We start from the raw sequence: 210,617 nt of genomic DNA on the forward strand, positions 1-210,617 counted from the left end.
GGGCTGGGTGGGGCAGAGGGAAGGCTGGAGGAACATCTGAGAGGGAAGGTGGCTGTGGTGGCTGGGCTGGCAGGGACCCCTGGCCCAGGCTGGACTGTCCCCTGAAGAGTGGCTGGCTCTGCAACCATCAAGGGTGGTAGGGTGGGTGGGAGGCTGGAGGTATCAGTGGGAGAATCTGTGCTTGCGCGTGGGAACAGACACAGAAGGGTCTGCAGAGGTTCTGGCTCTAGTACTTACAGGGGAAACTGGGGCCAGGATTGGGGATAGTGATGCAGTTGGTGACTGAAATGGCCATTGTGGTGGGGAAAGTGACAGTGACAGCGGCAAAGATGGAACAATGGGTAGTGGGGACGAGGACGGCGCCAACACAGGTGAGAGGCGTGGGGAGAAGGACAATGATGGTTGTGAAGGTGGTGCTGCTGAGGGCGATGGCAATGTCAAAGGAACACTGGGCCCCGGGCCCCGGTTGGAAGCCACAGCCTCTCTGGGTGACCCTGAATCCCCTATGAGGACTGGGGAGGTCATGGCCAACCCTGACCACCCTGGACCTACAGGGGTAAGAGGCTCTGTGACAGCCAACGTGTTAACGATCGACGCAAGCACAAATGGGCTGGGGGGTTCTGAGGACACAGCCTTCCCCGTGGTCCCTGGAGGCAATGTCAGTGATGAGGAGGCTTCTGGGCCAAAGCTGCTAGCCCCTGACGCAGACAGCATCCAGGCATGGGGACTGAAGGTGTGCCTGCTCGGGAGCCAGGGCATCCGCGCTGGGGATCCCGATATGGGTGCAGAGGTGGTGGGGGCAGAGGATGTTCCATCTGGCTGCTGGGTGGGTCTGGGGGTGCCAGAGGTCCTCAGGGTTGCAGGGGCAGGAGCATGAATTGTCACAGACAACCCAGGGGCCCCACTGGACTTTTGCCCAGACTCGAGATGCCTTGGGCCAAGAGAAGGTGGTGGTGGTAATGTGGCAGCAATCTCTGGAGATCCAGGGACCAACGTCTCCTCTGCAGGTCCAGCCACAGGTCCAGCCACAAGTCCAGCCACAGAGGACACTGGCTGGGATTCAGGGGTTCTGTGGGCTATAGGCCAGGCCAGTGCTGATGGGGCTGGTCCAGGTGGGGCCCTGCCTGGGAACTCAGCAGTTCCTGAAGGGACAGGCTGGTCCGAGGAGGAATCCAAAGACAAGGCAAGAGGAGCTTCCTGGTCCCCAGATACCTCAGGAGAGAGGGCTTCTGCCCTTGTGCTAGGAGCCTCCCCTTTCCTCTCCACTGAGAGAGAGACTACATCAACAATGGCTGGCAGGATGTTCAGTGACAGGAGTGTCTTTTTGCTGTTGCCTTGCAAAGCAGACGTGCCAGGGACTGAGGGAGGCCAACCGGGGTCTTTGTGAGTAGAAGGAAGGTTCAGGGCGGAAGCTGAGACCATCCAGAGAGCTGCAAACAGGAGAGGCCTGTTCTGCCTGCCACCCGGGGGGCTGGGGGTGGGACTGCCCACAGCCTGTCAGACACCACACCCTCCCTGCCACCTCCCTCGTTTGGGAAGGGGCCTGCGGAGATCCAAACCCTGGCCCAGCTCCGGCCCCAAACCACTGAGCTACCCCAGGAAAACGTGCTGATCCTAACCCACCAGAGCTGAGGGAAGCAGGAGGGGACCCTGACACTCCTCAAGGACCCCTCCCTGTGCCTCCCACCTCAACACCACCCATCGCAGGGTCCCTCCCCAAGGGCCTCAAGAGCTCCCCAGGGCGATGCTGTCTCCAGGCTGGGGGCCCTGGACTGTTCTGTTTGAATGACCTGTGAGGTACAGGCCAGCCTGAGGGTGCCGGGAAGTGCTGCGCAATCCTCATCATAAGACAAGGCTGTTGCCTTATCACATCCTCAGAACATAGGAGGCTGACAGCTGGACCTAAAAGTATTCTGTGGGGAGGGCGGTGGGCAGCTCTGAAAGCCTTGGGGGCTAATTCCACACCTACCTGCAAGTGTACACTGAGACCCATGCGGGGTCTGCCCTGTGCCAGGCTCCCCAAAGCTGGTCACCCCGAGTGCCCTCTGGGAGCCCCAAGCCTGGGGGACTGAGGAGTGGACCCTGGCCACGTCTTGGTATCCCCCAGGCTGTTCATGGCCAGACCCACATGAGGACAATGAAGGCCAACCCAGATGCGGAAATTGATTGAGAAGGAGGACCCCTGGCCCAGGCCCAGCCCGCCCCACCCTACTCCCTTACCAGCCAGGAGAATCCCAGCAGCCAGAAGCCACTGCACGCCCATGCTGAAGGCTCTCTAGGCTTCTAAGGCTTCAGAAGCAGGTGGCAAACACGAAGACACTCTCGAATTTCCCTTCAAGAAAGGACTGATGTTGCCCAGCCTTTCCCACATTTCCACCCCTGTGGCTGGGGGTGCAAGCCTGGCTGCCCTAACTCGCCAGGTGGTCTCCAGCAAAGCCCTTGACCTCTGGGGCTGCAGAGTCTTGAATGGGGGCGGCCTGTGCCTGCCCCACAGCCTGGGAGGTTATGGGCCTGAAAACACATCGAGGAGGAGTTCAGAGTCCTATCCAGTCTTCAAATGGAGGTGGTGACCATGCCGGTGATGGGGGTATGTGTGTGGGTTTGGGTGTGATGTGGAATGACTGTGGTGAGTGTAGATGTGAGGACAGTGGCTGCAGGGATGCTGGAGGTGCTGATTGTGGCTGTGGTGGGAGCTCTGTGTCCAGGTGGCATGGAGCTCACTGGGGAGGGGTTGGTCCTTGTCCCATCCCCTGGCCAGCTCCTGTCCCAGTTTGGTCCTGCTCCTATTCCATCAGGCTGCGTGGGGGTTTGGAGAGGGGAAGATCAGAAGAGAACAGTCCCCCTCCCGCAGCACTTTTCCCTTGTGGAATCCTGATCAGAGCCCTGGACTGGTCAGGGTGAGTGTGGAGGTGGGTGCGCCTGGGTAGAACCATCCTTCCCGGGTCCCCTGCGCATTCCTCTCATGCCCCTGCCCCCTCCCCAGCCTCCGACACATGAAAGGGCCATGGCAGCCCTAAGAGGCTTAGAGAGCTGCCAAAGGACAGGCAGGGCGGGAGGCTGGCGCCTCGTGGGATGGCTCAGGTCTCAGACCTAGCCTCCCACCCCACCTGCTGGGGTCCTGGGGAGTTTCCAAAGCCTCTCCCACCATGCTCCTGACATCTGTGTGACCCTGCCGTGATTTGTCCCAGGTCACCAGAGCCTCCTCTGGTGGGAAGATAATGGCTGGAAACCTTCAGTAGGAAATCAGACCTGGAGAGGGCCTTGGCCAGACTCCTGTCCTCCCCACCCAGCTCCTTCTACCTGGATACCCCTTCCCTCATCTCCTGGGTCCTCATCTCCTGTCCCCTCCAGATCAGGCTGGCTGGAGCCAAAGCTGGGGGGCAGGGCTGTCTCCCCTCCCTGTTGGAGCTATTTTCCAAGCGTTGGGGAAAGCAATCCTCCACAACCCACCCCTCCACCGCAAGGCGTGTAACCCAGGCTGCACACACCTCCCAAAGCAGCCCCAGTTCACTACAACTCATCTGTTTGGAAACCTTGCATCCTCCGCTGTTTCCTGGCTCCTCTGGGAGAAGCTGTTAAGGAGCCAGCCTGGCCAGGTTGGGGTGGGGACGGATGGCTTCCCAAGGACAGGGAGGGAGGCTTGGGCCTTTGGCAACTTCTACCTCGAGTCCTGGTTTCATTGGCCCCATTATCCCCCAAGCCCTTCCACGGGCCACCCATCTAGGGGCCCGTGACCCCATCTCCAGGACAGTCAACCCACTCTAGCACCCCCATTCTGCCTCCCTTCCCTGTGCCCCCAGAATGCCCAGGTCTCACCTGGTAGACCTGGTGCTGCTGAGAAGCCTCTGTCTGTGGAGGCGCTGGTGTCCCACAGAGGAGGGGTGAAAGCAGCATCAGCACCCTCTGCCCAACCCCTGCTGGGCCTGGAAGGGCCACCCCTTTCCCTGGCACACTCAGGGCCAGGAAATCTGCTCTCTGATGGCTCTGCCCACACCCTAGGACTCTGGGTCCTCATCTCCTGTCCCCTCCAGATCAGGCTGGCTGGAGCCAAAGCTGGGGGGCAGGGCTCTGGCATTGCTGGGCCTCTGCCGAGAGTCTGTCGGTGCTGAGGCCTGCTTGGCAACAGTGGGGAAAGCAGCAGCTCCCTGGGACATGATGAGCGATAAGGGACAGAAACACAACTGAAGGCCATTCCATGCCATCGGGCAGAGGGCTCAGGCTCCAGGAGTGGGGAGGTGATGCAGGAAGCCAGGCACATGCTCCCTTTTCCCACCAACACCCTCTCCTGACCAAGGACAATTTTGGAGAAAACTCAACCAAGAACTGGAGATCTGGGCTCTGTGTGGGCCAGGGTCAGGGTTCAGTCTATGTCTAAGATCAGGGCTCAGAGAATGGCCAGGATCAGGGCTAAGTCTGTGACAAGTGTCAGGACTCAGTGTGGGGTCAGGGATAGGCAAGTCTGGAATTTGAATGCGTGCCAGGCTAGACCTAGGCTCTCTCTCACACTGTTCTTCCCCTGCCCTAGCCTCTCATCAGAGGGCATCCAAAGACCTGAAATAACCCGTCCTGATACCTGAAATAAATTGGATGGGAACTCTGGCCTCACATCGATAAATGTTTCAACAATAATACTTTGAAAACAGCTGCAGTGTGCAGGACAGGATGGGGGTTGGGCCCTGAGGGTTGGGTGATATTCCTCCTGTCATGAGCCAGCTTCAGCCCCCTGGGCCAGGACCTCCCTGGCCCTCCAGTCCATGACAGCATTCCCCTTCTCCTCTGAGCTCCAGAGCCTTGCCAGGCCTGCAGTCCAGCTGCAGTTACACCCTGCTGTGCCATGGTAGAGTCCTGCCCCTCTCCACACCCCTCCATGCGCCTCCCTGCACAGCTGAGCACAGAGGGGACCCTTCTCCCACTGACCGTTCAGGGCCTGGCTTCCCAGCTGCTCCATTCCACTTGGCTCCCTGGGGCAGGAGAAGGGGGCTGCACTGAGGGTCATCCTGTATCCCTCCTCCAGGGCCAGAGGAGGGGCTGTGTGGAACCCCAAAGGGTCCTGGAGAGTGGGGTGGCAGCGGGCAAGGTGGGGCCTCAAGGGGAGGAGCAGGACAGAAGCAGGTCACTCGGGGGCTGAACCAGGAAGACATTTGCCTAGACAAACGGGCCATGGGGCCAGCGGATGATGCACTTTGCCTGTGTACCTTCCAGGGCAGGCTTCCCTAGCTGCAGGGATGGGGAGCCAAGCTGGCCTGCTCTTTCCTGCCTCGCAGCCCAAGCTCCGGTGGAGGTGGGGCGGCATGCCATCTTACTCTCCTGTGTGGCCCTTGGCAAGTGCCTGCCAGATCCAGACCTTAATCTCCTATCTGTTACCTTACTCATCAGAGAGAAGTGCTCTGAAGGTCTGGGGGCCCAGGCCCCTTGATCAGGACAGAACTTGAGGCTCACAGGAAGAACAGGGAGAAAAGGGTTGGGGAACCTGGGACCTTGCACCTCGTCTGCAAATTCTGAATTCTCCATGTGGCATTCAAGGCCTCGGTGCTTCAGCTGCAGCCTGCCTTGCTGACCTCAGTCCCGGGGCTGGGTGGACCAGGAAGTGCTCACAGTCCCATCTCTCCCCCATCCCTCTGGTCACATGCCAGAGCCCTCCAGTTCCCTCCCTAACCCAGGGACCCAGCCAAGGCTCTCTGAGGGCCTGGGAAGGGTCTTGGGTTTACAGCCCTGCTCACTGCCTCATCACCCAGATATCCAGAATGGATGTCACACACATCTTCCAAGCAGGTTGAAAGGGTCAGAATTGTTCTGTGAGCTGCTGTGGGGGGCAAGGATGAGTGGATGTCCCTGCTGAACTAGGCAGACTACCTGCCTCCCTGCCCAGCCTTAGTCTCACTGGCTGCCTGTCCCTTCTCCCTAGGAATAATGGTGTCCCAGGCAGGAAACCCGGCCCCAAAACCAAGACTTTCCCTTTATCTCCAAAGGCACTTCTTCCTGGTCAGGGGCCTGACACCCAATGTCACTCACTCCTCCTGAGCTCTCAGGCCAGGCTGGTATCTGTCCTGCTAGAGCCTCTGCCTGGATCCTCTATGCATGGTGTTGAAAGATCATTTTTTTTAGAAAGGAAGATCTTGATTCTCGTATAGATAAAAATTGAACATATGTAAAAGATTGTATTTAACTCATTATTAACGAGGGAACCTGGAGATGTTACAACCAGTTCAAAGGAGAAGTCAAAGAAGCATATATTTATACGGAGTCAAGGAATGTTGAAATAAATTTACAAACGGATGTATAAAGCTGGCTTTTTTACTTGGGGGAGGGAGTCAATTTAACCTCCACTGGACCATTTACTTGCATGATTATAGAGATGAATGATTTTGCATTGCGATCTGTCATCTGCAAGGTACAGAGTTGTAAAACAGCTAGAAGGCAATGAAGGGCTAGAATCATTAGTCAGAAGGGTGTGCTCTAATCAAAACAATGCAGTTTTCCATTGGAGACATCCAATAATGTTTTTTTCTTATTCCAAATTTTCTTACAGTGGTCTGTCTCTCTGAGCTGTGGGGCAGAGGAAGAGGGACTTAAGAAGTATTGGAGATGTCAGGGCAGGCTTCCTCGAGGAAGAGAAGACAAGGGAGGAGAGGAGAGGGACTAGCAGAGATCACTAGTTGTCCCCAAGTAATCCTCTTGTTTATTAAAATAATTAATTGGGAGTGTGACTGAGGTGGCTATAGTACTCTGAGTTCTTTCTTTTATTATAAAAAAAATTGGAAACAGGGTCTCGCTCTGTTGCCCAGGCTGGTCTTGAACTCCTGGCCTCAAGTGATCCTCCTGCCTCAGCTTTCCAAAATGCTAGGATTACGGGTGTGAGCCACCATGCCTGGCCATACCCTAGGTTCTTTTGTAAGCAAACTGAAACCCCACTCATCATGAACAGCCATATCCTAGGAAACAAAATTTTACAAAATCAGAAACTGCCAATTAACCTCTATCTAGGGACTTCACCAATCAGAAACCACCAAGTAACCTCTAACTAGAGACTTCACCAACCAGAAACTACCAACTAACCTCTCACTAGGGACTTCACCAATCAGAAAACACCAACTGTCCTCGAGGGATTTTACCAATCAGAAACCACCAACTAACCTCTAACTAGGGACTTTACCAATCAGAAATCACCCGCTAATCACTAACTAGGAACTTCACCAATCAGAAACCACCAACTGACTTCTAAGGACATTAAGGCCACTGCTCCACTTTAACCAATCAAATGTTTTCTTTGCCTTGCTTTTGTGTGCACCTTATACAAGCTTTCCCCTTGAGCTCCAAACCACTCGCTGTCTGGCACTGCCTGATTCTTGAAGCACTGTCCGCTCAAACTCCTAAAATTCTAAGTGCTTAGATTTATCTTTCTTTCTTTCTTTTTCTTTTTTTTTTTTTTTTTTTTTTTTGAGACGGAATTTCGCTCTTGTCCCCCAGGCTGGAGTGCAATGGCACAATCTTGGCTCACTGCAACCTCCGCCTCCCGGATTCAAGCGATTCTCCTGTCTCAGCCTCCCAAGTAGGTGAGATTACATGCATGTGCCACCACACCCAGCTAATTTTTATATTTTCAGTAGAGGCGGGGTTTCTCCATGTTGGCCAGGCTGGTCTCAAACTCCTGACCTCAAAGCGATCTGCCTGCCTCGGCCTCCCAAAGTGCTGGGATTATAGGCATGAGCCACCGCGCCTGGCCAGGTTTATCTTTTAACACATCCTAAATTAGTAACAGTGTTCCTGCTTTTTAACTGCACACATGGCGCTCCAGAATAAAGACTATATTCCCCAGCCTCCCTTGTAGGTGGGTGTGCCTGTGTGATGCAGTTCTGGCCAATAGGATAAAGTGTCATGAGGCTGTAAGTGCACTAGACATCCTTGTTAAGTCACCTTACCCATTGTGAACTGCCACCTTCAGACTTGTGTTGGTGTGAGAGAGAAATAAACTTCTCTCTCATTTGAGCCACTATTATTTGGGGCTTTCTGTTCTTCCCTGTCCTCGCCTGATTTATACATCCATGCAGGGCAGAAGTCATGCCTGACGCACATCCCTGCCCCACCTTGGCAGCACCCAACTCAGCCGACACAAGTAGGACTCAGTCAGTGGAGGCGGAGGGCAGTCAGTGGGCAGGCATTCCCTTCCAGTCAGCCTACCCTTCCAAGCCTTTTTGGCCTTTCATAATTTTCTTTTTACCCTTCTCCGTGTCTGGAGTGAACACCCTTCACTCTAGATGAGGGGACCCCTCATTCTTCCCAGGCTCATTCCTACCTCCATGCTTTTGCTTCTGACTCAAGGAGCAGACAGTATGAATAGACTTAACCAAGGAAAAAAATGGGAAAACTGTGCAATTTTTACCTTTAATAAAAACTGGCTACAAAAAACCCCCCAAAATCTGTTTGAAGGCATCAAAGAATTAACACAATAGTGAAGAATTTCTAGACTAAGACACAGGAAGAGACAGCAATCCAGAGAGGTAACTCAGCACTCGGAGCTACTTTTCACATGCGGATGTTTCCCACCTCTAAAAAGGTGGCTGAGAAGCTGGGCAGTACACGTTGAACAGCCTCTAGGTGCAATGGGGACAAAAGTTCGAGTCCAGGGACTGCCAAAGCCTGGGGCAGGGTATTGTGTGTAGCTCTCATAAACCCACAGACCATAAGGTGGGGACAATGAAAGGCTGTACCTTGAGAGTTAGGGTATTCTGAAAGTAAACTAAACCTCACAGAGACTGCAGTCCAGCTTTAAGTCTCAATTCCCCCAATTTTTTATGTTTATTTTATTATTATTATTTTTGAGACAGTCTCACTCTATTGCCCAGGCTGGAGTGTAGTGACACAATCTCAGCTCACTGCAACCTTCACCTCCCAAGTTCAAGTGATTCTCCTGCCTCAGCCTCCCAAGTAGCTGGGATTACAGGCACCTTTCACCATGCCCATCTAATTTTTTTGTATTTTTAGTAGAGATGGGGTTTCACCATATTGGCCAGGCTGGTCTCAAACTCCTGACCTCAGGTGATCCACCCGCCTTGGCCTCTCAAAGTGCTGATATTACAGGTGTGAGCCACCGCACCCGGCCTCAATCCCCAAAATTGAATTTAAAATTTTTGGATTGCTAGTGCATTCAGGTATGTGGAATGGGAAAACAGAATTGTCTGTGGAGGAAGGCAACATTATCGTAATCCTCAAAACATTACAAACTGATTTTTAAAAAATGTTTGGCACACACCTAAGGTAGCTAGACTCAGTAGGACACAACACAACATGAACCAAGAACTATCAGAAAGAAGCAATGATAGAAACATACTCGGAGATTCCAGATATTGGAATCAGACACAGGCTACAAAATAACTATACTTAATATGGTCAAGGAAGTAAAATATAAGATGCAAGAGTTTAGAAAACTACAAAAAAAAAATAGCACCACAGGTATTTAAAAAGTAAATTCTAAATTGAAAAGTACAATAGCATTAACTTGGGGCGCAGTGGCTCATGCCTATAATCCCAATACTTTGGGAGGCCGAGGCAGGGGTACTGCTTGAGGCCCAGGAATTTGAGACCAGCCTGGGCAACATAGCGAGACCCTGTCTCTACAAAAGTCAAAGACTTAGTCAGGTGTGGTGGTCTGTGCCTATAGGTCTGGCTACTCAGGAGGGTGAGGTGGGAGGATCACCTAAGCCCAGAAGTTTGAGGTTACATTGAGCTATGATCGCACCACTATACTCCATCCTGGGTGGTAGAAGAAGACTCTTAGAAAAAGAAAGAAAGACAAAATCCAATAACTAAAATTAATAATTCCATTCATGGTTTCCAGAGCCAATTAGACACAGTTGAGAGAGAATTAGTGAACTGGAAGATATTAAAAACAATGGCTGGCCAGGCACGGTGGCTCATGCCTGTAATCCCAGCACTTTGGGAGACAGAGGCGGGCAGGTCACCTGAGGTCAGGAGTTCAAGACCAGCCTGGCCAACATGGTGAAACCCCATCTCTACTAAAAATACAAAAATTAGCCAGGAGTGGTGGCACAAGCCTGTACTCACAGCTACTCAGGAGGCTGAGGCAGGAGAATCGCTCGAACCCAGGAGGTGGAGGTTGCAGTGAGCCGAGATTGTGCCACTGCACTCCAGCCTGGGCGACAGTGAAACTCCATCTCAATAAAATAAAATAAAATAAAATAAAATAAAATAAAATAAAATGGCAAAAACTGCAATTACTTTTTCACCAACCTAGTAATTCAGAAGAAAATATTCAGAATGAAACATGAAGGGACAAAAAAAAAAAAATTAAAACACACAGAAGAGAAAGTAAGTGATACAGAGGATACACTAGGGATCCTCTATAGGTATATTTTCATAATTTAAAAATATTCTGTCATTTTTGAAAAAAAATAGTGCTAAGATTACAGGCGTGAGCCATCATACCTGGCCCAAATATCTTTATTTTGTCTTTTTATCTGACAATATTTTCGCTAAGAATGGAACTTGAGGCTGGCAGTTATTTTCTTTGGGTACAGTGAAGGTATCATTCCATGGTCTTCTGGTTCCTGAGGTTTCTGTTGAGAAATTGACTGTCAGCCTAATTATTGCTCGTTTGAAGGCAACCTGAATTTTTTCTCAGATAACTTCTGGGGTGGGGGCTGAGGGACAAAAAAGGGATCATACACTCCCAGAGTGCTGGATTACAGGGTCTCACTTTGTCACCCAGGCTGGAATGTAGTGGTGCGATCTTGGCTCACTGCAGCCTGGACTTCCTGGGCTCAAGCAATGCTTCCACCTTAGCCCTTCAAATAGCTGGGACTACAGGTGCACACCACCACATATTTGACTAGGCCAAATATACCTTTAATCAGCATCCCAGAAAAAAAGGAAAGAGGGGCCAGGCACAGTGGTTCACACAATCCCAGCACTTTGGGAGGCCAAAGCAGGCAGATCGCCTGAGTTCAATACTAGCCTGGGCAACATGGTGTAACCCCGACTCTACAAAAAATACAAAAATTAGCCAGTTGTGATGGTGCATGCCTGTGGTCCCAGCTACTAGAGAGGCTGATCTGGGAGCATCTCTTGGGCCTGGGAGCTCTAGGCTGCAGTGAGCACTCCAGCCTGGGCAACAGAGCAAGACTCTGTCTCAAAATAAATAAATAAATGAAATAAAGGAATGGAAAGAGATAATGAGGCAGAAGCAATATTTTTTAAAAATAATGACAGAGAATACTTTTTAAATTATGAAAAACAATAGTTCACAGATTTAAGAAGCCTCATGAACCCCAAGCAGGACAAATAAAAATAATAGTACACCTAGACACATTATGGTAAAATTGCAGAAAACCAAAGGCAAAAACATTTTTTTAATCTTAAAAGTATCTGAGCCAGGCATGGTGGCTTATGCCTGTAATGCCAGCACTTTGAGAGGCTGAGGTGGGTGGTTTGCTTGAGCTCAGGAGTTAAAGGCCGGCCTAGGCAACATGGTGAAACTCTGTCTTTACAAAAAATACAAAAAATTAGTCAGGTATAGTGGTGTATGCCTGGAGTCCCAGCTACTTGAAGTGCTGAGGTCGAAGGATTGCTTCAGCCCAGGAGGTCTGGGCTGCAGTGAGCTGAGATTGCACCACTGCACTTCAGCCTGGATGACAGAGTGAGACCCTGTAATCCAGCACTTTGGGAGTGTATGATCCCTTTTTTTGCTCTCCTACCAAAAAAAAGTATCTGAAAAAATTCAGATTGCCTTCAAAGGAGCAACAATTAGGCTGACAGTCAACAGAAACCTCAGGAACCAGAAGACCATGGAATGACACGTTCCTTCACTGTACCAAAAGAAAATAACTGCCAGCTTCAAGTTCCATTCTTACTGAAAATATCTGTCAGATAAGAAGACAAAATAAAGATATTTGGGCTAGGTGTGGTGGCTCATGCCTGTAATCCCAGCACTTTGGGAGGCTGAGGTGGGTGAATCACCTGATGTCAGGAGTTCGAGACCGGCCTGACCAATATGGTGAAACCCTATCTCTACTAAAAATACAAAAATTAGCCAGCCATGGTGGCGTGTGGTTGTAATCCCAGCTACTCAGGAGGCTGAGGCAGGAGAATCACTTGAACCTGGGAGGTGGAGGTTGCAGTGAGCTGAGATCATGCCACTGTACTCCAGCCTGGGTGACAGAGCGAGACTCCATCTCAAAAATAATAATAAAAATAAAATAAAAATGTTTAAAAAATTTAAAAAGTAGCCCTAGAGAGTGGACTTTTAAGACAGGATTCTGGAACTCACTAATCAGGTGGCAACAGGATCCATTGCTGCTGGTAAGTAGGGTAGTGATGTGCTGGTGTGCTATAGCAATACCATCACTAGGAAACTCACCTACTGTGGATTGGGATATGGTACAGGTGGAAGGGCAGGCATTGCTGATGCAGTAGCGCTAGAGCGAAGTTCTCCAAATCTGGTTCCTGGATCATCATCAGCAGCACTGCTGCATGCTTGAGACCTGGCATTGGAGACCAGCCTGGGCAACATAGGTAGACCCTGTCCACAAAATATTTAAAAATTAGCTAGGTGTGGTGGCACATGCCTGTGGTTCCAGCTACTCAGGAGGCTGATGTGGGAGGATTGCTTGAGCCCAGGAGGTTGAGGCTGCAGCAAGCCATGATCACGCCACTACACTCCAGCCGGGGTAACAGAGCAAGACCTCATGTCAAAAAAAAAAAAGAAGAAAAAAAAAAAAAGAAGAAGACAAAGAAAGGGCTGGGCACGGTGGCTCACACCTATAACCCAACACTTCGGGAGGCCTGGGTGGGTGGATCTCTTGAGTTCAGGAGTTTGAGACCAGACTGGGCAACATGGCAAAACCCCATCTTTATCAAAAATACAAAAAGTTAGCCAGGCATGGTGTTGTGCACCTGTGGTCCCAGCTATTCAAGAGGCTGAGGTGGGAGGATTGCTGGAGCCTGAGAGGCGGAGGTTGCAGTCAGTTGAGAACATGCCACTGCACTCCAGCCTGGGTGACAGAGTGAGATCCCATCTCAAAATAAAGAAAAGAAAAGAAATGAAACGAAACGAAACGAAACAAAAAGAAAAGAAAAGAAAAGGAAAGGGATCCTGATATCTGATATGGAGAAACTTAAGTGGATACATCTGAGAACTTTGAACCTCCAGTTTCCACTAAATGCTCTGGTCTAAAAGAAGTAGCCCCCTTTCCCTGCTAAGAGAAGGGCAGCTGCCCCTTGCCTGGAGACTGGGCAAAGAGCCTCCAACAAGGCCTTACAGCAGGATGAGGTGTGTCATCATTGCTGCTCCACATTGACACCAGGCTATGGTCATTCCTCATCATGGCCCAAGGTCACAAGCACGATCTGCTCAGAGAGAATGATTTTTTTTTTTTTTTTTTTGCCAAAAATGTTGCAGGAGCTGCCGAGTGCGTACTGGCAGAATCTGGGAGAGGAGGTGAAGGAGTGGACATAAGGGTGTTAGATCGGGGGAAACTAAAGGCTGTATACACAAGAATACACTAACCTGGGAGCACTCTCAGAATTTAATGGCTTGGCAAGGACACCTGGGGCTCCAACACACTGCTGGAGTGGCTCCTTGAAATGTGGATGGAACAGTTGCTGCAGTGACTTAGGTGGAGATTATAGGACTGCATTCGCAAAGCATCAAAGAAGCCGGAAAGTACAGGGAGGTAGGAATGTTGGAATGGTTTGTTATATGCCAGCAGATTCGGAATCCACCACTTGACTATGTGCCCTTGGAGGGCTCACAGGAACTCCCCTCTCTAGGCAAACAGGAAGGCACTAGTGAGGAGGGCACCTGAATCTTTGACAGACTCAGTGGCACTATCCTTGGTAGGCCAGGATCGACAAGAGGAGATGCTGCCATGAGACCAGGCTTCGTGGTGTCAGTGGGAATGGTGGAAGGTGAGAACAGCGGATGCCAGGTGGTGGCACTTCACCATCATCAACAAGGTGGATGTAATTAACTTAATTGGTAGGAAGGCTAGAGTGATAGCCAGGATGCCTTGACCTCCAGGGATCTGTTGTGTTAGCTAAAAACTGATGGCATTCACACATACTGCTGCACTCCAGCCTGGGCAACACAGTGAGACACTGTCTCAAAAACAAAACAAAACAAAAAAAGTGTTGCTATAATGGCACTAACTGTATACGAAGTTCCTGAAATTCTGACTTCCACTAATATTATTTGTGTGATTAAAAAAAATTCCATACTTAAAAGCAACACACCAATAGAGGCAAGCAAACCATGTTTTGCACAAAACAACTATCAATGGTGATGGCATGTGGATCTCCATTTTCAGAACCCTGAGATTCTCAGTACCCTAAGGGCATTCTGCAGACAAGGTAACTATCAGAATCACCTGGAGAAGACCAGCGCCTGGAAGGAAACCTGAGAATTTTTTATTTCAACCTTCTTCATTTTACACAGAGACAAAACTGAAATTCAGAGAGTTCTGGTTTCTCGAGGCACACAACTAGTCAATAAACACACAGAGCCAGAAGCTAGATCTAGCTCAGTGTTCTTTTCTTTTAAAGCTTTAAAAATTGCTCTCTGCTAGTAAAGCTTACAACCTGACAATAACATAATATATACACACAAATACAGTTATTTCCAAAATAGATCTCGGTGTTGTGGGGGGCAGACCCTGCATTTTCACAATTTATAATTTAAGAATTGCAAAATCTGTCTCCAGTATTCATAACAGGATGTCATTAACCAGTCCCCATAGTGGGTTGGACGTCTAGGTTGTTTCCAACTATTTGCTTCTATAATTATCCATTATAATGGTGAAAAATTGGAAACAACCTAAATGTCCAACAATACAGGCATTAATTCTCTAAAAAGTGAATATCAAATAGCCATAAAAAAGACATTAAAGACCCAGAAGTGTTGCTGATTGAGCAAAAATACATTAAAGACCATTTCAGTTCAGATGCAGTGGCTCACACCTGTAATCCCAGCACTTTGGGAGGCTAAGGCGGGCAGATCACTTGAGGCCAGGAGTTTGAGACAAGCCTGGCCAACATGGCGAAACCACATTGTAAGGTACATGGATGTGCTTTGGTCAAGGAATAGGCTGAGGTGGATATCCAGGCCTGTGTGACTCAGGAGTTTGGCATGCAAACACACGCCTCCATTTGTAATATGACCTGTTTGTGTAAGTTCATACTTGGCTTTATGCCACTATTGTCTGTAAAAGGTGTAACTGCCCTGTTGACGTTGTGCATAAGAGACATGGCTCTTGGGGGCTTGGCTGGTCTTAGCTCAACGTGGCTTGACATGGCGGGCGCACTGGCACCCAGAGAAAGAGAGAGCACGCCAAACCTGTCCATCTTGCGGACGGATGGGAGGGAGCCAGGACACAGCTGGGCTTGCTCATGCCCAGAGAAAGAGTTAAGCTGCTGACCCTGAAGGTGAGGGAGAGCCGGCTGCGCAGCTGTGTGTGGGGGCAGCTGGCTCAAGCCGCCAAGACAGGGTGAACGGTAAGCTGCTAAGCAGAGGGCTAGTGTAAGAAAGCTGTTAATGAGAGCTGCTGCTGAATAAAACTATCTTTCACCTGCCTACGGCCCCATTGAGTGTTCTTTCCGCTCGCCCACCCACTTTTCTCAGACTTCAGCATGGGCTGGACCTGGACCCCAGGATCTGACACACATCTCTACCAAAAATACAAAAATTAGCTGGTGTGGTGTCACATGCCTGTAATTCCAGCTCCTAGGGTGGCTGAGGCACGATGATCGCTTGAACCCAGGAGGCAGAGGTTGCAGTGAGTCAAGATCGCACCACTGCACTCCAGCCTGTGCAACAAAGCGTGACCTTGTCTCAAAAACTGAAAAAGTTAAAGACTGTTTGTACAGTATAAACTCTTTCAAAATATATACGCAAGCATATAAAAGTCTAGAAATGTCATCAATGGTGATTTCAGGAAAGAATTCTGAGGTGACTTTTTTGGTTATCTGCATTTTTTTCTTTTATTTTTTTGACATAGGGTCACCTCTGTCACCCAGGCTGGAGTACAGTGACGTGATCAGAGCTAACTAACTGCAGTCTCGACCTCCCAGGCTTAAGCGATCCTCCCACCTCAGTCTCCTGAGTAGCTGGGACTACAGGCGCACGCTACCACACCTGGCTAATTTTTGTATTATTGTATTTTTTGCAAAGATGGAGTTTTGCCATGTTGCCCAAGCTGGTCTCACGTGATCCGCCCACTTCAGCCTCCCAGTGTGCTGGGATTACAAGTGTGAGCCATGTATGCTGGGCCTGTTTTCTTTTCTATAATGATCATGACCATGGATTTCATGTACCAACATTTTTCTAACAGTAATATTTACAAAGCATCCTATGAAAAATGTTCAGAGTAAAAGACTACAAAATTGTAACAATCATATATAACTAGTTTTTTTTTTTTTTTAAGGCAAGAAAGAAAGTAGATTGTCCAGGAAGATAGTTACTTCCACTTTGTATTTCTCTGGTGAACTCATTAAAAGTTCCAGGAGTAGAATCATGGGTCAAAGTACCCCAGCTTTAACTTCCAGTTCAGAGAATCCTAACAACTGACATTGTCACCAGCAAGGTCTTCGACTATCTGAGCAACTCTCACCTCAAAGCAATTCTCATCTGATATTAGCTGCTCAGCTTTCCGCTGATACGTTGACTCCAGGAGGCTCCTTGAGTTCTGTGTGTTCAGCTGGCCTCCGGTGGCCCCATTATTATTTTCTGCCAGGTAAAGGTCAGTCACCTGCACACAGATCTCATCACTCACGATATGCTGCAGCTGGAATCAAACAAAGGCAAGCCTTTAGTGAACACAGAAAACATTTCTCCATTATACAGTCAATGTTCCTTTGACTGATTTAGTCAATCAACTCAAAAAAGGTTTTGGTTTTTTTTGGCTGGCAATTTTAGAAAATTAATCACACTGTGTCATTTTCTTGGAGAAAAATCAAGCCAAGATTTTCAACCATATCAGTGGTCCATTGTAAAACTTTCATACCTATTTAAAATAAAAACCATAGAGAACTCAGGTTAATGTACTGTTTATCTAAAATTCTAAGGATCTTTAAATAATTTTCCATAGGTCATACTTCTGTTACATTTTAAAATCATTTAGAATTTGCTTTCACACATATTCTCGCTCATTTGATCCTCACAACTGCCCTGGGAAGCAGGTTGGAGAGAGCGTTGGGGCCAGTTAGGAGACAAATTTACACAATGCATAAGAAAGCTCACTGTGAGCTGGGGTGAAGAAGGGAGCCTTGGAGAATCACGAATGCAGTATCTATGTCTATATTCCCAGCCCAACTACAAAGCCTGAAATTCATTAGGTATTTAAGAAATAGCTGCTAAATTATTGCCTCGGGGTGCTCAGCTGAAGAAGCAGGATTGGGACTAACAGTCAAGCTTCCTGACTCCTAGCCCAATACTTTTCCAAACACACCACCTATTTTTCTATATCTGATAAAAAGTATAGTGCTTAAGTTGTACATAATGTTAACTCACTTTCAATACAGGCCAATCGTGATCGATTATCAGTAGCTTTTGTGACAATCTTAGGAAACTAGAAAGTTAAACCTTTCAGAGTTCCCATTCTCATGTCATATGCTATTTCTATTTTGAAATAAAAATCCTTCCAATTGAAACTTCATCCATCAAAATGACAGAGAAGTGAAAAATAGATACAAGAATAAAACAAAACATTAATTTCAACATCAATTTGTCTATTTTGCTTTAAAATTGTCATAACCACAAAGCCTTTCTATTTTTAGGAAGATATATTCTTTTTAAGTGTTAGGAACCATGATAACTATTTATTCTTAAGTCCTAAATGACCAGTATGTGTATGAGTAGATAACTGGACACAGTGCAAAGTCAGAAGGGTGACTGAGTGTGGCAGAAAGGGCAGTATCTCCAGCAACTGCAGACGGATAAATGACAATGAGTCCAGATAATGGATTATGATACAACCATTCAAATGATGCTTATGAGTACTTGATAACATGAGGAAAACCTTAAGATATAGTGTTTGAGAGAGAAAAAAGAAAAGGTGGAAAAAAATAGATGGAAAGCATGACTTCAATCATGCATACAGATGCTGCCACTTTATACTTTTTTTTTTCGAGACAGGGTCCCACTCTGTTGCCCAGGCTGGAGTGCAGTGACATCATGATCTCGGCTCACTGCAGCCTCTACTTCCTGGGCTCAAGCAATATGCCCACTTCAGCCTCCTAAGTACCTGGGACTACAGGCATGTGCCACCATGCCCAGCTAATTTTTTGTATTATTAGTAGAGATGGGGTTTTACCATGTTGCCCAGTCTGGTCTCAAACTCCTGAGCTCAAGTGATCTGCCTGCCTCAGCCTCCTAAAGTGCTGGGATTGCAGGTATGAGCCGCTGCCTCTACTTTATACTTTCTTGTTGAAGTAGACTGTATTACTGATTCCCACCCACACCCTCTTTTTGGATATTCAGCCCCTCCTCGAGTCTCTGGAAAGGGCAGCACTACAAATCCAGGGACAACTAGGGAACTCCCACCCCCATTGCCAGGCAGATCAGATTCTCTATCCCGCTCATTGGAAATGACACACAGAGTGTTTGATAGATTTTTTGCAGAGGAGCATCTGTATGGAAAGGTCCAGTAACACTGGGACCAGGGATACTGCCAGGGTAAGCCAAAGTCTCAGAGGCTGGAGGAGCCTGGAGCACGTGCCGTATGTTCATCTGCAGAGCAAAGCACAAGCATGGCGTAGAAGTCCAGAGTGAAGGCATGCAGGAGAGCAAAATCACCTCCCAGCCCAGTCCTTCCATGGTGTGGTTGTATTTTGAGTTCTGTACTTAGATGTCTGTGAGGTTGCCTATAGTATTCTTAATACAAATCCCACTTAAGCCAGCCTAGAATAGGTTAAGATAAATGTAATGACTTGACTTGGCTGGAGTGCAGTGGTGCGATCACAGCTCACTGTAGCCTCAACTTCCTGGGCTCAGGTGATCCACTTCAGCCTCCCAAGTAGCTGGGACTACAGGCAAGAGCCACCATGCCCAGCTAATTTTTTGTATTTTTCTCATAAAAATATTGTTCAGAAGAAATCTTATATATAATACATTGAAAATCACTGATAGCTTTTTCTTCGTCTTCTTTTCTGTGAATGTGTAGGTGTTTGAGTCTCTTGTATTTCTTCTTTTACACAGGATACAGGCTGTTTGAAAACTATTTCATTATCTTCATCATCATCATTCATTTCAGCCACTTCAGATTTTTGTCTCTTTAAAAATGTTGATGTACAAACCAGTGTGGGGCGCTAGGTATCCACAGTATTTTCAGGAGTGTCAGGAGTACCTAAAACCTTTTTCTTCTTCTTACATAAAACCTGGCCTTTTGTAGATGTCTGACGATTTGTTTTTGAAATGCTTTCCATTTTCTGTAAAATCAAAGAAGGAAAATCATAACCAATTCCTTTTTAAGCTGATTTCTTCCCGAGTAATCCTTCTTTCTTTTTAAATCACTCCTCCATCCGTAGCTCTTTTGTAAGTGCCGATTCTGATTATACATTTCACTGATGGATATAACTGCTGCTTAACTGGAATATTCCAGTCTTGAAAGAGTTCTTTTTGTACTTTTTCAGGTGGCATAAAATGACTCTCCAAGAGTCTTTCACCAAACATGTAGTAGTTCATTGTTTCAGCAACTATCTTGGCAACATCCTCAGACTTAAACTCCACAAACACATAGCCTTTGCTATTTCCAGTCCTTTTCTTTCTGGATAGTCTGAACCTAGTAACAGTGCCACACTGGGAGAAATAGGAAAGGATCTGGGTTTCATTCAGTAGGTTATGTAGGTGGCGCACATAGGCTACTCCAGGAGAAAGTTGTTCTTTTTTTTTTTTGAGACAGAGTTTCACTCTTGTTGCCCAGGCTGGAGTGCAACGGCAAGATCTCAACTCACCTCAACCTCTGCCTCCTGGGTTCAAGTGATTCTCCTGCCTCAGCCTCCTGAGTAGCTGAGATTACAGGCATGTGCCACCACACCCGGCTAATTTTTGTATTTTTAGGAGAGATGGGGTTTCTCCATGTTGGTCAGGCTGGTCTCTAACTCTCAACCTCAGGTGATCTGCTTGCCTCAGCCTCTCAAAGTGCTGGGATTACAGGCATGAGCCACGGCGACCGGCCAGTTATTCTTGTTTTTTTCATCGGGTTATGCACTTGCAAACCTGTGCCACCTCCTTCTGAAACTCAGCATCTACCTGCGGTTTCAGTGACAGGACAGGCCCAGCCAGGCTGGAAAAGGCCTCCATGCCAAAAGCGGCTAACACCAACTCCATGCAGCACTCCTGGAAATGCCCAGTTTTTTATATTTTTAATATAAGCAGGGTTTCGCCGTGTTGCCCACACTGGTCTAGAACTCCTGGACTCAAGTGATCTGCCAGCCCTGGTCTCCCAAAGTGCTAGGATTATAGGCATGAGCCACCACACCCAGGCTTGACTTTGAAACATATTTTGTACATCCAGACAGCAGTGAACTCTGGGGGAACACCAAAGATGAGGAGAATGAGAGAAGAGATACCTCCAATTAAAGGAGTTAAGAAGAGATGCTTGAACTTATGTTTTAAAAAGTCACTGCAGGTTGGGCACAGTGGCTCGCATCTGTAGACATAGCAATTTGGGAGGCTGAAGTGGGTGAACGGCTTGAGCCTAGAAGTTTGAGACCACCCTGGGCAACATGGCAAAACCCCATCTGTACAAAAAATACAATAATTAGCCAGGCATGGTGGTGCCTGTGGTCCCAGCTACTCGGGAGGCTGAGGTGGGAGGTTGAGGCTGCAGTGAGCTGAGATCCACCACTCCACTGCAGCCTGGGCAACAGAGTAACACCCTGTTCAAAAAAAAAAAGTCACTGTTTTGGGGTTTTCTGGGTGAAACCTCTGTTTCCATAAAAAAAAAAAGGGTCGAGACAGTATGCATTACTGATTCAAAATCATAACCAGATGCTTAGAGTAAATAATTGTATCTATTGTTTCAAAAACCAACCTCAGGGTTATTATAAGTTAATTTTATTGGGTTTTTCTTTAAGCCTGGCTGATTCACTCAGGTCTGTCACTTCCAAGCCCATGTTTTACTACTTTGTAACCCTATTTGGAAGGAAAACTGCAGCTCACATTATGACCCATCCTGAGATGAAAAGTTTCACACATATTCACCACACATACCCCCCACCACAGCATGATGACACAGCGACGCAACCTTAGGTAAATGGTACCACTGCCAGCAAATGCATTTTTTTCTTTATTTAAAATTTTTTTTCTGTATTTCTTCTAACAGCAGCAAATGCATTTAACATTTTGTTGAGATTCTCAACAGCTGCCATTTGGTTTGTATAGCAAATTGTTTACAAAGTAACTTTTTTCCATTTTTGATATTTTAATGAAAATTATGTTCTTCAGTTTTAAAGCTCTGTCTCTCTCCCAAAGAAAGATTAATAACTAACTACCAAGTAATGATTATTTAGGAAAATAACAAAAGCAAAAACATCTGTAAACACTTCTGGAACATGGGTAAGGGTCCAAAGTCGAGACCTTCTGGGCCCAATGGAGGTGCTAGGCTTGCCTGGGGACACCATCTGCACTTTCCCATCCACAACATCCTCAACAGCTGGGAGCCATGCGCAGACTCTGGGGGGCTTCCTGTTCCACAAACTCCCCTCTCTTTTTCCTCTCCACCCTTGCTGTTGGGCCTTCCCTCCAAATCTGCCTAACGAAGGCAGCAGGATCTTTAATACTGTTCAGCTTTGTCAATGGAGACAGGATACTCTAGAAAGTTGAGAGATTCCCTGGTCCAGTCTGGGGGAGGAAAAAATATGCAGTGTAGCATAGATGGTTTTACTTGTCCACTCAGACACATGCTCATACTTATTAGATGGATGTATCAGATGCTTCAAAAGTCCTGATGTGTAGTAGCACAAAAGTTGCTTGGAAAAAGGAAGTTGCAAAATGGCAAAAATTTCTGCAGCAGTTCAGGCTCCTGATGACAAATCTGGTTCTGATAAGCAGTTCTTTTGACATTCACAGCAGCTTTCGCTGTAAGTCCTGTGTTCCAAGGGTTTCATTTAGACCATAGGAAGTTGAAAGCAAAGTTTAAATGTTCTCTACTGACAAAATGTGGTATATCCATCAATGGACTTCTACTCAGTAATGAAAGGAACAAACTACCAAAACCTGTTATATGTCATGGACCAACCTCAAAAACATTAGCTAAGTAAAAAAATCAGACACAAGACCACATATTGTATAATTCCATTGATTTGAAATGTCCAAAAAAGGAAAGTTGATAGAGACAGAATTGGTCTGATGTACCTCAAGAGGTAGGGATTCAAGCTCTCTATGGTACATGTGATACATCCATGAGAAAAAATAAGGAAAAGAAAAGAAATTTATATGTAAATAAACGAAAATAATATTTCCCCCTGATTATAAAGTAAATTGCATTCTTTTAGTAATAATTTGGAAGACAAAATATGAAGAAAAGTCTTTAATTTTGCCACTGAAAGCATTCTGGTTTGTTGCTTTTCATACTTTTTTATGCATATGAACATTTTAAAAAGTAGAATCGTAATATATAGTCTTTTGTCACTATGTTTGGGCATATTTCTATGGCAGTAACTATATCCTTGGCATCATCTTTTTAAAAGTTTGATGTATGTTAAGTTAATCATTGCCACCCCAGAAGTAAATTTTCTTATATATATATTTTAATGGATGCGAGCAAGCATTTTGGGGCTGAATTCACAGAAGGAGAATTTCTGGAGGAAAATAACATAAAATAGTTTTAAGATTTTTAATAGAAATTTTCAAATTATCCTGCAGAAAAATTGGTTCAGTTTCTACTCCCAACAAGGGCAGAGCTCCAGTGTCCTCCTTCCATTTGTCCTCTTTGCTAATATTTAAGGAGAAAATCTCATTGTTTTCATTACATTTCTTTGGTTTCTAGTGCTTTTGAAATTTTTTTTTTTTTTTTGAGATGGAGTCTTGCTGTATGGCCCAGGCTGGCATGCAACAGTGCAATCTCAGCTAACTGCAACCTCTGCCTCCTGGGTTCAAGTGATTCTCCTGCCTCAGCTTCCTGAGTAGCTGGGATTACAGGTGCTCACCACCATGCCTGGCTAATTTTTGTATTTTTTAGTAGAGATGGGATTTCACCATGTTGGTCAGGCTCATCTCAAACTCCTGACCTCAGGTGATCCACCCACCTCGGCCCCCTAAAGTGCTGGGATTACAGGCATGAGCCACAGCACCTGGCCTTGAATCTTTTTTATATGCTTATTGGCCATTTTTATTCTTGTGGGAAGTGCCTGTTTCTCCATTGCCTATTTTCTGGCCAAGCTCCCAAGTCACATTTCACTTAATTTTTATCTTGCTGATTGAAAGCATTTTAACATAAACAGGAGCAGGACAGACTGTAATTATCGAGATCTTGCTCTGTCACCCAGGCTGGAGTGCAGTGGCATGATCATAGCTACCACAGCCTTGTACTCCTGAGCTGAAGCAATTTTCGTACCTCAGCCTCCCAAGTAGCTAGGACTACAGGTGTGTGCCACCACGCCCAGCTAATTTTTAAAATTTTTTGTAGAGATGCAAATTCACTATGCTGCCCAGGCTGCTTTTGAACTCCTGACTTCAAGTGATCCTCCCACCTTGGCTTGTCAAAGTGTCGGGATTACAGGCGTGAACTACTGCTCCCGGCCGAGAGCTCATTTTGTTTGCTAGTGGTGATCTTGGTATCTTTTTATATTTGAGGCTTTGGTGCTAGTGCTGAAGTATTACACTCGCCATCCGAGGTTTGCAGGACTTTTGTTGTAATATTGAACAGATGGAACTGTTTAGTTCTGCATTTTTGCAGGTATACAAAATGTGCCTAACAGGACTCTGCTTTATATCCATTGAAAGCAAGAAGTAATACAGTAAAACTTTGCCTGGCTAGAGGCTTTGGAAGAATGGAGTATTCTGATTTAATGCTATTAACTTGGAAGTGTGAAGGTGGAAAGAATTCAAAACTTACATTTCCTGTTAAATGCAATTTGAAAATACAGCCAGTGATTCCACTTTTCTTCTCTAGTAAGTTTGGACGTTCTGATCTACTTGGTGTTTTATTACAGAACTGCTAGTGTGCCTAAGACTTACATTGTGAAGACACTTTTTAAAAAACTTGAGAGGTAAGAGGGTGTAAATGGTATTGTATGAGATCAGGTTGGATGAGAACTGACACTTGTAAATATACCTTTTAGGCTGAATCTCTGATTGCCATTTGTTTTCTTATTTAACTCATGAAAATAGAACACGTTGGATGGAGGGTGGGAGTAAGAAGGAGATTTATGTCTTTTAATTGCATGTCATTGTTTCATATCAAGACAGAACAACATATGGTATCCCTGGCTTTGACCTACAGAAGGAAACACATTTTTCTACCTGCTGTATGCCAGAGGTCCTTGAACACCTGGAGGGATGACTGCAGCACAGATTGCTGAGCCCTGCTCCAGAGTTTCTGATTCACCATGTCCAGAGTGGGGCCTGAGAATTTGCACTTATAAAAAGTTCTCAGGTTCTGCTGGTGCTGCTAGTCCAGAGACTACATTTTTGAGAACCACTCTTGTCTACTAACTGTAAATTGCAGAACTCTAGAACAAAGCTTAGTTTGGTGTAGGAAAAGAAACTCACAGGTTATGGAGCAAATCATGAAAGATTCAACCCTTGATCCCAGCCTAGTGTGGAATTCGGGTAACAAGCAATACACAGTGACATAACACAATTCTTGGTTTTCATGATTGCAAGTCATAGCCAAGTATCAAGTGAGAAATTCAGTTTCATTTGCAAGGCCTAGAGAGGCCAGGTGATTCTAGAAAAATAGGCCTTGTGTTTGCTTTAAACCAGTAAAGAGCTTTGAGTGCTTATTAAATGGAAAGCTTTGTGTTTTTATTTATTTTTGACTTTTTTTTTTTTTGAGATGAAGTCTCAGTCTGTCACCCAGGCTGGAGTGCAGTGGTGTGACCTTGGCTCACTGCAACTTCCGCCTCCTGGGTTCAAGTGATTCTCCTGCCTCAGCCTCCCGAGTAGCTGAGATTACAGGTACTCACCACCACACCTGGCTAGTTTTTGTATTTCGAGTAGAGACGGGCTTCACCATGTTGGCCAGGCTGGTCTTGAAGTCCTGACCTAAGGTGATCCACCCACCTATGCCTCCCAAAGTGCTGGGATTACAGGTGTGAGCCACCACACCCAGCCCAAAAGCTTTGTGTTTTTAAAGATATTAGACATGTTTCTTGTTTTTTAAAAATTCTTAATAATGTAGGAGAATAAGAGAAATGTTTTTTCCAAAACAGAGAAATCATTGTGATTATTTTACCTTATTGGAATGATTGGAATGTTGGATAATATAGTCCACTTCATTCATTAATCATCAAACATGCTATGGATTTTCCATTTTTATAGGATTTGTGTCTTAACTGGGGTAATACTGGTAATTCTTGTACTCCATCTGAAGATGAAAAATGTAGGCCAAAATCATAGACCATGCATACAAGCTGGATAATGAGGACAGCTCTGGAGGAACATGCAGACACACACACACTGACACACATATATATAAAGTATAAACACATATATTTTTTAAAGTTTATTTTTAACATTTTAAAGCCAAAACCGTCCCTCTCCTCTCCTGGAGTAGGCAGGCCCCGCCCCTCTCCCCAAGTGGGCGGGGACAGCAGTCGCATAGGTAGCTTTCCTTGTGATGTCACAGGTTCCTCTGGACACACTGCTGCCTGGCCACGCCTCCTTTCCCTTTCATCTTTCTCATTGACCAATGGGATTGGAGCATTAAGGCCACACCCCTATTCTGCATTCTAGTGTGGTCCTGGTTACGCCTCCTCTGGCTCAGTCACACAGCAGCCTGACAGGTGACTGGAGGTGTTCGCTGATGTGGCCCCAACCCTACCTCCCTCCCCACCCCATGATGTTAGAAGAAACTCGACAGAACAAATTGGCAGCAGCCAAGAAAAAGGTAAAAAGCCAAGAAAAAGGTCATGGCCCCCCAACCTAGCCGGAGATCCCCTCCTGAGACACACTGGGCTGGGCCCCCCTACCCCGGCGCCCCTGGGCTCCTCCACCAAAGTCTTGTCAGTCAGCCCCGCCCCTTCAGCCAGCAGCCCAGCCTCTGCCCTTGCCAATCACCCTGCAGTGACTTTGGGCGGGTGACTGCTGGGGCTCCCTACTCCATATTCAGCCCTCACGTCCTGTTGCCCCAAGCCCAACCTCCCTGGGTTCTTTGGGCTCACCTCTCCAAGGACCTGGGACCCCCAGCCCTAACCCCCTAGCATCTCCAGTCATCCCTGGGTGACTTTGGGCTGGTGACTCCTGGGGTTCCCTGAGCAGACTCTGCTCTCCCCTCCTGCCGACCCAAGCCCAACCTCCCTGGGCTCTCTGGACTGGCATCTCCAAGGACCTGGGTCCCAGCCCTATGCCCCCCTCCCCCATCGTGGATCGGCAACTCAGCCATTGCACCGATGTCGTTCCCCCCACCCCCAGGAGGAGTGGAATGTAGTGATGTCACAGTCCCCCTAGGAACTGTCATTACTGCTGCAAGACCGGCCTTTGATCTTACGACCCAGTCCCCTAAGCATTCTCACCCCATTTCTGGTTCCTCTGGTCACAGCACAAATTTCCAGCTAGAAGAGAAATGGGGACTATGGGAACTAGGAGCAAGAGGTTTCAGGCTGCCTTACTCCCTTCACATAGACATCGACAGTGTGAAAAGCCTAAACTTCCCCTGTGAGCTCAAAACGTTGGCAGTATCTCTGGGTGGTAATGGCAGAATGGGTTTGGTTTGGTTTTCTCCCAGGATTCTACTCTCCAGAGAGACTTGAACATTTTTTTTCTGAGTTCTCTACCTCATATTCTAATTCTCCATGGTTCTGGGACCAGACTGCCCTTCAGTCAGTGGTCTCTGAAGTGAGATTTGCTCACCTTCTGTGGAATAGATCTTGGGAAACTGAACTTGACAGCTTGAATCTTCCTCATATCATCTCAACTTGAGGTACATTGAATGCCACAGGATGAATGTGGGAGATCTTTCAGAAGCATCAGTTTCCTTTGATTCTCTTGAGAGAAAAAACATTAATGTACTTAGGGATGACCCTCACATAGGTTTCTAAGAGTATACCAGACTTCTTTCTGAAATGAGACTTGGGTTGTCCTCTTTCTGATAAATTCCCAGATTTAACAAAAAAGCTGCCTTCTGCCATGAGGACACATTGATATAAAAGTGTGAGAGATACTGGTGCACTTCTTCACACTAACAGACATGTGAGGATGTATGACTAAACCACATAGCGTGTAGTTCCTGCCTATGTAATGTTTACTTTTCTACCTCTGCCTCTGGTTTTGGTCCCTGGCAGCTGCTGATTCATGGCAAAACCCCAGAGCTTGGAGTCAGAAGACTGAGTTTAAGTTCCATTATTGCCCCCCACCCCACTTTTTTTTAGCCATAATATCCATCCCTCTCAATCACTAAGTGATTGTGACAACACCTTGTACAGTTGTTGGTTGCATTAAATCAGATGGTGTATAAGAGTATTTTGCAAAAACTGTAAGGAGGGTGTGGCTGTAGGGGCTGGTAGTTCTCATGTGTATTACTACTCTTCTTTCCCACAGCTAAAAGAATATCAGCAAAGGAAGAGCTCTGGTGTTCCAGAAGGAGTGAAGACAAAAAAGAAAAAAACTGGCAGTAGCCCTGAGACAACCACTTCTGGTGGTTGCCACCCACCTGGGGATGTGAGTCTTGGCTGGCCAGGCTCCTGGGGACAGGGGGCCCAAGGGGCAGTAGAGGGTAACTGTTGAGATTGCTGGGTACTGGTTAAGAATTCTGGGTTTGAATCCTGCTTCTCCATCTGCTAGGGATCTGATTTATGGCAAGTTGCTTGAGCTCTTTGGGCCTCTCTTTTCACATCTGTAAGATAGGGGTAGTATTGTTTGACTTCCATTTGTGAAGTTTAAATGAGATTCCTTATTATTGTTGCTTTCATGTTAACCCCTAGTATGTGGCCTGCTGTAAACACCCAGGATACCCAGGAAATTGTCATTGCTGTTTGATTTTCCTGATCCCCACTCTCAAGGGGAAGCTGGGCTAATGAGTACAGCCACTTGCCATCAGGCTGTCCCTTTAGGAGTCACTGAAGGGGGTCCAGGGTGTGGTGAGGAGAGCCCCAGGCCCTAGGAGGAAGAGAAGCTCTAACTTGCCACCAGCTTGCTGGGTGACCACAGAAAAATCACTTCCTCTGCTGGGCCTCAGTTTCCTCCTCTGTAAGATGATTCTGGATAAGATCAGTGTCTTTCAAACTTGTTTTTTTAGCTGGAGACCCCTTAGTTCAGGTGAACTCTTACTCAGGAGTCTGTTTTTTTTAATGGAGGTGGAGGTCTGGAGCTCTACCAGATTCATCACCCATGTCCTGGGCCTGAGGAGAGGGGTCCAGTGAGCATATTAAGAGCTGCATTGGTCAGCTGACTCCACTCTGTGACTGCATCACTCAGGGGACTTTTCCATCTATTTGTTCCTGCCCCTGGCAAGGCAGCAGGTGGCCATTTGGAAGAATGGCACAGGCCATGGTTTTAATCTCCTCTGCTCTTCTTCAGCGTTTCCTTTTCCTGAACCCACATCTTCCTCCTACCCTGACTTTCTTACTTCTCTCTAAGCCACTTCTGTCTTTTGCCCCCTGCCCTTGTTTTTCCCTTGTCACCTCCTGTAGATTCAGGACATTCTGAAGGTGCTGGTGTCCAACCTTAACCACTCCAATGGGGTAGCGCTCCCCCATTGGACAAGTGGAAGGTGAGGCAGTGCCAAGACCCCCCTCTGGCTTGCTGTCTCCAGCTGTGCATGGCCCTGGGGCTTCTCTGGCTTGGGGGATACTTGGCCTCTGCCTTGTTTTATGTTGCTGCCATTAACCTTCAGCCTGTTTCTGTCTGCTTCTTCACCTGCTTGATTGGTGGGTTTTTTTCCTTCCCCGCATCTTTTATCATCTTGGAAATGGTGACACCTAAAAGTTTAAAAGTAATCTGGGAATAACGTACAGAGCAGGCATGTGGGATTTGGGCCTTTTTTTTTTTCTTTTTTGAGACAGAGTCTCACTCTGTCACCCAGACTGGAGTGGAGTGGTGTGATCTCGGCTCACTACAACCTCTGCCTCCCGGGTTCAAGCGATTCTCTTGCCTTAGCCTCCCGAGTAGCTGGGATTACAGGCACCTGCCACCATGCCTGGCTAATCTTTGTATTTTTAGTAGAGATGTGGCTTCACCATGTCAGCCAGGCTGGTCTTGAACTCCTGACCTCAAGTGATCCACTCGCCTCAGCCTCCTGAACTGCTGGGATTACATGTGTGAGCCACTGTGCCCGGCACCTTGCTGTTTTTATACTTTCTCTATATACATAACTATTTCCCATGTAAGTTCTTTTTTTTTTTTTAATTTCTCATTCTTATTACTCCTGCATCATCTGTTACCCTGAAGGATCTGGAAGTAAGAGGCCCTGGGCCGAGGTGCAGTGACTTTGCAGGCCAGCCCTCCAACCTCCTCTCACAATGGGGGCTGGGTGACCCTCTGCCACCTGAGACAGCCCACATACACCCCAGCCCTAATGATTGTTCTGTCTACCTCTCCCCACAATCCTCTTCCAACTCCTCCTCTCTGCATGTGCCTCAGAGCCAGTACCAAGGACTAGCAGTAGGCCTGGAGTCAAGCTCTGTGACTATCAATCAACTCAATGAAAACATAGAATCATTGGTAAGAGTCCAGTGGGTCCCCTGATTCCATGCTGCCAATCCTGGGCTTTAGTTTCCCCTTGGGGCCCTGAAGAAAGGGGCTGGGGGACCCTGGTGCCAATGGCAAATGGGGAGCTGGAGCACACAGGCCTCACCGGGAGGGACCCCAGAGCAAGGAGCATGCAGCGTGGCTCTTCTGTCGCTGCCCTCTTTGCCGACTCTCTCTTCTCCAGACACCCCTGCTCCAGTCCTTGCCACACATGCCCTGGGGTTGTCACCTCTCAGGGAAGCGCTAGCCTGACTGGTTGTCAGGGAACCTGTATTTCTGCCCTGACTCAGTCCCTAATTTTCTTTGAGTCTGGACAAGCCAGCTGTCCTCCTTGAGCTCGTGTTTCTGGAGGAGGTAGAGCATCAAAGGTCTCTGTTAGCTCTGAGAGTCTGAGATTTAAAGGCCCCTAGAATGGAAACCTGAGGGCCAAGGGCTCCTGTCTGTCCTTTTTCATCCTATATCTGCTGTGAAGAACTGTAGCTGGCCCGTATGTGCTCAGTAAAAGTTTGTTGAATGAAGGCACCTTTCTAACTCACAAGCTGGCAGAAGGGTGGGCCTTCCTGAGACTCCCTCTCTAGAGGTTTATGTTACTGTCCTTTCAAGAGAATCCAGATTCAGACCTTGAGTTCTGTGGCTGTGGGCAAAAACCAACAAAGACCCAAATCCTCTGTCCTTGGGAGCCTGAGGAGCGTTGGCCAGTTTGTATTGCCACTGGGTCTGAGAATGTTGCCTTTAAAATCCATTCCTGGTCCCCGCCTACCGCTTCCTGGTCTGGGGAATAGAGTTGAGGGGGCCACTCTCAGTCACCTGAATTTGACTCTCCCCACAGAAAGAGCAGAAGAAACAAGTGGAACATCAGCTGGAAGAAGTAACATGATTTCTTTGCTCACATGACTGCTGGGTTTGGGGGGCACTCAGATGTAGAGGTGCCAGTCTCATCTTACCCACTCCCAGCCTGGGGAAGAAGGCTCACCCCTCAGATTCCGCCCCATCCCCACAGGGTCCCTGATAACCTGGTCCCATGGGTGGGCCTGTCCTGGGGCATTGGTGGCATTCTAGGGGCCTGTCCCTTGCTGTGCCATCTCTGCCTCCCCGTGGTAAGAGCTCTGTCTTCCTCTTCCTATAGGCAAAGAAAGCAAACAATGAAATACACAAAGCACAAAAGGAGCAGTTAGAGGTGAGTGGAGGGTGGGGAGCTTTCTCCTGTCCTCTGGAGAATGTGTCTTTCCTTGTCTTTCAGCATTTGCTTGGCTTTTCTCCCAAACATTCAATTCCAGACAATCAACGTCCTCACATTGGAAAAGGCAGACTTGAAGACCACCCTTTACCATACTAAACGTGCTGCCCGACACTTCGAAGGTGGGAATCTGGGCATCCCATCATCCTTCAACCTGGCACTTTGACAGGTCTTTACGGGGAGTCCTTTGGGCCCCATCTCAACCTCTCTCATTACAGAAGAGTCCAAGGATCTGGCTGGCCGCCTGCAATACTCCTTACAGCGTATTCAAGAATTGGAGCGGGCTCTCTGTGCTGTGTCTACACAGCAGCAGGAAGAGGACAGGGTGAGTCCAACCAGCTGCCCCATCCCCTGGCAGCCTGGCTTCCCAGATGGAGGAGTGAGCCTAAAAGTCCCTTCTGCAGGATGGAGTGTCCTGCCCAGAAGGCAGCATGCTCATTTCTCACTGCTTTTGTGTATGGTTGTTAGAGGCAGCCTGGGGCTGAGTCAGCTGCTGTGGGTGAGTTGGGGGGCACTGTGGGGAGTGAGCACTGGATGCAGAGCTCAGAGGCCAAGTGCCTGCCCTGCCCTTTCCTAGGTGGGGTATTGGGTAGTTGTTCTGTGAAGGTACAGAAGAGTATCTTTAGTATGTTACTGTTTCTGTAGAGAGAGGAAAGGGGTGTGGTGTGTGTGTGTGTGTGTGTACTATGATAATATACAAAAACACATCTGCAAGCATTCATAAAAAACTCAGGAGAGAGTAAAGGTTGCCTGGGAGACACCTCCCTTCTGTACCTTCTGAGTTTTGGACTATATGAATGTATTATCCTTTCAAAAAGTGAACAAAAGATTAATTTCCCCCTTCCTATCTGTGCCCCCATCCCCAACAAGAAAAATGGGCTTAGAGAATAGGATAGACATGGGTGTTCAAATCCCATCTCTGTCTAAGTGATCTTAAGCAAGCACTTAACCTGGAACACTCGATGTTTTTCATCTACACAATAGAGGTAATCCTAGTAACTGTCTCACATGGTGTTTGTGAGGATGAAATGGGATTGTAGCATGGAACCTGGTGAAGCACTCCATGACGGGTCTAACAGTGGTAGTAATAACAGTAATAACAACAGCAATATTATCTGATCTCTCTGGGCCTCTGTTAGCCAGCTGTAAATTCGATCTCTTTCCCTGTCCCTTCCAACTTTACTGAGTTCTTTTAATAACCAGGCCATGGGCTTGGAAATGCCTTGATCTTTACTAACCAAATTGTATATTGAGCCTAGCCCTAGCCCTTTTAAGTGGCACTGCCTGGGCTCCCCAGATCAAAACTTCTCACTCTTCACCATCCAGTCCTCGAGCTGCAGTGAAGCGGTCCTCCAGCGGCAGTTACAGCAGACCATAAAGGAGCGGGCGCTGCTGAACGCACATGTGACACAGGTGAGGCTTTGCAGAGGGAGGGATGTGGAAGGAAGATAACCCCAGGTGGTCAGGAGCAGGTGAGGACCAGTGACAGCCCTTCCTAACTTCTGTGCCCATTTCTTGCAGATGACAGAATCATTAAAACAAGTCCAGCTACAGAAAGACGAATACGCTGAACACATAAAAGGAGAGAGGGCCCGGTGGCAAGAGAGGATGCGGAAAATGTCGGTGGAGGTGAGACCTGACCCCTCAGCCCCCACCTTAGATAGGTCACTGGATCTTTCTGGGCATCTGTGTAAAATGGGAATAGTACAGCCAGAGGTGGTCTTGGGTCTGTGCTTTGTGCAGATGGGGGCAGAGAGGGAGATCGTAGCCTGTCCAGCCACCAGCCCCTCTCCCCAGGGCCCTTTCCCCTATGCTTTGGGCAGGCTCGCACATTGAAGGAAGAGAAAAAGAGTGACATACATCGGATACAGGAGCTGGAGAGGAGCTTGTCCGAATTCAAAAACCAGATGGGTAAGGTGGGGCTGGTGTGACCTGGGAGCAGGACTGGCATCAGAGGTCTGTGGGGGTGGCTTAGAATGCCCCAGGGAGGTGGGTGGATGGAAGGGCTTTGAGGCAGAGGGAAAGAGGTCTGTGCCAGGAGATGGCAAGTTTTGTCATCTCCATGAGCCTCGGGGTCCCCATCAGCAAAGAGGGAGGAGTGCCCATTGTCAGCCACTCACAGTGCTCTCTATGTGAAAGTGGCTTGGAAATTGGCTACCATCGGGTGCGAGGAATCATTAACAGTGAGACCAAGTTTGGGAAGCCTGAGAGGAGCTGTGCATCAAGAAGAGGGATTTTTTTTGGAGGGAGGTGGGGAATCCATAGGTCCTTATTATCTGCTTTGTTTCTCAGCTGAGCCCCCATCCCTGGTGCCCCCAGCAGTGACCTCTGTGGTGGAACAGCTACAAGATGAGGCCAAACACCTGAGGCAGGAAGTGGAGGGTCTGGAGGGAAAGCTCCAATCCCAGGTGGAAAACAATCAGGCCTTGAGTCTCTTGAGCAAGGAACAAAAGCAGAGACTCCAGGAGCAGGAGGAGATGCTCCGAGAGCAGAAGGAGTGGAGGGTGCGGGAGCAGAAGAGACTGTGTGAACAAAACGAGATGCTTCAGGAGCAGCAGAAGATGCTAGGGGAGCAGGGTGAGAGGCTGCGAAAGCAGGAGCAGAGGCTACGCAAGCAGGAGGAGAGGCTGCGAAAGGGGGAGGAGAGGCTGCGAAAGCAGGAAAAAAGGCTGTGGGACCAGGAGGAGAGACTGTGGAAGAAGGAGGAGAGGCTACAAAAGCAGGAGGAGAGGCTACAAAAGCAGGAGGAGAGGCTGCGAAAGCAGGAGAGGCTCGCGCTCTCCCAGAACCACAAGCTCGACAAGCAGCTGGCTGAGCCACAGTGCAGCTTCAAGGATCTGGTGGGTTGTCCCACCTGGGGAGCCTGCCCTCATCCCTATCCCTCCAGGCCTTTGTTTCCCCACCTGTAAAATGGGGCAGTGTAGCCCTCACATGAAATGGTACCTCTAAAGGCACCTGTGAGCTACAGCTCATCAGGCCCTGCTCTGATGGCTGTGGGGGAGAAGGGATGATTTTTCTAACCTGCCTCCACCCTTCCCGGTGACATGGGAGGCAGACACCAAGTCCTGGTGTCTCCAGCTGCAGTGGATGGAAACTGATTGCTTCTCTCTGTGCAGAACAACGAGAACAAGAGTGCACTGCACTTGGTGCAGCAAGTAAATGAGCTGCAGGAGAAGCTAGACGAGGTGAAGGAGATGGTAACCTCCACCCCATCCAAGAAGGGCTGGGAGGTGGGCACCAGCCTCTGGGGAGGGGAAGTGCCAGGCCAAAGGCAGCTCCAGCTGGGGGGCAGGTGACCCCAGCACCCTCCAAGGCAGCCCTATGACTGTTTCTTGCTTCCTGCCCTCTGACTTTTAGAGGTGGGTAGCCCTGGGCTCCTCCCAGATCTGGACATCATCATCCCAGCTAGATGTATGGAGCTGCCCAATCATAGGGGAAGAGACAGTGATAAGAGGCTCCTTATCTGGGCATGGTGGCTCGCACCTGTAATCCCAGCACTTTGGGAGACTGAGGCAGGAGAATCACTTGAGGTCAGGAGTTTGAGACCAGCCTGGCCAACATGGCGAAACCTCACCTCTACTAAAATTACAACAACAACAATAAAAAACTAGCCAGGCATGGTGGCACATGCCTTTAATCCCAGCTACTCAGGAGGCTGAGGCACGAGAATCACTTGAGCCCACGTGGTGGAGGTTGCAGTGAGCTGAGATTGCACCACTGCACTCCAGCCTGGGCCACAGAGTGACATTGTCTCAAAACAAAACAAAAAAGCCTCCTTAGATTCAAACTGGATTCTGGCCTGGGTTCCACTGGTCACCATTCAACTACTGTTCATCTCTAAGTCTCTGTTTCTTTAACTTCAAAAGGAAGTTAGCATTTTCCTTGCAGAGGTGCTGAGGATTGAATGAGAGGATACATGGAAAGCATTAGGCATGTAGCACACTTAACAGGTGGTGGTTGGCTCCCTCTGCTTTTCCACCAGTCTGTGGCCTACAGTTTAAATTGAGGGAAGAAGAACATGAGATTTGAGACTGGGGAAGGAGGCATGGGGTTCTAGGCAAGGGAGGAAGCCTCTTAGGCCTGGAGCAAGGGACCAGGGTCCTGGGCAGGTGACAGAGCCCCACAGTGCCCTGGCTACCCTATTAATGGGTCCAGAATCTGGAAGCCAGCCACCACACGCCCTCATGCCCAGGGTCTTCCTGCAGGTGGAGCTGAAGAGCCAAGAGTCTCAGAGTCTGCAGCAGCAGCGAGATTAATACCTGGGTCACCTGCAGCAGTACATGGCCACCTATCAGCAGCTGACCTCTGAGAAGGAGGCACTGCACAGGCAGTTACTGCTGCAGACCCAGCTCATGGACCAGCTGCAGCAGCAGGAAGCTCGGGACAATGTGGTGGCTGAGATGGCCGGCCAAAAGTTGCAGGAGACCCAGGGGAAGAGGGAGTTGCTGAGGACGGGGCCCAGAGGGGGATGACTTGGCAACCTCTGTGCCTTCTCACTCTGTTTTCCATCCCCTTAGGAGCACCTAGAAGCTGCCAGCCAGCAGAACCAACAGCTGGAGACCCAGTTGAGCCTCATGGCTCTCCCTGGAGAAGGTACAGGAGACCACTCAGAGGAAGAGGAGAGCACCCCAGGAAGAATGGGGGACTGTTAGCAGCATAGGATTGAGGGGTTGGAAGAGACCTTTAGAACAGCTGGTAGTTATGCCAACCAGGTGTCTGCACTGTGTTCGGCATCAATATGTGACCTTCTGGGAGCAGGGGGCCACCAGGTTGCCTAAGGATGAATGAACTGGCCCAGATCAGAAAGGGAGCAGGTCAGGACTCCCGCACTCACCAGTAGTGGGACTATGCCTGGGCAACACAGCAAGATCTTGGTTCTTAAAAGGAAAAATAAAGAACAGCAGCTCATTCACCTCTGGGGAGAGGCCGGCTCAGGGTTACACGGTCAGGGTGGGGACAGAGGTGGGCCCACAGTACCTCCCTTGTTGGGTTGTCTGAGGACCCCTCTGGCCAACTCCCTACAGGAGATGGAGGAGGACATCTGGACAGTGAGGAGGAGGAGGTACCTCTGCCCGTGCCAAACATCCCAGAGGACCTGGAGAGCTGGGAGGCCACGGTGAGCCTGACTTTCCCCGCCCCGCTTTGCCACCTTCCTCTGTGGTCCCTCCCAGACCCCCTTATGCTCTTGGTTTTCCCGCCTTCTGATTTCTCTGGCTCCTCACCCCTTCCAGGAGCCAGTGGTCAGACACCTTGTCACCTGTGGCCAACAGGTGCACTCTCTGAGGCCCCAAGTGAAGGGGCTGTGCTCCACCTCCCTGCCTCATTTGTTCTGTCTATGCCCCTACAAGAATACTCACCTCTTGCCTTCAAGTGGCATTTTTCAACTCCGCTGGAGCCAGTTCCCAGGAGGAGCAGGCATGGCTATGTGGGCAGCGGAAGGTGTGAAGGCTGTGCTGCCTGCACCTGGCTCAACTGGTGGCCTCAGCCTGGAAGGAGCCAGAGGCAGAGGCCCCAGCCCCAGGGAGGACTGGGGATGAGTGTGTGTGTTGGGAGAGCTACCAGGCCCTGAAGGAGGCCATGGAGGAGCTGAAAGTGAGTCCTGGCATGTGCCAAGAAAAGTGGGGGCAGGACAGAACAGGTCGCTCCCGAGATGTGACCCCATTATTTTGGCTCCAGAGCAGCTTTATGGACCTCCCAAAGGAGAAAGCGGATGGGAAGGAGCAGGTGGAAACACTGGAGCATGGATTCATCCAGCCCTCTGGAGCGACAGATGGCATGAGTGAGCGGGAGGCCAGGGCACGGGCAAGGGGAGCTGCAGGGCCATCAGAGGGACCCTAGTGTCTGAGCCATGTCCTCTCGCAGGAGAGTCCTTCACCGGATATGAAAGCCAGGGGGCAGTGCCAATCACGCGGCACCAGGAGATGGAGGATGTCATCAGCCTGGCCCAGAAGGAGGAGGAGATGAAGGTAGGGCATGCAACATCTCTGCGGGGGTGGGGCTGGGCATGGGTGCTGGCGCAGGCTCCAGGGTGGGAACTGAGCACCCCTCCCTTCAGGTGAAGCTGCTGGAGCTGCAGGAGCTGGTGTTGCCCCTTGTGGGCAACCACGAGGGTCAAGGCAAATTCCTCACCACTGCCCAGAACCCTGCTGATGAGCCCGCTCCAGGGGCCCCAGCCCCCCAGGAACTTGGGGCGGATGGTGAGTAGAGCCCTCAGGCGGGGGCGGCGGGGGACAGGCAGGAGCAGGGGAGGCTTGCACTGTGCTCAGACCCCCGCCTCCCTCTCTCCGAAGATTTTTATGAGGTGAGCCTGGACGACAGCATGGAGCCTGCACCAGTAGCGGCCAGGGAGGGTTCTGCACAGCAGATCGTGCAGCTGCCTCCTATAATGCAGGACACCCAGGAGCACCCAGGCTTGCCCAGCAAACCCTGCGTGCCATTCTTTTACCGGGCAGCCGAGAACAGGGAGATAAACATCATCATCATCTAAGAGCTGGTCAAGAAATTTAAAACAACAACAACAACAAAAAGTTATGGGGTTAATCTCCTACACCATTCATTTACTCCATTTGAATGTTAGAGCCACTCACATTTATTTATGTTTCTAATTTACCGTTTAAATTTATTTGTAAAAAGTTAAGGGAGAGTTGGTCTTTCCCTGATGTTCACTTTGGCATCCTTTAGCATTTTTGTTTTTAATTTGATAATTGTAGGTCATTAGCACGCATATCGAGTTTGCCCTTAGGTGATGGGAATTCAAACACACAAAGACCCACTATTTGCACAAAACTATTCTTACTGGTTTGGAACAGGCTGCCACGCTTTTTTAATGTTATTGCAGCATGTACATTCATTACAGAATTCAGATAAAATTTGCTTATATTCTGCTATTATGTTTGATTGAATCCTAACCACAGTGAGCTCTTCATTAGCTCAATATGTGGTTTGCCCTCAAGTGTGCACTGTTTATTACTTTGTAACATGCCACTGTGAGTACTGACATTTAGAGTTGTTTAAAGGCCGAGAACTGGAAACAGCCTTTCCCCTATTTTCTGTGTATTGGGGATGGGAGTAATAACATTTTGGGGAGCTTTTTAAATCTCACAGAAGAGGAAAGTGGCCTGCTCTGGCACTCTATCTGGCAGGTGTGTGCAGGATAGAGTGTTTCATTTGTTCTGGTGCCAAGAATGAGTGCTGTACTATGGTGGTTCCCTTAGGATTTGTATGTGCTCTGGGCTCATGAAGATATTGCATCATGAGCTGCAGCAGTTGTACCCTTTCTCAATGACCTAAAAAGGGATTATTTCTGAGGAATGAAAGGCTCCCATCATTGACTGTGGATGTGGAAAACCTTTTCTAGCTTAGAGCATTTATATCTACAATACAGTTTAAAGTCAGAGTTCATGTTACCTGTTTTAATCACATGAGTATATGTCCCAGTACACAAAAGGGCACTGGTTGGCATTCTTCTTAATGTATTTAGTAAAGATCATAAGAAATCCTTTAAGAGTTTAAGCGTCCATAGAACAGGCATACAGGTTCTAGTCAAGAATGAATTAGAGTGAAGGAAAGCTGTGTGACACTTGGCCTTCCTCTATGTTCATGGAGCTTCTTTGAGGCTAGAAGATGGATTTTTACCATCTAGACCTCTCTGGCTAATACCTATTCTTCAGCTACATTGCTTACTCTGACATAGGAATTTACTTCTTTTCTTTGAATGGAAAACACTTTAAAAATAATAACAACCATTATTATAAACCAATATATGAGAGAGTACTTAGTTGAAACAAAAAGGAGTTTTAGTAGACAGTATTATACTACACATGAAAAGGCAAAGTTTATGCAATGAAAAATGTTTACAAGCTGCAGTGCAATCTAATGTTTGTGAATGTCCAAGTATTATGAGGAAAAGTGTCTATACAATCACAGAGTTTTGTTTCCTCACAAAGTTCTTCACAAAGAGTGAAATATGTTTTTATACCTCTCGGTTTCAGTTAGAGGCATATTTTGTGCCATATTTATGTTAATGTGCCTATACATGATGAATGAATTATTTCAGTCATACATTGCCTAAATCATAACTTTAAGATGCTTGGGAAAGAATCAACAGCTAAAATTTCATGAAGTTCTAATGTCTGTGTTCCAAAATACATCACGTTATTAGGATGCAGGGAGAGATGTATGTGCGCTCCCTGGGGTGCACATTTCTAGTTACTAGACCATCTCCATTTTTAGCATTTGCCATCTTCATGATACTTTTATACATATGACATTAATAGGACAGCAATAATATGATTTTACAGATGGAATAACAGATGTGCCTGCATTCACTGAAAGAGTGCAAATATTAAGTCCTTGTGACTTCAACTGACTCTTCCAAATTGTATGAATTTATCAATGTATTAGATAAACTCAGTTTCAGAATTATAAAGAAAAAATGTTAGACCAACTAATGTGGCTAACTAACAGTAGTATGATTTCTAGCCCGAGGGTTTAAAATGGACTTAAAGTCTTGTTCTTGCCTTTTATTTTCTGAACTTGCCACTTTTGCATTCTTTGAGTTCAGTTTAAAGACAGTTTAAGTCCAATTTAGACCCTCAGGCTAGAAATCATACCACTGTTAATTAGCCACCTTATTTGGTCTAACAGTTTTTCTTTATAATTCTGCAACTGGGTTTACCTAATACATTGATAAATTATTTCAAAGGTATTTTTATAGTTCAAATCACTTCACTTTTACCCTGATAAATATAAATGACTAGGAATGATCTTCAGATAGCGTTTAGCATCTGTAACCAATCTGACAATAATGTGTTCATCAGGTACCTATGGATTAAATCACATACTGGCATATTTAAGCTGAATGTCAGTCTGGAAAATAAATGTACTATATTAACTGAAATACCACTCTTTGTGTAGGTATTCTGTCATATATTTAAGAAAAATTAAATAGCATGTAAATCATATAACAATAACTGAAGTCTTTCTTCAAAATTCATGCGTTCCTTTGCAATACCTCATTCAGCCAAGTATTTGTTCTCTTCCTCATTCAGTATAAGGCAGCTTTCAATTTGCTTAGAAAGCAACATTAGAAGGGTAGAGTTGAATCAGAAACATAGATTTTAAAGTGTTGGTTCAACTGAATAAATTTGAATTTCTGTAGGAAGTAAAGAATTAAAAACCTATTTAAAGATTGCAATATATAATCATTTTTAAAGTATTTTATTAAACCTGATAGATTTTCCAGAAATGAAAACAAGTCAGTTCTAAAACCAAAGCTGATATTTAGAAAATGTGAAAATGTAAATCAGCCCTATCCATAATATAGTTTCTCTAAAACTTTAAAGAGTCATTTTAAAAGAATATAACTATTCAAAAATGTAACTGCTATCTTAAGTTTTAAAATAAGTTAAAACATTTTAAAATATGAAGACTGTAGTTTAAAAGAAAGAAACTGGGGGAAAGAAAAGTAGAGAAAGAAATGCCAATTCCAATGCAAAGCTTTATTTGCCAAGTTTTCTTAGAATGACTTTTACCAATTTATGAATTCTTGTAAACAGAGTGTATAATGGAAATACTGAAACACTGTTGCCTAAAGTGGCATTATTGACTGCTACTGTGATGCTACTGTAATGTAATAAATTATTAAATTGTTGCAAAGTGCTGTTTTTGCCTTAAAATTTTGTGTGCCTTGAAAACTGTGGTGCTAAAGGTATTGAGACTGTGCAAATGCTGGGCACGCTTGGCATGAGATGATCGGTTTTTATTTTTATAAAATTGTAATGTAACTATGCAAGTGTGTTTATTTAAAGAACACAAACCAAAGTTATGGGATAAAAAAGGTTGTGGGATGAAAAAGTTACGGGATAAAAAATGTTGTGGAAAAGTTGTGGCAAAAAAAGTTGTGGAAAAAAAGTAAAAGTTTTATGAAAAGCTTAAAGAAAGGGCTGGGCACGGTGGCTCACGCCTGTAATCCCAGCACTTTGGGAGGCTGAGGCAGGTGGATCACGAGGTCAGCAGATTGAGACCATCCTGGCTAACATGGTGAAACCCCGTCTCTACTAAAAATACAAAAAAAAAAATTAGCCGGGCGTGGTGGCGGGCGCCTGTAGTCCCAGCTACTCGGGAGGCTGAGGCAGGAGAATGGCATGAACCCAGGAGGCGGAGCTTGCAGTGAGCCGAGATCGCGCCACTGCACTCCAGCCTGGGCGACTGAGCGAGACTCCGTCTCAAAAAAAAAACAAAAGCTTAAAAAAGTATTATGAAAAAGAAGTTATGGGATTAAAAAATAAGTCATGGGATAAAAATAAAAATAAATAAAAGCAGGCCCCTGTCAGCATAAGCCTGGAGAAGTGGGGCTGGAGTCTCCATCCCCACCATGTTCCTACCACCCCTTCCCAGTCACTCCTTTACCATTAGGGTAGAAAGACAAGACCCCTGTCTAATGGGGGGAGACAAACAGACCCTTTGCCCCCTTGACCAGGGCTGAGTCCTTAAATTTCTGGATGATGATGATTGTTATTTAAGAGCCAGAGGCTGGTAGAGCTGGTTTGTTTGGAGGAGGCCTGATGGCCTCCCTAGTCTCACCAAAGCAACTTTTCCCTAAGGGGGCTCCCATCTTTTTATTCAGAGAGGCAGCTGAGGCGGGACAGTGGGGCTAACTGTAGAGCAGGAGAGGGCACGGGCTGCTGGGGTGGACCCCCTTCCCCAGTGTACATATAGTATCTGTGTAACATTTTGTATATTCCAGGGGGTAGGGCCGCCCCCTGTATCGTACCTAGCGGAGGTTGGAGCTGGCATATGAGGAGGAGATTCTACTCATTATTTGTGGCTGGGAAACTTATTTATTGATAGCATAGGACAGAAGAAGGAGGCGGGGATGGGGTTGTGGCTCTCTGGTGATGTGACTTCTGTTTATTTTGCTTTTCATTTTGGAGTAAATGGATTTAGCCATACTGCTCAGCCTGGTGGGTTCCCGTTTCCCTCACTGGGTCCTGGAGTTTGTGCCACTGAACGAGGAGCCCTAGAGTGTCTGAGCATGTCCAGCTGGGCTGTTGGGGACCTTCCAGGCCTGTTACCTGTATGCTGCCTGGTGACACCTGGTGGATTTCACGTTGACTGTCATGGCGCCTATGGGGCACAGTCTGGCCCTGACAGCCAACAGGCTCAGAAGCCTGATGTAGCGGTGGCCGGGAAGACAGATACCAGCACCCAAGGGCACTGACTTCCATCCACCCCAGGCATCTTCCCTTCCATCCCCCTGCCTCCCTCGCCTGTCTGCACCCGGTGGCCTGTTCTGTCTGTCCCTGTAGTGCAGCTGGTGGCCTGTTAGTGCTGGCTGCACCGCAGGCTCCTCCAGGCTGAGTTCATGGCCCTGCCCCCAAGTGGCCAGAGCCGGCTTCGCAGGATAAAAGCGAGCTAAGCTCCAGGGGCTTTCCAGGAAAAGTGTCCCTTGGAAAGGGTGTGACCCTTTCAGTCCTCCCAACAGCACCCTAGAAATGGCTTGGCCTTTTCCCTCCCCTGAGCTCCACAGAGAACACAGCCAGCAGAGGACACATTCCCCATCATCCAGAAATGGGTTTGATTCTGAGCCGAGGGACAGCAGGACTGGTAGAGACTGTCAGGCCACACGGCTGCCTGCACAGCACCCCATGCTTGGTGGGGGGTGGGAGGGATGGCAGGGGCTGGCTGTCCACAGGCTGGGCATGACAGGGAGGCTCACTAGAGGTGGCACACTTTGGAGGGGCAGTGTCAGGGAGACCTTCCTCTTGTTGGGCCACAAGACTCCATGAGGACAGCACCGTGACTGATTCCCAGTGCTAGAGGTGAGGCGGTTGGCCATGTGTAGGTGTATGTATATATATATATGAGTATTTATAGATATTTATAGAACAGGGCAGGGGCATACCACAGAGGGGGCACAAGTTTTCATCAACGGTCACATCTGGATGTGTCAGCTCACCACTATGACAGACTAAGTCACAGATGAAAGGGGCTGGCTTTGGGGCTGGGGAGCCACTGTCAAGTCACTGGACACCCACCCAGGCAGGCTTGGAAAGGGAGGCCTCTGAGAAGAGGAGGATCTGTTTAGAGGTCAGAGTGGGGCTGGGGCTCTCAGGACGGGATGGACTTGCCTGACCCGATCACCTGGCAGTTGGAAAGCAGAGAGAAAACAGGAGAGAGAAAAGTGAGCAGAGAGCTGGTGAGGCAAGCACAGAGCACCGGCGTGCTGCAGTGGCTGTGGGAGGGCCGGGGAGGGGAGGATGCAGGTGCAGGTGTGGCGAGGTTCCTGGAAAAGAGGGGCTGGAAGGAAAAGGGAAGGAAGATGAAGGGAGGAGCCGGAGCTTCACAGGTAGTGCCTGGGGGCTGCGGTGGCCCTCCCCAGCCCACACACACTGGCCTCTCCCATGGCACCCAGGCAGTGCACCCACAGTTCAGACCAATGCTCAGCCCTCTCAGGCTTCCCTCTTCTCTGGTCACCCTCCCTTCCAACCCACTGGCCCAGGGCCACCTCTCGCCTTGGGGAGCCCCACCCAACAGCCACCAGGCCTGATAGAGAAGGAACACTGCTTGACCCAGGATGGTGAAGCTAAAAGGGATGGCTGGACTGGAGTGAGCACCAGAGGCCCCTCTGGGTGGTCAGAAAGCCCAGGACCCTCTGAAAGGACCCTGGGGAGGCAGGAAGGGTATACGCCACTGGTCATAGACTTATAAGTCTAAGAGGGGAGCCTCAGCTGGTTGCGGGGGGCTGCAGGTGGCATAGGTGAGCCTGGGCCCCTCCTGCTGGGAAAAGCAGAAGAGGGAGAGTCTGTGGCAGGGGAGTTGGGTGGGCTAGCTTGGTGGAGCTCAGCTGGGCCAGCAGGGACTGTGGCCCCCTTGGCTGAATAGCACAGGTGACCCGTAGGAGCAACAGGCCAAGGTGCATGAGCCCGCTGGCTGGCGGTAGTGTTTCAGCAGGGGCCAGGGACTCTGACTTTGGTCACACACTAGCAGCTATGGTGGTACCCGGGAGGGAAGGAAGGGGGCTGTGTGTTCCTGCCTGGCCTGTGAGGTGTGTTGTGGGATGACCATGTGTATGGGATGCTCAAGATTTTATCCTAGATCACCACTGGGTTGCCAACAGATAGAAGAGGTGAGACCCTATCTCCCCTGCTCTGCAGTGGATTTGACTCTCAGCACTCCCAGACTGGGAACTGGATACCCTGCCCTGGAAGCATGACTCAGACTGCACAACAGTTATGTTGTGCCCAGGATGACGTTCCTAGGCCTCTGGCCACCTCAGAGTCCAGCCCCACACTCAACGCCCTCCAAGTTCCCAGCCCCTACACCATAAACCATGAGTTCTCTGCCCTCTCTGATGACTCTAGAGAGCACCCACGTCTGCCAACTTGGGCATGGAACCTGTTCCAAGAGCCTACAGACTCAGCCATGGAGGCTGGGGGACTTTGGGGCCATGGGGGCCAGCCCTGGTACCTGCATCCAGCTAGGATTCTCTGCACCTGCAGCCAGGAGTTGTCCACGGGCCCCCATGGGCATGCTGATTGTGTTTATGACTGCTGTGCCTGCTCTGCTGACTCCTCCATCAGCATGTTCTTGTCCCCACGCAAGTACAGGTTGGCCAGCAGCTCCAAGAAGATGAACTCCTTGGCCTGAGAGTGGGCAAAGAGGGAAAGAGATTGGGACCTGATGCCTGTGCCACTCTGGCCACCCCACCAGGTCCTGCTGGGACTGTGTGCTGCAGTTGGAGCCCCAAGTATGGCTTTTCAGATGCGGCTTCTACACCGCTTAGACTCAAAGACCCAACTCCTCACCACCTTTTCTCACTCAGATGGGGACACTGAGGTCCAGAGGAAAAGCCACCTGCCCAAGATCACAGATCTGGGAGGGGACCCAGGACCTATCATGCCACCAGGACACCTGTCTACTCAGTTTTTAATTTTTGGAGATAGGATCTCTCTCTGTCACTAGGCTGGAGTACAGTGGGCAAGATCACTGCTCACTGCAGCCTCAACCTCATTGGTTCAAAGTGATCCTCCAAGGTTAGCCTGTTCAGCAGCTAGGACTACAGGCACGTGCCACCACCAGGCCCAGCTACTTTTAAAATTTTTTGCAGAGACCAGGTATCACTATGTTGCCCAGGCTGGTCTCAAACTCCTGGGCTCAAGCGATCCTTCTGCCTTGGCCTCCCAAAGTGCTGGGATTACAGGCATGAGCCACTGTGCCCAGTCCCACGTTATAGTTCTATGGGACAGCTCTGGTCTGTACCGTGCCCCTCTCTCTGGACCTGGTCCCACAGGGCTGGTTGTCATCTCTGCCAGGTCAACACAGCCACCTGCATCCCCAGTGCCACAGGAGCCCCCTGCCCCCATGAGGCGGTGCATGCACATTGTTGATCATGGGTGCATGATGGTCTTGGGCACGAGACCAACCATGAGGTCCCACACGGTCTTGTTGACAACAGCCACATAGGATTCCACCAGGCTCTGGGTGGTCTCCATTTGCCGCTCCAGCTGTGGGACCATGGAGTGCATGAAGCTGTCAGAGCCATTCTCCTTGGCCTTGCTGGCCTGCCACGGAGAACACAAAGGCATCAGGGTGGCCAGGCCATGCAGCCAGGCTCCAGGCATCCCCAGGATCTCAGTCCCTCCAAGCGTACCTGGAACATTGAGGCACAGGGAGAAACAACTGGCCAGGACACACATCCAGCTCCCCACACAATCTAGAGGGTCTCAGGTCTCTGCCTCTCAGGACCCCAGACTCTCCCGATTCAGCCTCATCTTAGTTCTGATTCTAGTACCCAGAATTTGCCTCCATTTCCCAATCCAGAAATTGGAAAAGAATATCTCCAGATCCCTTGCTTGAAGACCTAGCCAGAGCTGGTGCCAGGCTACAGGCGCCTGGCAGGAGGCAAGAGAAGGGCATACTCACTTTCCCCTTGTCCTGGGAGGCCCACACACCAACATTGCCACCACCGCTGCCACCAGGGAGCACAGCCAAAGTAGATGCACACAGGAAAAGGGGAAGGGTTGAGTGAACCTGGGACACTGCACCCCAACTTTAATGTGTTGATGAATTCAATTTGCTAATATTTTGTGGAGGATTTTTGCATCAGTATTCATCAGTGATATTGGCCTGTAGTTCTCTGTTTTGGATGTATCTTTGGTTTTGGTATCAGGGTAATACTAGCCTTGTAGAATGAGTTTGGAATAGTTGGGTAAAGCCTCTAGTTTTGGAATAGTTTGGGTAAGGTTGGTATTAGTTCTTCTTTAAATGTTTGGTAGAATTCAGCAGTGAAGCACCAGGTCCCAGGCTTTTCTTTGCTGGGAGACTTTTTATTACCGCTTCGATCTCATTATTTCTTATTGGTCTGTTCAGGTTTTGGATTTCATCATGGTTCAATCTTGGCAGGCTGGATGTGTCTAGAAATGTATCCATTTTTAGTAGGTTTTCCTATTTATTTGGATACAATAGCTTATTGTATGCAAAGCTTTGCTTATAATAGCCACTAGTGAGCCTGTGAATGTTTGTGGTATCAGTTGTAATTTTCCTTTTTCATCTTTGATTTTATTCACTTGTATCTTCTTTATGTCTTAGTCTTACTTAGGCTAAAACTTTGTTAACATTGTTTATCTCTTCCAAAAACCAACTTTTCATTTCATTGATGCTTTTGATTGTTTTCTTCATTTCAATTCCATTTATTTCTGCTCTGATCTTTATTATTTCTTTTCTTCTACTAATTTTGGGTTTGATTTGCTCTTGCTTTTCTATTTCTTTAAGATGCATTGTTAGGTTGTTTATTTGATGCTTTTCTACTTTTTTAAAGTAGGTGTTTATAGCCATAAAGTTTCCTCTTAGTACTGCTTTTGTCGTATCCCATAGTTCTGGCATATTGTGTTTCCATTATCATTTAAGAAGTGTTTCAATTTCCTTCTTAATTTCTTCATTGACTCACTGGTCATTCCAGAGCATATTATTTAATCTCCATGTGTTTGTATAGTTTCCAACATTTCTCTTGTTACTAACTTCTAGTTTTATTGCATTGTGATCAGAGAAGAGGTTTGATATTATTTCATTTTTTTCTAATGTTTTAAGACGTGTCGTGTGACCTAAGATATGGTCTATCCCTGAGAATGATCCATGTGCTGAGGAAAAAAATGTGTATTCTGTAGCCCAAGGGAGAAGACACCCACCCCCACTCTGCTGCAACACACAGCACTCTGCTCAGGGATGGGGCAGTGGTGTGCTGTTGTTACACAAGGGGCGCTCTCCGTCGGGGAGGGAACAGAAGTCTGTTCTGTAGTGTTTGCCATTTTCTGTGGTGGAAATATTCCATGGCTGATTTCAAGCTGCCACCGTCTTCTCAGCCTGGGCTTCTTTGTACCGACCCTTGGGAAAGCTATCCAAGTATTTGAAATGATGTGGGTGTGGTGATCTAAACTGTATCTTTATTAGGGGACATTCCAAGCCAAGTTATGCTAAGCTTCTTGCAGACTCAGAGGAACTGCCCTGATGGTCTTGGATAAGATCTAGAAGAATTATCTGGGCTACTAGGCATTAGAGACTCTTATTCTCTACCTGTAATTTTTCTCCAAAAAAACAGTCTGTCTGTCTATCTCTCTCTCTGTCTGTCTCTCTCTCTCTTCCTACCTCCCTCCCTCCCTTTCTCTGTCTCTGCTGGGCCACTTGGAGCTGGGGGTGGACTGTTACAACATCCCTATGGCCACCACACCACCACTGGGACTGCACTGGGTCAGACCTAAAGCTTGAGTAAGCTCAAGGCCCACTGTCAACACTACCTGGCTATCGCCTATGTTCACTCGAGGTCCTGGGGCTCTAGAGTCAGCAGGTGGCAAAGCCAGCCAGGCTTGTGTCTTTCCCTTCAGGGCAATGAGTTTCCTCAGGCCCTGGCAGGTCCAGAGATGCTGTCTGGGAGCCAGGGACTGCAGTCAAAAAGCTTAGAAATTTACCTGGTGCTTTATTCTAAGGTGGCTGAGCAGACACTGAAACCATGAGACAAAGTCCTTGCTACTCTGTCTTTCCCTTTCCACAGGCAGAGGAGCCTCACCCTGTGGCCACCACCACAGGACCACAGGGAGTGCTGCCAGGCTACTGTCAATGTTCACTTAGGGCCCAAGGGCTCTTAAGTCACTTTTGGTGAATGCTTCCAGGCCTGGGACTCACACTTCAGGGCAGTGGGCTCCCCTCTGGCCTAGGAAAGGCCCAGAAATGCTGTTTAATAGCCAAGGCCCAAGATCAGTGACCAGAAGAGCCCATTTGATGCTCTACCCCATTGTGGCCAGGCAGGTACCTAAGCTGCAAAACAAAGTCCCTTTTACCTTTCCCTCTGCTTTTCTCAGGCAGAAGTCATCTCTCACCACAGCCGCCATAGCTGGGAATGTGCTGGGTCTCACCTGAAGCCAGCCAGGTCACAGGGGGAGTGATTGGCAGAGACTACTATTCAGCCATCTTGCTCTGCCCCTCCTCCCTCACTTCACTTTACCTCCTAAGAGCTCTGTTTGCAAATACAATCACATACAGGGTTAGGGCTCCAAGTATGAATTTTCAGGAGACACACTTCAGTCTATAGCATTTGGACTTGGGAAGAGGGAAAGAACACGCACAGGAAGGTCACAGTGTAAGCAACAGTATGGAGGTGGGAAAGTTCAGCTCATGGGTAGGAAAAATTGATTCAAGTTGGCAGGGCCCACAGGGAGATGTGGTGGGGTAGTGAGAGGTGGCCACATCAAAAGAACCTTGAATGCCAGGCTGAGGTGGGAGGCATTTCCTGTTGTGTAGAAGGTGCCATGAGGTGGTGGGGAGGGTAACATGATGAAAGGATATTTGGGAGGATGGATCTGGCATCAGTGATGGGTAGGGGTAAGGAGTGAACAAAGCTGGAGGCCAGGAAACTGGACACATGGCCCAGAGTTCAGGCTTAGGCTGTTCAAAGGCAGTTTCCACACTGAGTTCTCATGTGGAGCCAAGCATGCAGGGGGTAGATGATTTAAAAAAGCAAAACCATTCTCTTCCCATTACCACAGTTTTCCAGCTGAGCTCATCACCAGAGTCCTACAAATCAGACAGTCAAACTACCCCAAACTCTGTCCCTAGAAGCTGTGACCCAGAGGGAGCCCTTGTCCAGCTATAGCCCAGAGACACTGCAGCCTGAGCAGGACTGCACTTGTTCCCTCCCAGGAGGCTCATCTCTGTCTGGCCTGGCTCTGGCTTCCAATACCCTCAGCTTTGGCTTCAAAATCTGTTGGGTCAGATTCATGGGAGCTCTGGCCTTCTTTGGTTTAGGGATTTTTAAATAGTTTTTTTCAAGCAGGCAGTAGATCAACTCTGCTTGCTTACCTCTAAGAACTGGCTACAACTCACAGAAATCTGTTATACTCATAGTTACGGCTTGATTACATGGAAAGGAGACAGATTAAAATCAGCCAAGGGAAGAAAGGCATAGAGCTGAGTCCAGTAGGGCACCAGGCATGGAGGGTCCATTATCCCTTCCCCATGCAGTCAGAGTGCATTACCCTCCCGGCTTTGCTATGTGCCAATACACATGGAGTATTCCCAGCTAGTGAGGCTCCCTCAAGCCTTGGTGTTCAGGGTTTTTACTGGAACTTCATCACAGAGGCATGCTTGATTGTCCATGTGGCTGCTCTCAGTTTCCAGTCTCCAGTCCTTCCAGAGTGACCTAAAGCTCAGACTCTAAATCACATAGTCGCTTTTCCTGGCCTGGCTAGTCCCCACCCTAAATCTCATTATTAGACCATCCATAATGAGTCAAAATCCCCAGAAAAAGGTATTCCTATCAGACATTACATGTTGATGGTTACCTGCCAGGAGTCTAGAACAAAGGCCAGACCTCTTTTTGGTCAAGGTTAATTTTTTTTAATATACAACATGCCATAATTCTGTTATTTTTTCTGTTTTGTCTTCAAAATAACCCTAATTGGTAGGTAAGGATGTTTATTATTATAAACAAGATCTCAAGAGGGAAGATGCTTGGGCAAGGTTGCACCGTCGATCCTGGACTCATGGTACAAGACTCTTTCCACTCTCTGAGAGCCCCGAATCCTGAGAAGAAGATGGAAACAAGGTGTGTATATGAGTATGTGTGCACATGTGTGTTTGTGTAAATGTATATCTAATGAGTATGTGTGGATATGTGTATGTCTCTGTGTGTGTGTATACATGTGGATGTCTGTGTGCCTATACGCATGTTTGTGTGTGTGTGTGTGTGTGTACAGTGGTGCACAGCTGTAATGCCAGCTACTCAGGAGGCAGACGGGGGAAGATCACTTGAACCCAGGAGTTTGAGAGAGAGAGAATATTTCAATGATCTTTTTCTTGCACTTAGAAGACAATACCTGGGGCTGGGCATAAAGAGACAAAGCACAGCGTACACAGGCAGAGAAATGTCTAACAAAAACAAGTGACCTACAATTAATTAGTTCATCTATAAAGAAATAGAGCACTTAAGCAGCAGATTAAAACTGGAAGATAATTTCCTCTAGAACCCTGATAATCTTTGTGAGAAAACTGTTGGCCACATATGTTAATTGCCAAAACTCACAGGACCCTGTGCAACAGAATTGGGGAGTAAAACCATCTTTTTAAAACTCGCTATGCTACAAGCAGCATTCAACTCTTTCTCAGATAAAATTTCACAAACCTACCTCCAGCTTCCAGATGGTGAGGGCAAGTGTGATGAGATTTTATGATAAATTGTGCCTGTCTCTGAGCCCATCTCCTCCTGTTGAAGAGAAGGAAAATGAGGCAAGCACATTACAGCCCTGCTGACAAAAGTCACAAGATAAGCAAATAATTATTAGTTAAAATCAGAGAGTCCTAAAATTTATTCACAAATGCCACACATTCTATATCAGATCTTCCATTTTGATTTACTTGTATTCTTTGAAGCAAATTTATAAGATTCAAATTATTCAGAAAATGCTCCCAAGTAAATAGAAGAAAATGCTTTAACCACATGAAGTATAATGCTATACAATATGGTGTGGTGGTGAAGGGTGCAGGCTCTAAAACCAGAAAACACAGGTTCAAGTCCTGGCTCTACCATCTTGGGAAAGTTACATGGTCTCTCTGTGCCTCCATTTCCCCATCTAAAATATGAGGATGACAAAATAGTGTCTATTTCACAGAGTTGTTTTGATGAAAATAATATATGTAAAGCACTTTGAACAGCAGTCAGTGCTATGTAAGTGTTTGCTATAGTTATTTTAACATTTCAGATTATAAATATCTACCCTGTTATTCATATGACAAGCGTCCCTAAGCTGATAACATGATGAAGAGCTTTTGGGTTTCTTAATTTCCATCGGTTTTGTGAGGGAAAAAATACCACATGAAGAAGAGCAACTGAAGCAGGCGTGAGAAGGAAACTTGGCTTAAGATTGGGGGGCTTGGGTTTATTAGGCTTTTGTCTTCTAAAAATGTGCTAAGCTCCATTGATAAGAAGATGCTTAATATCAATCTAGCTAAAAAGGACCAACAGACCCCACAAGACACTGAGTTAGAGACAAAAATAGAAGGGTAATAAATGAAATATGGAAAACTACACAACCAGAAAAATAAACAACTACCAGTACCCAAAATGTGGCTAAATCTCACAGGATTATGTTGAATGAAAGAAGCCAGCCACAAATGTGCACATACTGAATGACTCCATGTATATGAAGTTCAAGAACAGGTGAAACTAATCCATGGTGACAGAGGTCAGGATCCTGGTTAACTTTGAGGGGACAGCAACTGTGAAGGGGCAAGAGGGAGCCCTCTGTGTTGATGGGAACATTCTGTATCTTGAGCTGAGTGGTGGTTACATGAAAGTGCACATATGTAAATACTATGGAGTTGGCCAGGTGCAGTGGCTCACATCTGTAATCCCAGCAGTTTGGGAGGCTGAAGCAGACAGATTATTTGGGGTCAGGAGTTCAAGAATAGCCTGGCCAACATGGTGAAACCCTATCTCTACTACCATATAAAAATTAGCCAGGCGTGGTGGTAGGTGCCTATAATGCCAGCTACTTGGGAGGCTGAGGCAGGAGAATTGCTTGAATGCAGGAGACGGAGTTTTCACTGAGCCAAGATCGAGTCACTGCACTCCAATCTGGGCAATGGAGAGAGACTCCATCTCAAAAACAAAAAAAATATAGAGTTGTAACTTAAGGTATATGCACCTCACTGTATGTAAGATACTGTCTTAGTCCATTTGTGCTGCTATAACAAAATATATGAGACTGGATAATGGGTAAAGAATAAAAATTTATTTCTCACAGTTCTGGTGGCTGGGAAGTCCAAGATCAAGGTGCCAGCAGGTGTGTAGTCTAGCGAGGGCTGCTCTCTGCTTCCAGGATGGCACCTTGAACACTATGTCCTAACATGATGGAAAAGACAGGAAAACAAAAGAAGAAAACCAAGCTAGGTAGATCCCTCAAGCCCTTTCATAAGGTCACTAATCCCATTCATGAGGGGGCTCCTCCCTTACAGCTTAGTCATCTCCTAAAGACTCCACCTCTTAATGATACCACATTGGGGTTTAAGTTCCAATATGAATTTTAAAGGAGACACAATCATTCCAACCATAGCAAATATACTTTACTAAAAAGAAAAAAGGAAAATCTTGTCTCTAAACATAATATTTTAAGAGTTTACATATTTACAGCTCAATTTTCTGCTTGCTTACATACATATTTGTGACCATCAGTGTCATTATTAGCTGAGAAAAGTTTCAGTAAATTAACTTTTTTTCTCACATTATCTATTAATACCTTATTCAGATAAAACCAAATTTCTAACCTGGATTTTAGGTTGAGACAGAAACCCATAGTCGTTTGTTGCAATGTGAGAAGGACAGAGTAAGAGATATTAACTAGCAGGATCCAACTATAAAAATAAATTTAAGAGAACAATTCTCTACTAATGACTCCCCCAGACAAATCATTACTTGGATAGCAATGAATCAACTAAAAATGGAAGTGAGAACAGTGTGAGTCCTTTTCGCAATGGATGGATGTTCATGAGACATTAAGTGAAGAGGTTCAGAAACAAGGGGATAAATGGCATGCTAATATGGAGTTGAATGGAGTAATCTTGGAAATATAAAAATCATGCTTAATGGGATTTGTCTACTTGCAATTCAACAAACCAACATACATAAATTCAAACAGATGATGGACACGAACACTCAGAACAAAATTACAGAAACAGGGCTGGGTGCGGTGGCTCACACCTGTAATCCCAGCACTTTGGGAGGCTGAGGCGGTTGGAGAGGTCAGGAGTTTCTGACAAGCCTGGCCAAAGTGGTGAAATCCCGTCTCTGCTAAAAATGCAAAAATTAGCCAGGTGTGGTGGTGGGCACCTGTAGTCCCAGCTACTTGGGAGGCTGAGGCAGGAGAATTGCTTGAACCCAGGAGGCAGAGGTTGCAGTGAGCTGAGATTGCACCACTGCCCTCTGTCTTTAAAAAAAAAAAAGAAAAAAGAAAAAAAAATTAGCCAGGCGTGGTGATGGGCGCCTATTGTACCAGCTACTTGGGAGGCTGAGGAAGGAGGATCACTTGAACCCGGAAGGCGGAGGTTGCAGTGAGCTGAGATTGCACCACTGCACTGCAGCCTGGGCGACAGAGCGAGACTCCGTCTCAAAAAAAAAATTTACAGGAATAAATTTAGCAAAGAAGCACCAAAGTTAACATAAGGGCCACTGTTCCACCTCTGACATCTTTAATTCTTGAGTCATGGGGATGGTAAGCCAGGAACAGAGTCTTCTGACTGGAAGCTAAAACCAGCCTTTGAGATGGGTTCAGAGAAACTGTTCAGACTAAAGATGCGAAAGCAGATGTTGCATGGTTGAAAATATCTCAAAGGCAAGGGCATTTTCAAAGACAGTGGTGCTTCGAGAAAGAGAATGCTGTGTGTTTAAAAAGAAAAACAATTAAAAGAATGGAAACAAGGAAGAAAAATTGACCGGAGGGTATGGTGACCATATGTTCTGGTTTGCAAGGTACAGCTCAGGTTATGTCTGCTGTCCTGGTGCAATTATCACAGTGTCCCCTTTCACCTCTCTGAAGTGTCTGGATTTGGATGATAAAGCATATGATCACCCTACCAAAGAGAGGATATTAGCCAGAAGACCCATGTGTCCATTTTAAACAGTATGGACTCATCTACAGCCACACTCCTGTCGCTGCCCATCTGAGCGGTGTGCACCACCTCTGCCTCGCCCTATTCTGCCCTGCCCGGGTTTCCAGGAAGGCTGGAGCTGAACCCTCGGCTCCTGCGCTGCTCTGGTGCCACCTGCAGGTTATGTGGGGGAACTGCTTCTCCCCACCCTGAACCTGGACAGCCTTGGACTTGGCAAAAAGACCTTCAGGTGCTGTTCCCCACATCTCTTGTCTTTCCACTAACACTTTAGGATAGTGAGGAAGCAAGAGAGCTTAAGCTTACTAAGCTCCTACTGCGTACTGGACACAGAGTGGGCACTTTTCTCTCCAGCCTCATAATTGATGGGAAATACGTGATTATACTACTAGGAGACAGGATCAGAGTGGGCTAGTGATGTGCTCACAGTCTCTCAGCTGAAACTAGAACCCAGGCGTCTTTGACTCTAAAGCTAGGGCTCTTTTTCGGTCTCCAGCTTGAGCAATAGTTGCAAAATGCAAAGAGCACCATGAAAATCTAATATTGATCCACATAAGACCGTATTGCAAACAGAAACATGAAGTGTCTTCGTGGGAGTGGCGGTGAGGTGGGAGATTATCTCAGTTCTATGTAACCTGGGAACTCTCCAAGGAAAATGAATGAAACATGACTGAGTGCAATTTTTCTGATAAAATCTGTCAGAACGTGGGGCCTTGTGGGTCCTGAGTGAAGGTAAGAACCCATAGTGCTGGACATTTGCTAAGATGCTCTTTATAAAATCACTCAGGGCCTCAGTGCCTCCACCTTCTTCATGACCCCAGGCAGTTTCCCTATCTGTCTTCATCCTACTGCCTGGCACACTATCCATCAAACTGTTTTTAGAGTTATGTCTTGATAAAATAAAAATCATGGTGGGAGTCATTTACACCCTAGTGAGAGTCATCTGAGATTCCCTTATCTTCTCAGACCTTTTAGCAGAAGTTGCTTATGAGAGAGGATGGGGAGGGGGAAAAGGGTTGGGGTGAGCACTCTTGGAGCTTGCACTGTTTCTTGCTGATGCCCTGGCACAGTGTGAATATGTCAATCTAAATGGAGAGCTCTATGCATGTTCCTCTCTATTCCCTTTGTCACCAATACCAATTCCCAAGGCAGAGCCCCGGGAGGGCTGGACTGAAGGACCTGGAGGTAATAGGAAACACTCGGCTTTGGGTTTCAGGTCAAGCTCTGCCAGTGACTTGCTGTGTAACATCAGACAAGTCAGTTCACCTCTCTGCACTTCAGTGACCTCATCGGTAAAAGGCTGGTTTGGACTAGATCATTAATTTTCTTAAGTTTTGCAGTTGTTTTTTGTTTTAACAGTATATTCATTTCTTCCCCTATCTTTATTAAAATATAATTGACAAATAAAAATTGTGTATATTGACAGTGTTCAATGTGATATATGCATACATTGTGAAATGATTAAAATGAGTTAATTAACATTTTAATCACCTCACATACTTTTTTTTGTGGTAAGAACATTTAAGATGTATTTATTTAGAATAGTGTTTACTAGAGGTAAGGAAGGGTAAGGGGGAGAAAGTAGCCAAAGGTTGGCTAACAGGTTAACAGATACAAGAGTACATGGCTGAGTGCAGTGGCTCACGCCTGTAATCCTAGCACTTTGGGAGGCTCACTTGAACCCAGGAGTTTGAGACCAGGCTGGACAACATAGGAGATCCAATCTCTACAAAAAAATCAGAAATTAGCCAGGCATGTTGATGCATGCCTGCGGTCCCAGCTACTCTGGAGGCTGAGGTAGGAGGATCACTTGGGTCCAAGAGGTCAAAGCTGCAGTGAGTTGTGATTGCACCACTTCACTCCAGCCTAGGGAGCAGAGTGAGACCCTGTCTGGGGAAGAAAAAGAAAACAAAGAGTACAGCTAGATAGGAGGAATAGTTCTAGTGTCTTTAGCACTATAGGGTAACTATAATTCATGACAATTTATTATATATTTTTAAATAGCCAGAAGAGTGGATTTTGAATGCCCCCAGAACAAAGAAATGATAAATGTTTGAGGTAGTGGAGATGCTAATGACGATTTGATCATTACACATTTTATATATGTATAAAATATTATACTGTACCCCAAAAGTATATACAATTATGTGTTGATTAAAAATAACAAAACCAGGCCAGGCATGGTGGCTTATGCCTGTAATTCCATCACTTTGGGAGGCCAAGGCAGGAAATCGAGACCATCCTGGCTAACATGGTGAAACCCCATCTGTACTAAAAATACAAAAAATTAGCCAGGCGTGGTGGCACGTGCCTGTAGTCCCAGCTACTCGGGAGGCTGAGGCAGGAGAATCACTTGAGCCTGGGAGGCAGAGGTTACAGTGAGCTGAGATTGTGCCACTGCACACCAGCCTGGGCGACAGAGCAAGATTCTGTCTTGAATAATAATAATGATAGTAATAATAAAAGCAAAATCTACTCTTAGTAATTTTCAAGTATACATTATTAACTATAGTCATCATGCTGTACAAGAGATCTCCAGAACTTACAATGTTATATTTCATTCTGATCAAAGTACTAGATACACAGCGGTAACAACAAAATGGTACCTGGAGCAAGAAATCCTCAGTAAAACAAGAAAAGAAGAAGAAAAGAACAAAATGGTAATGAAAGGCTTATATCAAAAAGCATTTCCTCTGCCCTTTCCTTTCTTGCCTTTGAGTCCTAATTCCCATATGTCATCACTTTAAACTCATTTTGCGACTTCCCCTGGTATGTTATCATCATATTTCTAAAGAATGTTTATGTTGCTGTTTCTTTATTTGTTTTCTCCAGTATCTGTCAGTTACTGGCATAGCTCAGTATAGGGCTTACCTTCCTATGAGGTCTTAATTTCCTTGCCTCCATTTCACCAATTTGACTGGATCACAATCACATGAAATCAAAAGCATTTACATTCTTGTAGCCATCGAAATATTGTCCCTAACCCAAGTCCCACACTGAAATTGTTTCATTTCTTTCCTTTCTTCCCCTGGAGTTAATAATTGCTTCAGATTATTACCCCTCACTGGCTTTTTCTTTTTTTTTTTTTAACAATTACCTACCTATTTTTTCAGATGCTCCAACCAATCTATCAAATGCCTAGTGATAATTACCCAAAAACTAAGACACACTGGATACTCTATCAGCCCCATTATTTTCCTGGAGGCTTCCCTCTCTCCCTTGCCTTCCAACCTTCTGCCCCAAACTGGACTCAGCTCTCAGTCTGTGGCATGGCTGGCATCCTGACATGGCTCTGCACCATCGTGTGAATTTCCTTGCTGCCTCTTCTGTGTGCATCTCCTGTTCCCTGATTTACTCTCTCACTGTGTTGCAGCACATCTTCCAGTGGCTTCCCGAGAAAGAGTGAATGGAAGCCAAGCTTTCTGACCCTCACACATTTGAGAATGTCATTGTTCTACCCCAACTCCTGATTACTAGTTTGGCTGGATGTAATGCTCTAATTTAAGTGTAACTTCTCCTCACATTGGGAAATATTGCTCTATTATTGTCTAGTTCCCAGTATTGTTGGGAAGAAGTCCGTGTCACGCAGAGTCTTGGCTCTTTACATATGACCTGTCTTCTCTCTCTGGAAGATTTTAGGATTTTCTCTCTATCCTTAGTTTTCTGGAATTTCCCAATGCTGTGCCTTGCTGTAGGTCTTTCTTCATTCACTGTGCTAGTCACTTGGTAGACTCTTTTGAACTAGAAAATTATGTGCTTCTATTGTGGGAAGCCACCAGCAGGTTCATGTGAGCTGGGTAATCACATTCTTTTCTTCCAAGGACAGAGGTATCAAGGCCCTGGGAACCTTATAAGTGGATGTGGGGAAAGGGGGCCTGAGGTGAATCCAACAAAGCTGCAGCACCCACTGAGCTCATGTCCCAGGGCTAGGCTCTGCCTCAGGACAGGAGACATGAGTGAGACCCACTTCCTGCCCAGTCCCATGGTGGGGCTCAGGACACACATGGTCCAGGAGGCCCCCAGCCCCAGCTACATTTACACGCACCTACCTGTATGCAGCAATCAGTGAGCCACAGGACAACTTAGGGGAAGGCGCAGCTCCAGAGAGCAGGATAGGAGGGAGGTAAATAATCATGGGGTGGGGAGTGGCCTTATGGGGAAGGGGCAAAGGCAGGGCCATGTGTGTGTGGTGTACAGGGGAAATGGGAGAACATTTTGTCTGCCCCCTTTTCTGACCACTGCACCCCTTTTTTCATGGATAGTTTTTCTTCCCACCATGGACTGAGTGTCTCTGTCTCCTCCAAATTCATATATTGAAGCCCTAACCCTGTGTGTGGCTGTGTTTGGAGATGAGGCCTCTCAGGAAGTCATTAAGGTTAAATGAGGTCCTAAGGGTGGGGCCCTGATTCAGTAGGATCAGTGTCCTTATAAGACAAGACACCAGAGAGTGCACTCACTCTCTCTCTGCACAAATACAAAGAAGAGGTCACGTGAGCACACAATATGGCAGCCACCTATGGGCCAAGAGAAGAGGCCTCAGAATGAAACCTACCTTGCTGGCACTTTGGTCTTGGATTTCCCAGCCTCCAGAACTGTGAGAAATAAATGTTTGTGGTTTAAGTCACCCAGTCTGTGATATTTTGGCATGGCACCCTGAATCGACTAATACATCTCCCTGCCCTACTTCAACCACATGACACTAGAGGGCTTGGCAGTTTTGTGTCCCAGCTACCCAGCCAACCCAGACCAGACCAAGCAGAAACTTTCTTCTGGAATTTTCTGAATAGGAACTAATGAAGGGGAGCCCCATCCTTTCTTGGAGGCAAAGCCAGGAAGATGGAAGCCGCATGCTACCAACAGCCTGACTCCAACCTTGTGGGGAAAGTTGCTCTGAGAACACAAAACTGATCTGCAGATTGAGGTGGAGACAGAGACAAGGAAAGGAGCCTGCAAATCCTAACAGCACTGGTGATTCTGAGTCCAGGTATTCCTGAGGCCCAACTGTTCCCTGTCCTACCCATGGCTAACTTACTGACCAATGAGTTTCCCTTCTTGCCCAAGCCAGTGAACTTTCTGTCACTCACATCCAAAGAGCCCTAACTGCAATGGCAGGGCATGGCAGGGCTGGGCTGGCTGGGGCAGAGGATGGTGTGGGTGGAATCAGCAGTGACAGGCACACAGGAAGTACAGGTATCGAGTGGCCTCCATGAGGTCTTCCTCCAGCCCCGACTGTGAGCAAGGCTGGGCTCATACGCTCAGTAGGTCAGAATGAGGGATTTGGTCAGAGGTGCCATGCTCAGGGCCATCTTTCTATGAGCCAGACTCCTTGTCATCAAAAGCTTTGCCATCAGAGATAGTTTTAGTCACATCTTGGGTTCACTTGATCAATTGCTGTTCTACTTTCAGGATCTTTACACTAGGCTGCCCCGCATGGGTGTTAGGAAGCCATAGGCATCCTGGCTAAAAACCCACACCACAAAAAGGGCTTCCACCAGCCTGCCCAGGACTCCAGAGGGTAGGACCAATGGGTGGTGGGGTGGGCCATGCCTGGGCAGTCGTGACATGTACAACCACTCTTGATCTGTCTTCTGGAACTTTTCACTCCTCCAGTTTGGGTCCCGGTGGGGCACACATGGGAAAGACCATGAATGCCCATGTCTCTGACTAGTTTCCCCATCAGAAGTGGCCATTGGAGCAAGCACCCTCCTCCACTGAAACTGGACAGACTAAGGACCACTTTCCTAATGGATGGGTCTTCTTGGTCCATCTCATGCTCCCAACAGAGCTCCCTCCCTGGGATGGGAAAGTGCCATGCCAGGAGAGCCCTCTTGACCTAGCCTCCAGCCAAAGCCAGTCCCCCTGCCAATCAGGCCCTAGAGTTACACTGGAGGGTGACAGGCCTCACCTGGAAATTTCTTGCTGAAAATTGTCAGTTTCCCACACAAGTACAGCCTGGCAGTTTAATTCAAATTAAAACCAGAAAGAGACTGCTGCTTCAGTCTCAACTGCTTGAAAATTAGGTTGTGTAGAGCATAGAGCTTTTGTTTGCTGGAAATTGTGCAGCCAAACATTGTGCAGATTGACCCAGTAGCTATAGCAAGTACACACATAGGGTGCCAAGCAAGGACAAGTGTGCACATGTGCACGTGCACACACACACACAGCAGAAAATCTAGAAATAAACTATTTTAATGTCAGCTGTCATGGAAGTTTTGTGTCATTTCCCCAAAAAATACAAATTTTATTTTATGATTTAGTCTTGTTTTTATTTAGAATTACTTAAGGAAAAGGAGACGTGAGTGCAGTGGCTCACACCTGTAATCTCAGCACTTTGGGAGGCTGAGGCAGGAGGATCACTTGAGCCCGGGAGTTCAAGACCAGCCTGAGCAACATGGTGAAACCCAATCTCTATAAAAAATATGAAAATTAGCCAGATGTTGTAGCATGTATCTGTGGTCCCAGCTACCCAGGAGACTGAGGTGGGAGGATCCCTTGGGCCCAGGAGGCAGAGGTTGCAGTGAGCCAAGATCACATCACCACAATCTAGCCTGGATGACAGAGTAAGATCCCATCTCAAAAAGAAAGAAAGAGAGAAAAAGACAGAGAAAGAGAAGAGAAAAGAAAAAGAAGAGGAAATAGAAGAGAAAAGAAAAGAAAAAGAAGAGAAGAGAAAAGAAATAAGAGAAAAGAAACAAGAGAAGAGAAAAGAGGAGAGAAAAGAGGGGAGGGGAGGGGAGAGGAGAGGAGGGGAGAGGAGCAATAGGATCCTGATATCTGGTATGGGGAAACTTAAATGGATACATCTGAGAACTCTGAACCTCCAGTTTCCACTAAATGTTCTGGTCTAAAAGAAGTAGCCCCCTTTCCCTGCTAAGAGAAGGGCAGCTGCCCCTTGTCTGGAGACTGGGCAAAGAGCCTCCAACAAGGCCTTACAGCAGGATGAGGTGTGTCATCACTGCTGCCCAACATTGACACCAGGCTATGGTCATTCCTCATCATGGCCCAAGGTCACAAGCACAATCTGCTCTGGGAGAATGATTTTTTTTGCCAAAAATGCAGGAGCTGCCGAGTGTGTACTGGCAGAATCTGGGAGAGGAGGTGAAGGAGTGGACATAAGGGTGTTGGACCGGGGGAGACTAAAGGCTATATACACGAGAATACAGTGACCTGGGAGCACTCTCAGGATTTAGTGGCTTGGCAAGGACACCTGGGGCTCTAACATACTGCTGGAGTGGCTCCTTGAAATGTGGATGGAACAGTTGCTGCAGTGAATTAGGTGGAGATTATAGAACTGCATTTTCAAAGCATCAAAGAAGCCAGAAAGTACAGGGAGGTAGGAATGTTGGAATGGTTTGTTATATGCCAGCAGATTTGGAATCCACCACTTGACTATGTGCCCTTGGAGGGCTCACAGGAACTCCCCTCTCTAGGCAAACAAGGAAGGCACTAGTGAGAGGGGCACCTGAATCTTTGAGAGACCCAGTGGCACTATCCTTGGTAGGCCAGGATCGACAAGAGGAGATGTTGCCATGAGACCAGGCTTCGTGGTGTCAGTGGGAATGGTGGAAGGTGAGAATGGCAGATGCCAGGTGGTGGCACTTCACCATCATCAACAAGGTGGATGTAATTAACTTAATTGGTAGGAAGGCTAGAGTGATAGCCAGGATGCCTTGACCTCCAGGGATCTGTTGTATTGGCTAAAAACTGATGGCATTCCAGGGGAGAGTTATATAGGCAGTTGACTAGGGTGGTTTTTTTTGTTTTGTTTTGTTTTTTGAGACAGGATCTTAATCTGTAGCCCAGTCTGGAGTGCAGTGGCACAATCATAGCTTTCTGCAGCCTCAACCTCCTGGGCTCAAGCTATCCTCCCACCTCAGCCTCCCAGGTAGCTGGGATTACAGGCATGCACCACCATGCCTGGCTTTTTTTTTTTTTCTAATTTTTAGTGAAGATGAGGTCTTGCTATGTTGCCTAGACTGGTCTCAAACTCCTGAGCTCAAGCAGTCCTCCTGCTGTGACCTCCCAAATTGTTGGGATTACACATGTGAGCCCTAGGACATTTCCTGATTTGTGTATTCAGGAAAAAACAAGATCTGGCATGCAGAAGGCTGCAACAAAAAATTGCAATTTCCTACCCAGTTTTCAGACTGAGACAATTGAGACCTATAGCTCATGGATTGTAGGGGAGGCTGGGTATTCTTGGAAAAAGATCCTGCAACATTACCACATGATATTCATTAATTATTACCTCAATCCTTCTCCAAAGGGATCTGGGGTCATTGACGAAAGTAACTGTAGCTGATGAAAAGGGAATACCCAGACTGTTTGAGGGCCATTCATATAGGATTAGAGCTGACCGTGCCACCATAAGATCCACAATGCCACCATGTCCCCTCCCCAGTAAGACTGAGGACATGTGAAGTCTAGGTAATAAATGGATCCCTGGATGAAGAGGCCGCAGCCCCATCTGGTTGTCATTTCTCTGTCCCTAAATATGCAATTGATATGAGTAAGCTTAGAAGCTAACAGAGCTCTCACTTTACTCCCTGACCTGTGGGTACGAACCGCAATAGTAGGAAGAGCCCAGGGAAAGTCTCTGAAACTCCCTCTTCCCACTTCCAGGAGCAATGCAGTATTCCAGGTGGAATCACAGAGATTTATCACCTCCCTCAACTGTGACCGCCGCCTTATAATGATAGTATTCTTACATTTCCCCACCTGTCCCTTGTGCTATTCTCGTCATCATTTTACTTCCACATGTTATAAACATGACAATATGTTACTACTTTTGCCTCGGTCAATTATTTCTAGACATCAAAAAAGAAGACAATAGGATCTTTTCTATTTATCCATGTATTTATTATGTCAGTGGTCTTCATTCCTTTGTGTAGACTCAAATTTCTATCCAGTGTCATTTTTCTTCTGACCAAAGAACTGCTTTTAACACTTCTCAGAATGCAGGCCTGCTGGTGATTATCTTGGCTTTTGTTTGTGTGAAAAAGTCTTTATTTTGTCTTCATTAAATTTTTTGAAATTTTTTTATTCTGTTTTTTTGTTTGATTGTTTGTTTTTGAGATGAGGCCTCACTATGTTGCCCAGGCTGGTCTCAAACTCCTGGCCTCAGGAAATCCCCTGCCTTGGCCTCTCAAAGTGCTGGGATGATTACAGGCATGAGCCAACACACCTGGCCTCATTGACTTTTTAAAACTCATTTTAATCCCATGTCTGCAGAGTTAACTTTTCATCTCTAGTAATTCTTTTTGTTTTATTTTGACACAAGGTCTCACTATGTGCCCAGGCTGGAGTGCAGTGGCACAATCACACCTCACTGCAACCTCAACCTCCTGGATTCAGGTGATCCTCCTGCCTCAGCCTCCTGAGTAGCTGGGACTACAGGTGCATGCCACCATGCCTGGCTAATTTTAAAGTTATTTATAGAGATAGGTCTCCCTATGTTGCCCAGGCTGGTCTTGAACTCCTGGGCTCAAGCAATCCTTGCATCTCAGCCTCCCAAAGTGCTGGGATTACAGGTGTGAGCCACTGCGCCCAGGCTGTGGTTTTTTTTTCCCCAAGATATCTTCCATTTCTGTCTTCTCATAATGTTCATATTTTTCTAGCCTTCTTGAACATATGGAGCATATTTATAATATGTTTTTTAATGTCCTTATCTGCTAATTACATCATCTCTGTCATTTCCGGGCCTATTTCCATTGATTTATTTCTCTCCTGGTTATAGGCCCTATTATGCCTGGTTTTTTTTGTTTGTTTTTTTGAGACAGCATCTTACTCTGTCACCCAGGCTGGAGTACGGTGGTGTGATCTCACCTCACTGCAATCTCCATCTCCCAGGTTCAAGCAATTCTCATGTCTCAGCCTGCCAAGTAGCTGGGACTACAGTTGCGTACCACCATGCCTGGCTAATTTTTGTATTTTTAGTAGAGACAGGATCTAGCCATATTGGCCAGGCTGGCCTTGAACTCCTGGTCTCATGCAATCTGCCCACCTCAGCCTCCCAAAGTGCTGGGATTACAGGCATGAGCCACTGTGCCTGGCCATTGCCTGGCAATGTTTTATTGACTGGTAGACATTGTGTTTTTGTGTTGTGACTGCTGGATTTTGTTTTCCTTTAAATAGTTTGGGACTCTGTTTCAGCAGTAGTTAAGTTACTTGAAATAAGTTGGATCTATCAAGGTTTGCTTTCAACCTTTGTTAGGACAGTTTCAGAGAAGCCTTTACTCCAGTGCTCATTTAGCCCCACTATTAAGGCAATACTTTTCTAAAGCTTCCCTTCCATTTCCTAAGTATTATGAAGTGTTTTCATTCTGACTAGTGAGAATATGAATTCTCTCTAGCCTGTTGTGAGCTCTGGGGATTCTTCTGTCTGCTTTCTGGCAGTTCTTTCCCTGGGTACTTTCTTCTCACATATGTCCCTATCAGCCCTTTGCCAAAGGCTTGAGGGCATCTTCCATAGCTCTCCAAAGTTCACGCGCTCTCTTCTCCCACCTCCTCCCTGGTACTCTACCTCACAAATTCTACCAGCCTTGAAGATCTTCCCAAGCTCTGATCTCTGTCTCCTCAATCCACCAAGACCACTGAACTTTGGATTTCCCTCCCTGCGTTGGAGCCTGTAATTGCTTCCGGCAGTAAACTGAGGACACTGTAGGGTTCACCTTCTTTTAGGGATCATTGTTCTGCTTGACCTGTTCTCTGATGTCCGAAAACTATTGTTTTATATTTTGTTCCATTTTTCTAGTTGTTCAAGGTGGGAGGCAAATCCGGTCCCTGTTAGCAATCATGGCCACATGTAGAGGTTGCAGGATGTTTGTATCTGTTTTTTTTTTTTTTTTTTTTTTTGAGACAGGCTCTCACTCTATCACCCCAAGTGGTGCCATCTTGCCTCACTGCCACCTTCACTTTGTGGCCTCAAGCGATCCTCCCACCTCAGCCTCACAAAGTGCTGGGATTACAGGTGTGAGCCACTGTACACGGCCTAAAATTGTATCTTTCTTATTATCAGTGAAGTTAAACATTTTTTCCTGTGTGTCAGCGGCATTTGGGTTTCTTTTTCTTTGAACTTTCATATATTTTTTCCATTTTTCTTAGAATTGTTGGTCTTTGTCTTCTCTACTTTTAGAATAGAATGAATATGATATTAATCATACCTTGAATTGTAGCCATGATGGAGTACCTGTATTGATGGCAGTCTTCCAGCATAAACAACTACAAAGCTGGACAAAGGACATGAAGAAATTGTCTTCAGCCATTGGGCAATAGGCAGTTCCATGTACAATCTGAGAGAAGGGAATCACATGAAGTGACTGCTACGTTTTTCTGGTGGGGAAAGTTTCTAAACCTTCAATGACAGCATGAGGAAGCAGAGTCCAAGCCGAGAGGATCAGTCTTGTTTGGTGAAGGAAACAGAGACTGCCACTCAGGGCTGCTAAAATGTGTGTGGCAGAGTATCAGAAAGGACAGAGTTGCAGAGAAGGAGCGCCAGAAATCTTATAGAGTTTGCTGCAGGTCCTTGGCCAAATCCCAAACAATGAGTGTGCGGATTGAGGCCAATGGGGAGCTGAAAGCTAAACAGCAATTTCAGTGGTCACAGACTGCTGGAGATACATCTGAATTCTGGCTCAGCCAGCATCTCCACTCTTGGAATCTCAGATCTTGATGAATATCCCAGACATTCACAGAGGGCCTAGAAGGCCATGCCTTGGGATTAAGGAAGATTCCCTGGGAATAAGGGCAAAACTGAAAAACAGCTCACCCTAACAAAACCTAAAATGTAGTCTTGACACACATGATCAAGTTAACCCATCAGTAATTTAATTCCCTGCAAAACAAAACTCAACACTAGAGTAGGATAACGTAATCCACATCTCTACAATGAAGGTTCACAACGTCCAACAGCTCAAGAAATACTAGATGTGTGAAAAAGCGAGAAAATATATCCTAAAATTAAGAGAGAACCAGTCAATACGAACAGACCCACCGTGCATGGTGGCTCACGCCTGTAATCCCAGCACTTTGAGAGGCCAAGGCAAGTAGATCACTTGAGCTCAAGACTTCGAGACCAGCCTGGGCAACATGGCATAACCCTATCTCTACTAAAAATTCAAAAACGAGTCAAGTGTGGTGGTGTGCAGGGGCCCATAAGCCCCAGGCTGTGGACTGTACCCGTTGGTGACCTGGTAGGAACCAGGCTGCACAGCAGGTGAGTGGTGAGCAACAAGCATTACTGCCTGAGCTCCACCCCAACCCCCATCAGATCAGCAGGCATTAGATTCTCATAGGAGCGTGAACCCTAATGTGAACTGCACATGTGAGGGATCTAGGTTTCACACTCTTTATGAGACTCTAATGCCTGATGATCTGAAGTGGAACAGTTTCATGCCATAACCACCACCCCGATCCCGTCTGTGGAAAAATTGTCTTCCATGAAACCAGTCAGGACTGCTGGTGGCACGTGCCTGTGGTCCCAGCTACTTGGAAGGCTGGGGTGGAAGGATGGCTTGAGCCTGGGAGGTGGAGGTTGCAGTGAGTTGAGATGATGCCACTGCACTCCAGCCTGGACAACAGAGTGAGAACTTATCTCAACGAAACAACGACAAAAAAAGGGCCAGGCACGGTGGCTCACACTTGTACTCCCAGCACTTTGGGAGGCTGAGGCAGGCAGATCACCAGGAATTCAAAACCAGCCAGGTGAGGTGGAGGTTGGAGTGAGCCGAGATGGTGCCATTGCACTCCAGCCTGGGCTACAAGAGCAAAACTCTATCTAAAAAAAAAAAAAAAAAAAAAAAAAAAAAGAGAGCAGACCCATAAATGGCTCACACATTGGAATTAGCAGGCAAGAGCTTTAAAGTAACTAAATACATACATTAAAGAATTTAGAGAAATATCAACACCTGTGAAGATGGTGAAAAAAGAATTTAGAGAAATAAGTTTTAGTATAAGTATGTCCTAAATATGCATGGTACATACTAAAAAATAGTTTATTTTTTATCAGAAATCTAAATTTAACTGGGTGTCCTATATTTTATCTGGCATCTCTACCCCAAAGCCAAGCAGGAGAGGATCCACAGTCTTATCTTCCAGCAGGTGACCTAGCCTAGGACAGGGTCTGGCCAGGGGCAATTGTGAATTGGATGGATTAGAGATGCCAGTCATTCAATGTGTCAAAGGTTTGCCAGGCCTGCATACAATCAACATTATTATTATTATTATTTTAATGTTAAGATTTTATTTACAAAGATTTTTGTTGTACAGAAAGTAAAAATGCTGTTAAAATCTCGGTGTAACTGGTAGCCACAGATGTTTGACTCACCAATCACAGCTATCTATGCTACAGCAAGAGTCTCACACAAAAACCTAACAACGCTTACAATTTTGTTGGGGTCAAGTCCCTAAGCTCAATGGTAGATTGGTAGATTACCAAGAGGGACTACATGGAGGAAGATGGAATGTCACAGGAACTATTCTTTGGCTCTTTGAGTGGGTGGGTGTCCTAGGGTTTGTATCACAGCTACCTTTTTTTTTTTTTTTTTAAACAGCTATCAAATCCATGAGGAGTCCAACCAATACTGAACAGTTCTGTTTCTGCAGGTCATCTGGGGTCTTAATCATCTTCTCCTTCATCATCTGTTTCTCTCTTCCTCTTTTTACCTTTCCCACTTTCTTCCTTCTCTTCATCCTCATCCTCATCTTCATCTTCTTCATCAAGTCCAAATTCTTCTTCCTCCTCATTGACTTCATCTTTGTCATCTCCTTCTACATTTTCATCTTCATCATCTTCTTCATCAAACTCCTCTTCTTCACCATCCTCCTCCTCCTCGTCTTCCTCATCTTCTTCTTCACCCTCCTACTCTTCATCCACACCATCCACCTCAGCATCTGAGTCAGGTGCTTCCTGGTCCTCTTGGTCATAGCCATCCATGTAGGCAAGCTGGGGCAGGAGCTTGAAGACACTCTCTCGGTAGTCATTCAGTTTAGTAACCTCACAGTTAAAAGAGGTCCAGGCTTTTCAGACATTCTAACTTTTTCAAAGGTTCCAAGGTGCTGATATCTTTCAGTTTATTTCCACTTAAGTTTAGATGTTTGAGATTTGGAAGTTTTTCAGCTAACATGTCCAGACCTCCAAAGATTCTATTTTCACTGAGTTCAAGCTTTTTCAATTTAGGCAGCTTGGGAAGATTTGAAACTGAGATCAAGCCTACATTTATTAAACTGAGGAACTCTGAGTTCACAAATTCTGCTGTTAAGCCTCAATTTTTCCATCATTTGATTTGTGATTTGCAATTGTCCAAGACAAGTTCTCGAACAGCTGACGGGGTCCAGTTCCTCAGCTCCAGGTGGATCCTCCTCTTCAGGTCCATGTTCCCCTCTTCCCCCGTCTTCAAACTTAACTTTCGGTGGTGGGGACAGATGGGAGAGAGGTCTCCTGGCCTACGCAGCGAGGGCTGTCGGAAGGGATTGCTCACGGCAGAGGCCGGCGGCACAGTCCTGGGTGGCGGGTGGCATGGGAGCAGGCGAGTGGAGCCCCCGGAGCCAAGTTACTCACAGGAGTGGAGAGGACACTATTTTTATTTAATTTTTTTTTTTTTTTTTTTTTTTTTTTTTTGAGAGGAGTCTTGCTCTGTCACCCAGGCTGGAGTGCAGTGGCGCAATCTCGGCTCACTGCAAGGTCGGCCTCCCGGGTTCACGCCATTCTCCTGCCTGAGCCTCCAGAGTAGCTGGGACTACAGGCGCCTGCCACCATGCCCGGCTAATTTTTGTACTTTTAGTAGAGACGGGGTTTCACCGTGTTAGCCAGGATGGTCTCGATCTCCTGACCTCGTGATCCGCCCACCTCGGCCTCCCAAAGTGCTGGGATTACAGGCGTGAGCCACCACGCCCGGCCTTTTATTTAATATTTTTGTCTAAAGCAACTTTAAAAATTTTAACCTTTTATTTGGAAACATAGATTCAGAGGAAATTTCAAAGATGGTACAGAGAGGTTTCATGTACTCTTCACTCAGTTTCCTCCAAAGGTTCTATTTTGTATAAATGTAGGACAATATCTAACATTGTCATGTGTCTAGGTCTATACCATTTTATCACATATGTAGACTCCTTTAACTACCGCTACAATCAAGATACAGAACTGTTCCACTGAAGGGGTGGCCTGCCCCTTCACACCTGTGGGTATATCTCATCAGATGGGATGAGAGACTGAGAAAAGAAATAAGACACAGAGACAAAGTATAGAGAAAGAACAGTGGGCCCAGGAGACCCGTGCTCAGCATACCGAGGACCTGCACCGGCACTGGTCTCTGAGTTCCCTCAGTATTTATTGATTACTATTTTCACTATCTCAGCAAGAGGAATGCAGTAGGAGAGCATGGTGACAGTGGGGAGAAGGTCAGCAAGAAAACATGTGAGCAAAGGAATCTGTGTCACAAATAAGTTCAAGGGAAGATGCTATGCCTGGATGTGCACGTTGGCCAGATTTATGCTTCTCTCCACCCAAACATCTCAGTGGGTAAAGAATAACAAAGCAGCATTGCTACCAACATGTCTCAACTCCCATCACAGGGCGGTTTTTCTCCTATCTCAGAATTGAACAAATGTACAATCGGGTTTTATACCAAAACATTCCATTCCCAGGGGCAGGCAGGAGACAGAGGCCCTCCTCTTTTACTAATCCTCCTCAGCGCCGATCCTTCACGGGTGTCAGGCTGGGGGACAGTCAGCTCTTTCCCATCCCACGAGGCCATATTTCAGACTATCACATGGGGAGAAACCTTGGACAATACCCGGCTTTCCAGGGCAGAGGTCCCTGAGGCTTTCTGCAGTGCATTGTGCCCCTGGTTTATCAAGACTAGAGAATGGCAATGACTTTTACTAAGCATACTGCTTATAAACATTTTGTTAACAAGCCACATCCTGCACAGCCCTAGATCCCTTAAACCTTGATTCCATGCAACACATGTTTTTGTGAGCTCAAGATTGGGGCAAAGTTACAGATTAACAGTATCTCAGGGCAAAGCAATTGTTCAGGGTACAGGTCAAAATGGAGTTTCTTACTTATATCTTCCTTTTCTACATAGACACAATAACAGTCTGATCTCTCTTTTCCCTACATTCCACCACCACGAAAATCCTCCTCCTGCTATTCCTCTGCGCTCATTCCTGGCTCTTCCCCTTCACTATTCCTACTCCTGGCAACCACTAATCTGCTTTCTGTCTTTATAATCTCGTCACTTCAAGAATATTATAAAATGCAAAAATTAGCTAGGCATGGTGGCACCAGCTTGTAGTTCCAGCTACATGGGAGGCTGAGACAGGAGAATCGCTTGAACCTGGGAAGTAGAGGCTACAGTGATCCTACCACTGCAGTCCAGCCTGAAAAACAGGGTGAGACTCTCTCAATGAATGAATGAATGAAGGCCTGGCATGGCGGCTTACACCTGTAATCCCAGTGCTTTGGGAGGCTGAGGCAGGTGGAAACATTTAGGCCTGGAGTTTGAGACCAGTCTGGCTAACATGGCAAAACACTGTCTCTACTAAAAATACAAAATTAGCCAGGCATGATGGTGAGTGCCTGTACTCTCAGCTACTTGGGACGCTGAGGCATGAGAATTGCTTGAACCCAGTAGGCGGAGGCTGCAGTGAGCCCAGATCATGCCACTGCACTCCAGTCTGGGCCACAGAGTGAGACTTCATCTCAAAAACAAAATAAAACAAAACCAAACAAAGAAAAAAGAACATTATATAAATGGAATCACACAATATGTGGCCTTTTGAGACTGGCTTTTTTTTTCTACTCAGCAAATGCCCTTTGAGATCCATCCAAGTTGTGCATGTTCCTTTTTGTTTTTTTCTGTTTGAGATGGAGTCTCACTCTGTCACCCAGGTTGGAATGTAGTGGCGTGATCTCAGCTCACCGCAACCTCTGCCTCCTGGGTTCAAGCAATTCTCCTGCCTCAGCCTCCTGAGTAGCTGGGATTATAGGCACCCACCACCATGCCTGGCCATTTTTTTTTTTTTTTTGAGATGAAGTTTTGCTCTTGTTACCCAGTACAATGGTGTGATCTCGGCTCGCTGCAACCTCTGCCTCCCCAGTTCTAGCAATTCTCCTGCCCCAGCCTCCTGAGCAGCTGGGATTACAGGTGCCTGCCACCACATCCAGCTAATTCTTTTTGTATTTTTAGTAGAGACAGGGTTATACCATGTTGGCCAGGTTGGTCCTGAACTCCTGACCTCAGGTGATCCACCTGCCTTGGCCTCCCAAAGCGCTGAGTTTACAGGCATGAGCCATCATGCCTGGCCCCCTTTTATTGATGAATAGCATTTCATAGAATAGACGTAGCAGTTTGCTTAACCATTCACCTATTGGGGAGTATTTGGTTGTGTCCAGTTTGCGGCTATTACAAATAAATCTGCCATGAACCATCATGTATGAGTTTTTGTGCAGACATCAGTTTTATTTTCTGGTACAAATGCCCAGAAGCAATTGCTAGGTCATATATTGAGGTATATGTTTAATTAAAGAAGCTGCCAAACTATATTCTAGAATGTCTGTACGATTTTATATTCCCACCAGCGATGTATGAGAGAGTTACTTTTGTCTGCATCCTCGCTGATATTCGATATTATCACTATGTTTGATTTGAGCTGTTCTAATAGACCTGTAGTGATATCTTACTGTGGTTTTAATTTGCATTTCCCCAGTGGTTAGTGTTGAAGATCTATTCATGTGCTTTAAGTCAATTCATTTTTAAAACCTAAATAAATGTATTTAAAAAGGAAACTTTTGCTTTGGGAGGCCCAGGCGGGTGAATTGCTTGAGCCCAGGAGTTCGAGACAAGCCTGAGAAACATGGTGAAACTCCATCTTTACAAAAAATAAAAAGTATCCAGCATGGTGGTGTGCGCCTATGGTTTCAGCTACTCGAGAAGTGAGGCAGGAGGATTGCTTGAGCATAGGAGGTTGAGGCTGCATTGAGCCATGATTGCACCATCATACTCCAGCCCGGGTGACAGAGTAAAATTCTGCCTTAAATAAATAAATTAATTAAAGGAAATTTGTGATTAGTGATTCTCAGTGTTGTCCCTGAGCCAGCAGCATCAGCATCACCATAACCTGAGAACGTTAGAAATGCAGATTCTCAGGTGCCACCCCAGACCTCCTGAATCAGAACCTCTGAGGAGTGGGTTCAGTGATCTGTGGTTTAACAAGCCCTGCCAGTGAGAATCGGTCTCATTTACTACAAATAGAAGGTAATGGTAAAAATAAATTCATCTGCATATCGCCTAAAATCCTCTTGTGGGTCCCAGGTTCGCACACCACAGTTTTGGGCAGGAGCCCCACGCACGGAGGCTATGACAAGAATGCTCCTGCCCCTGGGGTTGTGCAGTGACAGCTCACACAGCTCCATGTGGCAGTTCTGAGTTTGGGAAGCACTGATGTTGTCCTACTACAGCCCTTCCTGCCCTTCACTGGACAGAGAAAATCCAGGCTCTGAGGAAGGCGAGACTTGCCCAAGGTCACCCAGCAGCATGGTCAGTCTCCTTTCCCAGGGCCCTCACAATGCCTGGCCTGTTTAAAGCCTGCCTCTATTCACTGCTGAGTGAAAAATCCAGCTCCAAAGTAGAATATGGGGAAGGATACTATCTTGTGCACCTTATGTTTATAGTTGCAGATACATGAGAACAAAAGTCCAAAAATACTGTTGAAGCAGTTATTTAGGGAGAGAAGTGGTTTGCTGGTTTTTGGGTTTTTAGCTTTTCTATATTTCATAATTTTTATCATAATAATCATGTTTAGTTACATAATCAAAATGTCTTAAATATAATATTAAAAATCGACATGAAGCCTGATCTAGCCATGGCCTATCGTTGGCAGAGTCAGGAAGCCTTCCAGATAGAGCAGCCCTGCACCTGCCCCAGGTCACGCCCTGGGCCTGGGCACGGGCAAATGCTGGGTTCTCTGTCTGGGTACCCTCACCCCATGGTGTCCTCCACATCTGTACCCACCAGCACCTCCTGTGGGTAAGGCCCTTGCCTGCATCCAGCCCTGGGCACCCCCTAGCCCAGAGGGCACCTCACAGTCTGAGAGTCCACCTGCCTGTCTCTAAAGAGAGGAAAGCTCCTTGGGACATGTGTTCCACTTGACTATCAGCCCTGGCCTTGTACAGAAAAGTGGACAGTGGGTATTTGGTGAATAAATGAATGATTGAATGAATCCCCAGAATGGTGATTTCCTGAGGCCCTTCTCCAGCTGGCCCAGGTGGAACCAGTTCCACTTTTCACAGGAAAGCCAGGTGTGAGGAGTGGGGCAGGTGTGTGTGAGGGGCCGGGTTCTCGAGGGCTGCATGGACATGGGGCTTGTGGTGGGTCTGGGGGTGGCAGTGCTGCTGTGGGAGCCTTGGGGAAGGCTCATCCCTGGAATCCCCCAGGGTATCCTGGTGCCCCCAGCTGCTGCATGGCGTGAGAATTCCTGGCTGGTGGGGACACACAGGGACTTGTTTGGATTGGCCACCTGGTCCAGTCCAAGGAGCTGCGCCTCCGGCCCCTTGGGGAAAAGCTCACTTTTGATGTGTGACAACAGCTGCAGGCAAGGGGAGGGAGAGGTGTGCTGGGCCTCAGCCTTAGAAGCCAGAAGCCAGTTCATGCCACTACCTTGGTCTAGGTGGGAAAGGGATGGGGCCTCGGCTAGCTCTAGGGTCCTGGGTTATGGTAAGGGCCCTCCCTTATGGACTCAGTGACTCGGGCTGACCCAGCCCCTCCCTGCGCCTCATCAGTGAAACCAGGGCTGGGCCAGGGCTCTCGAGGCCTCCCAGCTCCAACCTCTGGCTTTCTCCCAGGAGGGCAGGAGATCAGACAGAGGTGACCTGGGCTCCCCTGTTTACCTCAACCTCCTTGTGAAGCCTCCCTCTTTCTGCCTGTGAGGTGGGTGGGGCCAGAAGGAGAGGCATTCACCTGTGGGTCTCTGATTTCTCTGCCCAGGTGTGCCTGGAGAGCCTGGTCTATACCCAGTGCTCTGCTACATCCCACAGCCTGGCCATGACCTCCCTGCCTCCAGAGCAGCCCTGGCCCAGGGAAGAAGCTGGTCTCTGCATCGAATGATAGGTAGAAAATGGAAGTGGGGACGATAGCTCTGGAAAGGAGTCAAGGAGGAGGTGCCTTCCCAAGGACGCAGAGGGTTTTTCCAGAATGGACTTGACTGGTGTGGACAAACATCAGGAGGTAGGAAGGGTGGCTCCCTCTGTGGGAGCTGGGGCGACTTGCCTGGGCCAAATGGTGGTAGGCTGTGGGCAGGACGGGCAGAGCTGGGGTTCCCAGAGCCTGGGGTCCCTGTCCTTGCAGAGGACTGGAATGCAAAACAAGTGTCCCCTGCCCTCTGGCTGGGGGACATCCTCTGCTTCCAAGCCCAGACATATACCAGCTGCTACAAGCCCCTGAGGCTCTTCAGAGGACCAGTGGGCAGCCACATCCACGCTGGGCCAGCCTGCTGGACCCACCTGCACCCTGGTCAGAGCCCATGACTGAGGGGACTCTCTGGGGACAATGGGGGCAGTCTCATGCTGCCCTCTTACAGGTGGATCCATCCCTGGGATCTGGTGTTGGGCTGGGGTGGGCTGAGGCTGTTCTCTGCTGGGGTGCCTGGTGGACAGCAGGTGGAGCAACTTCTCCTTGGCTTTCCTGGACCCCAGGACACAGCTGAACACTGCACTTTACTCTGGATGCCTTTGGATTCTCAGGGGACCCTGGGAAGGAAGAGGGGGATGCCCCTGCAGGGGGCCAGGGCCCTGGGCCATTCTTGCTCCCCCCAGTAGGCACCTTCTCTCCAGATCGACATCACCTGATTGCTGAAGGCCTGGGCTACTGACCAGAGCCCTAACACCCTCACCAAGGCCTGTTCTTACATCAGACCAGCTAGTATGAGTTCGGAGCTGAAGGGGGCAGAGAGAGAATGCAGGGCTCTGTAAGAGTTCTTGGCTCCATGCTGCGGTGGGCCCCATAGAAGGCCCCCCAGAAATCTGCAGCTGCTGTAAGTCACTCGGAGGAAGCTGCAGCAGACATGTGTTTCCCAGCCTGGTAGATGCAGAGGGGTGTCCGGGCCCCCAAGTGGGAGGCCCAAACACGGCCTTGGATGTGGCAGTGCAGGAATTCTAGCCAGCTCTGCGGCCCTGGGCAAGTCATTTAACCTCTCAGAACCCTGCTCCTGGTCACCATGTGGCTCTTGTGTGGATGTAAAGAACCCCCCTGGCCACTTATGTCCCATCAGTGGAAGCCTAGCATGGGTGGAGACCCCTGAGACTGAACTCAGTGATGGGATCCAGCCTGCCCAGCTCTCCTACATAGAGCCCAGAGCCAGCAGGCTGGGCTTCCTGGAGAAGCAGGCACTCCTGTGGGCTGGAGAGCATGAGCAGGGGTCCCTTTGGAAAGGTGGAAGAGGCTGCGGTCAGTGGAGGCCATAAGGAGGCAGAGCTTGGGCAGAAAGGGCATGATCGGGGGATCTGAGGCCCAACAGAGACTGGACTGAGGACACTATGGCCACCTACAGGACACTGTGCCACTCAGGTGGTGGAAACTTAGCTACGGCTGGGCCTCCTCCCTGGTCCTGAGTGAGGCTTCACCAGTCTTGGAAACTGTGCCCAAGGCGGCTTCATGTAAGGGCGCATCTCAGCACTTTTTTTTGAGACAGGGTCTTGCTCTGTCATCTAGGCTGGAATGCAGTGGCAAGATCACAGCTTACTGCAGCCTCAAACTCCTGGGCTCAAGCGATCCTCCCACCTCAGCCTCACAAAATGCTGGAATTATAGGCCTGAGGTATGCAGCTCAGTTTTAAATCTTAATAAATATCTCCTTCTGGTCTGCTTCCCTGGCTGACACACATGCTGGCATCTTGTGCCTAGACACACATGTTTCTGGACTTGGTTCCATTTGTTCTGACGGGTTCCTCTCTCAATGACCGCACATTACAGTATGTGGCCATTCTTACACATTTCCATATAGACCTGAGGGTTAGTGTGTTAATGTCAAAGTTCTACTGGTTTTTTGAGGCTGGGTGGAATGTTTGGGTTAATTTGGTTGTGGGCATCTTGACAATATAGGCTTTTCCTCCAGGAACGGTGATTCTGGGATGCAGGTTTTGCACATTCTGGTTTATTGCTTGGCTCGCTGCCACAGAGGATGGCACTGCTCCACACGCCATGCCCAAGAGATGTCCCACCTTATATTTCTAAATCAAGCTGAATGTTCTCAGCTGACAGGATATCCTATCAGTGCTGCAGGGACTTACTCTCCTCAACCCGAGATGAAGTGAGGTGGAGACTATGGAGCAGATCCGTGCTGAGTGCACTCGCCCTTGCTGACCCACACTGCTGCTGGCCACGGCTGTGTCTGAGTCGACAGAGGGCACTGATTCGGGGACAGGGTGGGGGGCAGTGCTGGAGAGATGCCCCTCACCTCCCTTAGCTCCTCCTGTCCAGCCAACGCTTGGCCACCAAGGTCCCTGACTTCCAGGACCCAGTCACCACTAACAGGGTGCTGCATGGGAACAAAGTATAAGCCCAGAACCTGGAGTTCAGGTCACTCCTCCTTCCAGTTGAACCCTCTATCCCTCCCAGGTGATTCCAGCCTCATTCCTCCATGGGCCAGATACCCTAAACAAAGGCCTGGACAGGGGGTCTTTATCCAAGTGCCCAGAGAACACATGCAGAAAGGCTCTGCATGCCCCCTGTGGCCTGCCAGAGGTAAGAGCCTGCCCGTCAAAATGCACAGTCCAGGTTCTTGCAGGGAGGTGAGGAGGGGAGGAAGAAAAGGTCCATCTCATTCTTTCAGTGGGAACCTAAACTTGGGAAAGCCCAGACACAGTACATTTCTTAATCCTGATACTTTTATAACTGGTTACAGCTGGGTCACATGCACAACTGTTTCCAACATCGTTCAACAGTCCACATAACATCCTGCAGCTTATTTTTTCATTTTTATGTTGTAAGGCCAGGGGCAGTGGCTCACACCTGTAATCTCAACACTTTTGGAGGCTGAGGCAGGAAGTCTGCTTGAGGCCAGGAGTTCAGGACCAGCCCAGGCAACATAGCAAGACCCAGCATACAACAGAGAAAGACCCTGTCTCAAAAAATATCTTTTCCAAGTGCAGTGCCATGATCACAGCTCACCGTAGCCTCCAACTCCTGGGCTCAAGCGATACTCCCACTTCGGTAGCTGGGACTATCAGAGCACACCACCACATCTGGCTGGTTTTAATTTATAGTAGAGATGCGGTCTCACTATGTTGCCCAGGCTGGTCTTGAACTCCCGGCCTCAAAAGATCCTCCCATTGCGACCTCACAATGCACTGGGGTTACAGGCATGAGCCACCATGCAGCCCCTGCAAAATCTAACTGTTCTTCAAGTGCTTCTTTTGGACCTCCTAGCTAGACTGCCATTGGCAAATACTAGTTTATTATTTACCCACATTTGTGTTAATGAATTTCCCATGTTTTATTTGTCTAGACTAGGGTTTCTCAACAGCAGCACTATTGACATTTTGGGCTGGATAATTCTTTGTTATGGAGCTATTTGTGCCTCACAGGATGTTTAGCAGCATCCCCAGCCTCTGCCTGCTACATGCCAGTAGCACTCCTCAGTGTGACAGCCAAAATGATTTCAGATATTGTCAAATATCCCCAGGGAGGCAAAATCACCTCCAGTTGAGAATTGCTGACCTAAAAACCTCTGGAACAATGTTAGATCATGGTAATGATAGCACATACTGCTCCTGACCTTAATGGAAATACCTCTAGCATCAAAGTATAGTAGTACCTGTATACTATTGTCTGGGCTGTTATTAGTACACTCTATTAGTCCATTCTCACTCTGCTATGAAGAAATACCCAAGACAGGGTAATTTATAAAGAAAAGAGGTTTAAGTTGACTCACAGTTCTGCATGGCTGGGGAGGCCTCAGGAAACTTACAATTATGGCAGAAGACACCTCTTCACAGGGCAGCAGGCGGGAGAAGGAGAGCCGAGCAAACGGGAAAGCCCATAATAAAACCATCAGATCTCGTGAGAACTCACTCACTATCACGAGAACAGCACGGGAGAAACCGCCCCCATGATTCAATTATCTCCACCTGGTCCCACCCTTGACCCATGGGGATTATTGCAATGCAAGGTGAGATCTGGATGGGGACACAGAGCCAAACCATATTATATCCTTTATATTAGCATACTGTATCGAAGTATAATTTTCTTTCTTTTTTTTTGCTTTGAGACAGAGTCTCGCTCTGGCTCTGGCTGGAGTGCAGTGGCACAATCTCAGCTAACTGCAACCTCCATCTCCTGGGTTCAAGCAATTCTTGTGCCTCAGCTTCCTAAGTAGCTGGAACTACAGGTGTGTGCCACCCCCTAGCTAATTTTGATTTTTTTATTTAGTAGAGATGGAGTTTCACCATGTTAGCCAGGCTGGTGTCAAACTTCTGGCCTCATGTGATCCCGCCACTTTGGCCTTCCGAAGTGCTGAGATTACAGGCGTGAGCCACCGCACCCAGCCTGAAGTATAATTTTCACAATGTTAAAAGCATGATTTTCATACAAATGAAGGAATATGTATAAGATATTTTCTTTAATTCACAAGGGAGTTAGCAACATGGTGAAGCAAGTTCAAGGAGCTTTTTGAGAGACAGTGTCTGTAATGCTCCAGGAAGGGCATTCTGAAATATATTCTGAGATAGAGACAAAACTTGTTAATATCCTATAGGGAGGTCAGGCATGGTGGCTCACACCTGTAATCCCAGCACTTTGGGAGGTCAAGGCAGGCGGATCACCTGAAGTCAGGAGTTCAAGACCAGCATGGCCAACATGTTGAAACCCTGTCTCTACTAAAACTACTAAAAATACAAAATTAGCCAGGTGCAGTGGTGGGCGCCTGTAGTCCCAGCTACTTGGGAGGCTGAGGCAAGAGAATCACTTGAACCCTGGAGGCGGAGGTTGCAGTGAGCTGAGATTGTGCCACTGCACTCCAGCCTGGGCGACAGAACGAGATTCTGTCTCAAAAAAAAAGAGGGGGGCTGAGCACAGTGGCTCACGCCTGTAATCCCAGCACTTTGGGAGGCCGAGGCGGGTGGATCACGAGGTCAGGAGATCGAGACCATCCTGGCCAACATGGTGAAACTCCGTCTCTACTAAAAATACAAAAAAATTAGCCTGGCGTGGTGACGGGCGCCTGTGGTCCCAGCTGCTCAGGAGGCTGAGGCAGGAGAATGGTGTGAACCCAGGAGGTGGAGGTTGCAGTGAGCTGAGATCGTGCCACTGCACTCCAGCCTGGGTGACAGAGCAAGACTCCGTTTCAAAAAAAAAAAAAAAAAAAAAAAAAAAAAATCATATTGGGAAATAAAACTGTCATCTTTGGGTGTTATCGTTTCCACTGGACAGAAACCTGTAAGTTAACATATATACATATTCTCAAGAATATTCATAACATATTCTGTAGTATATTTCCCTACACTAGTGGTTTTCAAAGCATGGTCTCAAATGACACCTGGGAACATAGACATGCAATGCTCAGGCCCCACCTCAGTCCTATTGAGTTAGAAACTCTGGTGTGGGGCCCAGCAGCTGGTTTCACAAGCCCTGCAGGTGATGATGATGCACTCTAATGTTTGAGAACCACTGCTCTAATTAGTCAAATCATCTTTTTTTTTTTGAGACGGAGTCTCACCCTGTTGCCCAAGCTGACTGAAATGCAGTGGTGCAATCTCAGCTCACTGCAACCTCCACCTCCTGGGTTCAAGCAATTCTTGTGCCTCAGCCTCCTGACTGGCTGGGATTACAGGCACCCACTACCACATCCTGCTATTTTTTTTTTTTTTCAGTAGAGACGGGGTTTTGCCATGTTAGCCAGGCCACTGCTCTCGAACTCCTGACCTCAGGTGATCTGCCTGCCTCGGCCTCCCAAAGTGCTAGGATTACAGGCATAAGCCACCGCGCCCAGCCTTTATTTATTTCTTTATTTATTTTATTTATTTTTTTGAGATGGTCTCCTTCTGTTGCTCAGGATGGATGGAGTACAGTGGTGCCATCATGGTTCACTGCAGCCTCCACCTCCCAGGCTCAAGAGATCCTCTGACCTCAGCCTCTTAGGTAGCTGGGACAACACATGTGCACCAGGACAAGCAGGTAATTTTTTGCAGAGACTGGGGTCTCTCTATGTTGCGCAAGCTGGTCAAGAACTCCTGGGCTCAAGTGATCCACCGGCCTTGGCCTACCAAAGTGCTATGATTAAAGGTCTTATGTTCTTAAAAAATTTTTTTGACATGGTATAGGATAGTCTAGTAACTTAAGGTACTGTTGTTTTCAACAGGCTAGTGGTTATGATTTGTAAAATAACTCTTCAGAAATTAGCTCCATTTTACCATGAATTGGGACACTTTACATTTCTATTTTATAGTGCACTTTAATTGTCATGGGCTCTGTCTTTTGAAAATCTGAAAGCCTGCAACAATAAAACCAGCTGCACCTGTTGCATGGGATAGGCATGGAACTGAGGAGAGAGCTCAAACTACGGTCAGCCCTCTGTATCCTGGGGTTCTGGATCCTTGGATTTAACCAACTGTGCATCGAAAATATTTGGAAAAAGTAAAACAATAAAAAAAACACAGGCCGGGTGCAGCGGCGGGCGCCTGTAATCCCAGCTACTCAGGAGGCTGAGGCAGGAGAATGGCGTGAACCCGGAAGGCGGGGCTGGCAGCGAGTGGAGATCACGCCACTGCACTCCAGCCTGGGCGACAGAGCAAGACTCCGTCTCAAAAAAAAATTCAAAACTTTATAACAGCTATTTACAAAGCATTTACGTTGTATTAGGTATTATAGTAATATAGAGATGATTTAAAGTATACGGAAGGATGTGCACAGGTTATTTGCAAATACTATGCCATATTATATCAGGGACTTGAGTATCTGTGAATTTTGGTATCTCTGGGGTCCTGGAACCAACATCCTGAGGTTACCAAAGGACGACTGTATTTAATTTCGTCTCTGGTTATTAGTCTATTCTCTAATGTATTTTTGTTGTTGTTTTGTCTTTTTGTTTTTGCCTCTTCAAGTCAACATCGGAAACTTAGTTGTTCTAGACAACCCATTAGCTCAGAGCTACCAGTAATCAGACTACCACTGCAATCTAAGCAACCGATTTTTCTTCCCCATCAGATTGGCAAAAATTAAGATAAGCATCTATTGATGTTGAAGCTGTAGGGAGTTTTCCTGAGCAAGTTAATTATGACAGCCCTTTTTGCTAGGCTAGACGATTCATCAAAATGAAATAAAATACCCATGCACTTGAAGGAGTTATCTGGTTTATTTCCTTACCTGGGTGCTGGTTATGTGAGGTGTACAGTTGATGAAAACTTATTAAGCTTTATAATAGGTACAATTTTCTGTATATGTAGTATATTTCAAGTTTTAAACATATGTCGTTTGCCACAGCCTGCAGCTGTGTATAATGCTATTCGCTTAACAGTGGAAAACATGGCAACGACCTGAATCCCCCTGGCTCCCGGGATCCTACCCCCTTAAGTTAAACAAATGAAATAACTTCCACTGTCTTTCCTAATGTCTTAATTCGGTCCTCAGTTAAACCTGCGGTTGGCGCCAGTTTTTTCCAGGGAAGGATTCTGGGAGACGGAGGAGGAGACGCCAGCATTTCGCCTCCGGCACCTCCAGCGGGCTGCCGGCCGCTCCCAGCCTCACTCAATCAGGCCCCGCCCTCCCAGAGGACGTTAGTCCAAGTCACGTGATCGTCGACTCAGCTGACCCTGCGGACCGGAAAAAGAAATTCCGGGGTCCTGGTTTCTTGGCGCGATGGTGAGGCACCAGGGGCTAAGCCAGGCTTGGGCTGCTGGAGCGGGAATGAGGGGGCGCCAGTGGCTCCGGAAACTGGGGGAGGTTGTACTGGCCTCTCCGCAAACACAGTGTGTGCGGCGTGAGGGCTGCGGGTCTGGTAGGGAAAAGTCCACCGCTCTCCCGCTCCCGAGACGGAGAGGGGCGGGGGTAGGGGGCGGGTAAGACAGCGCAGGCCGGCCGGCTTAGAGTCCCGGTGCTTCCCTGGCGGAAGGAAGGGCCCCTGCCTCCCGGGGCAGACTAGGGCTTGTCTGGAGCTGGGAGTCCTTTCAGGTCTTCCCCATCCCCAAGAGGACCTCCCAAGGATACCCCCTTCCCCAGCCCTGCTGTGGGGGTTTGTTCAAGAAGGTGCTTAGAATCAGTATCGCTCTTGCACACTGTTAGGAAGCCCCTCCGCTCTTTCCAGAGCCAGAAAGTAGTAGTTTGGGGGTTGAGACTTATCCATCCATCCATCCATCCATCCATCCGTAGGTTCTAAGCGCCTAGTCTATACCATGAAGTGTACTAGGCACTGGGAGGACTTGAGCTGCCAAGGGAAGGGGAAATCGGAGGCTTGAACTGGAGTCATAGTTAAGGCTCCAGGGGCAGAGACCTAACTGCGCCTTGTGTGTAGTGCTGAGGGGGCTCCCTGAGGATGCCTTCAACCTTAAAGGCGGATGGCAGGAGCTGGCTGGCTGAAGTACAGTTTGTGTACCAGGGGTTGGGAGGCAAGGGTGGGAGACGTGTGTCTTCAGACAGGGAACAGCATGTGCAGAGACTTCAGGTGAGAGGGAGCATGGCTCCCCAGGAATGAATGCATTTCCCATAGCTGGGAGAGTATCATCTGGAGGTTAGGGAAGATGAGGCTGGACAAGAACAAATCTTCCTGGCTCTTGGATCACCACAATCAAGATAACATATCCACCTGCCTCCATAATTTCCTTGTATGAGGGGCTATTTTAAGAAGTATAATCAAGAAGGGCTGTTCTGGCCGGGTGCAGTGGCTCACGCTTGTAATCCTAGCACTTTGGGAGAGTGAAGAGGGTGGATCACCTGAGGTCAGGAGTTCGAGACCAGCATGGCCATGGCACTCCAGCCTGGGCAACAGAGGGAGACTCTGTCTTATTTTTTTATTTTTTTAAAAAAGAAGGGCTGCTCTGATGTGTCACTTAAAGGATAGCAAGCCACTGGCCAGGCGCCGTGGCTCAGGCCTGTAATACCAGCACTTTGAGAGGCTGAGGGGGGCGGATCACCTGAGGTCAGGAGTTCGAGACCAGCCTGGCTAACATGGTGAAACCCTGTCTCTACTAAAAATACAAAATTTGCCGGGTGTGGTGGCACATGCCTGTAATCCCAGCTACTTGGGAGGCTGAGGCAGGAGAATCATTTGAACCTGGGAAGCGGAGTTTGCGGTGGGCCAAGGTCACGCCATTGCACTCCAGCCTGGGGAACAAGAGTGAAACTGTCTCAAAAAAAAAAAAAAAAAAAAAAAAGGATAGCAAGCCATCCAGAGAGTGCAGCAGGCATGGAGGCAGGAGCAAGGCTGGTGTCCCCGAGCAGCAGCAGGGAAGCCGGAGTGGCTGGACTTGTGTGGGTATGGGGAAGAGGGGAGAGAGGTCACTCGTCTCTGTTAGGCACAGGACCTTGTTTTATTCCCTGCTGTACCCCCAGCACTTAGGTTGGGAGCTAGCACAGAGAAGGCACTCAATTGATGTTTGCTGAGCAGATGAATGCCTGGAGTAGACCTCAGAGCAGGGTTTGGTGGCAGGGTGGGTCAGGGAGAGAGTTTACTCAAAAGCCTGGTGATAGGGGAGAACAAGAGGCCAGAGGGTATCCATCTATGTCGGGGACCAGGGGTCCCTGGTGGGCAGCAGTGTGGGAGACACACGGATCTTGGCCACACCTCAGGCCTTCCTCCAGCCTGATTACCTGCCTCCCTCCCTTGCAGAGGTTCCGGTTCTGTGGTGATCTGGACTGTCCCGACTGGGTCTTGGCAGAAATCAGCACGCTGGCCAAGATGGTTGAGTGCACAGGGTCTAGTCTGGGTGGAGGAGGGGTGTTGGGCTGGGGATTGTGGGTGTAGAGGATGGTGAGGTTTCTCTGGGGTTAGGCCCTCAGTGCTCTCAGCCTGTGCTACCATGCTTTGTGACCTTGATCAGTGGCTGGCCTGCTCTGAGCCTGTCCCCAGGAAGGAGGGGTGAGGTTTGCCAGCCTGGCTGATGTAAGGACTTCCCTTCCAGTCCTCTGTGAAGTTGCGGCTGCTCTGCAGCCAGGTACTAAAGGAGCTGCTGGGACAGGGAATTGATGTGAGTACAAGACCCAGCACCCCATTGTCCCATGACCTTATGACCCCCACTGCCCTGAAACTGTGCACTAGACCCGGGGAGACAGGTGAACCAGCCTCTCAACCTCTCTGGGCACCTCCCTTCCTTCTTTCCAGCTTGTCTGTTCCTTATCGCAGGATCCAGGCTAGGGGTGAGGGGCTGGTGAGCAGGGGCCTGGCACCCCCTGAAGGTCTCCTTTCCCCTTAGTATGAGAAGATCCTGAAGCTCACGGCTGACGCCAAGTTTGGTGAGTACCTTGCTGAGTCTACAGGCCCCAGGCAACCCTGCGAACTTGGCCTGGTACCTGGTACAGAGGGGCCCCCTACCCCTCCCAGCAGCATCCTTAACTTACCTTCCGTAGTGGAGGAGCATGAGGGAAAGAAAGACTGACAGTCCCACCTTCTTGTCCTCTGCCAGCTCCTGGTGGAGCAGTAGCAGTGCCTGTGGCTCCAGGAGGCCTGGGGACTTTGAGCTGAAGTTAATAGGGCAAAAGGGAGGTGGCTGGGCCCACAGTGACACCCCCTGTCCCATATACGGGTCCCTCAGAGTCAGGTGATGTGAAGGCCACAGTGGCAGTGCTGAGTTTCATCCTCTCCAGTGCGGCCAAGCACAGTGTCGATGGCGAATCCTTGTCCAGTGAACTGCAGCAGCTGGGGCTGCCCAAAGGTACGGGTTGTGGGTGGGCAGCTGGGCAGCCTGTGGGCCAAGGGCTGCTAGAGAGGGGGACGGACCCTGAGGTGTACCCTGCCCTGTTTGGGCCAGGAGCCCAAGCTCAGCTCCCACCTGCTACCTCCAGAGCTACTCCATTCTACCCCCAGAGCACGCGGCCAGCCTGTGCCGCTGTTATGAGGAGAAGCAAAGCCCCTTGCAGAAGCACTTGCGGATCTGCAGCCTACGCAGTAAGTATGAGGCCAGCCAGGGTCCGGGCTCATTCTAGAAGGTGCACGCAGCACGCAAAGTGCATGGAGAGTCCAGGGAGACGACTTAACCATGGTCACATGGTTACTAGCAGCCGTAGAGCTGGGACCTGGCCCTGGGTCTCCTGACTCCCCCCAAGGTTTCTTGTCACTGAGGTCTGCTGTGGGTGATCCAAACTTATTATCGGGCACTGCCCTGTTCTGAGCCTGGGTCAGCAAGATGGGAGCTTCTTAGAGGCCACATAGCCTTAAAAGGTTGAGAGCTGAGCCAGGGTGTCGGCTGAGGGCCACTTGTCTCGTCTGCTTTGATCCTGAGAGCCACCCACCCCATCTCACAGTGAATAGGTTGGCAGGTGTGGGCTGGCGGGTGGACTACACCCTGAGCTCCAGCCTGCTGCGGTCCGTGGAAGAGCCCATGGTGCACCTGCGGCTGGAGGTGGCAGCTGCCCCAGGGACCCCAGCCCAGCCTGTTGCCATGTCCCTCTCAGCAGACAAGTTCCAGGTCCTCCTCGCAGGTGAGGCTCAGCTATTCCTCAACGGGTAAGAGGCTCTCCCAGATCTGCCTGACTGCCTCCCGCCTGCCCACCTCTTCCCTCTGCAGAACTGAAGCAGGCCCAGACCCTGATGAGCTCCCTGGGCTGAGGAGAAGGGTGTTGCAGGCCTGTGTGGAGCCGCCCTGCCCGTATGGAGTCACACCCTCTGAACTGCTCTTTGGGAGGCAGCCCTGGTTCTAGGATGCTGAGGCCCTGGCCTGGACTCTGGCCTCCCAGATCCCCAGCTGCCTCACTTGTCTCTTAAGAACTCGGCTCAGGGCTCCTGAGGACCTTTCCCAGCATTACCTTCCCTTCCCTTGAAAGGCAATTGTTGGCTGTTTTCATGAGCAGGAAAAATAAACAGAACTATAAAGGAATGTGTGCAGGGGGTTCTGTTTGGGTTCAGATCAAGGGTTTTTGTGAGAGAAACAAAAGTGGCATACGGGCCTGCCTGGTCCATCACTCATTTTCTTTTCTCAGTTGCTGATCGAGGGAGGTCACAGTGAGGCCAACTGAGGACCAAAATGCATCTGCTTGTCTAGTGAGAGGAAAATCAGGGTTCTCTCTCCCAGATCTGGGATGCTCTTGGCTCTGCTGTCTTTGCCCCCTGGCCATGTCCTCAGGCTAGCAGCAAGTAGGTGACCCCAAAGACAAATGCCCCTTGTACAGAAAGGAGATTGCCCTTGTTTTGACTGCCATCTTCTATTTATTTATTTATTTATTTAGAGACGGAGTTTCGCTCCTCTTGCCCAGGTTTCACTGCCATCTTGTTATTTATTTATTTATTTTGAGATGGTACAGTGGCGCGATCTTGGCTCACCACAACCTTTGCCTCCTGGGTTCAAGGGATTCTTCTGCCTCAGCCTCCCGAGTAGGTGGGATTACAGGCATGCCCCACCACTCCTGGCTAATTTTTTTTTTTTTTTTTTTTGGTAGAGACAAGGTTTCTTCATGTTGGTCAGGCTAGTCTCGAACTCCTGACCTCAGGTGATCCACCCACCTTGCCCTCCCAAAGTGCTGGGATTACAGGCGTAAGCCACTGCGCCCAGCCACTGCCATCTTTACGAAGAGAGAAGTGACCATGCCTGAATCAGTCATTGGCAAGAGGAACGGTGTTATGGACTGAATGTTCATGTTCCTCCAGAATTCATATGCCTCTGTCCACATGTGCACACCAGATGAGGGCCATGTGAGCACACGAGGTGGCTGTCTACAAGGCCAGGAAGAGGGCTGTCAACAGGAACTGCGTCTGCTGACACCTTGATCTTGAACTTCCCAGCCTCCACAACTGTGAGAAAGAAATCTCTATGGTGTAAGCCACTGGCCTGTGACATTGTTATAGCAGCTCGAGAAGACTAAGGCAGATGGGCTCCCAGGACTGGCGCAGACCAGCCAGGGCTCCTTGTAGAAAAGGCTGATGCCAGAGTACATGGAGGGTACAAGGAGGACTCACCTGGAATATCTTTTGGTGTAAGGAACCTATCAAAGAATAATGGCTTGTTCCATTGGCCAAAGATGGGACAATTTGAACATCAAGAGATAAGTACTGACTCCACTCCTGACTTCTGCTTCTGGAAAAATGAAGTAGGTGTTCTCCCTATTCCTCCCACTAAGTACAGTTAACAACCCTGGATGTTACATATAAAACAAACAAAAAGACTGAGCGATGGAGAGAAGGCAGCCTAGCCTGGCTGGGATCCTCAGGACCTGAGGCTCCACACAGCAGAGAAAGTCCTGGAATCTGGACCCCATGGGCCAGTCAGGTTGACACAAAACTGATCATCACAGATCTGTAGAACTATACAAAAGTGCTGACATCCATGATTAGAGTCTCAGAAGGTAAGGAGGAAGAGAGTGGAATGGAAAAAGTATTCAAAAAAATAATCACTAAAGGCCTGGTGCAGTGGCTCATGCCTGTAATCCCAGCACTTTGAGAGGCAGGACGATTGCTTTAGACCTTGCAACTGGCCTGAGCAACACAGGGAGACTCAGTCTCTACAAAAAAATTAAAAATTAGCCGATCATGGCGGTGCGTGCTTATAGTCTCAGCTACTCAGAAGGCTGAGGCAGGAGGATCAATCGCTTGAGCCCAGGGGTTTGAGGCTGCAGTGAGCTGTGATCATACCTCTGCACTCCAGCCTGGGTAACAGAGCTGAGACCCTGTCTCAAAAAAAGAAAAAAAAAATGTATATATACACATTGGAATATTTTTCAGCCCTTAAAAAGCAGAAGGTTCTGTCATTTGTGACTTGGATGAACCTAGACGACATGATGCTAAGTGAAATAAGCCAGGCACAGAGAGACAAATACCGCATCACCTCACGCCTGGAGTTGAAAAAAAGGCCTGGGGCAGTGGCTCACGCCTGTAATCCCAGCACTTTGGGAAGCCAAGGTGGGAGGATCGCTTAAGCCCAGGAGTTCGAGACCAGGCTGGGCAACATGGCAAACCTGTCTCTACAAAAAGTAAAAAAAATTAGCCGGGTGCAGTGGCACATGCCTGTAGTTCCAGCTACTCGGGAGGTTGAGGTGGGAGGATTGCTTGAGCCAGGGAGGTCAAGGCTGCAGTGAACCCTGCACTCCAGCCTGGGTGACAGAGTGAGACCCTGTCTCAAAGAAAAAGAAAAAAAAAGTTAAATTCATAGAAGTCGACAGTAGAATGGTGGTTAGCAGAGGCTGGAGGAGAGAGAGGGTGGGTTGTGGGGGAAAGGGGAGACACTGGTCAAAAGGTACAAAGTTCTAGTTAGGAGGAGTAAATTCTGGTGATTTATTGCATAGCGTAGTGACCAGTTAATAATGATGTATACTTCAAAATAGCTAAAAGATGGTTTTAAATGTTCTCATCACAAAGAAATAAATATTTGAGGTAATGGATATCCTAATTAGCCTGATTTGATTTTTTTTGTGTTTTTTTGTTTTTTCTTGAGATGGAGTCTCACTCTGTTGCCTAGGCTGGAGTGCAGTGGTGTGATCTTGGCTCACTGCAACCTCTGCCTCCAGAGTTCAAGTGATTCTTCTGCCTCAGCCTCTGTAGTAGCTGGGACTACAGGCGTGCACCACCACCCCTGGCTAATTTTTTGTATCTTTTTGTAGAGACAGGGTTTCACTATGTTGGCCAGGCTGGTTTTAAACTTCTGACCTCAGGTGATCCGTCTGCCTCGGCCTCCCACAGTGCTGGGATTACAGGCATGAGCCACCATGCCCAGCCAATTTGATCATTCCACAATATATACATGTAACAAAACATCACACTGTACCCCACAAATGTAAACAATTATTATTTGTCAATTAAAAATAAAACTATAGATAAGTCAAACTGGTATTCTAAAAAATGTTCAACTAGCCACAGTTGGGCAAGAAGAAACAAAAATTAAAACTGGGAATAAAGTGATAAAAAAAATCACAAGGAGACTATCCTTGGCAACATGGCAAAACCCCATCTCTACAAAAAAAAATACAAAAATTAGTCAGGTGTGGTGGTATGCACCATTGTCCCAGCTACTCAGGAGGCTGACGTTGGAGGATCACCTGAGCCCAGGAGTTCGAGGTTGCAGTGAACCATGATCATACCACTGCACTCCAGCCTTGAGTGACAGAGTGAGATCCTGTCTCAAAAAAAATAAAAAAGAGGTTATCCTGTCTTTTTAGTCAAGATAACCAAATAGCCCTGGTCAATGAGGTAAAGCTATACTTGACAGATGGATTCTATCAAATATATTAAGAATGACAATTAGAAAATCACTTTGAGGCTGGACACAGTGGCTCACACCTGTAATCCCAGTACTCTGGGAGGCCAAGGCGGGTGGATCGCTTGAGGTCAGGAGTTCGAGACTAGTCTTGGCAACGTGGTAAAACCCTGTCTCTACTAAAAGTACAAAAAATTAGGCGTGGTGGCCCCCGCCTGTAATCCCAGCTACTGGGAGGTCGAGGCTGCAGTGAGCCAAGATTGCGCCATCGTACTCTAGCCTGGGCAACAGAGTGAGACGTGTCTCAAAAACAACAACAATAAAAACCTAAAACTTTATTTTCTTTTGAGACGGGATCTCAAAGCGAATTTTTGTATTTTTAGTAAAGATGGGATTTCACCATGTTGGCCAGGCTGGTCTTGAACTCCTGGCCTCAAGTGATTCACTGCCCCCTCGTCCTCCCATAGTGTTGGGATTTCAGGCGTCAGCCACTGCGCCTGGCCAAAAACCCAAAACTTTATATTCATTGAATAGCAACTACCCATTTCCTCCTTCCCGGCAGCTCCTGGCAACCACCATTCTACTAGCTGCTTCTATGTGTTTAACTATTTAGATACCTGATATAAGTGGAACCATGAAATATTTGTCTTTCTGGGGTTTTTTTGCTTGTTTGTTTTATGAGACAGAGTCTCGCTGTGTCGCCAGGCTGGAGTGCAGTGGCGTGATCTCGGCTCACTGCAACCTCCGCTTCCTGGGTTCAAGCAATTCTCCTGCCTCAGCCTCCCAAGTAGCTGGGACTACAGGTGCCCGCCACCACACCTGGATAATTTTTGTATTTTTATTAGAGACGGGGTTTCACCATGTTGGCCAGGATGATCTCGATCTCCGGACCTCATGATCCACCTGCCTCGGCCTCCCGAAGTGTTGGGATTATAAGCGTGAGCCACTGTGTCCAGCCTAAGTATTTGTCCTTCTGTGACCAATTTATTTAGTGCAATGTCTTCGAGGTTACCCGTGTTGTTGCATGTGGCAGTATTTCCTTTTTTTAAAGGCTGAATAATATTCCATTGTATACCACATTTTTTTTAGGGGGGGCAGGGATGGGGATAAGGTCTCACTCTGTCATCCAGGCTAGAGTGCAGTGGCATGATCACAGTTCACTGTAGCCTCTGACTCCCAGGCTCAAGCAGTCCTCCAGCCACAGCCTCTGGAGTAGCTAGGACTACAGATGCATACCGCTATGCTAATTCTTTTTTAATATAGAGATGGAATCTCCCTATGTTGACCAGGCTGGTCTTGAACTCGTGGGCTCAAGCGATCCTCCTGTCTTGGCCTCCCAAAGGGCTGAGATTACATGCATGAGCCACCATGCCCAGCCTATTATATATCACATTTTTAAAAATCCATGTATCGGTTGTTTCCACATCTTGGGAATAATGCTTCAATATGTGGTATCTCTTGATTGGGGTGGCAGTTACATGACTATGTATTTGTCAAATATTGCAGTCTGAAAGGGGTAAATTTTACTGTATGTAAATTATACCTTTATTTAAACAAGAGAACAACAAAGAAATTACTCCATAGATTATTTGATGGTCACAAGGTATGAAGCATATGTTTTCTAATGCAGAGGTCTGGCTGCCACAGCCCCAGTCTTGATCAATTTCAGCTCCCACTGAAGTGGGACAATGAGATATTGGGTGCCTCCTGATATGATGCAATTCAAAGTACAGAGCAGTAGCCAGGCGCAGTGGCTCATCCCTGTAATCCCAGCACTTTGGGAGGCCGAGGCGGGTGGATCACCTGAGGTCAGGAGTTTGAGACCAGCCTGGCCAACATGGTGAAACCCCGTCTCTACTAAAAATACAAAAATTAGCTGGGAGTGGTGGCATATGCCTGTAGTCTCAGCTACTCAAGAGGCTGAGGCAAGAGAATCACTTGAACCCGGAAGGCAGAGGTTGCAGTGAGCCAAGATCATGCCACTGCACTCCAGTCTGGGTGACAGAGCAAGACTCCATCTCAAACAAAACAAAACAAAACAAAAAACAACGAAGTACGGAGGAGCACCTAGGAAGTATCCCTGAATATTTATATAATCAAGCCTTTAGATCTAATTCCCAGCATGCAGGATGAACCACAGATAGAGGAACAATCTCTGTGACAATATCAGTGACACCCTGAGGATACATTCAGACAAATTGAGAATGTGATACAGCATCTATCTCAAAGGACAACTGGCTGAGACTCTTCAGAAAGGTATCATGAAGATAAAAAAAAGAAGGGGATGAAGTGGGTGGGAGAGGGAAGGTGGTTTCATCTAGATTTAAAATTATTAAAAAGATATAATCCAGCCAGGCGCGGTGGCTCACGCCTGTAATCCCAGCACTTTGGGAGGCCAAGGTGGGCAGATCATGAGGTCAGGAGATTGAGACCATCCCGGCCAACACAGTGAAACAAAATACAAAAAAATTAGCTGGGTGTAGTGGCGGGTGCCTGTAGTCCCAGCTACTCGGGAGGCTGAGGCAGGAGAATGGTGTGAACCTGGGAGGCAGAGCTTGCAGTGACCGGAGATCGTGCCACTGCACTCCAGCCTGGGCGACAGAGCAAGACTCCGTCTCAAAAAAAAAAAAAAAGACATAATCCTTGATTGGTATCTGCTTGAACAAACCAGCTATAAAGACATTTTGAGGGCCGAGTACCATGGCTCACACCTGTAATCCCAACACTTTGGGACCCCGAGGTGAGGGGATGGCTTGAGCCCAGGAGTTTGAGGCCAGCCTAGGCAACATAGTGAGACCACGTCTTTACAAAACATGAATTAGCCAGGCGTGGTGGTGTGTGCCTGTAGTCCCAGCTACTTGGGAGGCTGAGGCTGAGGATCACTTGAGCCCGGGAGGTTGGAGGCTGCAATGAGCCATGATTGTAGCCTGGGGGACAGAGTGAGACCCTGTCTATATGTGTATATATGTATATTTGGGACAATTGGGGAAATCTGGATGTGGACTAGCTATTAGATGATATTAAGAAGTTACTGTTGGCTGGGCATGGTGGCTCACTTCTGTAATCCCAGCACTTTGGGAGGCCGAGGCAGGCAGATTACTTGAGGTCAGGAGTTCAAGACCAGCCTGGCCAACAAGGCGAAACCCCGTCTCTACTAAAAATATGAAAATTAGCCAGGCATGTGGCACACGCCTGTAATCCCAGTTACTCGGGAGGCTGAGGCAGGAAAATCACTTGAACTCGGGAAGTGGAGGCTGCAGTGAGCAGAGATTTCGCGACCGCACTCCAGCCTGGGTGACACAGTGAGACCCTGTCTCAAAAAAAGAAGTTACTGTTAACTAATTTCTAATAACTTAGATGTTATTAGATATTGTCAACCAATATCAAGTTGTTAATTCTATTCATTTATTTTGGCAGAAGTATTTTAAAGTAAATTAGACAAATCATGACATTTCATACCCAATACTTTAACATGCATCTCTAAAAACCAATTTCTTACAAAGCCACATAATTTTATTACGCCTAATAAGGAGACGTAGCAGGGTAGTGTGGAGGGGAAATCGTGGCGATGGGTTAGGTATACACTTAGAATGAAGTGCAGACTCCACACGGAGGCTCTTCCGAGGCCCAACCGGACCTGACCTGGGCCCTGTTTGCTTCTCTGTCTCCACCTGCCAGCATTACCCGCAGCTACACTCCAGCCACACAGGACTTCTTTGAGTTCTTTCAGTGATCAATCTCTTTCTCCCGTCAGGGCCTTTGCACTGGCGGTTCCTTCCGCCGGACATGTCGGGTTTCCTCGTTTTTCCGGGCTGGCGCCTTCTGATTTCAGAGACTCTCCGCAGCAGAACCATCTCAAGTGGGTCTACCTCTTCGCCTTTTTTTGTTGTTGTTGCTTGGCTGCACTTCTGACCGGGCAGGCAGTGATGATGTTTGTTTATGAGTTAGGTCTGACTGTTCGTTGGTGCTTAGGATCCCCACCGGGTCCCTAGGGCCTGTGCGTACCGCGCACCTGTGCACGTCTTGCGCGCAGCTGCAGGCGACTCCGCTCTGGCTCGTCGCTGCTATTTCCTGCTGGGGGTGCAGACCCTGTCCCAGGCTAGCTGGGTGACTTCCCCCAACCGCAGAGACAGCGGCGACCCGGGGCCTCAGACCTGCCCCCGCATCCCGCCGGCGCCAGGCAGTGGGAAGTCAGGTTCTTCCGCCACCTCCCAGCCAGGTAACTGCCCCGAAGCCTGGAACCCCCCCAGTTCGGGGACCCCACCCCGAAGAGTCGCTACCGCTTCCCTGAGGGACTACACCTCCCAGCGGCTCCCAGCGCGCTCCCGGGCACCGCCCGTTCTGGCGTTAACCCTTTAGTGGCTGCAGTGGCGACGAGCGGAACGGAGTGCGGGTTCCCGGGGAGGGGGCGTGCAGGATCGGGGTGCGGGGGGTGCGCTGTAGGGCTAAGGAGAGGATGGGCTTTGGGGGGCCCTGAGGAGGAGGGGAGTCAGGATTAACCGAGGATAGGGTCGCAGCAGGGGCATGGGGAGGACCGGCCCTAGAGCGCCGCTCCTCCCCAAAACTAGGATTTGGAGCCTCACGTTCTCCCTCAAAACGAGCCCTGTGGGTGCCAGGCCAGGGGCGGCGCCCAGGTGTGGAGGGGGCAAGGTACGGGCGTCTGCCGTCGCTAAGTGCCCCCTTCCACTTAAGGCACACCTTCGCCTCCGATTCCGAACAGCCCGCGGACAGAGGCAAGTGGCAAAGCGGGGAGAGCGAAGGTGAGGAGTCGATACGCCCCACCCTAGGGACCAGGCGCTGTCTCGGGCCCTTTCCCTCCCCCAGGCCCGGGGCCGGAGCTCGGGGAGCCCTTCCTGGTGGCGCCGTTCTCCTGCGGAGCCACGGGGAGCGGCTCCAGCGCATGGCGGCAGCCCCCGCCCCGCCTCGTCCTGGCCCCTGCCCTGACCCAGGGGCGGCCGCGGGGATGTCCGGCCCGTGGGGCAGGCCCGGTGCTCGCTGCGGCCGAGCGGCTGATCCCGCCGCTACCCGGCGCCAGGCCGAGCTTCGCTCTTTCCCTTGGTGGTGAACGGCCAGATCCAGGCGCGTCCTAAGTGGGTGGGGTGGGGGCGCAGGGAGGGGCGGCCACGCGACCCTAAGACCCTTTAAGATGGTGGGAGGGCCTGGAGAAAGAGACAGCGTGTGCAGAGGGGGTGCCCCCTCAGATGGGGGGTCAGGAAGTCTCCCTCAAGTGTCCGGGACAGAGGGACAGCAGGGGCCAAGGCGGAGATGAGATCAGTGAGTGAGGGGAGGCCGGAGGAAGTAAGGCTGCAGCCTCGGCCCTGCAAGGGTTTAGACTTTCCTCTAAACGCGGCGGAAGCCCATGGAAGGAAGCGGTTAGCAGCAAGGCAGAGTCCTGCTCCCTCTGCAGCCCCAGCTCCCAGCGCCCTGGGCTTTCCAGGCACTTGTCCGGGTAGGGGATTGAGGGCCGTGGCCAGGCCCGCACTTTCCTGCCAGCCGCAGCTGGCCACATGCCCATCTGACCCTCCGGGTTCTCCTCTAAAAATGGAGCTGACAGCCCCTACCTCACAAAGTCCACACCGGGCTCAACCCGCTGCCTTCCTCCCCAACAGGACTCTTGTCACCCTCCCTCAGGATGCCTGAGGGCCCTGAGCTGCACCTGGCCAGCCAGTTTGTGAACGAGGCCTGCAGGGCGCTGGTGTTCGGCGGCTGCGTGGAGAAGTCCTCTGTCAGCCGCAACCCTGAGGTGCCCTTTGAGAGCAGTGCCTACCGCATCTCAGCTTCAGCCCGCGGCAAGGAGCTGCGCCTGATACTGAGCCCTCTGCCTGGGGCCCAGCCCCCCCAGGAGCCGCTGGCCCTGGTCTTCCGCTTCGGCATGTCCGGCTCTTTTCAGCTGGTACCTCGCGAGGAGCTGCCACGCCATGCCCACCTGCGCTTTTACACGGCCCCGCCTGGCCTCCGGCTCGCCCTGTGTTTCGTGGACATCCGCCGGTTCGGCCGCTGGGACCTTGGGGGAAAGTGGCAGCCGGGCCGCGGGCCCTGTGTCTTGCAGGAGTACCAGCAGTTCAGGTAGGGCCAGCACCAGGTGTGATGAACATAGTCGCGGGCTCCACACCTGGCTCTGTTAGTGCCTTCTTGGCCAACAAGGGACGAGTCCCTGCCCCTTCTGGGCCTCAGTTCCCTCATCTGCAGATCAAGACAGTATCCCTCTCCTGGGTCAGCTCCCTGAGCCAATGGACATGGAAACTCAAAACTAATTGGGGGCCAGGTGTGGTGGCTCACGTCTGTAATCCCAGCACTTTGGGAAGCCGAGGCGGGCAGATCATGAGGTCAGGAGTTCGAGACCAGCCTGGCCAGCATGGTGAAACCCTGTCTCTACTGAAAATACAAAAATTAGCCGGGCATGGTGGCACATGCCTGTAACCCCAGCTACTTGGGAGGCTGAGGCAGGAAAAGTGCTTGAGCCGGTGAGGCGGGGGTTGCAGTGAGCTGAAACAGCACCACTCCACTCCAGCCTGGGCAACAGAGCACGACTCTGTCTCAAAAAATAATGATAATAATAACTGATGGGAGAGGAGAGAGGAGAGCCAAGAGGAGGATGGGTAGGCACTGCCCTGAGGACATATGGCCAGTTAGTGTCAGAGAAGCTGGGTCTCCCACCTACAATCCCACACCACCTCTCAGGGCTCCCAGGAGGCTGAGAAGGTGGAAGGGCTTTAATATGGTAAGTGAGGCTGAGCGGAATTGTTTCAAGGGGATGGGGAGGGGACTACCTCATGACATGGCTTCTGCCTTGGGCTTTGTGGTCTCCCACATCCGGCCTGCCCACTACTCTGTGTCCTGTGGTCTCCTCTGCGCCACTTCCCTGCTTGCAGGAGGGTATAACAGCCGCACCTGGGATGCGATGCAGGTCACCTCAGATGGCACAGTGTTGGCCACTTCCTTTCCTCTGAAGAGGAAACGTGTATGAGTCTCTGCTTCATGCCAGGCCTTGTTCTAGGGGCTCGGGGTACAGCAGTGAACAAGATGAGTGTGGTCCCTGCTCCCACAGAACTGACGTTCACATAGGATAGGGGAATGAGAAATGGACCCAGGCCTTAGGAAAACCCAACAGGTGAAGGAGGTAGAGGATGACTTGGCCGAGGGTGGGAGTACATTAGCAATGGCCACTCTAGGGAGGTTTGAGCTGAGGCCTGATTGATGAGAAGGAGCCAACCAGAGGAAGGCATTGGAACTTTCAAGAGTCACAAATGCAGAGGCCTGGAGTAGGCTTGGCAAGTTCTCCCTTTCTGGGGGATGCTGTGCGTCCATTGGCCCTTAGGAGACTTGGATAGCCTGTGGGATGGGTTGGAGATGTCTCTGGTGCCTTAGAAGAAAGTTGACCCCTGGCCTTCCCATGTGTGAACCCCAAGCACATCCCCAGGGAAACATCTGTCTTTGGTCCTGGATTCCTCCCACCTCAGCCTTCCTGGGGAGTCACGCCACAAGTTAATTCTGCCAGCTGGCTCTGAAGTGTCTCTCAAACCACGAGCATTTGGGCTGTTTTCTTAGTCCTCCAGCTGGGGCGTGTGGCAACTGGCTTTCCTCAGGGATCAGAGCACCTCCCAGGCTACCCTTGTACCTTCACCCCAGAACTCTGTCTTCTGGCCCACTCATCACACCCATTAGTCAGTGTTGCCATGACCCTTTTCTGCAAAGAAACAAGATGCACATCCTCTTCACGGTGAGGAGGGGAGACCCATGACCCTTGGAGGTGGGGTGGGGGCTGCTAGGGCCCTCACTGGTACTCCACATATCTCCTGCACAGAGCCAGACAATATCCAGGATCTTGAGAAGAATGGACCCTACCAATGGCAAACCCACATATAGTCTCTAACCCACCACAAATGCTATACAGGGAGCTCCAGACTGCAAACACACTTGAGGTCCTGTGGCCACACTGTTCTCATGTCCTGTGGAGTCTGAGGTGATAAACACACAACCTCATGTTGCCTTTTTTTTTTTGAGACAGGGTCTCACTCTGTTGCCCAGGCTGGAGTACAGTGGCGCCATCACAGCTCATTGCAGCCTCAACCTCCAGGGCTCAGGTGATTCTCTCACCTCAACCTCCTGAGTAACTGGAACCACAGGAGCACATCACTAAACCCCTGGCTACGTTTTAAATTTTTGGTAGAGATGGGGTCTTCCTTGTTGCCCAGGCTGGTCTCCTGGGCTGAAGTGATCCTCCTGCTTCAGCTTCCCAGAATGCTGGGATTACAGGTGTGAGCCACCACACCAGCCTCATGTTACTTTAGATCAGTATTTTTCACCTTTCACAATGAATTTATTTTTAATTTTGTTTTTATTTTTTGAGATGGAGTCTCGCTGTGTGGCCCAGGCTGGAGTGCAATGCCGCGATCTCAGCTCACTGCAACCTCCTCCTCCCAGGTTCCAGAGATTCTGCTGCTTCAGGCCTCCCAAGTAGCTGGGATTACAGGCACCCACTACCATGCCTAGCTAATTTTGAATTTTTAGTAGAGACAGGGTTTCACCATGTTGGCCAGGCTGGTCACGACCTCCTGACCTCAAGTGATCTGCCCGCCTCGGCCTCCCAAAGTGCTGAGATTACAGGCATGAGCCACCGCACCCGGCCATCCTTTCACAATGAATTTAAATCCCTTGATGTTCCCAATAACAGACAGAAAAACTAGGGCAGGGAGAAGAAGAACTGGAGCTCCCAGTTTCCTTCCCCTTGCACCCAGAAACAGGTTCTCTGAGCCCCTCTCCCCATCCCATGGAGGGTGGGGATGGGTCTTATGCACCCAGACTGTGTCCCTCCAGGGAGAATGTGCTACGAAACCTAGCGGACAAGGCCTTTGACCGGCCCATCTGCGAGGCCCTCCTGGACCAGAGGTTCTTCAATGGCATTGGCAACTATCTGCGGGCAGAGATCCTGTACCGGTCAGCAAGCAGGCATGGGCATGGGGACTGGGGTGGGCCAGGTATGCCCACATTCCCCACTGCCTAGCATGGCTTCCCCTGCCCCCACTACAGGCTGAAGATCCCCCCCTTTGAGAAGGCCCGCTCGGTCCTGGAGGCCCTGCAGCAGCGCAGGCCGGTGAGCCCAGAGAGGGATGGAGCACACATGCTGGCACACTGGTGTCCACATGGGCTGGCAAGGAGATGGGTGGGGTCAGGTGTCCCCAGCTTAGCTCAACAACGGGGGCAGGGAGGGGATGAACTGCCCAAGGTCTGGCCAAGCTCAGAGGGAAGGTCAGCTGCCTTTTCATGGCCCCGCTGACAGACAGGTCCTGCCCCTGCCCCTTCCTCAGAGCCCGGAGCTGACCCTGAGCCAGAAGATCAGGACCAAGCTGCAGAATCCAGACTTGCTGGAGCTATGTCACTCAGTGCCCAAGGAAGTGGTCCAGTTGGGTGAGGCCAAAGATGGCAGCAACCTCTGCTTCAGCAAATGATTGTGTAACCCTGGGGCACTTGTCCCTCTCTGGACTTGATTCACCGATTTGGAAGTTTGTAGCCCCAGCTGTTACTCAATGGACTAGGCCTCCTCACTTGTCAATAGTGTTTCCAGGCTGGGCGCAGTGGCTCGTGCCTGTAATCCCAGCACTTTGGGAGGCCGAGTGGGGTGGATCACCTGAGGTCAGGAGTTTGAGACCATCCTGGCCAACATGGTGAAACCCCATCTCTACTAAAAATGCAAAAAATTAGCCGGGCATGGTGGCGGGCACCTGTAATCTCAGCTACTTGGGAGGATGAGGCAGGAAAATCGCTTAAACCCAGGAGGTGGAGGTTGCAGTTGAGATGAGATCGTGCCATTGCACTCCAGCCTGGGCAACAAGAGCAAAACTCCATCTCAAAAAAAAAAAAAAAGTGTTTCCTCCAAGCTGCCCATGAGACAGGCAGGACAAGGATTCTTTTATATATTTACACACATACATACACACATGCGCGTATATATATATCTTTGGTAGAGATAGGATCTTGCCACGTTGCCTGGACTAGCCTCAAACTGGGCTCACGTGATCCTCCCACATGTGCCTCTAAGTAGCTAGGACTACAGGCTCACACCACGGCACCGGGCTAATTGTTAAAATTTCTTTTTGTAGAGACAGGGTCTCCCTATGTTGCCCAGGCTGGTATTGAACTCCTGGCCCCTAGGGATCCTCCCACCTAAGCTTCCCAAAGTGTCGGGATTACAGGTGTGGCCACTGCACAGGGCCAGGACAAGGATTCTTAATCCCAGTCCAGGATGGGAAACCCATGGCCGAGTGGGAAGAAACCAGCTGAGGTCACATCACCAGAGGAGGGAGAGTGTGGCCCCTGACTCAGTCCATCAGCTTGTGTAGCTGAGGTCTGGGCCAGGTCTAACCAGGCTCCCCACTCCTCCCAACCTGAGCCTGCCCTCTGATCTCTGCCTGTTCCTCTGTCCCACAGGGGGCAAAGGCTACGGGTCAGAGAGTGGGGAGGAGGACTTTGCCGCCTTTCGAGCCTGGCTGCGCTGCTATGGCATGCCAGGCATGAGCTCCCTGCAGGACCGGCATGGCCGTACCATCTGGTTCCAGGTTGGGCCCTACTGTTCACACAGGCAGAGACCCCAGGAGGCTGATGGGTGGAAACGTGGGGTCACAAGAACTGGGGTGGTGATGCTCAGGGTCTGTCTAGACCCTCCAAGGACCACACTGTTCCTGAGGGTCACATCCCTCCCCTCCCTTGCATCCCAGGGTTGCAGCTAGTGGAAGTAGCCCAAGGCAGGTAGCCCAAGTGAAAGTAGCCAAGGGCAGAGCAGCTTTGCTGATGTGGACTCTAACATGGGGGATGTCCCAGAGGCTTCCTAGGGGAGAAGCTACACCGATCTGGATGGGTGTGTGTGAGTCCTGCCTCTCCAAGGAATACTGCCCCTGTGCCAACCCAGGCTGATTCCTGAATTATCCCCATCCCATTTTAGGGGGATCCTGGACCCTTGGCACCCAAAGGTAAGCTATTCCTAATGTAATAGGCTGAGAGAGCAGAAAGGACTTCACGTCTGCAAGGGCTATAGCACCCTTCTCCACCCTATCCCCCTGCAACCCTGGGAGTCACACCCCTGGGCAGGATAGGACCCTCCAACTCCAACACCAGTGTCCTGCAGGGCGCAAGTCCCACAAAAAGAAATCCAAGGCCACACAGCCAAGTCCTGAGGACAGAGTGGAGGTATGGCTGCCTGCTCTCGCCTCCTCCTCCCCTGCACTCTCCAGCCCTGGCTGCCCCTCCCAGGCAGCTGCCTTATCCTAAGAGGGTGGGGGGAGTGGTGGGCCCTAACCAACCTCTGAACTGCTCTCTGAGCCCCTCAGGGACCCGTGTCTCCTCCATCCAGGACCCTTCGCCTCCAAGCAAGGCCCCTTCCAGGACACGAAGGGCAAAGAGAGACCTTTCTAAGAGGACTGCAACCCAGCAGCCTGAGGGGACCAGCCTCCAGCAGGACCCAGAAGCTCCCACAGTGCCCAAGAAGGGGAGGAGGAAGGGGCGACAGGCAGCCTCTGGTGGGCTTTCCTCATCACTTCCAGAAACTGGCTCTACAGGAGAGGATGGGATGGTGGCCTAGGAGCGCGTGTACAAAGGTGGGAGACAGGCTGCCATGGCAGCCCCTGGGAGTCTGAGCTGACCATCTTGCCTGTTCTTCCCCCAGGCCACCGCAGACCCCGGAAGGTCAAGGCTGACACCCCATCCTTGGAACCAGAGGGGACCTCAGCCTCTTAGCAGGAGGGTCTCCTTGCTTGCACTCACCCTTTCTTATTGTCTTGCCCTGAATCTGGGGGTCTGAATTCTTGGGAGCAGGCAATACCTGAAGGTGCAAACAGGCCCTACGGCTGTTCCCTGCACAACTCTCATGGTTTTAATTGTACCCCATCTTCCATATCTTTAAAGCGCATGTAAAAAATGCTGCATTTTTAATAAACTGATAAATGTGAACTTCTTGGCACCTCTTGGTCTAAGATGGCCAGGTAGGAAGGGCCTGCTGCCTGGTCCTGGTGACAGAAGGCCCAGCTCCTCACAAGGCAAACTGAGCCTCCATCCCACTCCTCAAGTCTCTGGCTCTATCAGAGGACAGTTTGCCTCTGCAAGGACAGCCCCTCAGAGGGGGTACAAAGACCCTGGCCCCAGGCAGCCCAGGAGCCATAGCTCCTCCAATCCAGATTCTCCAGGGTCCAGGGCTGCCCCCTTATCCTGGCAGGAGCCAGGCAAAACCCACCCTTCGGCCCCTCCCCAGCCCCAGGCCCAGGCCCTTTGCCTGCTGGCACAGGGGAGGGGCTTCTCAACTCATGGTCTCTTCATTGGCTTTTGGTGGCTCGAGGTCCCCAATCTCTCTTGTGGGGGCTGCAACCCAGACCCTGCACATACAGGTACCTTAGGATCTTGCCCCTACCCACCAAATACCTGGGAAACCATCCCACCCTAGACCTCCCACCCCCACCCCAAGCCTGAGGATGGGCCCTAAGGGGACCGAGCAGCGGCTACCAGCAGGGTTCCTGATCCAAGGATTTATTCCACAAGAAGAGACTGATCCCTGCTTTAGGCTGAGGAAGCAGAAATTAGGAGTCCCCAGAACCTTCCACAAACAAAACACCAGCCCCAGGGACTCAGTGTGGTGGAGGCTGAAGCACGAGCAACAGGGACAGCACTTGGAAGGGAGAAAAGGTGAGCTTCAGGCGGCTGTCCTGAAGGGTCAAGTGGCCAGCAGGGTCTGGTCGCTCCAAGAGATCGCAGCTGGAGAACAGGAGGGGCCGTGAAGGCTCTGCGAGGGCGAGACTCGACCCCCGCCCCCATCCCGCACAGCCACTCACAGGATGGCCTCCTGAACCGGCAGCGACAAGTGCAGCCAGCAGTCCACGTGGCTGCCGTGGGCCTCATACAGCCTCAGGACCAGCGAGCGGCGCTGGGGGCTGCTCTCCGCCTGCAAAAGAACACGGCTGGCGGGAGGGGCCGAGGGCGGGCCCAGTTCGGAACCCCGCCCCCAGCACATCCCACCCCTTGCCTGCTTGACGGTCTCCAATAAGACCGCGGGTGAAGACACGGAAAAGGCACTCCAGGAGGTGGCGGGCGCTGGGCTGGGGGCTGGCAGAGCCAACAGGGGGAAGTTTAGGCTGTAGGCAGCTTGGATAACGCCAGCATCCTGGAAAGAGCCTGGGGTACGACCAGGAAACAATGCTGGTGGAGAATGGGGGCTACCCTCCCTTGTTCCTAGAAGGGGCAGGGAGCCAGGTTGCTGGGGTTTGGGCTCAGAGAAGGGCAGAGAGGTGGCTAGGGCTGCAGGAAGGCCCCACCATCCCCAGCACTCACCCTTGTGCGGCATCAGCGCGTAGGTGAACTCGTGGCGCCCCGTGTCAGCAGTAGCGTCCGGGGCTTTAGGCGCCCGCAAGCTGCGGTTAGGAGGGCGGGTAGGCGCCAGGCTGAAGCTGGTGGAGTTGTGGTCGGGAAGACCCATTTCCCCATGCCAGCTCCCAGGTGGGTACCCCACTTACAGCGAGAGGCTGAGGATGCTGCCTCGCACTGACGCGCCATACTTGCAGTCGTTGAGCAGGGCCAGCCCGAAGCCGTGTTCTGACAGATCCATCCAGCGATGGGCCCACACCTGGAGGGCAGATCCAAGACCCACTTGGTGGCCCTGCACTCCTCTTTGTGCTCCCAGCGTCCAGAGCTCCTGTCACTAGGCCGAGCACAAGCTCTAGAACCACACAACTGAACTCCAGCTCCCACTGTACGGGGCCCTGGGCATGCCACCCAACCTGTCTAAGCCTCAGTTTCCTTTTCTGTGAAATGGGAATAAATAATAGTACTCACCTCATCGAATGATCATGAGTATCAAATTAAATGTAAAACTTGCTATTTTTTTTCCACACAGGATCTCAGTCTGTCACCCAGGCTGGAGTGCAGTGGCTTGATCTCGGCTCACTGCAACCTCCGCCTCCCGGATTCAAGTGATTCTCCTGCTGCAGCCTCCCGAGTAGCTGGGATAACAGGACATGTGCCACCACGCCCGGCTTTTTTTTTTTTTTTTTTTTTGAGATGGAGTCTCACTCTGTCGCCAGGCTGGAGTGCAGTGGCACAATCTCAGCTCACTGCAACCTCCGCCTAAAGGGTTCAAGCGATTCTCCTGCCTCAGCCTCCCGAGTAGCTGGGACTACAGGCGTGTGCCACCATGTCCAGCTAATTTTTTTGTATTTTTAGTAGAGACGGGGCTTCACCATGTTGTCTAGGATGGTCTCGATCTCTTGACCTCGTGATCCGCCCGCCTCTGCCTTCCAAAGTGCTGGGATTATAGGCCTGAGCCACTGTGCCCGGCCAATTTTTGTATTTTTTTTTTTTTTTTTGAGACAGAGTCTCGCTCTGTCGCCCAGGCTGGAGTGCAGTGGCACGATCTCGGCTCACTGCAAGCTCTGCCTCCCAGATTCACGCCATTCTCCTGCTTCAGCCTCCCAAGTAGCTGCAACTACAGGCGCCCACCACCACGCCTGGCTAATTTTTTGTATTTTTAGTAGAGCCGGGGTTTCATCGTGTTAGCCAGGATGGTCTTGATCTCTTGACCTCGTGATCCGCCCACCTCGGCCTCCCAAACTGCTGGGATTACAGGCGTGAGTTACCACGCCCGGCCCAATTTTTGTATTTTTAGTAGAGATGGGGTTTCACCATGTTGGCCAGGCTGGTCTTGAACTCCTGACCTCAGGTAATCCACCCGCCTCAGCCTCCCAAAGTGCTGGGATTACAGGTGTGAGCCACCGTGCCTGGCCAATGTAAAGCATTTAGTACAATGCCTGGCACACACATTAGGAAGCAGCAAATGTTGATTATCCTCTTCCTCCCCAGCCTGTTCCACACAAGCAGTCTCCCCAGCCAGGGAGGAGTCCAAGGCCACCCCCACCCTGCCATGTCAGACCTCAAATCGAGCCCAGTCCCAAGAGGTATTGTAGTGGGTAGGTCGCTGCAGGTGCCCAAACTGGATCTCGTAGGTGGCCTGGGAACTCCGCACGCGAGCAGGAAACTCCACCTTCAGGAACTTGTGGGCCTCATGCCAGTGTACCTGGGAGCGAGAAGGAGGGCGGAAGTCAGGGAAGGAAGAGACACACCAAGGCCTGGGGCTGGCCCCTCCTTACCAAGCACACTTGGGGAAAACAGCCACCCCCTAACCCCCCCGCTACCTCGGTGTGGAAGCGGACATAGGGGCAGCCAACGTCCAGCACAACCTCCTGGCTAAGCCGACTGTTGGGGCTGATCTGTAGCAAGAACCAGGCGCTGCCCCGCAGGCCGCCCTCGGTGCCCACTGCCAGGGTCCCTGCCTGGCCCAGCACAGGCTTCCTATGGGACAGGGGTGGACATACTGATCCAGAGCAGCCTGTGTTCCCACTACCTCCACCATCCCCACATGCTGCCCAGCCCATACCGTGTCTCCAGGTGGTAGTCCATGACGTCCCATGCATCCCAGTACAAGGGGACATCATCAAATAGCACAAACTGGTTCCCCACGGCACCCTCGGCAATGGCCTCCCTGGAAGGACATGGGATTGGTGCTGTACAACCAACTGACCTCGCTCTCTCCAGCTGCTCTTGGTGGGGTAGGGTGGAGTGAGTAGACCCAGCGGACAGGGGACTACTGCCCAGCCTGCCCTGCTCCATGTGTGGGTTCCAGCCCAGAGCCACTGGTGGGCTGCTGTGGGCAGTGTTATGGCCAGGGGAGAGAGGAAATGGGCTGGGGTCTACTTGCCAGGCACTGGGAAAGGGCAGTGAGGAGTTGGCACCTGCCAGAGGCCACCAGGACCAAGGACGTCAGGCGGCCAGTTGGGTCCAGCTTCACTCGGATGATGCCATTGTCCAGAGTCACGGAGCCGTCAGTCTTTGTGGGAGGAGGCCTTGAGGCTGAGTCTGTAGGGGCTTCCCACACCAAAAGTCTTCCCACCCCAACCCCAGCCCCGCCTCACCACTTGCTCCAGGCAGGGGTGCTCAGGACCCTCAGTTGTTAGAAAGTATCCCAGCACAGCTCCTGCCCCCCAGGACATGCAGGACTCACCTCTTGCACTACGAACACAGGCTGCTGGGGCAGCAGGGGCTGCAGCGAGGTCGGGGGAGGAACAGGAGCATAGCCCATGCTGGGCACTGTCACCAGGGCTGGGGGTGAGGCTTGGGCATCAGTGCAGCCTTCCTGACCTTTCAGGAAGCTTGCGCAGGTGGGGATGGGGTGGTGGAAGATGTGCTACTACTCTCCATTCAAGGGCACCCAGATCCCTAGGGGTATCCCAGGCCTGATCTGTCTGGCCTCCATCCTTCCTGCTGCAGTAGCAACCCTTCCCCTCAGCTCATACCTAGGCTGTGGGCCCCGCCTGGTTTGGGCAGGGCCATCACTTCGGTCCGCTTCCAGGGCAGCGTGTTGACGATGAGGAGGCCCTCAGGACCTGGCTCCCCAGCACACAGGGCTGCGGCTGCGGCGCTGAGCAGTGTATTGCCATGGGAACGGATGTCTGAGGAAAGACTGGCTGGTCATAGGTGGGCAACAGGTCTGGAATGAGCCCATGGGTATCCCACAGGGGACACTACGGGCTCAGCCCTGGGGTTGGAGAGAGCAGACAGGACTATTGTGAGCCTAACCTTCATAGTGGCACATGGCTTCCTCTGCCACCATCTGGATGCAGCTTCCAGTCACCACATCATGGAACTGGTTCAGAAGCAGGAGCCTGCAGGGGCCAAGGGCAGGGATGGGAAGGCTGGGAGGGGCAGGCACAGAGGTATCTGCAGTGAGCAGTCAGGTGGGTGGCAGGGGCAGAACTGGGCTGACCTCCAGAGGTGCTGCAGCTGGGCTGCTGGGTATAGGAACTGGGCACTGCGGGCCAGGGCCAGGCTACTGAGCAGCTCCACGTCGTGCAGGATCCGCTCACATTCCCGGTTCCCCTTCTTGATCTGAGCCCAGGATGGGAAGATTAGTCTGGAGCCTGCTTAGGTGTCCCAGGACACCTTCCAAAGCCCTCCCTTGCTCAGAATCCCTGAGGACTCCCCAAGGGCCTTGTGGAGAAGGCCTCTGGCGGGTGACCTGCCTTAAATGCCTTCCCTCTTCTCCCCGCAGCCCAAACCCCTCTTTCTTCAGGGGTTTCTGCCTCCTTCAAGCTTTCTTGACCAACCCAGGTCTTGAACTTCTCTCCTCCAAACTTCTCTTCCCCTACATCTGGCCTGGGCTCTGTCCCCTGCTGCCTTCTCTGACCCTCTGCAGATCAAGGGCACACCCTCCCTGCACAGCCCTACAACCTCCCCCTGACCTGGGCATGGGTGGTGTATGTGCCATTGTGCAGCTCCAAGAAGAGCTCCCCAACCCACGTGCACAGCTGCTCTGAGTCACTCTCCAGTGCTGAGAAGAGCTGTCTTGGAGAAGATAGCTGCACCCTGAGGAGACCACAAGCCTAGGTCTCCCAGCCTTGGAGACCACATGGCTCACCCTTCTTCCACACCAGAGCAAAGGATCCAGCTCCTACAGAGAGGAGCCACTCCAGAAAGCTCCCCGTTCACAGATTGCCAGCCCTGGACGCCCTAGGAGAGCCTCTCTCTCTGGTGGGCTGGAGCCCTTACCAGCTTCAGCTTTTCCCCCACCCACCCCCAGGGTGGAAGTTTGGAGGAACCCGTGGTCTAGGATTGGGACAGGACAAGGTCCAGAGGAGGGGTTGGGCCCAATGTCTGAGGGAAGGCAGGGCTCATGGCAAGGGCCCAGGGTGGGGCTAAAGGAGAGCCAAGGCCCGGCCTGACCTGGGCAGCCCATCTGTATTGCTCAGGCGCTTCAGGCGGTCCAGCATGGTCTGGGTGGGGCCACCACCCCCATCCCCAAAGCCAAAGAGGAAGGCACTGTGGTTGGCCCGCCCCTTGTCCCGGTTGTTGGCCACGGTCTTCAGCACCTAGACAGGTGAGGGCAGGCCAGCATGGATCAGCCTGGGACAAGCCAACCCTCTCCAGCCTGCCCCTACCCCACCACCCTAGGTGACCCCTCACCTCCTCCACGCTGCCCTGCATCCCATAGGAGTCGCCAGGTGGGAAGTGGACCAGTACACGGGAGCCATCCAGCCCCTCCCAGAAAAATGTATGGTGCTACCAGCAGGGAAACAGAGGCAGGGCAGAGAGGCCAGAGTCAGGGCTGAGGCAGAGCCAGGCCTTCCAGACTTGGTCCTGCCCCTGCCTGCTATGTGACCCTGGCAGAGGCAGAGTGAGGGTTTGGTGGTCTGTCTAGGACCCCACAATAAGGGGGAGAGGCAAATGGGCCAGGCGGGACTGAGGCCCACTCTGACCCTGACCCCCCTGGGGCCTGCTTACTGGGAAGGAGTTCACCAAATTCCAGCTCAATTTCTGGCTGAGAAAGCGCCTGATGCCACAGCCGTGCATGATCTGGGGGAGCTGTGCTGAGTAGCCAAAGGTGTCTGGCAGCCAGAACTGTGGAGAAAGAGGATCCTGGAGTGCAGAAACCAGAGCTCCAGGCGGACTCACCCCAGCCTCAGCCCCTCAGCACTCCAAGTCGAACGCCAGCCCCACTTGCCCACAGCCTGGTGTAGCAGCTCTCAGCCTACCTCGGAGCACATCTTCCCAAACTCCTGCAGAAAGAAGTTCTGGCCCTGCAGAAACTGCCTCACCATGGCCTCTCCACTGGGCAGGTTCCCATCCTGGCAGTGAAGGAAGTGGGAGGCAACGCAGGTCAGCGCCGGACGGGGAGCAGGCAGGCGCTCAGGCCAACCAGATCCCTGCAGGAGAAGCCAGGGCTGCTCAAACATGGGAGTTACAGCCAGAACTCAGGAAGGGCCCCTGTCCTTCAGGCCTGACTGTCCATCTGCCTGAGGGGGTGCCTAGGAGCGCTGGAGTCTCTCCTCCCCCTTGAAGTCCCAAGGCCTTGAGATCCCAGGGACTAACAAGCCAGCCCTGCCACACAGCGGGGATGAGTGGCCTGTGGAAACTCACCAGCAAAGCCGGGAGGGCTGGGACTACCTGAGGGAAGGCTGTTGTCATACGGTTCAAGGCTGAGGAGTGCCCAGTGCACTTACCATCTCCACCCAGGTGCCCCCCACAGGCACAAACTGCCCACGGCACGCAAACTCCTGGAGGCGGGAGTACAGGCCAGGATAGCGGCTCTTCACCCACTCCAGCTGCTGAGCCTGTGGGCAGGTTGAAGGGAGCTGGGACCAGAGTGACAAGGGCCCCACCCAGGACTGAGCATATGGGACTCAGTGGGTGGCTGAGGGTGAGAAGCAGCCCTGACCCCAGGCCTGGGAAGCCTTCAGGGCCTGTGGAGCTCCAGGGAGGGCCACATGCCTCCCTTCCCCCTCACAGCTGTCCCTCTGACCTGGGAGCAGGCAAAGATGAACTCAGGGTTCCGCTCCATGAGCTGCAGGGCCGTCACCCAGCTTCGGGCACATTTCCTCACAGTCTCTTTGAAGGGCCAAAGCCAGGCTATATGGGGAGTAGGGTGGAGGATGGAGGGAACAGCAAGGCTGACCAGGCCTGGGCTGGGACTCCAGAGGGTCACCTAGCCCCCGTCCCATCCCAGGCCCTTCACCCTGGAAAGCCCTGTGGTGTCCCTCCTAAGTGGTCACTTCACTTCACTCCAGCGAGGTGGGAGGAGGGGCTGGGCAAAGGAGGCGGCAGTGCTATGAGGCCAATTATACAGGTCAGGAAATGGAGGCTCCAGGCCCCAGAACAGCCTCAGTCCTCTTGGGGAATTAGACATCCCCTAGAGGATCCTACGAGAAGTAGCAGGGACTACCCTACCCCTGCATACACTTGATGTATACCTGGGAACAGAGGCATGGCTCCCAGGATGGAGCCAGCTGTCCTACCAGAGGTGCCACAGCCTCTCCTGACTCCCAGGCTGCAGTTCCTTCCTTACCAGCCCAGAACCTCTCACATCTTACCCTACATCTTGGCACAGCAGAGAAAGCCCTTGTTCTGTGATCCCAAAACTTCAGCTGCATCAGAATCAATACCTTCAGGAGCTTGTTAAAAATATGGATTTCCCGTAAAACTCAGACACTGCAAACTTGTCCAGGAAGCCTCTCTGGAATCCCCCAACCCAGTTGGAGTAAGTACCTCTCCTGTGCTCTCCAGTGCCCCAGACTCCCTACCATTGTGTCACCAACTCTGCCTGCTGAATCTGTCTCTGTAATCCTACCCTCAATATCTAGCATGGGCCCCATGAGGCATCAGATTTTGTTGAAAGAATAAATGAGGCTGGGCACGGTGGGTCATGCCTGTAATCCCAGCACTTTGGGAGGCCAAGGCAAGTGGATCACCTGAGATCAGGAGTTCGAGACCAGCCTGGCCAACGTTGTGAAACCCCGTCTCTACTAAAAATACAAAAATTAACCAGGCGTTGTGGTGGATGCCTGTAATCCCAGCTACTCAGGAGGCTGAAGCAGGAGAATCGCTTGAACCCAGGAGGTAGAGGTTGCAGTGAGCCGAGATCACGCCATTGCACTCCACCCTGGGTGACAAGAGTGAGACTCCGTCTCAAAAAAAAAAAAAGAATAAGTGAATCCAAAGCAAGCAGAGCCCACAGTCCAGCCCCCGAGCCCCATTTTACAGATGGGCAAAATGCGGGTCCAAGAGGAACAAGAACTTGCTGAGCATCACACAGTGCTTCTAGGGCACATCCAGGTCTTCAAGGGCACTCCTGCTTCCCCAACCAGCCCAACCAGCTGCTGTCCTACCTGTATCAATGTGGCAGTGCCCTGTGGCATGAATTGTGTGTTGGCTTTCACCTCCATGTTGGCCAAAGAACCTGGAGGCCAGGGCCTGGGCCACTGGGAAGGTCTCAGGCTGGGCAGGGTCACACACGTTCACCATCTGATTGGCTGTGTACAGGGCCTGGAAGCTGCGCTGGTTGTCCTTCCCGAGGCCCTGCAGCAAGGTTCTGCCCCTTAATCCCCTTTTCAAGCACAGCTTCCAGACCTAGGCCCCATTGATCTCCTCAGGGCTCTCAGCAGAGCTCCCCTGACCCCCAAACTTTTTTCCCTGCTGGTCCCCCTGCTCAGCACCGTCTCCCTCCTCCCCTTCACATAGGAAAATTCTCTCAACCCTCAAGTAGGTGGAAACCCTCGTCCTACTCTGGATTCCCAGAGTCCCATTTATCTGAGCCAAAGAACAACCTTCTTGGAGCAGGGCTCTAGAGGGTAGCAGGGGGTACAGGGGGTGTCAAGTACCTTGGCTATGCCCAGCAGCAGCTCCAGATCCACCAGGAGCATGTGGACATCCCGGTGGAACACGGCTAGCTCAGCCCGGCTCAGCTGGAACATCTTCTCAGGGTCAGGGGCTGCAATCATGCTTCCCTTCCCGGCCCCTAGGAGCCCATTGCAGGCTACTTCCACATAGAGAGTGAGGCTACAAACATGGGGAGACAGCCTCAGGCTAAGGGACTGGCACAGCACACCGGGGACTTGGGGAGGGGACACCCAGGAGGCATCCAGCTGAGCCCAACCTGTCTGCTTCCAGGATCCACTACCCAGAGGATCCCACAGTGTAACAAGAATGCATGTGGGAGGGTTGTGGTACAAACACCAGATGGATCCCATGTCCTGCTGTCAGAGAGAATAACTAGCAAAGTTTGGAACCATGTAAAGTGCACTGCTGTTTAGTCTTATATTTCCAAAGTTGTCTTTGCAAAGCACTGCCTTGGTCTTGGAACCCTCTTTGCATATTAAAAGCATGTTTGGATCTCCCAGGCTCAAACTTTTAGACCCAAGATCTAAAACCAACATGGCGAACATGGGCGGGCCATTCATTGGAGAACAGGCTGGGCTGTGGTGATGCCATACTTAGGCTTCGGAGAACAAACATGACTTCCTTAGGGAGGCCTTCCTGACTCCACTTCCCTGCTAAGTCTAGAGCAAATTCCTCAGTGGAGTACCCAGGATTTTCTTCCAGAGCCCTCAGTTTTGTAATTATACGAGTGGATCTGTCTCCCTTTGTTGGCAAGGACTATTTTATTCACTACCATACCCCCAGTGTCTGGAAGCATCTGAAACAGTATTCAATCTATATAAAATACATTCATAATGTCTAAGAAGTGTTTTTAATAGTGTCATAAAATGTCCATGTTATAACATGGAATGTAAGAAGTAAGGATACAATCTTAACTAGTAAAAACTATACCGGGATGAGCCGGGCACGGTGGCTCATGCCTGTAATCCCAGCAATTTGGGAGGCTCAGGCAGGTAGATCGCCTGAGGTCAGGAGTTTGAGACCAGCCTGGCCAACAGAGTCAAACCCCATCTCTACTAAAAATACAAAAACTTAGCTGGGCATGGTGGCGGACACCTGTAATCTCAGCTACTAGGGAGGCTGAGGCAGGAGAATTGCTTGAACCTGGGAGGCGGAGGTCGCAGTGAGCCGAAATCGTGCCATTGCACTCCAGCCTGGGTAACAAAAGTGAAACTCCGTCTAAAAAAAAAAAACAAAAAAACCCCGCCAAAAAAACAAAAAAAACTATGCCGGAAAGATACACCAAGAACATGAATACTGGGCTGGGTGCGGTGGCTCACGCCTGTAATTCCAGCATTTTGGGAAGCTGAGACGGGCAGATTACCTGAGGTCAAGAATTTGAGAGTAGCCTGGCCAACACGGTGAAACCCTTTCTCTACTAAAAATTAAAAAAAAATAGCTGGATGTGGTGGTACACACCTGTAATCCCTGCTACTCGGGAAGCTGAGGCATGAGAATCGCTTGAACCTGGGAAGCAGAAGTTGCAGTGAGCCGAGATCGTGCTACTGTACTCCAGCCTCGGCGACAGAGGGGGACTTCGTCTCAAAAAAAAGAATATGAATGCTGAGATGTTAATAATGTTCATTTCTATTCTACAGAGTGGAATAACAGTAGTTATTTACTTCTTTGTGCTTTCCTGTATTTACCACAGGCAAACATTGCTATTATTTTTGAGACAAGGTCTCACTATGTTGCCCAGGCTGTAGTGCAGTGGTGTGATCATGGCTCACTGCAGCCTCGGCCTCCTGGGCTCAGGTGATCCTCCCACTCAGCTTCCCAGGGTAGTGTAGGTCACTGCACCCAGCCCATTATTTTTATGGTTAGGAAAAAATCATGCTTTTAAAAGTAAACAATGAGATGTGAGGATGATTGTGCTGGAGCAAAGGGGGGCTTATGAGATCACTCTGGGCCTCAGCTCCTCCTTGCTCACTGGTACTCCCTCCCTGACAGCACTGGTCAACCAGGGCACAGGGACTCACCTTCGGGGGTCTCTTTCCCCCAGCCTGTCAGTCAGGACATAGCTGGTCTTCTCACCCTCTTTGGTTAAACCCTAGTAGGGAGGGAAATGAGAGAGACAAGGCTTGAGGCTTTTGGACAGTTCAGGTAAAGTGTAAGCCATGGGGAGTCAGGCCCCTCCATCTGGTTCCCAGCTCTGGGTCCTCTCTCCCAAGCAGGGCCAAGATTGGCAAATCAGGGACCCTTGGCAGTAGACGCCCCAACTCCCATGGCAGCCAGCACCATGACCATCAAATAGCCCCTGTTTACCAGTGGCAAAGCCATGGTCTTATGGGAAGGGCCCGGGGAAGGGGTTAGGCAGCCTGAGTGTGGATTCTGGTGGCCTCTGCACCCCTAAATAAATACCTGAAAAGAAACTCCGTGAAGTCAGGGACAGGTTTGCCTCATTCCCTGCTACATCCTAGTGCTTAAGGGTATGGCCCAGAATGGACACCAGGGGATATTTGCTGAGCCAGTGAAGGGAGGAAGGGAGGTCTCTGCCTTCCTGCAGCCAGGAAGAACAGTCTTAACGCCAGATTGAGAGTCAGTCCAATTTGAAATGGAAGCTGTGTGAACCTGAGTGAGTCAACTAACCTCTACACATCTGTTTCTTAATTTGTAAATGGGTATAAAGTCCTACTAGATAGGAGTATAAGGACTAAACCTGATAAGGGTGGAGCATGAATAAGACACTTAATAGTGGTTATAGCTGGGGAATGGGATGGGAATGGGAATGGAGAGATCCATTACTTTAGAACTGTTTGAAATGTTTTCCTATAAGTTTGTATTATATACAATAAAAACTAAGGACCAATTGCACAGATGCCCAAGTGGCAACTTCCCTAGTCCTGAAATCCTGATACCACCCTGTGGGCAGAGCAACTCAGCTGTGGCTTCTCCAGAGTCCACAGAAGGGCTGTAGTCATTTCAGGGCTGAAATGTGGCCATACTTGGCCCTAGGGCAGGGTTCCTCACCTGGACAGGTTCTCCATCACGCCACACCAGACCTTCTCCATCACTTTCCCAGCAAAGGTGAACTTCCTGGCCCACCCATGCCTCTGGGATGGTCAGCTCCACCCGGAACCAGCAGGTCCACCATCTGCAAGAGAGCTGTTGTGATAGGCCTAGAGGTAGAAGCCCTATCCTGATATCCTTCCTTGGATAAAGTGTCCGCAGGGGCTTGAAACTCTCCAAGCATCTGCAGTATCACAAGGTACTCAGCTTCGAGTCACAAGAAAGGAGCAACAAGGTGAGAAGCAAGAGGGAAACAGGTAGAGGCGTCAAAGGTTCGTGATCCCTACGGTGCCTTTCCTAAGGGATGTCCAGAGGCGGCTACGTGGGAATGAAAACCATCCCCTGAAGACTCAGGGACCAGGGAGCTGTTCCCAGCAGAGGGTGCTGCTCGATCCCACGTAGTTGTCTAGGGCAGAGGGCAGACAACGAAGGTGTGGCTGGGAGCTGGGCTGGGACTTCCCTTAGGCCCGTGGCCCCGCCCACCCGCTGGGCGTTACCTACGTGGGTCCGAAGCTGTCGCCGACCTGCGCGGGGCGGAAGTCCCGCTGGACTGCCTCCTGGTAGGGAAGTCTCTCCGGCGTCAGGAAGCTGGAGAGCACAGCCACAGGGCAGCTGGCCCCAAAAAGCCTGCGTGGGACAGGCCGGTGGGCACATGCTGGAGGCCGCCCCGTTTCCGCCTGGGGGCCAGCTGGCCGGTGGGGCCGCACTGTCCCTGGATCCTCCGCCAAGAGGGCTGCCTAGCCGCTCCGCGGCATAGTCCATTCCCTAACCCCTCCTCCCCGGCCCCTGCCCTGCCCGCGGCGGGCACTTCGTCCCGCGGCCCGGGTGGCTGCAGCTTGGGTTTCTCCCCGGAAGGAAAGCCTGAGGCGCACGGATGCGGTCGGCCGGCTGCGGGGGACCAGGGGCCACACCTGCCGCGGAGGTTACAGTCGGTAAAGTAGAGCGGCGACACGAACTTCTCCACCCGCTCCAGCGTGGTGCGCCAGTGCTTCAAGGCCGGCGCAGCCGCCATCGCCGGGCTCTCGCTCCTCTTTCCGGAAGGCCCCTGGCGCTACCGTTCCGCTCCACGGCAGGAAACCAAAGGTTCCGGCGTCCAGAGGGCGCCTCCCAGTCCCGGGCAGCTTTTCTTGGAACACCGGCGGCTCTCGGAAGCCCAGCTGCTGTCTGAACTTTGAGCCGAGTTGGAAGCTAGAAACTGTGTTTTTGAGGCTGCCCTGTTGTCCGAGATAGTGGGCAGCAGGGAAAATCTCAAAATAAAATGGGGAATTTGACGATTAGAACTCTCGGAAGTCTCGGGACAGAGACTTAGGCCATTCGGCAAGAGGGGCGGGAGCCTCAGCTGCTGCAGACCCAGCCTCAGAAGCAGCAACCGGGAGACCTCTGGCTCTAGCTGTCGGTGAACACGGAAAGTGGTGTTTGCTTAACGTGGAGAGCCAGACTACCCGGAATAGGTGTTTTCATACCGGAAGGAGATCAGGGTTACGCCCAAGTTACTACACTTACTCGATTACACGCTTTACTGAATGTATATTGCTAACTCTTGCACATCACCAGAAACTCTGGAGTTTGAGGTAGTAGAAGAGTCATGGCATTGACGATCCCAATGGAAAAATGTATTTCACCATACAGGACTGTAGAGTCCAGGGAAGCCATTAATACCAGAAACAGACCTCCAGTTTCATTCTCATCCCTAGTACTCCACCGACAGCTTTATTTTTTTCTCCTGGGGTTGCCAAGAGAGTCTTTGTCTATAAAATCATTAGGAACAAAAAAAAATACACAAGATTAGCCCTGATATTTTAATGGAAATACTGACCAAGTTTACAACATTTCAAATGCAGATCACACGGAAAGGTGACTAAGTACAGAATAACAAATGTGATTTAAAATAAAGATAACCTGCTGCTGCATATAATACAGGTTGGGTTTAGAGCTTGGAGCTCAGATGTCAGACAGCAGGAGGAATAAAAATGCTACTTGTGAAAACCCAGGCTGTAGGTAAAACTTACTCTTCTGTTGGTTGCACTGGTGGGTTGGGACCTTCTCCTGAACTGGCCTTGAAATCCTATCCTGACCTGCCGGCAAGTGCTCTGGACAAAACACTGTGCAGGGGCAGCAACAGCTGGGGCTGACCCTGATCACACCCCACCAATTTCCCCTATGGTTTCAGGTCAACATGACCTTTCTTGAGGGAACACAGGGGATAGGTGAATTATTTGAGAAAACCTCAAGATCTTTCCCCTAAATCAGTACACATGACCACCGCCAAGTCAGACACTGCCCCAGCTTTGCCCTAAAATCTCATCCCACAAAGCTCTTTTTGGCACCCTACACTTTGGCTCACAGTCTCCTCTCCCCAATACAAAAAAAGCCTAAAATCAGGCCAGCTCTGGTGGCTCACACCTGTAATCTCAGCACTTTGGGAGGCCGAGGCGGGAGGACAGCTTGAGGCCAGGAGTTTGAGACCAACCTGGGCAGCATAGCAAGACCCTGTCTCTACAAAAAGTTAAAAAATTAGCTGGGTGTGGTGGTATGCAGCTACTCAAGAGGCCGAGGTGGGAGAATTGCTTGAGCCTGGGAGGTCAAGCCTGCAGTGAGCTATGATCGTGCCACTGCACTCCAGTGTGGGTCATAAAGCGAGACTTTGTCTTTAAACAATAAAAGCCTAAAATCAGAGAGGTCTACCATGTGTTTTGAAAATCCAGGAGCCAAAAAATTTGTTTTTCTTTTTGGTGGTGGTGGTGATTTTTAACTAAAAAGCAAACATAAAACACACAGAACATTGCTGGTTACAACTAAGACTTGCGTAATGGTTGCTGAAGAAAAATCCACCAGAGTACTGGGAGGGGCTCAGTTGGTCTTTGTTCAGAAAGTCCAGGTTAACCACATAGAAAAATCCTAATCATTCATGTTTAAATGTCTGCTAGTTTAAATTTATGTAATTTAAAAAATAGGTATCCCATTTCAAATTTTCTCCCTCCCAACTCCATTTATAAGGTATACCACATGCCTTATACACACTTTTTTTCAAACACTGGTTTGGTATTTAAGTTGCTCACCCCCATCCATCACCAATGTGAATAAGAAAAAATATATAGAAATACAAACTACATAGCTTGACAACTTACCCAAATATAAAATATTTTCAGATTATTTGAACAAGGGAAAAAAACATGTACGAAAAGACTTAAGTATTCTAAGGTTTTGGAATATTTTGATTTGGGACAAGTAACAAGTATTTAAAGCAAAATTCTGTTTCTACCCTGGATAAGGAACTGAAGTCAAAATCCCTGCTTCACAGTATTTTCTGGTGAGGACAAGGGACCGTGGGTTGAGAGTTTATTCCTTAAGTAAGAACCAAGCTTTATTTATTTACAAAAAAAAAAAAAAAAAAAAAAGTTGGGGGCAAAGGGGAAGACAAGTTTTACACAAAAGTACTACAATGGTAACTCCCTTTGGTAAAAAGTGTAATAAATGTCTTGTACATCTGTTCATAGGTACTAAATCTGAAGCCACATAGTACTATGGTACACAAGAAGCTAGAGCAGTTATGCTAGCACATCAAAGCATATTTCTTTTAATAAAAAATTGACAGTATGTACATTATGTACAAAAAAAACAAGTTAAAATTGTGTGTGTGCGTGTGTGTCAGAGAGTAAAGCTGGTGGATGGCACTAGGGTAGACTAGTAAAGAGGCAGATACAAAACAGTTCCACGGGAGCTAAAAAGGACGACTGATTTGAACTCGTTGAGGTTGAGAACCAGAGGAGAGAAAAGGGTAGGCAGCAAGGGAATCGTCAGGAATAAAATCCACAAGATGATCAATCCCAAAGCCAAACTGCAGGTCCCAGATAAAACCTAATGGGTGATCTTAGATGTGCTCAAGTGACCAGAAAAAAAAAATCAAATCCAGTTTTTTTTTTCCTTTTGTGGGGAGGGGAGAGGAGCAGTGACCATGATAGTTCCAATCCATCTGAGTATTAAGTCCTTCCCCAGTCTGTTTTGTAAATGCATCTCCATCCAGTCAAAGTGTGAACAGCATCCGGTTCCCTCATTGAAAGTTAGGCCACAGGAGACTCCAGTCTTAGCTCTGCTGGTGTGTGCAAGCAAACTGCATGTCTTTGCTTGCATGGACTTCCTTCCCCTCCAGGGCAGGCTATACCCAAAACCCTTTGGGAAAAGTTCCAGCTTCAGCTTTGTAAGGTATTCATGTTCCTAACAGGTAGCCCACTTGGTGCCAGGCTGTACCAGCCACACACAGGTCAGGTGGCCATGTCCCAGAGAGGCCCAGTGAGGCTTGAAAGGCATCTTCCTTGTTTCTTCAGTGTGTGAGTGCATAGGCCCATACACACACCCCCACACACACCCCAAGTTATCTGCTCTGGCTTTGCAGTTAAGGGGCTTTGAATACTGTGCCGTATTTGACACGATACTTGTTAATGCTCACAAAATGCAGGGTCTCTGTATCACAGGTGGTGGTACAGGGCACCAGGCCCTCCAGCCCCTCACCCATGAGCCACTTGCTGGTCTCTGCTGCCATTTCACGGGGCACATGCTCCTTGGTCCATTTATCTACCCAGGCCTGGAATCTCTGATGTAGACGCTTGCTTACACGCTCATGGGACTGCAAAACAGAAAAAAAAATTTTTATTAAATGAAGCAGAACCAAAAAAGAGCCCTTCAAATACAAAACCTAATTTTCTTCTAAAGGAGCAAAGGAAAGACGTGGGGCCTCAAGTTTTAGATACTACTGTTTTTGTTTTTCTTAAAAAAAAAAAAAAAAAAAAGGATTCTCTGTTTAAAGAGAAGTTAAAGAGGTAAGAACATAGAACATGTGAGGGCATGAAAATCCATAAAGCCTCCAAAGAAATGCGAACACAGGCTCTGGGCTGAAAAAGCTCACTGTTCTCAATTTTAGCATGCGTTAGTATAACCTAGGGAATGTGTTAAAAAATACACATTTCTGACCAGGCGCAATGACTCATGCCTGTAATCCTAGTACTCTGGGAGGCTGAGGCAGGCAGTTCACTTGAGCTCAGGAGTTTGAGACCAGCCTGGGCAACATGGCACAACCCCATCTCTACAAAAATACAAATATTAACTGAGCGTGGTGGCACACACCTGTAGTCCCAGCTACTCGGTAGGCTGAAGTGGGAGGACTGCTTGAGCCAGGAGGTGGAGGCTGCAGTGAGCCGAGATCGCACCACCGCAGCCTAGATGACAGAGCCAAACCCTGTCTCCAAAAAAAAACAAAAACAAAAACAAAACCCCCAAAACCCACATTTCCTTGGTTTTACCAATGTGCATTTTAAACCAGCAATCCAGCTGATTCTAATGTATCCTGGGTGGGACCCAGTGAGCCACTGATCACTTCTATCAGCATGGAGATCCACCTCTAAGCCAGACAGTGCAAAGCAAAGGGCTTAAAACCACTCTCCCTCCACTGTGTTACCCCACCCTGGGAAGCAGAGTCCAGGCTCGGCAGATGTTCTGCAGGGGGTTCTGTTCCCACCAACACATCCAGTAAAAATTTATTGGTGTCCACATGCAAGGATACTAGAAGAGATACAAAGACAAAACTGGTGTTGCCCAGTGTCCCAAATAATGTGAATCAGAGACAGGCAGACACGCAACACATAGCAAAAAAAATTAGCCAGGTGTGGTGGTGCACGCCCGTAATCCCAGCTACTCGAGAGGCTGAGGCAAGAGAATCTCTTGAACCCGGGAAGTGGAGGATGCAGTGAGCTGAAATCACGCCACTGCGCTTCCCTCAGTGCCATGAGAGAAGGAGAGCAGACTCTTGAACAACACGGCTTTGAACGGCGCAGGGCCACTGATAGGCAAGTTTTCTTCCATCTCTGCCAACCCTGAGACAGCAAAAACAACTCCTCCCCCTCCTCCTCCCTCTTCAGCCTACTCAACAAGATGAGAATAAGGACCCTTTATGATGAGCCACAACCACTTAATGAAGAGTAAATGTATCTTCTTCTCTTGCTTATGACTTAACATTTTCTTTTCTCTAACTTACTTTATTGTAAGAATATACAGTATAGGCTGGGCACAGTGGCTCACACCTGTAATCCCAGCACTTCAGGAGGCTGAAATGGGTGGGTTGTTTGAACCCTTAAGTTTGAGACCAGCCCTGGGCAACGTAAGGAGACCCCGTGTCTATTTCATTTAAAAAAAAAAAAAAAAAAAGAAAAAAAGAATGCAGTATATATAATACATACAACATACAAAATATGTTGTTTATCAGTAAGCCTTCCAGTCAATAGTAGACTATCAGTAGTTCCATTTTGGGGGAGTCAAAAATTATACACAGATTTGACTGTGCAGGGGCCAGTGCCCCAAACCCCTTGTCATTCAAGGGTTAATTATACATTAAACTGTTTGCTCAACATCTCCCACTTGAAAGTTTTGTAGTCCTTTCAAACTTAAAACAGCACTTCATCTGTCTCCCAAACCTCATAACCCTTTCCTATTAACAGGTGGGCCCCTAAAATCTCCACTTAAGCAAAACAAAACAAACCAAAAAACCCCAAAACTAATCAGGCACCATCCTTGATGTCCTTCTTTTGCTTACCCCCACATTTGATCCAACACCATCTCTTGTCAATTAAATATCTAAATTATATCTACATCTGGCCGTGGTGGCTCACGCCTGTAATCCCAGTACTTTGGGAGGCTGAGGAGGGTGGATCACTTGAGGTCAGGGGTTCGAGACCAGCCTGGCCAACATGGTGAAATCCCATCTCTACTAAAAATACAAAAAATCAGCCAGGCATGGTTTGAGACACAGCGAAACTGTCTCAAAAATAAATACATAAAATCTACAATGTAATTCTTGCAATTCCACTGCCACCCTAGTAGTACGGGTGGCCCCCACATCTCATTTGGACAAGGGCACCCTTTTGAGTGGTCTCTGCTCTTCCAACTTTATATATACCCATCTCTACTCTCCTCACAGCACTCCAAGCTATCTTTGTCAAATGTCCCAATGCATCTCAAACAAACTCCAAATCATGGCCTATTATTAGACAAAGTGATGTGGCCTCTGCCTACCCTTCTAACTTCGTGCAACCTTGAGCCACAATGGTGTTTGTAATTTCTTGAATATGCCAAGTCCTTTCCTCCCAGCCTTGTACTTGCTCTTTTGTCTAGAAAACACCCATCCTCTACTCTTCACCAGGCTAATTCCTTGTCATTATTCAGGCCTCAAGCATCACCTCCTTTGAGAAGCCTCCTCCAGTGAAAGCAAGGCCTGGTATGCTAGTTACCCTTGATCACTTCACCTGATTTCTTTCCCTGGTAGTGCATATCATCGCATTACTTCATCTGCTCTACTTCATGGCTGTAGTCCCAGGGCCTGGAATAACACCCTGTACACAGCTGCACCAGGAAGGTTTCACAATTGAGATAGAATGTAAAGACAGGTAGGATTCATACAAGCAAACGATCAGATACTACTTAAGATGTAAATAGTGGGAGTAAATTCACCAAAAAGGTGCCACCAGGTATTTACGTGCTCTTACGGGCTGAACTGTATTCTCCTTAAAATGCTTATGTTGGCCGGGCGTGGTGGCTCACGCCTGTAATGCTAGCACTATGGGAGGCTGTGTCAGGCGAGACTGTCTCAAACAAACAAACAAACAAAAAATCATACATTGAAGTCCTAGCCCCCAGTACTTCCGAATGTGACCTTATCTGGAGGCAGACACACACACACACAGGTAGAAACACCATATGAAGATGAAGGCAGGGATCTACAAGCCCAGGAATGCCAAAGATTGCCAGCAAAGAACCAGAAGCTAGGAGAAGCCTAGAACAGATTGTCCCTCACAGTCCTCAAAAGGAACCAACACTGCTGACACCTGACTTTGGACTTCTAGTCTCCAGAACTTTTGTCATTTAAGCCACAGTCTGTGGTACTTTGTCACAGCATCCTTAGCAACCAACATACGTACTTCCTCAGTTAAGTCTCAGCTCCAAGAATAGGTTTGCATAAACAAAGAGAAACAATCAGAAGACTCTGGGCCTCCCCTGGTCCTAGCTAGAGTGGGAGATGTGTACAGAAATTTCAGTTACTGGTTCTCACCTGATGAGCCCGGAGCAGGGCAGTCCTCCGATACATATAGTCCTCTGATTTGATCACATACACCATCTTGTAGGAATTCAGCTTGAATCTACACTCCAGCTTATCCAGACTATCCACATTCTCCATGGTCTTCTTACTGTTTCCTTCCTTCCCTTCCTTTTCCTGCTGCTCTCGACCACGCTGACACTTCCGGATCCGCCGTAGATTCCTATAGCAGAAAAGCCCCGGAGAATGAGAGCTCGTCCAGATGCAGATTCCTGTGACTTCCCCCAAGTGAGTTTTCTTTATTATATGCTTGCATAGTACTCATCCCAATTTGTTAAATACGTACACAAATGTTCAGTTGTTTCACTGCAAAAAAAATTTCAACTGCAAAGGTACACAGAATAAAAAGCAGAAATCTTTGCCCATCCCCTACTTGCCTTAGCAGATGTAGCCAGTTAAGAGTTTTAATGAGAAACTTCTAGGCCTCTGTCTGTAAATTTACACATGTAATTACCAGCTATAGTTCTGCTTTGGGATTTGCTTTTAAGACAAAATAGGATCATACTATATATTTTGTCCTCAACTTTTCACTTACTGTCATGAATATTTTTTCATTTCATGATAGATTTGTCTTATTCTCTTTAACTGCTGCAGAAAAATGTACCCCAATTTACCATTCCTTAACAGTTTCTTTCAACTGAGGTTCCTCATCTGAACCACATAACAAAAAATTATTTGAATGACTATTTTTTAAAATTCCCCCAGATGATATAAACTAGTGCCATTCTACATACACAAGAAAGAAGATAATTCACATGAATGAATGGATGCCCTGAGGGGTGGGAGGCTTGCTAAATCTCCTCAACATCCAGTGAAGAAAAGTTATCAGCTAGACAATTATATTGTTTCTCATAACTTGCTATTAAAAACACTGCTTCAGGTTGGCCACTGTGGCTCATGCCTATAATCCCAGCACTTTGGGAGGCAAGTGGATTGCTTGAGCTCAGGAGTTTGAGACTAGCCTGGGCAACATGGCAAAAACCGCTTCTCTACAAAAAAAATAAAAAAATTAGGCAGGTGTGGTGACGTGTGCCTAGAGTCTCAGCTTACTTGGGAGGCTGAGGTGGGAAGATCGTTTGAGCCTGGAAGGCGGAGGTTGCAGTAAGCCAAGATCCCATCACTGTACTATAGCTTGGTAGACAGAGCCAGACACTGTCTCAAAAAAAAAAAAAAAAAAAAAAAAACCCAAAATATTGCTTCAGTGAGAATCTTTGTATACATGTATTTCTGTAGACAGCAGTTCTTTGTCCAAAGGGTCCCAAGACCCTTTCAGGAGATCTGTGAGATCAAAACTATTCTCATACTACTACTAAAACATTATTTCCCTTTTTTGCTGTGTTGACATCTGCACTGGCACCATTAAAGTAATGGTGAATAAAAATGCTGGTGGTGGCGCCAAACTGTATTTGCAATATCAAACAAATTGTTACCAAATTCCAATATCAATTTATACATCACTGAGCTTTTCATACAGTTGTCAAACTCTGTTGGTTTATCTTGTACCATCAATGAATCCATTTTACTTCCATAATTTTGTAACTTCATGCAACTGCGATTCAAGTCTTTGAACTTCACACTGACCATACAATGACATTAAGTGAAAAAATCCAGTTTCACTTAAGAATGTTTCTGATGGGCCAGTCACAGTGGCTCACGCTTGTAATCCCAGGACTCTGGGAGGCTGAGGCAGGCAGATCACTTGAGGTCAGGAGTTTGAGACTAGCCTGGCCAACATGGGGAGACCTCATCTCTAATAAAAGTACAAAAATTAGCTGGGAGTGGTGGCGCACACCTGTAATCCCAGCTACTCGGGAGGGTGAGACAGGAGAATCACTTGAACCTGGCTGATGGAGGTTGCAGTAAGCCAAGATCATGCCACTGCACTCCAGCTTCGGCAACAGAGTGAGACTCTGCCTCAAAAAAAAAAGAAAAGAAAAAAGAATGTTTCTGATGAAGCAGTAACATTTTCTATTAAATCCCAACCCCTCAGTTTACATCTTTTTAACATGCTGTGTGATAAAATGGGAACTACACATAAAGCACCTTTGTGTGCTAAAGTACAATGGTATTCTTATAGAAAAGCACTTGAGCAATTGCTTGAGTTGTAAGTGGATCATCATTTTTACCCGAAAGAACAACTGACTAAATATAGTCAATCTCAGCCAAGTATTTGGCAGATGTTTTCTCAAAAATGAACAAGGGAGCCTATCACTTCAAGGAAAATAATGTTGCCAATGATAAGACTGGAATTTTCAAGCAAAACTATGAATTTTGGTGAACTGGTATCAGCCACCCTGAGCTTGACAGCTTCCCAATACTTAAAGATGTGTTTGATGACCTAGCGATAGCGATATTAAATCAATGTGATTTCTTTTGGAGACACTGTAAAATATATCAACATTTAGTAGGTCTGTACAACTTAGCTAATATTTTCCAAATAGCCAATTGCGTAAAGTTACAAAATCATAGAGGAAAAAAAGATTCATTCATGATAACAAAATAAATCAATGGATTTTTACAACTGCATGAAAAGCCCACTGATGTATAAATTGATATTGCAACTAACCTTTAAGAAACTATCACTGGGGCCGGGTGCAGTGGCTCACACCCGTAATCACAGCACTTTGGGAGGCTGAGGTGGGAGGATCACCTGAGGTCGGGAGTTCGAGACCAGCCAGACCAACATGGAGAAATCCCATCTCTACTAAAAATACAAAATCAGCCGGGCGTAGTGGCACATGCCTGTAATCCCAGCTACTCAGGAGGCTGAGGCAGGAGAATCACTTAAACCTGGGAGGCAGGGGTTGCAGTGAGCTGAGATCACACCATTGCACTCCAGCCTGGGCAACAAGAGCGAAATTCCGTCTCAAAAAACAAAAACAAAAACAAAAACTATCACTGGTAGTTTTGTTGTCATATCAAAGAATATCCAGTTATCTGAAGGATCTGAAAATATTCCTTTTTCCAGCTACACATCTGCGTGAGGCCAGACTTTCTTCACATATTTCAACCAAACAACATAATGCAACAGATTGAATGTAGAAGCAGACATGAGAATCCAGCTGTTCTTCTGGTAAGCCAGACATTAAACAAATTTATAAAATATAAGCAATGCCACTCTATTCACTAATTTTTGTTTTGAATTAGCTTTTCATTAAAAAATATTATTTAAGAAAATATAATAGGGATATATATATATATATTTTATTTTTGAGGCAGAGTCTCACTCGGTCACCCAGGCTGGAGTGCCGTGGTGCGATCTCCACTCACTGTAACCTCCGCCTTCCGGTTCAAGCAATTCTCCTGCCTCAGCCTCCCGAGTAGCTGGGACTACAGGCGCCCGCCACCATGTCCAGCTAATTTTTTGTATTTTTAGTAGAGATGGGGTTTCACTGTGTTAGCCAGGATGGTCTCAATCTCCTGATCTCGTGATCCACAGCCTTGGCCTCCCAAAGTGCTGGAGTTACAGGCGTGAGCCACGGCGCCCGGCCCAGTATTGTTATTTTTCAAATGAATTAAAGATTGAAAACATTTCTTTGTTTTTATTTCTAACTTGGTAAATATTACTAGTATAATCCATATAAACAAAAGCTTTCTGGAGTACTCATGCTCTAAGAGTGTAAGGGGTCTCAAGGCCAATCAGATGAGCCCCTTAGCTGTCAGATAAATCATTAGAAACTGAAATTCTGGAGGGAAGGTTCCAAACACTTCAACTACCCTGCCACCAGAACGATTATATCAATTTTTTTCCTCACAGTACATAAATGTGCCTCCTTCCTCATATCCTGGTGAGAGACACATGATGACAGGTTTATTGTAGTATGGTATTAGCATGGAGCCTGTTTTGTTGAGAGGAACCTGACACAGACCAACTGCTCAAATGTGTTAAATGATTCAATGAATGGAGAACCCGGCAGGGCCCTTTTTGCTGGTACCCCTTTTCCCATGTTCTCATTAGGACTCAATAAGTCTAATAACACTGGGATGATACTTTCTTGGAAACCTAAGACATAAGATTTCAATTCAAAACTTTTAGGAAGGAAGAAAGCCATTCTACCCATTTTATACTTCTTAAACTCTGTTTTCATATACTTGGAGGATCAGTATCACAATCTGCCTATACACAGAGGGAACATTTTTAAAATTCTGTGCAGAAAAGAGTTAATGTAGCAGGCCTAAGATTGCTATTCTTTGAAAAGCCCGCTTATAAAAGTTGGCCCTTGGCTGGGGGCTGGGATCTTGGATTTTGGGCAATGTTCTACCATTCCTTAACTCATATAAGTGTCTCACTGTACCTAAACTATTTGTACAAACTCTATAGCTTATGCTGAAAATGTGCTTTCTTTCTGAGAGTTTGGGATTTTGGTACATGCTAGGCATACACTGACTAGATGACTACATCTCAATAAAAATCCTGGCAGAGTCTCTAATGAGCTGCCCTGGTAGACAGCATTTTACATGTGTTGTCACATTCATTGTTGGAAGAATTAAGAGTGTCCTGTGTGACTCCCCTGGGAGAGGATTCTAGGAAGCTTGAGCCTGGCTTCCTCCAGCTTTGCTACAGGCACCTTTTCGCTTTGCTGATTCTGCTTTGCATCTTCTCGCTGTACTAAATCAGTTTGACTATAGGCAGAGTCCTGTGAGTCCTCTTCCATCGAACCATGGAGACTCTGACACACATTCCCATCCAAAGTAGGGAGGTTATTGTTGATTCTCTATAACTCTCACCTCCTGGATGCTTTGACACACGCTCCAGGTAAGCTCATGTTGTGACAGCCATATAAACCTTGAATTAGCATCCCCGGCGGATAGAAAAAATGAATAAAATATATGAAAGCCAAGAATGTGAAAGTCATTTAACTCTCCATTCCTCAATCATGCACAGTACGGACTGCTGACAGATGACATGGCTCTCTCACCTGGGGAGAAATACTGGTTTCTGTGCTAGATGTTCACGAAGCTCAGGCGAGGTAGTATCTGAATTCATGTATCGCTCCACGTAGTCTGACCAGCGCTAAGACGGCAAACACAAAATACAGGTGAAAGGAAATCACAAAAACAGCTCCTAATGCATTGGGTACTCTAGTAAATTATATGACTACAATGCCCCAAATTCATAAATTTCAAGATCAAAAAAGTCCCTTTCTATAAAGACATGACTGTTAGTAGGCATCGGAACACGGATTAAAAAATCTGTTAGCCAGCAATACTGCTAAGTTTCTGAGGTGCTAAGGTTATCAGAAGTCATAAACAGGTAGAAGCTGGCTCACTGACAAGTTTCATTTCCCCACAGAGGATTTTGTTAAAGAACAAAATTTATAGTGGCAAATGTGTGAAAGTTTCCTTCACATTACAATCTAGATTTCTGACATCGCTTTAAAAAAAAAAAAAAAGATCTGCCAACAAGCCAACATTCCCACCAAACAAGTCATCCCACATGACCCCCCCCAACATCATACATATGGCCTGCATCTCCCGTGTACATTATCTGCCATAACCAACTATGATAATCACACCTGTCTATTCAGGGGATGAAAACTCTGGACTTAGTCCAATAAAAAGTAAACATGACACAAAGAATCAAGATGACATGAGAAAGACCTCATTTGTTGTTTTTTATACTTTAGGAAAAAACAGGAAAGCTGCCAACCATAAGACTTCCTTAGAGGAGATAGCTTTACTAAGTGCAAGATGAGGTTAACATCTATAACCAGGCAGCCCTTCTCTTCAGCTGAAGACATGGCTGGATTGACTTGTACTTTAAGCATCCAGGTCCTGACTCTTAAACAGGCCTAAGGTGCCTTGGCCTTTTGGCAGACAGGGTCACTGGACAGACTCTCAAGACACGCCAGCTCTGCTTAGCACCTGGAGTCTGCGATGTACTTGCTCATACCTCTGCTTCCACAGGGTCATCCGAATTCTCCTCTTCTGTGTCCAGAAGCTCAATAGTCAGCTGGACCTGGCCTTGGCTCTGAATAAACATAAGCTGCAAATAAGAAACCTAAGCGTAAACAAAAGACCGTCTCTATAGCTATAATCTATCTTCTCAAGGAATGAGAGGTGCAGAGGCAATAAACTTAGTAAACTTTGCTCCAACTGAAGAGATGAGGAAGATACTGGATCTTGGGTGGCCAGTGATAAAGGCAAAAGTCTACACTTACTACAAGTAAAATGAAATATATTAAAGCAAAAGGTACTATTTCATGTTTCAAACTTCTAGAATTCGCTAAAATAATAATCAATCCCAGTAAGAATGTTTTACAAAACAAATATTTTGTTTGTCAGAAAGAAATATGGCACATATAGCCAGAACCACAAAATGTCAATGCTGTCCATTGATAATCCCACTTCTAGGACATAATAGAGGAGGTAACTATCAGAATCACATGGAGAAGATCAGAGCCTGGAAGGAAACCTGAGAATTTTTTATTTCAACCTTCTTCATTTTACACAGAGACAAAACTGAAATTCAGAGAGTTCTGGTTTCTCAAGGCACACAACTAATCAATAAACACGTAGAGCCAGAAGCTAGATCTAGCTCAGTGTTCTTTTAAAGCTTTAAAAATTGCTCTCTGCTAGTAAAGCTTACAACCTGACAATAACATAATATATACCCACACAAATACAGTTATTTCCAAAATAGATTTTGGGGTGGGGGTAGACCCTGCATTTTCACAATTTATAATTTAAGAATTGCAAAATCTGTCTCCAGTATTCGTAACAGGATGTCATTAACCAGTCCCCATAGTGGGTTGGACGTCTAGGATGTTTCCAACTATTTGCTTTTATAACTATCCATTATAATGGTGAAAATTGGAAACAACCTAAATGTCCAACAATACAGGCATTAATTCTCTAAAAAGTGAATATCAAAAATAGCCATAAAAAAAGACATTAAAGACCCAGAAGTGTTGCTAATTGAGCAAAAATACATTAAAGACCATTTCCGGTCAGATGCAGTGGCTCACACCTGTAATTCCAGCACTTTGGGAGGCTAAGGCGGGCAGATCACTTGAGGCCAGGAGTTTGAGACAAGCCTGGCCAACATGGCGAAACCACATCTCTACTAAAAATACAAAAATTAGGCCGGGTGCAGTGTCTCATGCCTGTAATCCCAGCACTTTGGGAAGCCAAGGAGGGCAGATCACCTGAGGTCAGGAGTTCAAGACCAGCCTGACCAACATGGTGAAACCCTGTCTCTACTAAAACACACACACACACACACACACACACACACACACACACAAAGCTGGCCATGGTGGCACGTGCCTATAATCCCAGCTACTCAGGAGGTTGAGGCAGAAGAACTGCTTGAACCCAGGAGGCGGAGGTTGCAGTGAGCTGAGATAGCACCACTGCACTCCAAGCCTGGACAACAAGAGTGAGCCTCCATCTCGGGAAAAAAAAAAAAAAAAAATTAGCTAGACACAGTGGTACATGACTGTAATCCCAGCTACTAGGGTGGCTGACGTGTGAGAATCACTTGAACTCAGGAGGCAGAAGTTGCAGTGAACAAAGATTGTGCCACTGCACTCCAGCCTGGGCAAGTGTGTGTCCCTGTCTTTAAAAAAAAAAAAAAAAAAAAAAAGTTAAAGACCATTTTGTCCAGTATAAATTCTTTCAAAATGTATACTCAAGGATAGAGAAGTTTAGAATCATAGAGATGTCATCAATGATAATTTCAGGAAAGAATTCTAAGGTGACTTTTTTTGGTTATCTGCATTTTATTTTCATTTTTTTGGGACAGAGTCTTGCTCTGTCACCCAGGCTGGGGTTCAGTGATGTGATCAGGGCTCACTGCAGCCTCGACCTCCCAGGCTCAAGCAATCCTTTTTTTTTTTTTTTTTTTTTGAGATGGAGTCTAGCTCTGTTTCCCAGGCTGGAGTGCAGTGGCACAATCTCAGCTCACTGCAAGCTCTGCCTCCCAGGTTCACGCCATTCTCCTGACTCAGCCTCCCAAGTAGCTGGGACTACAGACGCCCGCCACTACGCCTGGCTAATTTCTTGTATTTTTAGTAGAGACGGGGGCAATCCTTCTACCTCATTCTCCTGAATAGCTGAGACTACAGTTGCATGCTACCATGCTGGGCTAATTTTTGTATTCTTGTATTTCTTGCAGAGATGGGGTTTTGCCATGTTGCCCAAGCTGGTCTCAAGTGATCCGCCCACCTCGGCCTCCCAGAGTGCTGGGATTACAAGTGTGAGCCATGTATGCTGGGCCTGTTTTCTTTTCTATAATGATCATGACCATGGATTTCATGTACCAACATTTTTCTAACAATAATATTTACAAAGCATACTATGAAAAATGTTCAGAGAAAAAGAATACAAAATTGTAAAAATCATATATAACTAGTTTTTTTTTTTCCTTTAAAGGCAGGAAAGAAACAAAGTAGACTGTCCAGGAAGACAATTACTTCCACTTTGTATTTCTCTGGTGAACTCATTAAAAGTTCCAGGAGTAGAATCACAGGTCAAAGTACGCTGGCTTTAACTTCTGGTTCAGAGAATCCTAACAACTGACATTGTCACCAGCAAGGTCTTCGACTACCTGAGCAACTCTCACCTTAAAGCAATTCTCATCTGACATTAGCTGCTCAGCTTTCCGCTGATACGTTGACTCCAGGAGGCTCCTTGAGTTCTGTGTGTTCAGCTGGCCTCCAGTGGCCCCATTATTATTTTCTGCCAGGTAAAGGTCAGTCACCTGCACACAGATCTCATCACTCACGATATGCTGCAGCTGGAATCAAACAAAGGCAAGCCTTTAGTGAACACAGAAAACATTTCTCCATTATACAGTCAACGTTCCTTTGATGTAGTCATTCAACTCCAAAAAGGTTTTTCTTTTTTGGGGTGGGGGCGGGGGGGTGCTGGCAATTTTAGAAAATTAATCATACAAACCACTGTATCATTTTCTTGGAGAATAATCAAGCCAAGATTTTCAACCGTTATCAGTGGTCCATGGTAAAACTTTCCTATCTATTTAAAATAAGAACCATAGAGAACTCAGGATAATCGTACTATTTAAAATTCTAAGGATCTTTAAATAATTTTCTATAGGTCATATCTCTGTTGCATTTTAAAATCATTTACAATTGGCTCTCATACATATTCTTTCTCATTTGATCTTCACAACTGCCCTGGGAAGGCAGGCTGGACAGAGAGTTGGGGCCAGTTAGGAGACAAATTTACACAATGCATCAGAAAGGTGGCTGACGCCTGTAATCCCAGCACTTTGGGAGGCGGAGGTGGGCCAATCACCTGAGGTCAGGAGTTCAAAACCAGCCTGGCTAACATGGCAAAACCGCATCTCTACTAAAAATACACAAATAGCCCGGCGTGGTGGCAGGAGCCTGTAATCCCAGCTACTTGGGAGGCTGGGGCAGGAGAATCGCTTGAACCTGGGAGGTGGAGGTTGCAGTAAGCCGAGACTGCACCACTGCAAAGCTCACCGTGAGCTGGGGTGAGGAAGGGGGGCTTGGAGAATAAGAAATGCAATATCTATGTCTATATTCCCAGCCCAACTACAAAGCCTGAAACTCATTAACTATTTAAGAAATAGCTGCTGAATTACTGCCCAGGGGTGCTCAGCTGAAGAAGCAGGGTTGGGACTAAAAGTCAAGGTTCCTGACTCCTAGCCCAATACTTTTCCAAACACATCACCTATTTTTCTGTATCTGATAGAAAGTATAGGGCTTAAGTTGTACATAATGTTAACTCACTTTCCATACAGGCCAATCATGATTGACTATCAGTAGCTTTTGTGACAATCTTAGGAAACTAATGAATAGAAAGTTGAACGTTTCAGAGTTCCCATTCTCATGTCATGCTATTTCTATTTTGAAATAAAAATCCTTCCAAATGAAACTTTATCATCAAAATGACAGAAGTGAAAAATAGATACAAGAAGAAAGCAAAACGTCAATTTCAATATCGATTTGTCTATTTAAAAAACTTTAAGATTATCATAACCACCAAGCCATTCTATTTTTAGGAACATACATTCTTTTTAAGTGTTAGGAACCATGATAACTATTTATTCTTAAGTCCTAAATGACCAGTATGTGTATTAGTAGATAACTGGACACAGTGCAAGGTCAGAAGGGTGGCTGAGTGTGGCAGAAAGGGCAGTATCTCCAGCAACTGCAGATGGATAAATAAATCACAATGAGTCCAGATAAAGGATTCTGATACAACCATTAAAATAATGCTTATGAGTACTTGATATCATGAGGAAGATTAAGACACAGTGTTTTAGACAGAAAAACAGATGGAAAGCATGACTTCAATAATACATACAGATGCTTCCACTTTCTACTTTGTTTTTTTGAGACAGAGTCTCGCTCTGTTGCCCAGGCTGGAGTGCAGTGGCATCGTGATCTTGGCTCAGTGCAGCCTCAACTTCCTGGGCTCAAGCAACCCTCCCACACCTCAGCCTCTTAAGTAGCTGGGTCTACAGGCATGTGCCACCACGCCCAGCTAACTTTTTTGTATTTTCAGAAGAGACGGGGTTTTGCCATGTTGCCCAGTCTGGTCTCAAACTCCTGAGCTCAAGTGATCCACCCGCCTTGGCCTCCCAAACTGCGGGATTACAAGCGTGAGCCACTGCCTCTACTTTATACTTTCTTGTTGAAGTAGACTGTATTACTGATTCCCCACCCACACCCTCTTTTTGGATATCCGGCCCCTCCTCGAGTCTTTGGAAAAGACAGCACTACAAATCCAGAGACAACTATGGAACTCCCACCCCCACTGCTAAGCAGATCAGATTCTCTATCTTGCTAACTGGAAATGACAGAGAGAGTGTTCAATAGATTTTTTGAGGAGGAGCATCTGTATGGAAAGGTCCAGTAACACTGGGACCAGAGGTACTGGGAGGGCAAGCTAAAGCCTCAGAGGCTGGAGGAGCCTGGAGCACATGCCGTATGTTCATCTGCAGAGCAAAGCACAAGCATGGAGCAGAAGTCCAGAGTGAAGGCATGCAGGAGAGAAAAATCACCTCCCAGCCCAGTCCTTCCATGGTGTGGTCCTATTTTGAGTTCTGTACTTGGATGTGTGTGAGGTTGCCTATTGTATTCTTAATACAAATCCCTCTTAAGCCAGCCTACAATAGGTAAGATAAATGTAATGGCTTCACTTGGCTGGAATGCAGTGGTGCGATCACGGCTCACTGCAGCCTCAACTTCCTGGGTTCAGATGATCCTCCCACCTTAGCCTCCTGAGTAGCTGGGACTACAAGCATGTGCCACCATGCCCAGCTAATTTTTTGTATTTTTAATACAAACAGTGTTTCCCCATGTTGCCCAGGCTGGTCTCGAACTCCTGGACTCAAGATATCTGCCCGCCTTGGACTCCCAAAGTGCTGGTATTAGAGGCGTGAGCCACCATGACCAGCCTTGACTTTGAAATGTATGTTGTACATCCAGTCAGCAGTGAAATCTGAGGGAACACCAAATATGAGGAGAATGAGAGAAGAGATACCTCCAGTTAAAGGAGTTGAGAAGCTTGAAAATGTTTTAAAAAGTCACTGTAGGCTGGGCACAGTGGCTCATGCCCGTAATCGCAGCACTTTGGGAGGCCGAAGTAGGTGAACTGCTTGAGCCCATAAGTTTGAGGCCAGCCTGGACAACATGGCAAAACTCCATCTCTACAAAAAATACAATAAATTAGCCGGTGTGGTGGCCCCTTTGGTCCCAGCTACTTGGGAGGCTGAGGTAGGAGGTCAAGGCTACAGTGAGCTGATCACACCACTGTACTCCAGCCTGGGCAATAGAGTGAGACCCTGGGTTGGAAAAAAAAAAAAAAAAAAAAAAGTCACTGTTTTGGGGTTTTCCGGATGAAACCCGTTTCCATTTAAAAAAAAAAAAAAAAAGCGGGGGTGGGTGGAGATAGTATTTATTACTGATTCAAAATCATAACCAGATACAGTAAATAATTGTAACTATTGTTTCAAAAACCAACCTCAGAATTATTAAAAGTTAGTTTTATTGGATTTTTTTTTTTAAGCTGTGCTGGTGGTATGAAAGACTTTGTTCCTAGCTGAAGCAGCAGCAAGCCTGTAATCAGCAACATAAGCACAGGGTAACTGGAGTCTGTATTTTATATAAATTTCAGGGAAGTTAAGGAAGATTAGTCAGAAAAAGTATGACTATGGGTGACTATGTATCCATCTAATGATTTCTGCCAGTTACCATCCAAACCTCTTATGGGAAGGCCTAATAACTTCTTCAACTTATTGGAAACAACTATCTGACAACTTTCCCCCAGATGTTAAGGTTCATTTATGTGAAGGGCTCTTCCTCAATCCTGTGTAGATACTGTGGGAGGAGTACAGAGGCATGCACCCTTCCAAAACCAAGGCAAAAGCATGGGTACTTGGCAAAGGATTCAATATTTTAGCCCAAGAGAACATTAACCAACAAGCTCTTTCCTTCTACAGTGGCAGTCTGGACTCTAGAATTAGAAATTGCTTTTTACAAGTTTTCACTTAAGTACTTCACTGCCTTTCTGCTGAGCTGTTCTATGGAAGAGGGCTGTAGGTAGCCACGGTACCCAGGTGGAACAGCATGATCTTGAAGCCCTACTTCCACAAGGAATCGCAGTGGCCCATGGCCACGTGGTTCAACCAGCCAGCCCAGAAGATCTGCAGATGCAAGCAAAAGCATACCACATTGACCTGCACCCTGCATCTGGACCCATCTGGCCCATGGTAAGCTGCTCCACAGTGAGGTATCACACCAAAGTACAAGCTGGCAGGGGCTTCAGCTTAGAAGAGTTAAGGGTGACCAGCATCCACAAGAGGGTGGAATTAGTCCACCATGTCCCTGTGGGCCAATGTTCAGCACCTGAAGGAGTTAAGACTCCAAGCTCAACCTCTTCCCCAGGAAGCTCTTAGCCCCCAAGAAGGGAGACAGTTCTGAAAACTCAAATCAGCCACCCAGCTGACAGGACCAATAATGCCCATACAGAATGTCTATAAGAAGGAGAAAGCCGGAGTCATCACTAAGAACTTTAAGGTATTTGCCAGTCTTCACATAGCCCACATCAATTTTCAGCTCTTTGGCATATGGGCAAAAAGGGCCAAGGGAGCCACAGAACAGGATGCTGAAAAGGAAAAATGAAGCCCTACTGGGGACTTGCAGTAAATCAGCAGTAAAGCTGGGTCTCCAAAAAAAGAAAAAAGCAGTTAACCAACAATCTCTCTGGGAGTTCAGAACTCAAGTCCAAGAAGTAGAAACGTGACTATCTGTTACAAGCTATTTTTTATATCATTGTTGTAAAGAACAACATGTTTCCAAGTTCCCAGGGTGCCACAGGAAGAACACACAAAACCAACCACAAACCTAACTTAGAGGGAACCGCAGATGAGTGAGGTGGGCAGAGTATTGTAGAAGATGTTATGCGAACCCTTTCTTATAAAAAGAATTTCAAATATTAAACAATGCAAGTACATAAGAATTACCAACACCTTGACCAGGCGCAGTGGCTCGTGTCTATAATCCCAGCGCTTTAAGAGGCCAAGACAGGAGGATCACTTGAGACCAGAAGTTCAAGACCAGCCTGGGCAAAACAGTGACACCCTGTCTCTATTTAAAAAAAAAACAACTTACCAACACCTATGGAAGATACAATGTTCCACACTGTGTGCTTACCCATGGCAGACAAGGTAAGAGATAGACAAGTTGGGCAGGAAGCTGGGGTCAGGACCACTGCACTCTACAGGTGGCCAGCGAGAAAAGATATGGAGTAGGTAGGCTCATACACTGCAACTTTGTTAACATGAGAAATCAGGCATCACATTAACCTCCCCTCCTCTCTTCAGAACCCTACATTCATAAACACTGTTACATGAAAAAGCTGCCTTTCTTTTTCCTTGCCTGGCCCATCTCTAGGTAAGGATTTCTTCCCTTATTCACCCTAGCCTCCTCCATGCCCTCACCTGTCTGACAATGCTCTGGATCAGTTTGTCCATGGTAAAGGCAATGTAGGCATGAATGGTGAACATCTCTCTCAGTGAATCTTCATACTGTGATGAGTCTATGTTGCCATCCAGCAGGCTCCGCACCATGTCCAGGAAAGCTGGGTAATAATCTTCTACATCAACATCCACTGTGGGAGAGATGGGATAGGTGAGGCCTTACCTTGCTAAGAAAAGACTAGGGATAGAGTACAGGGCAAATCCCACAGCTGGCCTAAATGGCATTTGAAAGTATGAACGCTAGGTATTCAAAATATACCCACTCATTCCAATGTAAACAGAGATGAATTCCGACAGGTGACTACAATCACCAGCACTATCTATCAGAGTGACTCTGCAACTTTAACAGTGGCTTCTAATATTCTGACTACCATGCTAGAAAGATACTTCTTTATGGTATTGCTGGGCCATTTTCAGAGAGGAAAATATCCTAGGGAAGCCAGTCCTTCAAAGAGCTGTTGGCTCCCCTGCTGAGAGAGGAACCTGCTCTCTCAGCCTGCACAAGAGCATTCCTCACATGGGTCACTTGCTCATAAAGCTATTTCAATGAAGCATAAAGTACAGATGAGAAAAGGCAGACACAGCCATACTCCAGCACTGGGAAACCTCTTGGGAACACAAAAATAGGAGTGCAAATTAAATCCTTCATGAATAATGAAGTAATCTGCATTTGTCAAAGTCCTTTTGTTTAAAAATGGATTCGCAACATTGTATTTCACAAATTGCATTAAATCATCTGTACTTGCTGCACATGAATCATTTCAATCACTAGCTAGAATAAATCTCATCAGTTGTTAAAGACATTTGGCAACTAGTAGAGGGCACAAGGAATGTTAAAGAGTTCTGCCTTTAGCTTACTAAAGACCCATTTATATAAAGTTCAAAAACAGATAAATCTAATCTCTAGTGTTAGAAATCAAGAAAGTGGAAAAAGGACTGGTTATCAGAGTACTGGTTATGTTTCGTTTCTTGAACATAGGTACGTCTAGTCTGTAAAAATTCACTGAGCTGCACGATTCTGATTTGTATACTTTTCTATATATACATGCTGCACCTTATATGTATTTTTTTGTAGAGATGGGGTCTCACTTATTAACCAGGCTGGTCTCAAACTCCTGGCCTCAAGTGATCCTCCCACATCGGCCTCCCAAAGCGCTGGGATTACAGGTGTAAGCCACTGCACCCGGCCTATACATTGCACTTCAACAAAAAGTTGACTAAAATGAAAAAAGTTACAAAACCAACTATTTGTCACTGACTAATTGGTTACTTGCTAGTTGTGTTTGTGCTGGAGAAAAAAGGCTAGGAGCAAAACCGAGTTGTCTCCATTTATCTGAAGTCTGACGAATTCATTAAAAAACAGGCCAAACAGGACAATTACTGTTTAAAACAGGCAACTGGCTTGAGTTTCATCACAGAGTGTCACATTGTTTAGGTCCATAGAATAGGTATAGGCTATAGACTCCAAAATATACCACTGCTATGAAAACTGCTTTTATGCCAGAATAAAGTTTTGAGTCCAAACCACAGACTTCTCCTAACAAGCTGTGAAAAGTGTCAGGGTTGGCATTATCAGACAAGACAACATTATGTAAGCCTCAAACCAGGTTAAGTTAGTGGCCAAGCCAGGAACAGGCCATTTTATTTCTAATTTCTACCCAAGTAGATGGAATCACCACAATGAGATCTAAAATTTATCTCTTTCAAGCTAGGACTAGTCTAGATAAAAGCTTTCAGAATTATTTTTCAGTGTCATTAGCTCCTCAACAGATAGAAGTCTAGGGCCATATGTGGGCTTCCTACATCAGCAACACTTAAAAAAAGAAAAAAAAAAAGAGATACACTCCTCAGGTTGGCTATTTCCTTAAGAGCCCAGACAAAATGCTTCATGAAAAAGCTTTTGGCTCACAGCTCAAGTACCTAATTTATGAAGTGAACTGGAAGCAGGCAGCACAAAATTACATAAAGCACATGACAGCGTCCTGAACCCTCACTTACTTTCCTTTTCCTGAGTTCTACATCTTTATCCCTGTCCTGCCTGTTCTCCATGTCTCATATCACCTCTTGTGTTCCAGTCTCCTTTCCATAAATTATTTCTACATATTAAGAATGAGGCATGAACCCCACTGGTTAAACAGAAGTCCTGCTCAAAAATATGAGAAAATTCTGTTTTAAGCACTAGGAATTTATGTTCTGTCATGGATTGAAATTGACTGTGACAGTTTAGTCTCTATCTGTACTTTGAAACAGATGGCAGTAACCCAGAAATCTGCCATTTGAGAAATTAACTGTGATACCTCCTTCCCAGGTGCGTCCACAGTACCAACCACTGACCAAGTGTCCACGATCTAAGCCCTGCATAGGATACTTTGCACAAAGCAACACCACAAGGCAACTAGCGCCTCCATTTTTCAGATAAATAGGTTCAGAGTTTAACTACACAGACTCTAAGGCCTGTGCTCTACTAATAAAAGCAGCAGTCCCAAGTCTAGGTGGCTCTAAGGTCCTCAACCTCACACATCCTCTGTAAATCAGAGGTCTCGGCACTCACTAGGTTCTTTGAGACGTAGCTGAATGGCAGGGCTGTCACTCTTGTCTCGCTTTATGCCCAGCACTTCCCGTTCCCACTCTCTCTCTCGGTTTTCTTCTTCAATTTGCCGTTCAGCTTGGGAACAAATCCGTAGCAGCCTCAGGCAGAGAATCTGGTGCAGTCGCATAAAAATATACCAGTTGTTATTGACATAGAAGAGGTTGTATACTTCATCCATTCCTCTTAATTTTTGAGCTGCTGTGTTACTAAACAGTAACTTGGACTTAGGGGGACTGCCCCCAACACCATTGTGCTTCTTAACTGCCCCTGTGGCTTCATCTACATCCATCTCTTCTTCTTCCTCTTCCTCCACATCTGAGAGATCACCTCTTTGGGCAAAGAGCAAATCTGGAATAAAATGATGCATGATTTGTTTTATCTTATATTTGTCCTCCTTCTGAATGCCTGTCTGCCTCTTCACATGGTGGATAATCAGAGCAGCAGCATCTTCCAGTATTTGTTTGTCTTCATACGCAAGTGAGAGGTGTGGGCCAACAGGTACACCAGCATTCTCTTCCGTAGCCTGCTCTTGCCTCTGATGGGACAGAGACACAAAAGTATTCTGTGAGATGTCTACAGCGACAACATGCCTACGAGACCATACCAGCTATACATCCCATTATCAACCAGTGTCTATATTTTTCTAATCAAAAACTTAGGACCTGGGACTGGGAGCGGTGGCTCACGCCTATAATCTCAGCACTTTGGTAAGCCAAGGAGGGCGATCACTTGAGGTCAGGAGTTTGAGATCAGCCTGGCCAATATGGTGAAACCCCGTCTCTACTAAAAATAACAAAATTAGCTGAACATGGTGGTAGGTGCCTATAATCCCAGCCCTTGAGATGCTAAGGCAAGAGAATCACTTGAACCCATGAGGCAAAGGTTGCAGTGAGCCGAGATCATACTACTGCACTCCAGCCTAGGCAACAGAGTGAGACTCTGTCTCAAAACAAAAAAACAAAAACAAAACTTAGGACCTGACCATAACAATAATTTTTGTCCCTCTTCCAGAAACAAATAGATAATGACAGAGACGTGGTTTGATGTCAAAATACAGGTACCTTCTACAAACCAATGACTTACAGGGAGATTGGGACAGAATTGGAACCATCTTTCTTTCTTTTTTATGGCAGGGTCTTGCTCTGTCACCCAGGCTCGAGTGCAGTGGAGCAATCTTGGCTCACTGTAACCTCCGTCTCCTGGGTTCAAGCCATTCTCATGCTTCAGCCTCCTGAGTAGCTGGGATTAAGAAGTGCGCCAGCATGCCAGGCTAATTTTGTATTTTTAGTAGAGATGAGGTTTCACCATGTCGGCCAGGCTGGTTTCAAACTCCTGGCCTCAAGTGATCTGCCCACCTCAGCCTCCCAAAGTGATGGGATTACAGGCATGAGCCACCGTGCCCAGTGGGACTATCTTTAAAAATTCTGGATTAGTATCTATATAGAGGATATGATATGAGGTCTGGGATTTACTTTACTTCTGGGGTGGGGGTATGGAGGGTGACAAAGTAACATCAGCAAAATACGGAGGATTAAGTTTATTTATTTTATTGATTTTGAGACGCAGTCTTGCTCTGTCACCCAGACTGGACTGCAGTGGCATGTTCTCAGCTCACTGCATCCTCCGCCTCCCGGGTTCAAGCCATTCTCCCACCTCATTCTCCCGAGTAGCTGGGACTACAGGTGCACACCACCACGCCCGGCTAATTTTTGTATTTTTAGTAAAGACGAGGTTTCGTCATGTTGGCTGGGCTGGTCTCTAACTCCTGACCTCAGGTGATCTGCCTGCCTCAGCCTCCCAAAGTGCTGGGATTACAGACGTGAGCCACTGTGCCCGGCCTGATTAAGTTCACATAAGAACTCATTTTACTATTTTTAAAGTTCAGGATCACCCCACTCCAGGAATTCCCAATTGCACTGCATTTATGTTTCTATCCATTTCCTAAAACTGAGCCCACGGAAACCAGGATTGATTGCTTACTCATCTCTGATCCTAGCTCCTAGTACTATTTATAGTCCTGGTAGGCATGCTGAATAAGCAAGGATTACAAAGAGTTTGGTGGTCAACGACAAGTTTTGAAGCTGTAGTAAGGAGAGATGGGACTATATGAATACAAGGTATTGTTTGAAGGAAAGAAGTAGTCGGAGAAGTGGAAAATGGAGGCAGGAGGTATAAGTTGAAACCAGGAAAGTAAACTAGGAAACTAGTCAAACAGCTTAGGTATAAAGGTATAGTTTAGATTTAAAATGGTAGAATGAAGAATAGAAAAGGCTATGACAGCTATAAAGCAAGAATCAACAAGTCTTAGAGAGTCTCACCTGCATTTAACAAAGGTAATTTCCAGAAATCAAAACTGTGCTAAATATAGACTAGAGTCCTCTCACAGATGCAGAAAACCCCAGCTCACCTCATCATAGATACTCTCAATCTCATTGAGTAAGCTCTTAGACCTCAGGACCTTGGTGTCATTCTGTTTAAAGTTGATCCCCTGGTGGTCCAGAGACTTCAGGTAGTATTTCTCATTTTGTTCTCGCCATACTTTGTTAAAGCCTCTCTGAGCTTCTCGCCATTCTTCCTCTTTCATCTTCAACCTAGTGAAGCGGGAAGGGATGGAAACAACACATGGGAATTCAGAGGGTTTAGAAGAAAGAAATTTGCCAGGCTTACTTTATTTCAAGAAAAGTGCAAAGCTATTATTAGGTCTCTCAAAATTATTGGCAACTTGGGATGCTATCAAACCAGTCTTGAACTCTGTTTCATGAGGGAATTACTCATCCAAGACTTACTTTGGGGAAATGATTTATCTCAAGGTCAAATAATTTACCTAGAATGGTTACTTAAAAACAGCATTCCAGGGAATACCCTTCAGATATAAGTATTCCTTGAAAAAAAGAGTTGTTTCTTTGCTATAGGACTTTGCAAAACGTTCACAATGCTAATAGAAACATAGAAGTCCAAGATAAGAGAACTTGCACAGTTATGTTCCTCTGGATAGTCAGGAAAGTTCTGATCAGAACTGATTCTAATAACCCAGAAGAGAACAGACTAAGACAAAAAAAAAAGCACTAAAACTGAAGAATAACCTATATCTCAAAAGCCAGAAGTTAAATGCTACAGGCAAGAAGAAGAAACCATCAATCTGTGCCAGCTCTTGAGGGGAAGATGAGGGAGGACAAATAAAATCTGGGTATTTGTGAACTGTGCGGCAAATAAGAATTAATTTTTACCAGATGATACTGAGAGAGAACCAAGCTCCTAACAAAGGATTCACAGTGTGGTCAATAATGACATGGGGCTGGGCGTGGTGTGGCTTGTGCCTGCAATGCCAGCACTTTGGGGAGGCCAAGGCAGGAGGACTGCTTGAGCCCAGGAGTTAGAGGCCAGCCTGGGAAATATAGCAAGACCTCATATCTATTAAAAATAAAATAAAATAAAAATTAGCTGGGTGTGGTGGCGCATTCCTGTAGTCCCAGCTATTCGGGAGGCTGAGGTGGGAGGATCACCTGAGCCTGGGAAGTTGAGGCTGCAGTGAGCTGTGTTCACACTACTGCACTCCAGCCTGGGTGAAAGAGTTGAGATCTTGTCTTAAAACAAAACAAAACGAAAACAAACAAACCACAAAGATGTTAACAACAGTTAGTCCTGAGTGTGGCAGGAACATGGGTGGTAATTATCTTCTTTTCTTTTCTGTATTTTAAAATACTCCCCCAAACATACACACAGAGCCTTCCACCATGAACTTACAAGATTTGTTCTCTAATGTTGGTTACATAGGACCCCCAAAAGAAGTTCCATTCTGCAACTGAATTCCAACAACCAGGGTTGGGGAGAAAGAGAGGTCTCATGGGACAACCAGGTTGAAAATGAGAGCCTTATTTAATGGGACACTGAACCGGTAGTGAAGTACACTAAAGCACTAAGGGCACATTTGCTCAGGTACCTTTTAAGGACAATTGGAACAGCAATGGAGGGATTCTTTCTCAGACCATCAATGATGTCAGCTGCTTTATCAGCATATATCCTCTGGAGTGCTTTTCTATGGATGACTTCTGATGTGCCCCCAAGGGTGTTGTCCAAGCGAAATTTGGCTTGTTCTTCAGCAGATAAGCGGGAAAGCTTCTTCTGTATTGCTTCCAGAACCCGGATTGTTGCCAGATTGGTCTCTAAAACTACATCAAGCTGAAGAGGAAGACAAAGAAGGGTATGCTCAGGACCCAAATCAAAATAGAATAGAGTAGTGGTTAGAAGAATAAGGTAGGGAGTCAAACTCCTTGGATTTGAATCCTGGTTCTGCCCTACTAGCTACATAAGACTGTTTCTTTATCAGCAAAATAGGGATAACAGCACCTACTACTCTCACAAGCCTGTTTCTGGATTAAATGATACAATCCACATAAAGTATTTAGCACAATACCTGGCACATAAGAGCCACAGGATGAAGTTGGATAAATGGTAGTTATTACCACCACTGCTGCCGCCACCACCATCGTGTGCTTTGCTTAGGACTACTGATTTTAGACCAGAGGAATCTAACAGGAGATGACTTTACTGAAACGTTTCCCTGAACTTTCCTGAATTGCTAAGATCCGTTATGAACAAACAATAACAATCAAAACAATCCCAAAAGATCGCTTTGTCTTGAGAGTTTTTTGGTTTAACTTGAAATATTTAAATATATTCAAATACTTAAATATTCAATAGCCTTGTTCCACATCCAGTAATAATAAGAGCAGTGACTACCATACCTTAAGGAGTTCACTGTTGTAGCTGCGGGTAACCATTTAAATTCTTATTGGACTCCTGGCAACCTTTGAGTCTACTTTTTCCCTAGCTTAAAATAAGGTTCTCTAAATGAGAAACAGAAAATGAAGTAAATGAGCAGTCTCAACGGTCTACAACCAAATGTTTGCAGAAGTGTTCCCTAAGTTTTCTTGTTTTGGGAATGTGGTAGTCATTTGGTCAATATTTCTGGCCCCTCTTGCTCTCCAATTACGAACAAAAAATGGACTAAACTTCCTGGCTCCCTTATGATTGGATAGGGCCATGTAACTAGTTTTGACCAATGAGTTGTTATGAGATGAGTAGAAGTAATGTTGATTACTTCTAGGCTGCAGCATTTAAAGATGTGAGATCATTCCGAGCTCTCTTTTCCTCCTAGTGACTAGCAACATTCATAATGGCAGCAATCCCTTGGCCTGAATCCCCAAGTAATTCTGATACGCCAAATCCCCTGCTAAACATCAATGTACATGTAGAATGATTAGAAATTAAACCCACTGGTTTTACAAGTCACTCAGATGTGGGAGTTGTCTGTACTGAGGCATTACTAACCTATCTTGATTGGTAAAGCACATTCCTTCAAACTAGCTCATCCCACCAAATCTTAAATACATGCACACCCCACTTCTTTCATGTTTGCCCTTGTAGTCACAAATGGGAAATGAAGTTGCCTCTCATTTGGAGGCATACCGGTTGAGAGAGGATAGGAACACTCTGTCAAAAACAAATGCCAAACTCTGCTAACTCATCAGCTAACCTTACTAAACGTAAGTAACAAAGAAATGCCTTTTTTAGCTTGGTAACACTCCCTATGGAAGTTAACATCTGTCTTGATTTAGTTTTCTGCAAATAGGTGCAACTCCTTATAAATGCTGGGGCAAAGATGGCCAACCATCTGCCAGTGGCCAGGCAGCATGTGGCTCTCAATTAAAAACACACCAGAAACAGCTGAAGCAATTGTGAGGAGGGAAAACTGGCAGAGCTAAAAGAGTACTTGAAAAAAAAAAAAAAAAAACAAAAAACAGCAAGATACCTATCCACACAAATAAGCACAGCCAGTCAATTTAATGTAATAGATACACTAAATAGGATACATATCATTTTACCTCTTTAGACAAACCAGACTTCCCTTTTTAAAAATGATAATGTAAACCAGACATATAAACACACTGGGGATTTTGAGCCCACTTTCAGTAGTCCCTCTCCTGATATAGGTGGTATGGGGCCTTCTACCACCTCATTTATTCACTCCACTCTTCCCTTCCTAATTACTTCAAAATAAAGCTCCTGGGACAGGCGCAGTGGCTCACACTTGTAATCCCAGCACTTTGGGAGGCCAAGGCGGGTGGGTCACTTGAGGTCAGGAGTTCAAGACCAGCCTGGCCAACATGGTGAAACCCATCTCCACTAAAAATACAAAAAAAATTAGCCAGGTGTAGTGGCATACACCTGTAGTCCCAGACACTTGGGAGGCTGAGGCAGGATAATGGCTTAAACTCGTGAGGCAGAGGTTGCAGTGAGCCGAGATCACACCACTGCACTCCAGCCTGGTTGACAGAGCAACACTCCGTCTTTAAAAAAAAAAAAAAAGGGGGGGTCCCTAATTTAACCTTCTTTCAAAAGGAGCCAATCAGGCCAGGTATGGTGGCTCATGTCTGTAATCCCAGCACTTTGGGAGGCCAGGGTGGGATGATCGCTTGGACCCAAGAGTTTGAGACCAGCCTGGGTAATGTAGTAAAACACTGTTTCTATAAAAAGCAAAAAATTAGCTGCAGGGGGTAGGAGGCAAGGGGAGGGAGAGCATTAGGACAAATACCTAATGCATGTGGGGCTTAAAACCTAGATGATGAGTTGATAGGTGCAGCAAACCACCATGGCACATGTATATCTATGTAACAAACCTGCACGTTCTACACATGTATCCCAGAATGTAAAGTTTAAAAAAAAAAAAAAATTTACCCAGGCATGGTAGCACATGCCTGTAGTCACAGCCACTCGGTGGCGGGTAGGGGTGGGGGTCTGAGGTGGGAGGATCACACTTGAGTCTGGAAGGCTGAGGCTGCAATGAACTGTGATCGTGCCACTGCACTGCAGCCTGGGCAACAGAATGAGACCCTGTTTCAAAAAAACAAAACAACACAAAGCAATCGGCCGGGCGCAGTGGCTCACACCTGTAATCCCAGCACTTTGGGAGGCCAAGACAGGTGGATCACGAGGTCAGGAGATCGAGACCATCCTAGCTAACACGGTGAAACTCCGTCTCTAATAAAAATACAAAAAATTAGCCGGACGTGTTGGCAGGCGCCTGTAGTCCCAGCTACTCGGGAGGCTGAGGCAGGAGAATGGTGTGAACCCAGGAGGCGGAGCTTGCAGTGAGCCGAGATTGCACCACTGCACTCCAGCCTGGGGGACAAAGCGAGACTCTGTCTCAAAAACAAAACAAAACAAAACAAACAAACAAACAAAAAGCAATCAATACCAGAAACATGAAAGAAAAATTCCAGTTCTCAGAGCTGGTTTGCTAACCATGGCAAGATACTTGCTAAGGGTAACAATACACACAGATCTTAAACAATTTAAAAACAGCTTCAAGAAAGTACTATAAACCTTAGGATACTGACTTTCTTCACCATGCAAAACACAATAATCTTAAAATGCCATGCAAAATCAAAAGAACTATTATTCAGTCATCAATGGACAATTTCAGTTAAAAGGGCTAAAGTGGCCTAGATAAGTCACATTTGCCATAAAGCATGTACTAATATATTTGACCAATGCATAAAGCATGGAAAGTACCACAACAAGCACTTACCACAGAAGAATGTGAGCCTTTGGCTCTTCCATCTTAATACCCCTCACAGACAGGTATTGATAGTCTCACTGAGCATCTCCCATTTCCCCCAACTTCAAATGCCAAACAAGCTTGTACCTCAAAGCGTTCGTCTTCACAACGATAAATATGTTCTTCATATTGAGTCTTCTTGGAACTCACAAAGGTAGAGTCCTCAGACCACGAAGGGAAGGAAACCCAGGTATCATTTAAAACCTTTGGGTAGAAGAAGAGAGACTGAAACAAAAGCCTAAAAAAGCTTTCCGGTGATTAAGCATTCTGAATGAAAAGACAAAACTCTAGCAGAGAAATAGGCAACTAACATTACTTCACAAATTTCACCTTTATCAAGTTTACAAAAGGTATTAGTAAGAAAAGGGTTCTGAATATAAGCGGAAATATAATTCCAGTGCTTTGGGAGGACAAAGCAGGAAGATCACCTGAGCCCAGGAGGAGTGACCCCATCTTTACAAAACTAAAAACTTTTATTTTTATATTTTTAGCTGGGTGTGAAGGCATGTGTAAGTCCCAGGTACTTGGGAGAATCATTTGAGCCCAGGAGGTTAAGGCGCTATGAGCCGTGATCACATCACTGCACTCCAGCCTGGGTGACAAAACAAAATCCTGTCTCAAAAACAAACAAAAATATAGAAAACATTTTCTTTTTAAAAAGGATTAAAAAGGGTTCTTAATTTAATCATTCATATAAATTGTCAATCCTTGGTACCACCACTCCCTTCCAGAAAAAGCTGAGGACCCAGGGCTGATCTTTGCTAGGGAAGGCCTTACCTCTTTACAGAGAGGAGTCCGTCCTGTACACTTGGGCTGCTGGTAACTCTTTGGTAAGGCTCGATAGCTGGAGCCCAATCGTTTACAAGAAGCATAATCTATCTCCATAGCAATGCCCTCTGTGGCTCGCTCCTTTGGATAAGTTTCCAGATGTACAGACTCCTTATAGCCCAGAAAGTTTTTAAACCAATTAAACAACTCAGGGAATTTCCTGAAGAATCAAACCAAAAAGTGACAAGCAATTAGGGGCAGGATGCAGTTATCCTGAGGTATGACTACTACCATCTGGTTTTGGATCAGAAATCTACCAGGGACAAATTATTTCCTGCCTAAGAACTGCTTCTGAGCATTTGGTTTCCCCTTTTTCTAATAAAATACTCTCATATCAGTTAAAGTGGTGATCAAAGAGTTGTACCGAAACCAGGCAAAATAACAAGCCATTCTTTTGCTCAAGAATATTGCTTTAATGTTCACATAATTCTTAGGTTGTCAAATATAGTAAAGATTCCAGGCTTGGTGTAGTGGCTCACGCCTGTAATCCCAGCACTCTGGGAGGCCGAGGCAGGTGGATCACCTGAGGTCAGGAGTTCTAGACCAGCCTGGCCAACATGGTAAAACCCCATCTCTACTAAAAAACATAACAAAAATTAGCCGGGCGTGTGGTGACAGGCACCTGTAATCCCAGCTACTTGGGGGGCCGAGGCAGGAGAATCACCTGAACCCAGGAGGCGGAGGTTGCAGTGAGCCGAGACTGCGCCATCACACTCCAGGCTGGGGAACAAGAGTGAGACTTCATCTCAAAAAAAAATTATAATAATAATTTTTTAAAAAATTCCGGAACTCTGGGAGAGATTTTTCTTGATAAACATCCAGCACTGGTCAGAAGATCAGGAGACCACTAGTCTTGGCCATTAGTCAATAAATACTTAATGCTCTCTCTATTTTCTCATCTCTAGAACTGGACTAGAAGACTTCTCAGGACTCTTTTGGCACTAACATTTGAGTCAACTGACCTATCTCAAGTAAATTAACTTTGCCTATCATATACTCTCACAAATCAAATATTACCTGGCCTCCATATCATGCATCAGGGCTAAGCCCCTCACTTCACTTACCCCAGGAAAGGAGAGACTAGTTGCACAAGCTCAGCACGAGAGATCACCTCCTGGTTAAAAATAACAAGACAGCGTAGGAAATTTTCGTAGGCTTCTGCACTCCGAAGAGCCTTTCGGACCTTATGGAGACAACGGGAAGAAAAACAGTTTTTGTTTTTCTTAAAGTGGGGAACTGAAAAGGGCCTCACTCTGTCGCCCAGGATGGAGCACAGTTGTGTAATCTCAGCTCACTGCAGCCTCCCATCCTCAGCCTCCCAAGTAGCTGGGACTACAGATGTGAGCCACCATGCCTGGCTAATTTCTAAATTTTTTGTAGAGACGAGGTCATATATTGCCTAGGCTGTCCTGCCATTAGTTTTTAAAACTTGGGGAAATTTGTGGCTGGGCGTGGTGGCTCATGCCTATAATCCCAGCGCTTTGGGAGGCCAAGGTGGGTGGATCACTGGAGGCCAAGACTTCGAGACCAGACTGGCCAACATGCTGAAACCCCATCTCTACTAAAAATACAAAAATTAGCCAGGCATGGTGGCACATGCCTGTAATTCCAGCTACTTGGGTGGCTGAGTGAAACATAAGAATCACTTGAACCCGGGAGGCAGAGGTTGCAGTGAGCTGGGATAATGCCACTATACTCCAGCCTGGGTGACAGAGCAAGACTCTGTCTCATAAGTAAAAAAATAAAATAAAAATGGGGAAATTTAAACTGATATTTGATGACACTAAGGAATCAATGTTAGTTTTTTTTAGATGTGATAATGATTATGTTTGCAAAAAGGAGATTTTTTTTGTTTGTTTTGTTTTGTTTTTTAAACGCAGTCCAGTGCTGTTGCCCAGGCTGAAGTGCAGTGGTGCGATCTCAGCTCACTGCAACCCCTGCCTCCTGGGTTCAAGCAATTCTCCTGCCTCAGCCTCCCAAGTAGCTGCGATTACAGGCATGTGCTACTATGCCCAGATAATTTTTGTATTTTTAGTAGAGACGAGGTTTCACCGTATTGGCTAGGCTAGTCTCAAACTCCTGACCACAAGTGATCCACCCGCCTTGGCCTCCCAAAGTGCTGGGATTACAGGCGTGAGCCACTGTACCCGGCCACAAAAAGGAGTCATTTTTAAAAGAAACTTACTAAAATGTGTATGGATGAAATAACGTATCTGCAATTTGTCTCCAAATAAACTGGGATGGGTGGGAATATATATGAAACAAGTACACTGGCTAGGATTGGGAACTGCTAAAGCTGGATGGTAGGTACGTGAGGAATCATTTTACTATTCTGTTTATGTATGTTCAAAATTTTCCAGCTGGGCGCGGTGGCTTATGCCTGTAATCCCAGCACTTTGGGAGGCCGAGGTGGGTGGATCACCTGAGGTCGGGAGTTTGAGACCAGCCTGGCCAACATAGTGAAACCCCATTCTACTAAAGAAAAAAATACAAAAAAATTAGCTAGGCGTGGTGGTGGGTGCCTGTAGTCCTAGCGACTTGGGAGGCTGAGGCAGGAGAATCGCTTGAACCCAGGAGGCAGAGGTTGCAGTGAGCCAAGATCACGCCACTGTACTTCAGCCTGGGCAATAAGAGTGAAACTCCGTCTCAAAAAAAAATTGCCGTAATAACAATTTAAAAACTGAGATCTCGGAGTATACCTTCTCATATGCTTGATTCTCCAGACCATATCAGAGTTACTCAGGCTTTTGTTGCCTCATTTTTTTTTTTTTTTTTTGAGAACGAGTTTCACTATTGTTGCCCAGGCTGGAGTGCAATGGCGCGATCTCAGCTCACTGCAACCTCTGCCTCCCGGGTTCAAGCGATTCTCCTGCCTCAGCCTCCCGAGTAGCTGGGATTATAGGCACCCGCCACAACACCCAGCTAATTTTTTTTTTTTTCGTATTTTTAGTAGAGACGGGGTTTCACCATGTTGGCCAGGCTGGTCTTGAACTCCTGACTTCAGGTGATCCACCTACCTCGGCCTCTCAAAGTGCTGGGATTACAGGCGTGAGCCACTGCGCCCGGCCTGTTGCCTCTCTTAACATGTTTACAGCAAGAATCTTTGCCAAGACTGTTTTAAACTCTGGTAATCTGGAATAATGCTCTCAAGACAGTTCTGTCCTCTGATCTGGTCTTTTTTCTTCCTCTATTTACAATATTGAGCATCTTAATACCAAAAACCCAAAAATGATCAATGGCATAGACAAAGTAAAACTAGTCTAGCTAGATTACCAATGTGGAGTTTCAGTTCCAAATAAGTATTTAGCACTGTGATCCTTTGGTGAAGACCACAGACTGCCACCAAACCAAGTGGCTTATCAGCAACCCCTGCTCCAGACTTCCGTATGCTTTTCTTAACTATTCATCAGTAGACACTATATAAAATCTAGACTTTTAAAGCTAAAGATAAAAGAACACTGTACCTTTTATACTGTATACCCTATTTACCTTTACTTTTTATTAGCTTTCAAACATACACAAAAGTAGACAGAAGTATAACGAACCTATGTACTCACCCCAACCTCAATGATCTATAGTAAATTTTGTTTCATCTATACTCATTACTCCTACCACTGCATTTTAAAGCAAATTCCAGACATTTCATCTAGATATAGTATATATGTTTAAGAAAAAGTACAAAGAAAATGCCGTTACAGGACTGGGTGCAGTGGCTCACGCCTGTAATCCCAGCACTTTGGGAGGCCAAGGCAGGCAGATCACCTGAGGTCAGGGGTTCGAGACGGCCTGGCAAACATAGTGAAACCCTGTCTCTACTAAACATACAAAAATTAGCTGGGTGTGGTGGTGGGCGCCTGTAATCCCAGCTACTCGGGAGGCTGAGGCAGGAGGATTGCGTGAACCCGGGAGGTGGAGGTTGCAGTGAGCCCAGATCGCGCCATTGTACCCCAGCCTCAGCAATGGAGTGAGACTGTCTCAGAAAAAAAATTAAACAAAAACAAAAACAAAAACAAAAAACCCATTACTCTTAGAAATTAACTTATTTTCAGAAGACTCCTTAAGGCAAGGCATGGTGGCTCACACCTGTAATCTCAACACTTTGGAAGGCGGATGCTGAGGCTGAAGGAGGTTTGCCTGAGCCCAGGAGTCTGAGACCAGCCAGGGCAAAACATTGAGACCCCCTCTCTCCAAAATAATTTTAAAAATTAGCTGAGTGTGGTGGTATGTACCTTTAAGTCCCAGCTACTCATGAGGGTAAGAAGGATCACTTGAGCGCATCTCTTAAACAAAAAAGGCCAGGTGTGGTGGCTCACACACACCTGTAATCCCAGCACTTTGGGAGGCGAAGGAGGGCGGATCACCTGAGGTCAGGAGTTCAAGACCAGCCTGGCCAACATAGTGAAACCTCATCTCTACTAAAAATATAAACATTAGCCAGGCGTTGTGGCAGGGCCTGTAATCCTAGCTACTCGGGAGGCTGAGGCAGGAGAATCGCTTGAACCCAGGAGGTGGAGGTTGCAGTGAGCCAAGATCACACCACTTCACTCCAGCCTGGGCAACAAGAGCGAGACTCTGTCTAAAAAAAAAACCCAAAAATGTAAAAAAGATTCCTTAATAGCATCTAATATTGAGTCTGTGCTAAGTTCAATTGTCTAATTAATGTCTTAAAAATTGGCTATTGGCCAGGTGTGGTGGCTCACACCTGTAATCCCAGCATTTTGGGAGGCTGAGGTGGATCACTTGAAGCCAGGAGTTTAAGACCAGCCTGGCCAACATGGTGAAACCCTGTCTCTACTAAAAATAAAAAAATTAGCTGGGCACGGTAGCAGGCGCCTGTAGTCCCAGCTGTTTGGGAGACTGCGGCTGGAGAATCGCTTGAGCCGGGGAGGCGGAGGTTGCAGTGAGCCAAGATTGCGCCATTGCACTCCAAGCTGGGCAACAGAGTGAGGCTCTGTCTCAAAAATAAAAATAAAAATAAAAATAAATTGGCTTTTAAATCCAGAATCTAAAGTCTGCATGTCACATTTGGCTTATATATTTCTTAATTCTTACTTAATTTACAATAGCTTCCCTTCCCTACCCTTTTCTTGACATTTATTGGTTGTGATCTAGACTTCTACACTTGTCTAAAAGCACCAACCGCCCAGGCAGACTTTGGTAATGATTCACATCAGAGCTAAGGACTCAACACTCTTGCAGGACTCTCCTGCAAAAAGCTCACATAGGCAGAGTAGACAGAAAGGGATCAGGAGATACCAATCATGGAGATGTTAAATCATCTGCCCTTCTGCAAAACCCAAGAGGCACAAAATAGAGTCACTCACCACAGATCAATCCAGGTTGATTCCTACCAGTGAGAAGCCCAACAGGTCCCAGCTACCCTGATGAAAGTTTCCTGCTAATCATCAAGTTGACTCCGAGGAGCAAATCACACTTAGGTTTATTAGGCCAAACTAAGGCACCACACAACATCATTTATGCCAATAATCTCAACTCTGGTTGCTCATTAGAATCAGCTGGGTAGCTTTGAAAACATGCAAGTAAACTGGAATTCCCCTGAATGCTATGTATGTGTGTACTACAAATAACTATCACAGCAATAAGATTACAAGTCATCTTAAATCCTCAAAAATTGGTACAGGCACTGGTACTGCCTGCCACACAGACCTGGATATCTACAATGGGAGCTCCAAACATCTTTCAAGAGAAACATAATACATTTTCTAAAAATCTGTCTTCTGCCCCAAACTGCTTCATAAAACCAAAGCAAACAATGCTACCATTTTTCTAGCTATGCTAATAGTACTAGCAGACTCAAAGGACTCACAACTGGGAAACTATGTTAAAAAACAGAAAGTCCTAATTAGCCTGACACCTTTAAAACGAAACCTTCTGGGGGAATAAGATGATTTTCTTTTGGCATTAACAGGCACTATCAAATCTAACTCATCCATTACTCACCTTATCAAAAAATAACGATTCTGTTCCACCACCATGTTTGCTGGCATCTGCCATAGAAGAATCCTTCAGATTGAGCAGTTTGGGTTTCTTCTGCAAAAGAAAGATACAAACATGTGAGATTCAAAGAGTGGTTTTCTCTGAATTTTATTTTTGTCTGTATTCAATGGTTTCATCACTGAGTGATGAAACCACTGCTGATTAATAATTTGAAACAAATGAGAGAACTCTAACCAACTCACTCCATACCCTCTAAGATTTCTACTCAAATTTTCTATTTCAGTTTGCCTATTAAGTTTCTTTCTACAACAGAGGTTCAAAGATCATTCTACCCCCAAAATGTTTTCTCCAGAAATGATCATGACATTACTGTGACAAACTTTTAGAATATCCTTACTTTTTCTAGGGAACCAAAGTAACTTCATTTAGAATCTAATGCCACTGTTTTGTTCTCCTACCAGCTGAGGGAGAAAAGGCTGTTTGTAAAAAGAGCTCACATGGCCTGAAATTGACAGAAATCAATCTTTAACCCGGAATAATATTTCAATTAAAAATGTACTTAAAAAGCATAATTTGCTGGGCATGGTGGCTCACGCCTGTAATCCCAGCACTTTGGGAGGCCAAGGTGGGCAGATCATGAGGTCAAGAGATTGAGACCATCCTGGCCAACATGGTGAAACCCCGTCTCTCCTAAAAATACAAAAAAATTAGCTGGGCGTGGTGGTGTGCACCTGTGGTCCCAGCTACTCAGGAGGCTGGGACAGAAGAATCACTTGAACCCAGGAGGTGGAGGTTGCAGTGAGCCGAGATCACGCCACTGCACTCCAGCCTGGGCAACAGAGTGAGACTCCATCTCAAAAAAAAAAAAAAAAAAAAAAAAGGCACGCCAGCAATATCCACTCAGACTAATATTGTTCTTCTAAAAGGAACCAACAGGCCATGATATAATCCTGTCAGGCAAGAAGTTACTTTTAAACTCCACCACTTACTCTCTATGAAGAAATGCACAAACTTTGTGAGAAGTAGCACATTTACCTTGGCTATCTCAGAGTATACTTTCCTAAGAGCTGCAGCCTCTGCTTACACTGCCTATGGAGAAAGTAGGCGGAGAATTTTAAGCCCCCACTATATTCTTTCCACCTGTAGGTAATCAAGAGTTGGAGGACGTAAATCCAAGCATGGAGTGTATCTACTGAGCTGATTCTTGCTACCCATATAACTAATTCTCTTTACTGAAATGAAGAAATAGAAACCATTATTACGTTCAACTTGATTTCAAAAGAAGAAACCATGACAAACACTAATAAAAAGGATACTTCAAAAGTGTCAGTAACACCTAGTACATCAGACCTTGTAGTCAGTCACTTACTATTCATCAGCCACCTCTTACTATTAGAAATTCCACAAACTTTTGTCATTATTTAATTCTGCAGACATATCTATCTCTTCTATATTACATACTGCTTTGAAATTCACTGAAGAATTCAACATTCAATACATACAACTAGCCTTCTCCCTATCATAGCTGTGTTACATCAAAGAAGGGAGCACGCTAAGTTTTCTGCAGGCAGACCATGAGTGTTAACTATAACAAAAAACATCGTGTAATGGATTACTAATAGGAGTTTAAGACTTCCCTCTACTATAGCCCAAAGGTCCTGCCTTGGAGATTAAGATGATACACATAAGATCTGGTAACCCAACAAAGAACTTTGAGCAGGACAGGGTTCTAGACCAAAGAGATCTCAAAAAACACATGCACTCTACTCACAAGAGGACCTCAGAGACCACTTATTTCTGAAATAATTCTCAAGCTCAAGAATGTTCTTTCTTAACACAAGGCAGATTTTAAGCATCAAAGAAGAAGAAGGGGCCAGGCGCGGTGGCTCATGCCTGTAATTCCAGCACTTTGGGAGGCCGAGGCGGGTGGATCACCTGAGGTCAGGAGTTCAAGACCAGCCTGGCCAACATGGCGAAACCCCACCTCTACTAAAAATGCAAAAATTAGCTGGGCGTGGTGGCACACGCCTGTAGTCCCAGTTACTCAGGAGGCTGCGGCAGGATAATTGCTTGAACCCGGGAGGCAGAGGCTGTAGTAAGCTGAGATCACACCACTGCACTCCAGCCTGGGCGACAGAGCAAGACTCCATCTCGGAAAAAAATTTTAAGTATTGGAAATTCTTAGCAACCAAAACGTTAAAGAAATGACAGCTCATTGCAAAGGAGAGAGATAATAAAGAACTCAAAAAAGTACAGTAATCCAAGCAATCAATGTTATTCTAATACTCTTTTGCAAAGCCAGATAAACTTTGCACTGAGTTTCTGTGACACAATACTAACTTGCACCAAATATCTAGGACCCAACCGTTAACACACTTAAGAACACATGCTGCTGGGCATGGTGGCTCCCGCCTGTAATCCCAGCACTTTAGGAGGCTGAGGCGGGCAGATCACGAGGTCAGGAGATTGAGACCATCCTGGCTAACACAGTGAAACCCCGTCTCCACTTAAAAAAAAAAAAAAAAAAAATCAGCCCGGTGTGGTGGCATGCGCCTGTAGTCCCAGCTACTCGGGAGGGCGAGACAGGAGAATCGCTTGAACCCGGGAGGTGGAGGTTGCAGTGAGCCGAGATCGCGCCACTGCACTCCAGCTTGGGCGACAGAGCGAGACTCAGTCTCAAACAAACAAAAAAAACACATGACCACCTCTAGAGTACCTCCCCATTAGAAATGCTTGTGAGTGTCAAAATGAGCAGCTGCTGCCCATTCTCACCTTAACTGGAGGGGTGGTTCCTGTAGGATGTCTGCGGATCTGGCAGCCATTCTGGCTGGGCCTCTGCGGCTTGTTGTTCAGTTGGGGCTTCTTGACAGTGCCTCCATGATCATTTCTCACAGAATCAACCTTCTCAGCAGTTGTTTTGCTTAAAAGCTGATTAAGACACATGAATGAGATTAATGCTCTTATCAAAGCAAATAAATATCATCTAGCAAAAGTCCCCTTCTGAGCACAGTTTTCCAACTTATCTAAGATAATAATAGTAAATAGTGTAATTCTTATAAAAAAAAAAACATACCACGGAGCTGTTGGCATCTGGTAGGAATTGTCCAAACTCTGACAACAAATCTTCCTGGTTTTTAAAGAGACGAGCAACCTGGGCATACACCTCCTGCTCTGTCAATGCTGGAGTGTAGTTTCCTCCAGCTTCCTTGGCATTTCTCTGCTCTTTCTGAGGAATTGCAAATGAAAAGAGATCATTTGGGCTACTGTTCTGAGTCACTCATCTTTGCACGCTTTCTGGAATCAGTGTTATCTATTTAGGCTGCAGGTAAGAAGAAAGTCTATGTTCTTAGCACCCGTTCTGACCATAGACTTTCAAGTTGAGAAAAAAAAAAAGTGGAAGATGGTGGATGACAATTCCTTTCAAAACTAGGGTAGTAAATATTTTTGAGACGGAGTTTCACTCTTGTTGCTCAGACTGGAGTGCACTCGTCTCGGCCTCCCAAAGTGCTGGGATTACAGGCGTGAGACACCATGCCCAGCCTAGGGCAATAAATATTAATGCCCAGGGGACCACTACCAACTGACAAAACCTTAGAAATTTCTCCTCCTTCTACTGTACATTAACTAGACTATATAAATCACCATCTAACTGTCCCAGATAAAACAGAGCTTCATTTCATGGGACAGTGACTAACAATCCTGACTGAGGCCAAGCACGGTGGCTCATGCCTGCAATCCCAGCAGTTTGGGAGGCCATGGCGGGCGGATCACCTGAGGTCAGGAGTTTGAGACCAGCCTGGCCAACATGCTGAAACCCCGTCTCTACTAAAAATACAAGAAATCACTTGACCCCGGGAGGTGAAGACTGCAGTGAGCCGACACTGCGCTACTGCACTCCAGCCTAGGCAAAAAGAGCAAAACTCTGTCTCAAAAAAAAAAAAAAAAAAAAAAATCCTGACTGAATGTTGCAGGGCAATCAAGTCAGGCAAATAAAACTGGCTTTACAGCATGGGTGTGGTGGCTCACGCCTGCAATCCCAGCACTTTGGGAGGCCGAGGTGGGCGGATCACAAGGTCAGGAGTTCGAGACCAGCCTAGCCAACATAGTGAAATCCCGTTTCTACTAACAATACAAAAAATTAGTTGGGCGTGGTGGCAGGTGCCTGTAATCCCAGCTACTAGAGAGGCTAAGGCAGGAGTATCGTTTGAACCCGGGAGGCAGAGGTTGCAGTGAGCTGAGATCACGCCACTACACTCCAGCCTGGGTGACAGTGCAAGACTCCATCTCAAAAAACAAACAAACAAACAAACTGGCTTTATAAACATGCATGATAGTTTCTAACTGGTTAATTTCCAGTATGAATTAATGGACACAATAATGGTTACTTGTTATTGGACTAGATGCCCTAAGAGGGTTAAGCCTGGTTAAAACAGGCTGAATGGGCACTCTTCTTACCTGATACGTGTGCAAAATCTCCAGGAATGCTTTGTAGATGTCTGGTTGGCCCTGAAATCTGTTCTTGATCTTATTAACATAGTTGATGGCATGATTAAACTCCACAGGTTGATTGTTCTGCAAGGATGGGGCCGTTCCCAACGAGATTGTCACTGGTGTGTGAGGCTGGACCGGCGGAGAACGTGGGGATGCATACGGTGGAAGTGGGGGAGTCTGCTGACTGGCCGGAGTATGTGCTTGTAGTTGGGAGGGCTAAAAAGAAAAGAAATCTTTATTCTCTTCAGATGCATAGATGAGTTGATACAAGGAAAGCTCAAACTAAAGAGAAACAAGGTGTCAACGTATATCCTTTATTTACTCACTCAGGCCAGGCCATTTTAGTCCAACACAAATCATACTGGGCAGCAGTGGGAGTTGTAGGCGGTTCAAACATGCTGATACAAATATTTCAGCTTCACATTTTCTAAATAAAACCTTAAAACTGGAGCCATCTCCAATTACAGGGAAGAATTTTTCATATGCAATGTTTTAGCTTAGTAGCTCAACAAGTACACATAGAAAAAATCTCATTCTACATAGCCTTTTGATGTCAACAAAAAGACAAAAACTGTTGCAGTAGCTCCACATAAAAAAGTCTTCTATGTCAACTCTGTCCTGTAGAACTGAGATGATGAAAATATCCTTTATTTGCACTGTCTTATACACAGCCACTAGCCACATGTGGTTACTGAGCACTTGAAAGCTAGTGCAAATGAAAAACAGAATTTAATTTAAATAGTCCTATGTGGCTAGTGGCTACTGTGTCAGACAGTGTGGTTCTAGACCAAGAACACCCCATCTTCATCATCATCACTATCACTGTTCATTAGATCTTCTACTTAGCTTGATATAATCTAGTAAGTGAAATAACTTTCATAAAATAACCATGTGGGCAGCAGCACAATTTGACCAGGACAAGATGATGGTTTCTAGCTGTGCTGTCAACTACTACTACACAAAGTCACCACCTGTTGGGATGTTCATGGTTTTATAAGCAGAAACTGTAAAAAGAAAGACCTTGAAAGTTGTTGCTGTGTTGATTTAAATAGATATCTAAGTAAGTGGTGTGTAAATGTGAACCATGTCATAGTGAAGTTTTCATACTGCATTTTTCTATAACGAAATCTTTGTTTCTCAGTATCTAAGTCTTATATAAAGGGGAAACATCAAAGGAAGGTGCTCTCTAGGGATGCATTCATATTGATGCAATATTTTCCAAGTGCTCACCTTGCTGACTTTGGCAGGTGGGGGCTGAGGAGCTGGCTGGGCAGGAGCTGGGGCTGACTGGGCTGAAGGCTGGGAAGGATGTTGGGGTGGTGGTTGAGGCTGTGGCTGGATGCCATGGGTGGGAATCTGATGAACCTGGCCAGGAGTTGTCACATTCACCATGTCATTGGTTTGCACCTCAATTTTGTAGCCAGGGGGCAAGAAGGTGTTGAATCCCATTATCAGATCGGGGTGGCCTTTGAATAGCTGGGACACACGACTAATCACTCCTGGGGTGTCGATGCTGATAAAAAACAAAAAGAAAAGTGATGAACTATAAGCTTGATAAACACCCTGTTAAGAAAAAATTTCATGTTTTTTTTTCTTTTGAGACAGAGTCTCACTCTGTTGCCCAGGCTGGAGTGCAATGGTGCAATCTCGGGATCTTGGCTCACTGCAACCTCCACCTTCTGAGTTCAAGTGATTCTCCTGCCTCAGCCTCCCAAGTAGCTGGGATTACAGGCATGCGCCACCACACCCGGCTAATTTTTGTATTTTTAGGAGAGGTGGGGTTTCACCATGTTGGCCAGGCTGGTCTCGAACTCCTGACCTCAGGTGATCCACCCACCTTGGCCTCCCAAAGTGCTGGGATTACAGGTATGAGCCACCTCACTCAGCCAAAATTTCACTTTCTACTAGGTTTTCTCTAAACAGGAAAACAGATCATCTACGCATTTTAAAATTAACACACGAACTCTGAAATTCCAAAGCCGTTTAGTTTTAGACTCAAAGATACTTGGCCACAATTTTTTTTTTTTTTGAGACAGAGTCTCATTCTGTCGCCCAGGCTGGAGGGCAGTAGCACAATCTCGGCACACTGCAGCCTCCGCCTCCTGGGTTCAAGCAATTCTCCTGCCTCAGCCTCCCAAGTAGCTGGGATTACAGGCACCCGCCACCATGCCCGGCTAATTTTTGGAATGGTCAAAATTTTTAACAGAATATATGTTCACTGTAATAATCCTACCAAGCAGATACTCAGACAATATATATAAAGCTACATATCCCAAACAAGATTCACTCTTTGATATACCAGTATACATCATTTCAGCACACATCTACATTGTTCAGATGAGTTACACTCTTACAACAGTGAACCATGCCAGAATATAAGGGTATCTAAACCAATTCAGAAACCAAGTAGCCTAAATCACTACCAGTGCTACTTCCCTGATTGAGACAAAGCACTGGAAAAAATTTAGTTAAGAAAAATTTACTAATAGGGATAAAAAAGTCTAGTGGCCATAATTTCCATCAATAAAGGAATGCATAAAATAAAGGCATGATTTTGAAAATTCAGCCGCAAAAAGGAGCATCCTTTATCTTCCAGTAAATAAACTATATCCTCTTCCTTCCAAAATCAATATGCCAGATACAAAGCTTGAGTACAATCACACATCTTTTACCTCTGAGATTTAAATTCCTTCATGATGTCAAGGAAATCATTGTAGACCTGAGGCTGACTACCAAATTGCAGCTTCACCTGGTCAAGATAAGATAGCGCATCCTCCACCTGAGGCAGGGATAAATATCAAGGTTATAAAAAGAAAGTACGCCCACAATTACAAAAAAAACAAAAACAAATTATTTATGCCTAAGTATGCTTAATGCAGTAAATGGAATAAAATATATTAAATATATACTTTAAAGTTAGTATGGATACCAATAATAAACTCAAGCTTAAAATAATAATCAACTCATGAAATCTGTAGCCTTGCCTTGGAAAATTTTGAACAGAATGATCAGTGAAGAATAATTACAATGATATGTCATTTATTAATTCATTTCACAAGTATCTACTAAACTGCAACATGCCAGGGCCATTGTGAGTACCAAGGATTCAATGACAAATAATTTGTAGCCCCTCGTCTATAGACGTTTGTTTCTATGTAGTCAGGAATCATAACACAGTGGGTAACCCAGTAATCACTCAATGCCTGGAGATGACATGGGAAGGACATGTCTTCCCCACCAAAAAAAGTGAGGCTTCCCTAGGAGGTAATGTATAAACTGAGACCTAAAGATGACTATAAGCTAGCAAAAGTGAAGACCAGTGAAGAAAATCAAAAGTGGCAGCATGGGTAAAATCCTAGACAGGATACGATATGGGATATTTAGAAATCTGAAAACAGTTTAGTTTGGCTGGAGGATCTGTAGTGAAGAGGAGCACTGGAAGGAAAATTAACAAGATGAGACAGAAAAAAAAATAGGATCTAGATTCTGAAAGGATTTGTAAATCTTGTGAAAAAGCAATTTAGATTTTTATCATCTGCATTTTCGTGTACGCAACTTGACTGCAGTGTTGAGAAAAAAATTGGCACAAGAGCAGAAAAGATTGAAAGGAGGTAGGAAGACCAGGTATGCTACAGGAATAACTGGACAACTCATGTGAAAACAGTGGCTTGAATTATAGTACTGGCCCAGAACAACAGAGAGAACTGCATAGATAAAAAAGCTTTTTGGGTAGTAGAAGTGACAGGATTGGGAAACTGACTGAATAGAGGAGCTAAGGGAGAGCCAGCATTCAAAAGTGATCCGCCACGGAGCACTGTGAGGAAGAAGAGGTGAGAGTGACTCTCGGACCGATCAAAGCCCGCATGCCACTGCATCCCACACCCAGCGCTTACATCCTTCCACATCACCACCACACCCAAGAGAAAGCCTGAAGGGGATGCTAAAGGAGATAGAGCCAAGGTGAAGAACAACCCAGAGAAGATCCGCAAGGTTGTATGCTAAACCTGCTCCTCCAAAGCCAGAGCCCAACCCTAAAAAGGCTGCAGGCCGGGTGCGGTGGCTGACACCTGTAATCCCCCAGCACTTTCAGAGGCAGAGGTGGGAGGATCATCTGAGGTCAGGAGTTCCAGACCAGCCTGACCAACACGGAGAAACCCATCTCTACCAAAAATACAAAAATTAGCCAGGCGTGGTGGCGCATGTCTGTAATGCCAGCTACTCGGGAGGCTGAGGCAGGGGAATCACTTGAACCCAGGAGGTGGAGGTTGCGGTGAGTCGAGATCATGCCATTGCACACCAGCCTGGGCAATAAGAGTGAAACTCAGTCTCAGAAAAAAAAAAAAAAAAAGGCCCCTGCAAAGGAGAGAGAGGAGGTACCCAAAGGGAAAAAGGAAAATGCTGACACTGGCAGGGAAGGGAATAACCTTGCAGGAAATGGAGATGCCAAAACAGACCAGGCACAGAAAGCTGAAGGTGCTGGAGATGCCAAGTGAAACATGTGCATTTTTGGTAACTGTGTACTTCTGGTGACTGTAAAGTTTGAACTATAAAGTTATAAAGTTTGTAAATTTTGAAATACCATTGTTTAAATCAAGCTTTATCAAAATGCAGAATTTTGTTTTGCTTTTTCTAAAGCAATGTTGTTATAGCACACAGAACACTTCATTGTTGTTTTGGTGGGAAGGATCACAGGTCACTAATAGAACGTCTTTGAAGCTGGACTGACGGGGGGAAAACACCTTTCTCTTCTAGTTTTGAGAGACTTCCTCTTGGCTTACAGAAGAAATTCCCTGACTTTATTTATTTACTTATTTAGAGACAGAGTTTTGCTATTGTTGCCCAGGCTGGAGTGCAGTGGTGCGATCTCAGCTCACTGTAACCTCTGCCTCCCGGGTTCAAGTGATTCTCTTGCCTCGGCCTCCTGAGTAGCTGGGGTTACAGGCACCCACCACCATGCCCGGCTAATTTTTGTATTTTTAGTACAGATGGGATTTCACCACATTGGCCAGGCTGGTCTCAAACTCCTGACCACAAGTGATCTGCCAGCCTCAGCCTCCCAAAGTCCTGGGATTACAGGCGTGAGCCACCACACCCGGCCTAGATTCCCTGACTTTTGACACACATGGCCACCTTGGCACAAACACCTTGTGGGATGGAAAAACAAATTCATTTTTACATCCTGTTCTCCCTTCCCACCTTCACAGACCTAACTCCCTTTTACCCAGACACCTGTTGGAACCTAACCCCCAATAATTGGTTACCAGTGTGTCAGGCAGTCAAACTTTCCAGTGATGCCACTGAAATGGCAGCCCTCAAAAGAGCAGTGGTTCCTTTTCTAGACTGTGGATCTTCAGATAAGTCCTGCCATTTTCATTTCACTTCCTGAAAGTCAGGGTCGGCTTGTGAAAAGTTGTTAAACAACATGCTAAATGTGAAGTGTCAACCTTCACTCTAAACTTTCCCTGTTCAGAGCATCAAATGAGACTTCACCGGGTTTTATAGTGGCTTTTTGTTTTTTTTGGTAGCTCATTGTTAAGGATTGTCCATGTTCTGCCTGAAATACCATGACTGTTTATGGAAAGTATCTTTAAAGCTGGATACAGTTTGGCTTGGGGAGAAAAAAAAGTGACCTATCACAAAGAATAACAGGTTGGAAAGGCTAAGCTATGAGTCTGATTTAGGACAGAGACACCCAAAAGAAATCCCCACTAGGTGCTTCCTATTTACTCTGAGATATGTTAAGTTTTATTTTGGTGGTTTAATTGAAGCCTAAATATTTAAAATTATACAAAATATCAGGTTTAAGAAATTTCAGAAATAAACAATTGATGTGATTTAAGCCCATCTTTTTCTTTTTTTTTTTGAGATGGGAGTCTCGTTTTGTCTCCCAGGCTGGAGTGCAATGGCGCAATCTCGGGTCACTGCAACTTTCGCCTCCTGGGTTCAAGTGATATCTCCTGTCTCAGCCTCCTGAGTAGCTAGGATTCCAGGCGCATGTCACCACATCCAACTAATTTTTTTGTATTTTTAGTAGAGATGGGATTTCACCATGTTGGCCAGGCTGGTCTTGAACTCCTGACCTCAACTGATCTGCCTGCCTCAGCCTCCCAATGTGCTGGGATTACAGGCGTGAGCCACCACACCTGGCCAGGCATAGACAGTCTTTTGATCTGTTGCAAAATGGAACATTTACATTCAAGTCAATCAAGTAACTGGTGCTGTGGTCTGAAATGTGTCCCGCAAAATTCTTACATCAAAACTTAATCACCGATATGATGATATTAAGAAGTGAGGCCTTCAGAAAGTGATTGTGGAGCCCTCATGAATGGGATTAGGGACCTTATAAAAGGGCTGGAGTGAACCAATGTTAGTCCCTTCGGCCCTTCTCCCTTCCACAGTGTGAGAACATACATTCAGGGACCATCTCGAAAAACAGAGTTCAGGCCCTCACCAGACACCAAACCAACTGGCACCTGGATTTTATTTTATTTTATTATTTATTTTATTATTATTATTATTTTTTGAGATGAAGTCTTGCTCTTGTCTCCCAGGCTGGAGTGCAAAGGCGCGATCTCAGCTCAATGCAACCTCCGCCTCCCGGGTTCAAGCGATTCTCCTACCTCAGCCTCTCGAGTAGCTGGGATTATAGGCGCCTGCCACCACGCCCGGCTAATTTTTGTATTTTTACTAGAGATGGGGTTTCACCATGTTGGCCAGGCTGGTCTCAATCTCCTGATCTCGTGATCCGCCCGCCTCGGCCTCCCAATGTGCTGGGATTACAGGCGTAAGCCACTGTGCCTGCCCTATTTATTTTGAGACACGGTCTCACTCTGTCACCCAGGCTGGAGTGCAGTGGCACAAATTCGGCTCACTGCAACTTCCACCTCCTGAGTTCAAGCGATTCTCGTGCCTCAGCCTCCAGAGTAACTGGGATTACAGGTGCATGCCACCACGCCTGGCTCATTTTTTTGTATCTTCGGTAGTTTTATCATGTTGGCCAGGCTGGTCTTGAACTCCTGACTTCAAATGATCTGCCCGCCTCAGCCTCCCAAAGTGCTGGGATTATAGGCGTGAGCCACCGCACCCGGCCAGCACCTTGATTTTAGATATCCCAGCCCCCAGAACTTCTCCAGAACTGTGAGAAATAAACTTCTATTATTTAGATTATACAGTCTCAGGTATTTTGTTATAGCAGCACTAATGGATTGAGACAAATGGCTGTTGTTTTTTTTTTTTGAGACGGAATCTCGCTCTATCGCCCAGGCTGGAGTGCAGTGGCGCTTTCTCGGCTCACTGCAAACTCTGCCTCCCGGGTTCACGCCATTCTCCTGCCTCAGCCTCCCAAGTAGCTGGGACTACAGGCGCCCACCACCAGGCCCAGCTAATTTTTCTTTCCATTTTTAGTAGAGACGGGATTTCACCGTGTTAGCCAGGATGGTCTCGATCTCCTGACCTCATGATCTGCCCGCCTCGGCCTCTTAAAGTGCTAGGATTACAGGCGTGAGCCACTGCACCCAGCCCCGAGACAAATGGCTCTTTAAGAGTTCTTCAGACTTCCATTATGGCCATGATTAGTGTTTCAGAGTTGCTAGAAATCAGATTGTATAGTTGGTCAATACTCACTTGTTTGATGGTTAGTTTTTCTATACAAATATCATGACAATTTCTGTTGAAATTCAATGGACTATTTTAATTCATATTCTGAACTTTCCATACTAAAATGTTTCATTAATGACCAACTTAAGTGAACACAAAATGTATTAAGTTTGCAAAAGGAACCAAGACTTTGGAAGATATTTAAGAATAGCATGCATCATTACACAACAAAAGAACAGTTATCAATAAGACATGGTATGGTATAAGGTAACTACTGCAGAGATGGAAAAAGTACAGAAACCCAAAAGAAAGCAATTATGTGTGATATGTGTATGTCTGAAACAAAAAGCTACTGAAAATCACAGCAAACCACTGTTTAAAAATTAGTTATAGGCCGGGTGTGGTGGCTCATGCCTGTAATCCTAGTACTCTGGGAGGCCAAGGAGGGTGGATCCCTTGAGGCCAGGAGTTTGAGAGCAGCCTGGCTAACATGGCAAAACCCCATCCTAGTTAAAAAAAAAAAAAAAAGATACAAAAATTAGGCTTGGTGATGCATGCCTGTAATCCCAGCTATTTGGGAGACTGAGGCATAAGAATCACTTGAACCCAGGCGGGGGAGGGTACAGTGAGTTGAGATGGCGCCACTGCACTACAGCCTGGGCAGCAGAGTGAGACTCTGTCTCAAAAAAAAAAAAAAAAAAAAGTAAAATAAAAGTTATAGAATAATCCTATGCTTTAAAAACTCTGCATGACACTCACGTAATAAATAAGACACCTACATGTAAAAATAGTGAGGAAATTCTCTCATCACCTAAAGCATAGTCCAACTCTTATATAAGCTCTTTATAAATACATGTATACAGTTCTAGAAAGCACAACTTAAAAAAAAAAACTTGGATGTAGTCATTTAGAAGCTACAGATTTAAGGAAGCACTTGGGGAGACCCTTAGACTCTGCTGATAAAGTTTCTTAGCTCACTTCAACAGGGATTTACTACTAAGGCCCTGAATCTCCTGAAGTCTACAATCTTGTTGGAGAGAAAAACACAAGCAACTGTAAAGATAACCTGCTAAATATGTACAAGCAACTGTAAAGATAACCTGCTAAATATGCTAAATATGTATCACTGCTGCTGACATTCAGTAACTAAATAACACCAAACATGCCTCAAATCATTCAAATCCCTTCTTGTCACCACCAATCTACCAAAGACAAAAAAAAAAAAAAAAAAAAATAGACAATGTTGAGGCTTGAAATAATGTATAAGCATTCTCACTGAACGTTTCTTATTTTTGTTTGTTTTTTCTGAGATGGAGTTTCACTCTTGTTGCCCAGACTCGAGTGCAGTGGTATGATCTTGGTTCACTGCAATCTCTGCCTCCTGGGTTCAAACAATTCTCCTGCCTCAGCCTCCTGAGTAGCTGGGATTATTACAGGCATGCGCCACCACGCCTGGCTCATTTTGTATTTTTAATAGAGGCGTGGTTTCATCACATTGGTCAGGCTGGTCTTGAACTCCTGACCTCAGGTGATCCATCCACCTTGGCCTCCCAAAGTGCTGGGATTACAGGTGTAAGCCACCATGCCCAGCCTACATTATTGTAGAATATAAATGATTTATTGAAGTTGATTCAAATGCTTGTAACGCATTTTAAGACTGATCCAAAAATGACAGGCAATGTGGGAATACTGAGTTAAATTACATGGAGGTACAAGAAGCATTTTACCTCTCCTCATTAGAAAGGAAATTCAACAAGTTATTTTATGTAGGAATATAGTCAAGAGCTTGTGACTAAAAGAACACAGCAAGAAATCCTAACTCTATCCATGACTCACTCTATAACCCCAAATCCAAAACCTTTCCTTGTTTCCTTGCCAGTTTCCGTAAAGCAAACAAAACATAATCCATATACTGATACTAAAGAGTCCTGTGAGGAAGGTGGGTAAAAACTGGTGTTGTGCTTTGACAGGGTTGATCGAAAAAGGCTATAGAAATACATATGTTTTTGTTAGTTTAATAAGCAAGTTTATAAGCTATTTTGCAACACTAAAGTATAACTACTAAATATATAGTGTTAATACAGAATTACATCACGCACAACCAAGTTTAAAAAAATATATTTTCAGGACTTAGTAAAGTGCTAAGCCCGCAGCAATAATACATTTTGGTACACAGCCATCACTCTACAAGAGACTGAAAATGTTTTAAAGGAAACATCAATATTCCTTATACACATCTTCCCAAAGACAGAATCCAGAGTGAAGCTTCAGGCCTAAAAAATCTGCGCTCTCTTTAAAAGGCTATGCATTAGTCAATATCATGTAAGCCAATATAGAGAGTAAATTTTACAAAATTACTCTAAAATCACATGGCTTTGCTGTACTTTATAATATTTATGTAGCATTTAATACTCTTAGGCCAATATTAAACAAGTTCCCAAGAATCCACACCAACGAGGGCAGGGACCAAGAAGAACTAAAGTAAGTATCAGGGAAAACAGAAGAAACAACTATTTGCTGCATATGGATGTGTCCTTAGAGGGTTTATTTCTCATTCCTGCCTGCAAGCAACATAAGTAGGTTGCTATAACCAAATGAAGATTTAACATCTCTTCAGAGTTCCTCCATTTATTATTTCCTGAACTTAATTTTATATAAACGTAAAATTAGAAAAATTGAAACCTGAACACTTGCTGCAACAATCACATATTTTGAAAAGTAACATTCAAGTGGTCAGAGATACAAGGTTAGCTGGGAACACAAGCTTCACTTCTCCAGGGATACCTCATGAATTTCAAAGCACTGAAAACCTACCACATATACTCAGCAGAAAATATGAAAACACTGATAATTCATTCAGTTATAGTTTTCCCTAAACTTTATAAAGATTCCCCCCAAAAATGAGCATGTGTTTTACTAAAAATGGACTTGATGATGTGAGTCAATTCAGCTATTCATAAACAGGAATAAAAAGATATAGGTAATAAGAACATTACAGGCATGAGCTGGGCATAGTGGCTTGCACCTGTAATCCCAACACTTTCGAAGGCCAAGGTGGGAGAATCCCTTGAGGCCAGTAGTTTGAGGCCAGCCTGGGCAACATAGTGAGAGACCCCCATCTCTGAAACTAAAAACTAAAAATAAAATTTTAAGAATTTAAAAAGATTGAACTGTAAGACATATTACTGGGCCAATTTACTGTACAAACCTGTAGCCAATCATATATGTGCTCAATAGAGAGTTAAAAAGGAAGCAGCCAAAAAATGAATTTTAAGGTTTATTTTGTATTAAAATGGCCCCACAATCCTGATAACATTTTGAGTGACATGCATTCATACAGTCCACAAACATTTGAGTATATTCTTCTCTGGATCAGGCACTGATGCCAAGATAGGAAACATAAGCAAATTTCACAAAACAAAAACAGTAAAACTTGTGATTCGACAGCTAGTATCTCAGGTTAGAAGTTGTACCACCACAACCAACAAGCTGCAACCAGTATTTCCTGCTAAAGATAAATTTTTCAACCCAAGAAAAAGAGCTGAATACCACCTTCAGCCTCTGAAATTGCTGCTGTCCCTGCACTGGTGCAACTGGTGGGGCTGGATGAGCATGACTCTGGACCACCTGGCCTCCGTGGGGCTGCACTGCTGTTGGGTGATGATGGCTGCTATGAACTGCTGCTATGGCGGGCCCATGACTGCCGGAGCTCTGTGGCATGGCTGAAACCTGGGGTGAACAAAATACAGATAGGAAACTTCAAGGCTTGTACATTCTTCCCCAAATAAGTCTAAATAACACAAATGCACAAAGATAATTAACTGGAAACCCAAATTTCTGCTGGGCATGATGGCTCACACCTATCTCACCTACATGGGAAGATCACCTGAACTCAGGAGTTCAAGGCTGCAGTGAGCTATGATCATGCCATTGCACTCCAGCTTGGGCCACAGAGTGAGACCACGTCTCTAAAAAGAGAAAAGAAAGCCTGGGCGACATAGTGACACCCATCTCCACAAAAAATAAAAACTTGGCCAGGCGTGGCAACATGCACCTGTGGTCCCACCTACTCCAGAAGCTAAAGGAGAAGGATTGCTTGAGTCCAGGAGTTCAAGGCTGCAGTGAGCTGTGATCACACCACTGCTCTCTAGCCCAGGTGACAGAGTGAGACCGTCTCTAAAAAAAAAAAAGAAAGAAAAGAAAAAGAAAGAAACCCAAATTTTCCACAAAAGGAACTGGTTAAATAAATTACAGCCCACCAAAGTTATAACAAAATTATTTGTAGCTATTAAAAATTATATAGCCGGACACGGTGGCTCACGCCTGTAATCCCAGCACTTTGAGAGGCCAATGCAGGCGGATCACAAGGTCAAGAGATCGAGACCATCCTGGCTAGCACGGTGAAACCCCGTCTCTACTGAAAATACAAAAAATTAACTGGGCGTGTTGGCCGGCGCCCACAGTCCCAGCTACTCGGGAGGCTGAGGCAGGAGAACAGCGTGAACCCACGAGGCGGAGCTTGCAGTGAGCCAAGATCGTGCCACTGCAATCCAGCCTGGACGACAGAGCGAGACTCCATCTCAAAAACAAACAAAATATATATATATAGTTTAGCTGGGAACAGTGTCTCACACCTGTAACCAGCACTTTGGGAGGCCCAGGCAAACGGATCACTTGAGTTCAGGAGCTCGAGACCAGCCTGGCCAACATGGTAAGACCCTGTCTCTACTAAAAATACCAAAAAAAATTAGCTGGACGTGGTAACACGCATCTGTAATCCCAGCTACTGAGAGGCTGAGGCACGGTAATCACTTGAACCTGGGAGGTGGAGGTTGCAGTGAGCTGAGATCATGCCACTGCATTCCAGCCTAGAAAACAGAGCAAGACTCTGTCTCCAAAAAGAAGAAAAAAAATTATATAGTTCATCTCAAACTATCTGTGGTAAAGGTTAAATTTTTTTTTAAATTCCAATCCATCAGGGACCACAACTTTTATAAAAATCCAATAAAAATAAATTACTATGAAAGTGAAATAAAAAATACACAAACCCGCCAGGCGTGGTGGCTCACGCCTGTAATCCCAGCACTTTGGGAGGCCGAGGTGGGCGATCACCTGAGGCTGGGAGTTCTCAACACCAGCCTGAGCAACATGGAGAAACCCCTTCTCTACTGAAAATACAAAATTAGACAGGCGTGGTGGTGCATGCCTGTAATCCCAGCTATTCGGGAGGCTGAGGCAGGAGAATCGCTTGAACCAGGGAGGCGGAGGTTGCGGTGAGCTGAGATCACGCCATTGCACTCCAGCCTAGGCAACAAGAGTGAAACTTCATCTCAAAAAACAAAACAAAAATACATAAACCTGTAATTTTTTTTTCTTACCTTTTTATTGAGACAGGGTCCTGCTCTCTCACCCAGGCTAGAGTGCAGTGGTACAATCATGGCTCACTGCAGCCTTGACCTCCCCAGGCTCAGATGATCCTCCCACCCCAGCTTCCCGAGTAACTGGGACTACAGGCATGTACTACCATGCCTGGTTAATTGTTGTACTTTTTGTAGAAACAGGATTTCACCATGTTGCCCAGGCTGGTCTTGAACTCTTGGGTATGAAGTCTGCCTGCCTTGGCCTCCCAAAGTGCTGGGGTTATAGACATAAGCCACTGTGCCCAGCCTGTAACTTTCATTACTGGATTTTACAAATAAAAAATGATCATGTCCAATTGCTCTAATAGTTTCTAAACACTCTCAATTTCTATACTTATGCCATTACAAACTAGTAACAAAGGATACAGATTAGCCATTTTTAAGCCACACTTTCAATAATGATATATATGGATATATTTGAATCTGAAAAAAAAGTTCATAATCCACAAGTTGAATGTATTCATGTACTGTATATAAACTTTTAAATAGTTTTTTAAAGCACATTACACTGGGTGACAGAGAAAGACCCTGTCTCAAAAAAATAATAAAAACACATTACAAAGCAGTATGATAAAAAGATTTCAAACCTTAGACAACTAATATATAGCAAAATGTTGGCATTTAATCTTGTGGTTACAGAATTAAAGATGGCTCTTTCTTTGTTGCTTTTTGTTTTTGAAACAGTCTCACTCTATCGCCCAGGCTGGAGTGCGGTAGCACAATTTCGGCTCACTGCAACCTCTGCCTCCCACGTTCAAGCGATTCTCCTGCCTTAGCCTCCTGAGTAGCTGGGATTACAGGTGCCTGCCACCATGCCCAGCTAATTTTTGTATTTTTAGTACAGACAGGGTTTCACCATGCTGGTTAGACTGGTGTCGAACTCCTGACCTCCAATGATCCACCCGTCTTGGGCTCCCAAAGTGCTGGGATTACAGGTGTGAGCCACCGCGCCTGGCCTACTTGGCTTATTTTGCTTATCTTGATTTGTTACGAGCATTGTATCTAATGTAAAATAAATTTTTTTCCCCAAATTCTTGATGGTTCGGCCTCAAACAAATGTCTTTTCTATTCTTTTATCTCAATCTTTCTCTTGTCCTCTTCTAAGTTTGAGGAAATAAAAGCCAAAACCACTTTCCTTCTATATCTATTGCAAGAAATGCTATAAAAATTTTTTCAGAACTTTTTTCCTTTTTCAGAATTGTTGATCACCACAGAAGACAACAATCTGTCCAAATGCCCGAATGCTCCATCCCCAAAATAAGGAGACTAAATAACATGAAACTTTCTTTCTCTAAACAATGTTAAGTTTTATACCACAATTTAAGAGAGAATAAAACTTTTTTTCAAATCCTCACGTTTATAAAAATTATCCTGGAGGGAGATGAAGAAATGAGGGAGAGGGAGAAACCAAGCAACTATGCATAAATCCACAGAAACAAAACAAGGCATATTAAGAGTAAAAAGAAACTATTTAGACAATTCTAAAAGCTCTAATGTACCTCAAAGATGGGCTAGTATTCTGAGCTTCTGTATTCCAACATGCATGTTTTTTACAGGGTTTACAGGCTTTCACTAGACTGACTTATACAAACACATTATAGTTTCCATTTGGAAGAAATGTAACTATCCCAAATGTAGAAAACAGTCATTAACCTGTTTAGATAATGAAAGTATCTAACTTTTTTTAGATACTTTTTTTTCTTCCAAGTCCTAAAAGATGCCATCTGTTGGCAGTCTTCTGACTGCTGCCTCAGCCCCACAGGAAGGGATTAGACAGCTTCAAGGGGACTCCTGCGGAAGAGTGACACCTAAGGAATCACCATTTCCTACTTCAGCTGCATTTCCTCTTCTTTATATTTTTATACTGAATTTCTAGAAATGGAATTGCCAGGTCAAAAACTAACAAAAGAATCTGACACAAACTGCCAAATTGCTCTCAAAAAAGATTACCTCAGTTTATATTCCCAGTACCAGCCGTACATTTTTAAGGTCACTAACAAATGAGGTTGAAGGCCTCTCCAGATCAGTTATATGCTAAAGTAGAAAGATATCCACTATATATTAAATGAAAAGAGCAAACAGCACAACAGTACGTAATGTATGATCCAAACTGTACAAAAAGAAAAACGGAAAGGCCGGGCAAGGTGGCTCATGCCTGTAATCCCAGCACTTTGGGAGGCAGAGGCGGGCAGATCACTTGAGTCCAGGAGTTCAAGACCAGCCTGGGCAACATGGTGAAACTCTGTCTCTATAGAAAAAATACAAAAATTAGCCAGGTGTGGTGGCATGCACCTGTAGTCCCAACTACTTGGGAGACTGAGGTGCGAGGATTGCTTGAGCCCAGGAGGTGAAGGGTGCAGTGAGCTGAGATCATGCCACAGCATTCCAGCCTGGGCGAGAGTGTGACTCTGTCTCAAAAAAAAAAAGTAAATTTAGATAGCTAGATAGGTTGATATAGATAAGCTTGTGTATGCATATAAAACTGGATACCCAAGAAATTCACCAGTGGGAGAAAATCTGAGGGGTGACAGAAAAAAAGTCATTTTATATCCTTTTTTTAAAAAAAAATCAAATATGGCAGGGCGCAGAGGCTCACGCCTGTAATCCCAGCACTTTGGGAGGTCAAGGCGAGCAGATCACTTGAAACCAGGAGTTTAAGACCAGCCTGCCCAACATGGCAAAACCCTGTCTCTACTAAAAATACAAAAATTAGCCGGGCATGGTGGCTTACGCCTATAATCCCAGCTACTCAAGAGGCTGGGGCACGAGAATCACTTGAACCTGGGAGCCAGAGGTTGCAGTGAGCCAAGATCACGCCACTGTACTCCAGCTGGGGCGACAGAGCGAGACACCATCTCAAAAAAATAAAATAAGGCCGGGTGCAGTGGCTCACGCCTGTAATCCCAGCACTTTGGAAGGCAGAGACAGGCGGGGATCACCTGAGGTCAAGACCAGCCTGGCCAGCACAGCGAAACCCCATCTCTACTAAAAATACAAAAATTAGCTGGGCGTGGTGGTACACGCCCGTAATCCCAGCTACTCGAGAGGCTGAGGCAAGAGAATCGATTCAACCTAGAAGGCAGAGGCTGCAGTGAGCCAAGACTGAACCATTGCACTCCAGCCTGGGCAACAGACAGAGCCTCTGTCTCAAAAATAAATAAATAAATAAATAAATAAATAAATAAAATAGGCTAGGCATGGTGGCTCACGCCTGTAATCCCGGTACTTTGGAAGGCCAAGAGGGGCGGATCACCTGAGGTCAGGAGTTCGAGACCAGTCTGGCCCACATGGAGAAACCCCATCTCTACTAAAAATACCAAAAATTATCCAGGCATAGCAGCAGGTGCATGCAATCCCAGCTACTCAGGAGGCTGAGGCAGGAGAATCACTTGAGCCTGGGAGGCAGAGGTTGCAGTGGGCCGAGATCGCACCACTGCACTCCAGCCTGGGTGATAAGAGTGAAACTCCGTCTCAAAATAAATAAATAAATAAATAAAATAAAAAATGAAAAAACCAAAGTGATATATTACTTTCGTAATAAAAAACAGCAAAAACCAAATTTCTTCACTTCTACAAAACAGAGTAACAGATGAATGATCAGTGTTGGTCAGGACATAGAACAACAGGAATATACAATGCTTGGGGGAACCTGCTAAAGACGCATATACCCTGTGACACAGCAATCCCTTTCATAGGTACTTGACAAACTCTTGTATGTCCTCAAACCTGCTGACTGGTTTGCAACAGGATAAGGAGTTTGCACCACAATGTAAACCAACTATGGTTAGACCCTTGAATAACACAGGTTTTTATTTTTTTTAAGGAGACAGGGTCTTGCACTGTTGTCCAGTCTGAAGTATAGTTGCTTGATCACAGCTCACTGCAGCCTTGACTTCCTAGGCTTGAGCAATCCTCTCACCTCAGTCTCCCGGGTAGCTAGGACTACAGATGCACACCACTATGCCTGGCTAATTTTTTATTTATTTTTTCAAATTAATTAATTAATTCTTTATTTTTGAGACAAGTTTACACTCTGTCACCCACGCTGGGTGCGGTAGCATATTCACTGGAGCCTCGACCTCCCAGGCTCAAATGATCCTCTCACCTCAGCCTCCCAAGTAGCTAGGAACACAAGTGTGCACCATTACGCCCTGCTAATCTTTGTTTATTTTTAGGAGAGACGGGGCTTGCTATGTTGCCCAGGCTGATCTCTAACTCCTGGGCTCAGGCAATCCTCATGCTTCTAACTTCCCCAAGTGTTGGGATTATGGGTGCGAGCCACTGAACTCAGCAACAACACAAGTCCACTTATACGTGGATTTTCTCCCACCTCTGCCACCCCTGAGATGGCCAGACTAACCCTTCATCTTCTTTCTCCCTCCTCCTCGGCCTCCTCAATGTGAAGACAAGGATGAAGACCTTTATGATGATCCACTTCCACTTAATAAATAGTAGATATATTTTCTCTTCCTTATGATTTTCTTAGTATTTTGTTTCTTCTAGATTATTTTAAGAATATAGTATATGACAAACATACAAAATACATGCTAATCAACCATTTATGTTATTGGTAAAGCTTCTGGACAACAATAGGCTATTTCTATTTAAGTTTTAGGGGAGTCAAAAATTATACATGGGCCAGACGCAGTGGCCCAGACTTGTAATCCCAGCTCTTTGGGAGGCTGGCGGGGGGAGGACAGTTTTGGGCCAAGAGTTTAGGATCAGCCTGAGCAGTAACACCTCATCTCTACAAAAATCATAAAAATCAGCCAGGCATGGTGGTGCGCACCTGTAGTCCTAGCTACTAGGGAGGCTGGGGCAGGGGAGGACTGCTTGAGCCCAAGAGTTTGAGGCTGCAGTGAGTCAGGATCGCACCACTGGACCCCAACAGGGGCCACAGAGCAAGACATTATCTCCTAAAAAAAAAAAAAAAAAGAAAAAGGAAAAAAGTTATACATGTATTTTTGACTGCATGGGGGTCAGTCAGTGCCTCAACCCCCACACTGTCCAAGAATCAGCCATATTTCACTACAATGATGTTTAATTCAGCTGTCTTTTTTAAAAATAAACAGCAAAACTGTCTTAATAAGTGTGTTGATTTAAATTCTGGCACAAGCTTCTTATTTTGTCATGAACTGCCACTGAGTGCACTAAGACAATATCAGAATGTTCACAGCAGCACCTTTGTAAAAGCAAAAACCTGGAAACAGCCCAATAGTCCAACAGTAGAATTGACAAATAAATTGAGTATATGCATATAATTTACACTAGAGTGAAAATGGTGGAATTACAGCTATCTATAAAAATATGGGGTTTTTAAAACAAAGTGAGTCAAAGAAGAAAATGTTTCCATTTATATAAAAGTTCAAAAATACCTAAACAATTATGTTAGATTTTTTTTTAAGTAAATAAAGTCAAGGGAATGATAAATACAAAGTTTAGATTAGTGGCTACCTCTGAAGGCAGGGAAAAGAAGGGAGCAGAGTGGGATATGCAGGGAGCTTCAAAGGTCATGACAACATTCTTTTTAAAAAACTTGTATGGTGAGTACACAGTTTTTTGTTTTTTTTTTTTTTTTATACCTTACACATACTCAACAATTTTTAATATCTAACACAGTATTAAAAAAAGTTTTATAATTGCCTAAAATCACTATTCCTCTTCCCTCATTCTAGTCCCTTGGTTGGCTCCAGCTTACCTGGTAGCTGGGTGTTACAGAGTACTGAATTCCCGTGGCTGACTGCATGGTCTCAGACACTGCTTCATACACAGGAGGGGCAGGGGCAAGCACCCGGTGCTGGTGAGGAAAAGCCTCTGTGCTGCCAGGGATCCGACGCTGCTGGGCTGCATACACCGGTGACTCCTGGTCATCCAAACGCCGCTTCATTCTGTGCTCATGCTCAGGGATGCACTACAAAACCTGCAGAAACCAAAAGCAATAGCATGCAAGTCAATTCGCACTCCAGTATGATGTACGCAACTTAGGACCAGTCACCCAAGTTTAGTAAAAGCTTGACTCCCAGAACTTATCATCTATTTCATCTTAGTGATGAAGATTAAGTGCATGTCGGCATACCACCCCCCACCACAGTGAACAAGTTATAACTGAAAAAGACAAATATTTAAAGAACATAGTTTTAATTAATTTTGTATTATGTAGTTGAAAAATAGGCTCCAATTTAAAAATATAAACACAACCTTGTTTCCCTTTATTCTCTAGTTTTCTCCTCAAATGCTATCACTCCTAATATTAATTACATATCCACATGCCAAAAAGTATGCAAGTGCTTCTTTTTTTCTTTGAGACAGAGTCTCACTCTGTCGCCCAGGCTGAGTGCAGTGGCGCCATCTCGGCTCACTGCAAGCTCTGTCTCCCGGGGTCACACCATTCTCCTGCCTCAGCCTCCCGAGTAGCTGGGACTACAGGCACCTGCCACCACACCTAGCTACTTTTTTTGCGTTTTTAGTAGAGAGGGATTTCACCGTGTTAGCCAGGATGGTCTGGATCTCCTGACCTCGTGATCTGTCCGCCTCGGCCTCCCAAAGTGCTGGGATTACAGGCGTGAGCCACCGCGCCCGGCCTCAAGTGCTTCTTAAATCCTCTGAAAACCTACTACTATAATTGTGGTCTAATTTAAAATTTGTTTCAACAATTATAATGGTATCATGGAAAGAATACCGTGCCAGGAATGGGAAGACAAAGATTCTAGACTTGCCAATTTAAGATGCTACGTAATTTCAACAAGTTCCTCATTCTATGTGAATTTCAGTTTCTCCAACTATAAAATAAGAAAGTTGGAACAGATCACTCCTAAGTTTTCTTCTGGTTCTAACAGTTATAAGAAGAGATTCTCTTAGCTTAGTAATACCTCCGTGGGAGACAATTTCCTTCCTGCAGGACACAAAAAGTCTACCAACATTTGGCCCAGTAATCTACTTGGGTCTTCAGAGCTTTTCCATATCAGTATCACTAACACAAGCATAACACACCATCAGTGAGAAAGAATGAATCAGCCATCCAAAGAAAAAAGGCCCCACCACTTTTCCAGTCCCAAAAAATCTCTTAAATAAGATACCACTGCTATGGAAAGAAGATAAAAATTACAGTAATAGTGGGAGATTTGGCAAGCCACCCCCTCATCTGAAATACGGTAAGTTTAAAAAAAAAAAAATCTTTACCTAATTCATAAGTCTACTCAAGATCTTTTCTTTATCCTCTGGGAGCACACAAGCCCTGAAGGGAAAGTAGTCTTTACAAGAACTCTCCATGGCTGTTTCACCTTTTCTTTGTCCTCACTATAGTCCTCAATCTGCCTGCCACTCTAATCCTTAGCTCTGAAATCCTGTCTCAGGTTTTTCTCACATTTCACATACCTAAGTGGGACCCTGACACAGCAGCACAACCGATTAATTTGCAAGCTGGCCACTTTTATCTATTTGTAAACTCAAGCCACAAATATGCTCTCTGTGGCCTATATAACTTCAGACTAAGTCTCTCAGCTTTGTGTGTGATAATATGTGGAACTCAGTTAAATGGAGTTGAGAACGTTTCTGACAGCTGCTGAGGACAAATAATTTAAAATGTCTTAGCTAGTTATGCTTTCCTAGGTTTTTCTAGTATGAAGTAGCATGTTTAGCTTAGTATTCAAAAACCTTTTAGACATATTAAGAAGTTGAGGATATAGATTTATACATGCTATTTGATATTTGAAGAGCCACTAATCAACTACGAACACTAAACCTCGGCATGTTTTGGGATGAGGAACTGAGTCTAATCACAGGTAGAGTAAAATGTCTTTTTGGCTATTTCTTATATACGTTCATGAATTTCAGTGGTTTCGTCTTGGGTTCCGTTGGTTTAAAACGGATGCTGTAACCAAAAATGAAGGCAATACTTTATTGGCCGGATGCAGTGGCTCACACCTGTAATCCCAGCACTTTGGGAGGCCGAGGCAGGCAGATCACCTAAGGTCGGGAGTTCGGGACCAGCCTGGCCAACATGGTGAAACCCTGTCTCCAGTAAAAATACAAAAATTAGCCAGGTGCGATGGCGCACACCTGTAAAACCTGCTACTTGGGAGGCTGAGGCACGAGAATCGCTAGAATCCAGGAGGCAGAGGTTGCGTGAGGGGTGGTCCCATCACTGCACTCCAGCCTGGGCAACAGACTGAGACTCTGTCTCCAAAAAAAAAAAAAAAAAAAATTATAGAAATGTTATGATAGGTCAGCACTGGGTTAAAAAAAAAAAAAACAACTTTATAGGCTGTTCACAGTGGCTCACACCTGTAATCCCAGCACTTTGGAAGGCCGAGGTCGGTGATCACCTGAGGTCAGGAGTTCGAGACCAGCCAGGCCAAAACGGTGAAACCCATTCTCTACTAAAAATACAAAATTAGCTGGGCATGATGGCACGTATCTGTAATCCCGGCTACTCGGGAGGCTGAGACGGGAGAATCACTTGAACCTGGGAGGCGGAGGTTGCAGTGAGCAAATTCGTGCCACTGCACTCCAGGCTGGGCGACAGTGCGACTCTGTCTCAAAAAACAACAACAAAAACTTTATAAATAAGAAGCCAAAATCAGATATGAAGAGCACGGCACGACTATAGAAAAAACACCAGAGTACCTTTTAAGAACTGGATTCTGTTGGATGGGAGAATGTTTGAGGGCAAAAAATAAAAACAAAAAAGAACTGGATTCTACTCCAAACTCTATCTACCATGAAGCTTTCTAATTTTGGCCTTGTTTTCAAACTGGGGCAAAAGGAGGGGATCAGCCTACATTAGTGATTTCCAAATGCTGGTTTATGAACCAGTCTATAAGGAAAAAGAAGATTGTAGTGAGCTTTTCATAGATTAAGTATTACAGTACTATGGTTTATTCTGATATCATACCCTATCTTTTGGCTGTTAAAATATTGTTTCTTTTATAAAGTGACTGGGATTTCATATGGTACTTAACTTCATCCACCTCCAGAGTTTGCTTTCCATACCACCTCTACAACACTACAGAGGCTGAACTTTCTCTGAACCATACTTTATTCCTTTAACAATTACCACTCATAGGCCGGGTGTGGTGGCTCACGCCTGTAATCCCAGCACTTTGGGAGGCCAAGGCAGGTGGATCACGAGATCAGGAGATCGAGACCATCCTGGCTAACATGGTGAAACCCCGTCTCTACTAAAAATACAAAAAATTAGCCGGGTGTGGTGGCGGGCGCCTGTAGTCCTAGCTACTCAGGAGGCTGAGGCAGGAGAATGGCGTGGACCCGGGAGGCGGAGCTTGCAGTGAGTCGAGATGAGATCGTGCCACTGCACTCCAGCCTGGGCAACAGAGCAAGACTCCAACTCAAAAAAACAAAAAAACAAAAAACAATTACTACTCAAAGTTCTATTCCTAACTCTCTCAGATAAATTGCTTCCGCTCTAATCATACCTCCTTGTTTCAGGCCCTGATCATCCTTCACAACAACCTTATAAGCAAGGTGTTCTCTAATTTATGAATGAGGAAACTGAAACACAAAGATTAAGTAATCTGCCCAAGGTTGCACAGCTAGTAAGAGGTAAAGCTGTGATATAAATCCAGGAAATCTGTCTCCAGAGCCTGGCTCTTAACTACTTCACTACCTTACCTCTCACAGAAGAGAAGAAATGAAAGAAGAGTCCCTTTACTTATTTAAGGCACACATACAGGGAGCAAGTTCAGCTTTTTTTAACCTTTCACACACTTAGCTAACTCATCCTTCTTCAGCCTAAACCTAATAAAGCAAAAATGCTTTAGTAGCATTCATTCATTAAAAGCAAATGTTCAGTGAGTAGATATGAAGTTGGTAGATGATTTCAGCCCTTGCCCTCTAAAACCATATATAGCCTCACTAGTAATAAAAAACGTGTAAAGCAGGCCGGGGATGGTGGCTCATGCCTGTAATCCCAGCACTTTGGGAGGCCGAGGCAGGCGGATCACTTGAGGTCAGGAGTTCAAGACCAGACAGGCCAACATGGTGAAACCCTCCCTCTACTAAAAATACAAAAATTAGCTGGGTGTGGTGGTGGGCGCCTGTAATCCCAGCTACTCAGGAGGCTGAGGCACAAGAATCACTTGAACCTGGGAGGTGGAGGTTGCAGTGAGCCGAGATCATGCCACTGCACTCCCGCCTGGGCAACAGAGTGGAACTGTCTAAAAAAATATACATATAAAAGGCCAGGCGCCGTGGCTCACGCCTGCCATCCCAGCACTTTGGTTCACCAAGGTGAGCGGATCACCTGAGGTCGGGAGTTCGAGACCAGCCTGATCAACATGGAGAAACTCCGTCTCTACTAAAAACACAAAATTAGCCAGGCAGGGTGGTGCATGCCTGTAATCCCAGCAACTCGAGAGGCTGAGGCACTCCAGCCTGGGCAACAAGAGCAAAACTCCGCCTCAAGAAAAAAAAAAAAAAAAAAAAAGTAATTTGCTCCAAAGCAATTTAAAAAAAAAAAAGATGACAGTGTGGGAGTGTGGGTAAGGATACAGGCAAACACTGATGAAGGCTTTAATTGGTACAGCCTATTTAGCTGGCAATTTGTAGGTATTTCTTAAAATTTTAAATGTGCATACCCATCCCATGCATATTATGGAAAACAATGTAAGAATCAGATCAAAGTTTATCCACAAGTATAAGAAATGCACTCTAAAACATACTAGATTTTCGAATACTGAAACTAGCAATTCCACTTTCAGGCCTGTATCCTACACATCTGCTGAGTATATTTATTGCAGCAAAGTATGAAAATCTAAATGTTTTATCAGCTAAATAAATGTGATCATGCATATTATGGAAAACTATGTAGGAATCAGAAAGATCAGGGTTTATCCACAAGTACAAAGAATGAACTCTAAGACATATTAAGTGAAAACAGCAAGCTAGGCCGGATGCGGTGGCTTACGCTTATAATCCCAGCACTCTGGGAGGCCGAGGTGGGTGGATCACCTGAGGTTGGGAGTTTGAGACCAACCTGACCAACATGGAGAAACCCTGTCTCTACTAAAAACATAAACATTAGCTGGGCGTAGCGGTGCATGCCTGTAATCCCAGCTACTCAGGAGGCTGAGGCAGGAGAATCGCTTGAACCCAGGAGGTAGAGGTTGAGGTAAGCCAAGATGGCGCCATTGCACTCCAGCCTGGGTAACAAGAATGAAACTCTGTCCCCAAAAAAAAAAAAAGAAGAAAACAGTAAGCTACAGAATACATATAGCATGATCTCATGTATATATACACACACAAAATGTACTAAAGATTTGTACGTTTCATTGTATGTAACATTTGCATCAAAAGAAAAATGTGGCTGGGCACAGTGATTCATGCCTGTAATCCCAACACTTTGGGAAGCTGAGGCTCAAGGATGGCTTGAGCCCAGGAGCTGGAGACCAGCCTGGACAACAATGGGATGACCCTGTCTCTACAAAATAAAAGAAAAATTAGCTGGAAGTGGTGGTGCACAACTATGGTACTAGCTACTCTAGTGACTGAAGTGGAAGGATCTCTTGACCTCAGAAATTGAGGCTGCAAGGTTGTAGTGAGCAGTGATAACGTCACTGCACTCCGGCCTGGGCAACAGAGTGAGACTCTGTCTCAAAAAAAAAAAAAAAAAAAAAAAAAAAGAAAGACAAAGAAAAAACATGCTAGCCAGGCAGGCACAATGGCTCACAAAGTACCTGTAATCCCAGCACTTTGGGAGGCCGAGGCAGGTGGACCTCTTGAGCACAGGAGTTCAAGACCAGCCTGGGCAACATAGCAAGACTCCATCTCTATAAAAAACACAAAATTAGCCATGCATGGTGGCATGTACCTGTAATCCCAGCTATTTAGGAGGCTGAGGTGGGAGGACCATGTGAGTCCAGGAGACAGAGGTTGAGGTGAGCTGAGATCTCGCTATTGCACTCGAGCCTGGGCAAAAAAGAAAAATGCTATAAACAATATTAAACTCTAGATAATGATAAACATGCTCAAGTGCTTAGATGAAGTATACTAATGTCTGCAATTTATTTTGAAATACACCAAAAAATTAGATTCATTGATGGAGGGATGGATAGATGGACAGGCATATGTTAAACCAAATAGTAGAAAAATGATAATGGTAAAATCTAGGTAGTGTGTATATGGGTGTTCATTATATTTACTAAAATTCTATCAACTTTGTTGTGTATTTGGAAATTTTCTTAATAAAGTCTTGGAAAAAAAAATCCACAGGTTCTGAGGGTTAGGAGAAAAACAACAATAGAAACCAGCTCTTGAGTGGAAAAAATAAGTACTATAAATTGGGAAAGGGGTACAGACATGTACACTTGGGAAGACTCTATAAAGGTAAATATTCAGCTACATCTTGAAAATTAGAGATGAATTAGAACACGGGTATAGAGCATGAAATTACAATAGTAAGTTTAGACTTACAGGCAATAGTTATTTACAATCTTTGCCAAGTCATTCATCCCACAAATAATTAGCAAGTGCTTAAGACATGCCTGGCCCTGTGCAGAGGGTTAGAAGTCCAGCACTGAGCCAGAGATTTCCTCCCCGACAACAGCCAAGTCTTCCATATATGACTGCTATCAGCTGATATCCTCCTCGCAACAATCCTGTCAGATAGGCAGTCCCAGAACCCTTTTTTTTTTTTTTTTTTTTTTTTGCAATAGCATACCATTATGTCCACCAGGCTGGAGTGCAGCAGTGCAATCACGGCTCACTGCATCCCCAACCTCCTGGGCTCAAGTAATCCTCCCACCTCAGCCTCCCGAGTAGCTGGGACATAGGCAGCGCCACCATATCTAACTTTTGCATTTTTTGTAGAGACAGGGTCTCGATATGCTGCCCAGGCTGGTCTCCAACTCCTGGCCTCAAACAATCCTCCTGTCTTGGCCTCCCAAAGTGCTGGGATTATAGGCATGAGCCACTGCGCCCAGCCAGAGCCCTCTTCTTTTGAGGGAAACTGATACTCAAATTAAATGACTTGTTCAAGGTCCCATACCTAACTAAAAGAGCAAGAGGTTAAATTCTTCCTCCTTGGAATATGACCAATCTAAAGTAGAAACACTGGACAGATCGTAAAACCACGCTTGCAGAGGGGTACAGTGTAATTCTAGAATATAAAGAAACCCAAACGATGGAACCACAAAGTCAGCCACAAAAGTACTGTCAAGTCCTGCTTCAGCCAACATGGTTGGTCTCCAACTGTTTCAAATTTGGAGTTTATAGTACTATCAGGACTCTAGTCTAGGAAGACATTATAAAAAGAAAAAAAAAAGCACTTTGACGTACAGAAACTATGGAGAGAAGACTAAATAATGGCAGCAGAACATTTAAAGGTCACCTGGCGGGCACAGTGGCTTGCACCTGTAATTCCAGCACTCTGGGTGACTGAGGAGGAAGGATCATTTGAGGCCAGGAGGTGGAGGTTAGATTAACCAAGATTGCACCACTGCACTCCAGCCTGAACGACAGAGGAAGATCCCAAATACACACACACACACAAAACACCTACAGGTCCTAAAAGTCACCTGGCCATGTATTATAATAAAACTGGGGGTGGTGGTTCACACCTGTAATCCCAGCACTTTGGGAGGCTGAGGTAGGCGGATAACTTGAGGTCAGGAGCTCAAAACCAGCCTGGCCAACATGGCGAAACCCTGTCTTTACTAAAGTACGAAAAACAAATTAGCCGGGTGTGATTGTGGGTGCCTGTAATCCCAGCTACTCAGGAAGCTGAGACACAAGAATCGCTTGAACCCAGGGTGCGGAGGGTGCAGTGAGCCGAGATCGCGCCACTGCATTCCAGCCTGGTTGACAGAACAAGGCTCTCCGTCTCAAAAAACAAAACAAACAAAAAACGGGTGGGATGCTGGGTGTAGCGGCTCACATTTGTAATCCTAGCACTTTGGGAGGCCGTGGTGGGAGGACTGCTTGAGGCCAGGAGTTTGAGATGAGCCTGGGCAACAAAATGAGACACCGTCTCTACAAAAAAATTTTATTAAAAATTAGCTGGGCATGGTAGTGAGCACCTGTAGTCCTTGCTGCTTAGGAGGCTGAGGTGGCAGGATCACTTGAGCCTGGGAGGTCAGGGCTACAGTGAGCTGTGATTATGCCACTGCACTCCAGCATGGGTGATGGAATAAGACCTTGTCTCAAAAAAACAAAAGTCTATCCTGGTCAGTTTGTTTAAATGCATACTCTTAGAACAAAAAATTAAATAAATAAATGCATACTCTTTTTTTATTTTTTATTTATTTATTTTTAAATGCATATTCTTGAAACAATGGGAAGTTTCTCTTCAAAAGCAAACTTCTATCAGAGTATTAAGTCAATGTAACTTCAACCCAGTGCAATTTTGAGTAGTCTAATTCAAAATTTGTCCAAAAGTCCACCTCTGGTTTTAAATCTGCTAAGAAAGAATCTATTACAGAATGAAAGGTAATCTATTTAGATTTCATGTATTGATTAGAATTATTGCTTGGCAAAATTAACAACCAGCTCTTCTCAAAAGACACCATTAGATCTAATATCCAAGCCTCCTTTGAACTCAGTTTTTACATTCTTCTAATGCAGTGGTCCTCAACTAGAGGAGATTCTGCCTCCCCAGGGCACATGTAGTAATGATGGAAGACATTTTTGGTTGTCACAACTCGGGAAGATGGAGTGCTACTGACATCTCACAGGTAGAGTAAAAGGATGTTGTCAAACATCCTACAATGCACACGACAGTCTCCTCACAACAAATTATTTGGCCCAAAATGTCAACAGTGTGCCAAGACTGAGAAACCTAAATCTAATCATAACCCCAACTGTCACATATCTTTTTCATTTTTTATTTTTTTTTTGAGACAGAGTCTTGCTCTGTCACCCAGGCTGGAACGCAGTGGTGTGATCTTGGTTCACTGCAAGCTCCGCCTCCCAGGTTCACGCCATTCTTCAGCCTCAGCCTCCCAAGTAACTGGGACTACAGGCGCCTGCCACCACGCCTGGCTAATTTTTTTTTGTATTTTTTTTTAGTAGAGATGGGGTTTCACCATGTTAGCCAGGATGGTCTTGATCTCCTGACCTCGCGATCCGCCCGCCTCAGCCTCCCAAAGTGCTGGGATTACAGGCGTGAGCCACCACACCCAGCCATCAATGCTTCTTTTACGGCATATGATACACCTTTAACCCGCATTACACCATTACACATTGGCCAGACACTCTGACCTAAAGTTTTTTAGAACTCTCATCTTTTTTTACACCTGGTCCCCTTTCATGCCTCTCTTGGTTTCCTGTCTTAGGCTTGATCTGTAAAACTCTTCTGACTCAAAATTTTAGAGCTTTTGTGATACCATAATGCTCATTAAATCTGTAAAAATTAAAAATAAGGCCAAGTGTGGTCACGCCATTGCACTCCAGCCTGGGCAACAGAGCGAGACTCCCTCTCAAAAATAAATAAATAAATAAATAATTTTTAAAAAACTCATATCATTATTACTTGCTATTTTAACAAGAATGTAAGTAGCAAATTTTTTTTTTTGAGACAGAGTCTCACTCTGTCACCCAGGCTGGAGGGCAGTGGTGCAATCTCAACTCACTGCAACCTCTGCCTCCCAGGTTCAAGCAATTCCCGTGCCTCAGCCTCCCAAGCAGCTGGAATTACAGGTGCGTGCACTACATCTGGCTAATTTTTGTATTTTTAGTAGAGAAGGGGTTTTGCCATGTTGCCCAGGCTGGTCTCAAACTCCTGACCTCAAGTGATCTGCCTGCTTCAGCCACCCAAAGTGCTGGGATTACAGGTGTGAACCACCATGCCCAGCCTTAAGTAGCAAATCTAAATTTTTATTCCGTACTTTCCTGGACACTGGAAGATATAAATATCCAAAATGTGCAACATCCTTTAAAATGCAACCAAGTACTCATCAAATGTCATGCATGAACCTGGAACACAGCCATTCTATAAATTTTGTCTTTCTTTTAAGAAACAAGGGGTCGGGCACGGTGGCTCATGCCTGTAATCCCAGCACTTTGGAAGGCCGAGGCGGGCGGATTACGAGATCAGGAGATCGAGACCATCCTGGCTAACACGGTGAAGTCCCGTCTTTACTTAAAATACAAAAAATTAGCCAGGCATGGTGGCAGGCGCCTGTAGTCCCAGCTGCTCGGGAGGCTCAGGCAGGAGAATGGCGTGAACCCGGGAGGCAGAGCTTGCAGTGAGCTGAGATCATGCCACTGCACTCCAGCCTGGGTGACAGAGCGAAGACTGTCTCAAAAAAAAAAAAAAAGAACAAGAAAAAGAAACAGGGTTGGCCAGGCGCAGTGGCTCACGCCTGTAATCTCAGTACTTTGGGAGGCCAAGTCGGGTAGATCACGTGAGGTGAGGAGCTCAAGACCAGCCTAGCCAACATGGTGAAACCCCATCTCTACTAAAAATACAAAAATATTAGCCGGGCATGGTGGCGTGTGCCTATAATCCCAGCTACTCAGGAAGCTGAGTCAGTAGAATTGCTTGAACCTGGGAGGTGGAGGTTGACCGAGATCTCGCCACTACACTCCAGCGTGGGCAACAGAGCCACAATCTGTCTCAAAAAAACAAAAAACAAAATAAAAAAAAACAGGGTCTTGCTCTATTGCCCAGGCTAGAGTACAGTGGCATAATCATAGCTCATTAAAGACTGCTGGGCTCAAACAATCCTCCCACCTCAGCTTCCTGAGTAGCTGGGACTACAGAGTGGCTAATAAGAAAAAAAATTTTTTTAGAGACAGGGTCTCCCTACATTGCACAGGCCGGTCTTGAACTCCTGGCCACAAGCGATCCTCCTGCCTCAGCCTCCCATGTAGCTGGTGTATACCACTACACTTGGCTTCCACTCTGTAAACAGGTACACACCACCACGCTTGGCTTCCATTTTGTAAATTTTGATTCCAGGTTTCAGGTACAGCTCTAGTAAGGTTCTAGCTTATCATCTCTGGGTATTTTTTTTTCCCTTTCTGCCCATCAAATGAAATACTTTGAAAACTCACTTCATAATTTTGCTGGAGAGAACAGTCATCTTCTTTGCTCCATAATCATAAGCATTCTCATTTTTAGACTCATAAATGCCAATCAGAATGAACAATCCAGGCTGAGCGTGGTGGCTCTCGCCTCTAATCCCAGCACTCTCAGAGGCCGAGGCAGGTGGATCACGAGGTCAGGAGATCAAGACCATCCTGGCTAAAACGGTGAAACCCCATCTCTACCAAAACTACAAAAAATTAGCTGGGTGCGGTGGCACGCACCTGTAGTCCCAGCTACTCGGGAGGCTTGAGGCAGAAGAATCGCTTGAACCCAGTAGGCGGAGGTTGCAGTGAGCCAAGACCATGCCACTGCACTCCAGCCTGGGTAACGAGTGAGACTCTGTCTCAAAAAAAAAAAAAAAAAAAAAAATCTGATTTTTTTTTTCATTTTTACATAATTTTTCCTTCCAACCATCTTTACACATATACATAACTTTGGCACCTGTCCACTTACAAACTGCATCAACTAACTTTTGGTGTACAAATATCTTGAAAGATGAAAGAATACTATCATACATCTTTTTGGCAAAGTGCAGTGGTTTTGTTTTTTTTTCATTTCTTAAAAATAGAAATGGGGTCTCACTATGTTGCCCAGGCTGGTCTCGAACTTCTGGGCTCAAGCGATCCTCCCACCTCAGCCTCCCAAGAAGTTGGGATTGCAGGCATATGCCACTGCACCCAGCCCAGTTCTGATTCTTATAAAAAGAAAATCACATTCTAGCTGGGTGCCTGTAGTTCCAGTTACTTCGGGGGGACTGAAGTAGGAGAACAGCTCGAGCTCAGGAATTTAAATCCAGCCTGGGCAACATAGTGGGATAGATCCCATCTTTAAAAAAAAATCACCGCTGGGCATGGTGGCTCACGACTGTAATCCCAGCACTTTGGGAGGCCAAGGCAGGTGGATCACCTGGGGTTGGGAGTTCGAGACCAGCCTGACCAACATGGAGAAACCCCGTCTTCTATTAAAAATACAGAAAATTAGCCAGGCATGGTGGCGCATGCCTGTAATCCCAGCTACTCGGGAGGCTAAGGCAGGAGAATCCCTTGAACCCAGGAGGCGGAGGTTGCGGTGAGCCAAGATTGTGCCATGGCACTCCAGCCTGGGCAATAAGAGCAAAACTCTGTCTCAAAAAAAAAAAAAAAAAAATCACATTCTAAACTCATCTACGGTACAGTCACATATGTATATGGGTGGAGACAGGATCTTGCTATGTTGCCCAGCCTGGTTTTGAAGTACTGGGCTCAAGTGATCCTCCCGTCTCAGCCTCCCAAGATGCTAGGATTATAGGTGCACGCCACCATGCCTGGCTGAAGACTCTTATTTTACAACTTGGTTTATGTAACTTTACCATCATCCTAACAGTCTAGAGTACTACTGTCACACAGCATTCATCTACTAGTTCCTCTGAAATGTCTTCTGTGGTCAGTTTTCTTCTCTTTGCCATTATAGGAGGAAGATGAAAAACTATGGATTTTTAAATATGTCCAGTGAAAGCTTAAAAGTTGAAAAACAGTATAAAAATTACCATGTACTCCTTCACCTAGATTCTCCAAATGTTAACATCTTACATAATGTTTAAGATAGTATCTCCCAACTTCTTTTATACTTTCTTGAAAGATGCTGTAGGCTGGGCATGCTGGCTCATGCCTGGAATCCCAGCACTTTGGGAGACTAAGGTGGGCGGATTGTTTGAGCCCAGGAGTTCGAGACTAGCCTAGACAACGTGGCGGAACGTTCTGTATACAAAAAAAAATACAAAAATTAGCCAGGTGTGGTGGCACATGCCTGTAGTCCCAGCTACTTGGAGGGCTGAGGTGAGATTGCTTGAGTCTGGGAGGCGAAGGTTGCAGTGAACCGAGATTGCGCCACTGCACTCCAGCCTGGGTGACAGAGTGAGACCCTGTATCCAAAAAGAAAAAAAAAAGTTGCTGTAAGTTTTGGGAAAAGCAGTAAGAAAACTGAAGGGCCGTGGTGCACACCTATAGTCCCAGCTACCCAGGATGCTTAGGCGGGAAGATCACTTGAGCCCAGAAGTTTGAGGCTGCAGTGAGCTATGATCGTATCACTGCACTTCAGCCTGGGCAACAAAGCGAGGTCCCATCTCTAAAAACTGAAGTGTAAAACTAATGATTTATTTCACTACTGCATATCCTTTTAAGCAATTCTATAATTCTCCCTTTGTCATATTATTTTAGTCCTCTTTAGCATATTTGGGAATTGATGAGTAATGATGAAATAATTCCTAGGATGATGAAATACCAAAACATTTCAATATACAGGAAAAATAAGATCAGTAAAACTCCATAATATTGTTTAGATGTACAAGTGGTAATAGCTAAAATGAGTTTATTCCTTTGGGAAAAAAATAAATTTTCAGGCTAGGCATGGTGACTCATGCCTGTAATCCCAGCACTTTGAGAGGTAAGGAGTTCGAGGCCAGCCTTGCCAATATGGTGAAACCCCATTTCTACTAAAAATACAAAAATTAGCCGGGTATGGTGGTACACACCTGTAATCCCAGCTACTCGGGAGGCTGAGGCAGGAGAACCGCTTGAACCCAGGAGGCGGAGGTTGCAGTGAGCCAAGATCGCACTACTGCACTCCAGCCTGGGGATGGAACAAGACCCCATCTCAAAAATAAAATTAATAATAAAAATAAATTTTCTCTTTGCTGTTTTGAAGACCTCCAATAAATAAAAGTCATGAAATATACATCTTTACAAGTAGTTAGTACTGCTTTAAAAAAAAAAAAAAACTCAAAAACTAAAATTGAGTCCAGACCAGGTACGGTGGCTCAGGCCTGTAATCCCAGCACTTTGGGAGGCCGAGGTGGGCAGACTGCTTGAGCCCAGGAGTTTGAGACCAATCTGGGCAATACAGAGTTCGGTGACACTGATGTTACATAGACATTTCTTACTACTGTAGGTAGAAAATGAACAGAAATTTAGTTAAATTCAAAATGTATTAATAATTGTTATCAATGTTAATTTTCTGATTTGATCATTGTATCGTGGTTTTAAAAGATGCACTTGGGGAATCTAGGTGAAGATTATAGGGCTATTATTTGTATTATTTTTGCAACTCTCTTTGAAGTCTAAAATTATTTCCAAACAAAAAGTTTTTTAAAAATTAAGTATTAGGCTAGGCATGGTGGCTAACACCTGTAATCCCAGCACTTTGGGTGTCTGAGGCAGGTGGATTGCTTGAGTCCAGGAAGACCAGCCTGAGCAACATGGTAAGACCCTATCTCTATTTAATATAAGAAATATAATCTTTCAAAATATCTATAAGGCCAGGTGCAGTGGCTCATGCCTGTAATCCCAGCACTTCGGGAGGCCAAGGCAGGTGGATCACCTGAGGTCAGGAGTTCAAGACAAGGCTGGCCAACGTGATAAAACCCTGTCTCTACTAAAAATACAAAAAATTAGCCAGGCATGGTGGTGGCGCCTGTGATCCCAGCTACTCAGGAGGCTGAGACAGGAGAACTGCTTGAACCTGGGAGGGGGAGATTGCAGTGAGCTGAGATCGCGCCACTGTACTCCAGCCTGGGTGACAGAGCGAGACACTGTCTCAAAAAAAAAAAAAAAAAAAAAAAAATTAGCCAGGCGTGCTGGTAGGTGCCTGTAATCCCAGCTATTCGGGAGGCTAAGGCAGAAGAATCACTTGAACCCAGGAGATGGAGGTTGCGGTGAGCTGAGATTGTGACGAGCTGAGATTGCACCACTGCACTCCAGCCTGGGAGACAGAGCAAAACTACATCTCAAAATAAATAAATAAATAAATAGCCGGGTGTAGTGGCACATGCCTGTAATCCCAGCTGCTTGGGAGGCTGAGGCAGGAGAATCACTTGAAGCTGGGTGTGTGTATGTGTGTGTGTGTAATGAGCTGAGACAGTACCACTGCACTCTAACCTGGGCAACACAGTGAGACCTTGTCTCAACAAAAAAAAAAAAAAAAAAGAAAAAAAGAAAAGAAAGAAAAGAAAAGAAAAAGAGCATTACAAAGAATAAAACTTGAGATGGTTCTTGAAAGGACAGGTGGATGTGTCACTCATATCTCACACTGCTTTTATCCCATTAGCTCTTCTGCTCCCACACAAACATGGGCACATAACATCTTTAACCATCTATGTATCCTCTACTATGCTCAGCATACTGCTTTGTCTTGTCTGTGGTGGAAACCAAATCATTCATTCATGTATACATTCTCTAATATTTACTGAGCACATACTATGCACCAGGTGTTTTAGGAGCTGGAGATACAACGGTAAACAAAAATCCCTTCCCTCAAGAAGCTTATACTTTAGTGAAAGATGACACAATAGACAAAGTATAATATTTAGAATAGTAGGCAGTGACAGGTATCAAGAACAAAAGGCAAGGAAGAGTTTTTGAAATTGTAGATAAGAATGGTCAGATAATACCTACTGATAAGGTAACTTCTAAGTAAAGGAAGTGAGGGAGCTAGTCATGCAGAAATTAGTGGAGGAAGCCTTCTAGGCAGAGGGGACAGCAACCGCAAAGACCCTCATGTCTTTGTGAGGGTTCACACGTGCTTGACATTTTCCAAAACAGCATGAAGGCTGGGTAGCTGAAGAAAAACGAAAGAAGGACTAGTCAGAAATGTAGTCAGAGAGGTATTAGGATAAGGGTGGCAGGCAGAGGGTACATCAGATTTGTTCTTACAGGTGTTTTTTTCTTTTTTGACACAGGGTCTCATTTTGTCGTCAAGGCTGGGGTGCAGTGGCACAGTCATGGCTCACTGCAGCCTCAAGCTCCTGAGCTCAAGCAATCCTCCTGCCTCAGCCTCTCAAGTAACTGGGACTACAGGCACGCGCCAGCATGCTTGGCTAATTTTTAATTTTTTTATAGAGACAGGGTCTTGTTATGATGCCCAAACTGGTCTCAAAGTCCTGGCCTCAAACAATCTTCCCACTTGAGCTCCCAAAATGCTGAAATGACAGACATATCTTTTTTTTTTTTTTCTTTTGAGACAGAGTCTCGCTCTGTCGCCCAGGCTAGAGTGCAGTGGCACGATCTCGGCTCACTGCAAGCTCCACCCCCCAGGTTCACACCATTCTCCTGCCTCAACCTCCCGAGTAGCTGGGACTACAGGTGCGTGTGCCACCATGCCCGGCTAACTCTTGTATTTTTTTAGTAGAGACCGTGTTAGCCAGGATGGTCTCGATCTCCTGACCTCATGATCCGCCCGCCTCGGCCTCCCAAAGTGCTGGGATTACAGGCATGGGCCACCGCGCCCGGCTCATTACAGACATATCTTAATAAGGACTCAGGTTTAATACTCAGACTGAAATGGAAAGCCACTGAATGGTTTTAAGCAGAGAAGTGACATGGTATGACTTAGGTTTCAAAAGAATCATTTGGGTTGCTATGTTGAGAACACATTTAAGAGCCACAGTAACAAAACAAGGAGAATAGAATCCAAGCTAGAGACGCACAGGCGCTGACTAGGGCCGTGGAGATGCAGATCCTGAGTGGTCTAATTCTGGATAGTATTTTGAATATAAAGCAATAAAATGTACTGATGGACCACATATGAAAAAGACACAGGAAAGTCAACAATGTCTCTTAGTTATCCAAGAGGAGACATCCAGTGGAGACCTTGAGTGGGCCACTAGACATATCAGTCTATGGTAGAGGGAGAGATCCCCGTTAGAGAGTCATCAGCATTGTTTGGATTTTAGAAAGGTAATATGGTACATATACTGTATCATCTCTCTCTCCCAGCTAGGGCTGAGTAGCTCCCCATAATCAAGCAGTCGCATTTCTGCATCATGCAGGATAGCCCAGGTCAGTTGTGGAACTAGTTGTGGAACTAGACTTACCAAAAAACAAAAACTCTTGCATTTCAGAACTGCAAATAAAAGATGTGGACCTGCATATCCTCCAATAGCCCATATGTCAGCAAGCCTAGCCCTGGAGGACACCAAGAAGACTCATGAAAGGTCCACTGTCATGCTGAGAAATATGGGTAACATACAAGCACACAAGACAAGAAGTGGGTAGGGAAAACAAAAGCAAAAGGGGCAAATAAGAAATACATCAGTTAGAAACTGCCACCAATGACTGGGCACGGTGGCTCACGTCTGTAATCCCAGCACTTTCAGAGGCTGAGGCAGAAGGATCTCTTGAGCCCAGGAGTTCGAGACCAGCCTGGGCAACATAACAGGACTTCATCTCTATAAAAATATAAAAAAAATTAACCAGGTGCGTGGTGGCACACACCTGTAGTCCCAGCTACATGGGAGGCTAAGGTAGGAGGGTCGCTCAAGTCCAGAAGATCAACACTGCAGTGAGCTGTGATCATGCCACTGCACTCCAGCCTGGTGACAGAGCGAGACTTCATCTAAAAAAAAAAAGACATGAGAAAAAAAGACATTATGCAGCCGGGTACAGTGGATCATGCCCGTAATCCCAGTACTTTGGGAAGCTGAGGCGGGCAGATTATGAGGTCAGGAGTCCGAGACCAACCTGACCAACATGGTGAAACCCTGTCTCTACTAAAAGTACAAAACTTAGCCAAGCGTGGTGGCGCCCCAGCTTCTTCTTCGTGGAGGCTGAGGCAGGACAATCGCTAGAACCCCGGAGGCGGAAGTTGCAGTGAGCTGAGATTGCACCACTGCACTCCAGCCTGGGAGACGGAGCAGGACTCTGTCTCAAAAAAAATCTAGTGCCTAACACAGTATCTGTGACACAGTAAGTGCTCAATAAATACCAGCTTTTATTTTTCAAGGGGCAAGGAGGGTGTATTTTGAAAAAGCATATACTATGTATTTTTTTAAAGGCCTACAGAAAGTAAAGCTTCACAAACTCTTGGCTGGTGGAATTGCCCAGAAAAGAGAGAAAGCCATGAAAAGCACTATGCTAAACTACTGAATGCCATGGATATAACCTCTTAATTCCAGTTAAAATTCCCAGGTAGTAACATCTGCCATGCACAGCTCTCCAGTGTCTTGTCTGCTCACACTGAAGATGTAAAAAGAATTATACTTCACCAGGAATCTTGTCAAATTACTACACACCTCCTTCCTTAAAAAAGAAAAAAAGTCTTTCTCTGTATGTAAATTATTAAAACCCTCTTAATTACGAAGTGCCAATCTTTCTAAGCTATTTATCTCTGAATAAAATTATAGTATATAAAATAATTATCTGGAGATTATGAAGCATTTATGAAAACATTCCTAATACAGCAAAACCAGGTTCTTACTTGAATCCTTATAGACTCTTCCGTGTTCTCCAGTATACAGCACTGCAAATCGTGGGAAATACTATATGTAGCCCAAATTTTCCTCAATGGTCAATAGTTCTCCACTATCTCTCTCAGTTTATGGCATCAGAAAAAAATCACCTGGATTTTTTGTCTCCCCACCAATTCTATTACAGCCATCATTAGCTAAACTAAAATGCTGTTGCTTTTGCAACTTCCTTAGCAGAGAAGGTAGGACCTACCTATCCTTTTCACATAAATATAGCACAGGGTACCACTCAGGCCCTACTAACCAAAGCACAAATATAGAATTTCACTTCAGATAATTAACCAGAGGCTCATTTAGACATTACTGCATACATAAACATTGGTTCCATGTTTATTTTTCTCATGAAAAATGTGAAAAACATTGAAATAATTTCTCTCAATAGGAAAAGATAATGTATCAAGTGAAAGCAAAAACGTCATCTAATGTGGTTCTGCCATCTAAATCTGAAATGTCCTAAGGCAACTCTCCAATACAGGCTGGAGGGCAATGCAACAGAAGTCACATACAGAAGGCTACCCTGATCCACAACTTCACCCTACTCTGAAATAAAAAGGGCAACAACACTGTACTATGTAGACTATAAATAGAAAGTGGTCTAGATGGTCTAACATAATTACATAAAATCAGAAAGAAAAGACTTTTCACCTATAGTTACCTTAATAGCAAATTCTTTAGGAAACCAAGTTTTTTGTTTGTTTTTTGAGGCGGAGTTTTGCTCCTGTCGCCCAGGCTACAGTACAATGGCCCCATCTCGGCTCACTGCAACCTCGCCTCCTGGGTTCAAGTGATTCTCCTGCCTCAGCCTCCCCAGTAGCTGGGATTACAGGCGCTTGCCACCACGCCCAGCTATTTTTTGTATTTTTAGTAGAAACAGGGGTTCGCCATGTAAGCCTGGCTGGTCTCGAACTCCTGACCTCAAGTGATCCACCTGCCTCGGCCTCCCAAAGTGCTAGGATTACAGGCATGAGCCACCGCGCCCGCCCGGGTAACTAAGCTTATATAGCAGAACCATCTGCACAATGAAAGCATTCAAAAATACAAGTGTCAGAGATATCGGAGTATTTTATTCAGTCTGAGTTCTTAAAAAAAAAACTACTTTATAAACAGACCAGTTTTGAGATTAAAATATAAATCCAAACTTTCCTGTTATAAATCTCAGCCTTGTAAAGAGGAGGAGCTTCCACTGCCTTTTCAAGGCTAACTTGGTTTAAAGTCCTAACGCACCGAAACAGACGCCAAGCCTACTACCCACCACCCATTGGCTCAAAGGAAGCCCCGCCCCGTACAGCCACGGTAACTGAACATCAAGGGAACCCCAGGGAAGGTTTTTCCTCCGCCACATTTCTAGTCTCTGATGACTCCCTGCCCCTCCCCTACCATCACCACCGCGGAACTAGGGTTCCAGCACCAGCCACGCACGCTCCGACAAGAGAACCTTGGGTACTTCGCCCCAATAGTTACAACCAAGAGGGGAGTGGGGGTGACCATGCTCCCACTCTCCTGGCTGCACGGTGCCAGACACGCTGCATGGAGCAAAGCGGAGAAAGTAGCTCCGGCACAGGGCCCTTGTGCCCCTAAGCAGAAGGCATGACCCAGCCACAAGAGTAAGTCCTGACACCTCCGCAGCTCCCAGTCGGCGGGTGCCCCTCCCTCCCCACGGAGACATAGGGCGGGGCAGATCTAGGCGCCGAGACTCCCAGCCAGACCCGACAGCGGGCTTTCCCTAGCACCGCCTCACTGCCAAGGAGGCGGAAACCCGGGGCCGGGGCGGGGTGGGGGGGCAGGGGGACGGCCAAGGGGAGTGGCGTCACGGATCAGTACGGCCCCTCCGACCAACCGGATCCCAAGAAGGCGGAGGAACTCAGACTTCACGCCCCCTCCCTGCCGCGCCCTGAATCTACACGCGGGAGACCCCTCCTACCCGTCCCCGACCCCAGCAGGCCAGAGCGCGGCCGCCAGCCCGAGGCCCCGCCCACCCCAGGAGGAGGGGAGAGGGTGGTCGGCCGCAAACCGCACTCAGCGCGAAGCCGGCCCCGCCCCTTTCTCCACAATCGCACGCGCGCGCCGGCCCCGCCTCTGAGCGGCGGCGCGAGAGCCCGCCCCCCTCCGCGCGCACCGGGACTACGCTCTCCTCCCCCTCCCGCGCGGAGAGCAACCCCGCTCCGCCCCCCCACCCCCCCTCACACAGCCACACACCTCCCGCCCGTCTGCTCTACGGGAAGCCGAGGAGGTCAGCCCCCCCCCTAAAAATACACACCCTCGAGTCCGGCGTTACCCGCCACCAGGCTCCCGCCCGGCCCCCGGCCCAGCGTGCTCTCACCGCAAAGCTGCTTCGGCCGCTCGTCACTGCGTGTCCCTCTCGGCGTGAGCCGCGAGCTCAGCAAGGAGGCCCCGAGAACGGCGCGGGGCACAGGCCCGCCGAAGCGGACTGCCAGCTACCTCTCCACTAACGAAGCGGTCACAGGCCCCGGTGCCCAGACTGGGAAGGAGGGAGGGAGGGAGGGAGGGAAACTCCGAGGGGGGAAGGGGAGGGGGGAAGATGGAGAAACCGTCTCCGCCGCCTCTACCGCCGCGGCCGCTTCTCTGTTACCCGGGAAATCCCGCCCACTCCCCCGACCCCGCCCCGCAGAGGGAAGACTCAGCTTCGTTCCAACACAGGACGCAATACCCGCCCGTCAAAGACTCAGCCAACCACCGAGCCCTGTCTTATGATTTTCCCGCCCCTTCCCCCTCGACTGGGAGGGGAGGGGGAGCCGCTCACCTTCTCCACGCCCCTATTGGCGGGGAGCTACCCTAACTCAACCCCGCCTATTGGAGACGGACTGCTGAAGCCCACCCCCGAGCCCCAACACTATTGGAGGAAGCGGGGAAGCTCTTCCTGTCTCATTGGAGGACACCACATAACCCGCCCTGCAGCGTCTCAGCCACAGGCCTAACAAGTTGGCTCCCGCCTCCGCTGGTCATCGCATTGGAAGGCTACCCCTGGCTCTCCCACCGCCCCAGTAAGGTAAGTAACCGATGTGGGGTAAAATGTCTGTAAGTGAAACAGGCTCCGCCTACCGCACTGCCGGGCCAGGCCCCGCCCCAAGAGTCGGATTGGATATCTTGGCGCTGGTAGGACCCTCCATTGGCCAGGGCGCCCGTCTAGGAAGGAACTAATTCCACCCTGCGCGAGAAGGCTGAACCTTTGCAGTCCTTTTGTGGAATGTTTACACTAGAGACTGAAGCTCGGAGTTCCAGGGCCCGAGACAGGAGGGGGAGCGGAGCTCATCAGCGGAGACTCCATACCCTAGGATTTGAAGGAAAGGCAGCCCACCATGGAAGACTCCCTTACAAAAAAAATGAGAGAATGAGAACTCATCCTCCCATCCAGTTATCTTTACAGTTTACATTCTACACACTGCGTCCTTGTAAACACAAATATCCGGAGTAGCTGGCAACTCCTTTCAGCCGAGTACAGAACTAAGGTCTGGAGACATAGGCGGAGAAGTAAACTCTCTAGAGCTGAATATGCAGTCCTAAGAGGGCGGAGATAACCAAAAGAGAGGCGGGCTCTAACAGCCACCGCCCTGGCAAGCCTCCGGAAGGCGGAGCGTGAGGCACAAGGTACTCACGATCTCCCGGGTGGACCTGGAGGCATCCTCAGAACTGAGAAAGGAAAGGAAAACACCAAAACAGTCCACGGCATAAATTAATCTTGGGGACATGCCACACTCAGAGAATGGACAAAATTTCCGTAGTTGGGGACATAAGATAACGGCTGTTCACCTTCTCCTTGGCCAGGAGTGTTAATAGCAGTCCCTGTGCCCTCTCTGTGTAGGTAACAGTGCCTCGAACACACAGTGAGACAAAGTGCTTTCAATTCCTAGTTTGCTTTTATTTATTCACCAAATAGGGCGTGGGCCTGACGCTGATCTTACTTTGGGGGGCGCTCTCTCAGCGCCAGGAGAGAGGACGGGATTACGTTGTTACCGCTCTCCCGAAGAAGTAGAACCCTCCTCCTAGAGAGCTAAGACCCCAAGAGACACGCCCAGGGAACCCACTCCTAGGTCCAACACTGTCCTCCCTCTGCAATCCAGCGGAAACGGCCAGAAACGAGCTCTGGCAGCAGGTGGGCCTGACTCCAGCGATGGCTTCGAGCCGCGAAACCACAGCAGCGAATTGTGAACTCCAAGGGTAGCCGACAGGTGGGAGCAGCCTCACCAGTAGCCAAGCCCTGCCCCACGACAGAGCTCTAAAAATAAGTCAGACCAACGAAGCGACCCCAGGGACAAACTGCTCGAAGGTTAGGAGGAAGCGGCACTCCAGCAGAACTGACCCAAGGCTACTTTTAACTTTGCGCCGCCGTCCACCACTAGACTGAGTACCACAGGGCATTCCCACCATGGTATCAAGAACTACTCAGAACCCAAGCCAGCACTGGGCCGCCCACGACTTCCCGTGAACACAGGGTACCACCTGCGCTGGATCTCGCCTAAGGGCCCCAGGCCAGGGCACTAGGTTGTCAGAGTCTCAGATACAGCCAACTAAGGACAGCCGCTACCATGCCTAGGGAAGAACAGACACTTCCAGCGTCTGCAGAGTTCTCGAGCTTAAGCTCAGGGAAGTCAAGGGGCACAGAAATAGCCAAGCGACAGGGTTAGAACTTTAGTACTTGGCCCCGGCCCCGAAGGGCAGATCTCAAACCCAGCAGAACCTCCGGAGTTTCGCTCCCGAAATCCACTCCAAACTGTAATCCCCTGGCTTCACCCCGAAGGCTACCAGGTCTCGAGCCTCGGTGGAACCTTTGTGTGGCTTCTCGGCTCTCCCCGCCCCCCTCGCCAAGGGCGCCGAGCCTAGGACTTCCGGGCGGGAGGGCAGTTCGAAGGAGCTAGGCGGGCCTCACACATGTGCGGAGCGCGCTCAGGAGCGAAGGAAGGAGGCGGGGAACAAGGGTGGACTTCCCCTCCCAGCTCTCTCCGCCGGAGGAGGCCGGGCTACCCCTCTCACCAATCAGAGGCGGGGGCGGGACCTTGCGCCTCACGTCAACCGCAAGAACCCTCCCTCCTCCCTCCGCGGAAAAAAAATCCTAGCAACTTAAACTCCAGCCCGGCCTCCCGATAGGCGGAGCTCGGGAGAATGTCATCCAATCCACATCCGAGAAAGGGAAAAAAAAGGGAGTCTCGCCCAGCCAGTGGAAGACAAGAGAAGGCGGGGCCTCCGGGCGAGCCCGAGGTGGGTGGGAGAGAGGAAACGGGCCCGCCCCTCAGCTCCCCTTCAGGCGGGTTGCACAAGCCGCCGGCGGAGTAGATAGTAAACAGTCTGGGCCGAGGAGTGCAGGCAGGGGCCGCCCGGCGCTCGGTGGACTGGGCCCCTGCGCCACCTCTCCCGGCGTCGCCCCGCCTGGCCGGGACGGTTCCCGCCGGCGCCCCGCCTACCCGCCCGCGGCCGCCATCCCGGCTGACAGGCGCGCCCCCCGCGCCCCTCCCCGCCCGCTGATGCATTTCCTTTTCCCGATTCCGAGCGTGGAGACTGTTTTCCCAGTTTCCGACCTTCACTGCCCCTTTCAGGCCACCCCTCGTGGGCGCGCACACGCCCGCGCCCGCGCCCGCGCCCCCGCCCCCGCCCCCGCCCCATCCGCACCGAGCGGTCCGCAGCGGCACCTCGCGGGAAGGGGGAGCCCGGCGGCGGCACGGTCGGGGGAGGGGAAGAGAGCAGCAGTCGCCGCCGCCGCCTTGGGGTGGGCGGGGAAGCAGGCAGCTCCATGTTTGCAAAGGGATCAGCCGGGGCCGCGGGGCGAAGCCGCCGAGTTCCTGGGGGTTTTCCGCACCACCAGTGCGAGCTCCTTGCCGGGTCGCGGCCTGACGGGTTCCGGCACCGAATGCTGACTCGACCGCCACGGCCAGGGAGTTTGGAGACCTGGTAGCTCGCAGGGCTAGCGGCGAGGCGCAGAGGCTCTTTCCGGTGGCCTCTCCCGCCCCCGGCCGCCCCTCCCGCAAGTCCGGTGTTGCTCCCGCCCCCAGAGTCCATAACAACCGCGGGCCCACAGTGCCCGCGCCTCTCCGGAGCGCGCCCACCGCCCCCTCCAAGTTTGCGGGCAAAAACAAAACCCTCGGGGCGGCTGCCGCCCTTGTCCAGCGTGGGTAGCCAGGAAAGCCGCGGGCCCCGGCTCGCTCGCTAACTCCAGCTCTCGAGCAACTCCGGGCACCGCGAGCTCAGTGGGCCCCGCCAACCATGCTCGAGCCGCCGCCCCCTGCCGAGCCCGCACGCCGCAGCTCTGGCCCAGTTCTAGTCGGTGTGCGGAATCCCCCTTTTCTTTCCAGTATTTTTCTTTTTAAAAAAACGGCACAACAGGAGCCGGGGGTCTCCTGCCCGCCCCTTCTCCAGTCCGCCGCCAAAACCTACCGAAACCGACTGCTCGGTGAGATAAACTAGGCTACACGGCCGGCGCAGGGACGACCCCAGGCCAGGCCCACCCCTCTCCCACGGCTCCGGCCCGGCTGGGAAACACACACACTGGCGAGCGGGCGGCGCCAAGAGCTCTCCTTCCTGGCCTGTCCCTCGCCTACCTCCGCCGCGGAACTCCGAGCCTCCCCTCAGCTCGGTCCCAGAGCCCGCGGGGCCCCCACCACGTCGGGCCGGCCAGACCGAGCGGCCGGCGGACTAGCCCCCCAAACGCCTGAGATTGGGGGGACCAAATTAAAAGCAGCTGTTTAACATACCTTCCGAGCCAGGCGAGGAGTCCTGAATGGGGGGAACGCCCCCCACGGGCCATTGGCTCCCCAGCGCTCACGTCAGTCACCCTGGGCCCGCCTCCGCCCTTCGCCCCGCCTCTTCCCCTTCATTGAACGCCCCCTCCTTCCAAAAAATATAAATTAATTAATTAAACTAAACGCGAGTGGGAGACGCATCCGTGGTAGAGGCCCATATAGCTCCATTGCTGCCGACTCGAGTTTCTTGAGGTCCTCGGACTGGAGGGAGGCCGCCTGGGACTCGGAGATCCGCTGGGTGGACGCGTAGGAGGAGCCAGCGGGGCTACCCAGCCCCAACTTCCTTCACACACACAACCCATTTGGAACTAGGTAGGAGAGAGGAGGGTAGGAGGACCCTAGCCACTGGCTGGAGTGGGCAGACTCCTGTGGTTGTGTGACCTAACCGTGTTCGGTCCGCTCTGTTAGGCGCCTAAAAATGAGTGATGTAAACAGGAAGCCCTGCGTCCGCGGGCAATAGGCACTTGTCTGAGCACCTACTGTGGGTGAGGCAGACATTCATACGTACCTGCTGCCGGGTGCAATTACAGACTGGATGACATGCTTACTCTACCCCTCCAAGGGCTCCAGATTCAGCCGAGGAGATTCTACGTAAGGAACTAAGGCAAGGCAGGAATGTGTATGAAAATAGGAATGTGTATGTAAATAGGAGCTCAGAGAAGAGAGATTCCTTCTCGCTGAAGGAAAATTGGGAAAGGTTTTCATGAAGGAGGTGGCATTCAAGTTGGATCTTAAAGATTTCATCCAGCAGAATTGGAGGGGGCAGGTCATTTTCAGCAAAGGACACAAAGGGATAAATGCAAAAAAGGACCTTCATATGTGGCTGTAGTAATAAAAAAGGAGGGGTGGGGAGATGGAACAAACAGTTTAAGACTTTTAGTTGAGTAAAATTCTTGGACGTGCGCAGCAGAATGTGCAGGCAGCACGGTCACAAGGCCCACAGACCCAGAACTATAGTGTAAGATGTTTGGCACCCTGGCAGAAAGATGGGTTCTGACGATGCACTGAGAGAGAAGTGCCTATAGGCAGCAAGGGGAGGCCCAGAGGCTGTTGTAATACTGCATTTGGAGACCACAGAAGTGCCTCTTGTGGAAGGAATAGCTGGGGAAAGAGAAGGCTTCTTTTCTCTATCAAAGCCACCCAATCCGAAAGCTTTCCCCACCTTCAGCAGCCCTCAAGTCAAAGCTTTGACTCAGATCCTTCCTTGCCTCATTTGCTTTATCATAACTTCTAACCAAAAGGAGTTTCTAGGGGACAGAAGCCACCCCACATGTCTGTATTCCAGAGAGCTGAGCCTAGAGCCAGAGCACACAATGTGAAACAAAACAAAACAAAAAAATCTGTTTGTTGAGGCATTGAGGAAAGGAAGTTAATGTGGATAAGGTGGGGTGTGCAGAATGTGAAGGACCTTGGCATCCAATGGGCAGAATGAAGGCCTGCTGCCGGTAAAGAAATTATTGGGAAGTCTATCCCAATAATTCAGGAGACACGGAAGGAGGATTGACCAGAACAGTGACAGTGGGTGAGAAGAATTTTATTTTTTTTTTTGAGACGAAGTCTCACTCTGTCACCCAGGCTGGAGTGCAATGGCATGGTCTCAGCTCACTGCAACCTCCGCCTCCCAGGTTCAAGTGATTCTCCCGCCTCAGCCTCCCGAGTAGCTGGGAATACAGGCTACAGGCGTGTGCCACCACACTCGGCTAATTTTTGTATTTTTAGTAGAGATGGGGTTTCACTATGTTGGCCAGGTTGTTCTCCAACTCCTGACCTTGTGATCCACCCGCCTTGGCCTCCCAAAGTGCTGAGATTACAGGCATGAGCCACCGCGCCCAGCCGGTGAGAAGAATATTGAAGGAGAGCCTGTATTTGAGAAAGACTCAAGGGGAGTAGGTGAGTGATTCAGTGTGGCTAGTAGAGGGAAAGAAGTAGCCTGTGGCCTGCTGTGTGAAGAGTTGATAGAGCTTGAGGCTACTAGTTAGGTAATCTGAGTTCTACACTTAGCATGGTCAGTGACTGGTGTTATAGTCTTAGGCAAGTCTCTTCCTCCCTCTGAGCCTCAGTTTCCCTGTGAAATGGGGGTGGAAATTGGAATGGAAAGATAGACTCAGCCGGGCACGGTGGCTCACGCCTGTAATCTCAGCACTTTGGGAGTCCAAGGTGGGCAGATCACAAGGTTAGGAGATCAAGACCATCCTGGCTAACACAGTGAGACCCCGTCTCTACTAAAAAATACAAAAAATTAGCCGGGCGTGGTGGCGGGCACCTGTAGTCCCAGCTACTTGGGAGGCTGAGGCAGAAGAATAGCGTAAACTGGGGAGGCAGAGCTTGCAGTGAGCCAAGATCACGCCACTGCACTCCAGCCTGGGCGACAGAGCAAGACTCCGTCTCAAAAAAAAAAAAAAAGAAAAAGAAAAAAAGATAGACTCTAAGGACCTCACATAGGATCCAGGTGGGGGAAGCTTGCCACTGAGGAGACAGGGTAGGTGGGAAGAACTACTGATTTTGGAAGGGCAGTGGGTCACCCCAAGTGGAGTCTGGAGACTGGAAAATGGGCAGTAGCTCAGTCAATTGAATCACTGGGCGACAAGTATGGAGAGGGAAAGGCCAGGAGATAAGGACTATGTGTTCAGCGGGAGGCCTACCCTGGCAGAGCCATGGAGGTTGAGGTTCATCCTCCCTAGGGTGAGGACCAAGTTTTTCTTCAGAACAGAGATCCCAGCTGGGCAACATAGCAAGACCCTGTCTCTACAAAATATTTAAAAATTAGCTGTGCGTGGGCTGGGCGCTGTGGCTCATGCCTGTAATCCGAAGACTTTGGAAGGCCAATCACCTGACATCAGGATCACCTGAAGGCGGATCACCTGAGGCCAGGAGTTCGAGACCAGCCTGGCCAACATGAAGAAACCCCATCTCTACTAATAATACAAAAAAATTAGCTGGGCATGGTGGTGGGCGCCTGTAATCCCAGCTACTCGGGAGGCTGAGGCAGGAGAATCACTTGAACCCAGGAGGCGGAGGTTGTAGTGAGCTGAGATTGCACCACTGCACTCCAGCCTGGGCGATAAGAGTGAAACTCCATCTCAAAAAAAATAATTAGCTGTGTGTGGTGGCACATGCCTACAGTCCAAGCTACTTGGGAGGCTGAGGCAGGAGAATCGCTTGATCGTGGGAGGTGGAGGTTGCAGTGAACCGAGATCACATCACTGCACTCCAGCCTGGGTGGCAAGAGCAAAACCCTGTCTCAAAAAAAAAAAAAAAATTAGCTGTCCATGGTGGCAACATGCCTACAGTCCTAGCTACTTGGGAGGCTGAGGCAGGAGAATTGTTTGAACCTGGCAGGTGGAGGTTGCAGTGAGCCTAGATCGCGCCACTTCACTCCAGCCTGGGCAGAAGAGTGAAACTCTTTGAGAGTTTTTTTTGAGACAGAGTCTCAAAAAGAACCCAGCCAGGTGCAGTGCCTCACACCTGTAATCCTAGCACTTTGGGAGGCCCAGGTGGTTGGATCACCTGAGGTCAGGAGTCCAAGACCAGCCTGGCCAACATGGCGAAACCCCGTCTCTACTAAAAATAGAAAAATTAGCTGGGCATGGTGGTGGGTGCATATAATCCCAGCTACTCAGGAGGCTGAGGCAGGAGAATCACTTGAACCCGGGAGGTGGAAGTTGCAATGAGCCAAGATCATGCCACCTCACTCCAGCCTGGGCAGGGAAGAATGAAACTCCGTCTCAAAAAAAAAAAAAAAAAAAAAAAAAGAACCAATCCCCTGATGTCTGGATCCCCATCTCAAATTCCTGCTCTATTTCTTAATTTCTTAAGGGGCTCTAGCTGAAGGCATAACAGATACTGTGTCAAAGTGAGATGAGGCAGATTGGTGGAGCAGAAAGAACTAGTCTGGAAGTTGAGTCCCCTGGTTCCCACTTAGTCCCTTCTTATCTGTGAATCAGCTTCCTCTCCTATATAAGAGGATAACATAGCAATCCTTGCCCTGTTATGAGGACCAAATGTGATGATAAAGTGTGCTTTATCACCTGGTAAGGTTCTGAGCTGCTGTGGAAGCCAAAGACCCAGCATTTGACAGTGATACTAGGCAGCACGTGTTGTGCTGTGCATGCAGTTACTCATGGAGGATTTGCAACTGGAACAGTTACCTCCACTCAGAGAACCAGGCTTTGCTGACACTGCCCATGGTCCTATGTGTGCCACCCTGGTGGAGACCTCCTCCTGAACACTTGGCAGACTGAGTTTCTTGAGGACAGACACTTTGATTCACCTCTGTGTCCCCAGAGCTCACTGCAGTCAGGTACAGGGGGCCCTTTGGAAGGGGTCCAGTGATGGTTTCTGACTCAGTATGTTGACACCTGGACAGCACGGCAGGTCCCGCATTCTTTGGGAAAGAGAACCCTTGATTTGGTGACATTGTCCCTCCAGCTGCCAGCTGCACTGAGGGGTTACATCCATGCTACTCCCCCCACTACCCTATCAGTGAAGACAAAACTAAGTGGACTTTGTGAACCAACTGGTATAGGTAAAAATAATAATAATGATAATAATTAAAATAAAATTAAGTGGATTTGGGTAAGGGCCCTCCTAGGAGAAATCACACTGGTAGGTCAGGTTCTGATTCCTGGAGGCCCGTTTTATGTGAAAAGTCTCATAGACCAGCCTGGGCAACACAGTGAGACTGTCTCTACAAAAAATAAAAACAAATTTAGTTGGGCATGGTGGCATGTCCCTATGGTCCCAGCTACTCAAGAGGCTGAGGCAGGAAGGTCACCTGAGCCTGGGAGTTTGAGACTGCTGTTAGCTGTAATCACACCACTGCACTCAGGCCTGGGAGACAGAGCAAGACCCTGTCTCAAACAACAACAACAACAAATTCTTGTAGAGTTTGTGAGTTAGGGATTATTATCCTTAGTTATAGATGAGCGAACTGAGGCCAACAGCAGTAGAGTGACTTGCTCAAGTCAAATAGCTTAAGGGAAGTCTGGGTCCAAAGTCTGAGCTTTGCCTCCACTCCCACATGCTGTCTTTGTGCACTCCGGCCGGTGACCCAGGTTGGGGCCTGGAGAAAAACAGTCTGACTCCCCTGTTGCTCCACACTCCTCACCTCCCTAACTTAAAGATCAGTTTATCCTCAGACAATTCTAGATGATTTCTGGCCTTTTCCAGAAAATTATCCAGAAAAGCAACATTTGTCTGATGCACATACATACATACACAAAAGACCTAAACTCACAACACATAAACTCAAAAATCTGTCATACCTCCTGACACCCTCAATCTCACAGGTGTCTCACATACACCCTCTCTCTTTCACAAAAAGGACTCATTCAAAGTTCTTTAGGGCACTTATGGTAGGTGGTGATTGAGAGACATTTAGGGCCTGCACTTCAGTGACTATGACAAGGATATTAGTGCCAGCACCCTATCGACACAACCTCTGAGGGCTAAGACTCTCAGTAATATCCAGGTAAGGAGGATATGAGGCTGGCTCCCCAGGGACCCACAACCCAAAGCATCTTCTAGGTTCAAGGCAAGACGATTTTGGCAAATCATTTATCTTTTCAGTTTCTTTATCTGTAATCTAAGAATCAGAATACCTACTTCGGTGGGAAGATGTGAGATTTAAAATTAAGTATGCCTGCCGGGCGTGGTGACTCATGCCTGTAATCCCAACACTTTGGATCACAAGGTCAGATCAAGACTATCCTGGCTAACACAGTGAAACCCCGTCTCTACTAAAAATACAAAAAATTAGCCAGGCATGGTGGCACGCGCCTGTAGTCCCAGCTACTTGGGAGGCTGAGGCAGGAGAATCACTTGAGTCGGGGAGCCGGAGGTTGCAGTGATCCGAGATCATGCCACTGCACTCCAGCCTGGGTGACAGAGACTCTGTCTCAAAAAAATAAATAAATAAATTAAGTATCCCTAGCATTCAGTCAAGAGTTCTCATACCTTTTTCCCCTCCTTTATCTCATCCCTACCTCCCTCTACTCCTGGCCATTCAAATGCAAAGTCCGTTTGAGCAATGAGCCCTGGAGCAGGCCTAGAGGGCCAGATAATCCCATGATGTGAAGAAACTCCATTTCTCTTGCAACCAGGTTTAGATGGTATATATTCCGTAATTTCTGATTTCTGGGTGGCCTTGGAGGCTCGGAATTTTTTTTTTTCTTTGAGATGGAGTCTCGCTCTGTCGTCCAGGCTGAAGTGCAGTGGCGCGATCTCAGCTCACTGCAAGCTCAGCCTCCCGGGTTCACGCCATTCTCCTGGGAGGCTCGTAATTTTTGAAGGAATTTTTATGACTGCTACTCACTGCCTTGAAATGTTTCCCCTGGCTGAGCATTAATTTACCCTTCTGGGTCACTCAGCATGTTCCTCAGTTTACCTGGCTTTATGTTTTCAAAGTGTTTCCTTCTCTTTACCAGTTGTTTGGTGGCTTTTTTTTTTTTTTTTGAGACGGAGTTTCGCTCTTCTTGCCCAAGCCTCCCGAGTAGCTGGGATTACAGGCTTGCGCCACCATACCCGGCTAATTTTGTATTTTTAGTAGAGATGGGGTTTCTCTGTGTTGGTCAGGCTGGTCTCAAACTCCCGACCTCAAGTGATCCACCCATCTCGGCGTCCCAAGCTGCTGGGATTACAGGTGTGAGCCACTGGGCCTGGCCTGACTTTTTTTTTTTTTTTTTTTTTTAAGCAACAAGTTCCTTTGTTACTGCTTTTTAAAAATAGAATAGCTTGCCATTTGAGAATTTATTATTTTTATTTATTTTTTTAGAGACGGGGTTTTGCCATGTTGCTCAGGTTGGTCTGAAACTCCTGGCCTCAAGTGATCCTCCCACCTTAGCCCTCCAAAGCACTGGGATTACAGGCCTGAGCCACTGCACCCAGCAAGGTCCTTTGTTCAAAGAAAATCTTATTCAGAAGCTTAATGTGTAAGAGATCAAGGTGGGCCTTGTTTTGGTTTAAGTGAGGACAGCCTGGGCACTGCAGTCTATTCCTTCACATCTCTCATGCAGCCTCCCTAACAGCCACATAGTCCCTTCGAAGACTTCTAATGAACCCACATTTCAGATCTTGTTCATTCGTCCCAGCCACTACCTGCCTCTCAGCAGCCTGTGACAAAGCAGCCTGGCTTTGTGCTCAGTTACCTCTGCCTGTTCATCAGTATCCTTCAGCAGCTTTTCTTCTTCCACCCATTACCTAAATGTTGGTGACATCCAAACGTATCTCCTCTCTTGCCTTCCTCATTCTCACTTCAAGGCTCATTGCTTCTGTCTACCGAAGTCCTAAATTGACATCTCCAGACCAGTATCTGCCCTGAACATCAGACTGCAGACTTCCACTGGATGCTGGCCACAGAAAATTTTTTATTAAAAATACATTTTTTCACAGAAGAAAATTCATTAAAAGTCAAGAAAGAGCCCCCAGATGAAATGTCTGACCTTTACTCAGGTGCACATCTGGCCAGTCTTGAGGCTTTAAGACAAACTACGCAGCAGCATTAGAGAAGTAGCCAGATTATAATGTGCAGGGAAGGGAGACAGACGTGAGCCTGGAGTCTGAGAGGGGCACTGTACCGTTTTTTCCAACACCCCCAGCTAGGATTCTGGTGGAGTTAGCTATGTGCACCATGGCCTTAGCCTGAAAAATATGGGTATTTAAGACTTCAGCAGGCCACATTTAGCTCAAACAGGAGGATTTTATGACAGCCAAGGTAAAGGAGGGAGATTTAAACATTGTAACAAGTTTCAAAGTGCTAGATTTTTTTCCCCCAAGAAAACATCTCCAAGTAAAAGTGATATATTTCTATTTGTGGAAAAGACCCTAGTCTTCTCTGTAGTCAATTATGAGCACTGCAGTCCAGAACACTTGATATTCACAAGTGTTGTGTAAAGGTAACTATAGGGCGGATACCTCCTAAGAGAAAAAGATGGTTCCCAGGCTGATGGGCATTTCCACTCCTGCCCTTGGTAGGCTCACAGTGGTTTGTGGGAGTAACCAAGGCCAGAGAGAAATCTAAGGACTAGGTTGGGAGCTCTAGGACCCTTGGTCTGTTCATGCTTTGCCTCTGAGTCACCCTGTAGACCCCACATTAAGAAACAGGGAAACTTTAAAGGCCTATAGGCTGGTCTTGGAGATGACAGAGACCTGACCAGCTTTTCCTCCAATTGGAAGGCCAAGGGGGAAGAGAACTGAGGGAAGCTAGGGAAGTAGCAGCAGCTTGAAAGAAGAGACTCTGAAAACACACTAAAACTGGAGAGGCTGGGTGTGGTGGCCCATGCCTGTAATCCTCTCACTTTGGGAGGCCGAGGCAGGAGGATTGCTTAAGGCTGGAGTTCGAGACCAGCATGGGCAACACAGTGAGATCCTGTCTCTAGAGAAAGAAAGAAAAAAAAAAAAAAAGCTGGGTTCCTGCTTGAGCCCAGTTGTTGAGACTGCAGTGAGCCATGATCATGCCACTACCCTCTAACTTAGGCAACAGAGCGAGACTCTGTCTCTGAAAGTAAAAAAAAATGAAAAGTGGGGAGTGCTAGTGGGAGCCGACTCAACCCAAGTAAAGGCCTAATAGCTCCTCTATGGGTGTTTGCACTGTCCAACAAAAAACTGGACCCTTAGAGTCAGAGGACCCATGGTAGGATCATCTAGTATAGCCCCTTCTTTTACAGAGGGAACCTAGGACTTGGGTTTGGTTGAGTGGTAAGACCTCAAAACCACAAAAGAGCTGGGTCACTCTAGAGAAGCTTTTCTACTTGGCCAATGCCTCTTGGCCCAATTCCCTCTAGGTCTCTGATTTATAAAATTTTTTTTATGTGTGTCTGTCTGTCCCGAAACAGGAAGCATCCCTTTCAGGGAAGGAACCAAATTTCCCTAGGGCTATGATGCTAAATAGTCCATTCTCCCAAGAACAAGTCCTACTCTGTCATTTACCTGCATACTGTCACATGAAGACTGACAAGGGTGGGCCTCCTAGGCTGAGGATGCTGGGGCACCCTTCATCTCAGGAGTCCCATCCTAGCCAACAAGGATGGGCAAGATGAAGGGAGCAATGGGAAAAAGGACACAGGGATTATCTCATCTTTGAAAAATTACATAGCATGGGAATGTTAGAGAAA

The 210,617-nt window shown here is 47.1% G+C and overlaps 5 protein-coding genes and 4 pseudogenes across 41 annotated transcripts; 4 read left to right on the forward strand and 5 right to left on the reverse strand.

The window, feature by feature from the left end:
- Window positions 1-19,125: 19,125 nt before the first annotated feature.
- Window positions 19,126-20,308, reverse strand: LOC129013602 (MKI67 FHA domain-interacting nucleolar phosphoprotein-like; annotated as a pseudogene).
- Window positions 20,309-25,812: 5,504 nt separating this feature from the next.
- LOC129013603 (golgin subfamily A member 6C-like) lies at window positions 25,813-56,924 on the forward strand. Of its 7 annotated transcripts, XR_008494040.1 has the most exons (20): window positions 25,813-26,060; window positions 27,710-27,829; window positions 29,750-29,830; window positions 30,687-30,725; window positions 30,984-31,034; window positions 31,135-31,216; window positions 31,313-31,419; window positions 32,421-32,507; window positions 32,616-32,723; window positions 32,918-33,005; window positions 33,387-33,934; window positions 34,211-34,279; window positions 35,612-35,687; window positions 36,119-36,210; window positions 36,771-36,873; window positions 36,957-37,060; window positions 37,150-37,291; window positions 50,051-50,190; window positions 55,462-55,537; window positions 56,818-56,872. XR_008494040.1 is itself a non-coding variant. In XM_054450021.2 (19 exons), the coding sequence occupies exons 1-18, from the start codon at window positions 25,977-25,979 to the stop codon at window positions 50,170-50,172; spliced, it is 2,103 nt and encodes a 700-aa protein (XP_054305996.1). In that variant the 5' UTR covers window positions 25,917-25,976; the 3' UTR covers window positions 50,173-50,190; window positions 56,818-56,924. The 7 variants fall into 7 exon arrangements, 5 of the variants coding, with proteins under 5 accessions (XP_054305993.1, XP_054305994.1, XP_054305995.1 ...); XR_008494041.1 differs by lacking the exon at window positions 55,462-55,537 and having other exon boundaries at window positions 50,056-50,190; XM_054450021.2 differs by lacking the exon at window positions 55,462-55,537 and having other exon boundaries at window positions 25,917-26,060; window positions 56,818-56,924.
- Window positions 43,140-45,682, reverse strand: LOC129013605 (putative GED domain-containing protein DNM1P34; annotated as a pseudogene).
- Window positions 56,925-67,700: 10,776 nt separating the features above from the next.
- LOC129013606 (acidic leucine-rich nuclear phosphoprotein 32 family member B-like) lies at window positions 67,701-68,676 on the reverse strand (annotated as a pseudogene).
- A 13,250-nt stretch (window positions 68,677-81,926) lies between these two features.
- On the forward strand, window positions 81,927-89,837 carry COMMD4 (COMM domain containing 4). 2 transcript variants are annotated; one of them, XM_054450064.2, is made up of 8 exons: window positions 81,927-82,095; window positions 84,059-84,130; window positions 84,351-84,416; window positions 84,642-84,681; window positions 84,981-85,100; window positions 85,253-85,333; window positions 85,690-85,866; window positions 85,953-86,261. In XM_054450064.2, the coding sequence occupies exons 1-8, from the start codon at window positions 82,093-82,095 to the stop codon at window positions 85,991-85,993; spliced, it is 600 nt and encodes a 199-aa protein (XP_054306039.1). In that variant the 5' UTR covers window positions 81,927-82,092; the 3' UTR covers window positions 85,994-86,261. The 2 variants fall into 2 exon arrangements, with proteins under 2 accessions (XP_054306039.1, XP_063508868.1); XM_063652798.1 differs by lacking the exon at window positions 85,953-86,261 and adding an exon at window positions 86,821-89,837 and having other exon boundaries at window positions 82,010-82,095.
- A 3,119-nt stretch (window positions 89,838-92,956) lies between these two features.
- Window positions 92,957-101,510, forward strand: NEIL1 (nei like DNA glycosylase 1). Of its 14 annotated transcripts, none has more exons than XM_063652786.1 (11): window positions 92,957-93,786; window positions 94,136-94,327; window positions 95,177-95,633; window positions 98,385-98,504; window positions 98,598-98,661; window positions 98,876-98,975; window positions 99,996-100,123; window positions 100,507-100,534; window positions 100,690-100,751; window positions 100,915-101,080; window positions 101,227-101,510. In XM_063652786.1, exons 3-11 carry the CDS (start codon window positions 95,200-95,202, stop codon window positions 101,295-101,297), a joined length of 1,173 nt encoding a protein of 390 aa, XP_063508856.1. In that variant the 5' UTR covers window positions 92,957-93,786; window positions 94,136-94,327; window positions 95,177-95,199; the 3' UTR covers window positions 101,298-101,510. The 14 variants fall into 14 exon arrangements, with proteins under 14 accessions (XP_063508856.1, XP_063508853.1, XP_054306022.1 ...); XM_054450048.2 differs by lacking the exon at window positions 100,507-100,534 and having other exon boundaries at window positions 93,319-93,426; window positions 93,516-93,786; window positions 94,260-94,327; XM_063652784.1 differs by lacking the exon at window positions 100,507-100,534 and having other exon boundaries at window positions 93,330-93,426; window positions 93,540-93,786; window positions 94,260-94,327.
- Window positions 101,511-102,064: 554 nt separating this feature from the next.
- On the reverse strand, window positions 102,065-115,429 carry MAN2C1 (mannosidase alpha class 2C member 1). Of its 10 annotated transcripts, none has more exons than XM_054450037.2 (27): window positions 114,728-115,429; window positions 114,318-114,443; window positions 113,778-113,901; window positions 112,787-112,857; window positions 112,227-112,274; window positions 110,750-110,927; window positions 110,258-110,447; window positions 108,895-109,001; window positions 108,596-108,706; window positions 108,128-108,220; window positions 107,877-107,993; window positions 107,559-107,654; window positions 107,319-107,464; window positions 106,838-106,961; window positions 106,363-106,484; window positions 106,176-106,261; window positions 105,893-106,048; window positions 105,601-105,698; window positions 105,332-105,426; window positions 104,977-105,081; window positions 104,735-104,891; window positions 104,473-104,616; window positions 103,061-103,170; window positions 102,879-102,958; window positions 102,574-102,653; window positions 102,383-102,492; window positions 102,065-102,305 (listed from the first exon to the last, which is right to left on the reverse strand). In XM_054450037.2, the coding sequence occupies exons 1-27, from the start codon at window positions 114,826-114,828 to the stop codon at window positions 102,179-102,181; spliced, it is 3,102 nt and encodes a 1,033-aa protein (XP_054306012.1). In that variant the 5' UTR covers window positions 114,829-115,429; the 3' UTR covers window positions 102,065-102,178. The 10 variants fall into 10 exon arrangements, 9 of the variants coding, with proteins under 9 accessions (XP_054306012.1, XP_054306010.1, XP_054306008.1 ...); XM_054450035.2 differs by having other exon boundaries at window positions 102,574-102,722; XM_054450033.2 differs by having other exon boundaries at window positions 108,128-108,298.
- A 1,725-nt stretch (window positions 115,430-117,154) lies between these two features.
- Window positions 117,155-201,705, reverse strand: SIN3A (SIN3 transcription regulator family member A). Of its 8 annotated transcripts, XM_063652776.1 has the most exons (22): window positions 201,460-201,498; window positions 193,728-193,848; window positions 176,137-176,358; window positions 168,571-168,747; window positions 160,095-160,201; window positions 158,653-158,935; window positions 157,387-157,638; window positions 156,005-156,157; window positions 155,704-155,859; window positions 152,935-153,024; window positions 148,038-148,156; window positions 146,923-147,133; window positions 146,233-146,349; window positions 142,465-142,703; window positions 140,932-141,115; window positions 138,486-139,059; window positions 135,896-136,065; window positions 130,523-130,696; window positions 127,850-127,942; window positions 126,876-126,970; window positions 121,912-122,119; window positions 117,155-118,440 (listed from the first exon to the last, which is right to left on the reverse strand). In XM_063652776.1, exons 3-22 carry the CDS (start codon window positions 176,323-176,325, stop codon window positions 118,210-118,212), a joined length of 3,822 nt encoding a protein of 1,273 aa, XP_063508846.1. In that variant the 5' UTR covers window positions 176,326-176,358; window positions 193,728-193,848; window positions 201,460-201,498; the 3' UTR covers window positions 117,155-118,209. The 8 variants fall into 8 exon arrangements, with proteins under 8 accessions (XP_063508846.1, XP_054306003.1, XP_054306002.1 ...); XM_054450028.2 differs by lacking the exon at window positions 193,728-193,848 and having other exon boundaries at window positions 201,460-201,705; XM_054450027.2 differs by lacking the exon at window positions 193,728-193,848 and having other exon boundaries at window positions 201,307-201,488.
- LOC129013620 (large ribosomal subunit protein eL13-like) lies at window positions 134,523-135,077 on the forward strand (annotated as a pseudogene).
- Window positions 201,706-210,617: the final 8,912 nt, after the last annotated feature.

This window comes from Pongo pygmaeus, chromosome 16 (assembly GCF_028885625.2).
Source record: "Pongo pygmaeus isolate AG05252 chromosome 16, NHGRI_mPonPyg2-v2.0_pri, whole genome shotgun sequence".
In the NCBI taxonomy this organism is placed as follows: domain Eukaryota; kingdom Metazoa; phylum Chordata; class Mammalia; order Primates; family Hominidae; genus Pongo; species Pongo pygmaeus.

Bases quoted from the DNA above. Each gene is read 5' to 3' on its own strand.
- NEIL1 (XM_054450045.2), top strand. From the start codon at position 93,354: ATGTCGGGTTTCCTCGTTTTTCCGGGCTGGCGCCTTCTGATTTCAGAG. The intron at 95,634-98,384 runs GTAGGGCCAGCA...GTGTCCCTCCAG, and splicing joins CAGGAGTACCAGCAGTTCAG to GGAGAATGTGCTACGAAACC. The intron at 100,752-100,914 runs GTATGGCTGCCT...TCCTCCATCCAG, and splicing joins GTCCTGAGGACAGAGTGGAG to GACCCTTCGCCTCCAAGCAA.
- MAN2C1 (XM_054450031.2), bottom strand. From the start codon at position 114,828: ATGGCGGCTGCGCCGGCCTTGAAGCACTGGCGCACCACGCTGGAGCGG. The intron at 105,427-105,600 runs GTGAGTCCTGCA...CCTCCCACAAAG, and splicing joins CTGTGTTCGTAGTGCAAGAG to ACTGACGGCTCCGTGACTCT. The intron at 104,892-104,976 runs GTATGGGCTGGG...CCTGTCCCATAG, and splicing joins GACTACCACCTGGAGACACG to GAAGCCTGTGCTGGGCCAGG.
- LOC129013603 (XM_054450018.1), top strand. From the start codon at position 25,977: ATGTGGCCCCAACCCTACCTCCCTCCCCACCCCATGATGTTAGAAGAA. The intron at 31,035-31,134 runs GTGAGTGGAGGG...ATTCAATTCCAG, and splicing joins CACAAAAGGAGCAGTTAGAG to ACAATCAACGTCCTCACATT. The intron at 31,420-32,420 runs GTGAGTCCAACC...TTCACCATCCAG, and splicing joins AGCAGCAGGAAGAGGACAGG to TCCTCGAGCTGCAGTGAAGC.
- SIN3A (XM_054450028.2), bottom strand. From the start codon at position 176,325: ATGAAGCGGCGTTTGGATGACCAGGAGTCACCGGTGTATGCAGCCCAG. The intron at 146,350-146,922 runs GTAAGGCCTTCC...TTCTACCCAAAG, and splicing joins GGACTCCTCTCTGTAAAGAG to GTTTTAAATGATACCTGGGT. The intron at 118,441-121,911 runs GTGAGAACCAGT...TCTGTTTTGCAG, and splicing joins CCCTGCTCCGGGCTCATCAG to TCCCATGAGCGTGTAAGCAA.
- COMMD4 (XM_063652798.1), top strand. The intron at 84,131-84,350 runs GTTGAGTGCACA...CTTCCCTTCCAG, and splicing joins TCAGCACGCTGGCCAAGATG to TCCTCTGTGAAGTTGCGGCT. The intron at 85,867-86,820 runs GTGAGGCTCAGC...TTTTTTTGGTAG, and splicing joins GTTCCAGGTCCTCCTCGCAG to AGACAAGGTTTCTTCATGTT.